Genomic DNA, 251487 nt, shown 5'->3' with positions numbered 1-251487 from the left:
TTGCAGAGCACATGGCTTTCTTGATACTGTAACTGGAGGAAATGGAGCCAGGATTTGAATTTTGTGTCAATTTAAAGTTGTAACTATTGTCTTTATTTTTTTATATTCTGCTACATGCTGAGCAAAACCAATGACTTGTAATAGCAATTAAATGCATTTTGTCACAGTGTGCTGACAAATGACATAATTACAGTTAAATCATATTTTTAAGAAATAAATGAATATTTTTAATCAACCTGTGTTTTTCCCCCATTTTATTTTTAATTGTTGTATCTCTCACACATGCCAACACACAGCACCTTAGATAATAAACAATACTTTTTTTATAATTTTAAAAATGTAAAAAAAAAAAAATAATATCTCCTTAAGCAGATTTCCAATATCTGCAAACACGAGAAACGTTACCTGGCTTGTAATCACACTGGCACTGTCTGTCAGACAAAGGGCATGTTTGCTCATACAAATAGTGGAAGTGGCTTTATGGACTGTCTGTGTAAACAGTTGACACATTCCCTTGGCATATTGTCATTTTCACATCATACATTTGCATCTGAAATTGATCACATGTTAAAGAACTGTAAAGAATGTGTTATTCAATCTATTTATCAATAACCCACAGCCACACTTCATTATATGGTCAACCATGATTGCACACTGACCAAGAAATATTACTATGTAACCACTGTACTGCGTTTTTAAAACCATCAATGTCAAACTGCCAAAATCCCTGACATGAACTTTAAAAACAAACAGCATGCCAAAACATATTGCCAAAATTTGTCTACGCCCCTTCTACAGCCAACTGCTGTGCTGATGTTAAACCATTGAAAATAGACTATAATCAGACCAATAAGATTGAACATATTCAACATAATAATACATACATATTACTGTCCAAATTCATCAGTAATAACTGCAGTGATATGCTAAAATATATGTGGATATATGAGTGGATGATGTCAAAAACATCAATACTTATGTTGTGAATCACCGTTAAGTGGACTCATGAAATGTATCACCTGCCAATGGACCAGGGAGAGGGTTAGATGAGGGGAGGTTAATCAAAGTCTAGTATGATTCTGCCTGTTTGTTTTGGACAACCTATTGCTTTTTTAGTAATGTCTCCATGCGAACTAAATTTAATGTGCGTTTCTGACCTACGATCAGATTACGCTCGCGTTTTGGAGCTGTGTGATATATTTACCTGTGAGATCGACTTGAATCCAGTAAGGAAGGCAAAGAAAATTTAGAATGAAAAGTGATTGTACATTTTGTTATCTGGTACTTATGTTTTATATACATAAGATCCCAATGAAGGCTTAAAGGAGTCCTTCTTTTAAAATCAATGCGATAATAATATATGCTAACTAATAGCCCTTTTGTTTATTATTCTTAGAAAACCATGCAAAACATTGATTTATGTTTGCTTGTTTTGGCTTGTTTCCAATTCATCCGTTCCTCCAGCCATTCATCCATTGCCTTTTATTTACATCACATGTCAAGTTCAGATAATAAAGTTGCTCTTTAGTTGCTTAATGCTCCACTGTGTTCACAAGCTAGTCGCTAACTTGGCTGTTTTTAGTTCTTAGATGAGATAATAAGTCACATTAGACTGCTGAATACTACGCATCCTCACTGTTCATTCAATTCTGGGGGGGCACTTATGAGACCAGAATACAGCAGATGTAAGGATCGCTTCTGCAATTTGTTCCCATGCACCCATGATAGCAGTTATTTACGCTAACTACGCTAACAAAGCAACATTGCTGATAGAGCTAACTAGCTAGCTGGAGGGCGGCCACAGTGCAGAGCAGTGTTAAGCTAGCCAGGACATACACACTGGACACACGTGCACTAACATGCACGCAGTACCAGCCCAGATTTTATTTATGTTGTATGCTCTCCCTAGGATCCATACTTAGAAAACATGGCGTCTCCTTCCACTGTTGCGCGGATGACACTCAAATTTAAAAAATAAATAATCCTAACTCTAAACCCTTTGTTAGCATGTCTTGAAGATGTCAAAACATGGCTGGCCTTAAACTTTCTAAATTTGAATGACAGTAAAACCGAAGTTATGGTGTTTGGTCCCAGTAATGTCCATGTGTCTCCTCCTGGTGATTCGGGCCCCCTTAAACGGTTAGTGAAGCCAACTGTCACCAATCTAGGGGTGAAAATTGACTGTGACCTTTAAATGGACAAACAGATAAGTGTTGTAGTGGGAACAAGCTTTTTCCAGCTTAGGAGGCTGTCCAAGGTCAAATCTTTTTTATCTCGTGTTTTTGAAAATGTTATACATGCTTTTATGACTTCTCGTCTTGATTATTGTAATGCCTTGTATGTTGGCGTCAGTCAGGCCTCCCTCTCTCACTTGCAGTTAGTCCAGAACGCTGCTGCTCGTTTGCTAACGGGTACTCTTAAGCGATAGCACATTTCCCCTGTACTGGCTCCCCTCCACTGGCTTCCTGTGTGTTTTAGGATTGATTTTAAGATTCTGCTGTTTGCTTTTAAGTGCCTGAATGGCTTGGCACCGTTCTACCTGTCGGACCTGCTGGAACCTTATGTTCCTTCAAGGTCTCTCAGGTCTTCTGATCAGCTCCTCCTGGCTGTTCCTAAGTCCAGGCTGAAGTTAAGGGGAGACCGGGCCTTCGCAGTGGCAGCCCCAAAGCTCTGGAACGAGTTGCCTCTGCATGTTCTGCAGAGATTTAAATCACGCATCAAAACATATTTATTTCCTTTGGCTTTTTGACATAGCATGAGAGACTTGACTTTTTTTTATGTAACATATTGTGTATGTGTTATTGTGTGCTTTTGATCTCTGTGTGATTTGTTGTTTGACTTGTACAGCACTTTGGTCAACTTTGTTGTTTTTAAATGTGCTCTATAAATATCGGATTGGATTGGAGATACCAAAACAAAGAACAGAGAAGCTATACAACACACACAGAGGGAGTGTGACTTCATGCTCTGCCCAAGATGCCATTTCTTCACTATGTCTTTACATAGCTGTTTGCTGCTATTGATGTTTGCTATGTCATATATGACTCCATTAAAATATGACTAAAAAATGTTCAAGTTATTAATTATAGATACTTTCTACAGAAGAAGTAATCCCACCGTTTTCACTGAGCTAGAAGCAGAAGCAAACGTTAGTGAAAACTCTTCAGAGTGATCAATATTAACTTCTTTTTATTTTTATGCTTTAGTGACACATTTCTATTTATCTCGTTTAATGGAAAGTAGATAGCTGACCTACCCTGGGAAAAATAAAAGCCTACTGACTCACTGATATATTGACACACTGACCCATAGACCCACTGTTTGCTAAACCCTAATCCTTCACTCCACTCAAAATCCCACAAATCCCGGGGAGGGTTAAGATGTCAATCAGGCTCGTCCCCCGCGGTGTCATGACAGGCCAGTCTATTAAGACTCTGCTCTCTCTCCACTCCCCCGCCCATCGTCAGGTAAACAGCAAACAACAACAATGTTATGTCAGGTGTGTTGTTAAGGCACAAAAGTGCATCGACGATTTGCCATACAGTAGTCATGCTATGACATTATGTTCACAGATTTTTACATTGAAGCGAATAGGATGAAGTCTTGAAAAGTGAACCTGGTTTTGACTCGCTGTTGGCGCGGTCAAATTAAATCCCCAAGCAGAGGACAGATCAATTATTCAATTTAGTGATCTAAGATGTTGGCCAGCCAACTTGGTGAACTGGTGCAATGCACTTTACACAAATCCATGTGAAGCGTCGCTGAGATAAATTCATGGCACTCTCACTCATGAGGCAGTTAGTGCTTTTATTTCATTTCAATGTATGTGATTCATGTTTGGTCATCAATATTTCTTCAGGGCAATGTTGAAGTATATCCTACATACATGTCCTATGTTTGAGTTTATAGAAAACATACCAAAAACCTACAACATATAAATGTAATCAGTTGGCCCCAGTTATCAATTAAGTGTCAGCATTTAGTTTAAACTTCTTTTAGGAAATTCAACCCTTTTGTACCTTAAGCACAATTTCAAAAGCTCTTGATCTCTGATGTTGTCCACTTTCTTGCGCCGATGCACTTCAAATAACTTTTAAATCCACAGGATGATCCCATTACAACAGACCTACTTACCTGTTATACCCTTAATGGGTTACATCAGAGATGCCTCGTTACGGAACAACCTCCGGCATCCTCGGTGTGAACTCGGATGGAGCTTTGCTTCTCACTCGGTGTTAAAGAGGTCATCTGATTTCACCAATCTGAATAAACTAAGTTGTAAAAGAAAAACAAAATTCAATGGCATACGTAATTATGTCAATAAGATATGATCTTCATGCTGTAAAATTTCAGTAGGTAGAAAACATGCCAGTTTTAAATGCCTAACAGCAATAGCATACTCGTTAATTATGTGTATTAGTGCTTTGACACTCCCACCCTTTAGATTGTATTTGGCACCATATGGGTCTAAAAATAATATGATGTGATGACAGATATATTGTTGATAACAAGCAAGGAAAACTTAAAAGCTTACAGTGCAGTTCCTCGAGCGATAAATGTCCACCACTTAGAAATGAATAAACCTGTCAAATCAAATGATTGAGCATAGTTTGCACTCTGCATTGGCAAATACAATAACTCCCACTACCTGTCAAATCAAGTTAGTAGTAGAGTTAATAGCTTCAAATAAATCTTCAAAATATACAAAATACGTTGAATACATATTTCTCGGATAATCTAATTTATCTCATACTTTGACAACTATGACTGATCAGAATTGTTGCGTCTCAATAGCTGACAAAAAGGAAAACTTAACTGGAGTGGATGTGATATGTATTAAATCAATGCAAACTTCCACAAAGATTCTTGGTATTTTTCTCCAATAATAAAACAAATTATCAGGTAGCCTGTCTGTAAGTTAGAACTCAGCAGCAGTTCTTGCCACTTGGTGGCGTTGTTTCAGGATTAAGCTTGAGGGTCACTTGTACAGATTTACTACAGGAGAAAAATCCAATTAAATCAACTCCTGCTTTACTGTGATCGCGCCATTATCTCACGTTGAGTCACGTGAAGTCACGTTTCCCTCCAAGAATTTAAAAATCCAAAATTCTCTTGCAAAACAAAAAAAACTGTTGGGGGATTTGCCCTTGCACAAGAATGGACCCTAAAGATAAGTAAACTTCAATCTTAGGGTTTGGCTTATCACATTTCTGAGATTGTCAGCAAAGAGAGAGGAGTAAATCAAGTTGTGTTGTGTCAAAGTGTCTAATGTTACAGTTTAGTCAGCAACACAGGACACTAGTCCGCTAGCAGTCACTAAACTGCTAGCGATGAAGCTGAAGATGACGGCTATATTTGTGGACAGGAAGTTCAATACAGAACATCCCCATCTGGTGACTAAACAACACATACTTCGACTCTAGCTTTTTGTTGCTTATTCTACTGTAAAACACCGACAAACTTATTTCAAGATGATTTTGTGGTACATACACCCCACTGACTTGTTTCTGAAGGCATCGTAAGCATAACACCGTAGGACTATCTGTGCATTCAATCAATACAACGCTGCCTTTGTTTCGCTGGTAAGGCAGTAGCGTTTGACTTTCAAGCCTCTGCTTGTTGCTAAAAACTTAATTGGAAAAGGTTTCTGCTGTCTGGGATCTGTCTTGTAAAAATTATATGTGATCAGAAGAAGGGTGAGAAACAAAGGGAAATAAAGTGGTTCTGATGACGCCAACACACCGTTGGCCCGCAAAGTGGCCATTTGGCTAAATCTATGCTTTGAAGTTCCCAGAATCCTGTAGAAACATCCGTTGTTCGGAGTAGGCTAGAGGGGCATTGGGCTTTCTAAAAGTTTGAGTGTCAAAGATGCCGCTGTGTTTCAGGAACCTACTTAGAATTCAACTTCTTAGTGGGACTGGGACCCCAGGCTAAATACCGAAGGTGTGGTAGCTGACTAAAACACTTCTTTTGCCGTTGTCAGAAAGGTTCTGACCTTCCAGCGTCCAATATTGCGGTTTGGTCAAACAAATGGACATCTTACAAGTGAGCAGATTTCAGAATACTTCTTCCCTACTCAAAAGAAGGAGAACCCAATTTACTTACAGCCTGAAAAAAAATGCAGGACACTAAGGATCCTTGTTAAGCTCGAAGCCTAAGGCAAGTCAGCATTGGCGCCTCAGTTTCTTGTATAAACACATCAAAACATGCAAGTTTCAAATGCCTAACAGCCATATAATACTCCTTACTTAGCAGTATTTGGAGCTTTATAGCTTCAGCTTTAAGAGACAGTCCCACCCTGTAGATTGGTTTTGGCACTGGGTGGGTCTAGAAATATGACATGACAGATCATTGAGAACAACCTGTACAAACTGTTCGTTAAGTGATACATAGCTGCCAAAAGAGGATACCGCATAAATAAGGTACAAAGAACAACACGTGTTGTACTATGATCATTCTAGTTGCTAACTTGTGAGATATTTTAGGTTACTACAAATACTTCCAATTTATAGATAAGAGTTACAAATAATCAAATAAAGAAAGCTATACAAGCACAATAGACAAATGTACACTGTTGTTGCTTGTTTCTTGGGTTCTTGAATTGAGAAGCAGCACTGCACCTCAGACATCTTGATCAAAGGAATTCTATGCACACCAGAAGTTTTCGGACAGACCTGTGGTTTGAGAGTCTCTGCAAGAATGAGAGAGAGAAAGGGACTGGAGGTACCAGTAGATGGAGCCATGGACTGGTGCTCCCGAAACAGCCACCAAGGTTTTAGTTTGAGGCATTGCAACAGTCAAAAACAAACATGCATACAAACAAGCCTGCGACCACCAAGAAATGTGTCAAATCTGGTACCAGGATTCACTATATATCCGTGTTGGTTGGGTTGAGTTTGAGCTCTGCAGCAATCAGTCAAGTGTATCGGCGATCAGCCCCGACTCAACTGGCTTCTTGATAAGACACGATGATAGTCAAACTATGGCCACTGGTATGCCAATGTAATTTACATTTTTACAACTATTTGGACCAGATTAATTCTACAAGGGTAACAAAAGAAGAACAACGTGGTGGTATATAAAAAAGTGGGCGGATGTAGACTACAATTTGCCTCCTTCAATACGGATGGTGTTGCCTTCAATCCTGACAGCAAGAAGCTGCACAATTAACATCTACAGATTCAGATTCCTATCTCGTCCCTCCTAATTGTGTTAACTTGAGCACCTGGCCAAGCCTGGCAGCAGCGGTGGGTCACAAATGTTTTGTTTCTGTGTCACCTGGGCAACTCGCTATTCACCAATTCTCACCAAAATTCTGAATTACTGTAGAGCTACATTATGTTCTTGTGATGAAAATATACATTAGTTGTACAGAGTTGATGCCACTGTGCAGAGAGCTAAACCTGCAATAACTTTTTGGCCATGTGGGGGCAGTGGAAACAAGCTTTATCTCTGTTTTGGTCTCTTTTTAAAATACTACTGCTGGTTTACAAAGCACTGAATGGTTTAGGATCAAAATACATTTCTAATCTTCTGCTTAGCTACGAACCATCCAGACCTCTCAGATCATCTGGGACCGGTCTGCTCTGTGTCCCCAGAGTCAGAACCAAACATGGAGAGGCAGCCTTCAGTTTTTACGCACCACATATCTGGAACAAACTTCCAGAAAGCTGCAGGTCTGCTGCAAATCTCAGCTGTTTTAAATCAAGACGGAAGACTTCTTATGCTGCACTGTATTCTCTATTCCTTGATATTCTTGTTTTTAATGATTTATTTTTATTTTATTTTATTATTATTCAATTTTAAACTTTATTTTATTATTGGCTGGTTTTAATGAGGGTTTTTCTATGCATTTTAATTTTGCCTTTATTTTCTTTTAATCCTTCTATTTTTTTTTCACTTTATTGTTTGACATTTTTATAACGTGAAGCACTTTGAGACTGCCTTGTGTATGAAATGTGCTATACAAATAAAGTTGGTTTGCCTTGCCTTGCCTACCTTATCTCAGAAAGGAGGTTATTGCCTTTGTGTTAAGTGCGCACAATAATATATATATATGGAAATATCTGTCTTTTTAGCTGCTAAATGTTCCACAGCATTTAGTTGCTAGTTGCTAACTGTGTCTGTCATGCAACAGGTACTGCACTGTGGGATCTTAGAGCAAAATGTGTTGCTTTCAGTAGATTTATCTCAACAGCCAGATCTGTGAGTGTAACAGGGGTGTGGGAGAGGTCTGCCATAATGTAATTTTATACCGCCAACGGAGGGAGCCAAAGCCATTTTTCCTCTTGAAATTCCCCTGAAACACCTGAACTGAACTGTATGAAATTGAAACCTTTTTATATATTCCCTGACCTTGTGATCTTTAGTTCGGATTAGGAATCCTTCCATTGGACTCTTGGGTTTTAGAAGCTCAGTATCTTTTCAAAACAGGTGGACGTGCTGCAATGAGGACAGGGGCTGCTGGATTTAAATAGTTGGTGATCCAACAGGAGCTTTCACCAGCACAGCTCAGGGAATTACCGTCAGAGTCCTTGCTGTTCCACCTTAACCCTCACTCTTACCACATAATTTCCTGTGGGGACCTAATTCTGTCAAGGGAGACTAAACAGAATACATCCAATCAGGTTATTGTATGCTGGTTTTTAATGTGTCGGCTTAAAGGTGTAACAATCAAGAAGAGTTTTCAGTGTATGCCTGATGAGATAAAATGAGTAAATGACTCAGTTTAATATTGACTTTAACGTGTGTGAGGGATATTGTTTATCCTGCATGACCTAAGTATCCCTATCCAATATAATAATCAAAAATTAAACTATTTTAAAAACATATTCTGATGTAAAGCCAAAACAGCCACTAGGTGTGGAAGTATTGGTATTCATAGTATTTGGTATTAGTATCTTTACCATAGTTAAATTGGGTTATATATTTTAATTTAATAGTATTGAAAAGTTCAACTGCATACATGGATGGGATAAAATATGCTGTATTTTATTGATTTAACTTATATGAGGTATGAAGCAAATAATATCCAAAGATTCTGATCATTGCGTTAAAGTGAACATAAAAAAAAATACTTTATATAGTTTAACATATTGACCAAGTTGGACACACTTTAGAAGAATATAGCATAATGACATTGTATTGCATACATACCTCACCCAGGACATAAAGAGTCATTAAGCGTGTCTCTGTCTGAGATGATGTGGATCTGATGGAAGTGACAAGTCAGCAACGGACACATGATGCACAGGACACATGTCTGTAAGCAGAGGTAGATGTACGTCCAAATGAGTCAACAAATCATTTTCATATACTGTTTGTATGCAGTACATGTTTTATGTCATTTCACATTTTTTTTTTTTTGTCAGCAAACTTCATCAAGTTGTTGGGAGAGAAAAAATAAATGGACAAAACTGTGAGTTGAATGCTTTAATGTTCCACATAAATTGGATTATATCTAAATCAGGGCATACAGTATGTTCTCTATACACATATTTTGAATAGTATTAATAAATAGAGGATGTGTACACACTGTACACTTCCTAAGTGACACTATTGTCCCCTGTGTGCACTGAGATCTTTAATGGGGATTGTATATAGGACAGCATTATTTCCGCAGTATATTATCTCATGCTTGTATTATGCTGCCCTCTGGTGGCTAAGAACCCATACCAACGAAATCCTCCTTTTTAAATGAAATGTACAAAGAAGCAAGATTAAACATTTACATGATAATTTGCACCGGCAATTAGAACAAAGGGTTATTAAATGCATTCATTGCATGTTCAATATTTTCTGAACACGTTTCTATGAGTTAGTTGTAATGATGAGCCTCAATCACATCATATTTTCTCCATGGAATATGATGGATTATTTAGGAAATTTGTTTACAGCTGAATGCATTCAGGTAATATCATCAAAAACATTTTTATTAAACAAATTGTCAACATAATTTAATTCAGAAAAACATGGCATACACATAATATGAGAGAAAGTCTGTCCATTACACACAGAATCTATAATATATACATATCATGACATAATATAAATATAAATATATATGTGTATTATATATGTTGTCTTTATTTGACCTTTACTTTGTGGTTTCCCTTTTTGTGGTTGCAACATTTCTCAAACAGGCAATAAAAATGCATTTTGTACTGTTTTAAACACACCATAGATATATATATCTGTTAAATTTGGTCTCTAATTCACCATGAAATCGAGAAAAAAGAACATAATACAAATGGCAAGGTGCCCATACTCAGCCTATCTCTTATTTAAATGGTCTTACCGTCTAGTGTACATAATCCAGTCAAAGCAGTACAGTGGATTAAAATGACTCGTGACTGGCCAGAGTGTTGTACTACTATCAGATAATACCACAAAACATTTAACCCTCACTCCATTTAAAACACGTCACATTCTTGCTTGTTCAGTTGTTAAGTCTCGAAGGAGATCTCCCTTTGTAAACTGCAGGTCCATTTAATAAATTCAATATTCCACCTTTACACAGTAAGATGACAAAGGAGAACAGGAGGTGCCTTTCCTTCATTTGTATAAAGGAAAGGCACCTTGTGATCTCAAATCCAGACCTTTAAACACACTGCGGAAGATTAATAACATTGAATTGTATTAAATGCAAAGACATATTGATTAAATCGGGGTAAATTGAGGAAAATAGAGCTGCTTGCTTGTTACTTAAACAACTCATTCGTGTGTATCACATGATATCATTGTATTCATCTGTTGCAAGCAATAGTTTTGTGTCATTTTTAAACATTCACCTCTTGTCAAACAAATACATATTTTGTTAAGTGCCTACTTGGAGTGATACGCGTGTTGTCCATTTTCAATAAGATCTACGTCGTTTCCAATAAAAGAAAACGTTGCATTATGTTGTCATACATTTAAATTAAGGACATGACATGAGATTGAATCAAACTGGATAAATACGGCGTGCAATATGTCTGTCTATCATCGGAGAAGTAATGTTAGATTGCTTCGATGCAAAGTCACAACTCAACGGAACAAATGCATGGTAGCAACACTATTAACCTGTATGTAACAGCCGGCTGAAGTAGTTACCGTAACAACCTGCAGGATGTGCTTCACAAATACTGCACGTGCTGCAGCTACATGCACGCTACAGTGCAATACATTTAAATGAGTGCATGCATTGGGGGGGGAAAAGCATGCATTGGATTTCTTGATGAACTAAAATAAGATGTCTGGGAAACACTAACCTGTCCAGCAGTGGCTGAAAGTGTCAGCGTTCTTGCAGAGCCGCTCCTCCTCTTGTATTGTATCTGTCACACTCCAGGTGTCCTCTCTACAGTGTGCGAGGCCTGATGGGAAACCTGGTGCCGGCAGAGAGCACTCTTATATGTTGCACCCGCAGGGCTGCAGCACTCTAAGCCCAGGACCCCGGACCAATGGGAAGAAAACATGTGCAAAGGACCATCTGCAATGGAAAAGCAAATCCTATAAAAGATTTTGTGGATTTTGCTGCACAGGGGATGGTGTCCAGCTGCCCCGAGTCTTAGTGGCACCTGCTTTCTCTCCCTTGGCTCGTGTGCATGTCTGTATCCTCTCGTGGCCTTAAATGCTCACTAAACCTGGATGCTGAACACTTTCTTTAATTACATTATTACACAGATATCCTGGCAAGACGACTGTGGACATATGGCTTGTTGTCATATCAATGTACAGTATAGAAGGCCAGGGAAAGACATGCTCAGACGTGGTTTCGAGACAGAAAATGATGAGCATAAAAGCATCATCTCTTCACTTGAACTGGAGCAACCAGGTCTCACTTCCAACGAATCGTACAGACGTTTTTCAACTAACTCCAATGTAAACCCACCCGTGTCGTTAATAGAGGGTCAGAGTTAGAAAGTCCACACAGGGCAGACGGAGAGGGGGGGGCGGATGGGTCAAACAAACACAGGACTTTCTCCCAGGAGACATGCGGTTTTTGCGCCGCGTGCAAAACCGGGGTGAACCATTTTGGCACGTGAGTCACTGGTCACATGAGTCATTACTCGGTGAAGTTAATGTCACCCATGCCCTCGTCCTAAACGGATCCTGTCAGCGGTCAGGCGCCGGTGATTGGCGGGTTTCGGAGGGAGAGTGTGTAGACTGGACAGCAGCAGCTTTCCCTTCAGCTTTCTCTAATTCCTCAAGTACTGTAAGCCCTCTGCAAGAAGCTTTAGAGGAGGGACATCTGGATTGTTTATTTCCATCCCATTCACCTTTCCTCTCCAGGATTCATTGAGACACTTGGTCTTATCGTGGGGTTATTTTTTTTTTTAGAAACATCACAGTGATGTTTCTTCCAGGTAAATGACTAAAGTTGCTATTCGTATTTGTATTAAATGTCATTTGGGAACATCCTCGTTCAGTACTTTAAAGTTTTAGCAAGTGTCATATGAAAGGAGTAGCTCCGTTGATCAGATATTTAAAGGTGTGGCACCCAGATTCTCTGCACCAGGCAGCTGCTTGTCACAAAAACAGCTCTGATAAACCAACTGGAATGACAGTAAACAATAAATAGAAAAAGTTTGCAGCTAACTGGTTGAAAATCGTGGAACCAGATATTTCCTTCAGGGGTTGGTGGAGAACAAAAAAAGAGCTAAAATGACAGTTAATATTGGACTTAAATTTGTCACAATCTGCATTACTAATGAAGAATAATTGAGCTAAACTGTTTTTGTTTCATATTAAAGTACTGCATATATTAAAGTACTGCATATTGTCCTGTATTTTATTACTTGAAAATAGGCTTCAGACGTGTCCTCTTCTGTCCTTCATAGTTTTGCAGTTTTCAAGAAAAGGCAACTGCATTTTGATAATACAGAGCAAATGTATCCAGATAATTATTGGGTTTTGTGTAAATTGCATGCACTATTCCTAAACGAATAATTCCAGTGAATATATGGGGGGGAAATGTAAATATACACGTCTTACACAATCCAATAAGGTAATCTATACTAAGGATCAATGGATCACCTTTAATCTGCTCCTAACTGATAATCTGGAGTGAAGCCTGTGTGGTGCTCTCTTCAGTCAGATGAAGCATATGGCTTCAGCATCTGCGGGCTGATTTACGTCCAAGATGTTGCCTGGCAGCTCCACCCGCAGTACTAAAGCTCACAACTCTCACTGACAAAACCCGATTCAACCACTGGCCCTGTGTTCTCAATGGACTCCTGCCTTAGTCCAGGTCACCGACTTTGATCAGTTATTATTGATGGTGCTTCATTCCTATACATGTGATTGTACCACTGTGATGTCACCTGTTGAAGCCTTCACCATCTTGGTTTCTTTTTGCAACCAGATGTGACACATGAAGGTAGAGCTTCAACTCCAAACCCTTATCAAGATATTTGTAGGCAACAAAAATATTAATGATACTGAAAACACTGTCAAAGGGTTAAACTTGTAAGATGAAAAGGCTCCAATCAGAATAGAGGTAATAAATCCAGTGAAAGGTAGGTTCGTGGCTACAATCCAAAATCTTTTGCAACCAGAGAAGTCGCCCCCTGATGGCCGTTGACGTCAATTGACTTTACTTTTTAGACCCGGACGTTGCTGAAACACTTCTCATCATGGATTGTGAGCTTATGGTTGCTTGTGCTACATGTTTATTATAATGAGTCCTCTTAGAGACATTTGCATTTATTTCAACAATGTGTTTTACAATGCTTGTCCAACAACAACAGATGTTTGTGCGTTGTGTACTTAATTTGAGGTCCACCTTGTGGTCTATGTGGGTTTTAAAGATACTCAGCAGGTCAGCTACAAAAAACATATTTTTCTACTTATTTGTCATTAATAAATGTGTACTACTTCCCTGTTGTGAATTATCCTGAGTGAATGTAGGAAATACTATGTAGCTGCATTTCTAAATATTAGAAGAAAGTGTTGTTTTAAATGTGGGTGAATCATAAATAAAAGAGTTCCAGATTTGTCTGGAGACAACAAACATCTTAAGAGGAAGACCGTGACACTGCCAGGCAGATATGGACCGTATGCTTAACACAGTTGAGATTATTTTCACAGCTGACTCACACTCTCTGCATCGCCGGCATTAGTTCAACACAAAGCCAGGTCGTCTAGTAAACACTGCACAAACCGCAAATGACAGGCGCTACACTCGTGGAGGAGTTCAAACCGCTGCACGACAGTTGATCTCGACTAACTCTCCGCACACATCCACGTTGGTATTCTAAAAACGATCAGCATGATCCCCCCCCGGTCGAGGGGCCAACGCCAGAAATACAGACAATCACTGATGAAAAACACAGACGGAGGGAAGAACAGTGGAGCCTTCTAATGTCTGTGAACCACATTCAACCTGCCTGGAAAAGCATTTCATAACACAGTAGACAAACGTGTAAGAAATGAACAAACATATAAAATTCTGCCTTTCCTCTGGGGTTACTCTCAGGTCATCCAGCCACAAAATAGTTAGCACAAACTCAGATTACAGCACACACTCACACACACACACACACACACACACACACACACACTGAGGGCGGGGCGACTTCCTTCTCTGCTCAGGTAAACGTTATGTTCGTGTAGCTAAAAGCTAAAATGCTCTGAATCCTGCACATTGCACCTTTAATTCACCTTCGTATTTCCATTTTCTCTTAATTTATACATCTTGTATACTGTACATTAGTTACTATCCAGATTCTACTACTATTAATCATACAAAATATTATCAATAATAAATAAATGCTGATGTATTAAGATAAGATGTTATTGATCCTATAATTAACCGATAGAAACACAGCTGTTTAAGCTCCAGCTGCAACATTAAATTACATTACAATAAACACTATTCTGAAATGGACAAACTTTTACTTTTTGATAGCAGTACTTTGTACCTTTATTTCAGTTACAATCTCCAGTATTTCTACTTTAACCCAAGATCTGAGCATGCCCCCCTCCCTCCCTCCCTCCCTCTGCTGGTGTTGCTGGTCCTGGACTCCAGTCCAGGTTTTGTGGAGGACTTGCCTTGGCACGCTGTGCAGCATCCCCACACGTAGCAGCGGCAGCAGCAGCAGCAGCCACACACGCTGTCCGCGGAGCTGCTATGAAGTTACACCATTAAAGTAAACAAAAACATTTATAGATAGATTATTACTAATTACTAAATGGGAACGCACTTTATATAGACACGGCCGTGCCGGTGCAAGTATCTTATAGACATGCTGTAATGCCTTTATATAACTTAAGTGTTGGCGCTATAAATGTATGATATGCAGGAAATATAATATTAAAGGGGGCGAGGAGGTGAACGGAGGCCCGTGTGGATGATTTGGAGTTCGTATTAACTTTTAGGGGGAAAAAACTGAAGCAGCGTGGTCCCTTTTCTTTTTTCTCTCTCTCTCTCTCTTTTTTTTTTTTTTTTTTAAGAAAAACAAAAAGTGAACTTCCTGTTTCGGGGTGGTCCACAGACTGGAGAAAGGGAGGGAGGGAGGGAGGGAGAGAGGAGGGGGGAGGGGGAGAAGGGGGTGCGCATTCCCGCATTGGCTGTGCAACCAACTCCAGGGCGCTTTGAGGGACTCCGTAGACCCGAACATGGGGTGCAGTTTTGTCACCGTGTGCGTAAAGTGACTCCGTGGAGGGGGAAAAGGCGATGGAAAGGCGCTTCTGACGGCGGGATAAAGTGTCGCTTTCTGTGAAGAATTCATCTCCATCCGAGCGCGTCTTGCCAGAAAGTCCGGGGGGAGAGAGAGAGAGAGAGACAGAGAGAGAGAGGGAGGCTTTACTGGAAACTCAAGACTTTCCTTGGACACTCCGAGCTCCTCCAAGGACTCTGGGAATCCAGTGAAAAGTTCCATGCTGAACGTCCCTGCGTTAACCTGAGGTAAGCGGCGCTGCTGGTTTGAAATCACGGGCGACCATTGGTGCAAATGGCTTATTATGAGTGTATTCCTGTTTGGGAAGTTAATGGTTTGAGCTCGCAGTCCTTTCTGAGGTGGGGGGAAAAAAACAGAAAAAAAACGTGCGGTTGTGTTATCAGTGAAGCTCGTCCTCTTTTGGCTTCTAATCTCGTCAGGTGACGTTTGCGCGTTTGGAAGCGTTCGTCTTACACTCATTAGTTCACGCTTCTTGTGCACTTCATTTCACTCATTGAGTTGCATTATTTCTGAAGAAAATGTCTTCAATCTGCTGGTTTTGTTGTGTGGATTCATTCCTCCTCCTCGTCGTCTTTTCTATCCATTTGTGGAGATGCGAGGACTATAATGTCTTTATATGTTCATCTGCCTGCCGGGGGAAGTGCTTCCTTTAGGGGTTTTAAAATCATCTGGCACGGCCGAGGGTCGCAGAGAACAGCTGTTTCTTGTAACCTGAAATACTTGAGGTGCCAATATCTTTGTCAGGACACCCACATCACAACACCCTGGCTGGGACGCTGTGTGTGGGGCTCCAGGAAGGCAGGAAGTGCCTTTAAAAAGATGAAAAAAAGAAAACATTTTGGTAGAAAACAAGCATGCGTTTGAAGCCTCCCATAACCCAGCTCTAATCTGAGCTAGATTATGGAATCTAATCTAATTAGCTGCATGAGAGTTGAGCGTATAGCTGCTGATGTGGGAAGATTAAGGCTGCTGGTCTTCATGTAGTGGCCCTGGACTCAAGAGCGTAAACAGTGGACTCAATGGAACGGCCCAACACTTATTTATTCCAAAGTGACAGTGAGAAGTGCTCAGCACACAAACTCACATCCTCCCTAAACAGTATTTGCACAGACACACTCGCACAGAGAGTGTGGATTTGTGAGCCACAAAAGGGGTTCTTTTTGATTAGTCAAACAGTGGATTATACACAGATTGTTATTTATTGTTTCAGTGTGTAAGTGTGTGTAAGAGGTTATGATGTTTTGTGAAACTTGAGTTCCCACGTGTTGAGAAGTGGAAAACAAGCACGCGGGCACCTCAGACGTTTGTGTTTGATTAAAAGGAAAACGGGAAATATAATTGTGATGCTTTTTTTTTTTTAAGAGAGAGAGGATTCCTTCTCAAGGTTGAGTCGGGGGGAGCGTTTGGAAGGAGGAAAGTGCACTTGTCCTTTGGCCACGTGTGAAAAGCTCCACGGGGGAGCTTCCTCACCCTCCCTGGTCTTTATCAAGTGTGTTAAGGCCAAAAGGCTCCTTAATGGGAATGCTCTTAAACAAATAGAGCATACAGGAAGCAACTGTCCTCCCGTCCAGTCACAGGAGAGGGATACGGGGGTTATCACCGCCGTATCAGAGCACTGATAAGTCGCTATCAGGCTGAATACAATTGAATTTAGTGGGATGAACACCTTCTCCCATTAAGGTGCAAACAAAAGATAGGTGGTGGATTGCATGTTTAATCCGTATGCTTAAAGGGACAGTTCACCCCCATAAATACACATTTTTCATCTTACCTGTAGCGCTATTCATCAGTCTGGATTGTTTTGGTGTGATTTGCCTACTTTTGGATGTACCGGCCATAGAGATGTTTGCCTTCACTCGAATGTAATTGGATTATAAAGTGATAAATCACTCAAGATAATCCGTTGATGATCCATTTACTGTAGCTGTACATCCTCCATGGCCGATATCTCCAAAAACTATCCGCTCGCTACAAAACAATCAGGACTGATGGCGACGAATCGCACTACAGGTAAGATTAATGTTGTGTTGATTTTGTGGGGTGAACTGTCTCTTTAAGCAAACATTTGAAGGCAGGGGGAGTTGGAGCGATGACAGATGTCGATCTGGAATATGAAACATGTCCGTCCGCCGGTTACGTGACACATTGGTACCCAGAGAGGCAGCAAGCAGCAACAAGTGGAGTGTTTTTGTCCAGATTCCATTTTGGTCGGCTCAGCAAGAAACATGCGTCACGTGATGCCTGCGATCCCCCCTTCCCCAATCCTCCTCCTCTTCCACAACACCCTCCCACCTTCCAGTGAGAGGGAGGGGAGGGGGGAGAGAGAGAGGGGGGGGGGGGGGGGGGGGAGAGAGACCACCCTCACTGGGATCACAGCCCCTCAATCAGACCCTTTCACACCCTGTGAACCTGAAACAATCAGGGTTTAATAGCAGCTGTCTGTCTGTGCCGGCCCTGGCTAAAAACCATGTAGGCTCACAGCGCGAGGCCGATCGGGCTCCGGGGCCGCCGAGAGACCAGCAGACAGGCCCGGGGATGCTCCACAGGACACACAAGCAAAGTCTTTTCTCTCCTCATCCTCCAGTTTTCCTCCTTGAAGACTCGCCCCCTCGGATCGCCGAAGGTTATCTTCGGTTCATCGGGTAGAGTTTTTGCTTTCAAACCTTTATCCGCGTTGCGTGTCGTCATTTCATGGCCGTTATTCGCCGAGACCCGGAGTGAATTGATTTCCGTCGTGGTTTGGGTTTTTTTGGTTATCACTGAGGTAAACATTGTCCCGCGGGAGCCGCAGTTACCGTGCATGCCAGTAAATCTGCTAATCTCCTCTTCCTAGAAGTATAACACTGAACGCATCGGATGATGCTGGAATGAGAATGAATGGCACCAGAGGGCAAAGGCATTAGACACTTTAGAAAGCTTGACTCACATTAGCCAAAGGGCACACATAATAGAAAAGGGGAAATGTTGCAGTCATGGGAAATCTTCTGAAAATCATTGTTCACGGTCACTTAGAGCTTTCCCACCCCATTAGGAGACCTATCAGACAAATTGATCTGCAGAGCCAATCAGTTCAAAGCAATAGAAAAACGAGAGGTCGGCTGGATTATGTGTAATTATTTTAGTGGATGGATGATGGGAAGTTGAAGCCACAGTGTTGGTTGTTCTGGGAAAAGCAGGATCACATAATGTTCCACTATTTAGTGGGATTTTATAAACTAGACAATTAGTCAAAAATACATGAGGCCATTATAAAAGTAATTGTACATGTTTCAGTTAGCTGGGTTTCATTGAGGCTCATCATCTGACATCTGACATCCCATAAATCAACCCCATTGACACGGAGCACATTGTATGTGTATGTATAACAGTATTCAGTGTTAGATTAGAGTTGAGCAACTAAAACACTTGGTTTAGTTTCGGGAAAAGTTGCAGGTTATGGTTTGAAAAAAGACATTAATAGTCTGCGACAGGAAATAAACTCCGGTCTTCCACATGAAGGTCAGATGCTCTACGTTCCCACCGGCCTCCTCCCCGTCTGTTTATAAACAACAGCAAATCCGTTTCCGTAGGAACATATTGAGAATCACGTTACTTTTGAACAACAAAGATACTGAACATATCTGTAAATGTGGTCATTTGTTTCATCTACTAAACACAGAACACCTGCAGAACATAACCGACTCAAGCATGATGAATCATTTTCATATTTTTTATTATGTTAAGGCCCTCAGAACACTTTGTTAGGTGAGGGAAACGGACTTCGAAGCATGTTACATGTTTACTTTGATATTTAATATTCAACCAAAAACAGGGTCTTTCTCTGACTTTAATCAGAAACTTTGCCTAAAGTTTATCCAGGATGCAAACACACGCCTCTCTACAAATTCAGCGCCGTAAAGAAGGAAGCTCTACCCGTCGATTGAACAAACTTTGTCGTTGGATGTAAAAGTTGAATCTGCAGAATCGTCCAACATGAACGTACTTCCACGATACAACAAGCAGTCGTCCTGCTTCTGAATGTGGAATACTCACCTCCTCTATAATACCCAGACATAAAAGGTCACATGTGGCTCAGCAAGCAGCATTACCAATGATGCCTGTTTAATTTTTATAGCAAAAGCAGTGTTTGTGTGTGTGCCTGAGGGAATATGCATGTGTGTGTGTTGTACAGATTTAAGCATCGCCGCTGACAGTAAAAGGCAGAGTCGCTCCCCTTTCCCCGTCGTCCCTCCCCCTCCTTTGAATGAGGGTGGCGGTTTTTTGGATAAATTTGTGTGCGTGTGCATGTGTGCAACAGAAGTTAGGCACGCCGACTGTTAACTATCATCTCATGTGGTCGATATTAGAAATCAAACTTGTGCTAATAGGATCCAGGTGAGATCGGGGAATTGCTCTCAGATGCGCCAAACAACCCTGGCTGGAGCTTTGCTGGTTTTCTCACTGTTACTTTACCTCGGCTTGCAACAACGGGCTCGCGGTTTCCTTTGAGAGGCGGTGGTCGGCTGCGGAGGACAAGGCGAGACACAAGCGCCGTCTGTGGAGGAGGCGAGGAAGATCTGCAGTTTTGCAATCAGACTGCTGCCGATAGAAGAAACACACGGATTCATGTTTCTACATTTGCAGGGTTTTAACCTGCGAGTGTCTTTGGCCGCATGTGTGTGTGTGTGTGTCGATGTGTGTGTTCTCACCCGCCGATGACTCACGGTGCGGCGTCCTGAGAAGTGAAGAGGGGGCGGTGTTTGTTATTTCACCAGGTTGCCATGGCCGCGGTGCATTCGGGTGCTGCCATCGCCAGTGTAATTACAACGCGAGCGTCTGACACTCGGCCTCCTCGCTCTCCGACGTCCACCAATGAGAGCCGTGTTTCCATCATCCTGAGGGCTTTTTTTGATGTGATACGATTTGAAGCCTTTTGATTCCAACACACACACAAAAAAGAACATCTTTGGTGAAACACTGCTCCGGGGTCAAACGTACTTTTGTCTCTCTTTCTTCCGTCTCCAACAAAACTGCAATCCCTCATTTGAACTCTACGTTAAGAGGTGTATATTACTCCACCTTAGCTGTTTCTGTGTAACTCAATTTCCCATTTTATGTGATAAGCTATTAGATTTTACTGCTGGAATAATTATTTCCGACTTCAACGAAGCTAGACAGAGAGAGAGAGTTGAGAAAGAGTGCAGAGGCACATCCATGTTGCGTGCGTTTGTTTGCCTTTTGGACAACAACTCTGTTATCTGAGAGCAGAACGATCAGAAGAAGTTCTTGGGCAACTTGCAAGTCCACATACCACACACAGCAAGTATCAAGTCATTAATCTATCAAGCAACGCAGATATTACTGATCAGTGTGTGTATATAGCAGCAGAAAAATACCTTTTCCATCACATCCCTGGTCATATTGTGCTGTTATTTAACAACGTACACTGAAGGAAATTCCCCCTCCCAAAAAATCAATTTCACTTCATGCTTTTATGTCATAATTCAATATTATTTTCTTCCTGGAAAGCATAATGTGACTCATCCTAACATCCGCTCATACCAACCAATAATATGACATCCTTCAATCAATCTGCAGCTTTTAATGGCACGGAGCTGGGGAAGGTGGTGAGCTCATCCTTTCAACGACCAAATCGAATCCCTCCCAACGTTACGTCCCGTCGGCCTGTTTCACCTTCAAATACGAAGCTTTAAACATGTTTTAACCTTTTGTTTCATATGATACAATCTGACAAACTGCATGAAGAAAATACAGTTTGATTCAGTTCTTTTATATCAGGAAATATCTGCTTAAAGAAAAGGTAAACAAGAAGATGACAATTTCACCTTTGCATATTTGGCCATTTTCAGTCCTCTATGTAAGCGTTTGATCAGTGAAGCAATCCCAGAATGAGAAAGAGACAAAGAGAAAGTTGAGTTTAACTTATTTCAGATTTTGAATATTGAGTGAATGAAGTTCATGTGTGTTTATTATAAACATCATCACTTCAAATTCAGGACATCTCAGTGTTTTGCAGGTTTATAGTTACTAAAAACAAAATTTGAAACAATGGATGACCCAAACCACATTGGCTCCGTGCTCATGAGAAAGGAAGAGTGCGGTCAGCCTTTTTCAACCACAAAAAAAAAAAAAAGTTCTTTCTCGTCGCATGTTTTCTTCTCCTCTTTTTTGTTACTTGTCTTCCAAACTTTCCGGTATAAATCTCCCTTCTCATTCCCATTCTCTCCCCTGCTCCTCTCCCAAGCCTCGCCGCCTCATGCCTCTCTTTCTATTCCTGTTTCTCTGCTCTGTAAGTAAGTGACAGCTGTGAGAAGCGCCAGTGGCCTGCTGATGCCACGTTAACCAGATCAGATGCCATAACAGGAAGTCGGTGCACATGCATGGACGTAGGCGCGGGTGACACACGCACATGACTTACTACCGCGGCAAGCCAAATGCAGGCCGAGCCGTCACCGATACGCTGACATCCATCTGCTGTGGGTCAAAGGTAACTGCACGCGGTCAAACGGCCTCATATTTACTACGACGGATTGGACGTGACGTCCGCTCGGCGGGGCGCTTTGATCAGACTCCGCTCTGTGGAAAAGTCGCAGACTCTCGCTGATGACTCAGAGAAAAAAAAAAAACTCTGCACCTTCATTTGAATTCATAAGGAACATCTGTTGATTGTTTTCACAGCGGGGTAACGATGATAAATCCAACGTCAAAGAGAAGCATCTGCGACCAAACCCGAACTCATTTGGGGCTTCGGAGCTGCAGCATGTGATTACAGTAACATAAAGTGATGTGGTGTGCTTGTTTTGATGGGGGTTTTTTTTTTTTTGCGATAGCCTAAACTGAAGTGGACCGACTGGATGTTTTCTTCCGTAGCATCAATCAAATATTGTTTACCGTTGTTGTTTGTGGTCCGGTGCCATAAAATGGAAACTAGCTGTTATTGAGAAAATAATTCACTTCAGGAAACAATAAACGAAAGGAAGGTGGAATTAACTTTGTTTCAACAAAGCATAAGTCGTCTCCTTTTGCAGTAGAAGAAGAAGAAATCCCGTACAGTAACAGAAAAATACACTTCCTGTGCGTTTGCTGCATGTTTGCAAACTTAATTAAGTCTTCAGAAAAATAATATTATTGGCACACGGTAGAGAGAAGAAGAAAAAAAAAACGGCTTTCCGTTTTGATTAACGGTGGAATTTGCTGGAAAGGAAAGAAGGGCAAAAGAGAGTAAAGGGGAGAACATTTCATAGTGTGGAGGAGGGAGAGAGAGAGAGAGAGAGAGAGAGAGAGAGAGAGAGATGCAGATTGTTTTAAATCCGCAGCGAGTCAGCCTCTCAAATTTATGCCCATGGGCTGCTTCTTGGGTGGGCTGCCGGGAGGGCGGTGCGCTAGCTGGAGCAGGGGAAAGTTGCCGACTCCAGACTGCTCGCCTCGCTCTGAAGCTTGGCTTTTCCTGCTGGAACACATTTACAACTCAACCGTCCTGACTGGCTGCCTGGCCCTGCCCTGCTCCACTCAACTACACCGCCTGACTTTTCTCTCGGCCGCTTATTGAGTAACCACCCGTGTTTCTGCCTTTTTCGGGGACGATTTATCTGCAGTTTTAATGACGCCAGAATGTGATTTCGAAGCACAGGGAACATTGCTGGAACTCACAACATTCAACATCTTGTTGTGGTTTTTATTTCTTTTAAAAATCACACTTTATTATATCCGTTTTAATGAAATTCCAGGCGAGAGTAGGAGTTTGTAGTCCAGAAACGACAGCAACGATTCATGCCCGAGAACTTGGATCAGATAAGATTCTGTGTTCTCTGTGTTTCATGCCAGCAATGACTGTTTGTTTTGCTCAGCATGAGAAAGATCCGGAGCCCACATCTAGCCGGCGAATAGATTCCCCGATGTTTAGGATGAATGAGAGCAGCTCGCCCGACCGCCAGCTGTAAGGCAGCGTGTTTTTTCACAGGAAGCTTGTTCTGGTGTCGGCTTAACGTTACATGTCATAAAAAAAAATGTGGAATCCTGTTGAAAAAAAAAATATTTCTAACCTCAAACAATACAAACCTGTTTTAGTTCTCCCTCACATTGTGTTGAGCCCAAAACAGTGAAAGGCCTGTTCAGAGTTTTGAAAACAGGGAGGTTTTCTCCGTCTGAGCAGCAGCGCGGGGCTGAATACACAGCGAGGGGATGACATCAGCAGCATGTAAATCAGCCTCGCGGCCGGGCCATAATCTAAACTTTAAATTCAGAGGATGGTGGGGTCGGTTCACCGCCATAATGTGCTGACACACACACACACACACACACACATGTCCGTGCACGCTTACACACTTAACAATAAGAGGCCAGAAGGAAGTAAACAAGTCGTTATTTAAGTATGAGCAGGGATCATTTATCCTCTGATTTACATTTTTGTCAAGGCTTTAATCACAAAATGACAATAACAAAAAAAAAAAACAGTCTCACACACATTATCCTTCCAGTTAAGAGTCTGCTTTAGAGGAGAAATGCACGTGGGTGTATTTCTTCTTCCCCAGCGGTCTTGGTTCATTCCAAGCCTGTGCGTCTGGCTGCTTCTTGGGCTAATTCGCTCTGAAGGTATTACGGTTATTGGAAGGCTTGTAAACCATTAAGTCTTTATTTACAAGAGAAAGAAAAGAGGGTCTGGGGGAGTGCGCGGGGGCGAGCTGCAGGTCTTGGTACGGGCGGTGACCCCACTGTAAGTGATCAGGATTTCTCAGGGACATCTGGTCCTATTTGCAGCAGACCACTCCTCAATTACATAATTACGCCCATTAATTACACGAGGAGGGCCTTCATTTGCTGGTGGCCAATAACTAACAGAAAAAAACAAAAAGAGAGAGAGAGAGAGCCAGTAGAGAAAGACTGTAACACACACATGATTATAGAGTGTGTGGTGAAACATGGCCTCCCATGTTTCAGAGCAGCCCAAGGTTGAGAAGCCACGTAGTATTGCTGTGTTCATCTTTACGTTAAGAGTCGACGTTCAGGGTAACGCGGCGACACAGCTGTGGGTTAAACACTCGTTCTCCGTGTTAAAACAGCTTGTTGTTTCTGTTGTTGGCCACACACAAAGCTCCTTGCGGGTCACTTCTGCTGGAGAAGACCCGGCTCACCTACATGTTGGGACTAGAGGGACGGAGGTGGGATGGCCAGCGGTGGGTTTCACGTCCAGGGTTTATGTTTAAGCGGAACGGTGATGGTTTCAGGATGATTGGAGAGAACAGAAAGATAATCCATGAACCTAAATATTTGTTTTTTTTTCACATTTAATTTGTCCTCAAACTAAAGTTGGGGATAGTTTATTTTCTCACAAGCATTTGACAGATTTGTGCTGTATGTATTTTACTCCTGGTGTGGTTTACTTTGTATTTACCTGCATGTTATGCTTGTTCAGTCAACTAAAGACTTGACTTAAAGGTGACTTTTAGAGGCGAAGTGCGGCCAGAGAGTCTGTCGTCCTGTGACTGCTGTCTGACAGCTGACTGCTGAGACTGTATTCCTGTCCTGAAACACATGAACATGCCTCCGGACAGAACAGTGTCCTTATTAACGCGTGCCTCACGTCGCTGCTGCCTGGTGTGATTTCTGCGTTAAAGGACGTTACTATTAGTTGATGTCATTGTTCCTCCTGTCCAAATTGGCCGTGAAGAGATCCTTTCCTAAAGTTATTTTAATGCACTGTGAGGGATCGGGACAAAACTGTTATTTCCATTACTTATTATTTTGTCGATAAGATTTCCAATAACAATGAAAAATGCTCATCTTGTGTGTCCAAAAGCCGTCACCAGTTTACCATCATGTATCACATGCCTTTGGGCTGAGGACGCACGGCGGCGGCAGCGGCTCTGCGGTTCCCATGCCGTGAACTGACCTGCTGCTGCACTCGGCACCAAACAAATGTTGGAATGACAATGCAGCCATCGCAGCTGTTGTTTTTTCAGGTCCAGAGCTGTTGTCCTCTCCTCCTCCTCCTCCTCTTCCTCCTCCTCCTCCTCTTCCTCCTCCTCCCTCTCTCCTGATGCTCCTCCAGTCATCGTCCCTGTCCTGGTGCTCGGGGGTGCAGGGCGGGATCGGCCTTTAGGGACAGGCGCTCCCACAGCAACACACCTGCTACGGGCGTTGGAGGAGAGCGTGAGACGACGGAAGAGTAACCGGTGGGGGCGAGGTAGAGTCTTTCTGTGAGTGTCAGGGAGAGAAAGAGCGAGGGCAGCGTACAGTGAAAGGAAGAGGCTGTGAGAGTGAGTCTCTTGGTCTTTGGACTACGGGGAGGATTGGAGGTACCATGCTGGGGCATTTATGCCGGGGCTTATGGGACCAGACTGAATACACAGAGGGTCAACAAGGATCCACGCTCACGTCTCTTTTCACACAGTACAACACTGTGTGTTCGCACCGTGACAGACCGGCGACCTGTGCAGGCCGGTTCTCTGCTCGTCCCCCAGTGCATGCTGGGAAACGCGACAGCGTGATGAATGGATGAGAAAAAGCTGCCAGGCTTTGTAGCGTATTGTTCTATACATCCTCATATTCGTATAAAACGAGGACAAATATACATTTGATCATTTAACGGTGTTAGAAATAAGAGTTGATGGATTAGAATCAGCTGGTTTCACCTCTAATATTAATATCTTCCATCTTTGGGGGTTTCTATGATCATTTTTGATCATCATCTGTTGATCCAACAAGATATTATCATGAGGCTCTATAGGAACTTATGATGGGCATTGCTATCTATTTTCTGACCAATGGATTAATGTATTCATCGCACAGTATTCAGTCAATTAACTGATCACTGAAATAATTATTATTCTCATTAAATATAAAATACAATTGATTGAACTTCTGCTATTGGTTACCAAGGTCACCAAAGTTGAACTCCCAGCGATGCGAAATGTTTTATTCGTCCCGTAAAACAGAAGATCAATGTCATGCATGTGTGACCGAATCAGGACATATGAGCTTAAAAGAAGAATTACTCACAGTATGATGTATTCTCCTTGACTTTTACTGTCTTACGAACGTGAAGAACGTCTCCGTTTCTCAGTGAACGCAGCCATTCAGTCTTTCATTCAGTTTCTCCTGAAATGCGATGACTCGGCAGCAGGTTGTGACTTTCTTGGACTTTCCCGACTGCTGATCGTTTCCCCAGCAGTTAAACCCCCTTTGTCCATCACTCTGTTCCCGTTGCTATTCAGGACGGGACAGGCAGTTGTTCCACCGTGGCGTATTTATTGGCCCTTATTAGCTCGCACCTGTAGTCCATTAAAAGCCCCGCTTTGCTGACCGACTGACAGACAGATACACTCGGGTCGGGTGAGTGAAACACGTCATTTGGGGATATGAGCGTGAATGTGTTACGCTGCGGAGAATAAACGTCGGATGTTCAAAGTTTTCCAACGTGGGGAAACCAACAGGATCCCATTCAAAGGGGTTATTTATCGGCTTCTCTACTGTGGCAGCTGTGGAGCAGAAGTGTGGTGAGCGCTTGTGTGTGTCAATGTGTCTGCGTGGATGTTTAGCGCTGTGTGCATGTGCTCGGGGTGAACAGTGGGCGAAGGGGCCCAGATGTTGGATGTTGTGCAAGGCTTGCGTCCCCTACCAACTTCATTGGTATAAAAGAATGTTAAATTTAAAGCTGTGATGCTGAACTGACACGACAGCCACGAGTCACAATCATTAGTAGTTAAACGGCAGCAGAACGAGAAAAGAATCCGCTAAACCGACTGAGAAATATCGATTTAAAGTGTGCAACGAGTCTTTGGAGACATCGCCGGTTGCCTGGCAACTGGTCCTAGTAGAGAAATAGTTTGGCACATAAACCCCCATAAACTATTTATTGTTGTTCTCACACTAAACCAACAAAACACAGTGTGTTAAGTAAGCTTTAAAAGTGCAGGTGGATTTTTGTTACCTTTGGACAGTGCTAGGCTAATTGTTCCCCCCGTTTCCAGTCTTTGTGCTAAGCTACGTTAGCCTCATATTTATAGTGGGACCAAGGAACATGAGAATGGTGTCAATCTACGGCATTCGCACCAGGCTTTTTGTACAGTCCTGTCTCTGCCTGTTAGTCGTTATTTAAATGTAATTATTCATAACATGTGGTCGATTTGAGGTTTAATAGCGTTAATAAACACTCATTTCTTTGTGGGCTCAAATATACACACATCAGAAGCATTAATGTTCAGCGTGAACTTCCGTCAGTCGCCAGGAATTTGATTTCCCCACGTGTGTCCTGATGATGCAGGATGACGACCGCCAAAACTGTCTAATCAAGACCAAATGAACCAAACTGCAGGTGTGAAACACTTCATTGTAGTCCAGTATCCTTCAGGGATCCAGTGTTTTTTCGATGATCCAAAATCTGAATGATCACTAAACTTTTCCTCCAGAGCGACGTCGTCATAGGTCAGTGTTTCCATTTCCATCTTGACTCAAATCCTCCCTTGAAAATCGACTTTAAAGTGATGCGTCTGAGGATCTTTGACCAACAAGCCAGACGCCTGTCTCGCCCATTGTTTTTGGTGGATCTTTTACAATTACCATAACTCTAAGTAACTTGAGAAACACTAACAGTAATAAACCGATCAGCAAGTGATTAGATCCCTTCTCATGCAGTTCCAGTTGGTGGCGAGTCGAATCCTTGTGGTTCCCCCCCCCTCCCTCCCTCATCTTGTGTGTCCCGGCTCACACTCCAGCTTCCTGTGGGATAGAGCCGAGCCTCGGGGCAGAGGGATGTCTGTTTCCAACCAGCAGCCTCTGTCACACATGCTCCAGCTTGTCAGGCTGAGTGTGTGTGAGGGTGATTGGGTGTCACAGTGAGTGTGTGTGTCTCTCTCTGTCCTTGTGTGTGTGTTTAGATGGTCAGAGATAAGGGTGTTGTCTCTCTGCGGGTGGAGGTGACTGTCTAGGACATGATGGAAAACTCACATTAGTAGGGAGATCACTTTGGTCCAGGTTCACCTCGGGTTCCTGAAACACTCGGGGACGAGACTGTAAACCACGGTCTGTTGTTGGATGGAAAATAAATAGTATGTAAACATGACACTTGCTCATAGATTAGTTGACAACTTGTCAAATTGAATTATATATGATGAGAGTTTTAGTTTGTGGAAATGTGAAAATCAAATTCTATCTATTCTATCTAATCTTTTTGCTACTAAGGCTTTCAAATGGATGATTTACTTCCTTCATCACTCTCAAACACTATCACACAGGAATAAGAAAAACAGCAGATTTGTACCATTGAGATGCTGGATTGTTTGGCATGTTTTAGCTTTTAGAAATAATAAACGATCAAAATAGCTTCAGCTGAACTTCAGCCTTTGTAGTGAACCTGAAGGTGTCAACGTAGCGTTCTGCTCGAAAAAACAAGTCGTCAACAAAATGTCCTCAATCATATTTTATGAGCTGATGTTTTTATTTATATATTTTTTAAACACAGGAAACTAATTCTGTGGGTTCAGTGCTTTAATTTCACACAGTCAGGCTTTTGGCATGTTTATGTGGTTCCACGTCATGCCTGATCACTCACAGGCTGCATGTTAGGAGACGGTCTGCGGTGCACAAACACCAACAGGATATGTGTGTACTTCTGTGTAAGCAAAGCTGTGTGTCTTTAAGTTCAACCTTAACACACACACACACACACACACACACACACACACACACGGTGGCTTGCTTTACCTCAGTACTTCTTCCCCTGCTGGTTGGCCATCAGAGCAGACTAGTGGTGTGTCTGAGGTGTGCGGCTTACCACCATGTCATTGCCTGGAGGGCTCTTACTGTCTGTTGTCACCTATACACACACACACACACACACACACACACACACACACACCACACACACACACACACACATGCACACACACACTTTTCTCTGATTGATCCAGATTTAGGGAAAGTCTACAATCAACTTGCGGAAGTACAGACACTCACATTCAGAAACCAACCTGGTAAGCAGTTCCTACTTATTTGTACAAAATGTTTCACTTTAATATGGATTCCAAAGCACCAAATCAGCCACTTGTATTAAAATAAGACAATATAAAACTTCACCTTAACCTTAAAAGGAATACCAAAACAACTGAAGACTGGAGCCCTTTTCATATATTAAATTTGAAGCATTGCTGGCGTCATCAATCTGTAAAAGTTATGACTTTTTCTTGTTCATATATTTCTGTTGAGTCAATGTTCCGTATGGGATTATTTTTACTGACATGACATACATTTGAACACCTTTTTTAAAAGGTTGAATATACACGATTCTAAGCATTAATACAGCAGCAAACAACTATTAGCTATGTAAAGCTATACTGGGGTTATATCTACCTGAGCATGAGAATGAAGTCACTCGCCCTCTGTGTGCGTTGTTATCCGAGCTTCGACTTGCTTTGTTGACGTAGCTGGTAGCCTGGTTTTAGTGCATGTTCGTGCATGTGTGCATCACGGAAGCGTAACGCGGACTGTTAGCGCAGTACTTTGGAGTTTGCACTGTGAGCTGCGAGCCATTGAGAGCCAATAGAAAATGCTCGCAATCTTGTGTGATTCCAAACATGCTGTTTGCAAAGCATTTTGTGGAAAGTCACAATTTCAGTTGCTATGATTTGTGGTTAAGTATGTTGTTTCTTTAATTGTCACTGATTTGTGGTTTATTAGACTGTATTTACTTAATGCATAAGAGAAAATAAGGGATACATTTTATTACGGTACTCTTAGTGAGGCAAACGCGACATGAAATTCTTATTAATGTGCATTTAATGCAGACTTGTGATGCAAGTTTGCCGTAGCAGAGCTGAGACTACACACAGTGTGTATGTACGAGTACAATCACACACCTTTTTTCCCCGAGTACAACCCTCTAATACTCCCAACAGGTCAACAAGGGAGTTGTTTAACCTCGGCCAAGTGGGGTTTGGAAGTTGCGGTGAAGAGAAATTAGCAAGTAGAAGATAATTCAGGGGTCCATCCTCTCCTCTCCGTAAACACATTGAAGAGCAAACGTTTTTAACTTGGAGTGTTAGCGCCAGAGCTCTTCTGCTAACTGACCCGGGGCTCTGAAGAGCTGCACATAACAGGAGCCTACATTGGCTTTTGTGTGCAGGAGGGTCTTTACATAACCAAGCACATTGTCTAGCAACCAGCCGGCTACTGAAGGGCCTTGTAAATGGAGGAGGGGGGTTTGCTTGAGTGGAGGCCAGTAGCCGGGTTGAGAGGCTAGTGCAGCTAAGCTAGATCATGACTAAAGGCTAGTTTGTTAGCCTGACAAAGGGCCTAAGGGTACTGATGCAATGAGCTCCCTCAACAGCAAAGCGGCAAATAAAAAGAATTTGTAGTATTCATTTTAGTATAAATTAGGAGAATAATCTGGTGCAAAGATTAATTATGCCAGCTGGAACACACAAATCCTCATTTTCTAAAGGTGTCTTGAAAGCCTTGAGTCTTACTTTTCATTAAAATTCACATTTTTTGCCAATGTGAATCATTTCTTAGTTACCTAACGCCCCTCGCTACGCTGCCTACCCCATTACTCCACAAAGCCCGGCCTTCTTCACCCTGTTTCCAGTGTTTGGGTCCGAGCCAGAATTCCCTTTGGAACTGCCCAGGATGTTGAGGTATATTTTTCCTCCCCGCTCCCAGCGATTCGTTTTTTCAAGATGTTTTCTTTTGGCAGGAAAAAGAAATGTTTGCATGTCTCTCTCATTGCACCGTCCAGATCACACCCAACATACTTTGAGATCTTTAATAAATAATGTCTGGAGTCATTTCCAAAAGGTTTTAGTGGACGGAAAGTAACTTAATTATTAGAAAGTATTCGTTTTGTTACATGTCTATAATTCTGCAGGATTCATTTCCATCACCCAGGTCTCACATTACCAACAAAATATATTTTCTCTGGAGAGGAAACCTCTTCAGTTTGCCTCAGGGCCTGTCCACACGAAAACGTTTTCAGTGCGTAAACGCAGAAGTCTTGTGCGTTTCGCCCTGCCGTCCATACGGATCCGGCATTTTCGCGGCCTGAAAACGCACTGAAAACGCACAACAACGGCGGCCTCCGTGCTCGTAGCAGATATTCTGCTCGTCTGTACGTCGGCGTATCAGGGCTGCTGTATGAAAAAAAAACGGAGCCGAGAGAGGGGGGCGATATTCCGGGAAAAAAGTTGCATATATGCTACTTTATTACGATGCTAACAAACAACCACTAACTAACTTCCCATGAATGTAGGCATTTATTTGTCTAATTAATCCATCCCAACGTGTGACAACGCCTCGTCAAGGTCCTTAGGGTGACGGCTGTTGATGCTTATTGTTGGTTTTATTTATACGGGACAAATTGTCATCTTATGGGTGTTTATTGATCGGGTGGTCGGGCGGAGATTAGCCGTAACTCTCACGTGTTGCCATAGCAATGGCAAACATCCGGTCAAGCTCCGTCTCTTGCGTTTTTGTAGCAGAAACAGCGCCGCATAAGGGCCTGGAATATGTACTACAGCGCGCTGAGTCGTTTTCAGGGGATTCGTCTGGACGCGGATTTTCTTGAAACCACGCCAAGGCAAAACGGAGAAAAAAAGTTTGTTTTGCTTCGTCTGGACGGCCCCTCAGACCAACTGTCCTGGAAACAGTTGCGACGGTCATCTGTGTGGCAGCACACCATGCTCTCACCGGTAACTGTGGTTGTGACGCGGCTCCTCATTATCAGGTCCACACTTCACCTTAGATCAGATGATAATGACCCATTTATCACCGACACTTGATGCCCCTGTCATTCCTAACAGCTCCCTGCCAGGACAGAGGAAGCTTTTACTGCTGTTCCTGAGATGTCGCCATTGTCTCCCAATACACAAAGACAAGGTGTCCTGATGGCCCCCGCGTGAGTCCCTGGACGGCCCCTAGTTGCACCACTGAGGATTTTCTCGCTATTGTCACCCAGGACTGCAATCACAGGGATACAGCCTGAGTATGGAGGCAGGGCTGGGGGGGGGGAGGTGGATGTGGCTTGTATGGGTGCTTTGAAAAGATGTGTGAAATAGGAGTATGGGTATTAAGGGTCTTGGCTCAGTTGGGGGTCTATTGTGCTGGAGGCTGAGCCCCCTACTGGCACCCATGATCTCCTCCATTGACACAGAAGCTCTGTCCCGCTCCCAGTGTGGTTTTTGTCAACCTCTCTCTCTCACTATGCCATCTCCCTCACTCTCTCTCCCTCCCTGGTCTCTTCATCTCCCTTCTTCAGCTCTCTTGTTCCTCCGAGTCAGAGCTGAATCTGGAGAGTCCTCCTCTCTCCCGTTAGAGTATAACTGATACACACCGATGCGTTTAATGGCCTTGAATGGTAATGATGAGGTCACTCTAGCTATGTACTAAATCAGGGCTTAAGCCACGATTTTAGTAACACAATTACATTTTATTTTAAATATAACCATTTGATTTTATTTGTCACCCTACGTTATTTTTTATTTTTTTATAACACAAATGGCCACTTGAGGGTCCAAAAGTAATTTCAAATCCCTCCTTAATGCAAACTATCCAGGGGGGAGATGTTTTTACATGACAAATTATATTAACGCTTCAGGTTAGGCGTGATTTGGGGTGTGGCCTACCTTTGAGTGACAGGTGGATGATGCACCAGGTCGCTCCAGGTCTCCTCTGCAGCTCCACCAACCATCTCTTTGCCCAGTTTATAGAGTCGGTTGGTGGTTGGGGTTAAGGGCCTTGCTCAAGGGCACCTCGGTGGTGATAGTGTGGGAGGGGCGCTGCTTTGAAGTCCTTTTTCAGGTTTTTGTTTAATATAAAAACAGGATATTTAGTCTAAAAAATACCAGAATCAGTCAAACAGTTGGTGGCAACATTTAAGAGAAATGGTTGATTTTCCAGTATTTTTGAGATAAAGCAACATATTAATGCCCGTGTTTGCCCAGCAGGTTTGCTCACATGGATGTAACATTGAAGTGTAAACATATCTAAAGTGTGTCATATACATCTTAAGGCATTTGTTCCACTATTTGATTTGCAAGCTTGAGGTATATTCTACCTGTAAGTACATAATTATTGCATGATGTAAAGTATATTCATCTCTTTCCAGTCCCTCTTTTCTCTCACGCCCCCCCTCCACCGATGTGTTGGGTTCGGACGCAGATTGCGAGCGCGTCTCGGACCGATTGTGAGCGCGTGTGTGTACATACACCTATTTGCACAGCGTTATCCAGCTTGTGCGAGGCCAACAGGAGTCGTGCGATTGTCAATAGCAGAAGTCAATAAAAAGCCGTCATCGACAAAGACAGAACAAACAGCTGCAGTTTGTTCAGGATTTCCTAACAAACACTCCAGAAGGAGGGCTGTGGATAGAGAGGGAGAGAGAGGGAGGAAAGCAGCGGGGACTTGACTCTCCCTCTATAACAACACATAACAAGGTCTTGTCTCACTCATCAGAGGGGAATTATTACACCGACCGCATTCTCATCCAGCTCTGCAAACACTAACGTGCAGCGGTGAAAGGAAGCAAAAGTCCACGTCCTAAATTATTAATTGATTTGAGTAAAAGTTAAAACCTTTTAGAGTGTAATTAGATATATATTGTACTGCTGTATTGTTATATTACTGAAGCATTAACTTGAGCAGCATCTTTTTTATGCCATTGGTGTCGTATAACTGTTGAATAAAGTAGCATGAATTGTAAATTACCACGAGGATCAAGAGGTCACAGTGTCTTTCGGTTAATGAACTTATGGCTGACATCCTGACATAACCATAAAAGTGTCCCCTGTAAACGTCTTCAGCTGGTGACGACGAGTCAGGCTGACCGCCTCGTGGGAGAAAAAGAAAGAAATCCGTCGTAAGTGTCGCTGTTTGCCAGGAAGTTTACACGTGTCGGCAGTGGCGGCCTTTAGCGTTACTTCCTGTAAGTCCCTTCACTTACACGTGCTCCCTCCTGCAATAAGATGCTTTTTACTCTCACTTTCTGAAGTCGTGCACTTTTGTCGAACCCTTCTTCGTTAAGAGCATCTGCTAATCAGTGTGAAATGTGAATGACAGTGTCCCCCCCCGGCTTTGCACTGTCCCTCGGGATAAGCGGCCACAATGGGAGCGCCGCACTAGAGCCCTTACGCAAACAAAGTGTTCTTGAATGAAGGAGGCATTTAAAAATGATCGCTCTCCACAAACAGAACGCTGCCCTCCTCTCTCTGTCCTTCTGTCCTCCTCTTCCTCCTCCTCCTCCCTGAAACACTCTTTTTTTTTTTTTTTACATTCTCGCCTCTTCCAGTTCTCGTCCGTCCCCCGTGCCTGTTAAACACCGGAGTGACAAACACTCCCTTACTCTCGTCATCTAAAGGGGTGATATCCGTGTCCCGTGTTTTCTCACCGCTCTCAAGGGGCAGATCGGTGGAGCGACGGCGAGGGGGGAAAGGGCGCCGCGGTGCTGGATATAAGTTGGAAACGGGGGAATGAGTGGCCAGACTGGGGAGTGAGAGGGGGAGAAAAAAATGAGGGGGGACCGAGATCGGAGGTGGAGAGCGGAGTGATTAAAATTCATCCCACGGTGCAAACAAAAGGAGGGAAGAAAAAGCAGGAGAATGCAGCGGAGAAGCGAGAGTGAGTGTTGGGGAGGAGGGAGGGAGGGAGGGGGGGGGGAGTGTAAGAAAGATTTGGGGTGAAAAGAAGATTGTAAGCCTCAGCAGATCCCTGAACAGCCCCCTCCTCGCCCTCCCTCCCTCCTCTAAATGACTGCCTTTGACTCACAGCACAATTATCCTCTGAGACAACGGAAAACAAGGGAAGATGGGGGGGAAGAGGAGTAGGAGATAGATAGATGAAGAGCAAAGGGGGAGAGAAAGAGAGAGAGAACATTAATTATTCGGCAGGCGAGATTTACAGAGGCAGGCTGAACAGGGGGTCAACAATTGACTCAATTACAAGACAAACTCGCCAAGGGCCCTACACCGCCACTCACGGCGGACCCTGCCGCTCTCGGGCAGGCTGTTGATTTTTTTTTTTTTACTCCCCTTCTTTTCTTTGCCGGTAAATGTTTGCCCCTCTTCAGGTGCCCCCGGCAGACGCAGGAACTCCAGCCCTCGGCTAGACTTTAACCTTTTCAGCCGCTGAATGATTCCCCCTCTCTGTTCTCCATGAAGAGCCGGAGGGAGAGAGGGAGTGAGGGAGTGAAGAGGCAGAAGAAGGGCGAGAAGCTTTCTCTTTGTCAGGCTTTATAGCTGGTAATGAATAAGAAACGTCTGGTGACCCAAGAGTACACTTCTTTTTTTTTCTCTCTCTCTCTCTCTCTCTGTGGCACAGGTGGAATTTTCTCTTTCATTCTGGTCGCCCTTTTGAGCAACGAGGATAAAACTTTTACAGACGCCGAAGGAATTAAAACAAATTCAACCTATTTGTCCAAAAGTTAAAGCGGATTTTACACGTAACGCCTAATAACATCAGGCGTTTTACAGTGAATCAGTGCGTGTCGACTTCACACTGGCACTTTTTGTTCATGCAACCCTGTGATTGTTTTGTGTTTGAATGTAATCAATTACTTACATTTCAAAAAAGTATTCAATGTGCTTAATAAATGTACAATTTTATAATATATTGAAATATTTTACTTCAAGTTAAAAGTCCTGAAAATCAGCATTCACAAGAGACAGATTTAAAAGAAAAAAAAGTTGTATAGGTTTGGGTCAAGCTCCCAAAACACTGGATACTACATTTCCCATAATGCAACACAATGCATCTTCCATTCAATCTACACACCTTCAGTTTCTGGGTCATTAAATGAGTCTCAAGCTCCAGGTGAGATAACCCCCGATGACGTCATCAATATTCTAATATCGTCATCATATTTAAGGCCAAATGACATCATATGCCTCACCTCGCCTCTCAAAGAGGTTTTAGCGACACAACACCTGCGTTCTCCGTCTGCAGTGACGGCGAACAAATGAGAAGTTACGGGAGCGTTCACTATTGTTCCCGGTGACCCCGCATTGATAAGGTTGGACAATACAGTGAGGAATGGGATCTCAACAATAGGTCTCCAGTTCGTCTCTGTTCAGTCAAAAGGACTGCTCAAGCATAGTGCCGCTCAACACTGCTCTCTCTCTCTCTCTCTCTCTCTCTCAATCTCTCTCTCTCGCTCTCTTTTCTGTTTCTCTTCGTCCAACAACCCCCTTTTTTTCTTCACTTGTTTCTCTACCTCTGTCTCTCTCTCCATCCCTTCTGATTCACCCCATCCCTCCTTTGTAAAAGAGAAAGGAGAGCATAAATACCACACACACACACACACACACACACACACACACACACACACACACACACACACCGCTCCACAGCAACGTTACTGCCTCCAGATTGTTTCCATCTCAAATGAATCACTTTGCCTCCTTTCCCCCTCTTTACAGGAACCGGTGGTAAAAGTGGACTCTCCTTTTATCTTTACTGTCCCTTACGTAGAGTCCAAAACACAGTGTTTTTATTTATTGAGAACTGTATCCATGTGAAGATCAACATGTCTTCAGATGAGTCTAGTAGTTTGAGAAAGAAGTTGTTTTAATTACAATGATACTGAAGGTCGAGACGTACGTTTGACTAAAATAATTAAAAGTTACATAAAACAACTTTTCGGTCCTGAACAGACATTTATGAGAAGATGTTGACTCTCAAAACCTTTAAGTTCATTATAAAGTTTAAAATAAAGAACGTTTCTTCTTTGACTCCCATTGACTTCCTGTACATTCTGAATAATATGTTAAACAAATATTTTTGGGGGAGCACTTGGTTTTTATTTGTGATATTTCGGTGCAGGGGAGAGAATGACAGCGGGGAAAGAGTAAAGGGAGGTTCGGTTTACGGGATGCGACTTCATGACCAGCTGCTAATGCTCGCTAACTTTAGTTTGTTGTGTTACGGAGTCAGTCGATCGACTTTCGGAGTCTACTCATGCCGTGCAACGTTTCAGCATTTTTTGTATCTCTTAGAGAAGAAGTGATGAAATCCCCTACAAAATAAAAATGCCTCATCGAGAAAGAAGTTTGAAAAATCTTCCGCTAACAAAGACAGACAGTGTGTGTGTGTTTGTGTGCATGTGTGTTTGCATGTCTCTAGTGAGCCATACACAAGTCGCTGACGTAAATCGTGCCCTTCTTATTGTGTTTGTCACATCAGGTCATCGAGGCTGTCAGCCACCTTTTGAATTCCCTGTGTGTGTGTGTGTGTGTGTGTGTGTGTGTCTTCTGTCTTTCCATGTGTGCATGTGCACGTCTCTTTAGTGTACGTGAGGCGGTTCAGTGTAAATATGTGGCGTACAGCTTGCCTTTATGTGCTTGAATCTGTGTATCAGCGAGAGTGAGTGTTTACGTGTGTGTGTGTGTGTGTGTGTGTGTGCGTGTGTGTGTGCGTGTGTGTGTGTGCGTGGGTGTGTGTGTGTGTGTGTGTGTGTGTGTGTGTGCGTGTGTGTGCGTGTGCGTGCGTGGGTGCTGGCGCTCCCTGCGCATCACTGAGCACTGCACGGAGACACAGGCTGGAATTCAGGGCTGAGACGCAGTGAGAGGGAGCCCCTTCCTCATGCATGAGATAGGATCAGTGTTTACGTGCACAAATAGCAGGAGGCTTCTGTGGTTTGAAAAACAGCTCCTACGCCTTTCAGAAAACGGGATCGTACATCAAACACCGTTACGTAGCCACTCGTTTACCGACTGGAAACGCTGTCCACACCGATTGTGCAAATTGGACAGTTTTGCTTCGAAAAACTGGTCGCGAGTCGTGAACTTTACCGACCGATATCAGTGACGGAGTCTAATCTCTGACTTACAGCCATCGAGCGAATCCTCTCCTGCGTTCTCTGAGCAGCACTGATGCAGTCTGTGTTAACTTCCTAACCTGTTACGGGTTTTGTGGAAAGTGTCTCTATGCACGCCTTTTATCCTTTTATCTGCTCCTCCTATCATTGTTTCCACAACTGAGACATTCTAATTGATGATATGATGTGGGAACCGTGGCTGGTTTTGATATTAGTAGATTATACACGTCACTGTGTTAAATGCAGCCTGTAGCGTTTTCACTGTCAACAAAACAGTTTTCTGTTTTTCTCACCAGAGTTTGTGGCTTTGCTACCTTTTACCCACCACTTTACACCACTTTGTGCTTCAGGCACGACGTTTTTGGGATTCCTTGTTCACACAAAAGTTTGAGTGGCGTGTTATGGTGCGCCTACATTTGAATGAGACACAGGAAGTGAGAAAACTGGTGAAGACATGCTCAACTATGAATGAGAAAATCTTCTGTGTTCCCAATTTAAGGAATTAGCATTGATTGCACAATCGATCAAACGAGCAACCGTTCAGATTGTTGAGGTTCCTCTTATGTTTTTCATTTCACAAGTTTATGCATCTGTTCGGGAGCAACATTTGCTTCTACAAAGTGTGATTTTATTTGTCTGTGTGAATGTGTGCAAGCATCAGTGTATGAATGTGTGTGTTTAAGCTCCTCCACACAATTCGCAGCCAGCTGATTAGCTCATTTGTTGCCTTTTAGTTATGTTAATGCCACTTAATTAGAGCCCTGGTGAGAATTCAACACACACACACACACACACACACATACACACACACACACACACACACACACACACACACACACACACACACACACACACACACACAATCACCTTGCTGTGGATGTCTGATTTCTGACATACTTGCCCCTTTCACTGCCTTCTGGATGCAGAATTATCACTCACTTTTTCACTTTTTTTGCCAGCAGGGGGTTTAAAATGCTCAGAATGTTGATCCGAAGAGGACAGAAAGCCAGTAGTTGTCGTCGACATGCTGTATAAGATGCACACGCTTGAAGGAACTCAACTCTCAGTTCACCTTCCATTGTTGTTCTGTTGTGCTAGGGGGTCGTTGTATTTCTGATGTTCATTTAATACATCACACTACCGCCGACGCTGTTGTGTTACACGTCGGCCATGCTGGGAAGTCACCGTGATGCCGTTCAGTATAAACGCTGTGATTGAGGCATATTGGGGGTCTTCCTTCCGTGATTATGGCGCCCCACCTCGTATGGAAGTGTTCAGTGCAATCGTCAGCAGCTTGGCGTCAGAAAGTCCTAGGATCTCCAAGATGTAGACTCTGTGTGTGTGTGTGTGTGTGTGTGTGTGTGTGTGTGTGTGTGTGTGCGTGTGCGTGTTGTTGCATGTGTTTGTTTAGTTAGGCGACTCCTCCGGACGGCCATGACTAGTCTCTTCCTGAACCGGCCAAGCCTTTCATTCGTTCAGAGAAAGTTTTGTATCCATCTGTGTGTGTGTGGGGGGGCTTTTGCCTACTATGTGTGTGTGTGTGTGTGTGTGTGTGTGTGTGTGTGTGTGTGTGTGTGTGTGTGTGTGTGTGTGTTCTCCCTGAGTCACATGCTAAGCCCCAAACACCAGCTCAAGGATCCTCGCCAATTAAAAGCTAGCGCGGGCCCGGATGCCTTGCCCCTACCAACATCTGGGTATTAAACGAAACGCCTGCCATATATTAGTTATGAAGTCAGCAGCTCTGAGGAGGACCACACAGAAGAAGTGCACACTTTATATATATAAGTCTATGTGAATACGATCTGAATTGATGAGGTTTTTTTTCCCCCAAAGTAAAAGAAGCAAAATGAAAGAAGAAGAACATAATTTCCATCCCCACTGTTTTGCGTCAACAGCTCACACCCATCATCAGTTCCCACTTGATTTGTAGATGACAGCAGATTCCCAGTGGGCTCACACGATGAAGAGGAGGTGTGGCCCGAGACCAAAACACATTACAAGGCATGCATCAAAATGAAGCAGCAACAAGAAAGCTGTAGAAAAGTGGGGGTTTTTTTCCCCCCGCAGCGTTGAGATTCGGGAGCGTCGACATGGAGAGAAAAGAGAGTTGAAAGTGATGATGTAAGACGGTTGAACACAATGACCCTCGTCTAAATCACAAGTCTCCACATGTGTGCTCAGCTACTGGGACCGATGGTTTGCTTTGTAGTGCAACATGACTTCTTTGTGATGTTTGGAACGTGTGGTTAAAGGTGACATAGCAGCGAGAGGCGGCTATTGTGTCAAATTCCTGCTTAGGACAGATCGAAGCTTTCGCTGAACGCTCGGTCGGGTTTTGAATCTTGTTTATTTAGTCCTCAATCTGATTCGTCCCGTTTAACCCCCCAAAGTGGCTGCTTGTTACAGGATTTTAACATTTCACCCGCTTTCCTCCTTGAAGATAATTTCCCAAAAGTACTGTAAAGTATGACTTCAGTAAATAAATAAATTAGTATTCTACGTGGGATCTGAAATTCACACAGAAAACACTAATTGACGCTGTGAGGAGGAGTTACAATGGGAGGAGCAGGGTTTTTTTTCTATCTGTTGAAATGCAATTTGTCTGAGCGTCTAGCTCTTAATCAGAGTGTCTGCATGGCGTGTTTACCTGCCGCTGCGTTTACAGTATCTGCCGGCGACCCTGCTTCAAACCCACCCCCTTCTGTTACCCCGAGACCTGGAAAACAAATTCCACGTGGCCGTGGTCTCGATTGATCCCTCCCCCGGCTGGTTTTTTACGGCCGTGTCGTCTGAGTGTCGCCCCCCCCTCGGCGCTGTGGTCGCTGCGAGCCTGCAGGCCTCGTCTGCTGCTGCCGCTGTTCGGGACCGTGCAGCGGTTTTCTCCCACACACCGAAAACAAACACACATAAACACATAACCTCCCTCTCTCTTTGTCCGTCCCGCTCGCAGCCACACACATGTGTTGGGTTTACGCCCCCACACACACCCCCCCTCCATGCAGCCCCTCTGTCTCTTTTTCCTCACCAGTTTTCCACCTCCTCGCTCGTCTCCCCCACTTCCAGCTGTGTTATACAGCGAAAGAATATAAGTAGCAGCAGGCCGGCTATAAATATTGCCTGCCCACCCAAGACTGTTAGGATTATTATTTTTCTTATAATCACTGCGGTCTTTCTATAAACTGAACAGATTATTATCTGGTTTTTGTCTCCGTTTTCAACGTGTAACAGCCAGCGCCGGGCCAACGTGCGGAGGACGGTTTCCTTTTCTCGCCGCTGTCGGGGAGATGACTGACCGGAGGAGATTTACAACGCCTTGGTTTTTTGTGTTTTAGCCACCATGACGGCGACATCGAAGCGTCGGCTGCGATGAGCAGAGTGGACAAGAACAAAAAATAAGGGGGGGGGGGGAAGAGCAACAAGCAGCCGGGTGACGTTAAGTAGTGCTGCTGAAGGTGAAGAGGAGTGCTTAGCTGGATTTACAATGACAAAGCTCTGTTCTTTTTTTTTCTTTTTCTCTTCCTTTAAAATGGGGGGTTGGGCTCCCAGTTGTTTATAGATGGAGCATTTTCTACGCACTGCCTTGGGCCTACAGCTGGGAGCCAGCTGTGTGAATCAACCTCTCCTCCTCATCTGCTTTATCCATCCACCCCTCTCTCTCTCTCCGTATCCCCCTCCTCCCCCGTTTCCTCCACTTCTCCTCCTTAAAAGGAGTTCAAAGACATATTTGTGGTCGGGGCATTACCTACCTGATACACAGACATGCAGCAGTAGTAGAAGAAGAGTAAGACAAGACATGAGTTTGATGTTACATGGAGGGAGGAAGGTGTGTAGGGGGGGGGGGGGGGGTACAGGAAACCACAGGTATGTGCAGGATGGCGGGTGGGTGGCCTTCAGAGAGGACAGAAGTGGGATCCTGAAGGAACAGCGAGTTCTAGGGGGGGGGACTTACGAAGGAAGGAAACACACCCACGTGTGTCGGCAGCACCTCGTCTGTCCTCTCGATAGAGTTGTTGGTTGAAATCCCACGACAAAAAGTTAAACATCCAACTGAGCTCTGAGAAAGCAAAGCGCCTCGGCAGCCGGCGGTCCAAAAAAAAAAAAAAAAAAACGCGCTTGTGCAGGCGAATGAAAACAAGGAGAGGTCAAACCACTCCTAATCTTAAAACAAACACGATCAAGTCACCCACGGATCAGGCCAACAGTCACAAAAGGTGGTAAAACAGTCATTTCCACCGTGCTACAAAGACTGTTCCTCCACAAGGCAGCTTGAGTAAATTATGCTACTTTCCTTGCACCAAAGTTGGATCTTGTCAGATAGCGTTTTACCTTCTGCTATGTACATAAGCCCCGTTTCCTCTGCAGCTGCTCTTAGTATACCTTTTCATCATGCTGAAGAACAGCTTGCCTAAAAAAGAAAACGTTCACCAAAAGTCTCATCCGGTGCAGGTTTTCTGCTCCGTTTGAGCTGCCTCCGTTCTACCGGTTTAGCTGTTCTAGTGTTTGTGGTCTCTCCAGCCCTCTGGTGCCCCGACGTCTGTCATCAGTCACTCCGGCTGTGTAGCAACAAGGGATCAGCGTTTCATTTCTGCCATTCGGACAAGGTGAGAACCCCCCGGCAGTGAGACGTCAGCACCACAGCTTCCTCAGCCCACAGTTTACAGTACGGGGATGCGTGAGGTGCAAACCAGTGGGGTTGAAACCACAGCGATTGGTTTGGTAAACATTAGTTCAGGGCTGCAGCCATTGTTCTTCCTCAACGTGGCGCAAAACGTTTGGCGTGTTCCACTTTGGAAACCCAACATCATCCGTAGTGTTTCTGTTCGTGTGAGGAGATTCGCTCATTTTCAGGTCGCGGACTTTGAAGCGAACATTAACTAAACTGCACTCTCAATTATGTTTGATGTGGTTAATTGAACCAAAACACAAAGGCAACTAAAGTATTGGTTATGTTTTGGTATCAAAACTACTACTTGGTTGTGTTTAGGAAACAACAGTACTTTGTTCACATGGGAGTTTTGTTGTATGGGAACCTTATTTTACTGCTTTACTGTTTAATGTAGTCAATTCTAATTCAGTGATTTTATTTCTCCTTTTTTTTTCAAATAAATAAAAGTAAAATTTTACATTATGTCCCTCCTATATGAGACTATGCCAGACTAAATCTACAGTACAAGGATAAGTGATGTGGATGGAATAGGAATATTTCCCTGATATTATTATCCAAAACATTGTGTCAAAAAAGATGCATGTTTGCAAAATCTCAAAATAGCCAAATTGATTTGCCATTGACTTTTGTTTCTACCATTCTGCTTTTTATTAGACAATCAAGTCCTCCAATAACCCATTCAGTCCGTTTATATGTAAAATTAGCTAAAAAAAAACATTGAATTCCTGCACTAGATTAATGGAAACATTTATTCCAAACATTTTGTTGTTGCATAATTTCATTTTCCTACACACCTGTCTACTGGGTGTGCATCAGACAATTACAGGATTGTTTTGGTTCTAATATTTATAAAATGACAACACATCACTCAGGTTAGACGCTAAAGTCCTGAACTTATTTCCATCTCTGCCCTCTGTGTTTATGGTGGAGAGGAGGAGGGAGTCGGTGTTGACATTAAGATATATTAGTACAAAGTTTATATAAAGTTTCTGTAAGATATTTGCCAGGAATTGCTTATTTGGACAGAACCAATTTAGTACAACATCACCACAATAGCACTGGAAGTCAATAAAAAATGTATGTTTAATTACCGGGCAGCCATGTAAATACCTGCTATCGGACAACCTGCTTCCATTGACGCTTCGTTTTGTTCTGCATCGTTTAAAAATGTCCGTTTAGGCGTTAGGAGCAATTAAGCTGCTTAAACAAAACTCAAAGTAGCGGTTCAAGTAGATACGACATTAATCTTCCCCGCAGCAGGTCTGTGAATGGGGCTTATTGTACATACAGTGATTGTCTCCGGCCCTGTGGCCGTTCCGTGGTCACACCATTAGCCCCCATCAAATTACAGCAGCTGTGAGGAATTCACAGAGTCTGGGTAAAAGGGTAAAAAACACAGAGGGGGGGGGGAGCAGGGAAGGAGGAGAGTCTGCGTCGGGTGGGGGTGGCTACAAAAACAAAGTCGGAATTTAAAAAACAAAGTTTACCACTGAAGTAAAACAACAGGGAGAGAGAGAGAGAGTCTGGATCTGGAGCTGGACTGTGGTTGGCTGAGGATCCGAGTCCCGCCTTCGCCCCCACCCTCCCCTCGCTCCGTCTCCAGCCCTAACACAACAGAATCCCCCACAAGCCAAGCCACATCAGGAACGGCTGGCTACATTATAGCTGCCATTATCGTCTCTCAAGTCATAACAGCCAGAGAACACCCACCTCGGCTGCAGCTCCGCCAGGAGGGGGAGGGGCGAGGGAGAGGTCGCAAGAGCAGGAATGAGCCAAGAGAGAGAGGGAGAGGGAGAGGGTGAGGGTGGAGGCAGCGGGGGAGGAAAGGGGAGAGAGAGAGAGAGCAGGAGATAACTAGAGATACAGAGCAATGGAAAAGGCAGAATGAGAGGAGGGAAGTAGGGAGGGAGGGGGGGAGAAAGACGGGGACAAAATGGTTTCAGATGAGTGTTTACTCTACAGAACATTCTCCAAAGATGCGTGCCGAGTTTGATTTACTTTTTTTTTTTTTTTTTTTTTTTTTTGTCTACGTAAGAGATTATGCAGCAAACACACACACAGTGTATACTCACATTCCCATCGGAGAGCAGAGGAGAAACGGGGTTAAGAGGGGAGGGGCTGTGATTAAATGCCTCTTTCTGCATGTGTTGTGTGGGGGGGGGGGGGGGAGTGTGTGTGTGTGTGTGTGTGTGTGTGTGTGTGTGGCATGTGTGAGCCCCAGTTAGTGTTACAACCCGAGAGTAAAGGAGTGCAGAAGAAGCACGGTGGAACGGGTCCCCCGGATCAGGCCCTTTTGTCCGACACGGCCAGTGACCTGTGGAAATGTCTGTCCTCTCTGGAGACTTCCTCAGAGGGAGGAGGACCGGCGCTTTATGGGAACGTCGCAAAACGGCCAAACCGCGCGAGACTAAACAATGTTCCTCTTTGTGTACCACAAACACAAACTATCACCTGAGAGCTTCAGTCTGTGGGACGAACGCCGACCGGAAGAGAGAATAAATCATGTAATGTAGTTGAAGCCCTGCAACGAGTAGGCGACTACATTTGTGGAGCTTATTGTGTTTAATTGGCTGAGGAGATGTTACACTTTAATGTCATCAGGAAGCATGACACAGCATTTCATGAGACATTTAATATGAAATACAACGTGGCTCGATAACACATTTTTTCAGCCTTACTTGGTATGAACACTTAATGCTAATGTTGGCTAACTTTGGTTAGATTTGGTGGAATGAGTCTTTTCTACTTGTGCAAAACATAGTGAATGCCTTAAGATCGCTAACGTTAGCCGCTGTACGCTACAGGTCACACCAGACCGAGTCAGGCCCCGGAGCGATAAAACAGCTGTGTGTGGAGCTGAGTAAGGCTTTACCGCTCGGGTCCAAGTTTCGCTTTGCAAGACAAAGAACGTGTTCGATCTGCAGTTGTACTTAGTATCGGCTTTTTGCTGAACGGTGAGACTTTAAAGTGTTGGGTGTCTGACGGTGAATAAGTAATAGACCATGAGGGACGCTAAGCCATATTATTTATGTGAGTAATAGGTAAGCTGGAATGGAAACGTGTTCGGCTGAACCACGGTCAACTCAGCTCATATCATCCAGAATACTATAAAAATAAAGTATCACAATGAATGCTTTAAACAGGCCCGTGACCGCCTAAATACCGGTGCCAGAGACGGCGACCCCCCCCTTGCACAAGCACAAACGCTCGCGTGCACTCGCACTAATAGTCTCATTAATTCTAACATTGTATTTTACACCACATGATGAACTCGTGCTTCTCTGCTCTCTTGTGCTGCCGGCCTCTCTGCCCTCACAAAACCAGTATCAAGCATGAAACCTGTTGATGTGAGCGAGCTTTAGACCCCCCCCCCCCCCCAAAAAAAAAAGCAGACACATGCACGCGTTGTTTACATTGTGGGGCTGTAAATTGACCTGCAGCTGTCGCTAATCTGTCGTAATCACCCCAGGGGTCGCGTGGGGACAAAACATTAATCGGTCAAGTTAAATTAAGCACATTATTTCACTTTGATCTAAAAAAAAAATACATTTCTTGACTGTTGATATTGTTGAGGTCACTTTGGGGTCCTCATACAGCAAAGATATGATCTTTCAAGCCTTTTTTTTAAATATTTTTTTACAAAACATGATGATTTTCGAATAGATGCTACTTCACTAATACACCTCAAGCACAGAAATATCAGTTTTTGGGGGATTATGACATTTTCCTTCACGATAACGATACTAGTGTTTAAATTAATAAAACTGTATGCTCCGATATCAGTATCATTGCAACACTTCTTATTAAATACTACTGTTTACCATCTAATAACGATAAATTCTGTTTTTCTCCCACTGGTTTCATCACATTCTCCTGTATGTTTGAGGATGCTGAGGACAGAGGGATTGCGTGCGGTTCAAGTTGGCTTTGAAAGGTTTGGCTCACGGGTGATGGTGATGTGATGAAGCTGGAGGTTTGACAGAGAGGTTTCGGGATTAGAAAGTGGCTGGACATCCTGTCCTCGTCCACAGCTCCTTGGTTCCTGCCCGGCTCGCTGTGCCGCGGCCGAGCAGACTTGTTTAGTTAGCCGTTTGATTTATGGCCTTGGGGTTTTAATACGCTTCTGCCCCGTCCCTCTCAAAAAAAACCAAGCACCGCAAAATTACACCGGGGAGCAAACTCCCTGAGAGTTTCTCACAACATATTGACCCAAAATAGCACAACGCCACGACACCTGTGTCAGCACCATCCATGCATAAAATCATCTACCTATATGTAGAAACACGTATATAAATACATACACATGCATTCATGGGATTTGTTCTGCAAATATGTTCAGTCTTCATTTAGCAACCTGGAAGATACGTCAATCTGAACCCTCATTTTATAAAATATGTAATATGAATGCATTAAGTGCAAACATTGAGTACAGAAATGTAATTTAGAGAAGATATGGACTCCGCATTTGAGCTCGCTTTACTGTACTTCACTGGACAACAGCACACTCTATGTAGCATGCAAATTAATGACACAACATACAGCTGAGAGTGTGTGAGTGTGTGTGTGTGTTTGTGTGTATGACCATGGAGCTACAACACACTGGCTGCTCTTTCTCCCCGGAGAAACACGCGCAAACATATTTTTCAAAAACTTTCAGCTTGCTTATGCGCAGATGGTCTCATACATTATTCACTCTGCGATCCACCGGCATTTATCATATCAAACACAAACACACACACACACACACACACACACACACTCTGCACTGCAAATACACTTGTCTCCAAAACCCCCGTCTTATACACACCTGCCAGGGTTACACACTACAAACTGGTTCAGTATATTCACTCGTTCTCCCTCTCTCTGTGTGACACACACACACACACACACACACACACACACACACACACACACACACACACACACACACACACACACACACACACACCCACACACACACACACACACACACACACACACACACTGCATTCTCTGCAGACTTGGTGGCCACTGGATTATTATGCTACCCCCTGGCGAGACTGACAGGTGTGTCAGTGTGTGCATGTGACAGGCAGTCTGGCGACCCCCTTCCCGGTATTTATGAGTTCTGGACAGCTGAGGTGCTCAGCGAGATCTCTATTTAGCGCTTCCGGCTAATTATCAAACACACATCCGAGGCAGGCGCTGAATATATGCAATTAGCCCCGGACCGCCCACATCATTTAGCCACACGCTAACTTTGCGTATCAAATCCCCCTGGCGGGCTTGTGGGCTTAAATAGGTCCCCACTGCCCCTTTAACACTTGAGCTGCTACATAACTGGCCCTGCAACCTGTTGCTCTCCAACCACAGAGCTTTCATCCGCAGTAGACAGGAGCGTTCCCAGTTCAGGCTCGAGCACTCACATGAACAGCGGGGATGGGATAGTTTGATTCCTCGTGCACGGCGAGGATTTAGGCGCCGAGTTAAAGAATGTGTTTTAATCTATAAACTTTTTTTTTTTTTAAACGATGTCTAATGTTGTTTATTTACATTTTAAATATTGACACAAATCATTCTATAGTCTAGATAGAAAATAAATAAATATTATTAGATTTTGTAGTTTGCATCTACTATTGATGCTTTTGTTATTTGTATCCTCTGTAATTAAACCTGTAAAGTTCCCCACTGTGGGACTAATAAAGGATTATTATCTGATCTTATTCAAAAGAAAAAGGAAACACATGAATACAAACATGTTTAGGACTAAAGGAGTTAGAAAAAATCAGGGTCTAGTAACTATAACGATAAATATGCAATATATTCAGACCTATACGAAGACATTTTTTGGCTTTTCCCCATTTGCGGTCGCTATGTGCGTACAGTCATGTTTTGGTCCTAATTACCTGTTAAATCATGTAAGAGCAAACAGTCCCGACTATTAGTACCTGCACTGATGTGGTTGGCTGTAATGAGCAGGTGCTTGTTCCTGAGATCCCTCAGCTAGAATTACCTTACACATGCACTCTGGCTGAAAGATACCATCTCAATACACAAAAGGCCGCTTTGTTCTACTTTCATTTTTTCCCTATTTGTTTTGTTTTTTTCAGCTTTAAGAAAAAACCCACATCTGTATATCCTTTCCACGGTAAATCGTGAAAGTATGGCAGGTTATTAGTGTCTGTCAGCAGGAGGAGAGATCACAGCCAAGCCCACCGATTGTGTCACAGTGTGATCAGTGCCGTGACTCTATCTGCTTTTAAAGTCTCTAACAAGCCCGATCTCCAGAGCTGAGAGTTGTTTATTCCTTAGAGAAATCCAAGTTACTGTTCAGGGCGACGTTAATGTTCATTAGATGTGATCATATGTACTTGTGCTTCATTTATCGAATAGAGCTTTGTGTGCTTTATGTCTATAAATGTGTGAATGTAATATACAGGAGTGTTTGTTATCAACTTCTCAGACAGAAATTAAGGCAAGGCTGTGTTGAATGATTATGACTGTGTTCAACAAGTTATTGTATTGTCTTTTTTCCATATTATTTCCATTCCATGATACTTGATATCTTTCAGAAGTGTTTTTTTATTATTATTCATATATATGACTCTACTTGGGGTTGTTTGAGTTTCCTAATTTCACCCCAACTGTGTCTTTGTGTTTCAGGTCCAGGGTGTACGGGGAGCACTAGGTCTCAGAGCTCCAATGCCAGTGGACATGCAGCCACACCAGGGGCTGTATCACTACGAGACCTCACCCAGCCAGCCCTCCAGAGGGTAAGACCCTAACTCTAGTTGTCATGGCAAAATACACTCATTAGCTTTCTTTCCAACAGAAGGATGAGATCAAATCAAAGGATCGATAACTCTTAACTTTAAGTACAGAGCAAGAGTGAGGAAAGCCTCAAGCATACTTTCCGCGTTGTGCAGATTTGTACGTGCACACTGTTCCATTCATGAGCACGGCCGAGGTTCACGCATGTGCATCTCTGGATCGACACCACGTTCCAGCTGCTAGCCGTAATGCAAAGTTGTTTGCTAGCACTTCAACGCCTTTATTCCTTTAAAGACATGTTCTACATCCTCTCCTACTGGACTGGAATGTGGAACAAATGTGGAGGATGAGCAGTCACAAATTTTGGGCTGCATGCGGACGTCCACACAGGCTCCGCACCAACATTTTAGACAACCTGATGTCAGAATAAACAGCAGGATTTTTTTTCCTTCCTATCATAAGACATCGGGGCAGACATTTTTTATTAACAGAGCCTGAGAGTCCATTTTTTGTTTTTGTTGTGTGGGTTTTATTTGATTTATTTCAAAAATGACATTTGTTAACACATTCCAATTCCAATGCCTTAATTATTATTAATTGGGTGTAATATTACGCGTTTATATTATATTTGTATCAGTGGCAAAAATATTTTTATAAAAATTGTGTATTGCAATCATTTCTGGGACCAAATGTATAAATGTAACAGGTCTTCACATACACACATTTTTAAAAAGGATCCCTTAAATTCAGGGTCAGGTCTCCGGAAATCAGGGATCACAGGCTCAGAAACTGTTCCTATTTTAATCACACAGATATTCCGATGTTGCGGGTCTCCCTGCAATTGTTGTGGACGCAGCGCTAGCTCAGCCCCTCACTCCTCCCCCCTCTCCTCCCCCCCTCTTCCACATGCCACCCAGGTTGCGGGTGGACTCGGCCTCTCTGACAGCTGCTAATTACAGGCTGACCAGGCCCCGCTGCGCTCTGCATGACTGCCTCGCTCCCCGCTCAGGTTACTCAGAGTGAGGGAGAAACAGAGAGAGATGGAGAGAAAGGTGGCTGGTCGGGACAGAGAAAGACAGAGGAGCAACAGGAGGAGGAGGAGGAGGGAAAGGAAGAGGAGATAGAAAGTGACAGGGGAGGGGGGGACACAGTAGAACAGAAGGGATGAATGGGAGAAGAGAAAGGGAGAAAGGAGTGAGAATGGGAGGGAGAGGTAGAGTCGGGGGAGGGAAACCAGCACAGTGGATTAGAGAGGACAGATTAAGCTCCTGTGTGGAATACACGTCGTGGTGAAAGAATAAAAAAAAAACCCCTGAAAGGACGACTTAGGAGAAGGTGGATAGATGAAGTCTGCCCCTTTAGGAGGAGAGCGGGAGGGACCGAGAGAGGGAGAGAGGAAAAGAGGGAGACAGATTTTGAACTAAAAAAAAAGAGGAGAAAGGTCAGAGAAAACGTTGAAATTCACAAGAAGGCTGGAAAGTTCCAATGTAGCTTCCCCTCTCTAGTTTTGGTCGGGGAAAACCCAGATGAGTAAATTTCCACACTGAGACCAACGTAGAGACTATACTCCATCTAGTGGCGAGAACCAGACATCACAAGCCAGTACAATACATGTTTTAGCTTATAGATAAGGTATTATTTATAGAAGCCTTCTTCTCTCACTTATCTGGGCCCAAAACTACACTCAATATGAATTTCCCATTTGATTTTTTTATTTATCTTCGGTATTTATTTTGATTCCAGCCTAATTTGCCTGGATATATTATATAATATTTATTATAGGGTGCCAAATCTGCACAACTAACACTACAGATATGTTCCTCAGTGATGCTTTCTGCACTGACATTCTACCTCTTCTACCTCATAGATTGACTTTTGTTTCTTTGACATCTGCAGCCTAGTCCCATCAGACCAGTCTCCCTACAGTGATGTGTCCTCGCTGCGTGCCCCGCTCCTCAACGGCCCTCCCCAGGACTGCCGCACCATGTATAATCCCATGACTCCCGGTATGACTCATGGATCGGGACTGGGGCAGGGGATTGGCCACTGCATGGATCAATACATGAGGCCCCCTCAGGCCCCACCGCCACACAGTATGATGGGCCACCGGGGCATGCCGCCCCCAGAGGGTGAGTCAGAGTATCTTTTTACATATCCTTAATCTCACGTCTGCTACTGATTTGGGTTTAAAGACACCTGAGACGCCGAGTTAGAAACAAACACTACCCAGATTTCAACAGAAGGCCGGTTGTACTGCTGAGCAGCCTGGTCTAATCTTAATTACCCAGTTGACCTCAGGTAAACTAGAGATAAGAGAAAAAAAAAAGACACCCTTTAAACCTACAATATGTAAATAGTTAATCTAAGTATGATTATTGGAGAGATGTCACTGTTACACCACTGTGAGTTACAGAAACACAGAAAGTAAAATGCTAAGAGATGCTAATGTGAATCTTTGCAGTGGTATGTTTCAATGTTTTTGTCTGTCCTTAATGTCCAACAGGTGGCAACAGCACCCCCTACTGTAACCAGAACATGATGTCCTCTCATCACAACTTCTGCCAGATTCAGCCTGGCTCGGATCAGATCGGCCCGGGTGATTGTAAGTGAACGCACGGTTTTCCTTTGAACAGAACCGTTGTCTGTAAAAGCCATCAGAGCTGAAGTTCTCCCGTTCCCCTTCAGGCTCGAGGTTCTCCACACCTCGTTCCATGCTCAAGCTGAGCAAAAAGAGAGCTCTGTCCATCTCTCCGCTGTCGGATGCCAGTGTGGACCTGCAGACGGTGATCCGGACTTCACCCAACTCCCTGGTGGCCTTCGTCAACGCTCGCTGCAACCCTAACGGGGCCAGTTCCTACGGCCATCTCTCTGTGAGCGCCATGAGGTCAGATGTTCCACTGTTCTACGTTAAGCACAAGAATGAGCAATAAAAGCAATATAAATGACTTCAGACTAGTAAGGTCTTATATTCAAGGTAATGGATTCAAAAAGTTGGCGGCACAGGTAATTACATCCCTGGAGCCACCACTCATAGCTAAAAACAGACAACAGATGGAGGTGAACTGCAATAAAATAAAATAAAGAATGAATACTCAGTCATTTTGGTCGATTAGTTATAATAAAAAATATATTTTTCATGCCGAATGACTTATTTGGAAGAAAATTACATCTCTGGTAAAAAATGTTTATTTAAAGTGTGTTTTTGTGTGATTATTTGTGGAGAAACTCAACTTCACAGAGCTGTTGATTTAATCAACTAATCAGTTAGTTGACAAAAACATGTACTTGTGAAAACAAGAATTCCATGAATGTTTTTGGTCGTGAAGCCCAGAATAAATGAAATCCTTGGTGAAATGCACCTGTTCAACAGTGTTTGATAGCTTCAAACTACTCTGGGAGGCAAATTAGGAAAATAATAAAAGGCAAATACTAAGAAAAAAAAAATCTAAAACAAGATCTGGCCTTGATAAATCACATAGTTCTTGCTGGTGTGGATCATAGACTCATCATATCGTGGTTTCCTCTGTCACTCCGCAGCCCGTCTCTCGGCTATTCCAGCAATATGAACTGCCAATCCAGGCAACAAGCTTCCATGTATGGAGGGGGCGGGGTGTCATCTCTGGGTGGACACACACCAGGTCCGTGCCAAGCATCGCGCTTACCGCCCCACAATCCTCGGCTCCACGCTCCACCCAAGCACGGACACGTAAGACGGACCTCTCTTTTAAAATCTGTGTGAATTGAATGAATGCGAATGATGCTCAGAAACAGAAACGTGACCACGATGTGTGTTGTAGCTGAAGACGGAGCCGGGGCTGGGAGGGGTGATGGATGTCCTGAACGTGAAGAGTCTGGAGGAGAGGTCGGAGGGAGATGTGGCCAGTCCATCCTCCACCGGCACTCAGGTACACAAACTTATCTTAACAAGTCCTTTTTGCAGGTGTTGGCTTGCTGATCATTTTCCATCCATCGTCTACCGCTTATCCTGTATTCAGGGTCGCGGGGGGGTGATCCCAGCTGACATTGGGCGAAGGCAGGGTACACCCTGGACAGGATGCCAGTCTATCTGTGCCTACACCACCGTGCAGCCCTGCTGATCATTTTTCTTACAAATAAATATTGTAAATAAATCTGTTTCCTCAAAAGGCAGACTCAGATTTGTGCTCAAAACCAGGAGATTCAATCCACATCGTCCACTGTGTCCACAGTTGGTTTTACCTCTCCTTTAAAACACAATTACATCTGCCAACTACCAGCAAATGACAACAGCAGTACTTGGCAAACAGCCAATCAAATTGCAGCGGGACCACATGTAATCAGCCATACCTGCCATCAAATGCTGTGAGCATGTGCTTGGTAGTTTTCCCACAGTGCTTCTAGAGCCAAGCGCAATCAAAACACCAGGTTGAAACTATTATATTCAGCCACTTTATGATAAATAACAGCTGATTTTTATGTAATCAAGAATTATATACATTTCTAAATGAGTACTTAGTAGCATTAAAACCACACTTCTTTACTGATGCCAGAAGGTGGAGCTTTGCCCCCAAATTACCCATAATCTTTATTTGTACAATGTTTAATTCTACTTGGGCCCTAAACTTCTGCTGTGTACTATATGCCTCATCAGGACCCTCTCCTGGGTCTACTGGACGGCAGAGATGACTTGGACAAGGAGGACGGGAAGCCTGAACCAGAGGCTATCTATGAAACCAACTGCCACTGGGAGAGCTGCAACAAGGAGTTCGACACACAAGACCAGCTAGTTCATGTAAGAGATGGATCAACCGGTGTTGTAGAATGGGAAGACGAAAAAAAAATGTTTTTAACTGGAATGTATCTAGAGTCTACCTCTTTGATTATTAACTGATCTCCATATTTAACAGCACATCAACAACGAGCACATCCACGGAGAAAAGAAGGAATTCGTGTGTCACTGGCAGGAATGCTCTCGAGAACAGAGGCCTTTCAAAGCCCAGTACATGCTGGTGGTTCATATGCGCAGACACACAGGAGAGAAGCCACATAAGTGCACTGTGAGTGTAACTTTAGTCACCGTCTGTTAAACGTTTTCTATCTCTTTATATGGTATATTTTATGAAAACATTCTGCGTCTTTCCGTTTCAGTTCGAAGGCTGTAACAAGGCCTACTCTCGCCTGGAGAATTTGAAGACCCACCTGCGCTCTCACACCGGAGAGAAACCATACGTGTGTGAACACGAAGGCTGCAACAAGGCCTTCTCCAATGCTTCAGACCGAGCTAAGCACCAGAACCGCACTCACTCCAATGAGGTACAGACGTAGGCTAATGTACCACTGATAGTGATCAAGTGTGTTAAAAGTGATAAACCATACTTTATCTTTCCCAGGCAGAACGGATGAGTGATTTACATATTTTTGAATTAAAAATAATTGTAATGTTTAATTAAAGTTAATATAGGAATCACTCCAAATGGTAGGATGTCCATTCTGTCAGCTATAGCAAACCAGGAATAATGTATAGAGCCAAAACTAGTTCACTTAAGCTTTGTATGAGAGACACTTTTACAAGCTGTAAAGTTACAGTAAAGGAAATGTTAGCGTGCAACACTGGTCGCACACAATCAAGATGTTGTGTATTAATCAGCTGTCTTTGCTCTTTGGCAGAAACCTTACGTATGCAAGATCCCCGGCTGCACTAAGCGGTACACAGATCCGAGCTCTTTGCGTAAACACGTGAAGACGGTGCACGGCCCTGAAGCCCACATCACCAAGAAGCACCGTGGAGACACGGGACCCCGACCCCCCGGTTCAGCCATGACCCCTGGAGGCCAGAGCTCTGAGCTACTGCTGGAGAAGGAGGAGACGCGCAGGGAGGACTGCAAACTGTTGGCTCCCGAGACCGTTCTGGTGAGTGATGCATTTTATTCATGGTCAGCGAGATCCTTTAATTATAAGCAAATATAAAGCACCACATCCATATTTGTTCAGCCACACATCACATATACTTAGCGTTCCTGCCATTTGGAAGTGGTTGTCTTGACAATACATTTATATTACTTCCTTCAGAAATCCCAGCCAAGCCCTGGGGGTCAATCGTCCTGCAGCAGCGAACGCTCTCCGCTGGGGAGCGCCAACAACAACGACAGCGGGGTGGAGATGAACCTGAACGCAGCCGGCAGTCTGGAGGATCTCACAGCGCTGGAGGATGGAGTTGCGGGCGGAGGAGGGGAGCCGGCGGGCGTAGGAACAATGGGAATGTCATCGCAGGCTCTGAAGAGGCTGGAGAATCTGAAGATCGACAAGCTGAAGCAAATCCGCAGGCCGCCCCCTCCTGGCCGCTGTGCCAATAGCAAGCTACCTGCACTTTCTGGTATGTTCTCTGATGAAATAACTAAATAAATTAGTATTTCAGGAGAGTTTTAAAGGATAAATGTTTTAAAGATAAGGGATGAACATTCTTGGTTTGTACTGATTAACTGTTTCTAAGCTGTTCCCTCTTTCTGGGTGTTCATTCTCAGGTCCAGGAGAGAATTTGGGAATGTGTGCACCTTCTCCACTGCTCTCAAATCGACGGGTCATGGAGCTGTCCAATCACGAGTTAGGAGGCGGTACGTCGCTTGGCTGCTCTTCTAACGACAGGAGAGGAAGCGGCACCAGCAGCCTCAGCTCAGCGTACACGGTCAGCCGCCGGTCCTCCATGGTGTCCCCTTACCTGTCCAGCCGGCGCTCGAGCGAGGTCTCGCAAATGGGAGGAGCGGGAGGATGTCACCTCCTTGGCCCCGAGCAGAGCGTGGGAGACCCCCTCTCTCCGGAGACCAATCGCAGAGGAGCTCCGTGTCCTGGAGGAGGAGGGGGATTGCCAGGGCTTCCTACTTTAACACCCGCCCAGCAATACAGCCTAAAGGCCAAATATGCTGCAGCGACTGGCGGCCCACCACCTACTCCTTTACCCAACATGGAGCAGCCCGGTACTCCGAGCAGGAGAGGGGGTGTTTTGAGCGAGTACCAGGGGCAGCCTCTGCCTCCCTTCCTTCAACAAGGGGGTCCACGCAGGCACAGTGCCAACACAGAGTACGGCACCGGTGTCATCTACCCTCACCAGGCTCCGGGGAACAACAGCAGGCGAGCCAGCGACCCGGTTCGATCGGTAGCAGATCCGCAAGCTCTCCCCAAGCGCTTCAACAGCCTTAATAACGTCGCCATGATGGGCCGAAGGAATGCGCTGCAACACCGCGGCTCCGACATCAGTCTTTCCCGCCACCTGTACTCCCCTCGGCCACCCAGCATCACAGAGAATGTGATGATGGAGGCTATGGGTATGGAGGCCCACCACGCCCCCGTCGACGCCCGCGATCGTTCCATGATGATGCCCCCTGGAGAGAGGAGCTTCATGGGATACCAGCAACAGCATCAAACTCTCGGAGGTTCTCTCGGAAACCAACTGTCCCCGAGCCATGACTCCCTGAGCTGCCCAGACCAGAGCTACATGCAGGGGCACTACCAGAACCAGGGAGGGGAAGTCCCATCCAGGGCTGCTGGAAACCCGATGGGCCAAGCGAGGGCTATTCAGCCAGAGGGCATGTCTAATACACTCCTCCAACAGGCCGAGTACAGCATGAGCACCTGCCAGCTCAGTCCCTCGGGCCCTCATTACCCTAGCGTAGGCCAGGCCGGTGACGCTGGAGGCCCCTGGAGTGATTCTCACAACCAAATCCAAACTTCCAACCTTGCGCTGCAGAACCAGCGAGGAATGCAGTATTCAGACCGTAGCCTGCAGCCTCAGCAGACCCAGGCCCACTTCAACAATCAGACGGGCCTCTACAACAGTCCCGACGGCACCCACAAGCTCACCATCAAGCCTGAGCAGCAGTTCCACCCAGGGATGGGGGGTGGAAGTGCCTGTCAGAGTGCAAAGCTCCAACAGCAGCGGATGCTCCTCCAGCAGCCCCAGGGTTACCCACCACAGACAGGCCAGGTCCTGATGAGGAACTCTAACAATCCCAGCTGTGACTTTCAAGGGCAGAGCCAGAACCCCTTTCCCAGTGGAGGGGGCCTGAGCTTGGGCTGTGCTGGCACCGCGCTCTCAGACGGCCAGAGATCGGAGACCCCCATGATGCAGGTGAAGGAGATGATGGTGAGGAATTACGTTCAGTCGCAGCAAGCCCTCATGTGGGAGCAGCAACAAGAACAGCAGCAGAGTGGAATAAAACCTCCTCCTCTATCTGACAATATGGATATGAGTGCCCAGACAGCAATTATGCAGCACAGTCCACAGCACCAAAACCAGAATCTTTACCCCAACCAGCCCTATCCGTCCTACCCCAACCAGAACCTGGTCATGAGCCCTCCCGCCCACAGCCGGGGGCCCGGCTCTGTGACGCCTAAAGACCAGCAGCTGACGGGTCTCCAAGGCTTGTGTTATGGTCAGGAGATGGTGGTCCCCAGGCCCCCTCAGGGACGGAAACCCCTCAGCCGCCAGAACAGCCTGTCACAGGTGGGAGGAGCCTACCTAGGTAGCCCACCCCAGCTCAGCCCTGTACACTCCGCGTCCAGCCCCAGGAGACCGGTCCGACTGCCTCCAGTTCAGCATCCGCAGCACCAACAGAATGAAATGTTCTCTCCTTCCAATAACAACAACATGTACTACTCGGGCCAGATAAACATGGACTTGGACAAACACATGGACCCCCAGAATGGACCTTGTCTCAACCAGCAGCACAGTATGGGGTCCAACATGGACCCGACAGGTGGTACAAAGCCTGCCCCCATGACTCCCTATCCTGAATCCGGCCCCATCTCGAATGCCTTAGAAAACCTGGACCTGGATAACGCCCGCATAGACTTCACCTCCATCATTGATGACGCGGATTCTTCCTCATTCAGCCCAATCAACAATCCCCTTCAGGGCCAGCCGGGGTCCTCCTCCCAGGCCTCGTCCCGCCTCACCACCCCTCAGACTTCTGTCAGCCTAGCTGCGGGCTCCGGCCTGTCCAACATGGCTGTAGGCGACATGACGTCCATGCTTACCTCGCTGGCTGGGGAGAATAAATACCTGAACACACTGTCTTAGAAGAGGACTGTTTCCCCCCATTGATAAATAATCAAGTAGAGGTCTTGTCCAGTTCTTAATGTTTTAAGGTATGAAAGGTATGTAGTCCAGTATCAAGAGGCAACCAGCATGGGGTTCAAAACAGTCAAGTGCCGTTGCTTACAGTGATTTTCTCTGGTACACTGCACGAGTGCTCTTAATTGGATAATTTCATGTAATGGATAATTAAGTCCGGGCTGTTTTATACTTCCCAATAAGCCTTTATACGTGAGCCAGGATCCTGAACTTGTGAGGGGTCGGTTGCAGCTGGATACCAGGAATAATGGCATGTTGTAAAAACGTTTGGTTGCAAGCCGAGACAAAAGCTACTAATACGATTCCTATCGCAGGTTTTTCAAAAATTGTAAGGAATCCCCAGCAGAAACCTTAAAAACCAAAGGTGCCTGATCAACCTCCCACCGCTTTATTGTTCCTTCACTGCCTTGGTACTCGGTATTTTTCCCGTGCCTTACAAGACCGCGGAGCTTCTATGCCTGATATGAAACTGATACTGAAACTTTTTCCGAACAGGCATTCCAGTCACAGTGGAGCAGAGAAGGACGCGTGTAAATACGTTTTTATAAACATTTATATATGTTGTGTATACGACAATGAGACGGTGGATGAATCATCCTCCCGTCTCGTGATAGACCGCTTGGATTCTGAAGGCCAACGTCCGGACAGGGAGTTTGCAAGATGGTTGTCTGACGACTTAAGTTGTGCTTTTAGCAGATTGAGAAATCCTTTCTTGGTGCTACTAAACATTAATCTGTACTGCTAGGGGGTTTCTTCATAGTGGTATATCAGTATTCCCACGCATGCACAGATGCAGTCACTCAAACACACACAGACACTCAGGATTGTTGGTGTTCAGATTACAGGTATGTTATAATTGCCTTTCCAGACAGAGAGTTTGCACTCCATATGTTTACTGTAAGTGTCCCTAAAGCAGCTGTGTACTTTTATGATTTTTTTCTCCCCCCTCAGTGGTGTTTTTATAACTGCGAAACAGAAAGTTCCTCGCTCTATTAAAAAGGTACATACAGAATGGACGAAGGGCAAAGCAACATCACAGCACGTCCGATATACTCAAACACTAACCCGAGCTACGACTCGTACATGACTCGGCTGAGGATGACGGCTATTTTTGAAATGAAACCCGAATCAGCTGGTCTGTATCTGTTATCAGTAATAGTTGCCCATGTTACAAGGAGGTACATTCATAGTTCAGTGCTGCTGCACTTCGGCTCTAATCCCAAAGAGGAGTTGAATTCTGCATTATTAAATCAAGAAAGGGGATCAAGAGGCGGGACTTTAATCAATGGCTACCACTGTAGTAAAATACATTATGGGTACACTGAGGTACTTTTTTATTTCACGACTATCGAGCTGGTTCAAGCTCTTGGTTGGAGAACTAATTTACACTGTGGCTTTGCACTGACTACAGCACTGTGTGGGAAGGTCTCGGTCTCTTTTGACTGTTATTCACATGAACCTCATTTTGATAGCGATAAAGAATCATCACAGTATTTTTTAAGTCATTCAAGAAACACATCTGAGCACAGCTACACTCAATAAGGCCACACTTTAAGTATTGCTGGAGCATTTCACGAGACCTTTCAGAATAAGAGAGTAGCATCGCTTCAAGGTTTACTAAGCAGCGGGAATTCATATCTTTATTTTGGACAAAAAAGTGTACAACCTACCAAAGACACCTTAAAATGACTGAGAAAAAGATGCACAAATAGTCTATTTTAACACAACACTAACACTAGCAATACGGGCATGAACATTGAATGGTAGTGCTGTTCCTTAGAATGTATGAGATGTTTTGTATAAAATTATCTTTTTATATTAATGAACTTTATGGATGTTGCCTTCTATGTGTGTGTATTTTTTTTTTATTTTTTTTTTTTAATAACTGTCATCCTTCATTCTGACTTTTTTGCTGGCAAAAGAATATTACCTTTAGCAACTGAAAGCTATAGTAGTAGCATTAACTACAATAGACAAAAGCCAAGTGTTATATTTTGTGTACAATTTTCTACATTTTTATACAAATGTGCTATATTTTACCAGTTTATGAATAAAGATGTTCAGCGGGATGGATGCAGAAGGTTTGTCAAACTTTTCTTTTCATGCCCCGCTGTTGTAAACTGATGTTTGTAACGAGCCATGCACATTGTATACATCAAGGAGGCTTCAAGTAAAGACACCAGTGTAATGCCTGCTCTGTTGGATGACTTAATGCAATGACTCTTTTCCTCCAATAGAGGGCAGCACAGCCTGAGCACAAGCAGCAAACCAGTCTTTCATTCACAATAAATGGAGCACCCACAGCATAACTTGAATGCTGCACACGCTACGAATCTACTACTCCTGTAAGACGTCACACTATATTCTGTGAAAAAACAACTAATGTACCGTAACCGTGGAACATTTGAAGAAGTCTCATTTTACATGTATTTATAGGGATTATACATTATCGATGCACCACAGAGAACACTTTTTTATTCTGCATAATACCGATCCAGCAACATTTTACCCCAAAACCATTGCAAGTCTAACCAGCTGACCAAGCAGAGGACATTTATCCCAAATAATCCTTCATTTTGTCCTCGCCCTAATTGTTGTGACTAGGATTTAGTCCTGCCTGTCACGGCAGTCTATTATGAGCCACGGTGATCTGCTAGGCTGCTACAGTAAGTAAGTGGATGAGTATTAAAAATGGCCGCTCTCGGTGACATCAGTGCCTGGACGAGCTCGCTGTGGTCAGTGGGGACTGGCACTGTGGGCCGCCGAGTGCTGTAAGAAACTACACAAATAATCTCGCTCTTAAAATGTTATCAACACGAGATCTACGCTGTAAAAGACATTAAAAAAATATATATAGTTCATAACCGTACTGTTTTATATGATACTATACACCAGGGGTCTCCCAATCTTTTTGGCTTGCGGCGCCTTAAAATGAAGTCATGTTTATTTGCGTCTTCACATCACAGGATATGGTGGCGTGGAAGTGAGTTACGAGCAGCGCAACATAAAGAGGGGTTTTTCAGAATAAAAAACACATTTAGTGTATTTCTTCTCTCTGAGAAAGTGAAGTATCCTTCCACAAGGCAGAGAATCAGGGCTGTACACTTACATAAGTAAGGCACAACAAGCTAAAAGGCTAATTATAAACAATGATGGCCTAGTTATAATTAGGTAATTACACCATGGCGATTCCACATATTTATTTACAAACTCTTTACAGCTGTAAAATGGTTTAACAAATCTAGAATACATATAAAATCCAACTGTATTAATTGTTTGTAACCATAGCGACAGTGCCTACATCTGCTACCTGCGACCTTTAACATGCAAACTTTTCAAAACGTCCTAAAGATCCGACTACGCCACCGTATCCGTTACTTTCGTCACTTTGGGTAACACCTCAGCGTGTGCTGACGTTTGTCGTTTCATCCGCCGCCGTTTCGTGAACTTCTATAGTAAAACTTTTAATGTGATATTTTTAAAATGCTATCACCACCATTACTTTTTACAGCGCTGGCTCCTATTTGGTTAGGGGCCCCAGTGTGCTTAGACTATATTGGCATGGCGGTGTTGTGGCATGGCACAGTAGACTCACGGCAGCCACTACGGCCTGGCAGCGACGCCAAAGTTGACTCATTCTCTCCGAGGCGAGGGGAAGTTCTCCTGACGGACTACCGATCTGCAATCTGGCATGTCCACATTTGTTATTTGAAACAATAAACGAAAAACCTCCACAAAAAAAAAAAGGGTCAAACCGGGAAGACAGCAGAGAGGAGACGAATGGGAGAATGCCGTTTTCCAATTAACACTTTAATGGCATTTCGTGAAGAAGTTTGAAGGCGTCCCCCCGTTTAGATGCACCAGATTGGTCGACAACACGGATGTGTCGGCCGGCAACACATCAAAAGTGGTGAAAACTGGGCTAAACTCAAACTGTCAGGCTTGCAATGTGGTGCCCGGACTAAAATAAATAGGCCATGTTTTTATTAGAAATGATTGATGTCCATGTGACACCATGAATAAGTGTGCTGTTGAATGTTTAACTTCACATACATTTCACATCCAAAGCACACTGACCTTCACTCATTCTCTCCCTGGATACATTGTCTTGTCTCCTGCCTCGGGCCCACGTCATTGTCATGCAAACTGGCCATCGCTTCTTTTCCAGAAAATTACAGAGTGCGTGTGCATATTTTTAAACCGTATTCTCCAACAGGTTCTGGTTAGAACCCTATAGAAAAAGTCAGTGTTTTCTCTACAGTGTCTTTCCTGTAGTTAGAAAAGGAGATGGCAAAATAAGTTTTTTTGTGTTTTTTTTTTTTCAAATGCAAAGAAGTGGGCAGCATAATGACTTTTCTCTTTTCTTGTCTTGCCATTCAGAGGGAGGCTTTTCTTTCCCTTTGTCACTTAGGTTGGCATATAATTAACTCCTGCTTAATATGCTGTTTAAGGGCTCTCCTCCCCATGCAAGAAGCTTTGAACCCATAGACCACAGTCAGGGACAAAACCCCAGTGGGACTGCTTCCTCCATGCTCCTCCTAGTGTGTGTGTGTGTGTGTGTGTGTGTAGAAGTAGTTGTTTTAACAGTAAGCTAAAACTATCGCCACAGCATCGCCGTGTAGTTATTTTACCCCGCATGTATTCAACCAATCTAAGGCCGTGCACAAACATCCGCTGTAGTCCGTAATCAGTAATCGAATGCATAAATGTTTCAAACGGTTGGTTGTTAAGTGCATCTAAATAAGTGCATTAGGGCACATTGAGTGCTCTTTAAGTTAACGTATATAATCTTTGATTGGTCAATAAAAGTGAGGTATGGTGATTTATTGTTGAATAAACAACAAAACCAGCTCTATGTTTCAGGTAACAAGCAAGTACAAATATATACATTGTAACGAATCAGGTAGGGGTCAGAAATATACATTTTGATTGAAGTATACAACAATATACAATGTATAACTCAGAAATCTGGAATGAAAAACACATAACCTGAAGTAGTGATGTACTGCGTGGACACATATGAACTTTAAATAAAAAAAAAAACAGCTCCCAGGACCTCTGAAGCACCTCTGCACCTCTGTGACCCTCGTCTGTAGCAAACTTTATTGCCCCGTCCTCACCCACCTCCTCGCCTCCCTCCTTTTCTCCTCCCTCTCCTCTATCCATCCCACCACAAAGAGCCGTGATGACCCCTCTGTCCCTCTCTTTCTACGGCCCTCCGCTCCCTCCCCACCTTCAGGATGCTTTCTCTTCCAGAATCCATTAAGCAGACACCATGGGTGAAGGAACGGAGGAGGGGAGGGAGGGCTGTATTTTGTTTTTTTTCCACCATGAGCTGATAATTTAGGGGGAAAGGTTTTAGTTTAAATGTGACCCTGAGCTCACGTGGTGCTGGAAAATGAACACGTTTAAGGTGGTTGGAGGTTTAGTTAGCTTCGCAGAAGCACATCGTGTGACGTTAAATAAGTATGTATCTATTAAATTGGTTTATTCTATATAAACATGTAAAAACAGATGTTAAATAGTAGTTTGTGAGGGATTTAGGATTACATTTTGTTTCATAACATCTCCACAAAGCCAATAAGCAATGATTTATAGTGACTTTTTAATACTTATCTGGTTTCTATGATAGTGTGGTAAATACCAACAATGATTGTATGAACATTTGGGCTCCTTGTGAGGGATTTAGTTTTTTTTTTTTTTTTTTTTTTCAATTGAATCGTCTGCCTCTAAAAGTCAGGTAATCTGTCTTTCACTTCTCTAATCTGTTTCACAGTGTCAGATGCCCGTTTGTTTACTGCGCTCGCACACTGCAGCGGGACATTATGCGCCGTGAAAAGCTTTTATTATCTGGCGGAGTTACTAAGAGGTGGGGGGCCGCTGGAAAGCCAAGGTGGGGGTCCCGAACGCCTGCGTTGGGAGTTTTATTTCGGATGTTTTTTTCAGTTGCAAAACAGATTACGGTCCAGGTTGCAACACAAAGAGCGGTCAATGCACCACTTCCTACAGCCATCCAGGGGTGAATGGGGCGCAGGACGGGGTCCACTACGGGGGACTCGAGGGCAGGTGCGACGTGCATAACAGTCGAAACCATAAAAAAAAAAAAAAACACTTAGGAAAGGTGGGAGGGGGGGGGGGGGGGGGGGGGGGATGCGCACATACCTGTAGTCATTAACCTGCAGTTAGTCTAATCTGTCCGCGGTGGGAATGTAGCGAGCTGGATTTAACGGCCTCATTTGCACCTCTTCACTTTATAACACGTTAAAACGTGTGAGGAGTGAGGCAGCATCGATGAGATGCAGATTAAGCATGGAGGTAAATTAGAAAACGTTATACGTAACTTTAATTGTAACTATAATAAATAATTTAACAGATTAGGCTGTTAAATAACGTATATGTGGAGGGAAGTAGTGCGCTCCCTGGTTTGGATGGATAAAAACCAGTGCGCAGACACTTGGACGCTCCCGGGATTCCCTCTCTGAAGAGGAGGCGCAATGTTGCAAAAGTCGGGACAAAAGTTTGTCAAAGTTCACCGGGTGTTGGGCTACAAGGCGGTGGGCTTCGCGAGAGCAGCTCTCCGCCGGCTATAAACTGTAAATGAGGAAGGTGCACGTTTCTTTTTCTTTTTTTTTTTTTGTACGCCGCCGCCGCTGACCTCGGGGGCCCAACCTCTGCTGCTGACATCACTCGCTGCTCACGGCTCGTCGCCTCCGCTTGGAGTCCCATCAAGGTCTGAGGCTCCCGCTGTGACCGAAGGCGATGCCTCATCACCATTCATTCTCAGGCAGGCGCTCGGGACCGACGCACGCTCGCGCCGCTCCCCGGACGACGTTTCTCAAACGAAGTAGCAGCGCGATGATGACAGAGGAGAGCCGGGGCAAGCGACGGAAACAAGCCAACCCCAGGAGGAACCGAGGTAAGGAAGCAACGGCGCTGGAAACTTTTACATTTGTTTCTTTTTTTTTTTGTTGTTTTAAGAATTTGGTGAATGGATGCGGGCAGATGTTGCAGCTCTCTCTCGGGAGGAGACGCGCGTTGTTTTCTGCAGTTTTGGAGAAAATAACTCACTAAATATTTCGCCGCACAGCAGTTTGACTATTCATGTTTCAGACTCACGTTTTCGGTTGTTTTATGGCTTGTGAGATTGTCCCGCAGCGAAAAATAAATTGCAGGGATGAGAAATGAGCTTTCGTCAGGTTGGACATCCGCTGGGATTATTCTACCTGTAAACACATCTGGGCAAAAACCTCGAAATAATCACAAAAACACACAACAACCTGTGGCTGCACGTGGAATCTCGTGACCCCTGTCTATCGTATACACCTGGGGGGGAAGTTGTTTTCTAAATCCATGGTAAATTATTTCGAAGGATACACAGTTTGATTTCGTTATTTTTGACCGAGAGATATTTATTTTTGTGTGATTCTTACACTGTCACTGTGTGTGACTTTCTCTCACATTTAGAAAATCTCAGATTTAGGCTGCTTTAACCTGATCTGAGGCTGAAACGTTCTGGTTCCTCTGATTATCTTAACTCTGTGCCATGCCACGGGATTTGACATCAAGTTTTCTAGAGTTTGATACTGTTTTTTATCTAGATTTTTAAAACAGAAATAGACTGCATCAGAACTTAATACGTTTTTTTTAGTTTGGGGGAGGCAAGGCTTTTTTCTTGAACTTCATTTAATAGCTTTTTTTAGTCAAATCTAAAAATCACTTAAAAGGCTACATAAATTAAAAAGAAAAAGTACATAAATCATTTTGGTTATCTATTTTTTAATCAAATATGAAGGTTTTAAAAATGATGATGCATTTAAAAACAGCCACCCTCTGCATGTGGAATCAACTCTACTGCACTTTTTAAATTCAAACGTGACTAATAATTACCTTATCGAGAAATAGCGAAAAGCTTCTAACCATAAAGCTTAAGATGATGTCAGTTAGTCAGTTGCAGCGTCTGTGACTTCCTACAACAGAGCTGAGAGGAACCTTTAGACATGCTGAATTCAGAGACGTTGTTCTACATGCATCAGGTGTGTGTGTGTGTGCATAGATATGCATATACATAGGACTGAACTTTTATATTAGACTCAAATCAGACTTCCCTGACCCCAAACAATCTATCACTTATTAACCCTTCTCCTAAATTTAACTTGCAGCCCCGTCCTAAATCCTCAGTTACCTAACATCGAGTCCCTAAAATGAAATAAACTTTATAACAGATACTGATGGGTTTTCTGGGTGATGTGTGCCAGCTTGTATCTTGCTGCTACCCCCTGTATTTAATGCAAAATTGTTGGTTGATGCAGAGAAAGCCATGAGGTCTCCCAAACAATGCAAACTAGCAGCACGGAAACACAGTTAAGTTGGTCTCAAATGTGTTTTTTTTTGTTGTTGTCATTTTCCTTTTGAGAGGATCTTTTGTCTTGAAACACACACACACACACACACACACACACACACACACACACACACACACACACACACACACACACACACACACACACACACACACACACACACACACACACACACACACGTTGCTGGCTTTATTCTCCAGTCATGAAAGCCACTGCAGGCCATGCGGTGATGCTTGTTCATTTTCTGATCTGACACACAAGCGCCATAAACCTATTTGCTGTGAGGAGTCTGTTTACTGTAAATAGTTTATTAGTTTGCTGTAAGTGTTTCCTCATTTTATTCAGAGAGGTGTGAAGCTCAGCAGAGTGTCACCAGGGTGAGATCCTCCCTGGCGGCCTAGCGGTAACGGATACTTCTGTGTGTGCGTGTGTGTGTGTGTGTGTGTGTGTGTGTGTGTGTGTGTGTGTGTGTGTGTGAGAGTGTGTGTACACACACTCTCACCTTTGACTGTCACGCAGCAGTTTGTCAACTGACTGCACTGTATTTCGCAAATCAGCACCATCACACTGCGGTGAAAGCGATCAGCTCAAAGGCACACTTACTGACAAGGGCCTGTCGCCTACCAGACCACCAGCATATAACCAGACCCTTTAATTCCTGCAGTGACCTGAGGAAAGACATGCATCGCATCTGGTCATTTTTTTTTTTTGAAGACATGAAGTTGAATTTAAAAGTGAACATGAAGGAGAAGAAGAAAAAAAAAGATCATAAATTGATATTTATCTGAGAACTGTAAAAGTCATGTCGGTCTGTTATCTTCAACCTAATCTGCACTATATCGTCGAGTGCGAGCTGCTCTTTTCTCCCCACCAAGTGAGTGAATCTGCATGCATGCATTGCCTTGTGCGGATGGCGTGCTCGCAGGCCTGCGCAGCGTTTTGGCGTGCACGTGAAAAGTCGGCGTACGTCCTCATGCGTCGGTGGGGAAATGTGCGTCTCAAAGCCCTGTGTTGGATGTGGAATGTGCCGGGCTGGAGGCGGCTGTGTGCGAGCAGGGAGTTAAAGGTCCTTGATAAAACCAAATGAATTTGGCAGGCCCGACTCATAAGACAGCGATTTCGGGGATCTTTTCCAAACCAGAATAAAGGGAGAGAAAAAAAAAAAAACATAGGCTGACTTTTCTTCTTTCTCCAAGGCGCCTATTGATTATGTCTCTGTCTTCCCCAATAAAACTGTCAATGTTCACCAATCTTCAGCAACGTGAGGAAATTACTACCCTTCGTTCCTGGCAGATTGGAAACAGCCTTGAAAACAGCCCTGAGACAAAGGGAGGAAACATATCCATTCGAAGCGATGACCCGTATTTACTGGCTGCGAGTGGGATGTTTGAGTTTCAAAGAGTGTGAATTAATTAGCTGAGCCCTGATAGCCAACGCTTCAACATCCCCCCCACCTTCAGGCTCACACAGTCAATTAAACCAAGGATTTTTTTGCCTTTTCTCCTCATTTATTGAGATGGAGTTCAACCATATCTTCAAGTTCTCTGTGTAGAAACATCTCGAAACCAACGGATGATGAATGAGGAGATGATGTATTTATTCTGCTCAACAAAAGTATGCAATGATTGTTTTGTTTTTTACACTAATCAAAGATTTTTTTCGGGGGGGGGGGAGGACTAGCTTTCCTCAAGCAGGCCATGATTATCTATCTTAATGGATTTCACAAAAGCCACCTGGGTGGTGCCGTCCTGTCACCTTTTAGATTCCAGGTTTTTTTATTTCATTTTTTGTTATGAACAGGCTTCCTTTTCCCTCAAACTCAGCGGGCGTCTTCCGACATCCGCACCAGATCAGACTCATTCAAATCTCTCAAATTTGACGTCAGATTGCATTTCAAGAGCGCCCGCAAACATATTTAGTCCACGTTGCCTCGCGCTCCATGTTTTGTTAGTCCGTGAAAAACTCCACTCTGTTGTTGAGTTGATGTGCCTTTTTTTTTAAGAGAGCTCTCTCTCTCTCTCTCTCTCTCTCTCTCCCTGTTTCCCTCATTCCCTCGTTCTCGTTTTTCTTCTTTTTTCAAGTGCCAATTTATTTAAACTCCTTTCCCCTTTTCTTCTTTCTCCTTCATTGATTTCCAAACCCCAGTCTTTGTATGCAGCTGGGGCCCAGCTGTGTGTCTGTGACTGTGTGTGTGTGTGTGTGTGTGTGTGTGTGAGTGTGTGTGTGTTTGTGTGGGTTTTTCTGGCACGGTGCTGCCACAGCGAGCACAGCGCACTGTACACAAAGGACTCGAGCAGCAAAAAAAAAAAAAGGGGGGGGGGAAGAAAGAATAGGGGGGAACATTTGAACGTGAAAGACTGACGCGCTGGTACAGTACAGAGCGGAGGGGCCGGGCCGTTTTTGGACTCGGCCCGCTTCAGTCGGCAGATGTATCTGCGCTCTGGGACGAGGGGTGGGGAGAGCGAGACAGCAATGAAGAGCCCAGGCACCACAGTTTATTACCAGGACTCTTCAAGGGGCTCAGCTCAGGCGTCAGAACCAGTGGGTGGGAGGGGACAAGAGGAGGGAAGAAAGGAGAGGAGGATGACAGAGGTGGGGAACTGATGGGGTTGACAGGGGCTGGAGACGGCGAAAAAAAAAACGTCTCTCCGGCGTCACAAGACATCGAGATGGAGGGGTCGAGGGGACGGAGGGGACGGGACGGGCCACACGAGTGCGGGGATATTAAGTGTTTCCTGGTTTGTCCCCACAGCGCCTCGTGTCACAGATTTCTCCCATAGCTCTGTGTGCGATGCCAGATCTGCACAGCAGTAATGGGGAATCCCTTGATTGAGTCCCTCTGGCATTTGTCACATGTTTATTCGATTATCGGCTCTTTGTGATGTTTCAGATGGAGCCTCGGCGGTCCCATGTCTTACTGTACATTCCTGCCGCGTGGCTGCCACACTGTCGATCCACTCCAGGGAGGAATTATTTGGAAAGTTTTTTGGTGCCATTGCAGGATTAATAAGTGGGGGGGGGGGTTTCCCTCCCATGTTACCTCCCTGCAGGACTGCGTGGAGCTGTGGGATCTCTTTGAGTCCACCTTAAAAAAAAAATCATCATAGGACACAATTTTAAAAGTGGTCCGAATGAAGTCAAACAGTGCAATGGTGAACACATGTCTTCATTACAGGACGTGAGAGGCGAGCGTACGTCGGAGCATCACACTCCATTAAACCGGAGGATCAAGCTAACAGAGCTCATGAGGTGTGTGTGTGGAGGTGCCTGGGCATGCACTTCTCACACGTTCAACACCGACTGGATTTCTTGCAGCTTCTCACTCGCGCAGGCGTTTCCATTTTCACATCAAAAGGCGTTTCATCTGATAAGGTTTACATGCCACACATATAGCATGATGTCCCCCCCACCCCCCCTATTCGTTTCTCAACATGTGCCATTCGCGACGCTATTATTACATTCTTTGTCGTTGCGTTGGCAAGACTCCTCGTCATTAAGTCTATTTGTGGATCTTCCTTTTGTGCAAGCCGCCCGGGGTTTTTTTTTTTGTGTGTTTCATAAGCTGCACATGTTTGACAGAAGAAAGAGGTTCAAACTATCCAGCCTCTCTGCGCACAATTTATAGATATGTGCCGTTTTATCACACCTCAAATTAAATTTGGAAACCCTGCTTCAGCTGTCATGTATTACAAGGCCCAGATGGGTGGCAGCGAGAGAAGGGGGAAGACAAAGAGACAGGGAGAGAGAGAGGGAGAGAGAGGGAGAGTCAGCCCCACTCAGCTGGCTGAGCGTGTGCCAGTATTTTGCAGCAGGGTGAGAGAGGAACACTTTGATATGTGGTGTGTATCAGCAACAGACCGGAGTGGCGTTTGTTGAGGATCGACTCTGAGGCCGGAAAACCTGAGACCTGCCGGTGTTTTCTTTTTTTGGTGTCATCGGTTTAACACTTTTTTTGTTTCTGACTTCCCCTTTTTGCCTTTCAATCTTTATACAAGTCCATTTTCTTTTTGTATGTTTAGAAGCACAACAATGTATCTGCTGCTCACTTTGTCTCATGTGAATCTGTTAGCACGCCAAACATCTGCAGCTCACTAAAAATAGTGTCACACTCAATAGCGGTGCATTGAATTCGCTTTGACTGACAACTTGTTTCTCAACACCAGAGCATGGATAGATGACACTTGCATAAATGAGTAGAATTCTACAGTAAGAATGGAAGATATGGATGGATTTGTCCTGAATATGTTTTATTATTTGATGTATGCCATGATATAGTAGATTTTCTAGAAATACAATTAAAGTACGGATAAAGTAATCAGAGGAGTGCAACTAACGCTCGTTTTATTATCCAGCTATGAATCATTTCTTATTAATATTTTAATTGTTGATTAAGGTCTATGGGGAGTTTAGCAGAGACCCGTGGTTCTTCCAGGTTAAGCAGATATTGGATGGCTGTTTGTCTTCACACAAACAGCATCAACTGGTGAAAAACCAACTGTTGAACAGAGGCTAACATCAGTTCATGTGGCAGAGTGAGCTCAGAAGTACGACGTCACGTGATGTTTATAGAATTTGAACAGGAATTTAAATTGGAAAAGTATCTGTTGTTTGAAAAGCGGGACTACAGGCAGCTACGTGTAACTTTAGAGTGAACAACAGAATGACTGCGGTCATTGGGAGATATAAATGTTTGGATAGAAATCAGAGGATCTGCCACCTCTAATGACATTAAAATATATTTTCACAATCAGATAAGCCAAATGGTATTTGTAAACTAAGCGTTTTTGTTCCTTTTGTTGTACTTTAGCCCTGCTTTAGGTCATTGTGCTGTTATTAATGTTTGTGCTCCACATGATCCTGAGCCACTAAACGAGAGAAGACAGAAAGAAACGTTGGCGTAGAAGATAAATATAATATATAGTAAATATCAAAACGTTCCCACAGCAAATTATCTTGATATCACATTCTGTTTCCGTTGATAAAGAGTTTACAGAGTAAAGCAGCAAATCTTCTCACGTGATACCAGAGAAATTCTTTTTTGCATTTTTGTTTGATGACTTTTCTGTTGTATCAAGTAATCGACTCTAAACCACATAAATACACATCATCGCATGAACGATACAAAGTAATGCAATATATTTCTGCATGAACCTGCATCGTATCTTATATGTCCAAACCAGGGCTGGTGCTTCTATCAGCACAGGTGAGGGGGAAAGGAAAACCAGGAAGGCTTGGAAGAGGCCAGCTAGCCTACTCCCCCTCTCCCTGTACCTGTGATCACCTGGCACCACCTTGGTCTGACCTGCACAGCCCACTCACACAGATACTGCACACACTCATAGTTACCTGATGGAGTAAACACATTCCATCAGGCAGCCAACGCGCCTCACTGATCTTTCGGGCCCACCTGTAACGCTTCAAGGATTTAGCTCTTACATTTTTACACACATCTTTATCTGACTCCTTCCCTCCCTCTCCGTGCTGGCAGTGTCTCGTTAGAACAAATTCCCACTTTGGCTCCAGCAGACCCTTACAGAGGCCGTGAAGGCATCACCTTCTCAAATCTCTTCTAGTGTCCATTTGTTAACTCGTAATTACAGAGAATTACATTTTTTGTATTGGTTTATGCCTTTAAACACAAAACGCACTGATCAAACCTCGACTCTTACCTCTGACAAAGACAGCACGTGAATGTTTTCGCTATAGCTGCGTGCAACATGTGATCTGCAAAGTAATCTTTGGTGCGTCAGGTATGATAAAGAACGGGATCGATAAACCGCAAGTATTTTTGTGCTGGAAAGGAAGCAACATAAATAATATCAGTATAGAGTGGTCGACTCCGTCGTTTTATCACTGCGTGGCGATCTAGTAAATAGTCTTATCTTTTTAAAGTACTTTTTATAGTTCCTCGTGGTACGTGACAGGTTATCACGTTTTCATTGCTATTGCAAAATGACAAAACTGAGCAAGGTTTTTTTTTTTTTTTAATAATAAAAAAAAAAGTCAAGTACTAATAAAATGAATACGCAAGAAAAGAAGAAAAGAAAAAAAGATTCTGAAGTTTGACGGATTCAATTTCTTTTTCCTGTTGGGCTGCGCGGCCGACTGGTACCTCGGGGAAACAGTGCAGTTATGATTATATGGTGCATGTGACCAGCATGCAGCAGGGATGGAAAGGGAAGTCATAAGGCAGCCTGGCGACATATCACAGGGAGGTGACGTCATCTCAATGATACAAGTAATAGGTAGGTGTGAATGTGTCCAGGCCTGATATTAGGACGGAGCTCTGAATTCAGATCTGGAAGGTTGACTTCTCACTTCTTTTTTTCCCCCCTCTCTCTCCTTCTCAGATTTGCAGCTTTTTCTGGCTCTCGTCTGTTGCCTCTCTGTGTCACTCTCTCCTTCTCTCACTGTTTCTTCATTCTCCTCTTCCTATAAACTCTTCATATCTCCTCTTCCTTCGCCTCTCTTTCTCTTCTTCCTTTAAAGTCTTCATATCTCTTCTTCTGCGTATCTCAACTCCTCTCCCGCCCTTTCACTCTTTTTTCCATTTTGTATCCATTCCTCCTCCTCCTCTCCTTCTATCCATCCTCCGCTCCTCACGGTCGCCATCATGCCCCCCCCCCTCCACCACCTTCTCTCCCTGAGCGCCTCCCCTGTCCCACTGACACCACACGCTGCTCCCATCCCCCGAAAACCACTTCAAACAGCCAGCGCCATCAAAGCCCACAGTCAGGCAGCCAGTCAGCCGGCCTTCTGCTTCGACTTAAAATTACTGTCGTCCCAGTCGCAAGGCTGCTTTCCTCTTCTGATACACATCAAAGATCCTCTTAAACTCCCGAAGTTTGCTTTTTAAACCTTTCTTCTTGTCCAGTCTTTTTTTATATACATTATTTCGCTGGTTGAGCTCTCTCTCTCTCTCTCTCTTTCTCTCTCTCCCTCTCTCTCTCTCTCTCTCTCTCGCTCTCTCTCTCTCTCTCTCTCCCTCCCTCTCCCCCTCCAACTGGGCCAGGTCAGTAATGACATGCACACACTCTCGTGCGGTTCTGCTGTCTTCGCATTTTTCTCCATGACTTTAATTAGTTTCTTTTTCAAGGCGTTGGTTCAGGCTTCACATTATCACACACACACACACACACACACACACACACACACACACACACACACACACACACACACACACACACACACACACACACACAGTAACTAACGTACGTACAGATGTGCGTGTATATTAATATGCAATATGACTCATACATCATCTTAATCAGATCTGCGTAACCACAAAAAGACCAGTTTAATGTGTTCCTCTTTTTGCTGCCTGTATTTTTTTTTTATGTGCGAGGGGGCAAGAAAAAAAAGTGACGAAAGAAAGAAAGATAGATAGAGTGAGCCAGAGAGAGAGAGAGAGGGGGTGCAGACATGGGAGGGACAATTCAGAGAGAGACAAACAAAATAGAAGCAGAGTGACACATCAGAAAAGCATCCTCTCTATGTTTCAGAGCCTCGGAGGTCACATGTGGTCACTCGAAACGTTTCGGCGGTGGGCGGAGGGTGTAATGTCGACATGCGCCAGAGGATGGCGCCCCGTCTGTATGTTATCCAGGCAGGACTTGGCTGCCAGATCTACAAGGCCCGTCTATTAAAACAACATTTGTAATTATGAGAATGGTACATATTTAGACACAGTTGCACGCGATACATGCAATATAGGGATTTAACTGAATGGGTCGTCTGGCAGCAGTGGCTGAAGGTCTGCTGCTGTCTTTTCATGCTCTTTGATAACAATCGGGACTTCCCTGTCCTTTATATTTTACTTTCACTAGTTGGATCGATGTCACCGCGACTGCACATGGTGCGAATACTGCTCTGATCTTTTTATATCTCAATGTGGGTTTCTCAGTACCTTGGGTTTTAAAATCGGCTTTGGAGTGGTTAGATTGAGACATTTTGGTCTTTTAAATGCAGCGACGTGTCCTTTTAAAAGAACACCACATCATGCTAAACACCTCTAACAGATCGTATACACACATGTTTGAAATAGACAAAGCCAGTGGGATACCAGGCATATTTGTTTCACCCTCAAAACAAATCTCCCGTAGCGAGCGACCGAAAGTCGCAGCTCCAAGTTGAACTAACCAAATCCCACATTGTATAGCTGTTAAGCTCAAAGAGAAGTTTTATTTAGCGTGCACCCCTATTAAAAAACTTCAGAACCTTTGTGCTCCGTCAGAGAATGTTTTAATATTCAAAAGGAGCCACTATTGTGTGGTTTTCTTGCGCCAATGTGCAAAATAAAGAGCCACATCAGACAGCTGGAACGGTCCCTGAGCATTTTCATGTGTAAAGCAAAACGAGGGAAAACAAATTTGGAGGGGGGAGACAGGGGTATTTATAGAGTGGTGTGAGAGTCTTTGCAATGACAGGAGCCTAATGAAGTGGAGTTTGGGTTTTGATTCACAGTGCGGTGAGTGCGTGGGTCCCTCTGTGACCGTTACTGCATTCCAGCGCCGATCCCTCGCTACACGGAAACCAGCGCGGGGCCACGGGAGGAGGCGGCGGCGGGCCAACTCGAAATAAACGTGTCCCTCTAACCGAGCTAACCTTTCTCAACCAGCGTCGCTCCCTGCTTCCAGTGAGGCGGATGCACACACAGAGGGCACTACGAGAAAAAAAATCCCCCAGATATTCATATGCACGCATGTTCTCGCAGCTAGAGTGGATGATGTGCAGGTGAGTCACCGACACGTCAGATAGTACGGTTCAGCACGACGGCGTAGGGGAGTCCAGGATGATATCAACAGCGTTCATTTGACTTTCATAGCTCAGTGGAAATTGTTTATTACAGATGTGTAATGAGGAAGCGAGAAAGAGACAATGAAAGAGATCAAAAGCTGTAAGTCGTGAGTCAAGAGTGTGAGAATGTTAAATTGCTGATAATGAACTCATAAACTGTCTAAACTAATACTTGCACATACAAAAGAATGCTCTCCTCTGCTGTAAAGAGTTAAAGTTTCTTTTCAAAGCTGGCCACAAAGTTACCAAAAAAAAAGTGCCACTGAAGCAGAAAGCTTTGAAGGTGCAAGGCCGGTGTCAAACAAGGTAATATCTTCTGACAAATGTCGCTGTGGTGGTCGACACGGCAGGTAAATATGGCGGCGAACGTGTAGGCAGCAGCATACAGGAAACCTCCAGAGGAAGAAGACGAGCAACCACAAGGTCTCGTTGCACACCTCGTCTCTCACACCTTGCCTCATTTTTGTGCAAAGAGAAAAACTGATTACCGGGTTACAAATTGATAATGCGAGGGATAAGTGACGGCGTCTTTACGAGAAATTTAAATCTTTTCGTGGAAGTGTTGTCAAACTCTGTGAAAGTTCAAATCAAATCTAAAAAGTATTTCATGGATGTGTTGTTGACTTCCGATCTAAGAATGAGGAGGATGAAAGCATATACCTTCTACTTCAGTTCTGCGTATCTCCACGTGAGTCACTGTTGGCTAGTTTTCACCCACATGCACCTTTGTGGTGGCGATTAAAGGTGTATTACTTAGTATTTGGTCCCCCTTTCCTATCTATGTTCACTCTCAATGCTCCTATTTCTGCTTGAAATGCATAAACACACACAGGCCGACATTGTTGCCTATAAAATGCTTTGATCATATGTTTAACAATCATGTCAAATCCACGTTTTGTGTTTTTAAATCACGAAAAAAGAAAATCCTCCCGTATATTTCACAAATGAAACCTACAAATGAGTTTCTTTGAAATCATAAAGTGAAATCACACAAGCAAAGATGTGCAGTATGCGTGGGTTAAGTGCAAATATGAGTAGGCGGAGATTAGACCTATCAGATGTAACAGGAAAAAAGACTGAAGGTGAAAGATAAAGATGAGTCGTCGATACCCTTCATCACAATGTAGATTAGCTAGGCTGCAGCACACGGGCCGTATTCAGCAGGTTACAGTTTGTTTTCTGCTTTGTTTCAGTTTATTTGATGTCGGCTTGATCTCTTGAAGTCACACAAGAGAAGGTCTCGTTCGATATGCAGATACCCGGGCCCCTTTCAGAGCAGCCGGTGTCTTCGGGGGCCCGCGCTTTGATTCGCAGATGCTCCGCGATCCAGCGTCCTGTGAATAATGAAACTGACACGAGTCGCACACTTAAAGCGCGACGTTTGCGAGCGCGGTGCCAGCGAGCAGCTCGGTGGCTTTGAAGCTAATAAAAATGCCCAAAAGGGATTTTTTCTTGTCACAAGGGCCCTAATTGAACAGAATCATTAAAAGCCGCAGCGAAGAAAAAAGGCAAACTAGTTCCAACGCGGCGTTTGTTGTCGATTTTGAAGATCGCTGCTTGGTGTGAAGAATGCTTATCTCTCTCGCTCTCTCTCTCTCTCTCTCTGCAGAGGGGTCTTTATCAATACGAGGGAATTAGCTCGGTGTTTATTTCTAGAGCCGATTGTTGTGAGGGTTTCGGAGTGCAGATGTTTCTGTGGCGGCGGTTTTAGAAATGCTGTGATGGCGGCGTCTCCTAATGAGTGGGACATCTCAAAGGCATGGAGCCGTGACTTCGCTGCTGTGGCCCCGCGTGGGCTTGAACTTTCCCCAGCTCTGACTGCTTTTCAGATATTCATGGGAGCATCGCGTACAAACAGAAGAAATACACACACACACAGTTATTGTCATGTATTTCTTTGCTGCGTTTGATCATGTCCTCTGTAGCAGCATGGCTAGTCTTGCTCCCCGTTTGTGCCCACAATACAAGTGTTGGGTTTGTTTGTTTTTCTGTTTTTCTCTGTACCCTAGTTAGTGTTTGTGTGTGTGTGTGTTGAGGGAATTTCCCTCTGAAGCGTGTTTTTCACAGTTCAACATCAGATGGAGGATTCGTGTCGGGGACAGTTTGACACCGTTGCTCTCTGTGTCTTTTCTCGTCTCTAATTCGCTCCTACGTCTTTCTTTTTTATCTCGCTCTCTTCCTCTCTCCATCACTTTTGCTTCATCACTTTCGGTGTAGTTTGCACACCGTGTTGTATTCCTCGTGTACCGGTGTCTCTGCGCCGCCGTCTCCCCCATAGACACCGCAGCAGTGTGTATACCAAACACAATGCAACACATGTAAGCATCTCCACGCCAGTGTGACCTTTACCATCCCCATCACAGTTTCAGTCTCATTTATTCTCGCCGGCAGCCATTTGCATTTAAAAAAAAAAAAAAAGAAGAAGAAAAGGCATTCTGTGTCTCGCTGCCAACCGGCTAAAAAACAACTGTAATCAATTGAATTAGAACTTGATTGTTGGACTTTCATATCAATGTGTTTGCGGTTATTTTCACCATCATTAGACAAGAATGTTTGCACTTCCTCTCCTCTTACCGCAGAAATGCAATAAAAGCGCAGCAAAACATCACATTACCACCATTCCTATTGGTTAACATGTAATTTAGGGCATTTAATCCTCAATTTGCTGTCAGCATTCATGATATAGACTGACCTGTAAAACATTGAGATACATTGAAATTGAGAGTTGCGTTCCAAAAAGAGGCCGCCGACAAAAAGGACAATTTGTTTTCTTTGTATTAAACTAAATTTGGAATATCCGTCTCCTACGAGCTTGCAAGAAGACGTTAGATTGACACTGATATTAAATCTTCTCGTGTTAAAAACTCTTTTGCATCTGTTGCATTGCGTGTCGAATGGGTTCATTATGTATTTGGTGCATGTGCAAGAGATAAGAAAAAATCAAACCAACAACAACAACAAAAAAAAAAAAAATACAGTTTGCCCTCTCACAGTGTTGTTTGGGCAGGCCAAAGCAAAGCAAGCGAGAGCAGGCCAAGGTGCCACAGTCAGAAGTAACCGCCAGCCTCCAGAGAGTGTGAGTTACTGCCTTTGTTGAGGAGATCAGGTGGGAGGTGTTAGTTCTTGGTTGCGGTCCTCCCCTGAGTCATTGTACAAATGTCAGGTATGAATAGAGCTGCCACGGTGACATTTCTGCTTTTTAAATGGCTGATTTCTGCAATATATTCAAAAGATGGCTCATCGACGTGAGCAAACTCTGGAGATGAATACGGATTAACCTCGTCTCTGCTCGTAGGTACGAATGACAACACGCACATCTGCCTGCGCTCGCTTCGTGTTGTTGAGCGCGTGGGCGTCCGTGACTCTCTCGTGGGTTTTTATTGAGTTTGTGTGTTATTACTTTTGACCCACATGAAACAGCGTTTTAATGCGCATTAACTAAAACCAAATCATTTAGAGATAATATTCAACAACAGTCTTTGGTGTAAAATGTACGACATTTTTAATGATGACTCAGTGTACTAAGTTGACTGTGTCACTTCTTGCTTGTGGGTTTATCACCTTTATTTATGTGTGAAATGTACATCATGTTATGTCACATGAAGAGCTACGTGGGTTTCATTTATTTTGTGTTACAACCTTGATTGATAGTTTAAAAAGTGATTAGATGTTAAACTTGAAAGAAAAAAAAGTGGAAAACATATTGAAAAAAATCTACTTGATTTTATTTTCCTATGTATATTTAAAGACAATTTCAACGCTGTGTTCATAACAAAAACCTACTTTTATGTCATTTAATTCAGCCACAATAACATGTATCAGATATAAACTTCTATTTGTGCTCAAGTTTGGGCGTTGCTCGAAATCCAGTCGTGCCGGTTTACTGTTTAGCGGATATTTGTTATTTATTGGGTTGTTTTGATCACATGTGAGGAATGAGAATCTATTTGAACAGCACTGATGACCGTTATTCTTTCACGCGGCGATCTCGACTCGTAAGAATCAACAAAACGGGGACCAGATTACACGGCGTGGTAAATTGGGCCTGGCGTTGTTTGTTGCCTTTTAAACCAAAAGAAACAAACAAGGTAATTTCTAGGTAATTATTCAGTGTTTACCATTTAGCCACATAATTACTGAGTCAATACCAGATCACATGTGTGCGTCGTAAAATAAACTGCAGCTTAGTGTGTTGCTGTACAGTAGATGCCCTCTGGGATATAAACAGCGAAACTCTTTGTGCCGTTATGAGTGCAAAAGAAATGTTTCTTTCTTCTTTATCTTGTGACTTTTTTTCTTTTTTAAGTTGTTGTGGTTTGTATTTTAGTGCGGTTGTGTAAAGATTCTTTCATTCCGTGTATGCGCTTATGAATGCATTCAGGCGTTACCCGTCTCCCTCTGGCTTTGAAAAACTGCCAAGAAGATGTAAATAATAAAAGAACTACTGTCGATCATCATTTCTGTAGGCTTCAGATCAGATTTGAGATGGATCGTGAGCCCCCCCCAAAACAACAGCAGTGATGTATTTTCTCAGGGTAAAAAAAAAAAACTCCCAAATGTGTCCTGAGCTGAAAAAATGGGAGACTTCTTTCTGGCAAGCAGACCGTCAATCTGTCAGATGTTCGGTCACTGTCAGGCGGGGGAAAGCGACAGACGGATTAAAATAGTTCTGCTGTGTTTGATCTGAACACGCTGTTGTTGTCAAACCATCAGAAATAGTCCCCAGAAGGCCCGGGTGATCGACATCGTCAAGCATGATGCAGCACAGTTCGGTTAGCTCTCTCTCTGGATATGAGTCACGTTCTTCCCACGCACACTGGAGTGCGTGCACACACAATAGCACTGTGCTGCTCTCGACCGTGCTGTGCTGCCGTGTTATTTCGTGTTCAGGTTCCTCCAACAAATTACACATTTCGGAAAAAATTCTTGCATGAATTCACTCCTCCTTTGTACCTTTTGACGTAATGATCTCCATTTGCAGACAATCCCCCCCCGAAAAACCTCCTGCGCTGTTCAAAGATTTAGATTTGCTCCAACAAGCAGAGAGAGGGGGGAAAAAAAGACCAATTTGAAGGATGCAGTTGCTATCCAAATAAATAAATCAACAGGCCCGATAATGAAAGCCATCCCGGCACAGTGCCGCTGTAATGACAGCACATATAGGCTCAGTGTCACTCACTGTCATGGGAGAGAGAATTAAGGCCAATTTGATGCTAATCCAGACCAGATTTTTCTCCTATTTTGGCCCAGCGGCATGTCCTATCATCCGGGGAAACTCCTACAGGGCTGAGAGGTCGACCTCAACTACATCATACGACTTCATAGCCGTCTCGCTGTAGGGATTTGATGACCAATTTCACCCATAAGTGCAAGTCATTCCTCCCCGTGCTCGTAGAGCAGCAAGGAGAAGGAGGCCTGGATGAATGAGTATTTTTGCATGAGCTCACTTTTGTTTTAACCGAGGTGTGATGAAGCTGGGGAAGGACATGCGACTGGGTGATGAAAACAGATACAACATGTAGGTGTTGCATTTTGAGATAAGCGGAATACGCTTACTGGAGCAGCGCATGCACATCGAGTGTTTGCAGGGCCGCCCCGATGCAGCACCGGGTCCCCTTATGCTCTTTCAGTAACAGAGTGAGTGTGTGTGTGTGTCCTCTAGATGTAAAGTTGATGACATACACTTGCCAAAACGTCTCCGCCGGTGTAGAACCGTCTCTGGCCTTCGTCATCGTGAGCTGCGGGGCTGTAACTGAACGTGACGAAAGCATTTGCATTACACTACATCGTGTCCCGTCAGTAAGGGTGCATTTGGAACGGCTCAAATGTAAAAAAAAAAAAAAAAGAAAAAAGATCTTTCAAGAGTGACTGAGTGTTGTTTTGACAGTTTAATGAAAAAACGTTGTGTTTTGTGAAAGTTAATGAGCCGTGAAACCGTATGTTCACTCTGATCTGATGAAAGAAACCAAAGAGGAAAATGTATTTAAAACTAAAAAAAAAAAAAAAAAAGGATGACGACGCCGCATTGTGATCTTCATCAGAAGTCTTATTTTCACAACACAAAGAGAAGAATTGGCCCTCTGTGTGTTGGCACAGTCGGACGGTTTGGCTTGCTCCAATGACATATTTCAAAAAGATACTGGCAGATAGATATGTGTGTTCTTAAATGGCCATTACTTGGTCGTGATTAGATATTTGCCAATCAGCGGGAGGGAAACGGAGTCCTCAACAAAAGGCCGTGGAAATAAGAGCCTACAGCTGAAATCCCCGGCATGTGTTTGTGATCGTCATTTATTGTCTTTGCCATGGGAAAAAGTAATGCGCCTTCCCAGTCGTGCTGCAGTCTGGGCACCGAGGGTAGAGGGTACAATTTTAAAAATTACAATATGTTATTTGTCTTTTCTTCTTACTGCTGCAGCTATATCCCGGCGCATATGCAACATTTAGACATGGATATTTCTACTGTCGTGCAAATTGTGTTTTTTAAGAGCAATTACACGTCTAAACAGTTTAATTTTACCATTTCATACAATGAAACCTTTACAATTCTACAATTATTAATACTCTCATTAAAATAAGTTGCATTTTACAAACTTATATATTTATATTTCATTTATATATTTTTATTTTACTATTTTAATTTCAGTTTTTTCCCCCCCTAGTTTTAATGAAAGCCACAGTCTCAGTACCGTCACTGTAAAACCATCTCTTTGGAAATCAAGCCGAATTTGATCATAAATGCCATTTTTTATTTCTTTGTCTGAAGTTTTATATCACAGTCACAGCTCAGTGAAATATTTTAAATACCACAACTTCTAGTTGGGACCCTCCTTTTACAGTTCTGGATCTCCTTTGCACTAATGTGTATGTTGCATGCTGAGCGCGTCTGCTTGTATTGATCATGAGTCGCACATCAACCGCACAAAAGCCATATAAAAAAAAAATCTCATGATAGGAAACACATTGAACAACTTCACACAGGGACAATTAAATTCCTCTTTCTTATGGAGGAACAACACAGAAAAAAAAAACACACGCCATAAAACTGTTGTCCGTCTTTGACTTCAAACAACATGTTAGATATAGTTTAGAATTTACCAAATATTTTTGAATTCCTGGTGCGCTTTTCCCTTGTTTGGTTTCAGTTACTGACATATTTTTTAAGATTGTGTCGGATTGTCTCCGGGTTGTTTTGGACATAATCTATTGCTGAAATGATAAGAAACTCATGCATGCTGCCTTTCGAATCATGTTTCAAAATAATGAATACACACACCACAAAATAATAACTGGCGTCTCATTCAATGTAGATGAGAGACGCGCGTTTAAACTGTATATTCAATATATGTGAAAATACAATATGGTATTCCATATGAGCATGCCGTTCGCTGCATTGCATTTAAACAGGACGTGACAGTCTAAGCGTCTTTCGTCTAAGTGGTTTCTCTTCTTCTCACAGTGGATGCCGAGCAAGTGAGTTCACTGGGATCTGAGGGGGAGGATGAGGTGGGCCTGTGGAGCCTGGAGCCCCAGGACTGCCAGGAGAGCCTGGGCAAGACGAGCCTGACTCCCAGCGAGGGGACGGAGGAGCCCGGCAGCCCCGCTCGCTCCACCAGGCCGCAGAGCCTCAGCCCCAGCAGCAGCAGGAGCTACTGGCCACAGGTGGAGCAGGCGGCCGAGGCCGCAGAAGACCCCACCGCCACGTCTACCAACGACAGGGAGGCGGACCAGGAACCCCTGAGGATGTACTGTAAGTTTCCAAATCTGTTAAACTTCTATTTTGAGTTAAGCCTTTATTTTTTGAAGGCCTGGCTAAGAACGTGTGTCAAGTGTAAAATATATGTATATATATATGTTAAATATAATTTAAATAATGCAACGACCCTCCTCAGGTTACAAGGATTAAACAGAAAAGAGACAAAATTCAGACAAACAAAAATGAACCGCCAATAAACACAGCAAGCTATGAAACCAATGGAGCCTGAAACTTCTCCTAAAATCAACAGTAGAATAAAACATCATCAAAGCAGACAACTTGGTCATGTGCAAACCATATGATCTCCACAGTGGCTCCAGCCACTAACAAACACGACAGCAAAGGAGAGACGGCCACAATGATGATGACGCTCTCACCTGGAGAGTTAGGTGTGTTGTGTACTCACCTGTCTGAAAGGTGAGTCTAGAGTACCACCAGGTCCTCCACAGTCAGATCCGGGTTCAACTCCTCCTCCACTTGTTCTCAAAGTTTAGTCCGCTTGGGCCCTCTCTCCCAGTACAACCAGTCCACTCTCCAACTGGGGCCCTTCAAATTCAGCTTTAAAGGAGTCATCACCTGGTTTTATACGTATCCAGCCCCCCTTGGATCGCTTTGGATCAATTCGTAAAACTTATTAGAAAAAAAAAAAAAAATTTTAATCAAACATTGAGCTTGTTCTGACCCTTTTTCGTACCGCGATTTTATCACGCGAGATTACGCGCGAGGTTTTGACTGGTCCGGATGTGCATTGTATAATATGTAATGAGGCGCGCGTTGATTCGCCGCAGGAAGGACAGAGCCGGGGGGGCTTGCCTGCATGCAGACTCCAAAACATAATGGCGGCGCTTCGGCGATTTCAGGTAGCGGACGGGGCGGGGTTGGGTGGTGAAAGAGGGGTGGGCTTATGCAAGTAGCCGCCACGGTGACGTCACCGAAGGCGCAGAATCAAAATCTCGTGCTTTAGGAATGCACACCCTTGTGTGCTATTCCTGTTCGGAAAAAGAGCAGAAGCGAAAAAACGGCGCCACTTTCAAACTCCAGCCTTTCAGGCAAGTTTCAACTGAGGTCAAACACAGATATGCATGTTTTAACAAGAGAAATTGCGATTTCCGGGTGATGACTCCTTTAAGCAGTAGAGTCCTCACTGAAGGGGAAAGTTCCGAGCGCATCCACAGTTAGCATGTTAGCATTTAGCTAATGGTGACGTGACAGCCATAGTGCTCCGAATGTACAGGTCATAACGTCACCATGCTAGCTTGTCATTAATTAATATAGCCTACATGCTATCTGAAAAAAAAAAAACATGCTATCTGTTCGTTTGTTTTTCAAACTATACAGAGGTACAGTAATGCTAATGCTAAACACACTGCGGGTGTGAGCTTCAATTCGAATGTTCTCGAAATTCCTGCCACAACTCGCGAACTCTCGAATCGCGACTTTTCTTTTCTGCTCGCGAACTCTCGCAACATTCAAGACATGTCACTTCCGGAATTTCGGCCCTCCTGCGGCCGCGCACGCGCCTGCAGTCGTGACGTCCGGACCCACTTGATTTAGCTATATGCTTGATTTTGATACAAAGATATTTTACTACGTCAAGATGATCCACTTCATCCACTTCGTGTGTGTGTGTGTGTGTGTGCGTGCATGTGATGACATGGTGAAGTGCATTATCTTGTTGTTACTCCAAAATCTTTACTCTTTGTCAACAATGTGAATAGAGTGCCGAAGCGGAAGCAGGAAGTAACGGCGCCATGGGTCCTTTCGGAGCGAAAAAAATGAATGGTGTTCAATGGACGGAAAATAATTATTATCTGATCCCCCGGTCGTTATGCCTTGGATTACACAAATGTTGTTTATAGGCTTAAATTATAATTTTCCATGTCAAGAGTTTGACCGTTTATTGTGCAATTCTTCAGTTAAAATTCATTGAGAAAACACAATGATAAAGACTACATGTTGTGTCGCGTATGTGACGTCACGTCATCGCCATCTCCCCATCGGCGAAGTTGAGGCTCTCCACATGACCCGACTTATAGTGGTTCTCCCCCCTTTCGATACTTTTATTCTGCCCTTGGAAAAAAGCGGTGAAGTGGAGCAGAGAAACAGCCATCTCGGCGGACTTCGGACTCGGCGGGTGGTGACGTATATCATTCGCGACGAGAACAGCGAGGAGCTGTAGTTCACAAAGCGGCTCACACAAAACCTAACTTTATCAAAACTCTTCGCGCTTAATTGTCGTCTTCTTTGCGTGAAAAATTTTCTTTAAATATCACAAAGAACATATGTGAAATCCATGGCACAATTCAAACGGGACCAGAAAATAATTTGTATCTACCCATTGAATCGCATTGATATTTTTTTGCTTTTGAGGACCCATGTCCCGGAAATGGAGGGGCGGGACTTCACCACTCTATACGGACGGCAGCTGAAGCTACGCGAAGATTGAGGTAGCGACGTAGTTTTACTAGTGGACTACTTGTAGTTTAATGCCGTTCACCCCCAAACAGACAGACAGACAGACAGACAGACAGACAGCCGTCATCTGACCAACATCTCCTGTGCGTTCGCGTTAAATTAAACAGTGACCAGTGATGCTGGGATTTTAGTTTCACTTTCATCCTCGTGTAATAGCCTACGTGTTTACTTTCATCGCCGAGGCAGACAAAAACTGAGGAGGGAGGGTGATGATATTATTTGGTTTATACAGTGGTACCTCAATTGAACAACATACACATCTAGCATAATTATAGTGATATTAGTGTATACATATTATATTATAAACATATATTCAAATGCAAAGTCAAACACAAAGATGAAAAAAAATATTTTTGAATCATTTTAATAAATAATTGTACAAGCTGCAGAGACAAGTGAGGCGCCACAGAGAAAGGGACAGGCGGTGTGAATTTAGTTTTATGTGAAGACTTTACATGACAACATTGTCAACAATCATTTTCAGATGTTTCTGTTTAGTTTTTTTCAGCCTATTCTGTATTTTTAGATTGTAGCGTGGAGTATTCTTGCAACATTTAAACCAATTCTCAGTATGACTGCTTCAAACATCATTGATGCTTCTGCCCACTGACAAGGTTTTAAAGCCTTTATCCAATTGTTGCTCTCTGAACATGTTAAAATGCACACATCAGAGAAATAAAATAAAATATAGGCCTATATACTACCCCAAACCCTCCGGGTATGCTTAGTTTTTGGACCTCGGTAATTCTAAAACTCTGCATATGGCGATGCCTGCAGCTGCTGATTTATCTTCTTACTTCTGTTCCATTTAAAACGAGAGTAGATGCACTATACTTCCGCCCCTGCATATACTGTATGAGCGTGGCGTGGAGGACGCCGCTGCACGAGTAGGCTAAACAAGTACATTTACAGTGTTTTTCTGACGCAAGACAGGCAGCAGTCTCGTGACGATTCTCGCAGCCCTCTAGATACACCTTCATATCAGCTCCTTGTGAAACCATGCCTTCCCTACAAGCTGTTCCCTTTCTCACTCTTCTCTTTGAAAAGGCAGCCTTCTGAAAGCATGACAAAAGAACTCATCCCACACAATGTCACAATATTTCCATGCATCAAAGAGGTGACGTTACGGCACTGAAATCAGCACCGCGCGACGTGAGGCTTTCCCTTTTATTTAAGCGAGATCAAAGGCTCACGCGGCTTGCCTACTAACAATCACTTAGCTCCCTCGCCTCGTGTGATTTGGCCTTGCCTGATGAAGGCAAAGCTGAGTTTTTACAACGCTCAACCGCACAGGCTCTTCCCCTCGCCACATAAAAAAACAGCTCAAAATATGCCAACATCTGCAAACATTTGAAAAATCTTCCTCAAAGTCGCTCTAAGCTGACTGGCTTGATTCATGATAGGAGGCGCCCTCTCTTCTTCTTCTTCTTCTTCTTCTTCTTCTTCTTCTTCTTCTTCTTCTTCTTCTTCTTCTTCTTCTTCTCTCCCTCCCGTCACTGAACTCAATGAGAATAAATATTCTTCCAAATCTGGTTTCACATCTGGCCAAGACGTTCCTCTGAATATGTTGTTTTATCCGTCAGTCCTCGAGTAAACAATTTAGTTCCGTTAGATTCAGTTGCTCGGTGCCACTTAGCAATCCATCCCCACTCCCTCGGCAACACATGAATATATGAACAAGACATGTACATGTTCACATGGCGTCAGAGACACTTCCTCAATAAATTAAACTTAATTAAGATGATGAGCTTTAAAATTATGATTTCATATTTTAATGTCATATATGAATCTGCAATCTGCATTGTTAATGAGTGTCATAGCCTGTTTTTATTGTCTCTATTGTATTTTTCTCTGCCAGGATTTCTTATTTCAGCGAGACTTGAATTAGATAAAGAAAAAAAAATCGAATGTATAGAATTTTACTAAATAAAAAAAAAATCCTATGATGGATATTACAGCTCAGACATCTTTCTCTCTGTTTGCAGGTAATAACTCAGACTCTCAGAACGCCTTGGAGGACCTGGCCCACTATGAATTTCTGACCCAGCTGAGGAAGGCCTCGACCTCGGCCGGTCTCTTGGACCATCTGAACCACAACGGCACGGCGGTGGTCTACCACCCGGGCAGCAGGCACGATGAGCTGCCACCCGCCATCTGGTCACCAGGGGCTCAGCACCGCTCGCCCGAGGGAACAGGTAGGCTGATGAGGGCGGCAATGATGCTAAATACAAGATAAACAATTCTGATATCACTGATAGCAGTGATCTGATTGTATGTATAAATGTTATTCTGAAAAAAATGGAAAGGAATACGTTACTTTGACAGGGTTTGACAATTCATGCATTTTCCCCACATTTTTTATATTTATAAGTTTATATAAAAGGATAAGTCATAATTAAATAGTCTGTTAAATTAAATAGCATTAAAGCATGTAGAATACCTTTATAAATAAAGCATCAGGTTCAATAATATAACAATATACAATATTCCATGTACAGTACAACATAACTGCAATACAAATATCTACAATTACAAAATGGTCATATATTTTTAGGTTTACAACATACTTATCCAAGACTTTCTTGTGTGTGCCCATACAACTTTAAACTAAGACCATTTGACATCTTGCCCAATGCATGCTGGGATAGGATCCAGCTGCCTGCAGCCTTGCACCGGATAAGTGGTTTAGGAAACGGATGGCTGAATGGACAGATATATTTAGGTGAAAACTATCCACGGTATGTTTTAAAAATCTCTCTCTGTCTCTGTCTCTCCCTCCTATAGATGCAGGGAGGACCCAGCAGGCCTGTCCATTCTGCCGCAGGATGTATCAGCGAGGAGCCTCTTTGAGGGACCACATCAAGTACTGCCAGGAGAGGGAGGGGGGCCACATGGTCTGTCCGCTCTGTGGATACACTGCCACCCTTAGGGCACAGATGGAGCAGCACTTGGCACTTCATAACCAAGTGCAGGACAAGGTGAGATATATACGCACAGACAGCAATAGAATATTAGCCAAATTGTCGTACCTTTATTTTATTATATTAGTTACAAATTAATAATAATAAGCTAACTTAATAATAAGTTATTAACTTGTAACTCTGTCCTGAAATTCGTCCCTAAGTGTGTCACATTATAAAACGAATAATGTCCTGTCATCGTAGAGTGTCATCACTTTGGACCAAGGCATTGAGACCAGGAAGTTCAAATGTCTGCAGTGTGGGAAAGCATTCAAGTACAAACACCACCTCAAAGAGCATCTCCGCATTCACAGCGGTGAGACAAAATAACATCAAAACACTCGTACTCACCCATCAATTTGCTATTGTTTCCACTGTAACACTAACCCTCACTTATTGTGTTATATGGTATGAAATTATACCTAAATTTGATGTGTGGACGGGGAACAAGTTAAAATGATCCACGCCAGGGACAGTGAAAAATGTTGGAAAGGTATTTTCAACTCTCCTCTCCGTATCTTTTGTACTGACGCGTCTCGTCTGCGTTGTCGCCCCTTTAGGTGAGAAACCTTACGAGTGCTCCAACTGCAAGAAGCGGTTCTCTCACTCGGGCTCCTACAGCTCCCACTTGAGCAGCAAAAAGTGCCTGAGTGGCGGAGGAAGTGGAGGGGGAAACGCAGGAGGAGCCGGCGGTGCTTTTAACGGACATAGCCAGGGCTCCTACCACCACTCATTTCCAACATCTCCCTCTGCAGGCGTGGGGAGAAACAGCACCGATAAGGGCTCCCCGCTGGCGTTGCAGACCCTGGATCATACCGGGCCTCTGTGTCGACTACCAGAGGATCCTCGCCAGCTTTCACTGCAGGACCCCAACCACAACCCCACAGGTTTCCCCAGGGCGTCTGACCTGGCCCGGCTCTGGGACCCCTCAGCGGAGCTGTCTCTGAGGGCCAGCATCCTAAAAGGGACCACCCTGCTGCCTTATCTGCACTCCGGGACCAAGTTTGAACAGATGTTACAGGAGATGCTTCACGGGGAGGTGAAGAAAGACGAGGAGATGGATGGCGGAGGAGCTGCGATGGAGGAGAGGAAAGTGCTTTACAACGGAGGAGGGCCCGACAGGAAGGTGTCACCGGCGTCACAGGCGGCGAGGTCGGGCGACGGAGAGAGAGGCGTGCTCGGGGTGACGTGCCGTTGGTGCTCCCAGCTTTTCCCCAACGTGGCGGTGCTCCTGCAGCACGAGCGCTACCTCTGCAAGATGAACCGGGAGCCGGTGGAGGTGCCCGAGGGCCTCCGCGGCAAAGAGCACCCGCCGTCGCCGCTGTTCTTCCCCAGACCGGCTCCTCACCCGGAGAACAGCAAGCCGAGCGACGTCGCCAACGGCCTGTCTGGAGGCAAGTCGCCATCGCAGAAGCCCAGCTGGCACTCTTTACCGCAGCAGCTTTTGGTGGCGATGCACTCGCCCCCGCAGCCCCACCATGACGCCCTGTCCTCGCGGGCGTATTGGTCCAGCCAGGAAAAGGGCAGCCCGAGCCAGCCAATCAACCACTCCCCAGAGCTGTCATCGCCTCGCGTCAGGAAGAGGGTGCCCTCTGCAGGGTTCGGCTCCCCGGTCTGCCTGGACCTCACCAACTGTCCTCCCGAACTGACCTCCCCTCAGAACCAGACCAGCAGCCCCTGGTCGGCACAGAACGAGCCCCTGGACCTCTCCCTGCCCAAGCAGCTCTCCGAGCAGGAGGGGAGGAACAAAACTGTCAACAGCAACTCGGCCAGAGGAGAGAGGAGGGAGCACGGGATCCGGCAACTTAGGAGACCCAGTCCGACTTCACATCTCCCTCTTCACCACCACCACCCGGTCTACAGCGGGGCCGGGACGCCTTTATTTCCAGCTTCCTTATATAATGGATTTCCTATCTTCAACCAGTCTGGGTTGGGGCTTTCAGGACACGATGGCATCGCGGCGATTCCATTCAGCCAGCCAGCTACCAGCCCCGGGTTTCTCTCTCCGATGGCTTTCATGATGGAGGCGGACGCAGAGGCGACGCTGAAAAAGATCCACCAGGAGAGACAAGCGCTCATGGTGAGTATGGCTTGTTTTTAAATAATTCTGTTTATTTTATAATACTTAAATCATTGCGGTAAGAATGTGTAGAATTAGAATGAAATCCAAATATATCGCGGTCAGATGGTGATGCACGTTTTTGATGTCTTCTCCGTAGGGTGAGGTGTTAAGCCGCGGAGCTCTAGACTACCTCTCTCTCATGGATGACGGACTGGAGGGGGAAGGAGGACCGGGGAGGAAGAGACTGAAGAAGACCGACGAGGGACTTTACGCTTGTGACATTTGTGAAAAAACCTTTCAGAAGAGCAGCTCTCTGCTCCGGCACAAATACGAGCACACAGGTATGTAGCTTCTGCAAAAACCACTTCAATCGTGTGCCATTTCTTATAGTTTATACACGACTACAACATTTGTTTTAAATGTTTGAGGGAAACATATTTGTTCTCTTACTGAGAGATGCTGGGAGACAGATTGTATTCCCTTTGAATAGAACCAGACTGGCAGTTTCCCCCCGAGCTAACTGGCCAAATGTTTATGATTATGTCTTTTCTACTTCATTTTCTATTTCTGGTCAATTTCTTTTTATAGAATATGATCAACAATGTCTCTGTATTCATTACAGGTAAGCGTCCTCACGAGTGCAAGATCTGCAATAAGGCCTTCAAGCACAAGCACCACCTGATCGAGCACAGCCGGCTGCACTCCGGAGAGAAACCCTACCAATGTGACAAGTGCGGCAAACGCTTCTCCCACTCCGGCTCGTACTCGCAGCACATGAACCACCGCTACGCCTACTGCAGTAAGGACCAGGATCCGGACCAAGACCCCGAGGAGATGCCTCTCACCCCGGGGGCGGGCAGCAATCTCGGGGGCCGCCTCGCCGCCGCCGACATCCCTCTGTCCATGGAGGATACCCAAACCGCGCACTCCTTCCTCAGCGATTCCAGTCTGGACGGAGCCGCGGAGGCCCTCAAGGGGGAGGAGGAGGAAGAGGAGGAGGATAAAGACGCAGGAGTTAGTGATGGACGCGAGGGAGAGGCGTGTGTAGGTCTGGAGCTCGGACGCAGCCCCGTCCAGGGATCAACTACAGCGGAGGACGGAGTGCAAAACGAGAGAAATGGTTACGACGTGGGAAACCACATTGACAGTGCAGCGAGACAGTTCTGGGACAGAGACACTGCCGACCAGAACGGAGACTTGGACAAATGTGAACTGAGCCTGGATATAACAGATTTACCCAGAATAAAGACTTAAGGTGACTTCTACAAAGCCAGTACAATGCATATACCATATACATTCTTCTTTTTTTTTTAAACACGAAACAATGCACAGAACGGCCAAAGCATAGACGGACTTAAAGTGGATGAAGCCATATAAACCAAATATATGTGACAATACAAATGACAGTATTTTATCATGCAACAAATAGACTTTATGTACCTACACGCCTTTTGTTTGTATTGTTTTTAAATGCTAAAACACATCTGGGTTGATTCATCTGACGGCATGTCACATATCCTGGTGTTACATTGCAGAAATCTCACCTTTTTTTTTTTTTTTTTTACACTTGTTGCTGCTGACTGTTGCACAACCCATAAAGAAGAGGCCTTTGTTTTGTATTTGTATGTCCAGGGGCCGTTTACTTGGTTCGACACAGTGAGTTGGTTCCAGAAACCAGAGCCCCCGGAGGAAAGGATGAAAATACATCAACTGTTCCTTTAGCATGCCGTCAAAGTCAGAGCTTAAATGTCAGAATCGCTTGATGCTCGGGCTATTTATACTTCCTCATAAGTGCACGTCACATTCAATATCCTGTGGTATTATTTCATACAAGTCCTTACCTCTATTTCACGAAATAAGCAATAACTTGTAAAGTGATTTACAATGAAAATGCACACATGCAGCTATTACTTTGTCCCAAAGCCTTTTGAGGGTTGCAGAGTATATGGAAGTATTCCTTTTTATCATTCATGCTGTGAAATCGCAAGGTACGGCCAGCTCATCTCTTCAGGGTTAACGACGGTGCTCCGGGGCTTTGACGAATCAGCAGCTTTATTTAGTCGTTCAGAGCAAGTGGCGAAAAAGGGGAAGAACTGGAAGGTGGTTGTTTATTTGTTTTTGAACTAAAAAAAGGGGGTCTTTGAGGGAGCAAATTTAAACTTGCACTGTCTCACCGTTTGAGTAATAATCACACAGAGCTGCCTTATTTCTTTTATGCTAAAATATCTCTTATTTCTCATAATGATTCACATGTGCCTCGGCCTTTTTTCTCACCCACTGGTACAATAACGTGTCACACATTTGGGCTGTCTGTTGAGGTGTGGCGAGAGGGTCAAAACTCAGGACGCATTCACATCAGCTTTTAACTTCCTCTTTCTGCCTGCAGTGTAGTCGACGGTTAAAGTGCCTCGTGAACGAAGACACCTCAGTGATCCGCCAAAGCTTGGTACGATGAGATAAGACGGTGGTGCGTGAGGTGTGGCTCAGCTTGTGGCATTCATGCATACCCGTGCCAAAGACACTTTTTAGTCACAATGTGTGTCTGTGCGTGTCTATTTATCACCGACATGCACAAGTGACTCGCCACCTGCCACCGTACTCCTGCAAACTTCTTCTACCTGTTATTTCTGGGTCGAAAACGGGCAAGACATGTCTGCACACTTTCTTTTTCTATCTTTTACTGGCACCCATGCAACTTTTGTATTACCTTTTTATATATGTTTTATAATAATAATAATTATAATAATAATAAAATTGTACATACTTTGTCACAATAATGTTGTATTTCATTGATTTGTCCTATTTAAAACCAGTCGGCATGTTTCTTGTGTTTTAACTGAAAACCTTTGTGAGACTGATTTAAACGTCATCATTTCAAGCCAATCTTCATTCAGTGGCTTTGAAATAATCATTATTTCAGAAGAGAACAATGGAATTATCACCAGACTACCAAAGGCTTTAACCTTTTTGAAAATGTCAGTGTCTTTACAGCAGAAGACAGCTCTGAAGCTGCGGCCTGACGACTCAGTTTCCCTTTCGCAGTAAACAGTTTCCATCACCACTTACGATCTGCGGACTACTTTGTTTCTATAACTTTTTTTTTTTTTTTTTTTTTGTGGTCTTTTGTGTTTGCATGATGATTCATCAGATTTGCCTGTCGACCTGTGAATGTGGATGTGGTCCGGGGCATGCAGGGGGGGCTGAGCACCTCTGCTGTTTCGTTTGATACACCGAGCTTTAGGTTTACGGTCGGTTGGGTAAACGATCGGCTAACCGGAACGAAAACCATGACGGGTGACGCAGGTCACATACTTTCGGGGGCATGCATCAACCGCCGATTGGTGATGTTTTCTGATCTGGCACAGGAGCGGTGTGACATTTAATATTCACTTGTGGTGCACAAAACAAAAACACCAGTCGGCATCACTTGATCGCAACAGGTCGTTGGATTGCAACGTTTGGATTCCCCGTACAAACAGAAACTGTTCTAGTCCCTTTCAGCGCCTCGTCTCTTTTCAAATAACGAAAGGCGAACGCCGTGATGCAGAAACACAAAGGTCCTGCTGTTTGCCATCACTGTTGTAGCTCTCCTTCCAAGAACAACCCGTACAAATTCATTAACACAGAGCTGCCCAAGCAAATTACTACCAAGTGCACTTCCTAAAGTGGTTTTTGATTATGAAAATGAGTTCTGAGAGTTACTTGGACGGAAACCCTGCAGCAGATGAAATCGGTTCACGACCTTCTCGTCGACTTTCTTCCACCATTTTTGAATAAATACTTACACGTAATAAAAAGGTTTTGTTTTAGCGTCGCAGCAAACAAAAATAACTACCCACAGATGCAAAACGGTTGAGCCTTGTTAGATTTCATTGACCCGAGTGTCAAAAATCAGTCTGCAGCGCTTCTTGCTCTCTTGTCTACGTTGTGCATCCGTTTAATACTTTGCATGCAGACTTGATATTTTGTGTGGTTTTAAATTTAATAAGGGCTTTTGAGATTGACTTATTAATCGCATGTGATTTAGAGCCGTAAAGACGAAAGAAAAGAAACTTCATAAAGAAGAAAAAAAGGGCAGCTTTAAAAGAAGAAAAAGGTGGTTTGACTTTCCCTGCCAGCACACTGGTGATTAGGAGGGAGGGCTGTTTGATTGTGTCCCCGACGGACCGACTCTGTGTTAGGGAGAGATTAGCACCATCTCACCAAGAGAAGTAAAACACATCACAGGGCGAGAGGCTGCGGCGGTTTAAAGTCACCGGGTTTTTATTGAATGAAAAATCCCTTCATTTTCAGAATCTGGAAAGAGAACAAAAGATATAAAGAATCGATGAATTAATGCTTCATGTGCGTTGTATTTTCGTTGCATATAAATGGAATAAATGAAAACATTCAATCTGATGTGCGGAGGCTCCGTGAGACTTGGCTGTCAAAAGACCAGACCTCCAAAAAAAAAACAGAGAAAGTGCAATACCGACTGAGGGATGAATGGAGAATGTGGCGACTTATGTGCACACATGGATTTAGATCAAATAAACAATCGTGGTTGTTGTTTGAGAAGAGAATATTTGTGTCAATCAAATATATAGGGACGACCTTGAACACACCATGATGGAAAGTTCAGATGACTCCCCATCAATCAGCTACACATCCTCTCACACACACACACACACACACTCACGTGACCTGTAATAATAAGAACATAAAAATGAATAAATACATCTAATAAAATGTTGCAAAATCTATGATCCCCCCCCTTTCTTGTCCCTCTTTCTTGCTCTTTTTTGTCTTTTGCCAAACCCACAGTCAATATAAAATTACCAAAGCCGCAGAGTGAGAGGGTTTTGGGGGAAAATCCACATTTTTTTAAACATATGCATTTCCAGTTCCTCTTTTGTTCTGTTATTAAAAGCAGCATTCGCACCAATCACAGGGGATGCCTCCGCCCGCCGCCAAGGCCCACATACCTCCACACTCTACTATCTCTCACGCAAACCCATCGCTCGCCCACAAACAACCTGACAGACACATCCGACCCAACGTCACGACAACCACTTTGTTCACTTTTTCGTTTTCTTTTTCTCTTCTTTTTATTGCAGGAGGGTTAACAGATCAGGTCCAAGCAGTATTTTAAACGACACAATGTTCATTTAAAAAGCAAACATCAGTTTGAACTTCCTTTTGAACGATTATATATATATATATATATATATATATATATATATATATATATATATATAGGTCACAAACTGTATGCAAAGTGCTGCTATGTTGACAAAGACATTATTTCACATATTTACAATTTTTTTTAACTTAATCTGAGGAGTTTGCACTAATAAAAATAGACGACAGATCCACATTTATACAACAAGGGAAGCATCAACACTCACTACAAAGTACTATTTGGTTAAAAAAAGGAACATTTGGTGCCACGATCAACCCCCGTCACCGAAATCATGCTTTTATCTTGAAAGAGTTCCCCACCTCCCAAGTTTGAAACACACGTTGTACACTGTACGACGTTTCCACGCCCCGGCTGGCTTGCTGCTCCTTTGCATATTTTTGACAGTATGTCCTCTGCTTTCCACTGCAGGTGGGATCCGCCCGGCCTCGCTGCCAGAGGTGCTGGTGCGTGAGTTTTCACAGTGAGATGGTTCTGCCTAGTTTCATTCCAGCGCTACATTATAACACATCCTTCCTCACAATCCTCGATAAAGAACCGATTAATACCCAGCAAGCCTGGAGGAGATGAATCACTTTTTTTTCCCCTTTTTCTTTATGGCTTTTATCGTAAACTTGAAGCAAAACTGACAAGGAGGCATCAGCCCCGGCAGTAAAGAACACCGGCGCTGCACTCCACATCTGCAGTCAAAAGACACAAGCATTGCAGCTAAAATTGGTTTGTTTTACTATTATTGTTTTAACATGGCTTTATATGGAGGCCAGATGTCATGATTAGCAGCTTTCTCTCCTGTTTCTTTTTACCCCGTAATTATCTTTTGATGTGAAACCCATTTTACACCACATGAGTCAACAGGCAAAGAGGACAAACGCTCCACTACTCGTGCTTTCGTCTGATCTGGAGGAGTTCTTTTTTTATTTATTTTTTTAAAATTCTTAAATCCCCGCTCCCCTCCCCTCCCCTCTCCTCTCCTCGGTCCGAAAAGGATCAAGAGGGGCCTCTTGTTGCAAAGATGTGGTCAAACTCGCTGAGGATGAGTTCCACCGCCTGGTTCTGGTAAACCATATTCACCGCCATGTTGCCATTGTCCCGCTCCGGACGCATCAGGGTTGGCCCGAACACGATGCCGAAGTTCTGGGTCGTCATCCGGTTGGTGCCCGAACACTCCAACACTCTGCACGGAGATCGGACACAGAGTGGAAGAGATGGGTGTAACATCTAAAACATCAACAAGAAATGTAAAAAAAAGAACCAAATGGCTCCGGATCACGGATTCTGAGTCACGTTGGGGTTGTCGGGATGGCAGCGACAGTTGGGATGGCAGCGACAGTCAGGCCACCGCTTCGGGGCCCAGATTGAAATATCTCTGCAAATGTTGCACGGCTTGGCATGAAATTTTGCACAGACGTTAATGTGCTTCAGATGATGTCGTCTAATGACTTTTTTTTTGTGATGCCCTGACATTTCCTCAAGCACCAACATGAGGTTGACATTTGTGGTTTTTGAGTGAAATGTCTCAACAATATGGATGGATTGCCATAAAATTTGGTACACACACCCAGTTCCCCCCGGATGGATTGGAATAACTTCTAAGATATCGGATCGTCTTTGCGTTTCGTGCTCGTTGTTGGGACGCTAACATGCTAAGCTAAGGTGGTGAACATGGGCAACATTAAGCCTGCTAAACACGTCAGCATTGTCACTGCGAGCGGGTTAGCATGTCTGCTGTTAGCATTTACTTCAAAGCACCACTGTGCCCCGAGTACAGTCTCACAGAGACGCAGGCATAGAAACTTTATCCCTTTTTTAATCATCTTTGGGACTGCAGGCACATAGATGACTGCTAACTGCCCATACAGCTTCATTCTTGTGGTCGGCGTGTGACATCTTTATACTTTAACTGGTAACTAAATGAAAACGGCGTCCACCAGTGACATCTTGTTTTCGCATGCACGTTCGTGTCGCTGTGTCTGCGTTTCTATCTAAATTTGTGCACGAGTGTCCGAATCCACCTATGTTGGTGTGCTTTATTGTGTGTGTGTGTGTGTGTGTGTGTGTGTGTGAGAGAGAGAGAGATCGTGGGGGGGGGGGGGACGACACACAGGAATGGTCTTAAGCCACAGCATGAGGCATTCTTCTAAAAATGCCATTCCCACCAAGCCACAGAAGCAGCCAGCAATTGCTCAAAACTTCCACATTAAAAAGAGAGGAGGAAAAAAGAGAGCGAGGGAGAGGAGAGGGAAGAGAGAGGTTCCAGTGGTGGCGGCGGTGGTGTTGGTATGCCTTCCAGCAGACGAACCACAAGGCTCCCATGGGATCTTCGAGGCAAGGAGGGGAGGGGGAGGAGAAAGAGATGGAAAGAGGAGGAAGAGGAAAGGCAGAAAACAAAGAAAGAGAAGGAAGAGAACGAAGAGGAAGTAAAGGGAAAATACGAAGGTAGTGAGCGAGGGAGGAGGCGAGGATGATCGGACGGGAGGGGGGGGGGGGGGGGGGGTAATAAATGAGAAACAGAGTGCGGGGGGAAAGGAATGACAGTGGGGAGAAAAAGAAAGACACAGAGTTGACAAATTCATGGGGCCCACCACACCCTGGCACAAACATCAGCCTCAGAACACGAACACTCACCCCTGAGTGGAAGGAAAAACCATAGGCGGTAAAAAACACACTTTTTATGTACTGTAAAAGGAACTGGCTCGCAGAACATCGTGCACCATTCATCTTCCTCCAGACGTTTCATCTTCACAGGGACCCAAACTTAACAACAGTGTGATCCTGGTACAGGGCTGGCATACTTTGAGAGCTGTGGCAAAACGAATCCCTGAATAAAAAAAAAAACGACGAGGGAAACTACCCCCTCTTGTGGTCAGAGTTTAAAAGAAAAGGTTATGGAGGAGAAGGTTTTTATTTTCCTGAAAGGGCATCTGGTTCATTCCTTCATGCCGGAGAATATTCTGCTTTGTAGAATGAGACGGTGAAGACAGAAGACATAGGTTTTATTTCTCACCGTTTGAGATGGCGACACATGAACTGCAGCGTATCGTGGTTCGGAGGAGGCAAGCTGAGCACCAGACACTTCAGACGGTCCACTTTGTCCGCGTGGTCCGACATCTCTGCAACACAGAGCCACAGACGTGTCGGGTCCAAATACATGAATTCAATTTCATAAAATATTATTGGCAATTGGAAAAAAAAAATATTTTATCAACCATCACCACTGTGGTTTGATGAGAAAGAAGTTTCAAACAGTAGGCTTTTATTTTTTTCTCTTAATATGAGAGTTTTCTCACATAATGTACTTGATTTTGAAATGCCAGATTATTCTCTGCTTGAGGTAAATAAAAGATATAATGCCTGATGAAGAACGCAGTTCAATTTTGTGATTTTCTTTTTCTTTCTTTTTTAATTATGATCACTGGATTGATCCTACTAACAGGTGTTATATGTCAGTGTGATATGCTTTATTGCTAAATGCATGACCTACATCCTGGTTCAAACTATTAAAAACTGCACTGGTTGACATGATCCTTTCTTATGATGCTATAAATACTCACTAGAACATGTGTATTATCCGTAACTGAGAATAGTCCCCACCATTGGTTCTTTTTTAAACCTTACAGTGCCCTGCTATTTTAGGAAAATAACTTTAAAAAGATTAACTATATATTTGGAGCCTGTTTTTAAAGGTTTGCGTCTGCTTGGACCGCCACCGACGGGGTGGGGAAGTCGTAAAGGAGCGGAAGAATAACTAAGACATTGTTGGTTTGGGTCTTTTCACGGCATTTGTTAACAAGACGACAAATATAGAAATAATGCACATGAGTTTAGGATTATGGGAGTTTATGAGGGGAAAAAAGCAGATTACATGTAAGGATGTATGGATTTATACTGCAAAGATTCTTATGCAGAAGAACCATCTTTCTATAAATGTCTGTTTTGTCAGTATGTCATTATTATTCTCTCTCCTGATGGAACTTTTATTTTACTGTGTCCATACATATATCCATATATATCCATATATATATCAAATAAATAAACATTCTCTAGAGGTGGGAAATGTCTGTAAATACAGAATATTCTGTAATAGTGAAAACGACTTTCACCCCGGTTTGAGGATGTGTGAAAGAGCTGCAGGAAAGCGGCTGGTGAACTCTCTAACCCAGACTGTCCTGGGTTTGACTCATTAAAACCACAGCAGTGTTGTGAGTCTTCCAAATAAAAACACATCAGAAGGAGAAAAAAATAATAAGGTGCGATTATGTAATAGGAACATTTCCACTTTTATTCATATTAACCCTCTCCCTCTCTCTCCCCCCCCTCATTTCCTGTCTGCTTTCTACATCACAGAATCAAATAAAAAGGCAATAAATAACCCAAAACAATAAACCTTTAGGTCACAAAAAGAATCCTATTCTTCATCTTTTTTTTTTTATTTCATACAAATACAAGAAGATGACACGAGCATCATTCTGTATGAGGGAGGGCGTATGCAGTATGTATATGTGTGTATAAATAAACTGTCACTCACTGACTGTCTCCACGATGTCGTTGAAGAAGCCAAAGGGCACGAGGGGCTCGGGAAGCTCGCGGAAGAAAAGTTTTAAAGCTCCTGTGACGACATGAATGTCCTCCCATTCGCTCTGGTCCAGATTCAGCTTCTCTTCTGAGGGGGGGGGGGTCAGAGGAAGTGAACAAAAAGGCAAGGCAGTGTGAAAAAGAAGGAGAGCTGCAGTCACAGTATTGTTTAGTGCATTTATGTCGGCGCTGAGGCGGAAAAACTAGGAAGCTCGGACTGTAGCTGCAGGACGGAGATAGAGACGAAGTCAGAGAAGCACAAACACACCAAAGCACACATTGTCTTTAAATCCAGGCCTGACCAATGCTTCTCAAGCTGCATCACAACAACCAAAAGGGAAGAAAATGTGCTTTTTAATTTGACCTCAAGACGTGTCAAGGTTAATATTTATGACACAGACGAGCATCTGATGATGAGAAACATCAGTCAGTGAGATTACAGCCTTATCCTCCGGTTTCATCCACTTGGTGGCAGCCGTGCACCGCCAGACGTTTCCTGCTGCACGTCATTACATCAGAAAACTTAAAGCGGAAAAAGAGCCTGGGGGACGCACATACATTAAGCAGCAAACTGTCTCCGCGCCACGGCTCGGCTCTGCCTGTCGCTCTGCCTGTCGCTCTGCGTGTGGGGAGGTGTTGACATGATCAGACGCACGATGCACAAAAAAAAAGCAAGGCTGAGACACACGTGGAAGCTTCCTGCTCAGTCTGAATCTACCTTGTACCAACTCCGCTGGGAACATGTAACGGCCGTCTGTAGTCACCGCTCGCTCTGCAAGAAAACCAACAGTAACTCAGTGGGCTTTCCCATAAGGATGTCCTGTAGTGGAAGTGAGACACTCAGGTTGTGTGTGTGTCATGATATCATAATGAAAAAAAACGCATCAGATGGCATTTATCTGGATTTTAAGTGGCTGGAGAAAAAAAAAGGGGAAGAGACATTATTGAAAGATTTCTGATGAAGTCCAACTTCTGTCTTCCCTCTTGGTTTCATACACATGAATCAGCATGTAAACAGTGAATCAGTTTCTCCCTCCATCCTCACCGTGGTCCACCAGAAAGCGTAGCTTCTGGATCACCGCCAGGTTCCCCGACACTCTGTAGATGCCATCGGCGTCCATTCCTGCAACACAGGAGCGGTTAGATCACCGTGCGTGAGACGCAAAGCCAAACTGACATTCATTCCTCCATTATTAAAAGCTTGGAGTTCATGCGTGTGAGACGCACAAAAAAAACAGTTGAAGGCAGTCAAGGCTGCTGTAATTGTTTTGCTTTTCTGCACATCAATAATTTAGCGTGCCTGGGAACGTAGACTGGAAGTTTGTTTTGTTGCATAAGTGCCCAAAAGCGTGTGAATAAGTCAAGCAAAAGCACTTTTTTGGGGCACTTTTAGACGTGTAAAAATGAATAATTGGAAAAAAAAGTAAGTAAGAGTGTGATCACATGACCCCATGCTTCCTCTGCAGCGTGGTGAAAGTTTGGTTATGACATCACTGGTGCCAACAGGCCTCATGGCCTATTGATTAACATCCTCAATTGATGATAATATATATGTTTTATAATGTGTATAAGAGCTGAAATGATCGGCCAATTAATCAAATAGTCGTGAGACAGTATTAAAAATGTTCATAAATCAATAAATTGTCATCTTGAATGTGAATATTCACACACGTCTCACATGATGGCACATTTAATATATTTGGGTTTTGATATGTTGGTGGAACAAAAGAAGCAAAAATAATATAAAGGCCCTTTTTTCACTATTTTATAAATACGATTTTTTTAATAACGTTTTTTCTGTATGTTAATATAATTAATAAGCATCAGAATAATAACTCATGGAAATAATTACTATTTTCAGGATGAAAAATTGAAAAAAACAAATGAAAAGGAGAACATCTTTGGAAGAGCAACAGATGAGTGACCTCTCTTCCAGATGCATGCTTATTTATGCATAACTGGATTAATATTGTATGCTGAAAATATCCTAATCTTCCTTTTTATACTGCAATCATTAAAGTGAAAGTGTGAAAATGATCAATAATTCCTATTCTCTTTCTCCAGAAGTGATGAAGTTCTAAAAGTTTCACAGCCTTGAAAGTAAATGTCTCCATCTGAAACAAGAAAAAGCCTTTGTGGCCCAAGATTTTGTTATTTTATTAAATATTCATGAGTAGAATTGCTTCTAAACAGTTTCCAAACAACTCCATTTTCTCTCATTTCCATCCGTCTCTCTGGCAGCTGTCACGCCTTTCCCTCTTTGCGTGTTTAATCGTCCCTCCGACAGGCCATCGCAAACATTTCTCTGTAAAACGTTTATTAAGTGATTTATGTCACGCAGACGAACAGCAGCCAGCTCCGATCCTGTCAAGCGTCTGACGCTCAGAACAGGATCTAGGAGTTTTCCTCGTCTGTCCTCCCCTTTGTGCTGGAAACACATTCGTACCTCTCTTCTCCACGGCGTCGGTACAAAGTCGGACGAAGCGAGGGACGGTGCTCTTCTCCCTCTCACAGAGCATCTCCAGACGGCAGCCAAACACCTGATCTGAAAGCACACAAACATTTCATCAGTAGGTTATTTCCCCTCCTCTCTCAGATAACTGTCAGGACATGATGAAAGAGTTAATCTAGAGATAAATTCTGTGTTCACGATGGGACCAAACCTCCGTGTTCCCAGCAGTGAGACGAGCTCACCATTGATGATGCAATGCAACACACTTACTGTACTATATATATATATATATATATAAATATACATATATATCCTATAGGGGGAAGAAAGAGAATCCCCTGCAACCCACGCTCCACAGAATCCTCCCATTGTATCACGTTGTGCTGTTCATCTCTGGGATGATCAAACCCGTCAGCTCCACTATAATGAATCATACTATGAGAGGAGCTAGTCAATTATTTGTGGAGTCATCTTTTTTTTTTTGTAAATCTACAAACGCTTCCATTCCTTCTTCAGAACTAAATCACATGCTGAGAATCCTATTACGCCTCCTAGTGGAGGAGGACGCGGTTGACGTTACACATGCCGTTTGGTATTCGGTCAAAGCTTCAAAGCTTTAAAAGGAGCTTCATCACATAGTTGTTTTATCTTTGTGAAAATGAAGAGGTGCTGTTGAACTTGGAAGGGCAACATCCCCTGTTTGAGTCTGATGAATTTCTTCCTCTCTTTTTCTGTCACCCAGCAATGAAATGAACAAAATACCAAAAAGAAGCAAAAGAAGCAAAAATACTTTTCAAAAATGGCTGAATACAAACAATAAAAATAATTTTAAATTTGATTGTTAAAGTTATAAGAATATGGAAGTTTAAAAAAACCCAAATAAATAATTAATCACCTATTTATATCTATATTTGCTCAGAATATGGGGGGAAAATGACAAAAGAAAAATGTCCGTTTTTAATAAAGATCCATAAAAGATGCTTTGGTTGGTACGGTCATGGTTGAATGTAGCTTCAGATAAAAGTGTCAGCTTGTAATTAATGTTCTAAATATATTTGTAATCAGTAACATTAAGCACGTATGCTGGCGAGTTAAGGATATTTGCATTCGAAGAGCGTGAAACTTCAAAGAGCAAGCTCACCTTTAATGAGGCCTTTCTCCTGCAGCGCCTGCAGAGGAGGTCTCTTCAGGATCAGCTTCTTCAAGCGGCTCTTCACCCGCTTCCTCTCCGTGTTCTCCAGGTTGGAGGTCGAGCGAGGGACTGCGGAGGAAGGAAAGGAAGAGGCGGAGGAGCGGGAGGAAGAGAGGGAGGAAGAGGAGGTCAGAGCGGGGCGATGGGCGGCGGCGGTGGGGCAGGAGAGCAGGTGAGAGGGGATGGTGGTGAGGATGAAGAGCGGGAGGGCGGGGCGACGGCGGAGGTGAGACAGGACGGACGGGGGGATTATCTGCCACGGGGGCCGCGTGAAGATATACGTGGGCTGAATGGAGGAGAGGATGGAGGAGAGGATGGAGGGATGCAAGTAGCCTGTGTGGAAGTTTAGAAAAAAGAGTGGTGATGATGATGAAGAGACTGAGGTGGAGGGCCGGGGACGTGAAACTCGTGTGAAGGAAGTCGCGGCGATGAGAGAGGCGAAGACTCACGCGACGTTCTCCGCTCGTCCTCGTCTCCGCTGTGTTCCAGCATCTCCACGCTGCCCGCTCGCCTCAGGGAGTACAGGAGGACGTTGTCCAGCGGGTTCTCACGGTCCTGGAGGGGAAATGAAGCTCATTGAGTTAACGGCATCATAGCAAACATGACACTGCGTTCTGTTTGAAGCAGGCGAGTGGACAGTTTTAACTTCACAAACATCCTGGTGAACAAAAAGGGAAACATGTAACAGAAGGCTAAATTCCCCGTGCAGAGTTATTGTTAACTTTTACAGAGAAGCAAGATGATGCATCCTGGAAACATGACAAACTGGCATCATGGGATTTCCACATGAATAAATAGATATTATTGCAGAACCTGTGTTGTACGATGACGTTAAATGAAACCCATTAAAGAAAAAGAGAACTATGTCATTTGTCTAAGAAACCAAGATTATGCTTCACTTTAGAGCTTATCCAGCTGTGGATTTTTGATATTGGTATACGAGCGTCTTTATCCGATCTAAAAGAAAAATGGGCTACGTTGAAAGTACAACGGTGTCTCACCAGCCTGTCGATGACGGTCTGGATGGTGGCGTACCATTCCCTGATCAGAGCGTCCGTCTCCGACTGGAGCAGGAACTCGTTGCCCGTCACCGTCCTCAGCTTGAACACACAAACGCACAAGAATCATGTTAATGTTGGACCAGGCGAGTGAAGCCAAGGTGGAAGTGCCTTAAACGTGCATTATTTTCTAATGGCCAGCAGGGGGCGACTGCTCTGGCTGCACAAAGAAGTCTGACAAGTTTCACGCTTTCAAAATGTGTTCATGAACCTGAACCTTTTTAGTTGCTTAAAAATGTCGTATTCAGCATTCGGTTGTACTTAGGCTCCACCCTTGTGGTTGCCAAATAAACAAACAAACAACAACAACAACAAAAAACAGATGGCAATGGCGAAAAACGAAGCGACTGCAGGCTAAATCCCGAACTCGAGGATTTAAAACCGCAGCCCCTGAACCCCTTAGTGACGACAGGGTGGATACGTCCACCTCTAATACAGTTTGTGTGTGTCGGACGCAAATATAGTTCTTTATATCCGTCAACCAGTTTGTCAGGCGTCATGTGATGAGCTCAATCATCCGGACATTTGCTTGATTTTGATGACACTTAAATGTAATTTGTCACGTTTCACTGTAAACATGTTTTTTTGTACTCCTTCCTCTTCCTCCCTGAAGGTCAGCGTATGTTGAACAAGCTTCCCGATTCTCACTTCCCTCACTGATAAGGACCCTTTGGGGGGCAGACATATCATTCTGTTTTCTCCTTTTCTGCTACAACATCGTCCTCACTGTACATCAGCTCAGTTTGAGGATGATCACATGATATCTTGAGATCTTTGGGGAGTTGTTCCACTTGTTTCTTACCTTGAAGACGTTCTTCTTGCTGGACAGGTCATTGGCCCAGTGTAGCTGTGCTCCTCTTAAGTCCACGCTGCTCTCAGGACGACTGTTTCCTGGTTTCTGTTTTTACCAGCAAACAGGAACACACACAAAAAGACATGTTTTCTTCTATTAGTTGCATGAATTGACCCAGATATGGTTCTAAAAATGTAGTTTTGGTGTTTTTGTAGCTGCACAGAATTTGCGGACAAACACGTTTGACGTTTGTTTGACACATTTTACGACCAGAGGTTAAGAATACTAAGAAATACATTTTTGGGGTTGGTCAAAAGCAACTAATATTTGTGCAGGAAACCTTTTTTTTTTAGATAAAACTTTTTTTTTTTTAAATCCACCATGCAGAAAACAAATGCCTCACAAGAGTAGCCTGTGGATTTTTAGAACAATCTGTTTCATGTATTGCTTTTCCACACTTGTATTGGATACATGCTGTTTTTGCATAGACTAAAGGAATTAAACACAGAGTTTTGCGGAGCTCTCACCCAGCTGGAAGGTGTCTGTGATTTAGGATCCTTGAAGAAAACCAGACTGTTCCCGACCAACACCACCCAGGAGGGGCTCCAATTCTTCCTGCAACCCAACAAACACATGCTTGTAAGATTGGAATCAGCCCTTCCTTTATTCAAACACTATATTCACACAGTCAGAGACATGTGATGCCTCACCTTAGTTTCCGGCCTCCTTCTGCAATCTTGGTCTTGTTCAAGAGGCCGGCCTTCTCCAGCTCCTGATGACACATTTACAGGGTTTAAAGCACAATCTGCCATATTTAAGTGGTAGTATTTACAAAGTCACTGTATTACTCAGGGAAGGCAAGAATAATGAAATGTTAACAGTAAAATACAGCACAGGGCTTTTCCTCTCTGTAATACACTGCATCCTGAGCAAACCCATTAACTTGAGTGTTGCATCATTCAAAAAAAAAAAAAAAAAAAAAATAGCGGGAGGGGAGCTGCTCTAAAATCTCCCACTGCGGTTTGGCCCCGTTTAAGGTGTAAAGAGAGAAGAATGAATATGAAGTACGGAGTCGTACATGTTGAGCACCGTTATACTGCCAGGAACAAGCTGAGGTTTTAAACAGACAACAGAGGAAGAGGAAAAGTCCTGGTATTTATTCTGTTTTAATAAGTTATGAGATATCACCAGCTGAGACTTTACTTATTTGTTATTCTCAAAGAATCAAAGAGGAAAAAAATACATTTGAAGTGCAACATATCTTTCCAGATAGAATTATTCAGATTAATATAAAAACCTAGCTTTGGATGGTTCTCTATGATTCCCCCCCCCCCCCCCCCCCAGTAAAATCCTTTTACAGTGATTTATCCAGATCATACTGAGTAAATGCTCATTTTCTTTTAATTCCGCAGAGCTTTTGCGATGGCCGCCCCTCTTCTCGGGGAACAGCCCACCAATCCATATAAAAACTGCTCTTCTCGTTAGCATGTGATTGATTTTAGCCCGACTTCATCTTCTTCTGTGGTGCTGCATGTATTTGACTCCCGTTATGTTCTCACTATGTGCTCCTCTGTTGGTATTGTTGTCTGCTTCCTATTTATCTGCATCTTATGCTCGACAAAGTTTGACTTGACTAATATATGACTGTGTACAACAGGTGGACAAATGTATAGTAATTGCACAAAGATACAACATTTCTCTCGGCCTATCAGGGTTTGAAAAAATTACATGAATTCTGGGGATTAATATTTTGCCAAAACCAAATTTCATTTTAAAACAGTATTGCAAATAATCCTACACTGTTGGTAGTTTGGTGGGTTTTTTGTTGCTGTGTGTTTACAGCATTACTGCCAAGTTTATTATTATTATAAATATCATTATTATTATTATTGTGTATTTGGTTTTTACTCCTTTACTTGGATTCATTTGAAAAGGTTTTGGAGGAGAGAACTTGCTGTGTTTAGCAGTTTAAAACTTCCTGCGTCCAAAGCTGTCTCTCTCTGTATGATAATGGTACATACATGTAATATATTATACTTGTAAACAGGTATTTTCATTCCAACCAGTGTTTTCTCACCGGTGTGCAGCCATCGCTGTCCGGAGAGCTCTGGGGAGACGGCGGCTCCACCACGATGTTGGTCACGTTACAGGAATAGTCTCTGCACTGCTGGACCAGCTGTAAGAGACGACGACATCAGCTGCGTTCATGTGTCTGCATGCGTACATGTGCTCAGTACGTTTGAATGCACTTCCTCCTCCCTATACATGTGTATACTGTACACACAGTTCATGGGCCTGGGTGTGTGTTTGCTCCGAGGGCCGGTACCTTGCCGTTCTCAGGCAGGATCATAGACTGAGAGTGGCTGAGCTGCTGCGTGACGTCATGCAGGGCGGCGCAGTTGCGGCGCCGGGCGTCGGCACTGCTGAACGACGCTGCGCTTAGGGTGTCGGAGGAGGCGGCGCGCTGCATGCTCTTCAAAAGGGGGTTAAAGGTCGGGGTCAAACGTTTGGGTCAGTGGTGGAGAAGGGGGGAAAGGAATCACTAGAAAATGAATACAACATGCCTCCATTGTATTTCAACGTCCTGCGAGAGCCGCTTGTTTGCTGATGATATAACTCTACTGAGACTGGGGAAGAACATTTTTTAAGTATTTAGCTGCTGCTGCCTGGAGCAACTTGGAATTAGAGCGACAGCACACTGAGCATACATTTATAAACAATTAAAATCACAAACCATCAGCAGGAAGGTCGAGGCCCAGATGTTAAGCGTGCAGTTTTCCCCTTAATTTCCCATATGAGCGATGCTGATGACACATTTACTGTCCATGTACTTTGCACTTACAACTCATGCAAAACGTCTCACACAATCAAGGAAGACATCTCGTTTGTACGTGCATCTTTACTTAACGGCCAAGATATTCAGGCGTCCCACGCAGCTACAGATCGCACACACATTCCCCCGCAACTTCCAACTTTTCATGCAGCAGCAGCCATAATTAAGTACCTTTCCCCCCAATCCCTGTAACCTAGTTTCAACAATCAGACTAAATATCCCTCCTAATGTTTGCCATCTTTTTTCAAGCGAGGAGGATTAGCACTAAGAGCCAAATCTGCTGCTTTGCTGAGAGGAGGGCCTTTCAACCAGACGCACCCACACCCCACTGTGATGCAACATGTTGCAGTAACAACTGCTTGGGTAACAGCCTTTTCTTTTCAACACCATGAGTTGCTATTTCACCACCTTAATATGCATAAACGCTGATCTCTGGGAATCTAAAGAGCATGGCTGGCATTACTTTAATGCATTCTACAGTAATACAGTGGAGATGCTTGCCTTTTTCTTTTTGCAAATCTAACGACTCCAGTTCATTGATTTTCATGAGGAAAATACCCTCCATCAAAAAGCCCTTAAAGCGCTCACTGAACACTTAGGATTACCCGCCGAGTCAGGCATGCAACAAGAGCGAGTTTTCTGCTTTTAAAAAAAAAGAGGAATATGCAGTCAGTGTAATCTATAATACTTATGTAAAGTCATACAGTTATGGTTTTTGTGCAAACATAACATGCAGCAGGTGGCAGACAACGCAACCGTGTTTGCCTTTGTTAAGCAAATGCATCCTGTAGTTTAGGGAGATTATATAAAACTGGTATGGATTCTTATCTCTACTCTTTGACTGGTGTAAAAAAAAAAGGTGAAACTCAAGGTGATGCATTAGCCCCGTGGGGATGAAAGAATGCAGGTAGACAGGTAGAGAAGGGTTTCACCTGTTTCACGTGCCAGCCTCCGTCAGAACTCCTCTGGTGGCTCCCAAAGAGGAAATCAGGAGACAGCTAGAATGAGAATTACAGAGAGGAAGACAAAGGAAGGGGGAAAAACACACCATCAGCTACTATTTATATTGGATTTTGATTTTCTGTATAAGTCACCAGCAAAAAAATGAAATATTAAAGAATGTTTCACTTCACTTTGTAGACTTGTCACTAATTGTGTTGGCTATTTTGGTCCATTTCACACCTATGTGTAAAAACAGGATGCTGACAAACTATTTTCAGTTAGTCATGAAGTCCGGGGCTAATGGCTCACGCTGACACCGAAACTACTCCTCCGCCCCGCTTTCAAAAATGCTCCTTGATCCGCCACCACAGCAAAGACATGCACACATACACACAACCGTACTTCTATCTTTGTGAGGACATTTCTTTGCATTCCCTTTACCCAAACCCTCACAACTCAATGCCTTAATTCTAACCTGAACCTTAAAACAAACTCAATTATACAGGCTTTTCAGGAAGTGAGGGCTGGACAAACATGTGCTCATTTTACAAAAATGTCCCCACTCAGACGGTCTAAAAGTCCAGTGGGTCCTCACAAAGATAGATGTATACACACACACACACACACACACTCACACATGCCCGTATTCAACTGAAGGCAGTTGCAGACGTTGCCTGAAACACGTTGCATCGTACCATTTTGACTCAGTTTTTAGCTGCTGAACTGGACCACACACACACACACACACACACACACACACACACACACACACACACACACACACACACACACACACACACACACACACACACACACACACACACACACACACACACACACACACACACACACAGCGAGTGAACTATATCAGCACAACAACCACGTGAAACATATTCAGCTCCGTTTAACAAGCAGGACACTTCACACTTGCTGCCAGAAGTTCCACACCAACGACGACATGGAATTGAAAAACAATTAAATAACACAATACTGTGTGAGAAAGTAATATGAACTTACAGCAGAGGTGCTCATTGTCACCGATCACCCAGGTACACAATCCTTTTGTTTTCGGAGAGCTTTTCTTTTGGTTCGGTCTTTCCTGTCGTGTTTGAGTCTTCGCCTGTCTTTTCATGTCACGCCACTTTTATCTGTGAAAGCCATTCATCTGTCCCTCTCGTTTCTGCCTGAGTCTACTTCCCCATTCTAGAGGGAAGCTGCACTTATCAGCCGTTACCATCACTCTGAGGCGTAGCAGCTCGAAATATTCACACCAGAACTTGTTGAAGAATTGCCACATTAACCAATGAGCAGCAGCGTCTGTCTGCAATGTTGTTAACCACCAGACAGAAGCTGGTGTGAGGATGATTTACTTCAGTTAAACATACGACACATGAGATAGTCCTTAGTACGGTACAGAAGTGTTGTACTTAATATAAAAGTACTCAATGAATAATAGCACCTTTAATGCTTTTGAATTTTTATTTTACTGGATTGTTATTATTCTGATATGCGGAAATATTATGGAGCAGTTCAGCTAATTTGAGAAAACTCGAAATGAATTGGTAAAAAAAAAAAGTATAAAAGTAAAACAATAACCAATAACCTAGTAGGACTTAACAAGACACGCCTCCAACCAACATCAGTTAGCATGAACACCTTGATACAACCTGCTGCTGTTGAGTGAGCAGAGAAGTTAAAACAGATCGCTTAGTCTATAACAGATTTTATAAAATGATGATATGCAAATTCTGAATCTGCACAATAAGTAAGTAACTGCCAAACAACAGCGATTTATCTGATTATTTCCTCAATAGTCTGAATAGTCATTTGGTCTCAAACATCAGGAAACTACAAAATAAAAGCACAAGAAAGAGTCAATGTGGGGTTAAAATCGTTTTGAATGATGAAAATGTAGAGTAGAAAACCCAGAGAACACCTGGGTCATTAACATGTGAGTGTGTATTATCTATAATTGGTGGACTTCCTGTGTCATGCATGTAGCACAGAATGAAAGCTGACACATGTAGGTCATGTAGGCATCTCCAACGGACCTGATGGGGGGGGAATCACTGCTTTGATCATGTGGGTATTTTTTATTTATTTTTTTGATGAGCAACATTAAATTTGAAACAGTGTGACGCAACGCTGAAGCAATGCAACCTTGAGTTGCAAAATGCTTATCCCTGGCAATCTGGATCACGCAGCTTGCGTCGCTTCGCTACGTAGATGACGTTCTGGATCCGGGTTCATTTCAGTCACCGACGGCATTAATTCCCTGAACCCGTACGTCTGTAACAACAGATGCACTTCCTCCCTCGAAGAGAAACTCTCGCAAGACCGAGTTTGCAAAAAAAAAAAAGAAGAAGAAGAAAAAAAGGACGGAATGAACGAAACAGTGGAAGTTTGACTGCGACAGCATCTGTGAGGTCAGCGAGGGGTTTAACGCTGATGAGAAGTTTCAGTGAGTGGTTTAAATTTAGCGATGTTTTGTAATGTTTTGGATTTAAAAAGAGTCCCCTGCCTCGCTCTGTGTGACCCTAATGGCTTCTGCTCATCTGCATCAGATCAAGAGGCATTACCTTGTTATTCCCTTCAGGGATTAGCCCAACAAAAAACACCATTTTGCGAGGTGCTGTGCGTGTGTGTGTGTGTGTGTCGGGGGGCAGTTCATACATTAATAAATAAATACATACGGCGGGGAGGTGGTCAGTAAACGACGGGGCGACTAGTAATCTCCTTTTTAATTTGTCCCTGCTTTAATCTGGAACGCGGTTCAGGCCGGGACACCGCGTACAATCTGAGGTAATCAACAAAGTGAGAAGTAGAGTTATTTTCTCATAGACTTCTATACAATCGGACCTCTTTTTGGAACAAGAGCTGCCCCCTGCTGGCCGATAAAAGAACGCAAGAAAGCATTCAGACCTTGAGGTCGCCGCCTGCAAACATTCTCATATTCTCACCGATTCATAAGTACAAACTTCCTCATGACAACAACCCTTGTATAAACGCACTAGGACTTTCCATCCATCCATCCATCCATCCATCCATCCATCCATCCATCGTCTACCGCTTATCCTGTATTCAGGGTTGCGGGGGGGCTGGAGCCGATCCCAGCTGTCATTGGGCGAAGGCAGGGTTCACCCTGGACAGGTCGCCAGTCTATCACAGGGCCGACACGTAGAGACAAACAACCATTCACGCTCACATTCACACCTACGGGCAATTTAGAGTCACTAATTAACCTATCCCCATCCTGCATGTCTTTGGACTGTGGGAGGAAGCCGGAGAACCCGGAGAGAACCCACGCTTACACGGGGAGAACATGCACTCCACACAGAAGGAACCCAAACCCGACCCGGGAATCAAACCCAGGACCCTCTCACTGTGAGGCGACAGTGCTACCCACTACACCACTGCAGCCCTGCACTAGGACTAATGAATGAATGAAAAAATAAGAAAAACAAATATTACGCCATGCTCCACTATGTTGAAATGTGATATTCAGTGGGATACCCTTCATTAGAAACCCTTCTCACATCAGCTTTACTTATAAGGCACTTTAAAAAAACAACACTGGTGATTCAAACAACGACAACAGAATTAAAAAGTGTAACTGGATGCTTTCCTTGGGTGTGCTTCCTGCAGGTTTCAGGTGAGGGTGGAGAAAACAACAACACGTAAGTCACATGTCCATGCAAGGGGAACCGCTGCTATTCATTTTGTCACCTCATCTTTTCATCCCAAGAAAAGACCCTGTGATTAGTGGCGTGGAAGATGGTCCCGTCACTAATGCAGGTGATGAGATTCATAATCGGGGGACCAAACCCTTAAAGTCCAGCAGTCTTACCTTGTGTGTTGCCCCGTTGCCTGCTGCAGGAAGCGGCAGCGACAGATGGCTGGTTTCTCTGGGTAACGTCTGCGGCTGTCCTGCACCGACCTGCAACACAAAGAAAACTCAGATTGTGAAACAGCACAGGTCTTAAATACACTCTGATCTCTTAACCCACACCTCTTTGACAGGATCATTCTACTGGTGGATACAGAGATCAACCTCATATCTGTCCATTAAATTTGTGACCAGATATGTTACCGGTTGCTAGAATGCTGCTAAAAGTTTCTGAAATCAAAAGAAGCAGCAGCGTTGCCTAACTGAGCTGTATTTCTTCCGTTAGGGGAGTAGAATATTTGTTTCACAATTAGTGCATGATGTTTTGTAGATGGTTAGGGTTGAGCAAAGTGCATCCAGACAGATGTTTCATAAACAGCTTATGTCAAGGTATCGGACGGGAAGAAGTGGCATGCCCTAACATTACGGTGGCTTATGTAAGTGGCTTTTTCTTGGTTGAGAACTCCCTGGACTCTCTGCTGGTTGCCTGGCACATGCACCAGGTTTCTTTTAACCTTTAACAGAGCCAGACAAGCGGTGCTGCTAAGGTTTTTTCATTGGGACGTTACTTATTCAGCAACTCTCCAGGTTCTCCGTGACTGATGAGTCTCCCCTGCATGCTCTAGACTCCAGCTTTCAGCCGGGGAAACCTGCCCTGTGATCACTGTGGAAAATATGAGCGCCAGGGTGCTCCCCTTTAGGTCTGATAAAGGTATTTGGGTGAAAATGTCCCTTGTAGTGCTGATACCAGTCAAACTATGTGAGCATATCAATGAGCAGACTCTTTTATTCTCCCCCCTGACCTTTGTCTATCCTCTCCTTTGAGGAAAAAGCTTTCATCCGGCTCCTGAAAAACACCAGCCTTAGCAAAATTAAATTTCAATGAAAGACAAAAAGGAAAAACCAGGGAGGAGTTAACACGCAGCGAATGGACGGCGGCCGTGGGCGGAGCTTTACCATGCTGGGGGCTCGTCCACGAGCCCGGCGAGGGGGTTTCCACGACCTCTCCTTGGTGATGCTATTGACGTAGTAGAATCTCCCGGTGGGCAGGTACGTGTATTGCTCCCACAGGTCCATGACCTGGTGGGGCTGCTGACCCGGACCAGGGCTGGGGGGCTCCAGCTGGGACAGACGTGTCTCCGGCTGCATTTCAGTGTAAAGGGGTGAGTCCTGCCAGGACAGCTGGGACAGGTAGGACTCTGCTGGGACCTTGTCGGTAGAAACAGTGGAGAGGGAAAGGAGGAGGAGAGTGGTGGACAAAAACATGAGACTTGAATGTGCAACAACATGACTCAATAGTTCCATGGAACTAATTGGACATAAATTAATTGATGCTAACTATTTGCATTTGTTCGGGACTATTTTCAGCTGCGGATTAATGCAAATGTGGTGCTCTAACAAGTTTTTACAGCAGCTGGATGATGCATGTGACAGATAGATAGATAGATAGATAGATAGATAGATAGATAGATAGATAGATAGATAGATAGATAGATAGATAGATAGATAGATAGATAGATAGAAAGATAGAAAGATAGAAAGATAGATAGATAGATAGATAGATAGATAGATAGATAGATAGATAGGCGTTGTAGCTGCAGATATTGCTTGATTGAGTTCATTGTGTTTTTTTGGGTGTGTGTGTGTGGGTGTGTGTGTGTGTTCAGACGGCACAAACACATCTCAGATGAAGACACAAAGGCAAACACGTAAATCCCAACCGCCTCTTGCTATGGAATAACACTGGTCAGGCCTCGGATTAACACGGAGCTTATAGAAACGCGTGCGCTCACCCAGATAGAAAGGACATCTACAAATCCAATGAAATTAATTGAAGAGATATGCGTGGAGCGTCATCTTTTCCACGAAATATAGCTGAGACATAATTCACTAACTGATTGACTGGCTAGCTGGTTGATCCCGGTTACATAACACATAGTTTGTGTGTATGGATGCATGCCAGTGTTTATGGTAGTTTTCTCCAGGGGGCAGCACTGAGTCTCCAGCTCACCTGAAGCTTCCTGCCTCACAGTTTCTTACCGTTCGCCTCAGTGGTTCGATCAAAACACCTCAACAGGACCGAATGGGGCCATGGTTGATTACAAATATGGAATTCAGAGCACTTTTACTTCAATAGTTTGCTTCTATAACACTCAAAAGGATGTGCTGTATGGTAGCTGTCGATAGAGAATTTTAAAATATAAACATACAGAAGTTTGTTTCTAAAAATTTGAAAATTGTGTATCCAAAAAATACAATATACAAAATAGACTTAGGTCTATTAATAAACTGGTCAAATAGGATAGCTATACGTATAAAAACACCTCAAATGTAATTTTTTTTAGACCAGAGAATAAATCCCATGTAAAACATTACAATACAATAACTTCTTGGATTCCTGCTGCTATAAAAGATATAAAGACAAGCAGCTGAAGATGAACAAACATGGCAGAGAAGTCATAATCACTAAGATCGTTACCCGTTTGTCGTTTCCAGAACGACGAACTCGACATTCTGAGCGAAAGCAAGTTTGCCGACTCCATGATCTCATTGAGAATTTACCTCCATTTCAGACACTTCTTCCATTCTCACCCTCATCAACGCCGTGATCAAGCGCTTATTCACAGCTGGTGGCACGCTCATTGTTATTCTAACACAAAAGGGCATAACCAAGAAAGGGAAGCTCTATATATAGACAAGAGAACTGGTTGGGCTGTGCGGTGTAAAACTGCAATTTCGTGTGACTGGTACGATGAGAAAAGAGGCATATGTGACAGATACTCGCTCTCTCCCTGGGTTTTTCCCGTCTCTCGGTCATTCACGTTATGGTATATCCACATCATGGTACTTTTGCTCTAAAGGGGAAACCAGGCTTTCACTCCCAACATCAGTGGCCGAGCTCACTGTTGCTCTTGTGTATTACAAGAGCCCTGCAGCCACGTTGCACAATCTTAGAGTGGAGGCTATTATAGCGTGGTAATGTTGATTTGGTATGAGATGTTCAGGTGTGCGCAAACTCATTTAGGCAAAAGGGCCATAAAAACACCGTTTAAAAATCAGTCCAGTTTATCTCTTCAAATGGGATTCCACCGCCTGGAGGACGAAATCCAAATTTAAATTCATCATCACTGTGGCAGTGAAGGGTGAGAGTTTTCTGGCATTATGACCTGGGTGTGGCCGACATGATCCTGGTCACTGGTATTAAAGGCTTGAGCAGAGGAGTTCCTCAGGGGGCCGAAACAGAGACGGGGGGGAAAAAAGAGCACTGTCATTTCCACTGAGATCACAGCTCTCCAGAGTCGGGAATCACCGGTGCATGCATGGTTCAGTGGAAGCTCGGCTGTGGGAGATTTCCCTCACGGAGAGAGAGAGAGGTAACCTTCAGTATTTCTCTCGACAACGATGCCTTCTGTAATCCCCCCCTGATGTAATACAGGGAAGCTCCACAATGCTGACTTGATTGCTGCTCTCGGAGGATTATTGAGGTCAAGCACAGACGTAAATCAAATGCAACCTCTGGAGACGTCTGGTGGGATCGCACAAGGGGGATTTTCCTCCAATTTAGTTTGAAAAAGCTCTCAATAACTATACTTAAATCTTAAGACAAACAAAAACACTTATAATTTAACATTTTTCTAATAATTATTTATCGAGTTAAACCTTACAGTCTCAAGGCTAAAAACAACTTCCAGCTGGTTTATTACAATTTGGGTGTGATGACGTCTAAATCCACAAGATTAGAGTATTTGCTAATGAGAGGAAGTCAAAATTGATCTAAACCCACACTTCCTTAAACACCAGCGACATGTGATGGACTGGTCTGTCCTGTTTTTTCTTATTTGCCTCACTGTTCTCCACACTATTCCGGATCAGAGGAGGCATGAACTAACAGTTCAATATGACAATTAGCATTTATACATTTTCCCCGAGGAGAAACTGCTATCAGATGAAAATATCTGTCGCCTTAAACCTGTTAAACTCTTAATCATGGTGGTAGTAGGTCTGACGTTCATTCCAAAAACTTTAATTAATCTGTTTTATTGCCCTGATCCCTTATTGTATTTGCTTGCTGAACTTTCTCTACAGAAATGGGAAATTAAAAGTCAATTTGTGCTTTGTTTTCAAGAGAAATACCGAAGATAAGCTCAGGAAAATATATTTCAATGGGATTCAAATATTTTATGTTCTACCTTTGCTGGTGTAACTGAAATCTACACTGATACAAACTGATACATACAGTGCGAAAGTCAAGAGACAATAGAAAATAAGAACATTTACAATAGAAAATATGACAAAATATAATTACTGTATAAAAAACAGATCTGTTTTTAAAGTGGAAGAGTTGTTTTTTTGTGGGACTGTAGAAAATATTGAGCAGAGGAAGTGAAAAGGTTCACAGTACGAAGTATAAGAATGTGCATGTTGGGAGAGAGTAGAGATGTAACATAACATGAGATGATCCGTTAAATTGAAACATCGTTCTATTGCATTAAATGTATTAGTGGCTATCAATGTGAGAATATCTTTGGTCAGACTTCTGCCATCAGTTATTTGGTGAGAGGCATCGATCTCACTGGTACAAAGGTTTACTCCAACATTATTGATACAAACATGCCCTACTTTGGTTTAACTGAAAGGAATCTCTCGTGTTTTTCAACTTCTCATATTTATCTCTGACTGTTGATCACTCTGACTTCAAACTTTTACTCAACATGATTGTTGTAATGGATCCTGGTTGAATAACAAAGCGTGCCAGGCTCCTGCAGCTTTCCAAAAAACAAAACATCTGTGGAAGGTTTTTAGGGCTTGCCTGTTCCTACCTGCAGGTGGTTCTTCTTGCCGGAGGCTCCCACCATGTCCCACTGGCTACAAGACTTCTTGGGCATCCTGTGGTTGCCGCGAGCACTGAAGCCGCCGCCCACCTCATCGTAAGGGTTCTCCATCAGGTTTTCCGGCAGGTTGCTGGAGCTCTGGCTCCGAGTGATCATGGGAACCACCCTGGGCTTCGCTGGTGCCGTTTGCGTCGCCGTGGCAGCCGTGGGGCCCCCGGGGACCATTAGATGTCCCGATGGGGAGGTGGGTGAGTTGGGGGTGAAGGTGAAACCAGACCAAAGAGGCAGCGTGGGGAAGCGACCTCCACCCCTGCTGGTGTTGTTGTCCAGCCCCCGGAAGGCACTGTTGGAGTTGAGGTTTTCCATGGAGTGGAAGATGGGTTTGTTCACTGGGAGAGGAAGGCAAATCAATGAGGACCATATTTACCTTTAACCTTTTTCTCCTCTCATAATATAGAATTAACCTGGTTTTCTCAGACTCTCCGTCGTCCTCTCACACTTTACCTTGACGCTGTTCCTTATAGCTCGTCTCATTGGTGTTGGGAGACGGCGCCGCCCTCGGCAGGATCCTGAGGTTGGAGTTCAGCGAGGCGGATACGACCAGGCGCTGCGGCGAGGGCGTCGACGCGATGGGCACCTCCGTCACATACGTGGCAGGAACATACAGCGGCTTTGTTTTACTGGCCGCCCCAATTCGCCGCACCTGCCAACAGAACAGATTTCAAAAATGCCATTGTGTCCCGCGTAGATCCACTTAGTTCAGCCGAGCGTCGACCGACGCAGCTGAGGCCCGAAAGCTGTGCCCCAAAGTCAATATGCTGTACAACTGCATATCTACTAAATCCACCACAAATGGGATTGATCCTGAGAGACACAATCAGGGTTCTAATGCTGACAAAAGCAAATGTTTTTATTCCAAATGTGAACCCTTTGGTTCTAAAACAAAACGTAGATGAACTGTCTTCTCACCTGCCACCAGTCGGTGTTTGTCTTTTTCAGGAGAATGAAGCGTTCGCCCTCCCTGATGCAGACCTGCCGTCCATCAGCGCCGCGGTAGCTGTAGTCATACTGGGCCTCGAGGACCACCGTGCCGCTGGGGACCCCACACACCGTCATGCCCCCGGAGGTCGCCACAGGCGCTGCAGCCGGCTGCTGGTGCCCCACAGAACGCCGCCAAGACCCAGACAGCATGGCTCTCCACGCACGTCCTGTTCAGCAAGCTGGCCTGGAGGCGTGCTGAAGGTGGATACTGGTGATACTGGTCGGGTTAGCACAGGGCAGGTGAGACTGGAGCCAGGCCAGACCCATGCTCTTAAAGAGAGGGAGAGGGAGAGAGAGAGAGAGAGAGAGAGAGAGAGAGAGAGAGAGAGAGAGAGAGAGAGATTACTGAAGCTGTCAGAGAACAATGAAAATATGTGAACCGGCCGGAGTGCAGCTTCAAAGGGAGAGAACATCAATTCATTTAGTGCTAAAAACTGGAAGTCAATCCGGGGAAAATCAACATAAAAAAGAATAATTAAAAAATGACAATGACTAAAAGCTTCCAGCTTCTCTTTCTTTTAAAGGATCGGACAGTTGGTCGGACAAAACAAGTCATTGAAAAATGTGAAGGGCATTTTGTCACCATTTTCTGGCAACAAGGACAAAACGTTTTCACTTTCTGGTGAATTGGTAAATAAGAAGATCGATATCGCGCTTTAGTTAAACATGAAGCTTCAGCCAGCAGCTGGTTAGCTTAGCACAAAGACTGGAAACGGGGGGAAACAGCTAGCGGACTCTGTCCAAAAATCCACCAACCAGCAGCTCTATAAACTCAATAATCAGCACGTCATGACTTGTTTGTTAAAGTAGTAGAAGTAGTTAAGTAGTTGCTGGTTGCCTGGCAACTGCTCACAGCCTTTATGTTAAACCAAGCTAAGCCCAGTGGACACATGAGAGTGATATGCATCTTCTCCATTCATCTTAACCAATGAAACTGTTGTTTTCAGATTAATCAATGATGAAAACAATCTTTAAGTTCAATTTACAAATCACAAAAAAAAGATATAATAATCTGCTTGTTTCAAAATGCTATAAAGCTGTAACCACCACATTATAATTATATAATAACTAGCCAGATCCAATATGAGTGAACTTGACACACGGAGATGAAATGTCACTGCAGATATTTGCACAGCGCCACTCTTCTGTCGTCCCTTCATGCCGGTAGAACCGAGAGACACGTGCGAGTGAATAACTCGTGCGTTCGGGGGAAGCGAGGGGCAGAATACCCGAAAATAGCAGCTTTCTCCGTCTCTCCACCTGAGCCAGCATCCCCCAGCTAAACCCGTGCTCTACCCAGCCAAGGCCCGCTTACATAAGAGCATCTAACTTTCTGCCAGACACATACAGCCTCGCACAACATGCAACCATGACACTGGAACAACCCTGGGCACCTAGCAACAGTGCTTCAGTCACAGTCAGGGCCAACCCGTCTCAGTCTGGGCGAGAAGAGGGGAGGAATACAAACAAGAGAGGTCCCAGACATTTAACAGAGACATGCATGTTTATGACTGAGGGATTGATTTTTAAACTGTGGATGGACAAATGGAAGGAGAAAAGTCTGAATGACCCGGATATAACATGGAGTGCAATCAGAGCAGATAGTCAGGAGGAAAATACAAAAGAATTAGAGAAGCTGGGATGAGGAGGAATGGATGACGCTGGATGGAGCTGTGAGCCATGTGAAGGCGATGGAAGAGAGGGAAGGGTTAGCTGGCTCAACTTTGATAATCCCACTGTTATTAAAGCACAGGAATGAATCTGTGACCCCCACGGCTGCAGAGAATTACAAGTGAAATCCCTCAGCACCAGCATATGGGGCCCAAGCACTGCCTGGCCTTTCTGGCCAGATAGCCAAACCTCATCAAAATGGAATAAATAAATATATCTATATATAATAAATACCATCTTGTCAAATGTGCAGCTGAACTCAGGAGGGAGAGGGACAAAAAAAAAAAAAAAAAAGAGTCAGAGAGACGAGGCGAGCGAGCAAACAGGAAGCTGCACAAACGCATCAAGGTGCAACCACAGATTGGGTCATATCCTCTCTATCTTGCTATTTGTTCTTCTGCTGCGAAACAGTACAGGCAGTACAGTCACAGCCAATAGAGCCTGTCGTGCTGAAACACAGTAAGAGATGCTGAGTAGACAAAACACCAAGCTGAGCCTCGAAGCACAGAGCAGTAGTCGGTTTTAGCTTAACTATTAAAATGTAGTATTTGGCCAGGCTGGGAAGAATGACATCATAGCCGCGGCCAAAACAGCACAAAGCAGTGTCGATTCATACAAACCCGTCCAAGATTGTTATCGTGAGTTCATCTCCCCACGCGGACAGGAAGAGCTCGTCTGCCTCTGCTGCACACCTGTCTGTCTTTTCCTGTCTGTCTTCACCGCTCACAGAATCAGAGACCAACTGTGGGACTTTGTGTGACCTCATTTGTTGAGTTCAGGCTGAACACAGTTGCTGTGTGGTTCCAAATCACTCACTAGTACAAATGTACACAGGAGGCTTCATTGTGTCATGTGCAAATTAGGCCGTTACAGCAGGGTTCATGCATTTCAACCGTGCTGCCAGAAGGCAACCGCTCAGACTGCTTGCTAAAGAGAGTAATGGTGTAGTCCTTCCTCACTCCATGATTGTAGTTCATCACATACATAAAGACTGTTTGACTAAAGATCTGCTGTTATTTTACCACAAGCAGCGAAACAGCGAAGGCGTGAAGAAAACAAGAGAACAAATTGTGGTGATGTGCAAAGACAAAATGAGGCCAGACTGTTTCCATTTGCGGGTCAGATGGCAGCGGAGAGGGCACTGGCGTCACACGCCCAAACATACAGAGAGGCCCATATGGCGGATGAGTACAGACGCAGGCTCCCCGCCACAGCTGATGAGAGGCAATGATCGTTTGGTGCCAGGGGCTGAGGGCACGGGGCTTATGTTGTTGTGTCAACATGACAAATGGAGAGAGATTGATGGACAGAAGGAATAATTAAAATAAAAATAGAGGAGAAAAGAATAGGAAAAGAATCAGAGCAACAACAACAACAACAAAAACAGACAAGAGGAGAAACACTCAGAGAGAGTGCTTCATGCTATTTCACTCCAACTCAGATGGAGAGTACACAATTTGTGCATGCATGCGAGACAGACAGAGAGAGATACAGACAGACAGACAGACAGACAGACAGATGGGGGGGGGGGGGGGGGGGCATGAGTGACTCACCATGGTCCTGAAGTGAGAGAGTCTCAACAAGGTCACCAGCTCACTCTGCGGTCAAATCCATGCATGCAGCTCCATCGATAAACCCTAAAACCAAAACAAAACCATTAGAAAGGTATACACACACACACACACACACACACACACGCTCACACACACACACACACACACTGCAGGGATGCGATCCGGCCTCCACTCATTGAACCGTACCTTCCCCCCCCCCCGTTTAGACGGCATTTGGCCCGAGAGATAAAACGAGCAGAGGAAGTGAGAGAGCGGGAGCGTCAGCTGGCTTTTACCCATTCATGCAAATAAATGTTTGAAGTTGAGGAAGAGGAACACGGCGAGAGTGAGAACCAGAGAGGTCTTGTGTGCTGAACAAACATAAACACCCGGCAGCCCCACTTTATTGATCAGGGCGATCGATCCACACGCACAGAGCCGGCTATTCAACAGTTCCACCACACAGTTAGCAAATCCACCAATCGGATGTTAGCAGTGGGTCAGATGACCTCATGTTCATCCAAATCATGTCAGGATGTGTTGTTTTATTTAAAATGTTTACTATACCAGACAGAATGATCAGTATAAAGGATGTGATGCCATACCAATTACATTTTGAGTCAAGCCAGCACACCAGAAAGGCCACTCGATTAACTACTTTAGGGAGGATTATAGGCGCCCCTGGTTGTTACACACGTAGCATACATACATTTTTAGATTTACTTCCTCTCAAAATGCATTTGAAGCTGGCTTGAGATTGGGAATCCATCACAGAGTGAACACATAAAAGATTAAAGACACCCTCCAGACATGTTATTTTTATACATGAAAATATCCTCCTTTTGAATAATAATTTTGTTTCAACACAAAAATGTGATTACCTAAAAAATCTTAAAAATTACATGAATTCCTTTGCCGTCATTAAAAATGCAGAGTATGCAAATGTCCATTTCAAAATTGAAACCAAAAACGAGACGTCTCCTACTTTACCAAAAAGGTTCATTTCTAGCATTTACGTTGGGGTTCCACAAAACACACACCAAACCGGCTCAGGTGTCAGATTTAAAAGGTGAGTAGAGCAAACATCCCCCTCCAGCAGAGGAATGTGAAAACAGCCTTGTGGTGTCGAACTCTGCACACATACGTCCTTCTGCACGCTGAAGGTCAACGTGATGCCAAGTGATGTAACCATGAGCAAAAACACGTTAACATTGACATCGCGTCATGAGCAGCTTTCTTTGTTAGCGTGTTCTGATCGGAGGGGGGGGGGGGGGGGAGCATTAGTGAAAACCACCTTAAGGGAACCACCTTAAGATAATGTCATCATGACACCCTTGAAAATCCCCCGAGGCTCACAGACAGCTTCGTCACTCATTGACAAGTTTATTGCCCACAGAGATGGTTTAAGATGGCAGGGCCGATCACACAGCGGGGACGGAAGTGTGTGTGTGTGTGTGTGTGTGTGTGTGTGTGTGTGTGTGTGTGTGTGTGTGTGTGTGTGTGTGTGTGTGTGTGTGTGTGTGTGTGTGTCGGACGTGGAAAGTTGGATGTCATATCATATCCATATTCATTCCATACGTTTGAAGTGGAAAGAGGGCAGCTTTAATAATCATGGCTACATGGTCTTCAAAGAGAGATGAGACATGGGGAAGAGGAGTATAGAGTGAATGAGGAACATCAAAGGGCTGGTGCGTGCACTCCCACATCCGTGTACACACAGCAAACACACACACGCGCACGCACGCACACACACATTGTACTGTATTTACATATGAATGTCAATAACCAAAGGGTTTACAGGAAAATGAGAGTGAAGGTGACACTGTTCAGTAACTTTAATTACCACCAGAATAAGTGTAACACTTAAAAGCCAATATCTATGTCAGCCGAACAGCTGCTGCCGGTTCTTCGCGGTGACACCACGAGCCGTGCCGTTGGTGCGTGACCGCCATTGTTTCACATACAAACGAGCGCTGGGTGGTTTGGCCCGACTCTGAGTAGGTGAGGCTGTGCGAGGTGAAGCGTTGCATCAGGCATCCACATCATTACCGGTAAAAAAGGAGCAGTAACACAGCAGCATATCGTGAATTAAGCAAAGAGTTCCATCTCTTTTCCTTAAAAATCGACGCAAAACCACACCATGAGATCTAAACTACAGCTGAAACACATTCAACGATCACAGGAATAAACTTTGAGCGTACTTTTAGAAATTAGCAACCACACATGTAATGAGTCAAGTCAAATTTGTCTAAATAAATAACCCCGTTGTCTCAGAAGGCTTTCAGTATGTAGGAAGGCCTCAGATGTCAATTCAGACACAAACGATAAGAAATCCTAATATTTATTAATGACCGATCTTCTAGCCCGACATCAGTCCACTCTCAGCCGCGGTACTACTGAGGACAGCCATGGAGAGCGTTCAGTTCGTCTATGGATGTACAGTTAGAACTACTAGCGCTGATGTCTCTCTCCATATGAGACACGCGCCTCAAGCCAAAACAGCCTTTCATCCTCCCAAAAGCCATGCATTATTGATGATTAGACCAGGGAGAGACACTGAAACACACACTGCTTCTCCCAGCGTGACAGCTAGCTGCCTGCGTGAACGTGTGCATGAATGCATTTCTGTGTGTGTGTGTGTGTGTGTGTGTGGAAACAGGTGGGCTGGATTCCTTCAGTGATTAGCTGTGTAAATTGTCAGCGGGCCAATCAAAGCACAGATGTTGACAGTGCAGCAGCCATTGGCTCTCGCTCTCTCCACTATCATCATGACAACAAGCCCTGCGACCGACTCCCCATCTCCAGCGGCTCCAGCCGGCGCGTTATCCGTTTCTTGTTGCACATAACAACATTTCACATGTGTGATGCCATCATTTCAAGCGTTTGCTGACGCAACACTCGTGTTTACAATGAACCCCGCAGCCGGCATCGACACATCGCAAACTTCTTCAGAGAGTTCACTCTCAGAATATTCCAGCTCTCATTTTTTAGCCCCATTCTGAATGCAAACAACAAAAACAGGCGGACCGGCGTCTGCTAGTGAGGCGATGTCGTGCTGGATTGCTCGGAGGGCATTTTAAAACCCTTGAATGAATTAATTCAAGCATCACATTTTAAATTAGTATGCATTTTATAGGGGGGGTGGAAGATGAAAAATATGCTGCTACTATACTAGTTAAATAAGGTTATTTCAAGATGTGAAAAAAGCTTCTTACTGTATTCAATAAGCAGCTTTTCTTATGAGGAAATACAGCAACGAAATTTCACCTTACTGAAATTGAGAAATTTAAATTGATTTCCAAGATGTTCTTCATTACTGTTTTCCGTATTAAATTAAATTATTATACTGAAATTATTGATTCATCATTTTGACCAGAAAATTAGCTTGTTTCGTCCAATTAATGGTCTTAAATTCAGGAATATTTCATTTACAATGCTATAGAAACGCAGTAAAGCCAATGAATGCTTGAAAATGATTTAAAAGCTTCACCGATTATCAACCTTTTTAGCATTTTCCCCATCAATCAACTCAATTCAGCAGTATAGGAAAGATTCATTATTTCAAGATTCTGTCGTTATGTCCTACTCAAAATAAGTCAGACTATTTTATGACTGAATAAGACTAAAGTTTCCATGATAAAGATGGTGAAGCGCATTCATTTCTGTGTGCAGCTGTCAAACAGAATAAGAAGTGTTACACATATTGGTTATTCTATGTGATATACACCCAGAATTAACCATAATCCTGTTTTATTCCCAATTTAAGTGATGATTGACCAACATGGCTCACGCTGCTGCTAAAAGTTCTCCATCAATTGTCAATTAACGGACAACAAACCGTTCTCCTTTCACCATTTTCCCACATTATTTCCGCACTTGAAGAAAATAAAATGTAAGGCAGAAGTCAAAAAAGGGTCTTTTGGAGAATAACAAAATAAAGCTGCGCTCTCCGTCTGGGCTGGCGGGTTGTTGCTGAGCCTGTGGGAATGTGCGGTACATTGATGCTTCTAATGAAGAGCGCTGAGCTCCATTGATCCACCGGGGATGAGAGTGAGCTGTCAAAAGCTATCAGGCAAGTCAAAGACCCACTTTCAGCCCCGTGCAGCTGAAGAGAGCACGATACTGGCGGTGCACAAGGAAGAGCAGCTAAAGCTCCCAAGGCAAACTCTGCAGAGGAGAGGCACACATGCAGACACGGCTTTGATGCCTTCACGGGGTTAACGGAGAGTTATTGGTTCAATAAAGAAACATTACACACAGAAGAAGAGTTGGGATGTGTCACACGGTTGAGGAGTGTTTACCCATGGTGCCTTAAGGTCTGTTAATTCAATTAAATATTTTCTAAACCCAGCATTCCTTCTTAAACGTATACGTGTAAGCAGACATGAGCTGCAACAAAACAAACAAAAAAATGTATAATATATTGAAGAATAGCAGCAAATCCCTTTTAAAAAGCTGAAACCAGAGCTTCTGCTTGAAAAAGTATCAAAATTATGAAGCAATTATTAAATATTTGTCATCTACATTTCTGATCATAGAACAAGCTGTTTCAGCTCTGATGCAAACTGCATTTTAAGTGGCGTGATGTCATAATATCAAATATGTAAGCGTGTCCGACAGTGTAATATTTATACTCTCGTCTGTCTGGCGTGACGTTTATATCGCCGCCCTTTTGCGTCATCGTACAAGCCAGTGAAATCACTAATCATTGCACAGATACTAAAAGTAAATACAGGATTAAGCTGGATTAAAGCAGAGCACAGATGTGAGTGTAAGGGAAGCTACTATACTCTACAGTATCTGTGACGTGATAAGACGCTTTCCACGTCGGCAATACAGTACGAGGAGCAAACAGGAGCCCCGGGTTTAAGCTGTAACAACTGCAGCTTCCGGAATGACCCACAAAGTTAAAACCACAGTTTCAACAAAACACTGAACATTATAAATGTCGTGAATAGAGGATGTATTACAGAGCTGTTTTATTAATCTGCATCAGTTTCAGCTCAGTGTACAGAATACCGTCATAAATACACCATCAATCTTTATACAAACCGTTCAAGGCTCCCCCTGTGCTCTTGAAATTACACCGCACCACAACTTTGGGTCTTGAGATTTGTTTTGAGAGACAAATGTGGTCACAAGTGAGAAAAAGGTCGAGGAACTCTAAGACCAGAGTAGTTAACCACCATGTGATTTGAAGAGACAGAGGAGTATTTGAACACCAAAGAAAATCCACCTCTAAAAAGGTCAGATCGTTTATTTTGTGGGACCAAATGTTACAAAAACTGCACGTAGAGACCCGATTGCATTGTGGCCATCACGTGGGCTGTAACACACATCTCACACCAGACGTGCGAGACTTGCTCAAAGCAGCAGAATAATCTGACAAGCAACGCGTCACAAAACGTTTCGCTTTGACACTAGTGCTTCCACAGCAGCAGTCTGTGGATGCACACCAGCAATTACAGCGCACTGGTTACCCTCCTGCTAATGCCGCACATGGTACGGGGAATTTTTAATCAGCAAAAGTTGCAACTGGGGAATAATCTTTCAAGCCCGTGTCGTCACAGGCTGGCGAAAAAGGGGAGCAAATCTCCTGATTTGCATGGACTTAAAGATTATGAAACAGTAAAAATGCAACGCGTCAAACCGCTTCCATCACGTCCTGTGGTTAACCCGTCCGTGCACTACACCGAGAGGCAAGTCAACGTCTCTCACGGTAGCATGCAAATAGTTTCTGCATGGAGGTCTGTCATATGGAAAGTGTTATTATCATCGTGACATTTAATGACTGGGAAATGGAGATGACCGAAAATGAGGTCATAGGAGGTCACCACATACAGTACATGAGAACGCATCATCCTCTGAAAGGAGTATAAACATGAATTAAAATAAAGAATGACAGTATATTTGATATCAAAAAGGTGTGTGTGTGTGTGTGTGTGTGTGTGTGTGTGTGTGTGTGTGTGTGTGTGTGTGTGTTCAGGGCGGCAAAGGAAACTTAAGTCTATACGAGTTTGTGGCTCTCGTGCGGTGCCTCCACTGAGTTTAAGCGGCAACATGTGGTTTGACACCATGAGGTGCCAAAATTACTGAAATAGAAAGGCTACTTTTTCCAAAACAAGTAATTGCTGTGTGATGCGTTTGTGGAGGCGGGACCTATGATGGTTAACTAATAGAGTTACTGTATTTGTATACAACTTTTTTTTTTTTTTTTTTTTTTTTTTTTTTTACACAAACTTTACAGAAGATGGCAGCAATATGATGTATTGTATATTAATTATTAAACAATTAAAGCATTCAAATTAATAACATTTATATATTAGAATGTATTTATTTTGTATTATTTATTTAACTTTAACAAAGTATAAAAAACATCCAGAAATGTCCGCAATGGTCTTCACTGAGTAAATAAAAAGGGGGAAAAAAAGGGAAAAAAGATCATTAAAGCCACGACCTACGTTGTGACAATATTATTATTATGAATTAGTGATCAGTTTGAGTCAGAAGTCACTTATTTCAACTTTGATTCAACAACTTGAAACGTAGTTACTAAAATCTAAATATTTTTATATAAATCATAATATTTCGTGAATGTATTTAATTAATTGCCTACTTTAACAAACTAAACCATATCCAGCAGCCCGAACAGTAGAATAAAAATACCGATCCGGGGTGAACAACAGAAGAAGACATTTCCTGCAGTGATGTCATATTTCACAGCAGAAATCCAACTAGTCTCCCAGGTCTGTCGACCAAAACATTCAGCAGAATCTTTGCATGTGATGGACACATTACTCACCTTGCAGCGACGTGACTGCAGCTCAATTGAGTGTTTTTTTAAGTGAACTGCAGAGAGAGCAGGAGTTGCGCCTTTTTCTCGCGACAGGAATTCAAATATTGATAACTTCACACGTCATCTGGGTAAACGGACGCACAGATAAAGAATCCGACGTGCACTTTTTTGCAAAATAAACAATCATACATCGGCACTAAGTTGCCCGATGTAGCCCATGACGGTACATCCTCCTCCTGGCGCTTTAAACGGATAGAAAATAGCTTTCGCCGTGAGGGTTTGGTGCTTTAAGATTGGCTACGAGCGCCACGATATGATTTCACGCTGAACCAATCAGATTACAGGTGGCGCTGGGGAGCGCGCATTTTATTACAGGGCGTCGCCCGTTCGAGAATCCGGCTCGCGAGAAACGAATCCCGCCCGGCGGCGCCACGGAGAAACAAAGGCAAGCGTATCTCTATTCTTGTCAAAAATTACGACCCGGGAAGTGGCGCGTGGGAAGTGTAGTCCATTCGACAGACTGCTGCCGTTTCCGCGAACGACACAGACCCAGCTCCAAAAACTACATCTTCGCCATTTGTAAAAAGGGGAAAGACTTCTTGCATCAGCGCGTGGACCACACGCTCAACCCGGCAAAGTTAGCGTCAGCTGCTACTTGTCTGTTTAAAAAGTACAATATTGCCACCGTTAACGCCGACAATCGGTCCCAACGTAGCGGAGAAGCTAGTAACGGCCAAATGAAGCTGTTCGTCAGTGAAGGCAACCCGCACTGCCTGAAGGTGTTAGCTGCGTTGGAAGCGACTGGAGTTCAGTGTGACGTCCAATATGTCAACCACGAAGGTAAGCCAGCGTGGCTAGCTTAACACCGGACTGTCAGTCTAATCATAATGGAGTATTATTATTAATCATAATGGCGACTGATAACTTATTATATCTAATGGTTAACTGTTATTTTACGTGTTAACTGAATATGTGTTGTAACTGCCGGTTGTAACTGTGGAACAGCACAGTCAGAATCTGAGAAGCAGCTGGAAAACTCTGAGTGCACACCGCTGTTTTGTTTACTACCGTTTGTTTGTGCAGCCTCGTGTGGCTTTTGTTTAGCAGCCTATTGCTAACGTTACAGGTGTTGTTGAGCTTCTACCTGCGCAGTAGCCGTATAATGGCATACCTGTCATGCCTGGAACAGTCCGGGTTTAGGTCACAAGGATTGGGTTACATTACGTTTTATGGTTGTGTCAGACACAGTCAAATATCTTGTTATTATGTTTGACAACGTACCTTGACAAGAATAACGTGATAATTATCCAGGTATGACATTATTACATAAACAATTAGTCAGACCTTTTACTTAAAGGGAACATTTTTCAGCACAGACTGAATGAAAAATGTATTTTTTTTTAGCCATGCATGCGTTTCCTCTACCTGAACCTGAACCAATCCTTGTCCTTAAGTCTAAACACCTACAATCATTTCAACAGGAGGGAAACACTACTCAATGGGGGGACAAACTTTGGCATAACACCGGCTGTTCATATATACCACATTTTCCCAGTTTCCCCACAGAGACTGCTGGTCTTTGAAGGGTCACGAGGGAATCTGGAAACAGTGAAAGAGTAAAACAACAAGGAGTGATTATATATAGTGCATATAAGGAACAGAAGTCAGACGGTGCCTTAACACCAGCAATGTCACAAAATAATCTAAAGGAAATACAAATTTGAATCCATTTATTCTGAGCTAACTGAGATCAAAAGAGGGGTTGGGGGTTCATTAGATTATAACAGTACCTGAGACCAGTACCAAGACTTAATGCCATCTGTTCTGATTACAACGAGGGGGGGGGGATGTCTTTCCTTCTAAGTTTGTGTTCACCCATGACACCACAGTTGCCTCATTTATGCAAAAGAACAACAAGAATGTCACCTGGCCCTGATCAACAAGTCACAAGAAGCCAACACAGGAAAACAGGACATGATTTTGTGTGATAGATGTTTTTCTCAAAAACGAGTATTGTAAAACCTAAAAAAAATTACACTCTCCCTGCTCTCTGAAACATTTAGGATTAATCATCCATTTATTCATGTCAGGTAGCCGTTTATACATTCTAAATAGATCTGTATTCAACAAAACCCACGGAGTAATCTCTGACCCACAGCTTATGTTTTCCAAAGAGAAGCTTTTATAATGCAAGAAGTCGTCCCTAGGCCAAGTCAGTTCATCATTGTGAATTATTTTCCATCAAGTACCTTTTTAAAACTATTGCCTTAGAGTACTACTGCGACTGAGTGAGGGTATTTCTCAGTAGATGCAGTCTCTTGTGAATCGTCACGTAGATGCTGCTGTGTAAAGGAATTAGATTCCAATTAAATAGTAATACATACCAGCTTTGGGCTTACATCGTGATTGTCTCAGGAATGTCAAAGAGGCTTCACTCTCTCCAGTCCTGGATGTATTCCTCTGGGAGCAGGGGTCACAGAGATGAACAACCCGGGCCATCTGGCACGCAGCGTCAGCGTATGACGTGGACTGTACACAGAGACACATTATGTACAGACAACAGTATTAGGGATGTGGAAGTGCATCATATAAAAGTCACAATGATCTCTTTTTCCAAACATACCAAATTCTATTGTCGACACATCGGTAAAAATGTAGGCATAGTATCATGAATTACAGATTAAGATACATTTCTTGGCTTTATACATGACCTTTGTGTTCTTCATAGTTTATTCTAGTAACAAGTAAAGTATTGAGCCTCATCATTTGATCACAGGATTATCTTTGATGCATCTGAGCAATCTTGTGTTATGAGTTGAAGATGAACAAGCAAAGAATCTCATCAAACTACTCCCTCTGCAGTTGTGTGCATTTCATTTGTTCTTATCGGAGATCTGATTTTATTTTTTATATTTCCAGAGAAAGTGGTGCCCTTCCTCAGCCGTCCAGCCTTGCCAGCACTGCTCCTGCCTAGTGGTCTGCACCTTTTCAGCTCCAATGCCATCTGCCGGTCAGTAGACTGTCGACCTTCCCCGTTAGCAGGGGGGGTGGGGGGTTAAATGAGGACATGCGTTTTGTAATTTGGGTGAACCGATTCTTTTAACCCTGTCAGGGGCCAAAGGAGTGTTTTTTTTCTTATTTTAATGCCAGTTGTGAAATCTCCATGTCATAAGTAATGACCACATATCTGGTATCTACAGTATAAACTGAGGATGGCAACAATATTGGCGAAATGTTAATGCTTTAGTTTGACAATGATAAATTACAATCACATTGTGAAGCACACTTTAATGCACTAATGTGGCAGATATCTGTATTATGCGTGTTTATTACATATAAGATGTTTTTTTTTTAACCAAATAAACTGCAGCTGTTTGACAGGACTTCCTTCTGTTTTTAATTTTAAACCCCTTAGATACCTGTTTGAAGTGAGTGGACAAGATTCCAGTGAGCTTAGCAATCAGTGGCTTGAATGGGAGGCCACAGATCTTCAGGTAAGCTCTGCATAAAACGGACCTTTCAGCTCGCCGGGGAGCCATTGTATAAAAAAAAATGAAACCTCTGAGATGCAAACTATTTTCAGTGTGCGGAATCCTCTTAGTGTTCCTCATTGTGGTGCCAACGGGGACATAAATCCATGCAGTAAATGATTAAAGCTCATGCTCTCAAAAGAACAATGTACTGAGGAATTCTATCGGCATGCTCTGTAGGCTTTAAGGAAATTGTTTAACCTCAGTAATGCTTTTCTGGTTTACTGCTTCATCTAATGTCAATCAATTCTAATGAATCTCTGGTTTGTCTCGTCTGTGTGTGCAGCCTGCGCTGCTGCAGTCCCTTCACATGGCAGTACTGCAGGGGAAAGGATCAGAGGTGCCCAGGGTCCTCCAAGGGCCTCTAAACTACTTGGAGCAAAGCTTGAGCAACGGGAACACGCCATATTTAACTGGGGTACAGCGTCAACGTCTCCTTTTTTTACACTTCCTATTTTCAGTGCCCATTTTGTTGCCATGTATAGTGTTAGATGAGGCTTTTTCAGGCTATATATATATTATATGATCAAGTCAAAAGTTCATGATGCCCCTATGGACGCTCAGCTAAGCTCAGCTGAACATCTCCTCTGTGCCACATCAGGCTCCTCCGGCAATGTTTCTTTTTTTACTTCTTTCAGCTGCTGATTCTGAGCCACTGATGCATTTTCTTTAAAAAAAAAAAAAAAAAAAAAAAAAAGATTAGTCTGGGGAGGAAGCCCCCTTATGTTGCAGATGTGAGTGTGGGTGGGTTTCTGGGGGAGGGGGATCAGTTTTACTGGGGTATTTTCAGCCCCTGTGGCAACAAGTCATCCACATAATGATGTGTGTGTACAGAAATATATTTTCTTAAGTCTCTTGGTGATTGGCATGGCTTGATAAAGATAAAGAAAAGAGGTTGTAAGCAGTGCACACACTTTGAGGAAGTCGCAGCGGTACATATAGTCCATATTTGATGAGATGCAAGTGTACAAACCAATAGCAAGTTCAGGAATTATGTGCATTGACTGCTTAAAACATATTGTGATTTCTGCTGTGTTTCAGGAAGCGGTTTCAGTTGCCGATGTTGTTTTGTGGGCGGCGCTGTACCCCGTTTTAGCCGACTCTTCACTAGCATTAGGTAAGTAATAATAAACTTTAAATTCTTTATCGGCCGTGCAAAATTGTCAATCCATGAACTAGTATTTTTTCGAACTTACCATCTTTCTTTATTTTATCAAATGGCTTACTTTTGTTCCCCATGTTATAACGGTGCAACCATTCACTTCCTTCATTTTCTGCCCCCCCTCCCCCCTTTTCTCCCCTGCCATTTCCCTGCCTCTTTTCCCTTTTTTAAATTATTTTTTGCAGGCGAGCACGCGTCTGTGAAGGCTTGGTTTGACCGTGGGGCTCTTATGCCTAGTTGCCAGTCGGCTGCTCAGAAAGTGCTGCTGGGAAAAGGCCTGCAGGGCATGAGAAGCTACATGCAGAGGCAGCCTGCCCCTCAGAGCAGCCAGTGCAGAGACGCAAAGACATGCAACAGCAACCCTGCTGAGGTATCAGATCATCAGGATGACTATTAGACTCAAAGCATTGTTACCGAACAAAAACACATGCAGGAGGTGCTTCACTGACTAGCTACGCTTTCGCCTCAGGAAACATGTACGCTCTCAGTGAGGTTCCCAAGAAAATGTCTTCTTTATTTTCTCCGAGCTCTATGTGAACAACACAAACACCTTGCAAGACACGTGTGCCGTCACACGTTTCCTTTCCCACATTTCCTCATTTGACTTCACTGTTTTAGGAAGAAAGTTAAAGCACTCAAAAGGGTTGCAACGCTTAAAATTCACCTCACTTAAACTAAGCAAGACTCCTGCAAAGAAGACGCACCCTCCATGTGTGAGTTAACCTGGCTTTACCAAAGCTAAGTCCTGACACCTGTGTTAGGATGTAGACTATTAACATGTAGACGTTACATCACTATTCCTTTATCCTCCGTTCTCTTTGTTGTGTAAGCATGGGAGGATTGGAACAGGTGTTAATCACATTTAGCAGCAGCACTCGCGGTTCCCTGTCAGAGGAAGGTGCACAGTGTGCGCTTCAGCTTTGGGCTTCGGGTTTTAGGTCAAAAGGTCAAGTAGGAGTAGGTGTTACAATTTTAAAACGTGGGAGGTTATTCATAAAGATTGCCCCCGTTATATAAATGATGTTCTTACTTTGTATGTTAAGATTTATTTGACATTTGTCCATCTTTGATTTGTGAATTTGAGCAACTTTTATCTGAGCGAAACATTTGAAGTGGACTTTTGATTTCAGGTTCAATCTTTGTGAGACTTTCTAACACTGGAAATTATAAAAAAAAAAAAAAAAAAAAAATCATGGAAGTAGCCTAAGTGCCTTTTTAGAGTTTTTGACCACAGGGATAATATTTAACAAATTAAAGTTAAAAATAAATGAATAAAAACTACTCACAGATATTACTAACCTTAGATGTTGGTCTGATTCCCAGTTGATGATTCCTTGTTTCTGATTGGTTGTTCAGGCTGACGACGGTGAGCGTGTCGTTTCAGTAGAGGAAATGGAGGCAGCCGCTCTCACCTGGAATAAAGGTTTGAACACCGCTCCAATGGCTGCAGAGAGACAGCATCCCATGTAAGTAATTAAATCACATCACAGAATCACAGCCTTCATGGTAACCCAGCAAGGTATTTCAGTGAATTAACCTAATTTCCTCTAACTCCTGAAAAGTACATTTGTCAACACTAGAAAAGTGAGCCGTGACGTGTTGACATCTGAGAATGCAGACATAACTGTTGTGGAGATACGGGTTAGGAAGATTAATCCTCAAATCTGCTTCTTTTGTTTTTCCATCAGTTTGCCGCAGGAGGGCAAACGAAACCTCCTCGTGACAAGTGCCTTGCCTTACGTCAACAACGTCCCCCACCTGGGCAACATCATTGGCTGCGTCCTCAGCACTGACGTCTTCTGCAGGTCATCTTAATATTGATAATCCTGTACAAAATATTGACATTTTAAAAGCTTTCACACGAGAGCACACGATCTGCAAACCTACAATGTATTTAAAGTCCTTCAATGAAATAATTCTTCCCCACCAACTGGCTATCCACTCTCCCATTCTTCTTCCCTCACCCTGTAATGTCATCTCTGTTTGACACCCTTAGATTGCATTTGTTTTGCTCTTCTTCCTTGCCATCCCCTTATGAGTTACTGCACTGACTCCATGCGTCCTCTCCTGTCAGGTACGGCCGTCTGCGAGGCTGGAACGTGCTGTGTATATGTGGCACAGACGAGTACGGCACAGCAACGGAGAACAAGGCCAGAGAGGAGGGTCTGACACCGCAGGAGATCTGCGACAAATACCACGCCATTCACTCAAGCATCTACGAGTGGTTCCAGATAGACTTTGACTTCTTTGGCAGAACCACAACCGAGAAGCAGACGGAGTAAGTGGAAGGACCTTTTGCTTTTCTTTCATCATACTCAAAGTTAAACAGCAAAGAAAAAGCTAAAGAGAGAATTCTCAAATAATAATCCAGAGCTGGTTTTCCCACCCTGATCCTCTCTGGGTTGCACGTCGTCAAACACGTTTCCATACGTTTACTGTGCAGTTATGCAACATAAGCTCACTATAATCATGCAGTATATACACCGGTGTAAATGTCAGAAGTTCTACTCTGTTAAAGCACAGAGATCATCGACCATGATTGTAGATTATGGGTCATTGCTTACATTTGACATTTACCAAATAGAAGACGCAATGACGAAAATAAATCCAATTTGGAAATCTTAATTTGTCAGGTCCTGTGTGTAACACTGGTGACCTATGAATAGTCAAACTGTCAGGGTTATGCAGAGTAAAAAGGTATTGGACACAAATGCAGATTGAAAAAAACAGAAAAGGTTTATTGAAACAAAGGTAAACTAACAAAACACAGTCAGTCCAAAATTAGATGAAAAGGAAACAGGGATAAGGCAACAGAAGACAAAAACTTACGATTGGGAACAACGGCAGGCGACAAAACTAAAGGAGACAGGAAGGCTGGACCACGAGTAACATGCGACATCAAGACTAGGAATGAACTGACAAGGAGACTGGGGAAACACACTACTCACACCAGGACTGATTGGGAATGGAGCACAGCTGAGCAGACCAGAGGGAAGGCTCACAGGAGTTATCACAGAAGGAGGCAGGGAGACGACGGCACAGGTGAGACACATGAGGCCAGAATGGTAATCAACAGGAGGGCGGGGGAGTCAACACACCAGAAACGAGAGGTTAGCACAAGGAACAGGAAGTAACTAAACAGGAAATCAACGCCACAAGAGACAAAATAAGAGGGGACAACAAACTCTCAAAACACTGTTACGCCGGATGTTCTTTGATAACTGAAATGGTTCGATAGATTAAAGATTTTTGACTTGATTCATCAAAAGTGCTTTGGATATTGGGTCTAACATTTCAGATTGATTCACAAAGTTTCTAGCTAACAGGAAAGAGAAGCATCCGTCTGAATTGGCAAGCAAAATGGGATCGGGAGGGCGGCCTGTGGTGCAGTGGTTAGGGCAGCCGCCCCATGTACAGAGGCTTAACGTCCTGGGCGTGGTGGTCCCGGTTCGACACCTGCCCGGGCCAAATTTCCCGCGTGTCATCTCCCCCTCTCTCCCTGTTTCCACACTGTCTGAAAAAGTAATTAAAAAAGCTTGAACAGTGCTCTAGCCAAAAAAAAAATCTTAAAAAAAAAAAATAGGATCAGGGTTTAATGACTCATTAATAAAAACACATTTGGCAAATTACAAACATTTTGTCCTTGCATCATAGGCAAAACTCCCAAAGTATATTTCAGCTAACCTCAGTTTTCCTTTCAGAATCGCCCAGAATATCTTCTGGAGAATCCACAAGCATGGCTTCTTAGTGGAGGACGTGGTGGAGCAGCTGCGCTGTGAAAGCTGCCAGCGCTTCCTCGCCGACCGCTTCGTAGAAGGCATCTGTCCCCACTGCAGCTACCCAGAAGCTCGCGGCGACCAGTGTGACAAGTGTGGGAGGCTCATCAATGCTGTGGAGCTCAGGGTGAGTTGGAGAAGAGAGAGAATGGCGGCGGTTAGCAGTTTCTATACCATTTCAGTTCAACCATAGTCATCGCCTGCTGTCCTGTCTTCAGGATCCCCAGTGTAAGGTCTGCAGGCAGACTCCTGTCGTCCGCTCCTCTAAACATCTGTTCCTGGACCTGCCAAAGGTAGGCTTCTCCCACTGCATTGTCATACCCTGAGAAATGGCCTGATTAGAAAGTACAAAGTGGAATTCAAAGTCATCTGAAAGGCACTTATCCCGGTTGTCATGTTATCACATAAACGGCTTTATGCTTTTCAGCATTTCTGTTCTTGCTCTTCCTCTCATGCAGCTAGAGCCTCAGTTGGAGCAGTGGCTGGACAAGTCCACCAGCACAGGAGACTGGACAGCAAATGCCAAACAGATCACCCGCTCCTGGGTAAGAGATGGACTCAAACCTCGCTGCATCACCCGGGACCTGCGGTGGGGGACGCCGGTACCTCATCCTGACTTCAAAGAGAAGGTCCGGTATTGTCAATTAAGAGTTTCACATTACAAATCTTTCAATTAGCTTGTTTATAGTTTATTAAAGAGTTGAAAAGTTGCACACGCGCCACTTTTTTTTTTAAATTGAAGCATAATAAAGCCCTACTGTTCAGCTAAATTACCCACTGAGAAGTTAATGAATGCAAACGCTTAATATCTAAGGTCAAGTTCCAATTTGAACTTTGAAAATGAGTTTGCACTTCATTAGCTGTTTACAAATGTTGCAGTGACTGATGATACTACAGTGCTCTCTAATAACACACTGGGAGACTCTATTGGTCTGGAATGTCTAAACACACTGTAACACTGAGTACTTCTTTTAGTACACACCTCTTAAAATCTCCCCAAAACACTAATACATAATAGAAAAAACATTTTTTATTCCTCCTCATCTTTTTTTTAGTGATTCAAATGAGCCAGAATGAATGTCTTTAATACAAAAACCTGTCTCTGTCTCTCTCTCTCTCTCTCTCTCTCTCTCTCTCGCTGCCTCTGCAGGTGTTCTACGTGTGGTTCGACGCCCCCATTGGTTATCTGTCCATTACCGCCAACTACACCGACCAATGGGAGAAGTGGTGGAAGAATCCTCAGCAGGTAACCAACCCCGCCCCAAACCCCTCTCCCCAACACGCATGTCGGACGTTATGAGCCGAGCAGAGCACTGAAGCACGGGTTTGGCACAGATTGCGTCCTCTTTACTACGCCCAATGGGTCTGATTGCTTTTTTCATTGCCCCATCTGGTCTTCTGCACTCTCCATTAAAAATGCAGTGTAATTCCTAGCCCCATATAACCCAAATGCGAAACAGGCGAAGACATTACCTCCTAGATTATGAATAAAATGCACAATCGGCAGCTGCAATGTACACAGAGTATAATGTGTAGCAGGCAATATGGTTCTTTGGACCTTTGGTTGCCATCCACTACTAAATGTTTTCCCTGAGATAAATCAGTCTACCGTAGGTTTTCCTCATTTACTACTTGACATGTGTGTACATACAGTAAGTAGTAGTCAGTTAGCTAGCTTCTTCATTTCCATGTGGACTATATTTAACTCCAAGTTCTACTATAGATCCACCATATCTTCCCCACTCTCTGTGACTCATCTCTCCCCATCTGAAACCCCCAGGATTTAGCTCCTGTTATGTGTGTGTGATGGCCTGCGTTTGCGGAGAGAGGGAGCGATGGGGGTTGGGGAGAGCTGATAAGTCCTCTTTGAACTGGATGATCTCATGATGATATAATATGATGTCATTCCCACACCACAGTGTTGTGTCTCTGCCACTAGGTGGAGCTGTACAACTTCATGGCCAAAGACAACGTGCCGTTCCACAGCGTGGTGTTTCCCTGCTCCCTACTGGGAGCGCAGGACAACTACACTCTGGTCAACCACCTCGTTGCCACTGGTAAGCACTTATTTCAACTGATGTCTCTAGTTGATGTGTTATATTAATACTTAAGGTTCAGCTTTGTCAGCAACTTAAACATCACCTTCCCCACAGAGTATCTGAATTATGAGGACACAAAGTTCTCCAAGAGCCGTGGCGTGGGCGTGTTTGGAGACATGGCCATGGACACGGGCATCCCGTCTGATGTGTGGCGGTTCTACCTGCTGTATGTGCGTCCGGAGGGTCAGGATTCAGCCTTCTCCTGGGCTGACATGGCCCTGAAGAACAACTCAGAGCTGCTCAACAACTTGGGCAACTTCATCAACAGGTTTAGTGATATTCATGGTTTCAAATTAGTTCCTTTGTTCTATATATGTGATAAGAAATAGTTCTTTCCCCAATGACCCCAACGACGTAACCTGCACCAAACCCCTCATGCTACTTGTTCCCAGCCATCTGATGTACTGTTTCTTTTTCTTTTTAAATGGTTTTGATCTGCTGAAATTAGTCACCAGTAAAAATTGGGGCAATCCACCTCAAGTTGCTCACATTTTGTACAAAGTAAGTTTCACTCATAAAGTAAATACGCAGCAAAACTGTCATCCGGTCTAATTAACAACTAAGTTTTCAGATTGTTGTACTCATTGGAAAAAAAAAAAAAAAGTCTGTCAGAGCTTTAACTATTACAAGAGGCTCACCCTAGTTTGCTAAATTTGTTTGGGATGGCGTAATTTAGCCCCAATTACATCGCCTCAAATGATTTTTAAAAGATCAGGGTTAAATCCCACATCAAAGATTTTTCTAAGCAGCTTTTTTTTTTTCAAAGTACCTTGATCTTCAAAATTGGTCTCGGGCAGCAACGTTGATGCCTAATTGGTTCAAAAATATCTTGTAGATTGCATCCAGCCTTAGGTGTTTGAGGTAGTAAGTATTCTGCTTCAGAAAAGAAGGATTTCTGTCCTTGCCTGGAACCAGTCACTAAATCACTACATCATTAGCGACAGTATGTGTCCGTCTTAGGCCTGCCTTTTTCAAATTCATTACCGTTTCCGGGCGGTGGTGTTCCAGCTAATCGCTGTTTTCAGTTGAAACACTGACTGTCAATAATTTAAGCTTGACAAACTGAAATGATTTTATTGATTAGGATGACTCAGGATGATTGTTATTATAACAGTAAGAATACTGCCCTTTATTTTCCCAAGAGGGGAAAATGCGTTAGTATTTGTCTTCGTTAATTAGTTCCAGTCATTAAAAGAATCAAACAAATAAAAGAACGCAGGTCGTACGAAATTCTTGCTCACGCATCAAAATCACAGCTCATTGTAGATTTGACAGTGGGCTGGCAGACCTTCCTCAGAGGCTGAGAGATGTGTAAAATATAGAACAGTCTGTTGCATCAGGCGTGACACAAAAAAAACCACGTTCTCACTACCAACATCTTCCTGATGTACACATAAAACTCATTCGGAAAATGAATGGCTACAGGCTCAGCCACCATGTAGAGGCGGTTAAGGAGCTGGGATGAGGCTCGCTGCAGCTCAGTGTTGTGTTAGTTTACACCAGCAGAGCAGTGTATCTCATCTGGCAACAAAATCTATAATTTATAAACAATTAGCAAGTCAAGTAACGTGCCCTTCTCTCGGTTTGCTCTCCCTCTCACTTGCCCAGTTTCTCCAGCTCCATTCCCACATTTTTCCCTGACCCCCCATTCCTTTTTTTTTTTTTTAAATGGAAGTCTCATTAAAACCTCCTTCACCCTCTCTCCTCCAGAGCTGGCATGTTTGTCACTAAGTTCTTTGAGGGCTGCGTGCCTGCGATGGAGCTCCAGCAGGAAGATAAGAAGCTCCTGGCTCTGGTGGGCTGGGAGCTGCAGCAGTACATCCAGCTCATGGACAAAGTCAAGTAAGACTAATCGACTCACAGCGATTTCAAATTATACAAATTTGAAATTGTCAGTCAAGATTAAACGCACACTTCTGAAGTAGATTCTACGTGATGGGTCTGCGGTCAATGTAATCGTCAAATTTTCTCCACCAGAATTCGTGATGCTCTGAGACACATTCTCAACATCTCTCGCCATGGCAACCAGTACATTCAAGTCAATGAGCCCTGGAAGAACATCAAGGGAGGAGACGCAGAAAGGTGAGAAGACCTTGAGCAGTTTAACACAATCTTAACCGCTGTAGATTTATACAAGGTCGATGGATCGGTGTTGCAAGTGTGTGAATTCTCATTTAATATTAAAACGGCGACGGCTGCTTTATTCACCGCTGTATGTTAAAGGACAGTTCACCCCAAAATCAAAAAAGTATGCTTCCTATTGCCTGTAGTGATTTATCAGTCTAGATTGTTTTGGTGTGAGTTGCCTAGTTTGGGTGATATCGGCCAAATGTCTGCCTTTTAATTTGATTTCGCAGGGATTGAGTTCATTCTTCGGCGAAATAAATATTTAGAATGAATAGCCAACTAGAAGATCCGTAGTAGGGATGTCATTTCTGTCCACTTTAAGACAAACATTCAGATTCATGACGTGTCTGACTGATCCGTCTGTCCTCATCCAGGCAGCGTGCCGGCACAGTCACCGGTGTGTCGGTGAACATCGCCTGCTTGCTGTCGGTGATGCTGCTGCCGTACATGCCAACAGTCAGCCAGACCATCAGGGATCAACTCAACGCCCCTCAGTCTTGCGTCAATACCATGTTGCAAGGCACCGGCACATTCGTGCGCTCCCTGAGCGCCGGCCACCGCATTGGCACCGTGAGTATGACCCGAGAAAGTACACACACACACACACACGGTTCATACGTACGAAGCCGCGGAGCATCCTGTATGTCGACGCTGGGTGATACAATGAGGATGCAACATTCTGTCAGTATTTCAGTACTCTCGAGAACATTGGAGTCATGTGAACACACACACACACACACACACTCTTAAGAATAATAGCCTAGACGGGGTTTCGAGGCCTCAGCCCGCAAACAGCAAGTTTCTCTCAGGCCACTTGTCCCTTCGGGCCTAATTGCGGTGACCAGTGTCTGCAGCAGCCTGCCAACGCTGCATTCGATCTCCAAGCCTATAGCGAGTCGTGACTGAGGTCTCCAGAAGGGGAGCAGCAGACAGACATATTCTATCGTCCCACTAATGCATCATACACAGTACTCGTGTGTGTGCACAAGTTCTCCGACAAATCACGAAATGCTGCATTGAAGAGTGATCGTGATCGAAAAAATCTGCAACCTTCCCATACGTAGCTATCTCCGTACTTACTTGCATAATCATCTTTGTTCAAAGACGAGCACAGAGCCCCCAGCTTAAATTTTCCAGCTACACTGGCCTTGGGCTGGAATCCACAATCGCAAACTTTTCAAATATTCCTGCATGTCTCCTTTTGAATTTTCTGCCTTTTCATTCCCCCTCGCCAACGCCCTTTTATTCCCAGGTCAGTCCGTTGTTCCAGAAACTGGAGGTGGACCAGATTGAGGCTTTGAAGAAGCGATTTGGTGGACAGCAGGTATTTGATGTTTATGACGCCTAATGGTCTCCGCATGAGTTCAGTCTGGTCTTGTAGTAATATAGGTTGACTATTTATGAATAATGAAATGAGAAAGAATTGATAATGCATGGCCGTTCTGAGGCTTCTGTGAGGACTCTCGACCCTGAATATGAATTTGCATGTAATTGGAGTATCGCACGATAAATATGATGTCTTACACATCCGTCATATAGATAAGAAATAATCCCTCTCCTAACCTTCTCCTCGACTGCCTGCCTCTAGCCTGATGATGATGAACCGCCTAAAAAAAAGGTATCGAGTGGTTTTTGTTTGGGAAGAGTCCACACCGGTTATGCCGTGTCGATTGATTAGCGCATGCCTTCACTAACACTATTGTGTCCTCATCCCCGTGTGTCCAGTGTGATTCACACTTCCAACATTCCGTCAACGTTTTGAGTGATGCATGTTGTCTGAAATTAAATAAGTCCCCCGCTAGAAAATAATAACCATCAAAACGGCTCAAATTCAAAAAAACGTCTTCATCTGTCTGTCACCACCCTCAGACGACAGCTCAGCGCGCCGGCAGCAGTCAGCCCGCCACCGTGCCAACTCCCGCTCCCGCTCCTGCTGCAGCGATGGCGGCGATGGCGGCGACGGCGATGGCGGCGACGGCGACGGCGGCGGACCCAGAAAAAGCCAAGCAGCTCACACAGGCTGTGACTGAGCAGGTGAGACCGCGGGCTAGTGGAAACACACTGTTGAGAAATAAACTGTAAACCCCATTCAAAATATTTTTGTGGGGCATTTTGGAATCAATAATCCGTCATTTGATCAGAACTATACGCATGTTTTCCCCCAATAAGATTATTTTAATTGTATAATTGCCTTTTCTTTAAAATAATATTCGCAAAAGAATCACGGATGTCTTTTTTCAAAAAGCAACCAAAGCGATCGCCGTGAAAATCTAATCGCACGAAACAAACGGCTGGCCGCTGATTTAAAAAGCTACATCTAATCAGTATCTGTTTGAAAAATTATCTGGTAATGCTTACGTTTGTAATCAATTTATAAACCGATTTTATCTCCAAATTTATGATCTTTGAATTTTATGTTTTACTTCCTACATAAATTCAGCAGTTACATTTTTGGGAATCAAATGTTTAATCTGGTCTTTACGCGCCAAGACAGATGCGTATATTTACAAATGTACAAATTGTCGCCTTAGCTGCCGACCTTTAATTGGCCGTATGAGCTGAAGTATTTATTCAAATACAAATTTAGGTGTGAGCAATGGCTTCAACCCTGACATTTTATCCACCACAGGGAGAAAAGGTGCGGGCGCTCAAAGCCCAGAAGGCGGAGAAGGCGACGATCACAGCGGAGGTGGCCAAACTGTTGGACCTTAAGAAACAGCTGGCTCTGGCCGAGGGGAAGAGCCCTGAGCCTGCACCTCAGAAGGGCAAGAAGAAGTGAGACAGGGAGAAAAAAAAGTGAAAGCAAAATGATGGAGGTTAGTGAGAGGAAGGGAAGAGTAGACTGGTTTGAGGTATGATTGTGGAGAATGGGAACAAGATGTACACTAAGAGAGAGATGAGGGTATTAGCTTAAGGCAAAGCCGTGACAGGATCTAAGACAATGTGGTATTGGCACCGAGGACTAATGAAATGCTGGATAGGCCGACAGGGAAATGAAAACACACAAAGAGGGAGTCAAATGAATACAGCTACAGAATGGAGGGATTTTGCCAAATCCCTACACCAAAAGAAACTGATTTTATACTCTCCCTGTGATAGAGTCAGCATACGATATTAGCGTCGGAAGGTGTGTTGCACATTTTAAGATGCTTTTTTTTATATCCTCTGGAAATTGTTTTTTTTTTTTGTTCTTCTCCCCATTTGCTACAAATACCTTTTTTGGATCCAGAAAATAAATTAAGTTCAGCCGGAAATTGTCTTTACTGCCCTTTTCTTAATTACCTCTAGTTTACAAAAATAATTAATTCACAGAGGCAAACAAATAAAAATTACATGACACAAAAAAATTTCATATCATTTTCTTTTATTGCAAATTTGGGATTACAATGAAGGATAAAATAAGTGGTATGGTAAAATACGTGTATTTGATGCCATCAATGATAAAAGCCATGCATAATATTCTACAATTAACAATTAATGAGACTGCAATGAGAAAATAATGTTGGATATGTTGGCATTTTACAGTACAAGCCATTACAGTACAATTGTGTATATATATTACAGCATTATATAAAAATAGGAAATCAGGGTAGAACAACTTGTGATAATTCCTCCGCAAATTTCCATATTGATAGAAAAGGTCAGCTTAGAAAGTATAGCCGGGTCCTATTACTTTATCTAAATACACACACACAAGCCATGGGTTATAAAAACGTAAGAAAGCTTATCAATTCTCTCCCAAAAAATCACTCTCTCATACTCACACTGCACTGGGCACTTTCAGACTTTTCCTGAGCTCCTAAACTCTCCACAAATTGGGGCAAATAATCTCAAATTGCAGCCCTTAACATAGGAGTTACAATTATTGCAAAATGGTGGGAATGGATGACGATGAAATGCACTCAATTAATGTTCCTTTCTGTCCAACGTACAAATCATCAAATGTTCACAAGCATTATTCCTGCCGTCCTATCTGATGGAAATTAGTTAGGCGTTCTTTAAAATGACAAACATCCATTAAAACCACAGTATCATTAGCACTTAAGAGCTTTCTGTTCTTCCTTTCCCTTTATACATGCTGAGTCTTTCTGTTTGCCGCATTGCTGTTGCAGCCCTTTCTCTGTTCCTTTTCTTGTCTTGACTTTCATCACTTTCCTATTTCTTGCCATTTTTAAGCACTACATTTTCCCCAAATCCTCTCTTATAAAATACATCTTTGGTTTCCATCCTTTCCTGTCTAAGAGGCATTTCATGACCACCATATTACCTTTCCCACCACCGCTTATTCCAATTCTGAAGGACCTGTCATCATTTATTCCTGTCTTTCATTTTCTCCTCATTTCCTCGTGTTGACTAGTCTCTCTATCAGGGCTCTACGTGTCCTCTGTACCTCCTCTCCCAGCCTGTCAATCTCCGCTTTCAGGCGCTCGTTCTGCTCCGTCAGCTCCTGTACCTTCCTCTCGTTGTCCTGCTCTCTTTCTTTGCGACTCTTTTTGGCCGATGAAAAGGATGAGGACGTGTGCTGCGTGGAGGAGGCGAAAGAGGACAAGGCACTGTTGGTCCTCTCGCTGGTGGTCCGCTTGCGTTTTCCCAGGTGTGAGGAAGGGTAGGCGGAGGGAGAAGAGACGGGTGAGGAGGGAGAGGAACAATTTTGAGATGGGGACTGGGAGGCTGAGGAGGAGCAGGATGGAGAATCGGGGACACAGGGCAGTTCCTCCTCGCTGGCTGAGGGAGATGCAGGTTGGACATTAGCAGCTTGGTGTTGTTGATGGTGGTGGTAATAATAGCCGCCGCTGATCACCACTCCGCTCGGATCCACCATTCCCACTCCTCCTTCACTCAGCAACTCAAAAAACTCTGGAGGCAGCAGATCACTGCCGCCTCCCGTCGAGCTATCTCCACTTCTCCCACTCTCAGCCTCCGTCCGCCGCTCTTCTGCAACGGCTGGACTCATGCAGGAGGAGGAGGACGAAGAGGAGGAGGAGGATGAGGTGTGATGCAGAGGCTGGGTGTTGTGAATCTCCTCTTTGGTCCTCTGGACACCCTCGCCCCACGTCTGGCCCCCGTCCGTCAGCCACGTCAGAGAACAACTCTCCAGAACATCCAGAAACTCCGGCTCTTTCTGCAAAACGGAAGACAGTCAACAATCTGCCAAAACATGTCAAATATCACAGTAGAAGTTCTATCACTTCACCTAGAATGTGAATGGAATCTTGTTCACAATGGTTAAACAAACCTAAAAAAAAGGGAAATATTAACCGAAATACAACGGACGACATACACTCGCACTCATCGTGGGTTTGATAACCATTTCATTCTTCAAGCTACTGACCTCGGTGCATGTGGGGGCACGTGCCAGTTTTGCCCCTCCCGTGTCGGAGCCCAGAATATCCTGCAGGTCCTCATACCACGCCTCCAACTCTGCACCACACAACGGCCCCACGCCAGGGGGGTACGGCGGGGGCAGGTGTAGCCACTCGGCAGTCATCTCGCCAGTCAGTCGCAACACACAGGTACTCGGCCACACGGTTCACACTGGACCTGAGGGGGGGGGGGGAGGGGGTGCAGCACGTTACATAGGCGACACGTCACAGAAACTCCACCTCGTTTGTTTTTCACTGTACCGCAACTGGTCCACATATAGTTTGTAGGTATGCAGTGATACAGGATGGTGTTTAACCTTATCTGTATAATTATGCCACAATTTAAAAAAAAAAAAACTACACCAAAGAATGGTATATTGTGTAAACCACTTAATTGTGAAATTACTTCACTGCATTTGAATATTCAAAATATGTATTAAAATGAATTAAATCAAAATCTTAACACCACAAACACGTAGCATTCAGAATGGAAAAAAGCCTTACCTTTTAGAAAGTCTCCGTTAATCAAGTCTGCCAATTTGTCGGAGATAGCTTGTCCCAACAATTCTGAAAGGGGACAAAAAAATCCTGTATGGGTTAATCTTTACAATATACACATAAAAACATGTCTTATGAAGGCTGGAATTTGCTGAGATTTCAGAATCAAATTGATGATTTGCACAAATACAGAGCAAGCTCGGTCAGGGATCAAAATGTGCCTTCAATGAAACAATAATGATTTGGAAAAAACTCATACATTGTCGATAACTGTTAGAATGTTCATCATGGACGGAGAAAATTAAATTCCCCTCACTCAAGTCTTGTAAACAAAGACCAAAATGTTCTCAATTGCGCCCCCTGGTTTCTACGGTCCTCAAAGCACCCTGGGATCGATAAACAAGTAACAGCGACTGGATCCTTATATTGATTTATCCATGTCTGACAATCAGCTCTATCGCTTTTGTTTTCAATTACTTAAAGCTGTCAAAAACACACGAATAAAAAGTCGTCATCGTAATCATTAATATGATTATTGTAGAAAAAGCCTGTAATTGAAACATTTAATTAGAACGTTCGCTTTACTCCTTTTAATGTGCAAATATATTTTTTAGAAAAATAAATTAAATTCTCATACAAGTATAGAGTTGGCAGTGATGTGAATAAATAAATTACAATAGTGATAAATAAATCCTCTTTAACTTGATGTCTCTGTGTGAGATCAGGCGTTGAAACTTTGGTTTGATAAATAAAAACCAATGATTATCTGGAAAAAAAAATACATATTTACATATATAGATTTATATTTTAGTGTTCTAAATTGTAATATTTTCTTCTTTAGTTGGGCTACATGTCCACAGTAAGCCAAGACAATTACGTCATGGAAATGTAAGTCCAGCAGGAGGAATGGGCGAAACAAAAGGAAACGTAGAGGGGAAAAAATGTGTTCGGAGGAGGAAAACAGATCTACATGAACATGTACTCATTCAGTGGTCAACATTTACAATTAAATATGGCTTTATTGAAAGTGTGAAAGACATATTAGCCGTCCAAAAATAAAAGACCTTCCGTTTTCGAGTCACTATCAAACGTCACGCGGAGTAGACCGATATCTGTCATTTTATTCAAACGAACACAACACTTTATAAAATAAGTATAGGACGTTGTGGCGCGAAACTCACAAAAAAAAACGTTTATCATGTTCAACGGTCGAAACCCTTCTTTTAAAAAAAAAAACTTCCTATCTTCAAGACCGGCCGAGCTTTTGACAACTTGTCACACCGCGACAGACAACACACAGAAACAACACCATGTGAAATGTGATGGATTAAGACAACTGTTATTCTATAAATGGCACTGGGATATCTGCCAAAAAAACATGTTTTTTTTCTTTTTCCTTCCCAGTCTCGTTACACGAGACCACTTCCAAGTTAGATAGCCGTTACTCGCCCGAAAAGACCGGGCAACAGCGACCAACAAGCAGCCAAAACTCTCGACAAGAATGTCCACTTACCCTTTTTCTTTTATTCGCTCGCCTTCTCGACTGTCTTGAACTCGAATGTGGATGTTTTAGTAAAAATTGGTGATAGCTCATGTTAACCATTGTTCAGTCTTGACAGCTGAATGTGATTCTTCGGAAACTCCCGGTGGTGTTTATATTGAGCGCGGGGCCAACCGAACTATGCACGGGAAGGTAGTTTCAGCGCAACCTAACGGGAACGAGGGGGACGGGCGTTCCAGCGGTCCAATCGGGAGGGCGGAGCTAAGATCTTTTCCTTGACGACATCCAATAGGGTGAGCCGAAACATGGCACTGGCGTCTCCTTAGCCGCCGCTTCCCTCTCTCTCTAGCCCGTATAGTTTGTGCGAGCTGCAATTGTGATGCAGTCATAAGACGGCCAGGACGAATTTGGGGCGTATGGGAGTCACATGAAAGGAATGATGCAATGCTTGGCAACCAATTTCTAGCTGGGGATAACACCAGCAAGAATCAGAACATGTTTTATTAAACAGTGTTGGCTTTAACTAAAATCTAAAAATATACATATATGCATGGATATCTAATGTCGAAGAATTGTTTGTTTCCGGAACACATAAAAGTTGAATCGATTTTCTCGAGAATTGTTTGATCGTAGTAAAAAAAAAAAAAAAATGTATTAATTTATCATTTTTTTTGTGCTGATTTTTATTTCTCTTTGTGCGTTGTATTGCCATCCGCTTGTTTTCCTATCCGACTTTTCATCATCGGTGCTTGACTTTAGTTTGTCGGTGAATGACATTGCACACGCCCCCTTGACTACATAATCCACGAGGGGGGGAAATAATAACCGGTTGAAATCCCTGAAGTGACTTTTCTACCGGACCCAGTGTGACTGTGGAAGACGCGCGTGTCTTTTATTTGTCTGGTATTTGTGTAAGGTGCCGATAAACAGACTCGCAGCACACATGTGGTGTCGTGTTCTCATTCAGTTCATACCGCGCGCTCTGCCGCAGCTCCGCGAGATATCAAAACACGGCTGGCCGGTTGAGCGTCTGTGGCGCGAGCTGCGCGGCGCTGGGTGTGATCAGCAGCAGACTGCCCCCCTTTCTGGTGTCCGCTCGTGTTTTTCAGCTGTTGGTGATGAAATTCAGCATTCGTTTTTTTTTATTTTATTGTCATTACTCCATTAAAAAAAACTTTAAATATAAAAAAAAAAAAAAAAAATTAGTGTTATTTAAAAAATATATATAATATGTTATTTCTGATATATTTAGCTTATTTTCCCCATTAAATCACTATCATACAAAGTTAAATCTCTATTTCATAGGCATGTTATGATAGATATTAAGTGATAAAATGCAAAAATACTATTAAAAAACACAGACAAGCTATACAATATGGTATTTATGACATATATATAAATATATTTATGAATAATTCTCACTTATAGATCAATTTTACTCACATTTGCACGTAGACACACAGTCTTTCACTATTTTAAGCTCCACACTACTATTACTGATTCACTATACATTTACTAATTAGTGCCATTGTGTTTCAAAGCATCACTAATGAAATGTTAGATTTACCACAGAAGCAGTTGCACTTACAGCCTCTTTGTTGTCCTTTTATGTCACATTCACAGACACACAAAACAGCCAATGAAAGATGTTATGGTCAACATAAAGTCATTCACGAATATTATAGGTTTGCACTGATGGAGTCCAGATTAAACGTAGAGTTGACTTCCACATACACGATTAAAAACGACTTCCTTAAAAAATGTACAGCGATGAGATAAAACCACAAAGTTCAACGAGGTCAGCGCATGAGACGAGACAACACATGTCACCGCCTGTTCTCGTGTTGGGTGATGAACATTAATAAGGTAAACAACAGCGACAACAACAATAAATAAATAAATAAATAAAGTGACAACAAAACAAAACCACGTTTCATCATGTTGCACTCTTGATGCGGGCTCCTCGCCCCGCTCCTGACACTTTCCTGCCCTAATCCCAAACTCAGCACACACAACTATGTGTGTGTGTGTGTGTGTGTGTGTGTGTGTGTGTGTGTGTGTGTGTGTGTGTGTGTGTTTTTTTTTTGCTCCATGCACGGCTCGACGTGCACAGCCCCCATAGCAACAGCGCCAAGTAGCGAATAGAAAGCTCAAATACTGTCTCTAGGACCCGGGTTAAAGCGCTGCAGGAAGCACCGTGAACGCGTCACGACTTGAGTGGCTGTTGCTGAGTAGTTCAGCACACTTTCTCTCCCCCCCCTCCCTCCCTCCCTCCCCCCCGCCGTCTGTTTATTTTGTCAGTCCCGTCGTCTGCGTTGTATTCATTAGAAAACACTGTTTACAACCCCACATCGGGGCTTTCTGCTCCCCAACGCAGTCTGACGACGACGGTCTGCCTGTTTGTCGTGTTTTTAGTTCACACCCTTTTTTAATGAAAAACAACAACAAACAACTCAAACGTACAGGATGCCTACATTGTAGATGAGATGTATTATTCATCCTCTGTTTATGTTATTATCTTATGACACTGAGCTGACAGAGTGACAACTGTGTGGTCATGTGGACCCGCTTCTAGATGAGATTTAGACATCACGGATGCTGGTGGTGGTGGTCTACGCCTTTTGTCTGCCTGGTCATAAATGTCTGAATTCATGCTTTTTCATTTTAATTTATATTTTTTTTTAGGAGACCTGAATAATTCCTGCATAAATGTTATACATCATATATTTGTAAACAAGCAAAACAAAAGTCCAGTTGTGCCCACATAAGACCAAAAGTATGATATACACGTATATCTAGTATGAACACAAACCACCTTCACCATGTTAACGACTAAGAAAAAAACACATTTTCTAATGTTTAAATTTCATATTAATTTACTTTTTTCCTCCTTATTTGCCTGCTCATTGTCGTGCTGCCACATCCATTTAGAAAGATTGCAGATTCTAATTTATTTATCAATCAATAATGGTGAGGAAAAAAGAAGTTTGGAGTTTTTAACCAATTTTCTCTGATTATTTTTCTTTTGTTTTTACAGACAGAAAGAGTCTGGGGAAATTTCCAGCCACCACACTCCCTTCTCTCCGTCCTGTGCCCTTGGTCAAGGCTCCACACCCAGTCCCCCCCCTCTCACACACACACACACACACACACACACACACACACACACACACACACACACACACACACACACTCACACACACACACACACACACACACACACACACACACACACACACACACACACACACACACACAGCAGCTGTCGGAATCCTTCCCCTCTCTGAACACTGAGACCAACTGATACAGCTGTTAACATGTACTGGTGAAACACTAAATCCTTTTCTTTCTCTCTCTCTCTCTCTCTCTCTTGCTTTCTCATTGTGTGTTTAAACACTTTTTTTTTTCTGGGAGTCAGACAAGCAGCAGATAGACCTCCTCACCTTATCAGACATTCTGGCCTACTGGTGGAAACTGGGAAAGAAGTATATTAAAAAAACAAAAATCTGCGTGCGTGCGTGGAATGAAATGTCAAACTTGAAAGTGTCTGTGATACGTGGCTGAGATGCCGAGGCAATAAAAATGGGATTTTTTTGCCAACGGTTATCACTTACATTGCTTTGTCTTTAATATTTAGGTCCCCATTGTTACTACATTCATCTCTTTTGCCAATGCCCGTCTCCGCTGAGGCTAATATTGCACTTCTCTATTGTCCTGATGCCCATTAATCAACTCATTTGCATTTTATTTCCCCAGCAGGTTCCCCCATCCATCATCTCCTCTACAAGCAGGATGTCCAAGCATTCACGTGAAGCCGATATCTACAGTGTCAGGTTTGTTTTTTCCCAACATATCCACTCAATCCCGTATCGTCTTCTCCAGATTTAACACCTAGATGTCACGTCCACTTGTTGAGATTTCTGCGTTTGGAGCTTTGGGAACGACTTTGCAGACGATCTTGTTAAGAGCGTTAAAACCCTGTTTACGTCTCACCTCTCCTCACACCACAGCCTCCTTCTCTTTTTCCTCATTCGCCACGAGCCTCCCATTCTGCCCCACAACCGTCTCCATCCTATTTTACTCCGTTTTACCTCCGCCCACTTTGACGGTCCTCCTCTCTGCTTTCACCGCAGACTCCTCACCTGTCCATTCAGGGAAACACTCACAAACTGAATCAGAGGCCCCCTGTGTGATTTGCTTTCTCTTCTCCGTCGCTTATTTATTTATTTTATTGTCTTTTGTTTTCTAATTCTGGAGTATTCTAATCTCTGCCTCTATTTTACTATTAGTTGTCAAAATAGAGGAAATACTAGTGTTATTGATACAGTTAAATATGTTAAATATATGAGTACGCTTCATGAATAAGAATCTGCTATTATCAATATCTAAACTGTTACCAGTGCCTTGATCTTTCGGCACCGACGCACTTGTCGAAGATGAGATATTGGAGGAAAAAAAGGCAAAAGCATAAAACCAGAAGCCCAAGCGAGACACTGTTGGGTATTAAACTTAAAAAAAGCTGATCCAAACAGGTGGGTATACTGGCAGCGGGGTGCACACTCCAGGCATCCTTTTCTTCCTATCCTCTAAGTTCCCCCCCCCCCCCCCCCCCCCTCCATATCAGCACCAGAAACAGATTTGGGAGAAATTGGTGCTCCCTGCAGCCTCCGCTGTGCTGCTGCTCTCTGCCTGAGGAGATATTGACTTTGTCCGGTGGAGGAAAGGCTGGTGTGGGCTGCTGCTGACATATATATAAGTAGCTGCAATTTCACTGTCGAGTCAAGAATGAGTGGAGCTTAAAAAGCCCTCCAAAAACATTTGTGTTTGGATTTAATGCCCGCTGCTAAAATCGTCTGTTTTTAATTGAAACTGTAATTGCATCCATTCATTGTGCTTTGCTCTTATTCGGCGCCACATGGAGAGGAAGGGTCTAAAGTACAACTTGTAACGCTTGCCGTTAAACAGCACTTGTGGCTGACCTCTTGGCAATCTTCACACTGCAATTGTGTATAAATGAGTCTTAACAGATGGGGCTGACCCACTCTAGCAGCACCCAAAATAGAAGGACAAATGCAGTCTAACATGATATACAGTATAGGCGCTACGTTTCTGTGCTCATCTGGGACATTCCCCTTCTAAGTTGGAGCTCTAGATCTTGTTCCCTCTAAGTCACACTTGATATGTCGTGTCCGAGCAGCACAGCATTGAACTGTCAGCAGTTAATCGTTGTCTAAAAGAAAAAAATAATAATACAGGCACCAATATGCAGCTATAATGTTTGGCTAAAGTAAAGGAGGACTCCACTGGCTTATCATATGTTGTGTTTGATTAACCAGAAGCACACACGTCTCAAAAAAGGCTTTTTATCCAGGAATATGTTTTATGATGAAACCGACCTCTGGACTACTTTTCTATTTGCAACCCTGTTACCTATTAATCTAATAGTGGTGGCTCACAGCAGTGGCTAACTAGCAGGAGCTGCTGTGTGGATGACTCATCAGAAACACCTGATCCTTGCCCTGCTACGCGTTAACCCGTCTCTACCTGTCACTAATACAGTCATCTGGCCTCGGGCTTTTCGTAAAGCCGTTAATGCCGGTTGGATTTGAGGTTGACCTCGGAGAAATTCCCTGAGTGTTTGTGTTAATTTACACTGTAAATGATGGAGTAATTCAAATTGCCAATGTGATATTAATACTCTGTGCATCCGCTGTCAACTAGTTGTGTTAACAAAGGGAATTAAATGTTTGTATTTTGATCCTTCAGGCCACCAGTTGTATATATATATTTCTACTGTTTCTTAATAATTATAGTTTGGGCCTAGTTATGCTCTTTATCTGCTGTCTGGGGGTTGATGAGCAGTAAAGACCCCTATCTGGATGTCAACTGGGGATGTTGCCGTTCATGGTTGGCCCTTTAAAAGTTGTCAGCCACTTTGGAATATATTTTTTCCATTGTAGGCAGTGATGTACAAACAGTTAACTCTTCCTAACCACTTCAAATCCAGTTGGTCAAGAATGTCAAGTTTCTCTTTTTTTTTGCAATTACCAATGCAAACATGATTGATATTTATTGAACATTTTAGGAGTGTGACTTATCTCCACAGGGACATTTGATGGGTCAGAAATATGATGAAATATGGCAGAATCATTTTCTCTTATGGAGTCTATTTGGTAGCATCTCTGAAAGCTGGATTAGTGCAGAATGTTTGACTTTTTTTTTTATTAGATGCTATGCTGCCACCCAGTGTCCATAAATGGGCATCATTCCTTATAATAAATAATAAAGGATTTTCCTTTTAAGATGCTTAAAATCACCAGATTAGAATTTAATTGAGGTCAGATTTGGTTTTCAAGTGTAACTGTGTAAAATGTAATTTATGTGACAAAGTATCATGGCTATATTTTGCAATGACAACAGGTTATGGACTCATCACCAGGGACTTGTTTGTGCATGTTCCTTGTTCAGTATTGGTAACCTTGCATCATCCGCAAAAAAATTCATTTTCCCCATTGTTTCAGACAAGACGTGTTCACATGCTCTACAAAATGATACAAATATGACTTAAACTAAATCAAATAAGTTTAGTGATTTTGTGTTATTAATACAGTATAATATTTCATTTTTTAAATTTCCTATCCAACCAAAGTAATGTAGCTATTTCAATGCTTATGTGATTATTAACAAAGCGATCATCTCATGAAATTAAAAGGAGGCAAGCTTATCGCACTTTTTAATTGATCCGTTTCCATGACCACAGATGGACAATACAATTGACTCGTAGGCAAAGCAGATTAAAAGTTAGTCCGTGGTGTCTGGTCTCAGTCATAATAATATAGTTACAAGCGACTGAGCGTGAAGAAACAATAAGGTACACAGGCATATTTACAAGCTTTCCTTCCGTGACTCGGCCCCGACACTTGCACCAACGTGCCCCCGCTACAACACTAGAAGACAATACATCGCAATTACTTTTCTTTCCTTTACACAGCTGTCAGAACGTGTCATCCGTCAAACCCAACATTACTTCGATCCATTTAATTTGACCAGAGTATGCAGTACACATTTCAAAAAGGAATGGAGGAATTTCCTATGTTTAATACTAATAATTATAAAAACAATCCGGTCTAAAACTCAATAAGCTCAACGTGGAACTGCAATCAGTGGCTAGAGTGGACAAATGCGTTTTTTCGGTTGGTGTCAATTTGATGCAAGAGAAAGGAAGAGGAAAGGAGGGTGGGCAAGAACATTTAGTCTCCTTTCGTTTCGTTTGCTATTCCATCTTTTCCAACTTTCTAACATTCCACTTAGTGAAAAAAAAGGCAGAGACGAAGTAGAAGAGCGCAAGAGAGGGATGGCCAGAAAGGACAGCGTTAAACCTCGATATCTCTCCTCTGTGCTCTCCGGCCACATGTGTGTCCATGTTCAATTATCTTCTCCTGGACCGATCGGAACTCTGCCATTGTTTATTTGGAGAGCTTCTTCATCCTCTGGTCTAGTGCAGAAAAGTTCTCTTCTACGGCCACCAGGTTTTCCTTCATTGTCTGTTGGACCTTTGAGAGAAGAAAGGGAAAAGGCACGTTAGGTAAGAGGTAAAAGAAATGGAAGTGTATATGGAGTAGAGGTTAAAAAAAGGCAGTAAGTTTCAACAATCATGAATTTATGAAGATATTGTTTAATGAATCCAACATTTTCAATCTGTGAAAAAGTTTCTGTAGACAAGAAATTCATGAAGAAGATGCAGTTTAGTCTATATATTACCTCTATAAAGAGATTAGCTTCTGTGATGGCAATCATTGCATTGTTTAAAGTCTTTGTGTGGAGCCACGATTGAGACAAGCAGGCATTTCTGGTCTGGTTAATTCCAACGCTCCTCTGGTTGAAGTAGTTCACACTGAACGCTGTTAATTGATTTATGTTGTCTGAATTGTTTGGTGAATCTCCGACCCCTACCTGTGTTAGCAGAGTGTTATTGTCCTTCAGAGAGTTGTTGATCATCTGCTGAGTGGTGTCCAGGTGGGTCAGCAGCTGGCCAAACTGCATCGCTACGAGACACCGGCGAGGTTGGATGGAGGCGAGAGGGAGGAACGAGCAGTAAAATATAATATTAGTTCTTTGATTTACGAATCTGTGGTTAAAAAAAGAGAAACTTTTAAAAAATGCGATTTTGTCTTTGTGAAGGAGAGTGAAGACGAATGTAATCTGTAATGGATAACACTTGTTTTCCTACATTGGTGAAGAAAGATGAGGAGGGAAGCAGCTAAACCCCACTGAGCTGAGAACCCTTCCACTGCAGACTGTGACGGATCGGTGCAAAGAGAGCCGGGATGATAAATGACCTCTTTCAGCTCCCAGAAATGAATTATCAATATAATCTATTAATGCCAAGGTTCTGCTTTCATGTGCTAAATAATAAAAAGATGGTAATGTGATATGTAATATCATGCATCTCTTTCTCCCTGAGGGGGTGTTTAACAGTATTGCTAGATTTAGTCTAATTCTATTACCATTTTGATTCTCCCTTTCAGTGATTTTTTTTTTTGCCCTTTGTGATAATTGTATGGCATGGTTTAGGCTAATTCCATTATCCGTTAGAATCCCATTTTCGCTTAGTTTTCATCTTTTGTCTCGCACTCAGACGTTCCCATTGCAAATGCAAATCTGTCGGGCCGTGTTTTACTTCCCAGCACAGATGCTGCCTGAAACATGATCCCGGTTCACACCCTGTTATGTTTGGTAGCTACATCCTACATATTTCGAATGTTTGATGCCCCTCCCCCCCCCACCCCACTAACCTACATACATCCTTCTCCTTGAACTCTCACGGGTGTCATTTCAAGGTTCTTCCCTCACATCAAAGAACACAACTTATCAACGTTCTCATCGCTACGATCCTTACCGAGTTGAATTCTGCCCCGAGAGCAATATTATCACAATATTTACAATGTGAACCAATTACTCAACACGTATAATGTTATGCGGTGAAGCGACAACCTCAACAAATAACATTGTCTCATGGTTTTGACAGATCTGTGAGGACACAGTTCCTGTGCGTTACCTTGCTCGTGCAACTCCTTGACAGCGACGAGCCTCTGAACCACCTGAGGTACAGAAGTGGACATGGCATCCCACTTCTGCACCACATCATACAGCTGCGACACCTGACAGGTAAGACACATGCATTAAATACCAAGATATAACCTGCCAGCTAAAACATGTTTATTCCATCCAAAGTCACAGATGTGACCTAAGTTTCCTGATGCAGTAATTATTGTAGTGTAAACGATACCAGCGTTTATTATAATAATAAACAGTATCACCAACATTCAAACTCAACATTGGGACATTGTGGTATGCTAGAAATTCTCCTTGAGCAGCTGTATCTTTGGGTTTAATGACTTTATCAGACATAATCTCACATTAGCGCATGCTTTGGGACATTTTTATTTTTTATATTTAAAATTATTTAATTTATTATTTTTTTAAGTAATGTCACACATGTGAAGTTACACATTCTATTAACATTACAAAGAATCAAACAGGAATGTCCAAAAAAATACATCTTTGCTTGACTTTCACATGCAACATAATATAATTAACATGCACTGCCCTCTACTGGCCATTTACATGCACAGCATTCCAGAACAGTCAATGCCGAAGATGCATTAATAAAAGTTGCCTGGAATCATGCAGGTCTCAGCAGAATGGGATATTAAAACCCGAAAAAAGTTTTCATTAGACTCAAAAGTAACAAACTATCAAAACCCCTGGTGATAAAATTTGGGGTTGGCTCGGATTGCTTTAAGGCGGTGCCAAGTGTTGGTTAAATACAGCACTAAATTTCAATCTAGCACATGGTGCTACTCTTCAGTCTGGCTGCCTCTCAAGTGCCAGTGAAGGTTTTCCAAATTAATATCCTGTCACTAAGATTAAAGTGGAAAAATGATTAGTAAATTATACGACGACTGCGATTGAAGGACTCTGCCAGCAGAGTTTTCCCAACTTAAAAGTGCTGTGTAACTTTGTGCGAAAGTTTTCGGAGATAATTACTGCAGCGCTGCCGATGGTGAACTGTGCAGGAACTACAAACCTTGTTTTGTGTCTCAGCATCCTCAATCGCTGCTTTGTGTTTAGCAATCTCATTCATCTTCCCAAGGACACTCTGAAAGGGATGGACAACAAGTAATGTAGTCATTTTGTGCAAGAGGTACTGTTTTATAGGCATTCAGATACATTACAGGAAAAAAAACAAACAAGTGTTGATAATATTCATTAGAAATAATATATATAATAGACGCTAATATCGTCAATACTATAGTAAATTGAAGGGAGAACCTGGCACATTTTAAAAGTTAATACATTTAACAGTATTTCACCACGGAGTAAATGCACTGCTCATACTGACATCGAGTAGACTGAAAAACAATTAGCTAGAGTCAGAGGAGAGGCTCTGATCTATGTCTCCTTTTATATTTCAACATTTGTTAGATACACAATATTCATATACGTTTTTAATAAGCTTTGGGTTTGCTAGGCTAGCTGTGTGCACCATTACCGACATATCCATAAAACAGCTAAACTACATATTTCTTTTAAAACAACAATGTAATTAAATTGTAACACTTACACATCTAAGTGTCTATCTATCACTAACCCCGTGCAGTATGCTAAACATAGATCAGTTACCTGCAGTCTGGCCTCCACTTGATCCAGAGTAGATGAGTCCAGTGCGCTGACCCTCGCCTGCAGGAGCTCTATGGTGGCCTGATTCAAAGAACCACATACACACATACACAAGTTATATACAGCTCGTGCACCAAACTGTGTGTTCTTGCTCTTACTGGCATTTCAGCAATAAACAAACTTGGAGGCACTGATGTCATTAATCTTTGAAGTATGACCCACTTCTCCGGCTCCACATCAGATACACAGAGTTATGAAGACAAACAAACTCCAATGCGTTCCAAAAGAAAGAAGTTGACTTCTTACCATCAAACTGCCTCCTTGTACACCAGTACTAAGAGGTCCCTGCAACATAAACACAAAAGGAGGGACAATAAATTAGAGGAAGCAGCAATGAAGCCATCATTTACATAAATCAAGTGGAAGATTTTATTCCGGCTTCACTAAGCGGATGGTTACGCAGCAACAGGAGCATGTAAATTCCACTGAGGGAGAAGAATGAGGTAAGCAGCATTAGTGTGAATGAAAAAGAAAAGCGTGAGAGAGGATGTGCATGTGCCTATAAAAGGCTGTGTGCGAGTCTTTGTGTACCTGCTTGTCTGATCCTGAGCCAACAGCCATCTCCAGCTCAGCGAGACGCTTCTCCAGTTCCGCCATCTACGGGGACGGAAAAAAAGACAACACATGGCTGGCTGTGACACCACCATCCCACCAGAAACAACACACACACACGCACACACCTTCCTGCCTTTTCTCCCGTTTGTTTACCATCAAATATTCTCACCTTCCGCTCGAGAATGAAAACAATAACACGTCTAGCGGATCAACGTTTGCTGATTCTATGAGCGCACTTGTCCCATTCGTTCCCTCCACCTCCGAGTCCACTTTACCTTGGCGGATTCATTGAATTTTTCCTGCTCCGGTCTGCTGTGTAGCTCGTAGAGTACAACCCCGTCTGGGCCTTTGGCCGATGCCGCCGGCTTGCCGTCTCCTGCGGTGCTGCCGCGGCTGCCCTTCGCCACTTCCAGCTGGGTGAGCAGACGTCTGCGGGAAGGAAGGGAAAAGAGACACAAAAGGATTAACAATATTGTTATCCGCTTCATGAGTTGCCGTGCAACCATCCATTGTTGACTCCTTCTATTCCGTTTCCCACTCCATCCTTTCCCTGCCTACAACCTCATCACCCCCCCCCCCCACTGCCAGGGTCTGATGGGTTGCAGCATCAGATTTCAGGTTCCAGATGCTTGTCTCCTTGCTTTATTGTCCCGTCATCCTCCGCCTGTGCTCACCTGGCCAGCGCTCCATCTGGGTCAGCCAGATTGATGTGTGCCTGTGGTCCCAGCAGTGAATCAAGATGGGCAGAAACCAGCTGCTGTTTGAGTTGGGCTGCCTGCTGGGCGAGTACCACTGGGGTCAGGCGCTCCTCTGCATTGGTCTCTTTGGTGGCAGACTGGAAGCAGACAGACAGTCACGCTCAATGAGTGACAGAGTTGTACACGGCACAGACAGTTCCAACACTCAAAGAGAACACGTGTTCCAAAGGAAATATAATATATAGGCATGTCAATTTGATTGGTTTTGATATTATAGTTCAGTAGAAAAGGGATAAATTAGAGATATTCTGGTCATTTTTAACCTGTAGCTAAAGCTGCATGGGATATACATTTAAGGGTTAAAAAATAAATAAATATAGGGGGACTCTATCAAATTTTTGTTTGAAACTATTAGGCTTGTGCTGCTTTACCTGATGGACCGATATTCTAAACAGCCACCATTATGAAGGGGCAAAAAACATGCCAGAAACCATAACAATGCAAAACATAATCATCTTAAATTGTCAGTAAAAATTTTGGACATGCAAGCTCAGATTTCTGGTGTGATCCCTATATGATAACTTAAGTTCAATATCGTCAAACTATGCCTATGCAGGCAGCAGCTGACTTTTTCCATTCACTACATTCACCCTGATGAAAGCTTACACATAATAAAGCCAGTAATCAAGGAAGAGAAGCAGGTTGCATATTCTGCCAGCATGACCTTCATGAGTGAAAACCCATTGAATTTGGTGTTAGACCCATAGAACAGCAGACCCTGCTCTGTGTGCATCCAAGTTAACGACACCCACGGCTTAATTGGAGTTTTAATCAACTGATATTCAAGGTGAACTGAAGGCTTCTGTGGACACACGCCATAAAAAGCGCAGGTCTCCATTAAAAAAGTGAGACTTGGACATGCAAATTCCACCTCTGAAACTAAAAGGTTGCCCTCCCCTGAATAAAAACACGATCACATGTTCTCAAAGCAGACTAGGGGAAAGTCTTGGCAAGATAAAAGTGTAATAATCCCAGTCTACCATCCCTTTCCAAGTCCTAGGTGTGCTTGAGTGCATGTGTGTTCAGTTCACCTGGATGGCATCCACCTCCTGAGTGAGTTCCTGGATCTCATTCACCAGGCGCTGGTACTTCTGCTGGGGCGTCTCCTTCACGCCGCAGCCCTCTCCAAGCTAAACAAAGACCAGAGAGCAGAGAAACTGTATGAATATTACACAACAGCAAGTCTAGTACACCGAGTGCAGACAAAAAGACAAAAATCATTACGGTGTTAATTCTTAAAAGTGAAGCAATTAATCGCCGCTGAGCAGAATGCACTCACAATTTCAAATTCTCCGGACTCATAGCCAACTCTTCTGCTTCTACTGATTCTGTCTGAGAAATCTGTGAAAAGGAGACGCATGGGTTGAGGGAAATCAAGAGAAAGAGACAGAAAAAGCAGACTGTTTGTCAGTATGAAGCCCAGTCTGAGCCAGAGCAAGATGCGGGGTGAAATCAACAAAAAGCCAGACTTGTTTTATTACACCTGGAACAGAAGGGCGACATATTGATGCACCCGTCTTTGTCTGCCAATTCTGGATATTGCAAAGTTGCATGTCTTGCATTAAGGGTAATCTGTATTTCTCTATCCATTAAGAGTAAATACTGTATATTGTCTAAACAGACAGTCATTTTGTTTTGCATACTTAATAATTAAGATGATTACTGGTAAAATTGACAGGACTTTCCATTATTTAGTCCCCCCTAATTAATATGAATAAGGGCAAGCGAATAAACTTCTGTATAAAGCAATACCGTTATAATAGTTTCATTTTTAATTTATTGTGACGAACAGTATATCAGTACTTAAATTGATGTCACCCTTCAGTTTTCCTTAAAATCTTACTACAATTAATAAATTCCGATGAAGAAAAGATAAGTTAAGAGTGGACTGACCGAGCCCCTTGGTGTTGACATGCTTGTCTTTGAACTTGTCGTAGGCTGCGTTGGGGTTGACCACGATCCTCTCCACGCTGTCACTGCAGAGCTCCTCCTGTCATTCAGACACCAGGAAATAAAAGTCAGACGAGCGTAAACAAAGAATACTTGTAGACTACACAGACAGCAAAGACTTAAAAATGATTTTTGGCTTACTGAGCCAGTGAGCCAAAAGTCTCAAAGCCCAACGTAGAATTGAAATACGTTATTGATCACTGCCCCGAAATATGATTTATAAAAAAGTAATAAATTATGTGGTGGAGTCAACGAGTGTATTATTGCATACAAAGGTTGGACACCCACAGAAAATAAAAGCCATTGTAGTCATGAATCATGAAAATCTACAATAACTTCACAGCCATAATTTGGGGCTGTCCAGAACCAGATTATTACAACATAATTTAGAGTACCAGCAGGCAGGAGATAAATGTGCAACATCATGTATATCAAAGCCACAGTTTTACTGATTGCAGACTCTCAAGACCATCTTTGGAAGGTTTTAATTTATTATATTAATGTGTCATCTATATGGTATAAATCTACCATGTTAAAACAGAAACAATGTTATGTGAATGAAAAGCTGGAAGTCAAGAACACTTTGATTCTAAATGTTTGATTAGTGATTCTGAGGGAGCACAAAAATAAATAAATAAATAACAACGTGCATCATTTGATCAAAACTTCCAAGTGATCAATTATGATGAACTACCGTTAAGATTAAAACACCACTGACACACAGGTAGACGACATGAGTCCGGGCTCACGTACACATTCGGATTTAAAACAGACTAACAACACACACACACACACACACAACACAAGACAGTTACATAGATGTCGGGAGGAGGAAGAAGAGGAAGGGGGAGGAGGAGAGTTAGTCAGGCTCTTACCAGCTCCTTGGGATTCCAAAGAGAGTTAGAGAAAGTAGTGGAAGAGCAGAGGGAGAGAAAAAAGTTGGGGGGGAGAGAGAGAAAGAGAGAGAGAGAGAGACAACACAGATTAATGTGGTTATCACATGCCATGCACTCAACGGGAACAGTTGGCCAAGGTCGGGGAAAGATAAGAAAGAAAGCAGTGTTCTGAGAGTTTCTGTTAGAAACCCTGGAGACACGCTGCTCAGACTGCTTATGAAGTCTACAGTTCTTTCTCTCTTCCCCAGTTTGGGGCAAGACAGCCCATTAAGACCAACTAGTTACTTTCTCCTTTGGTACCATACTGCACTTTATAATGCAGTGCGACCGTATGCTCTCGTGGAGGGCATCATAGGTCCCACAACATTATGCCATGGACACAAGGGGGTTGTGGTGTTTTAAAAATAAAAAAAAGTCACAATGAAGGGCAACGGGTGGTTTTAGGGTGCTTTAAACAAGTTGAGAAACATAAAAGGCCTAAAAACCCTTGAACACATTATGTTACAGAAATTGTACTCTATCATGAATCATTCATCAGGGTAAGTCATTGCTTAATAACATGCTGTTCATCCGATATGAATTTAGCTGTACTAAACCGAAGCTGTTAATGAAGTTTGTCCAAGTTAAGGCCCCTATAAACAGTGTGATTCTGGCCTGTCCAAATGTAATGATATCTGGTGGTCTTAGATCGCAATGTGAGACACTGGAGTCTCAAAAGGTCCGACAGTGTCAGAGATTTAGGACCAAATTCTCAATTTGACTTCTGCTACGACCTAAAACCTACAAAAACAGACTATGGCATGCGAATAGGGAGAGGCTGATTCAATTATTTTCTTTTGTAAAGTAACAAAGTGTGTCGTACTTAAAACTGAGCTCGCTGTCGGCCGTGATCAAATTAATAGATCAACAGCCGAGACACATCATTTTATAATGACAAAGAAACTGTCATTCAGTGAACCGATGGCCAACACCTAAACCACTTAATAAGGCAAGTAAATACCAATCCAATGCATCCCTACATGAATACACTGGTCTACACATCATACTTTAGTAAAGTTATAGGCATGAACAGACAGGTGACATAAAGGGCGTTTGAGGAAAGTTTGTTTTGTTGTTTGGGTGCATATTCAAAACCTGAGACAGATAGATTGGGCCAGTTGATGTACGTTTCTGATTGCATTTATCATTAATGCTAGGATTCACCCAACAATCTGACAGGTTTCCAATTTGATAATGACGAGTCCAATACAAGTGTTATTATGCTATATCCATTCTATCCAAGTGAACCTTCTAGGTGTTATCACAGTCTATAGGGGCCCCTTAAAACATCCAGTTAGTCAAAATAGTGTTGTTAGGCAGAAAGCAACTGTTAGAACATGATGACAGGTTAAAGAAAGAGAAATATCTAAAACCCAACGACCCACACGTTTCCAAATAAAGTGCTGCTGAAGACCATCGACATCATTATTTCCTTGAGCAACACGAGAAGGAGGAAAATAATTGATTCCTTACACTTCAAAAACAATCCAAAAGTGATGGATTACAGAGCACAAAAAGGCTCCATGAATCCATTTCTCATTTCATCCCAATCAGTTAGAGGTAGAGGAAGGAAAAGTGGATATGAGATTAAAAAAAAAACATGCATTAAAAGCATGGAATTAAGCTCACTGAGAGTGAAACGGTGCCAGTCTTACTTGTACAAACTAGGGTCCCAGGGTGGGTGGGGAGAGTCAAAAACAAGGACAAGGGTATGGGAGGAACGAATGTGGAAACATGGAAGGGAAAATGCCAATTAGGATACACTCAGCTGGTCAGTAATCCGTCCAGACGTGTTTAAAAGCAATGTCAGACCAGCATCCCTCAACTGTTAACAAAGTGCTCAGCAATAGCACCGACTACCAACTCTGCTTCATGTTATGGTTGGAGGGCATCGAGAACAGACGCGTCTGTGAGTCACAAGACCTTCTTCATGACATATAGTTAGAAATATCCACTTTGTTCCCTGACATTTTCACATATAATAGTGCTTTATGGGAGTTTTTTATGTTATGCTTTTGAACTATTTCATACTTGTTTTCCTTGCTCACTTCTCTCACGTAAAAAAATATAACAGATATGAATTAATATGCATAAAAGGTGGCAGATAAAGTTCGACAGTAACCTGAAAATGACATCTGGGCATTTTGAATGAAATATGAACAAAATATACTTATTTTTTTCTTTTAGACCCATGAGCTTTTCCATATGAATTTGAAATGTTTCACAAAGCACAGGCAAAACCAGGAAGTCTTAACGGTTACAACTATTGGTACTATATAACACATTTATTTTGCCCTACATTATTAGTAAGGACACATTTTAATTAAAATTCCACAATATGTCATACAAGTTGTTGCGTGGTTGGGTGACAGGAATATTTGCACATTCATCCCAGTGAAGGAATTAAGTTGTCTCCCTTGTTAACTAACGTTAGTTAGGGTTAGCTTAATAATGCAGCGAATCAAAGAGTCTGTAGACCGACAAATCCGGTGAATACAAATCGTCCACTTACCGACTCGAACTGAGCCTGGTCATCTTCTGGAAGGTCACCGGTCTCGTAGATGTCCGGCTCATTAAAGGCCTAATAAAACAATCAGGTAAACAATACGTGAAACGATGACATATCCCGTTTATTGTCGTTTTCCTGGCCAACGCCCCGGCCCATTCAACAACACGTAACTTGCTAGCCCTTCCTCTCCGGTGGCTTGTATCACAAGACATACACTTTAACGTTAAATTGACATTTAGCAACTAAGAATCAACAAGTCTTAACGCTACTCGTATAGAGAGTTGCAAACAAAAGGCAGGCGAAAGAGCACAAACAGCGGACACGTTAAGCTAACTTAGCTGTCACATCTCGGAGCTAGCTTTGCCATGTAGCCATCTAGCTAATCTGTCCGCTAGCATTAGCCACTTACAATTCCTGGCAAGTTTGCGTATTTGGGATCAGCCATTTTCAGCGGGGAGCAACGATGAGACCAACAATCCACCACAGAATGCAATATCAGTTCTTAAAACGTGTAAATTACAGATGAACCGAATCGAGTTGCAACAAAAGCTAACGACAGATGAGCCAGCAATCTCTCAGCCGGCGGAGGCTGATGTGGTCGTTCTGCGCTAGCTTGATTTGACAGTGTGTGTGTGTTGGGTTTCATGCGCGCGCCGGCGCACGGGCGGTGATGAGCTCGCTACACCGATGGGAAGGACTTCAACGGCCGAACGAAAACGTTAAAACAAGCACACCCGAAAAAGTGGAGCGTGTTTCGCGCATGCGCCCAGGTCGACCAATACTATTTAACGCCCCATTTCTGTTTTTTCGCATAATTTTATTATTTTATTGTTTTTTCCAATTTTTCCTCACCCTCACACTATATTTCCCAACTAGTTTGTTACAAAAACAAGAATGATTCTGTCTTTTTTTTTTCTAAAAGTATTTGGTTGAATTGCAGCAGAGTCGCCACACGGTGGCGCTGAAGGTACGGCCAGACAACTCAAACAACCGACCAAAGAGGGTCGATGAAGAGGATGGCTCACTCCGTCGTGAAAAAAAATGATCCACCTTTTCTAAAGTGGTTAAGTGACGTGAAGTAATGTAAGACACTGCTGTATGTTTCTTGTTTGAATTGAGTATTTATTCTACAATGGGTTTCAATATTTACTTTTTATTTATCGCTGCACATAAAGGGGGCGTTCTGCAGCCCATTTTGGAGAAGCAACTCTATTATATAACCCCCCCCCCATCAGGGATTTTGAAAACGCTGTCAAATAAATAATAATAATAATAAAATACTCACTTCCAAAACAACCTTAAAATGTTAGTATTGTTCCCTTATAAATACCATGAAAAGATATTTTACAGCACCTTAAATATGAATGATGTGTCTAAGATCCATTATGCATGAAAAGTGCAGGGATTCATTTTTCATATCATAGGTCTATATAAAGAAAACTAAAATTGCCATAGCATCAGAGTGTTTTTGAGTAATGTCTATTTAGATATAGCCTACTACACATTATAATGGATTACTTTCAACAAAAAGACAATAAAAGTGACATCATAGGTGGTCCATATATCCCAACATGATTGGGATGGATGTTTAAAAGTTGGGAGGGATGTTTAAAAGGGCAATATCTACAGTACACAACACACAGCCGCCTGGCTTTACCATCCAGAGCATTACGGCACAACTCTGGACTTTGTGGTCTATTTATTTGGGTACAACCAGTTACATACATAGCATGCCTTAAATTATTTCACAATTCTCATTACTAAATAAACACTTTCATTTTAAATATAAGCCGACTGATAGTGCTCCAGCTTTATTTATTATTAATGTGTTTCTTGTCTTGTTCATTTTCAGCCAAGAAGAGTCACTGGCAGAGCCCACATACTTTTTTTTTAAAGGGGCCCTTGCCACTTTTACAATAAATGACTTGTTTACCCTCTCTGAGGGGGAAATTAGCCTGTAAAACTCTAGCATAACATCCTCTGTGGCTCTTGAGGAGCTTTCTAAAGTGTGGGGGAAAAAATAACATTCAGGCTATGGTTGGTCTAATCTACTATCTACTTGATCTCCATTGACAGAATTACATAATTGCTTCAACTTCAACCATTATTCCCTTTAATCTTTCCATCTCTTCCACGTCGATGAAAGTGCACCGCTACATCAATGGAGAACCTCTGGGTAATTATTTTGGTTCTCAAAATGACTACCCTTCTTGTCATGCAAAGCAGCATTGCCATGGAGACCAGCCGCTTCACACCAATAGAGATGCTCTCCTCAAACCGGCCCAATAACCAGCCCACCTCACCAGATGCAACAAGGAACAGCTTCAGCTTTCTTTTGGGGGATGTGTTTAACGATTTGAGTCTTTTTTTTTCTGTGTAGGCAAACAGGGTGTAAAACAGAAAAAAAAGCAGAGTGGGAGCTCCTGTCGCTGCTCCTCGGCCCCCCCTCCTCTCGGCTCTGGTGCTGATGGAGGAGGATTCCGAGCCGCTGCTCCACCACGCCCCGCCTCCAGTGAGTGAGTGAGCGCTGGGACGCCAGTGATGCGAGGCATGATAGTGAGCAGCCTGCAGCCTATCCAAACGCTGCCGACCGGACCGGCTTGGAATATTACTCTCCCCGTGTATAACTCTCCATCTCTTCCTCCACCAATCAACTGCGCCCGAATCTGGTTTGAGGACATTTGAAACAAGGAACTCTCTCTCTCTTTCTTTGCATTTGTTTTCTTTTCGAATTCGGATTTAGTCTTTTATTTTCTAAAAAAAAAAAAAAAAAAAAAAAAAAATCGTAAGTGTCCATTTCTTCCAAATGCTTGGCTCGCCAGTCTCGCTCTGCGCGCGGGTATAGCCGCTCTGCGTCCAGGTGCAAACGATTGCACGAGGAATATTCAATTTTTAAAAAAAATCTTTAATTACGATAAAAGACATTCATCTTTTTGAATCGCGTCCACTTTATGTCCTCTCCCCCCCCTCTTCACAATGGCTGATGCTAACGCAGAATGCAATATCAAGGTGTTGTGTCGATTTCGTCCTCTGAACAAGTGCGAGATTATCCGCGGAGATAAGTTCATCCCGATATTTCAAGGTGAAGACACCGTCATCCTCGGGGTAAGTTATCTCTGTCGATCTCCTCCCTCACGTCACCCCACACAGTCGGTGAACGCTGACGCTCGGGGGGGGTGACACTTTTCATCACACACACACACACACACACACACACACACACACACACACACACACACACACACACACACACAGCAGATGCTGTCCAGACAAAAGTGCAGACCCCCCTATCAATATTCTGATCAGCATCCTGCATCATTTACATATGTGTTGCTTCTGCCACCAAAGAGAAACTCTGCCTTTCAGAGGGAAATTCGTCCACTTTAGCCTCATGTCTTCACACCGTTTCCCCAAAATCTTATTGAAATGAACAAAAAATCAATAAACTCCACAAACCTGAGCACAGCCAGAACTTAAAAAAAAAAACTATAATTTTCTCAAAATGCATCTCGACCCCACCTCTGTGCTCACACAGTGCCTCATGATCTGCTTCTTCTGTGGGATTCGCCTGCTGGGTTTTTGGTGTGTTTCCTGTCTCAGCAGGCGATGCAGGATTGGTTGATTGCTGTTGGGTTTTTTTTTATGTATCTTGCAGCCGGCCTTTTTTTTTTTTTTATGCACCGTTGAAGTATCGGGTGCAAATTCAAACAAGAGTCATAATTAGTCTCTGTGGGGTGTTTCTGTCCAGTGAATATATGGGAATAGCAGCCGCTGATTAGCCTCGCTGTCTCCGTAGCAGCGAATGAAAACGAACCAAGCTGCAAAACATTTGCTGGTCTGATGGATGCGCACCTGAGGCTGAGGCTGAGGTTAACAGTGGGGGATCAAGAGTGCTCTAAATGCAAATGCACTGATTGTTTAGAACGCATCTGGGCCATCACACACACACACACACACACACACGCACACGCACACACGCACACACACACACACACACACACACACACACACACACACACACACAGATAGAGAAAGAGACAGAGAGACAGAGATCCACACACATGGCCCAAGGGTTTACTTCAAGCTGATGAAGGCTGTAAAAAAACCTCTATCTACTAATGTTAGACACACACACACACACACACACACACACACACACACACACACACACACACACACACACAGCATTATTGAAGTCTATACATCCTGATTGCAGCAGCAGGGTGTCTTCCTCGCAGATTGAACGATTGGATGCTCATTATCACATTATTCTGATGCTCTTTGGGAATGGCAGGTTGGCATCATGGAGGCGTGAAATCATTCACTGCATGCGTCAGTCTCAGGGAGCTGTGTTTAAATGTGTGCTTGGTGTGTTTGAAGGCAAACAGAGAACATGAAACATTCATCCAGATGTTCTTTTTGTAGATTAAGAGGTCACACAAAAAAACACTGTGTCTGGAGTCAACGCCTTGAAATTATTCATTTGATGTCGGTGCGTCTGTTCCATTCAGGCTTAGTGGAGTGAGAGGGAACGCATGCTTGGCATTAGGCTGCAGGACCAGTCTCCTCCGCCCGACGATGACAGTCGGGAACGATGTGTGCAGAAATTGAAATCGTGTTTCCCAATTAAGGGAGCCGTGATCCGCGATTAAGAGAGGAAAACATACAACGCCGCTCTGCTGTGGTTCCCTACCAGGACTACAACGTTCTGGCAGCAGGAGCCTTCAACGCTCATCTTGTCTGGAAACAGCAGCATGCAGTTCTCTACTTAGACTTCGTCACCTCATGTACGAACCATCAATTTCTCTCTGCTCAGATGAATGCAATCACAAATGTAATCACAAATGCATGCACACGGTTTTCATCTTTTGGAATGTAATGACTTGTTTTTTTCCGTTGTGTGAAAGTTATCAGAGTATTTTCCTCCTTTTGCAATCTCGCTTATAGCTCTGGAATATTCTTAGAGGAAGTTATACAAAAAAGAAAGAAAATATGTCCCTTGAGAGTTGAAAAGCTGCGTCCGTCAGATTGGATCAGGATTTAAAAATATGAGACCAGCAGGCATGCAGGGATCCCTTAGAGACGACTAATCACCGACATGCTGACGGTTGATCAAAACAATTCACGTCTGGGCATTGTTGTTGACCCCGCATTTGTCTGCTCGAGGAAGGCTCCGTCCAGAACCTGTTAACTGACAGAGGCCATTATTTGAGCTGTTGAGTGACTGCTCGGCTGAACCTGGGTGGAGGGCAGGAGGAGACTCGTAGAGATCTGGGAAGATGGCGAGTTAGTGAGTTGATGAAAGAACGTATCAGAACGTTTGGGGACGGTTGAAGTCTGCCGGTGAGATGTCAAAATCACATCAAAGTTGTTGGAGTCATAAGACAAAGACTCCTGAAACAACTTGGATGTGAATTTTGACAGCTTGACTGATCAACTTAAATGCATTCTGTATTCTATTCCCCATAACTCATAACTAATTAAATTAAATCCCCTTTTTTTAGTCTATCCAGATGGTTCCAAATATATTATTGTGTGTGTGATAAGTAGAGAGGAGCTGGAAAGATATCACACAGCAAAATCTTAAGTTATCTAACATAAGCCTCCATAAGCTAGTCATATCAGACAAGGTAGGCGTACAGCAGCAAAACCTCAGTGTATAAAAATTGACCAAGGATGCGTTTCATTGCTTTTCACGTCTACTTTTCATTTGTAACAGAAAGAATGTGTTATTTCTTTATTTAAAAAAAGAAGACATATCCTTGATTTCTATCTAATAAGATTAGGTCTCCATCAAACCATATTTGAATGAATTTTCTGGCTCTTTAGCTGCTAAACGCTCCACTTTGTTCAAGAGCTCCTCACTGGCTTTGTCTGTCTGCGGTTCATCAGCCGGGCAGGTTGTGTCGGCCAACACTAAGTTTATCTGGTTTCAAGGACAATCAATAGAGAAATACACGGCGCCAAGCCATGTGAATGACAAAGAAAGAGAGAGTGCCACAGTCACGATCAAATAAATCAAATAATAATCATGACAATAAGAGACAATGATAAATAAATCAAATATTAATACATATAATTAAAAATATTTAAAAATAAAAAAAGTAAAAAAACAAACAATTTTTTAAATAAAATCTAAAAAACCCAACTGACCATGAATGCACCTCACCAAAAGTCTGCATGTGATCATAACTGAGTATGTCATTTAGGTCATAATAGACTGTATAAATCCTAATGTGTTGGGTGTTTACAGACAATCGCTAAAAATAAGTCAAATAGGAGGGTTCCACCATCAGAGAATGAGTCTGTGGACCCTTTGAGGCACTAGAGCATGGAAGTATCCGACGTCTGGCCAGGAGCAGCAGGAGAGTGACAGCCGCTAACAGTGTTGCAGGGGACGGAGTGAGTTTGACACAGAAAACAGCTACCTGTTGCAGCTGGAATGTGGTTGATGAACCAAAACAGTACATTTCAGACTGTAAATATTGAGCTGAAAGAGGCTAAAACGCTCCAAAGAACTGAGGGAAACTGGAGAGTCTGGTGAAAGTTGCCATAATGCAAGATGTACTACATGTTGGACCCTAGAAGAAACATCACTGTTCCTCGAAGCACTTCTTTCCAACGCCATTTTTTCCCACGGCTCGTTTGAATGACAGCAGCAATATGTCAAGATGTCACACCCCCTACCTGTGTGACACAACACTTAATGTGTTTTATTATTAGCAGTGCATCTTCTTCCATCTCATATGCCACCTGTGGAGCCCGGCGGCGCTCGCTGGCTGTGTGACAGTAATAACACACGCTCATCCATGTGCTGCCCCGAGGCTCGGCCTTTGTGTTCGCTCCACAGCGAGGTGACACAGCTGTCTGTGGTATTTCGTTGTCTGGAATAATGCGACGTCACAGGGGCCAGATTGTCTCCCCCCCCCCCCTCCTTCTCCCTAATCTTCTGGCAAGCAAAGACAGCCATGATGAATCAAGCGTTGGATTCGGCTCTATGAATAATAAATAGTCATGTGTGTCTTCAAGGCACCGAGATATGGGATTCGTTTTCCTCCCTCCCTCCGAGGCAGTGACATATAGACATCACATGCTGGCGCTATATGAGCCGTAAACAGGTGAGGCTTATTAAAGATGCATCGTATGCATCATACACATCAGTGGCAGAATATGATGATACGATGATACGGAGGAAATAACAGCCTCAGATCTCCCGGGTTCGCTGTCATACCCCAAAGCTGTGGAGCTTTAAGAGCCTCGCTAATAATAAAGAGGCCAAACACTTCCATCGCCTTTTGTCCAGAATTAAATCACTTTATGGTTCATTTGGCTGCTGTTGTTTGTTGTAAACCCTTGTGAGTATCTTTAGCTGCATGATTTCACTTAAAATTATGTAAAACTTGTGAATACAGATGATTTAGATCGCTCTTCCATTTCCAACCATTTAGGACCAAACGCTTACCAGTGGATTTTACTCGTGCGGCGCCTCGTCACTGTAGGTCATTGTATCTCTGAAACGGTTCCCTTTCATCATGGGCCATTGCTTCCCAATGTGAGGAGGTGCACATTTAATGAGCCTGCATCCTGGAGCAAAGCCAGACAGTTTTAGTTTTGGACCAACAAGAAGAAGACTCCTTCCTCTTCATGTTTGTTGTCCTGTCAGCCGTTAATCCTGCTTAGTTAAAGTTAAAGCTATACATTAAAACCACTCATTCTATCAAGTTCCTAAACTTCACACTGAGCTCGCTGTCATTGTCATAACGGAGCTGATCTTGTGTTTTTGGTGACCATGATAGATATCCAGGAGGGTGAAGGAGTTCCTCCACGCACCACGTGTCTTAGCGAGACACCTTCCTATTGAAATGAGCACATTAAAGGACTATTGATTCTCTATTTTCTGCACACCATTTATAATTGTATGGATTACCTCTCCCTGGCAGCGGTTCCCTTGTGTGCTTACAAGTCTGCTATAGAAACCCTCGGGTGTTTCATAAAATACACATTCTTTACGATTTTTAGGAAGAATGGAGGATTAGAAAAGCATTGTGAGGAAGGTTCATGCTGCATTGAGGCTCGCCATTTTCATCCAGGCTCTGCTCCGTCCCACAAGAAGCCACTTATTTCCCCCCGTTGCTGAGATGTATTCAAATGAGTTAGGAATGTGTGTGCTATGCGGGGGGAAAAAAGGCTTGTAATATTGTTAGAAATTAACCGATTATTCATGAGCGCCCACTCTGAGATGTGCGTCCGATTCCTGATGGAGTCGCCGCCCCTTTCCAGCCTGATTCTCTTTTCTTCTCCACTCCCATTCATGATTAGGCGCCGAGAGGGGAAAACAGCTGCTGCTGAAACAAACTGTTGACGGTGCGTGTCGGGCGCCGAGCAAAGTCGTCCACCTGCCTCGTACCTTTGTTATTTATAGTGCCGCTGGAGACGGTTTCCTCCTCAAGGATATTTCTTGGCAATGGCTTTAACTGTCAAACCAAACAGCCACAAATGGAGGTCCAAAGGGCTCCCCCGTCACCCCCACCCTGCAACACTTAAGGGCTCTAATTCCACCAATGCAGTAACACACACCCTATCCTATTAGGCGGTGTAATGGGATTTCTGTTAGGTTCAAGATCTGCGCTCATTTCTCCCGTTGGATGCTGCTAAAGAGGCGGCCACCACATGGTATCTTCTCCTCCCCTCTCCCCCATCTCCTTTTTTTTAACAAACGCCTCACTGTATTTTCTCTGTCTAGCTGTGTTTCATGGTGTAATGATTCTGCAGCTCGTTTCGTCATGACTCAGCGGCGCTTTTTGGGAAGATGCGAGAAGGAGAAGCGCAGACTCGCCTGTCGTCTCATTAAGTTGGGCCGAGGTTCCCGGCAGATTTTAATGGTGTTGAGGAGAGAGCTGCTTCGGGAGGATGCTGAAGGACTTTTGGGCGAGGTTATTTCACTGCGGTCGCTCCAGAGATGTGAGAATCCGCAAAAAGTCTTGCGGGAAAATTAATTAAGTTGTATAAGGAGAGAGAGAGAGGGAGAAAAATCAATATACTAATGACTGCTGCTTCATAGCTACCTTATGCTAATTTGAACCGTAGAGTGCCTAATCTATCTAGCCACAAGCAATTCCACGAAAGAGCTGCCAGCCTTCCCTCTCATCCCCCCCCTAATATTAAAATGACTCCGATCAGCAGCAGCTGCCAGTTTCCTCAGCGCATCTTTTTTATTTTTACTCGGCGTTGCACACATGCCAGGGTCAGATAAGCTCGTGCCAGTTTGTCATCACTTTTCCTGCCCATTTCTCTGCCTTTATGACAGAAGTGGGCTGTGACTACCAGGCTTTCTAGCTCCGGGGAGCGTTAATGGAGCATCCTGTCCTCATTAGCCACGGCCCTGCCCAGGACACAGCCTGGTCTCCGCCGCTGCCCTCGCCCTCTGTTAGCCGGAACACTAACAGGCTGCACACGTGCTTGCACATGTGCGCACATGCAAAGCCCCCCATACTCAAGCAGTTAGTGCATTAGCCTGGTAGGACGGGAAAGAAATCCCAAGGAGCATCCCTACCCTCTGCATGTCCGCGACTCCGGTTTCCTTCAGTTAACCACAGTTCAGCTCATCGATCTGACACTCGAGAACAGCGACGACGACCCTGGTTTCCTGACTCAGGGGAGCCATGCTTCCAAGCACGCTTCCCTTTTACTATTTTTGATCTGGGTTAATCCCATTCAGGACGTTGTTCAAACGACATTACATAACAAAAATGTCAGGCTCATTTTAATATATGCATGGTCCCCACTTTTAAAAAAACACCCCTCCAGGCTACAATACCAGCTGTTTCTTAGCGGCTCCAAGTAGCAACCTCGGTTATCACAAGTTTTGGGTTTTTTATTAGCTACCTTCTCTCTCCCCAAGTGTTAAAATGCCATTTCATGCAAACTGTTAATACCATTTAATTTCCGGAGGCCTTTTATTATCCAAATTACCTCGCTGCACAGCTCTGTCATTAGTTGTGGCTGAATTACAAAAGAGAATCCCCTTAAATGTGTTGTTGATTCTCACAACATCCAAGTCATTGCTCACTACTACTTCTTGGATCTCTTCATTTCACATTCAGCCAATCCCCCCCCCCCCCCCCCCCGGCTTTAATAATCGCCCGCCAACGCACGCAAGTTGGTAGAAACGTGCGCTCGTGTTTTCTCAGACTTCTTCCATCCCGCCCTGATTCATAATTCATCCTCTGCCACATAGTCATTAGCAGGGCTCATAGTAATGGTGCGACGTGATGGCGTGGCTGGTGGATTACTGCGTGTGTCTTCCTCTGGCACTATAGTGCTTTAGAGGATCGGTCACAGTGGCGAGGCTCTGGATTCAGATTTAATTGGAACTGTGGACCAGGACCGCACAAAAAAAACCCTTCTATTTCAATTCTGGCACGGAGCGAGAGAGATGTCTGATTTATACGTTGCCGTCATTATCATTTCATTGGAGCATCACTTGTCAATACAGTTGACTGTTTACTAATTGAATTATTTGTATAAGGGAATCAATGACTCCATTAAGAGCTTCTAAACATGGCTTCACTCTCAGGAAGAGAGGGTTTTGTGACACATAGATTCACTCTCACAAACGGTCCTTTTTATCAAGAGAACATTCAGCTAAAATTGTATTTGTGATGAATTGACGCACCGTCTATCCCCACAGGGTTAGTAAGTGTTGATTGGATTATTTGACACATTCAGAGCTACATGGACACTTAGCCACGATGCTTTTTCATAAGCTTGCCGCCTTCAAGTTTTTCTCTGCATTAAATGCTAAATGCGTTTTCCCTGCATCGTGCTGAAACAGCACAGACAGAGACAAAGCTGCTGTCAGGAGTAATCCTGCAGGTGGTGTAAATTAATTCTGACTGGATTTGCTTATATGCAAGTTGAGCTGAATGCATGAGGCTGATGGCTGAAAGACAGATAATGACTTTGACTTCCACGAGACATCAGATATACTTTCTTTGACATCAAATATTCCCTTTGAGAGCACGCGGCTAATAGCCGGGCTCTCAGACGGTCTCTCAGACGGTCTCGGGTTGTGATCGAAGGTCTTTGCCCCGAGCCGAGGTCGTTCCACTTCAGGTTAAATAAGTAATTTATTTCCCCCGAGGTTCATTTCTATTTTGTGTAGGATTTCTTTAAATCCAGCACTTGAATAACTGCAAGTCGTGTGAAGGCTGGTGGCCAAATCAAACGTGGCATTGGGAGCGAGCACAGGAAACGTCAAAGTGTCACTTTGATGATGAGGCGTCTTCGTCATCTCTGACAAGTGCTTTCCTCTCTTCTCGCCTTTTCCTTCACTCTCTCTCTCTCTTTCAATCCATTTTTATTCTCACGCCCTCTGCAGCATCTGTGCAGTCTATTTGAACTGGGTAAATGGAGAAAAATGAAAATCACAATATTTTTGACCAAATACTTGATATTGAGGTATTGTAGGGTTAACCATTTATATTTTGTAAATAATTAGTATTGTGGATATAATGACTAAATGGGCAGCAGCAGCTAGAACAGTTCTGTATTACATCACTTCACTGTAATGCAGCCTTTAAAACCAGGAAAACACCATATTATGATATTATAATATCCAAAATCTCTACCAACCTCTCATGTTTTCTCTCTTTGGATTGCTAAACTTTTGTACCTTAATTTGCTCAATGGTCCAATCCCTGAATCGTATCAGCCTGTACCGGTCTGTATTTGGATTCTCGTTAGCGGTTATTTTAACTTTGCTGTTTTGGTACAATCTCAACATTTTAAGCCAACAGCTGTTCACTGCGGCTGAAAAAAAAAAAAGAGCTCTAAAAACAGATTGTACACAACTCAACATCAAACAGACAGTTAGCGACTTTCTGGTTAGTGCAGCTAAAGAGCCAGATACGTCCCTTTATTTCAATTTGGCACAAAGCGAGAGATGTCTGCATTATAAGTTGCCTGCGTTATCATTTCATTGCCGCATCACTTCTCGCCGAAATTCAAAGTCAATACACTTGGCTGGTGGGTTAATGTACCAATTGAAGTATTGGAATAGAGGAATTGATGGCTCCGTAAAGGGCATTCGTTGTTAAAGTGGCTTCACTCGTGTTCCCCTCAGGAGTCGGTGGAGGCCAAAACAGAGCTAAAAGACTCATAGTTAATATTGACCTTTCATAAATCAGGTGGACAGAAACATTACATTGTATGATTATGGTGCCGTTTAACTGCTGGATGTGTAAATAAGCAACTGTCTGCTAACTATATCAACTTAAAGGTGATGATATGTCAATACTGTGTTTATTTACGTCGCTTCACGTGACTACAAATCAGTTTTTACAGGTTTATGGTCTTATTGGAGGACTACACGGACCAGCCAGCTTTAAATACTTGACATTTCTGATACTGGCTCTTCTGGGATGGATGTGTCATTTTCCCAAATGCTCTCAGAATGTAGTCAAAGTATATTCACCATTATTGCTGTCTTCTCTCTATTCATGCCGATCTTGTCTGTAATTTTCTTGCTGCTATTTCTGTTCATCTGGTGTGGTTTGAATTCCTTCTGTCTCAATCTCCTCAACTGCTCCACATCTCTCCCTCTCTCACTTTGATGGCCAAAGGGAGGTTGGTGTTGCTCCTGTTTTCTGGGATGAAACTCTTTCAACAATCCCCCCCCCCCCCCCCCCCTCCTCTCCTGTTTCTCTAAATTATGCAGAGTATGCCGAACAACTAATTGCTCCACTTCAATCTGCGGCTCTTTTAATAAACAACTTGACGCAGGGAACTAAGTGAAATTATTAGAGGAGAGTTAAAAATGTAATGTTCTATGGTAAACTTTGGTTCCCTAAGCTAGTGATTAAATGCGAATCGCTACAAAGTAGAAAGTTGATAAGTTCAAGATAGCTGCTGGAAAACTCCAAAATAACGCAGCTTCTCGGCATTCACTCGGCACTGCTTTGCCCTTGAGGCGCCGTGTGTCGGTTCACTCTGCTTAGAATTGGCAGCAGAGTGAATTAGGAAGCGTGGTAATGTTTGACAATGTCGTGAGCTTTTGCAGTTGTAAGGGGGGGGATTTCTGTTGTCGGGAGAATCGTTAACAACGTTGTTATCGGCCGGTTATCTGGGGCTTCGCAGCCTGATTAGCTTGATGGATGGAGCAGACGTTTGGCAGCATGTGCTCTGCTTGTATGTACACTTGTTGTGTGCGAGGAGAGAGAGACGTTGATGGGTTTTATGTGGGGAGGAGATACAGAGATGGTGACACACATACACACATCTGATGAGGGAATAAGGGACCCCTCCTCCTCTTTTCCTCCTCTGCCCTGAGTCGAGCTCGCAGGCAAACGCCAAAGCACTGCAGTGGAGTTGTATGGTGCACAAAAAAAAGAAAGAAAACGTGAGCAGCCAACCAATGTGTAGGAGGTAGAGGAACACACGCCTAATCTTCTTATCTCAGGCAGCTCTGGCTTTAAAATATGTAGTTATATGTCACCTGGTTAGTGGGAGGGAGGCTTTGGTGTGAAACTAGATGGAGAGGTTACAAGAAATCGAAATGGGATCAAAACGTGCCTTTATTGTGAAAGTATTCAGATATTCACATACAGGGGAGTTGTTTTTTATGCATGTCTTTTTCCTATGTGTGGGTATTGTGGCTCTCTTTGACGCTTTTGGTCAATTGTTCAACTTAAAATGAGTGTTTTTGTGTTTGTGTATTTTGTTGCTGACAAGTGACCTTTTCTGAATAATACGCTGTCAGAAGCAAAAAGGTGGATGTAGTGTGAGGTCGTTATAGTTCCACAAAGGAGGTCGGGTGGATGATGGGAGCAACACAACGAAGTGTGCTGTTTGCATCTCGTCTCCTACCGACTGTCATTGTTGGTCTCGTAGCCACGGCCAATTTGTTGTAACCATGACAATGATGAGCTCTCTGTAGCCCAAATGGCGAACACTCCCTGCGTTCGACCTGTTCAGCTGACGGTGACGTTAAAGCATATTTTGCTTGATGATTTATATAGCTAGCAGGACAGCGATATAATAATTCATGGTTACGTGGATTTAGGTCACTCGGCTCCTTACCAAGCTGAGAACTTTGAAACCAAAATGAATCTACAGTGTAAAAATCAATATTGCCTCCAACAAAACAATAGTCGAGATGCTACATCCTCTTGCATAAAGGGAGGAGGTTTGTCATTAGAGGTATATCTATGCCAATCCCTCTGAGAGGGCCCTCTTCCATCCCAAGGGAATTAAACCGCAGCAAAGACCTAAATCTAAATTCAACAGTTACTGAAACCCTTCTTCCCTCTCGTTTTTTTTCTTCTTCTCACTGCCTCTTGTAAACTAATTTTCTTGCCTTCAGCCGATTGCCTCCCCCTCGGTCAGACTTCATCCTGATTGAATTTCTCTCTTTTTGTTGCTGATTACGGCTTGATTTTTTTCCGGCTCAGTCTTGTTTTTCTCTGTCAATAATTCTCCCAATTTTTCCCTGAGAATTATTGAACACAGTTTCTCTCTCACTCTCTCTCTCTCACCCCCGTCTTTGTCTCCTGGCAGACAGCACTAGTTTGCAGGCTGGACAGGGCATGTGGGTGTCTGACATTGCACACAAAGCTGAGGGCCATGTATAAGCATAATCCCATATTATTTGCATACAATCACGTATGCACACGCTGTGCTTTCCACATCAGCTTGCCTGCACATAATTGAAAAGACATCCGTTAAATTATAAAAAAAAAACAGACAAGTGTTTCTATACCTGGCCTAGCACATGTATACCATAATATTCATTCAGCACAGAAGCAGATTAGTGTTTTAACGGAACCAGTGATTGGCAAAGGGAGGTTTTTTCATCCATCTTATATAAGTGACTTGTTTTATTCACTCCGATGAAGACCACATCCTGATTCTCCCTCCCTCGTTGTTATGTGGTGTGGCTTGCATGCGCACACTGTGTGCAGCGTTATAAATGGCTCATTGGGAACAGATTCAGCCTTAATCAGTTCTGATGGGAAGCTTGTTTGTACCTGCAGCTGTGATTACAGTGATTCAAAACAACAGCTAAACAGTTCAGCTCATTACGAAATGCATAAAAATCGAAGCGTGGATTCTTCCAAACAGTTTTGTCGAAAAACAAATTATTTTCTGCAAAAGCTATAGCGCTGGAGAGTGAGAGGTCATTGTGGAAATGTTCCCACTCCAATTCTTACACTGCAGCAATGCTGCCTGGTTTTCAAATACAGTTCTTGGGAGTGTCGAATAGAATCACAAGAGGGGAAAAAAACTCTCGATTTTCATGGCAGACTGAAAAAGAAGTCTTATCTCCTCTCAATGTAGCGGCCTATTATCTCAATATATTGGTCTCAAAATATTAAAGAAGAAAAATGTGATTGTTTCAGTGAATTAATTGATCGAGTAGCCCACCAGGCAGCATGGTAAGCCACGGTAACACAAAAAGGGCATAACCAGCTATCAATTAGGGTAACTATATTATATTTTCATCTTTTTAAATCAGATGAAAATGCACAAAAACATTGAACTGATGAACTGTTTTTGATGTGTAGACCTACATGCCAAAACCCAACAGGTCAAAGTTGAGTTAAAACCAGAATCTGACTCTCTGACATAATCATTTTTATTTCATTAAAACTTAAGTTATTGAACTTTGTAATTTAAAAAAATAAAAGATGGACTACAAAACAGAGGTAAACAACAAAAACAACTATTGGCTATGTATAGTTGAGCAGTCTGAGAGTGAAGTCACTGTCCCTCTGTGTGTGTTGTGATCAGAGCTTCTCCTGGCTTCGTTTACGTAGCTGGGCTGGATGTTCGTGCACGTGAGCTTGTTCTACTAGATAGCTCACGGACGCTGCCCTCTATAGGGACTCAGGGGAACTGCTCTGACCTTGTAGGCGCGAGGCCAGACTGCGACTCATCACTTTTTCAGCAGGAGGAGGTTAGCAACATGTTTCTTCACTTGCCTGGAGTTAACAGCATGAGCAGAAAACATAGCCATTGCAACTCAAACGTTTTTTGCTACACTTACTTAAAACACTAACGGTGCCAATGTAGCTCTGCTAAGGCCAGCCGCACATGTCCCACCGGCTAGCTTTAGCCAATGGCAGCTGCTGTGCACTTCACTTACACTGCAGTTAAGTTAACATACTGCTGACGGTGCTGTCCCAACCAATGGCGTCACACAAGCATAATGGCCACCCTACGGTTTCTCCCAGGTAAACTCTTCCAGCAGCGTCAGCACCTTTGGTTTTGTTTGCACTGTTTCCTGCTGTTAGCACAGTTAGCTGCTTGGGCTGAGAGCAGTGTGGGGGCCAATCCTGCTAGACGCTGGCTGAATCATAGCTATGCTCTGAATTCAGTTTGTTATTTAATAAAACTCAACTAAAAGTCAAATGTTAGCGTTAACTTCAAATGGTAAAACTATTAATACCTCATTGTAAAAGTCCTGCATTCAAGTGAAGAGTGAATGAGCCACAATGTACTTACATTTAGCTACTTGGCATCTGCTCAATGGTGTTCTCATAATGTAATGAATAATTATGCATCATATTTTAATGACTATGTATCGTGTGTCAAATCTGAAATCTGCAACGTAACCAGTAACATTTCTCTGTCAGGTAATGTTAAGTATAGAAGTATACAGTAATAGTGTGCTGTATTTGCTCATTTTTTTAAGTGCTTTGGGGGCCTGATATAATCACACCCAATACCACTACGGCAACGTGACGATAAGCCGCCCAGCTGCAACAATAACCCGATGCACAAACGTGTTAAATCCATCATTAATCAGCAGCTGCAGGATGTGAGCCAAACAGAAAAGTCCCTAGTAAGTCTCCACCACAGCAATTAATTTAGCTGTGAAGTTGTTGGCTGTGTGTCTGGTGCTATAATCTGTCAGGGTGTCCAATGTCCGGTCGAGAGAGAGAGAGAGGGGGGGGAGGGAACCGTTTATTTGTTCCCATGTCTTGCTTGTCAGCAGCTGATAATTAAAGTGAGGGGGATTAACCCCGAAGTCAGCAACAACTCCGGCTGACCTTTCAGGTGGATCAGTGTTATTCTCCTTTAGGTGACACGCTGCTCCCCAGAGTGTTGCTGTGTTTGGCTTTAAAAAAAAAAAAAAAATGTATATCTGCACTCAAAATTGGGAAATATAAGCACTTGATCTGCTAAAAATGCTTCCTTCGCATCCCTGTATGTGACTGTCAGAGCAGGTGTGTTGCTGAGTTGTGGAGTTGAAGCTGTTCTCTTGGGCCCTGCGCTGGTATAAAAGATAAAAAATCATGAATCCACCCCCTTCTTACTCCCTCAAACTGACGGGACTAAATACAACATTGAATGTGACTGGAAAACCAACATAATGTGTGATTGTGAAGGGGAACAAGATTTATTGTGAGTTAAATGACAAAAGAATCCATCCTTTTTTTATAGCCGGGAACAGAACTTATTATTCAAGCTGCCGGTATATTTGTGTGCACTAGGATTTCGTGTCAAGCTTGTTGTAGGATGTGTCATTGAAAAGACTGAGAGGCAGCGGGGCTCGAACGTAATACTTAGAGGTGCAGGGGGGATTATTGGTGTATTTGATCCCAGACTGCTGGTGCAGACATAATCACAGTGCACAGAGCATCCTCCTGGGTTGTATGGCTTTTGTGTCAAGGGCAGAGAAAAAGTAATTTTCTTTATAGTAGATTATGTAACGGTATAAAGCATTTGTCAGCTGGTAAGCGTAGTAAGACCTATCAAAATATAGAACATCCAGGCTACAGTGCAATGTGTGTGGCAGCTCATCTAAATAGATTTAATCCCCAACTTTAGTTCTTCGTCTTAGAGGAAACAATAATGGCTATAATAAAAAGTTGTACCCATAGGAACATTATCCTCTTGACCTTAGTACAGGGGCTGGAGCTCGTATGGATTTAATGACTTATGTAACGTGGTGCTCCCAATACTCCCTATGCAACCTTCTCAACAATAAGGATAGATGTCAAACCGTTGGTTTGTGGGCAATGTACATTCTGTCCATTATGCACGTCATCAAGATAAGAGGCTTTATTTATTGGTAGTTAAAGTACCCTTTGAAAAATACATCCCTGAGTCAGCTCGCTTTGGTTCATTATGGAGGAGACCAAAGATGAGTTCAATGTCTGGTCAGGTTTAATACTTGAAGCGAATAGCGGGTTATGTGGTTGTGTGACCGTGTTCGGTTGAAAACCTTTATTGGTCTCATGATGGGTTTATTCTCAAACTATCCAATAAATCAAAAATGTCATTCATAAAAAGAGAGTACCAAGTTTAAATACAGGTCACGAACTTGCATGAAAAGGGTTTGCTACAGCATCAAATTCAACATACCTAGAGTTCCGTATATATACCTTCAATGCCAGAAATGTCATTCATGCAACCATCACAACACAGAGAGAAAAAAGAAAAAGTGAAGGTTTTATAGCCTCCTCTCCAGTGGATGTCTGCAGGGTTTTGTGGGTGGTGCCGGCTTTCTGCACTATTGCACACTGCTGCTGTCAATATTATACACATACACATACTGTATATATATATTTATATATATGCCTATACACCCACACACACAATGCTTATAAGCAGTCAGGCATGTTTTATTAAGGAGACTAGACGGCACTCAGTCTCCATCACTCTTATGTGTGACTAAAATGTGTTGGTTGAGTGAATATCTGGGTGAACCGACTTCTTTTAGCAGAATGACGCTTGCTGGTGAATTAATTGGTTGAGTATTAGAAGAAGTGTGTTTTTAACACATCGCTGTGTGACTTGTTTAATGATCTTTTTCCCGTCCTCTCTCTTTGTTCTGGCATGCCGTCTCCGGCTTTCATTTATTCTGATTTCCTCTGCCTTCTCTCAATCTCCTCTGCTCTACTCCTCTCCACTGCATCACTGTACTCTCTTCACGTTTGTTAAACGCTGCCTGCAACGGCTCCACCTCAGATGTGATCTCTTTCTCCTCCCGGGCAGCGCAGCCTTTTGTCCGACGCTTCACGCTGCACTGCGCTCGTTCAAAAACACTCACTGTCTCTCAAAATACACACACAAATAGAAAACACAAATACGGGATACTTACCGCTCAAAAAGATGGATGGGCCTCTTGATGGGTGCGGCCGAATACACACACGTATGAACACAGCGTCCATAAAGGAAATATGTGATGTGGCAATATAGCTTTGTGATGTTTTTACAAGGGATAAACACCCTGATTGAACAAGGAGTCAGCTGGGGACGATGAGGTGTCGACAATAATCCCAAACACTCTCTAAACTGTGTGTGTGTTTGTGTTGGTCTTCACAGGGCAAGTCCTACGTGTTTGACCAGGTGCTCCCCACTAACACCACCCAGATACAGGTCTACAACGCCTGCGCCAAGCAGATCGTAAAAGGTGAGTCACGTAAACACAATGGAATCACCATTGAGTTCCCCCTTTACCACCTCATGCATTGGCAGCTCCTTACAAGCAGCGAGGAAACCAATTTCCATGACACACGTGGTCACATGACTTACGGGTATGATAACAAGTTCTTATCGCAGCACAGCGGGGAACGGTGTATCCAGATGTCCCCGGATCAAACGAAAACCAGACGAGAGTCGAATCTAATTTCCTTCGCCCCTCCCTCCATCTCATCACCCCCCCCCCCCCCCCCCCCCCCCCCCTTAAGGTTTTTGTTCCACCTTCAAAGTGAGTGTGGTTTTCCATTCAGCCTCTCTGGATGGAGCATGAAAAAGACATTACTTATAGAGTGTGAGATTACAAGTAGGGCGAGGAAAGATAAAAAAAAGGTGAGATGAATTATCGAAGAGGTAAATCTGAGGTGAGAGAGAGATTTATTAAAATGAAGAAATGAAAAGTGAGATTTGACATTTTTTGGGGATCTTCCTGGCTGTTTTTTTGCCCTTTCCACCAGCCTTTCCTCTCCGTCTCTCCTCTTCTATGCTTCCCTTTGGGGTGGTCCCTATGATCTTATTTCGGCTGTCTTCATTTCTAGACAGATCCTTTTTATTCTCTGTTCTGTTATGTGTCACGCTCCCTTTCCATCTCACTATGGCCGATGCGGAGGCAGAGGAAGACGTGTTGCTGAGCTGAGTGGTGCTATAAAGTGTAGAGTTAAAAGGCAGGAGAGGAGAGGAGGAGGGGCAAGGAAGGATGCTTCGTTGTTCCAGCTGAGAGCCTCTCTGATCTGCGGTCAGCTAACCTGTGGCAGCCGGTCTTTAAAGGGGGGCTAGTTCTTCTTCATCCATGCTTGACATTCATCATAGGGGTTTATTAGACTCTGCCAGCGATATGACACACAAGCAGGTTCCTGCTTTATAACCGCAATCGGTGAGGACGCGTTTGTTTCACCGCGGCTCCCATCAGATGAATGCAGAGAGAGATAGAACATGATACAGCTTGGTACTTCCCCTCCCGGTGACTTTAATGGTGCAGGAATGATGTTGTGTACTGTTCACAGTCACGGGAGGTCATTCAGTACCTAACGAAGCTTATATAGCACTCACCTCTGAGTGCACACGGAGCAGTCTGATCCTGAAAGGTCAAAGACATTTGTCTTTGTCGAGGCACTTCTCTGCTCTCCTGTCTTGTCGTTTTAAATATCTGTAATTCTCTCACACTTTATTTTTCCTCTTCCTGCCATTTCTTATTTTCACGTTCTTTCTTTAAAATGCTTTTTTTTTTTCATTATAGATGTACTGGGCGGATACAATGGGACCATCTTTGCCTATGGGCAGACTTCCTCTGGAAAAACACACACCATGGAGGTACAGTATCACTAAATAATTCAAAAAGGTAGATGTCTTATGCTGTGATGCACACGCGCATGCAGACACACGCATTTTTTAAGATGAGTATAACCTCCTCTGCCCTCCTCTGACAGCACATCTCCCTCCATCACTGTCATCACCCTCTATCTCTCTTTCCCAGCCTCCTGTAGGAACTAACCTCCTTTACAACTCTCCCTGGGAAACAACCCTGTTCCCTTTCAAGTCAAAAGCCTCTTCGCATGCTTTTCTTCTACTGTTCTCTCCACTTGATCCCAGGGCGTACATTTATCTTACTCTTGCAACATATTCTCTTCTTCTCCTCGCAGGGGAACCTCCATGATCCCCAGGGTATGGGAATCATCCCCCGGATCGCGGAGGACATTTTTGAACATATATTTGCAATGGATGAGAACCTGGAATTCCACATCAAGGTTGGTGGGATTTTCCGTGTGTCCCCCTTTTTTTTTTATTTTACCCTCCACGATACACTCAGTGGGAATTCAGCTTAGGCCTGTGATGTAATCCTCACATGGATGTGCCGAGTGGAAGCAGCAAAGCATCAATAAATCACGATATATAACCCTTGATAATCCCACATTTGTTTAGCTTTTCTTTGCATTTTACAGTCTTCTAATAGAAGATTGATGGATTACTGCAACATAATTTTCTGCCATTTTTTGCACACTTATCACTTTCAATCCGTTCTCTCTATCTATATCTCTCTTTTCTGTCAGTCCTAATATTACCTGGCACGTTTTTTTTTGTCTTCTTTCGATGCAGGTCTCCTACTTTGAGATCTACATGGATAAAATCCGGGACCTGCTGGATGGTGCGTTAATGCACTCAACATACATTAATACTGTAGTTTCCTTGCAGTACAAAGCTAAATATTGTGATGGTATAAAGTTGTCATCGTGGGTGTCATTTCCTCTGGGGATGGGTGACAATGTCTTGCTCCCATAATCATTCTACATAGAGTCCGACCTGCCTTATTAATGGGGGGTGTCGGACATAAGACTGCAGACATAACTCAGGGCTGATAAAAGTACTTAAACATTGGCTGTGTGTTTTGGGGGTCCTAAAAATCATCTAGGGTGAGCATCAATCAAAATTAAGGTGGTAAAGCTCTGAGCTCACAAAGTAGGTTTAGTGCAACAATACGGAATTTACATCTGAAGATTTGTATTATGGCAAGCACAATATTCATACTGTTCTGCTTCAGGCAAAGTGTTGTTTATACACACACACTCAGAGGCACCATAACGTTGCAGTTCATAGTCGTATCACTGAGATATATAACCACTGTAAATTGATAGAGAGGACTGGACAGGAAGCTGTAGGCAGCGGCCCGGTGATTACATCTTTAATCGAGCCGGAGACACTGGTGAAAGCCCCATTTGTATGCAGGGCACCTAAAAGCTACGGACCAAAAAAATAGTCGCCGACAAACGAGATTAATCGAGGCGCGGAACAACACCCTGTGGAGGTATTTGCAAAGAGAAAGAGTAGCTGCCGGGTGATAAAAACACACAAACACTCACAAACACGCAGTCTCCGTGGTGGTGGTGGTGGTGGTGGTGGTGGGGGGACAGCCTCTGTTATCCAGTGAAATCATTGTCAACAAAACAGGACGTTGTGAAATGGTTTTTGCAGGAACTTGGGCCAGTAGAAATGCATTGTGTTCACTGACAGGCATCAGATTAACCTCTGATATCGAGACACTCGTCAAGAGTCAGACTCACAAAAGGAACGTAGTCAGGTTGGAGTGTAGTTGTGTACCGGGGGAATAAACACACACACACACACACACACACACACACACACACACACACACACACACACACACAGATAATGTTTGGGGTAACATTATGACCTCTTTTCCTCCCATCCTAGTGACAAAAACCAACCTGTCGGTGCACGAAGACAAACACAGAGTTCCTTATGTGAAGGTGAGTCATTCCTTTGTGTTCTCTTCCTTTATTATGTAGACAGAGAACCCATAGTCTCTGTTATGAATGTACATTAAAAGAATAGCTCGACATATGCGATGTAAAAAACGGGTGTGCATATTGGTTGGTGCATGTTTTGCATGCACTCATTCTGTGCTGTGTTTGTCTTCCACTAAAGGGCTGCACGGAGCGCTTCGTAACGAGTCCCGAGGAAGTGATGGACGTGATAGATGAAGGGAAGGCCAGCCGTCATGTCGCTGTCACCAGTGAGTCACACTGTTGATCTCCGTTGTGTCATTACGCCTCACGCGATCTCGGAGGTGCAGAGGTGATAAATGCATGATGAGGTGCAAAGAGAACAACTCCAAAAACAACGAGTCCGTCCGGGGGAAATAATGAGTTGAATGACATTTTATGCGAGGGGTCTGAATTAGAGTCTCTCCTCTCGTCCTCCTCACTTTCTCCTTTAGACATGAATGAGCACAGTTCCCGCAGTCACAGCATCTTCCTGATAAACATCAAGCAAGAAAACGTGGAGACGGAGCAGAAGCTGTGTGGGAAGCTGTATCTGGTTGACCTCGCTGGGAGTGAGAAGGTAAGACGAATGGGGGATTTTCTCCCCCAAAAATTCAAAGTAACGGAGGGCTTCACGCCGCTACAAACATTCACTGTCAGCAGGATCTTGCAACGCAAAGGATTATTCTCACAAACGTGCTTTTTCTGACATCAAAGAAAGGAGAGGAAAAAAAAGACAATTTTAAGCTTACACTTTATGGCACTGCACTGAGTTTTCATTAAGTTTGACACTATAAAGGATCCGTCTTTGAGGGCTCAATTTAGTCTGTCACTGATGCAATATCGGGCTCGGTGTTTGTTCATTTATGAGGAGTCCAATCTGTTCTGCTGGTGGAGAGAAAAGAAATCGTTCAAGAAATAATAAACAATATCTGTTCAGATCAGCTCCAAAAATGGGTTTTCGACCGAGACAGAAGTCAATCGAGGGGAGCCACTAACAACTAATTACCCTCTTGTTTCAAGGGCTTTTAGGTGAAATCAGTGAGTCAGTCTGCAGCGCTGCACCACTATTTAACTCCAGGACGTAGGTCACGCTCGAAAAAAGGAGAAAATACATTTTAGACGCGCGGCTGAACATGACCTTTGGCTCCTGGCTGTAGTTGATAGTATTGATGTAAATATAGAATAGTGTAGTAGATGGCCATACAGTCTAAATTGATGCTGAAGGCGATGGTTTGTAGCTCATAAGTGCTGATGCTGCATCTGTAAGTTGGTTCATCCCTGGGGTGGGAGGAGGAAACAGTTCTGCTCCAACAACTTCTTAGACAACATATTCTTGACTGGAACCACACGAGGCTTCGATAAGACAACCTGCTCCCCTCTATAATTAAGCTCCTCATTATCGCGCCGAAAATAATTATTTCCCAGGGCGATTATGACACAATGTGGTGCGACTCTCCTACTAAAAGTATGTCTGGTATAAACCTCCTCAAACACCTTCTTATCTATTTTTTTTTTTTTACAATTTACAATGCAATTCAAAATGTGATTTATTTTACAGATTTCATAAATTCCTTTCTTACGTTCCCCAAAAAGAAATGTCATTTTTTGACTCTATCTTGGGAAAATGGAGGGAAAAAATTCAGAGACATCTCCAGTATTATATATAGATATGAAGTTGTTGATTTCCAGTTGAGTTTACATCACCAAATATGTGTAATTTCATGCTTGCCTGTATGGAAGTTGCTCAACTGTCCTGCTGTGCACTGATTAAAACTCCCTGGCTGGCAATTCATCATAATTGATTAATTGGAAGCATGTCGACTGAACACACTGTCTGCATTTTCACTATAATAAGTTCCAAATTACGTGTATATTTCCAGGAACCTGCATATAAATGTATAGGTTTCAAAACATTTCATTTGTAAGAAAATAAATCTACAGGATCTGCAGGTTTTCTACACATTTTTATGCTGATAATGTACTTTTGAATAAACTAATTCCTCCCAGGTCAGTAAGACGGGTGCAGAGGGATCCGTGCTGGATGAGGCCAAGAACATCAACAAGTCTCTGTCGGCCCTGGGGAACGTCATCTCAGCCTTGGCTGAAGGAACGGTACGCTTGAGGAATTCTCTGCAGTCTCTCCTATCTGTCAGCCCTCTAGAGTACCATAAAGCTGCCTAAAGCTCGTCTTATTAACGCTTTGTTTTTCATGTATCATCATACTTTGCTGACAAAACAACATGCTTCTCAAAAATGAATACAGGCTGCAGTAAATTAGTTAAGAGAACCTAAATGTCTTTAACATCACTCAGTAAAATTACACACAATGATTCAGCCCAGAATTACAGCCGCGCCCCGAATTTAAAGGAATAACATTTTCAGAAATGTGGTTATTTGCTTTCTTGCCAAGAGTTAGATGAGACGACAGATATGGCCGAGTGTTATCAAACAAACAAAGAAAATGTCCCCAAATATCCTTGCAATATTTGCAATAACCACAATCTTTTCCTCATTATGACCTGTTATCTCTTCCGTCCCTCCTCTTTCATAATCCATAACGCTGCTAGCTGGAAACTTATCTCCACATTTCACCAAATTCAACTTGCAAATTCACCCACTCGATGCATCCTGCCCACTCACCACACTCCTCCCAAGCTCCAACGCTGTCATTTAAATATTCACTGTCTCTTATTATGTAACTGGGAAGGCTTAGGGAACTCCTCATAAACCTAATGGAAAGGCTCACAGACTGTAAATGTCTCACAAATCTTTCATAAACCTACAGACTTTCATTCTTTATTCACTGAGCAAGGAAGCAGTCTTTTTGATGGCGTTCCAGAGGTTAAAAAGGGTAACACTGTGAATGATGTCTTCTTTCTTTATACATCCTAACACATCATTTTTACTTTTATTATATATATTTATGTATAAAGGCGTGTGCACAGGGGTACAGCAATCCAGCACATCACTTTCTTCCTTCCTCTCTTCATGTCTTTGTAGAAATCTCACGTGCCGTACCGTGACAGCAAAATGACTCGCATCTTACAAGACTCGCTGGGCGGGAACTGCCGCACCACCATGTTCATCTGTTGCTCCCCCTCCAGCTACAACGACGCGGAGACCAAGTCCACCTTGATGTTTGGCCAACGGTAACATGCTCCTCTATGCTAAGTAGCCACGGGCTGCTGCGCCCCGCATGTCCGTCTCACTCAGCTGCAGCTGTTGTGGGATGGTTTTTTTTCATGCTGAAATGTGTTCAACTCAGATATGTGCTTCACATATAACTGCCTCCGAACGCTCCCTCCTGGCGGCCCGCGCCCTGCTTTGGGAGGGTTTCTGTGTGGGTTTCTGATCGTGTGGGGAATGCCCAAAGATGTTCTATTTTTTTTATGTTGTAATCCTAAGGTTTAGCTCCACTTGTAGAAGCAGAGATTTGGTTTTCTCGCCAACTTTCCGCTCCCATTGCTCGCGGTCAACTTAAAGGAACTCACAGATAGAAAGATCCAGAAAAAAAGCCTCCCTATCCATCTCCAACAGCCTTTTCCTCTCCCGATAAATTCCTGAAGGAGTTGCTGACACACAAGAGTGTTTTGGTTGAAATAAATAATGCATTGCATGATATTAATGTCCACAAATGTACCGGTTTGCGTTGAATATGCAGGTCTGTAAGTTCAGACTGTGGTTTTGGCTACATAGTGCATGCGGGTCATGAATTACCCCTTTGTTTAATATTCATCATTCTGATGTGATGAGAGAACTTTTATAGGGCTGTTTGTTTGCTATCAGGGAATAAATGAACGGGACAACAGTGTTTCCTCACTGGGGTGTGAAATGAAGCGATAGCTGCTGATATGAAATCCACAGCCGGAGCCGAGGAGGACCACGAGTGTTTCGACTTTGTGACACCACTCGTTCTCGTCATAATTGAGCAGCGCTATGTAGTCACACACACTCTGGAACCCTCTTGTCTGCTGTGTGATTGCTGTGTGTTGACGTGGATGTGTGTAAAGAGGTCAGAGAGGTTTTTACATTCTGAGTTCTTGCCTCCGTTTACCTGTCTCTCTCCCTACATGCACCGTCAAGCTGGCAGAAAGTCAATTTGCATACCAATTAATGAGATTCAAGCCCATTTTTGTTGAGCAGCCAGGGCTGAAATACCCATGTTGACAGTTTATCTGTTCTCTGCGGTTCTTTCACATGTTTTCCCCTTCTTGTCTATATATTTCCTCCTCACCCTCCCACTCTTCCCTTCCATTCTCCTTCTTCCTCCGTCCAATTAGAGCCAAGACAATTAGAAACACCGTGTCCGTGAACCTGGAGCTCACAGCCGAGCAGTGGAAGAAGAAGTACGAGAAGGAAAAGGAGAAGAACAGGTCACTGAAGGAGAGCGTTCAAAGACTGGAGGCTGAGCTGAACCACTGGAGGAACGGTAATGCTCACACTGCTTTCATGCTGGCAGCTCACAAAAACATGGAATATCTTAAGTCTCCTGCCGGAGAAGTGTGAAAATTGTTGCTCAGGGATTTTGACATTATCAGTCCTTTTTTTTTTAGTTTAGTTTATATTTGAGCTGCTGGTTGGTCAGTCATGTTTGTCCACACTGGAATGGATTGTCACACAGTTTGCTCCACACATTCATCTCTCACGTTTTGTACTTATTTCATCTACTACCAGCAGGGGATTCATTTTTCCCCCAATTGGGTTTATGACCAAACCAAGCAGAACCAATAATATTGCCAGTTATTCTCGTCATTCTCTGCTTTAGTTTTTTATTTATAAATGAGGAAATGTAACAAAGTAACGAGGTGAGCATAGTAAACATTATATCTGCTAAGCATCAACATCACGATAATGTTTAGCATTTAGCTCAAAGGGCATAAGAAGACATCACAGAGTTGCTAATGTGGCGACAGACATAATAATAATGAAATTATAATAAATGACACACAATTTATGAAATTAGGTACAGTTTATGAAAGTCATCATCAACTACGTCCCAAAGAAATTTAAATTGACATAAATGGTCGGCTTCCTACAGTAAAATAACAGTGTGTGTGTGTGTTTTGTCCCCTATAGAAAAACATACAGTTCTTGTCCCCTTTTCATGCATGGACGAGCTTACAAACAGGAATGAGTATGTGACCAGCCTGCAGATAGTAGTTTTCTGTCCGTATAAGATGTAACCTCGTTTCATATCTGAACACATGCCAGGGCGGATAAAAGGAGGCAGAGTAGCCCAGACTTGCTGGGCTTGAGCCCAAAACACTTAAAAATCCCATTCTGGCTACTACTATTTTATATTATTCAGACATTTACACTTTGTATAATTGGATTCCACTCTCGTTGTGCTGACTGCACAAAAAAAGCTGGAGGCATTATGCTTCATGAATCATGATTGTATTAGTCATCCCCATGGCGACAAGGCCTGATCACTTCTACAGGAAAGACTTGACTTATCCCATGTCAGACACGCACACACACACACACACACACACACACACACACACACACACACACACACACACACACACACACACACACACACACACACACACACACACACCTCTTCTGCTGGGTTGTACATCATTTCAAATGTCATGCACTCAGTGGTCGTGATCGGTTGACATTCAAGTTATGGATCCTATCCGATGTCTCTCTGGAAGATTGGTGCCTCGGTGCTTGACCTGGATTTAAAAAACGCTGTAACACGTCTTTATTGAACACATATGAGTGGAAATTATTCCTTTTATTGCTCCATCCGTCTCGGTTACTTTCCTTCGCTCACACTCCCCCACTGTGTTCCTGCTGCGTGTCTCTCACAACTTAGTGCTTTTATTTTTGTAATGGATCATTTTGACAACATCATTGCTCCCTATATCCTCCCCCCCCAGGCCAGGAAGTCTGAGACGGACGCTGTTGACCTCCATCTTGTACCACATTACTTGACTCTTTAGTCAAGGATGCTCCGGTGAAAGGAGCAGCTTTTCCCTGCACTAAATTCCTCCTCCCTCCCTCTGCAGTCTAGAGTGGAGGGCTCCTATACGTGTGCAATCATGTGTTTTGTTGCATTGAGCCAGCAGCTGTTTTTTTTATTGATTACCACTCAATAAGACTAGGTGCATTTTTTTTTTACACAAAAATCATTGGAAGAAAACTTTGCAAATGCAAACGCTGCCTGGGGAAGAGCATTGTAATTATAATGCATTACAATCCAGAGTAGCTGTCCTTCGTGGCATTAAGTGCCTGCACATTTAGCATTCTGAGCCAATGCCAGAAACTGACAACTGACATTTCAGTGCTATAAAAGGTCTGGCATTTTAATGCGCTTTTGAAAAGGAAGCTTATTTATGGCACAAACCTGAGATATAAATCTATTAAGGACATATGCTGAAAATGATCCCTTTTATATGCATCAATCCATCATGGGACATTTTCCAAAGAACACCACACAAAAAAAAAACGAAATACTTTTGGCCCTCGTCTGTAGGTGAGGATGTGGTGTTAGAGCCTCTGAATCCTGGACCGGAGGACGTCCCCCCGGTGACTCCCGAGTCCGAGGAGCTGCCTGTCGACATCTGCAGCCCCTGCAGCCCCTGCTCAGTTGCTTCCTCCATTGTGGTTCGCATCTCTGAGGAGGAGCGGCAGAAGTATGAGGAGGAGATCCGCAAGCTTTACAAACAGCTGGACGATAAGGTGACGAATGGATGCTGCTCCATCGGGAGCATTCATAAAAAAACGTAGAGCTGTTTATACCGTTTGTAATGGTATGCACACATGAACACGGATCATACATGTATTATTCATATTAATGAATTCAGAATCAGGCTCATAGTAGTGAGTAATGTAGTCATTCTCAGGGAGAGAGGTTATTGGGGATATGCTAATGTTCTACGTCGAAGCCTTCATTTATTTAACACATGTTAAATAAATTAAATGTTTATGCATGCTGTGCTCCACTGTACTGTAGTTTGTGATTACATTACATTGCTTTTATAAACAGACATTCCAGTGAATATGCACAACCAGTTTTGTATTAATGCAGTGACACAGTTTTCCTTTTCCTCATTTCCTTACATTACAATGCCCTTTTTTCCATAATATAAAAGACATTTTCACACTCAAATCCAGTTGTGCTGCAAAAACACATACATTTCCTCCACTTATGTCACACATCCAGCTATAGTAGAACTTGCTGGGATTCTGGTTGCATTAGGAGAGCTAACTTTTTTTCACCCAATTTCTGTGATGCATGATCAGATGACCACCAAACTCGAAACAAAGCCGCGTGTGTCACACACTGTAAATACACCGTTTTATACTCCAAATGTCTCTTTGCCTCTTTAGGATGATGAGATCAACCACCAGAGCCAGATGGTGGAGAAACTGAAGGAGCAGATGCTTGACCAGGAGGAGGTAAAAGACTTCCTTTTTACATCCTGTCATCAGTTTGTTTAATCAGCTCACAGCAGGCACGCGCGCGGCGATCGATACCACACTTTGAAAAGAAGTTAGACGGGAGAGGTTTATTATTTCACCCTCGAGACGGATAAGAAAACACTTTGCAGTCGTCATAAAGGCCTTGAAGTACATAAAGCATTATTATTTAATTCTATTCTATTAGCTGGAATAGGTTTCAGCGGCTTCTCAGACAAGAACTGTTCATGGGAAGGATCAATACAAATATTGATTAAGAACTGAAGGCTGTTGTTCAGTTGGCATAGCTTTGCTCTCTGAGTTTCATGTGGTTTTAAAAATGCTGTAGATGAATATGATTCCACCGTCGAAATCTTTTATGCAGTAGGCAATGGTTAGAAGCCTTTTTTCCTCACATGAATCTACAGTAAACGGGTTTGTTTGCAAGTGTATGCTACTTGTGGGGAGAACGGTGATTAAAACTCCATTAAAACGCAATTACAAAATGGTATTTACAGCATGTATTCATAACAGTGACTAAAACCAGAGGGCTAAACAGCCTGAAACACGGCTTTGGCTACTGCCGAGGAAAAGTCTCCCCATTTGCAAAATGAGTTTAATTCATATCCCAGAATGGGCCCTCTGTGGGTCGAGCAGACGTGATGGAAGCTACCTCACCTTAGCTTTGTGTACAGTAGCATCGTTTTACATCCATTTGGCCAAACAGAGACTGCAGTGCCAACGTGCAGACACTCTACATTTACATCTATATTTAACGACATCCGTTCGGTTAAACGCTCCACAGTGGGTTTGCAGCCGTGCACACGCAAGCAAACGCACAAATAATGTCAGCTCTCACAGCGTCAAGTGATCTGAGATCAAAATGTAAAATGTGTTTTATCTGTTAAACTGTACTGATACTGGGGTTTGTACACAGGCGTTATAAACAAGAAAACAGTTATGTTTTATTAAAACCCAGCAGCTCGGCTTTGTGAAGATGCTTCTAGTCGTACACTCCTTTTGAATAAAATATGTATTTACAGTTTGTATTCAGTTGTGAAACCCGTGTCCCTCAGCTTCTAGCTTCATCCAGGGGCAACAGCGAGAAGGTGCAGACGGAGCTCGGCAGGCTGCAGAGGGAGAACGACTCCGCCAAGACGGAGGTGAAGGAGGTGCTGCAGGCCCTGGAGGAGCTGGCAGTCAACTACGACCAGAAGAGCCTGGAAGTGGAGGAGAAGAGCGTGCAGAACAAGCTGCTGGCTGAGGAGCTCACCAAGAAAATGGTGGGTTTGGCTATAACTGGAGGCTCCGTTTCACAACATAGGAGGCGAGGAAACATTGCAGCTTGTGTAAAAATGAAGAGTGATGAAGAAAAAAAAAAGGGGGAAACAAAGAGGCAGCGACAGAGAAGGATTAGCTGATTAAGGCATAATGCGCAGTGGTGGTTTCCTTCTTTGTGATCTATAGATGGACATTTAGAATAAATAAAGATAAAGGGTGTATTTAGATATACGGTAATCTACCATCTAAGTCCCTTGCTTTCAAGTATATGAATATGAATTTGAGAGATAATGAGTAAAATTGGAGAGCTGAGTGAAAGGAATGATAAGAGAGCTAGCCAGCTATAGATGCATAAGACAAACTTAAAGCATTAAAAAGAAATATGATTGTGGAAAAAGGGTGGAAAGAAAGGAACTCCCCCTAGACATCAATCAACAACTTGACATAAAGTCATGAATATTTTTTTGAATTATAGCCGGCACTGGTGTTTCTTTAGCTCAGCCCTGAATTCGCTCTCTGTCTCATTTATGAGAGGTGGCTGGCTGTTTGGAATTATGACCACAAATAAACTTTAAAGTGCAAATAAACTTTAAAGTGCAGCCGCCAAAAGTGTGTAGGATTCCTGAATACTGACCTCAATCAAATCAAAAGTCAAAGTAATCTCAAAGTCACTTCAAAAGCCCTGATTTTCACTGAATAGCTTCTTCACATGACAGCATTCACTGTTGACAAAGATTAAATTAAATATGACATTGTTTATCTTTGAAAGCCATTTAGTTATTAATTGTATTCTGCTTTTATTAAACATAAAAGTCTTTCACAGACCAGACATATTTGTGTCAGTTTTTTAGGTCTTTGAAGACTTCAAAAATGCATTTTCAGTTCGTGATGGACTGAAGATGTTTTATTTTTGAGAACTGAAAACGTGTCTATCAATCATTGTCAATTTTTTTTTAATACACCGTATTAGGGCCACTGTAGGAAAAAAAAGAGTTGCTTGGTTCCGCTAACACCAGATGTTTGCCGTTGCTATGACAACAAGTGAAAACTACCGCTAGCATCTTAGCCCAACCGCCCGATCCATATAAGATGACAATTTGGCCCACATAAATAAAACCAACAATAACCATCAACAGCCATCATCATCCTAAGGTCCTTAACGAGGCGTTGTGATATATTAATTAGAACAATAAATGTGTGAATTTATGGGAAGTTAGCTAGCATAAATGCATCGTAAATATGTGACTTTATAGACTTTTTTTTCGCTGAATACTGCCCCCCTCTCTCAGCTCTGTTTTTTTCCTTTTTTTCTACAGTGGCCCTAAAACGCCGTCATAATTGCCTACTTAGTCATGAATATACAATGTTATAGAGAAAAATTTAAGTTTTTTTTTTCAGGTGTTTTAAAAATGTTGAATGAGAGAAGCATTTTGAAATATTACAAATCTACGTCTGTATTGATCATTTTAAAGGTTCGACCCGACCTCTGTGCAGAGCAAAGCCGGTCAGTCATTGACGGAGTGGACCATAATTCACTTTCTTAAAACCACTTCAATATTTCATGCAACGTTTTACAAATTGAAGTTGACAGAAGGAGCTGACAATATAACTATACTCACATCACAGTTCACGTTGCTAAAGCCAGCTGAACCCTCCTCCTTTCCTCATATCACTTCGTTCCACCCTGACGTCTTGCTGACGTGACTTCCTTTCGTCTGACAGGATGTGAAACTCAATACAAGAACCCATATATTGATTTATTTTTTAAAATCCCATTACTCCGCCTCACACTTTCCCAGCTCCACCTCTCCCCTCTGACTCGTTTTCTCCGTTTTCTGCATTGTATGTGAATGTGCCGCTTTACATTTTTTCCACATCTACAGTGGAAATGGAACGGCATTGACCTAGAAAAAAAAAAAATGTGCAATTGAGTACATTCATCACTGTCTCCGCCCCACTTTCTCCTCAGCGGCTTTCATCTGGGCTTTCATTGGAAGTTCCTTCTTCTGCAGGAGGCCACGCCATCGCTCACTGTCGCTGCCGTTCTTCTTCTCCTTTAACACCTTCTTAAGCCTCTTTATATCACCGTGATTAACTCCATTCATCATTCAACAAACCACCTCTTCTCTTCCATATCTCTCCAGAAATCTTTCAACTGAACTGAACGTTTTCTCATTAAGCTCTCTCCTCCTCTGCGTTTTACTTACTCAGAAACGGATCCATTCACCAGTTAATTATTTACGACCTTTTTGTGTTAAGATAATGTTTTGACGTAGGAGGTGACCTGGAAAATGATCAGAGGGCTTGAAGTTGATGAAGGAGATGAAGATGAAGAGGTTGATAGTGTAGTAAATGTTACTGTATTTAAATAGGTTGACGGTTTACCACCTTTTTGGAATTTTCTCGGCCCTGTAGATTATCGATTGAATCCATGTGTGTGTGTGTGTGTGTGTGTGTGTGTGTACAGCCTTCTTTAGAACATGCCTGCTGTACAAAATTGAGCTCCATAATTCATCCTTTCACCCAGCACTGATTCCCTCAGCACCTATCTCAGTAGTTTATTGATTTGTAATTTGGCAGTCATTATGTTTTTTGCTACTTGGATTTCTTGGATTTCATTGAGTTCAGGAGTTAACATTTTTTTTTTTTTCTGCTGCTGTGTGTGTTTTTGCAATTTTCTCAATTGGTATTCGCCTCTTCTTTCCCCCATCTTCCCTTTTCATCCCTAACTGCTCATCTTTCACTCCTGTCCTCACACAGGCTCACCTCATGGCTTTAGAGGCGGAGCTGTCCCGTATCCAGGAAGTGAGCAGCCACCAAAGGAAACGCATCGCTGAGATTCTCAACGCGCTGATGAGGGACCTGAGTGAGTTCAGCACCATCGTCGGAAACCGAGACATCAAGCTGGTGAGTGAGACGCAAAAACGCTGGCTTGGAGACGTCGTATTCACTCACAGATGTTTGAAAAGAAACGGATAGAAACTTGTCTACCTAAACCCCCTGTTCCCTTACAATCAAAGTTAACTATTTGGGCAGAACCCTTTCCAGTGAACATGCTGCATACCAGAATTGCATGCATACATTTAAAATCATATTAAAACCAGGCATTACTTGAATGAATTCAGACGTCATCACATTCATTAACAAGTATCTCTCCATGGCGCAGATGGCATAAATAATAATGACATAAATAATAAAAAAAGGGTAAAAACACAAGGTGATGCCCACATTTAACTGACTCCATGACACTTACTGCTTAGATCACCTCAAAATGGAAAAAAAGAGTATGATTTTTTCAAAATCCTGTAGACATACGTGCAGAAACCCGATCAATTTAACATTTTGTAAAAACCTTTCCCTTTTTTTCTCAGCAAACGTGCCCTACAGCACATTCCCATCCAAGGTTACTCGTACCCCAGAGGGTGCTTGGGACAAAATGAGTTACAACACATAAAAACAAGGTATAGGTACACTCACGTGCCAGATTATGAAGTAACTGAGTAAGACATGCAGCCTGTAAAAAAAGGAAAGGAGATCCGAGCAGAGCAGATGAGGGTTCAAACGTCTGATTCTGCTTTATTCAAATTTTAATGTAGACTTCCTGAACATTTAAAAACAGATATCTGTGTGTTTGTGCAGCTGCAGAGCCATGCATAATAGATCATGGCCGGTATGTATTTCCCTTGACTGTGAAGATGGCAATAGAACACCTGGGGATAGGTAATAGGCATACTCACTGATGTATCTTAGCTCTTCATTTCATGGCATCTGAGCCACGGCATCTGCTAAATTACGCTATTAACCTAATGGATGCGGTGCAAAATGTCATGAAAGAGTCTCCCTCCCTCTTTAACTTCCCAGCTGCCTTTAAATCGTCCTCACTCGATCTTAACCAAACGTCTACTCCATTAACCGTCGCTCCGCCTCATCCGTCTGCAGCCCGTGGAGATCAGCGGTGCCATCGAGGAGGAGTTCTCAGTGGCCCGCCTCTACATCAGTAAGATCAAGTCGGAGGTGAAGTCCATGGTGAAGCGCTGCCGCCACCTGGAGAACCTTCAGGTGGAGTGTCACCGCAAGATGGAGGAGACGGGCCGAGAGCTGTCCTCGTGTCACCTCCTCGTTTCCCAGGTGAGGGACTGGAAGAGCTGAAAACATCTGGTGTGGGGAAAAAAGTTGGTACATCTGGCAATCCAGCAGAAAAGAAATCAGGACAATATACACTTGAAAACTCCTTGTTCAAAATATTAATTATCAACACAAATGAGTCTGACATTTTGAGTCCTCATAATTAACATCACAGTTACTAACATGGACTTTAATTTGACGATAATCGCTCTGATGAAGAGCGGCGTGTTCGAAACGTCACTCAGCAACACATCAGAAGCGGTTATTGTGTGAACTGTTCTGACTCTTAAAGGACTGCATGTTTGGGATTTTTTGTGTTGATGTGGCTCACGACATATTGTGAGTTTAAACGGGGTTGGCAGGGAATGAATGAAGCGTCTGCCAAATACAAGGATAATGTTGCCTGTGGCAGTTTTTGTTTAAATATGAATTTAAGTTAAAGATAAACAGGGATTATGGTAACATGATGTATTTCATGATTATAGTCTGGTAAAACTAACTTGGGGTTTACAATTCTGGCAAGACAAAAAAAATGAGTGGCAAGTGAGGAAAAATTGAAATTTCCAATCCTGATTATTGGCCCAGATGTATTCATCTTAGAATATATCCATATCCCTCATCAGTAAACTTTCTGTATCTGAGCCGGTGTTCTGATTTCTAGCACGAGGCAAAGATCCGCTCTCTGACGGACTACATGCAGAATGTGGAGCTGAAGAAAAGGAAGCTGGAGGAGAGCTATGACTCTCTGAGCGAGGAGCTGGCCAAACTCCGAGTCCAAGGTAGGCTCATATGTCATTATAGTCATCGTAACTACAAGTACATCAGTAGCACGAAGGTTGTGGACACATTTCACTGAAAATACCACAACCTCATGGTGGTAGGAGAAGAAAAGTCCAGGAAACACCGAAGACAGGAGGGTTTATTGTCTGGGGATCATAAATATCTCAGTGCAAGATTTCATGGCAATCCATTAAAATAGTTGTTGGCATATTTTAGTGTGGATCAAAGTGATGGACCAACTCTGGACCAACATCGCAATCCACGTTGCCAATGAGACTGGAATGACAGCAGTGTCAGTTGATGGGCTGTTCTAAATCACAGTGTACAACTCAGAAATACTTAGACATGTTGAAATACACAGTCAGATTGAGGATGCAATGCTTATTAACAGTGTATGAACCAACCCTGAAGTTCATGGATCAATACTGGAGTAAACTGGAGTCAGTTCAATACTCATAAAAATGTAGAGGTACTGTAGTCCCAGTTAAAAAACGCCCAGGTTGAAATATTTTAACTATGTGATCGAAATAACAATCCAGGAACAACATTTATTCAAACTTTATAGCGAAGTAGGAAAATATCAATATGGCCAGGCAAGCAAAAACAACCGATTTCTGATCAATCAGACACAATGCGAGGCCCCGGGAGCAGATCCAATCATAACTGTCAGCAAAACACATCTTTGCTCAATAAAACTAAAAATACCGCAGGTTTTAAAGTAGATCATTTATCCAATAGAAGCACACTTCTTGTTTTTTTTTAAGATGACATTCTGCATTCTACGGGAGTGAAGTGATAAACAATGGCGTCGTTCTTACTCACTGCACTGTGAAGGACAACATGTAGATGGAGCTGCATTGTAAATCTTGCCTAATTGCTGACTTGAAAAGAAACTCAAGAATAAGGTTAACGTTCTGACGCCGCGAAACAAAAATCATGTCTAGACAAAGAAAAAACGTGAAGACAACGGATGCGTAGCTGCGTTTCAGCTCTGAACCGTGAAGAAGTGCTGCTTAAAACAGGCTTTAATGGGGAGTGTCATCTGCCCCCGAGGCGTCCCTGTCATGTCAAAGAAACAAAAAGGTAAACACTCGTGAGCAGCTTCGGCTCCCAAAATGTTTCACAGCAAGCGCCGCAAATAGATTAATGCATTTGAAATTTGTGCAAGGAGGTCCATCAAACTGCAGATGCTCCCAGGACGCTGACGCAATTCATGAATCAGGCCAAAAGGCGTTGTTAGTCACTCTGTCTGGAGGATTTAAGGGCAGGCGAATCAATTCTGGCCCGACTCGACACACGATCCTCCGCTCGTTCAGAGAAGTAGACGAATGCAAAGTGCTGCAAGTCGTGCCTGTTTGCCTGGTGGAGAGCTCTAATTTCATCATCAGACACCAGAAGCAGCGTTGGGTTAACATTGGGCCGGATCAGCGTAGCTGTCATTCTCAATAATAGATACTATCATGACTTAGATCACGCTGACCTCGCTGTCGTCACGAAACGGCGGGACCGCCGTGCTGTCAAAGTCAGGTCACTCTTCCATCTAAATCATTTTTTTTATTCTCTTCCTCCTCTTTTCTGTCTCCCTCTCTCGGGGCTGCGCTCTTTGTTTCAGAGAGCATGGCAAAGGTGACCAGTGGGGAGAATCACTCATCTGTCCAGGATTCCTGTGATATAAAGGTAACCATGACTACAGTGAGAGCAACTAGGTGTAATGACCTTTTCGACACACTGCCTCACACAGCACTCTGCTAACTGCAGGTGTGATGTGCTTCTATCCGCATTCATGCTATCTCTGTGTCGTGTACTTCAGATTGTTAACCAGGGCTGCAACCAAGTTATGGGCATTACAGAAAAATCTGTCAACTTTGTTTTATTCTACTTGATAAATATGAAGCTGGAGTCGGCAGCTAGTTTGTTTAGCATGGAAGCAGCTAGTCTGGCGTAGTCCAAAAGGTAACAAATTATAGCGTTAAATGATGATTTTCTGTTTTTATGGGGAGGATTATGTGTCTTACTGTTTATTGGTTGGGATGATTAACTTCCTGCAGTCTAGGCAGGTTGCCTAGCAACTGGTCTCAGCCAAGAAATTGTCTGACAAAAGTCACAAATTTCCATTTTTACCGGCGGTAATGCTTCAAATGTAGTATAAAAGTGTTTATATAAGCGAACTTCAGATTATGCAGGTAGACAGATTTTGTTAGCATTGGACGAAGCCAGACCAACACTTTGCCCTGTTTCCAGAATTTCTGCTGGCCTAAGCTAACTGGCTGCTACGTATTTATTATCAGCTCTGGGCAAGAATGAAAATAACTTTATGTGCTTTATCTTCAAAAAGCTAATGTCAGGTGTATAGTCCATAATCTAAAGCATATTCTACTTACAGTGAAACCAAATGGAGAAAAGTATTAAGTCATCATATTTAAAATGCTGCAAATAACACTTTTTTGATAAATGAGCTAATAGATAAATCGAATCAACAGAACTTTTGGCACCAACATGCCTGGATTAACCTGTTTGGGGGACCTGGGTCTAACATTTACTGTTGGGCCTCTGTTACCTCCGAGCTCCCTGTGCACACAGCACAGCCAGCAGCTTCATTATATTTACACAAGCACTTTCGTGTATACTGGACTATGACCAGGCCTCTGCTTTTCTGTATGTCATATGATTTAAAAACAATAACTACTAACTAAACTATTTAGAAGTATTGTTATTCCTGATAAGTTTGGTTTTAATCAGTGATTTGATTTGATAAAAAATGATGTCATGGTTGACAGCTGCGATCCTCTCTTGCTGACGAAGTCGGCCTGTGATTGGTCCAGGCGGGTGTATGGGCGGTACCTCAATAGGGCTCCATCTCCCCATTAATACTGTGCAGGCTTCAAAAGATGGCCGTGATATTTTGGCTTAAATTTTGCACAGTGGCAGGAGTTGGGATGCGTTGTCCGTCGTTGACGCTGTGTTAAATACCCATGTGGCCTTCGATGTGTGCACTGGTGTGTGTGATTCTATCCTCTCTTGTTTAGTCATTTAGTTTTCTGTTTGTTCCCACCTTTTGGTGCCGTGTCTCTCACCCCTTGTTGTCGCCCATCTCTCAGAGGGCTCTGGAGCAGCAGATGGAGTCGCACCGTGAGTCGCACAGCAAACAGCTCGGCCGCCTGCGAGACGAGATCAATGAGAAGCAGAAGATCATCGACGACCTAACAGAGTCAGTGCTTCGTTGTTATTCATCGCCTCCTCTGATTTACTAAATCAGGCTGACTAAACCGAGAGTCACCCTTACTACTTGTAAACGGAGTGTAAAAACAGAAGTACAGCAGTATTTTAAAGCAGAGTATAAAAAGCATATTTTGCTCGATACGATCCAGATCCCACATGGTTCCAGAAACAGACAGCCTTACCCACTCCGTTAGGTGTCTGGGGGCTGAAATCTGAAATTCAATTCTACCCTCATTAGCAGCTCACAAATGCAAAAAAAAAAAAAAAAATGGGGATGTATGCTGGTTTCAGTAGTTCAGTTCTCAAAACTGTCTAAGCCGCCCTCTAGCTGCAAGAGAGGCTGAAATCAATACGTGTGGGCGGTTGACATGAGGAAACTGCAGCTCGGGAGGACTTGAGCGTCAAGCTGCCACTGACGCTCAACGTGGAGGATTCTCTGGGCTCGTTTGGGCCCCTGAAGGACAGAGTGTTTTGAAGACATTCTGTGCCGGGCTGGACCGTGTAGGAGTACACTTGAGGGACCAGGGCACTTTTACCAGCTGGTCTTGGGGGGTGTAACCTCCAAGGAGCAGCAGCTGCAGAGACTCTCTGAATAAAGAGACATTTGGGGCTGCTCTGCTTGTCCTGCTGTCATGGCCTGATTTGGATAAGCAGCTTGAAAAATCAATGGATGGAGGGATGTCAATGGGGCAGAAACCATCTGTAGGAGCGGCGTAGCCATTGGGAAGCAGAGCAGGAAAAGCAGATACAGCAAATGGTCTTCTGTGATTCAAGGATCAGGAAAGGAGAGTAAAATAAAACCTACTTGATCTGTATCCTAATGGGACAGTTTTGACCAGATGCTATACCATGCAAGTACATGTAGTAGTTGTACTTAATGTCTCACACTAGATTCCTCCAATACATGTGTGTATGACCACAAACCGTTGGGCCGCTCACTGATCTGGAAAGTTAATTTGTTTAGGTTTTATCTGCGATCTTTGGTGGTTGAGTCCCTTAACAAGCTATTGGACTCTGCTGTACTTCCGTTGCCAAACTGCATGCACACACTTATGTGCGTCGTCATTGTTTACTAGCCCCGAAGGCTTCTATGCAAAAGTGCCTCTTCCTTTTTTGCCCCTGATGCTGTGAAAGCACGTGCAAGACGTTAGCTGAAGCTTTGCTCTTTATTTCTTAAAGAGACTGCTCATTTTTCTCATGTGACAGCAAGGTTTTTGTCAAGGAAAGGCAAAAACAATACATGCAATTATCCAATTAAATGGCATTTAATGGCATTTTCCTTATAAAACTCAACAAAGAAATAAAACTAATGCCTGTAATTGTAAAATTGTTCAAACATTTTTAAAAAAAGGGACATGAAAGTTCATAAAGTCACATTCATCATTACAGATTCTGTATCTTTCTTTCTTTCTTTCTTTCTTTCTTTCTTTCTTTCTTTCTTTCTTTCTTTGAATCCCCGAATGAGCCATTATCCATCTTTTTCAGTTGCAACCAGAAGCAGCAGCTGGAGCTGGAGCAACTACACTGTGACTTTGAACATCTCAGGTGCCAAGAGCATCACAAGAGCCGGCAGCTGGAGGAACTGACGTGAGTCTCCGCTTTACCGTCCTGGCTGGCTTTCAAACACTTCGCCATATGGAGGCCCGTCAGCCAGCCGTCTCTTCTGATTCACGTCTTCCATTTCTCTCTGTCATTTGTCTTCCCGTTGTCATTTATTTTCCTCTCACTCCCGAGGCCTCTCATCCTATTTACTGTATACGCCTCCCCCTGCGGAGCTAGACAATTTGTGGGCTAAAATGATCCACAGGCTAACCCGTTTAGTGCTCTAGTTGCCTCTTCCTCTCTTGGTTTCTTTCTTTGTAAAACTCTATTTGCATCTCCATTAAGGGGTTTTGGGGGATCAGGTAGCAGCTGGCTGCTAATAGGCCTCTTTCTGCCCTGACCTTTGCAGCGTATTGCATCAGATGGCAGATGGGAGAACAGCCTACGTGTGGGTCTACGCTTGCGTTTGTTCTTTATTCATGAATTATTATAATATTATAATTTAAAAGTTTGTGTTACACTTTCTAAACACCCATTTCTGTAATGCATTATGACCATATATACGTTATAATGCACTATAACAGGGATTCTCCAGTACAAAAAGATAGTAATGTACAACTACGCAAAGTATGATGAATATGTACAGTTTATACGTTGCAAGAAGCAAATTACAAGAGATTATAAGTATGTTTTTAATGTATTCTATAAGTGGGCGTCACAGGAAGTGTTCTTCTATCTGTCTGACTACAGATTTCTCCACGAGCGACATGAGCAGTCAAAGAAGGACCTCAAAGGGCTGGAAGAGACTGTTGTAAGTCATTACTTACTGTCACGATTCACTTGGCTCCCCCAGAAGCCACACATCCACTAAATACTCTGAATTGCTTTAACTGCACTATTTCCCCTTCTTCCTTTATGCTCAAGGGCCGTGAGCTCTACACCCTGCATAACCTCCGCAAGCTTTTCGTTCAAGACCTCACGACTCGAGTTAGAAAAGTAAGCCAGACCCCAAAAAATACGAGAGCACACACATACACTGTGTAGAAAATGTTTACAGTATTTGCAGCGTTTTTTCAATTCTAAAATATCTGCTTTTTCTTTCAACAGAGTGCACAGATGGAGTCTGATGATAGTGGGGGATACATCACCCAGAAACAGAAGATTTCCTTTCTTGAAAACAACCTGGACCAGCTTACAAAAGTTCACAAACAGGTAACAACAAGCAGCAGATATAAAACCATAAATGATATTGACAGAAAAATGTCTATTTCTTTAAAACTTTGAACAAATCATAGAGTGTCCCTTGGCTTGGAGGTCTGATTATCACTGTCACTGTATACCAGCAGTGAGCCAGGATTGAATTTCTTGGATAGCATATGAAAAGGTAAAATACAAAGCTGTTAACCCCCTTTGTGTTTGCTCTGGGCAAAAAGTAGCGCCAGTGCCATCAATCATCTCATAACTTCAAATGAAAGTCTCCTTGAAATGGAAGCAGGAGGCCAAACAGCACTAAATATTTGAAAAACACGGATGAATTCCTTGTACAGGTGCACACAAACCGTCAGTATTCCCTCCTTTCTCTTGCTGAAGCACATAAACTCTGAATGGCAACCGCTGCTCCAAAAGATTAGACATAAAACACACACTTCACATCTCCGTGTAATATCCCTAAATGCACCAGAGTGTTGATGTGCTGAACGTTCTGCAGACTGGCACATACACTCTCACTGACGGATTGGTGAGAGCTGCAGCGGCGTCGGACAGAAAGCCAATCCCAAAGTGGCTGCTGGGAAACACCATCCCCTCCACCACCACCTGCTGCTGCTGCTGTGGGGATGGAAGATGAAAGTCGTGGTCATAAATCGTTCCCAGTGGAAAGTGATAAGACTCCCAAAGACAGGCGGCAGACTGTGTGCAAGGGCCACGGATGAGCTTCTAAACCCCTGTATGGATTATAGTGACGTCCGCCTGTCAGTCCACCTGCACATCCTGTCCGGATTTTAACTTCAACATCATCTACCTCCTATGGAAAACACGCCTCCGTTTATGACTCTGAGCAAAACGGTGTGAACTCCTGCATCCTATGTCTGCTAGATCACTTCGCCTGATTGCTAAACCCTCTCGTACTCAGTATCTCAACAGGATGGAGATCATGATCACGTAGCAGCACACTCTTTGTATTCAAAGGCGCTCAGTCATTGGTTTTTCCACATTTTCCATTCCCTCTCATGTAAAAAAAAAATGCCTTGGGGAAGGCATTTCAAATCAATACATCTGTACATTGATTTTGCTTCATGAGTATAACCATAAACTGTATAAATTGTTTTCTGAAAATGGTTATCAGACAGAAAAAAACATAGGTCAAGAGAAAGCACTACCAACCATAGTACTAATCGTATATCGGATATTCTTTTTGAGAGGATATATTAAATGATCACTGACAGTTAATCATTGGGCTTCCTGTTTATGTTCTCCTCTGTGTGTGTATGTGTGTGTGTGTGTGTGTGTGTGTGTGTGTGTGTGTGTGTGTGTGTGTGTGTGTGTGTGTGTGTGACAGCTGGTACGTGACAATTCAGATCTGCGCTGTGAGCTTCCAAAACTTGAGAAGCGTCTTCGGTCTACAGCTGAGCGAGTTAAAGCCCTGGAGGGAGCGCTGAAGGAGGCGAAGGAAGGCGCCATGAAGGACCGCCACCGCTACCAGCAGGAGGTGGAGCGCATCAAAGATGTGATGAGGGTGCGCAATCCTTTCCGCAGGCCCCACGCCGCACAGATAGGTAACACATGCACCTTGTTCACAGATTCTGCTGTTTCAAAACGATTAAACAATGCGACGTGTACACACACACACACACACACACACACACACACACACACACACACACACACACACACACACACTATCTGCTATGTAATCAGATAGAATTGTCTTCTACTTTGCAGGTAAACAAAGATTCATTGCAGCCAAAATGTTATCTGAGGGGATTAACGTGCAACGTTCCATTGTTGGCTGAAATATTTTGCATATAAGGATAAGGAAAAAAGGCAGTGTAATTAATTTTAATCACTTCATCGCTGTGTCATTTGAAGATAATTGCACTTATCGGTTGGAGATGAAATGAGGGACGCTGCTGTGAGGAAAAATAGCTTTTGATTTGATTGTTTTTAGAAAAATGCTTGTAATTTGAGGATTAAACAAAAGCGACTGAGAACGACTGATAGTCTGGATTTTAGAGGCTCTTGTGTTGTGTAGCAGGTTGATAGAATGGTGACGTTACTGCTTTATGCAAGATTTGATTGAATAAATGGAAACAAGGTCTCAGACTAGACGGATACCAGAATGCTGTTCTGTTAAAATAATGGAAGTTAACCAAAAAGAAACAAAACATTTCTCCCAAGAGGGTTTGTCTCAAATGAGAACACAGGACGAGTGATTCACAGACACCAGACATGATATTTTGCTCCACGGATAGATGGCCGTGTAGCGTGATCCCTGGAGGGTAGTACCCCGGTAAATAGGATGGTTTTTGTCTTTCTGAGTGAATGGATCTGTCAATAGAATCGATTCTGTTTGATCGTTGACAGCGAAGCCCGTGCGTGCCGGCCATTATCCAGGGTGCTCGCCCACCAACCCCTTCTTCATCCGAGGCTACGGCGATCGACCCTTCGACTTCTGCAGAGCCAATTTCCACAACAGCAACAACCGACAGGCCTCTGCTCCCGCGGCGCCGGAGAGCGAGCCGAGGTTACCCGAGGCCGACGCGGACCAGAGCGACCCCGCCGAGCACCTCGACCCCCAAAACGACGAGTCGCCCGACAGCAACGACGCTCAGGAAAATACGTGAGTCAACTTTGGATTCAATGCATGGATTAACATAATTAGAAAACCAAAGGTCCACTTTCCAGAGCTTTCTACCACAGAGCTTTGTTGTTTTACCAACTGAGGAGTGCAGTTCACTGAAACATATACAGTAGAATGTGGTTTCATTATTTTGTCGAAATACTTTATCCAAAGACATCAATACATTTATGCCCAGAGCAAAGTTTTATTACAATATGTAAATAATCTGAGTTACATTACATTGCTTTTTAGTCTGGTGTATTGGTGTGTGTTTTGTAGATTTATTCAATCATTTGGTTTTAATTAACATTATTTAGTGGCTGAATGAGCACTTGTTTATTTTAAAATGCTTATTTTCATATTGATCTAGAGATCAAGAGTTTGAAACGTTAACATCTTTGTCTCCTGTTTCCAGGATTCTAACTAAACCACCGAGCCCGGCGGACAAACGTCGCACCGCAGAGATGCTCGATTCAGAAAATGGTGAGCCCTGTTCAGACGACGCCTGTTAAAATAAAGAGATTACATTTTTTATTTTTTATTTTAGTGGTTGCCATTATCCACTATCCCACCAGCCATTATGTCTGAATGTTATTTTATACTCTTACAGAGTGGTGGCTGTTAAACCAGTTTACAGTCACGGCCCGCTGGCTCTTTTTTTTCTTTTCTTTTGCATTCATCTTGTAATGATGGCTCATGTTCGGCAGTCTTAACTGTAACTCATTGGTGGGTGAAGAGAAGGGTTTCAGTCGAGGTCGACTGTCTTTGGATAACGGTTCCATATGTTTAAGGATACCTATATTTATTTTTTTAAATGACAAATTCTAAGTGTGTGACAGGCTTTTGTGCACCCTCGTGTTTGTGTGCGTTTGTGTCTCTGCTCTGAGCAGCAGCAGCAGCAGACTGAGATAGATATAGATTAGGCTTGCAGTGTCATTACTCAGCCAGAAAGGTAACCGACCAGACAGCCTGGGCTTCGGCCTCTGACCCACTGATGACAGTTGTAGAGTTGTGTTACAACACCACACCTCTTCTATTCTCCAGGAATATCAATACAATTCAGAAACTGGGTCAGAGCCAATAGATCAATCTGCTGCGACAGCACCCGCTTTTTTATGTTATCCAGTGAACCCTTAAAATCATTTAATCAGATGCCTTTATTTTTTGCTTTTCACGGTGCTGTTCCAGAGAGGTTTCAACGCTGCCAACCAGACCATATTGGCAAAAACACGTCCGTCTCTTATTGGCATGAAATACTGGCAGCTGTTCAGATGCTCTGAGTCTTCTCAAGAGATTTGTAAATATTAGTATGCAACGTTTTTTTTGACTAAAGTTTTTATTTATTTTAGGAAATGGAAGTTATTTTCACTATCCTTATAAATGAATTCAGTGTTATGCATTTCAAAAAAGAGCTTATGGGAATGTGAAATACTCAAAAGGGGAAATCACTCTGCAAGGCATGTATACCAAATGTCTTTTTCTGTGTTTTGAGTCTGTGGAGGAGCTTTTGTGTTTACTGCCGTACCTTTTTGAGACATTTAAGACATTAAACTGAGCAGCCTTATAATCCAGTTAGGGCGGGCTCCTTGATTATACCCGACTCAAATGGAAGCAAACAGATCAAGTAAACATCCTTCCATCTGTGAGTAAGAATAAAAAAAAGAAATGCACATTCTAAGTGGTGTCATAAAAAGCCAGGGTCGTTGTCCTCGTCAGAAAAATGACAGAATTGTTGTTTTGTTCAAACATTGTCAAATGAATCATGTTTCTATTTTCCTGACAAACGAGCTCTGGCAGTGGTGCAAAAATAAAAAACGTCTCCAGAAGAGCAGCAGCATTGGTCATTTGTTCAAACACGGTGAAACTAATGTTTGTGTTCCGTAGCATTTGTTGTCATTGGGATGAATAGTAAAAGGCACATATCAGTTAATTACTGATAAACACCATTTAGTTCATTTTGTTTGGGGGCTTGTTGTTTGAGAAGCAACCCATTATACAGCTGCTTGTTCCAAAGCCTCTCTGATGGCTTTGGGCTGTCCTGTTAAGCCTTTACATGTCTGTGACAAATCCACTGCCTTTTGATTTATTCTTTTTTTTTTACACGACCAACCCTTTCACTTTGCACCTGCCTGCCTCCTTATGCACCTCTTTCTGTCTGCAGGAAACACCACAGATATCAATGACAACAGGTAAGACAACTGCACCCTCCTTGAAGCCCGCAAAACACTCGCTGCTGCTTGTTGTCGTCTTACTGCAGGCGTTAATTAACCTCTTAAAATGTAACTTTGGCTGAACAAACGGCTTTTCTTCAACTGAAGGTCCTCAAATATTGACCTTTAATAGGACGTATTCAGCTGTCAATTTCATAATTAATGGCAGAAGTAGAGCTAATTGATATAATACCAGCATGTTTGTTAATAGGGCATGTGTTGAAGTATGGCATTGCCACATTCATCTTGCATGCAGTGACCCCCCCCCCCCCCCCCCACTGTATTTTAAGAGCAGTCACTGATTTGCTCCCCTCACTGCTGTATCTCTCTGCTCCATCGCTGCCCCCTTGTTGCTGACGCCGTTACTGCTGCCGCTGCCCCTCCCGCTGCCGATGCTGATCCATCTGGTGATGGTGCTGCGGCCGCCTGTGATTCTGGTGTGTTGATAGCATGTGTCTGAATGTGGAATCTGTGTCCAGAACTGAAGTCTGTGACAATCAGGAACCAGCCAACCGTTACAGCCTGCAGCCGGAGGCGTCGGCCAGCTAATAGAGCAGGTAAGAACACCGGCAACCACAGCAACTCGGATGGTGAGAGAGGAGTCAAAGCTTTACTCACCTGGACTCATCCATGATAGGTTTGACATAACAGAAACAATCTGATCCCTTTGAGAAGTGTGACTCACTTAAGAACACAAAGAATAGATGAGGTCTTTAAAAAAACCAGGAACCCTGAAGACACATGTGCTTAAAGGCAGGAACACACCGGCCCAACCGTTGGACGTCTGAAGCGTTTGGAGAGGCTCGAACGAGGTCGGGAACACATATGTTTGGTGTGTACAGCTGCGTCGGAAGCTTTCGGAGCCGCGCGGACATTGTCTGATCAGACTGAGCATACGAAGTCTGAGGAGGTGGGCTGTTGGACGTCTGAGCCATTGGATACTCTGATTGGCGGTGTGCTAGCGAATCTGAGTATCCAATGGCGGTGTGTGGGCGGGGCGGAAGTGACGATGGTAAACAACAAACCACATAAACAGAGATGGCGCAGAGTACAGATTTTACTTCGTCGTTGCATCACACTTTTGGTTATTTCTGCACATTTATCGAAGCAATGGCTACGTGGAGCGAAGAGACGGAAGAGCAGCTGATTGTGCATTGTTTTTATCTGCACTCCGTTCCGTCATTTCCTGTTTTCCTGTTTTGGAGTACTGGCACGAGACTAGCGCCACCCGCTGTTAAGGAGGCTTATTGCATCTCGCGCAAGCGCAGAACGTACACGCTGCTGTGGTGTCGGAAGCACGTCGAAGCGGTGTGTACAACGCAACTTTTCTGCTGAACGGGTCAGACGAGAGGCAACAGAGTGGGCGGAGAGTGGTCAGATAAGGCAGTTGGACGTCTGGGCGGTGTGTGGGGGCCTTAACACTGTCCATTGTTAGCTTTGTAATTGTTCTATTTATACTGAACAAAAGGACTCACATTCATAAATATGTTGTGAAAACCTGATGGCTTTTTAAATGGTTGGGTTAATCATGGTGTCTTTGATAACTCCCCCCCCCCCCCCCCCCCCCCCACACACACACACACACACACACACACATTAAATTGCAAGTAGCATGCTTTTTTTTAAATGCACTTAAATCCTACATATATGCATGTGTATCTTGCCTCAAATAGCAACATTAATGGGCCCTGGTTTCGTGGCGCAGCGCAGGGCGGCGCAGGGTGGCAGAGCCTGCGTAATGCAAGTTTCGACCCGCGCAGCCTTGCGCACGGTCAGTTTGGCAGTTTGGTGGATCGCCTGCGCCAAGATGGGTGTGGCGGCGCAGCAGGGGGAGGCGTCACAGATTCAGCTTGGCGTAGCGGAAGTTTCGTGGCAAAAAGCCTCGCCGAGACTGCGCTGAAAGCTCGCCAGCTCCAACCTGGTCTACTTTCGGCGCAAGGCGTAAATAAAGTCCATTCATTCAATGCGAATCACAGCTGGCGGAGTGGAAGTTTGGCTGACGGTGCACGAAACTGACGAAACTAGGGCCCTAAATGTCAGTGATCACATACAAAAGCACATGTGTTGCATAATTGAATGTTATCCTGAGGACCATGGGCAGTGCAAATGTCAAATCTCACACAGGAGTTTGACTTGCACGTTGCAGGTAGATTTGTGAGTCCCACAGGGCTTGCATGCTAATGCCCGGGCTGCTAGTATGCCATTTGTTTTGATTATTGAAAAATGTCAAAATTAAGAGGAGAGGATATAATCATAATCTATGTTGAAATGAACCCCTGGGCATGAAATAAAACAGCCCTGCTGCTGCTTATCAAACAGTACTTGAATAAATGCACTTTCAAAAAGGAATAACAGATGTTATATTCTTGTCTATACTTTTGCAGCAAATCATTTATCTTGGGTATAATGAACACTATGAATGGATATGTTGGGTTGGGAGGAGAGCTTGTCCTATGAAACATCACTATGAGGTCATGGCTTGGTCCTCAGGGGCTGTGCAGAGTTTTCTGCCAGCTGTCAGGGTGAAGTCTTTGCTTTTGTGTTATTTTTGTGTATTTGCCCCACACTACCTACATTCACCAGACTGTACAAAAATACCCAACAAACAGCATCTGTCATGGATCAGCACTCTTTTATTTTCTTCTCATAAATCTCATCCGAGGGTTAGAGATTATACAATATGATTAAAAAGATATTCCTCTGGGAAAGACCCATATGGGGGAGTTAAATCATCATTACCTCTGTGTTTTTACTTCTTCCCATTACTTTTACTGTCACAGGTTTCAGTCGGTTGCCTTTTTCATTCATTCGAGTTATTATTCAAGAGGAGACAACAGTGAATTAATTTGGAAACTGGAAATATGGCCCCAGAGTGCTCCAGTTCCCAAACACAACCAGTGAAGACATTTAAAAAATATATATATTTCCTTCTGGCAATGTTGACATGACTCACTGGCTGCTGTTTCCCTCTCCCTGTTTCTCCCAAATGTATCTGACTGTTGCTCTTACTTTCTGTTTCTCTCTCTCTCTCCAGGCAGGCATTTTTGTCCTGAGGCGTCCTCTGTACATCTGCATGCAGCTGATCACTGTCCTCCCCTTCCTCTCTCAACCTCCCCCCGCTGTAAACAGACCTCTATCTCTCCCATTTTTACTCCCCCTGCTTGCTCCTCTTCAATCTCTTCTCCTTCCTTACATGATGATGTGGGTGTATGTGGGTATCGGCAAAATCCATGGCAAGCTCTGTATCTCATTTGTCTGACTTGGCAGCTTACACCCAATATTCCCTGCACAACCTCCTCCGTGAAGGTGGGGGGAGAGAAGCTGCAGTGGTGAAGGTGACCACTAGGGTGTGCTGTTCGTCTCAATGGAGTATCACAGTGGACATAAAAAACGGTCCGTTTGACAAGAAACATGTTGAACACTGAACTTTCACTTTACTAATATTTACACTTTTGACTGTGCATGTTGATTTTTTATTTTGGTCTTCAATACCTGAAATAGCAAGTGATTCAACATTACAATGACATGTTTCACTCTAAAAAAAACAATGGGGAATTCATGGTGTTTAAAAAGATAATGTATTATTCAATATATATGTCAAAAAGACCAAAACCAATGTGTTACTATGTCTCAGTATTTTCTGACATGCCCAGCTTGCCTTTGGCTCTCAATCTCAAGCCAACTGAAATATGTTAATCTGTAAAAATAATAATAATTATATATTGTTGTTTTATTTTTTACTAAATGGCTCAATCATTTCCCGAAAACAATAAAGCAGTAGTTTTTAACAAGCATTATTAAAACGGGGACTATTTTTAGCTGTGGATTAATACACATTTTTTGTTCTAAGTTTTTTTTTCAACAGCAGGATAATGTTTGAGAGATCGACTCAAAAATTAAACTACAGTGCCATCAGGCTAATTACATTAACTGGATGATTCTTTTTTTAAGAAATGTCAGTCGTCATAGTAACAATATAGTCCATGATATTTTTTCACATGTAGACTACTGTTGCTACGCAGGTAGAGCAACACACACTAAACTTGGCCAAGCCTCAATTTAGACTCACATTTGAACTATTTAACTATTTAGGAAAATGAAGTCTTTAACTCTTCAAGACACAACGGTTTTGTATTTTGGTATCCTTTGAGGTTATCATCCAGATACTTACATTAGATAGATAGTCACCCTATGAACCTTATATCTAAATACAGCCCGGCATGTTTTCGATAACACTTTGTGTAAAAGAAAGCTACAGATGGCTCTGGTAGTCTCTCTCTCTCTCTCTCTCTCTCTCTCTCTCTCTCTCTCTCTCTCTCTCTCTCTCTCTCTCTCTCTCCAAGCACATGAAGAACCATAGAGCTGAATGAGGAAGTTGGTCAGAACATTAATGTAAAAAAAACAAAACACTAAAATATTCAGTCGCCACACCATGTCTGACTTTGGTATTTTTGAACATTTGGTTAACTGAAAAGGAACCAACCCGTGTGATCCAGGAGTAAAGTGTAAAATATGAGTCCAGACTGATTGTGTCAGAGTGGAGAGACTTTGAAGCTGTAAATCATCCCTACAAAAACCTGCCTGTCAGGGAACGGCTATGCGATATTCAGTCATTGTCATGTCAACCAAAAGCATGGCAGAGTGGGGAAAAACTACAACAACAAAAAATAATTGTGTAGCAACTATTTTTATACTGCTAGTTCTAGTTTAAAATAAATCTATAATATGTATTATTTGCTCTATTTAAATGTTATTTATCCTTAATTTATAGCAGTTGTTGAATGTGAAGCGTTTGCATTTGTTCTGATGTGTGCTTTGAATGTTTTGGACAGCAGATTTCCGGTGTTTTTCGTCAGTGAATGAAAATGCATGCACCTGTGTGGCTGCCGTACCGATATGAATTTGTTTAGGAGATGATAATTCATGAGAACGTCCTCAGATAGAAACCAAAGCCCAGATTGTGATGATTCATTTAAAGAGGAGGTCTGTGTAATGAAGACATAAAGCAAAGGTTACTGTAGGTTATCAGCTGATGCCTGTCTTTTCCCTGTGACACACACATAGATAGCCTCATCAGCCAATAAAGTGTTTGACCTTTGACCCCAAAATACAGATTTATTACATATCCTGTGTTGCTTGGGTGCAGTTTAAGGTATCTGAGCAGATAAGTTGACTGTCCCGAGCACACACACACACACACACACACACGTGCACACACATACACACACGTGCACACACATACACACACATGTGCACACATACACACAGGGTCACGCCTCCCACTCTCTTGACCTCCTGATCAGCCAGTTAGGAGAGCCAAGGGTGATGCTAGACAGACCGTGTGTGTGTGTGTGTTTTGGCTCCTTTTAACAAAAACAGACTGGTAACGCTTTAGATAACAGCCTGCAAATTACAGCGTAGATATTTTGTAATACTCGTACTAACTGGGTAGGCACGAGGAGGAAGTATATTAGAGAGTTACAAATGTGTCTTTAGGGAGGAACCTAGAGGGGGAAAAAATGCATTTAAAGTTTTTAATTAACAGGAGAACAACAGGCTATAGGCCTTCACACTGGGGCATGTTTAATTTTCTTTTATAAATTCACACTCCAAATATATTCTTTTGAAGCATGCAAAAACTAAAAAATCTGACACAAGGTCAATGTTTACAAGCTTTCACATAGCAAATAAAAGGCATCAATCACATAGTGCAGAACTGTTGAGTCGTTCCTATTGTCACTGCCCGCCAACACGCAGGTTTACTCAACAAATAAAAGTGATTTATGAACCAAAAGTTCAGTCAAAATAAGTCAAAGAAAGGAAAACTGGAAATAGGTAGTGGATGCATGAAAACAAGCTGCATGGTGTTAGGCTGTAAAAACAAAAAAACAAAAGAAACTTAAAAGCCCTAACACAATGGGAGAGGAGATCAGCCAACAAGTGTCTTCTGCTGCTCAGGCTCTTATGCACAGCGGGCCAGGTGTAGCTCATCATGCTGATCACTCTCCAATCAGGTCTGCAGCCCTGGAGATAGAAACGAACACGCTGCCAGTGAATGAAGGGCTTTAGTCTATATGTTGCTCTACAAATATATATATACTTTCAAGGGCAATTGCTCACCTTAATGTAATTTATATGGATGGGGTCCAAAAAAACAATTACATGTTTCTGTTGCATAAATTGTGGGCTGTTATCTAAAAATTAACCGACCCTTTCTTCTCATTGTATCAGAAATACATGAAGCACCTGATCACATTATTTTCTTTGTTTTCTCTCTTTGTTCCTCTTTGCAAGACTTTGTAGTGAGTTCCTTACAATGCAGCCGTTCAGTTTGACTTCCAGTAGGATGTTGACAAACTTCACACTATCCCAGACATTGAGTGTGTTTGCATAACCCATGAGTTGAATGTGAAAGTCCCTCTTTTGTCAATGTGCTGTGAATCAATGAAAACCACAAAGAAAACAGCGATTCCTCCGACATGCCCCGTGGTTGTATAATGAGCTGTAAATGTTTGGATGGGTGTTGAGTTTATTTTCAGTCTTATTGTTCTGTTTGTCTGACGGTAATTGTAACCAAACTGAAAATATTCTGGCAAGGTAAATTAAATATGATACTGTAGCCTAAATATGCAGAAATATAACTGACCAGAATTTAAGGTGGTTTTAACAACAAAAAAACAGATGCAAAATGTTTGTTTGTACATGTGTGAGTTGATTGGCTTGTTTGTAGTGTGTGGTTTAGTGCATGCACTACTTTCTTCTGTAGCTGCTGAGAAACCGTACTGTTATCACATGGGACTCCTTTCAATAAAGATGATCCTGTGTGCATATCATTTTTACACTGTATTGTTCTTACTCTGCTACATTAATTATCTGAGATGTTTACCCCTTTAGCACTTTAAAAGAAAGTCACATTGAGCGGTTGTTGCCACTTCTTGAAAAAAAAATTACACTTTGCTTAAATGGAGACTCGACCGACTTTAAACTTTTATACAATAATTTATATCACATAGCATTCTTCCCAATTAGCCATCTGTAAATTTACATTTCTATACCACAGCAGGGCAAACTCAGTAAACATTAGATGTGAGCAGGTGTTACTCTATGTGAATGTATAAAAATGTTAAATGGTTTTAAAACAAATGTCCTAGGTAACTTTGACCCCGTCTGTGCTCAATAGTATGCTATGTTTCATCTGATTATTTCTTATCAAAAGCATCCATAAATGATGTAAGAATCAACACAGTTTCAATCAGGTGTTGGGACCTCAGGGTTTGTGTCTATGTTACAATTCATGGATGCAGATTGAATTGTTCCTGAACATTCAGATTGGAGTGTCCTCTGTGTGGAAACACAGCCATGCACCTCCACAGGAGGTCTTTCCCCCTCCCCCATCTGCCTGCAGGCCTGTGTCACTAAAAGTGCCACTGAACTCTAGATTCCATTCTGATTGGTCAACTGAAGTGGAAGTTTTGCTTGCTACCAAGCAGACAAAATGAAAATCTCTCTCTTTCTACTGAGATGTCGACCTGACCACAGGTCTCAACTGCTCTTGCTCCTGCTCATACCCCAACACGGGCCTCGCTGGTCCGGACGTTGTCAGTGCTTGGGCCCTAATGAAATTAGAACAAAATTGTGTGGATAAACCACAAAGACACAAATGCCTCAATACAAAAATACAAAAGGGACACAAAAATTAGACAAATGATGGTCGTACCGGTGTGACATGCATTATCCATCTTTTTTTTGTTTTTTAAATACCTTTTGCAGGCTCAAAGCAAAGGCTATCCTTTCCATCTTAAAACTATCATAGATAATGTAAAACAACAAAAAAAACACTGTTTTTCATGGACATATTTTGTTTTCATCACGTCATCTTTGAGACCAATGGAAAGAAAAACTCCAAAATACAGATTTGGGTGGTTATTTTGCTACACTTACACTCTACATTTGCATATTTATAAATGAATAATATTTTTCATACAAAAATGAATTGCCTTATTGCAAATAATCAACTGGGGAAGCTATGGTGACATCTATTGCTTAGGGTTAGGGTTAAGATCAGAGGGGGGTGTAGAGTATGTTGTCAATAAATCCAGGTTGATTGAGAACCAGGAGTAAAAAAAACATCAAATGAAAACTCATAATTGTAGATAAGATTCTTGTGTCATCAAAGTAATGTCAGATGTCCAATGCTGTCCCCTGCCTAGACGAGACGTCAGGACAAACTCCGCTGTATGACCTCATGCACGGAGTAGAGGAGGTGAAAGGAGGACCCGTCCTGCCCGGGGCCAGGAGCCAAAAGGGCAAAGTGCAATACGGCAGCAGAGGAAAGGAGAGGGCAAGGACTGTGTCACATTTAAAAACACTTTCTGTCAGCAGGGATCATCATTTGAAATATCAGTCTGTGGAACACTGACTGAACCTGAGGCTGGAAGACTGTAAGTACAAATCTGACACAATGACAAATGTTTCTCAAGGATGTCTGCCTGACACATGTATCTGATATCTGTCCCTTTTATGACTTTTATACTTCCGTTTCTGCTATCTACACATTTCTACAAGTTGTTTTAAAAATGACAGTGACAAACAGAATAGAGTGAACTCGGTGACAGCTGTTCACTCTTCATAGTCTTGTAGTCATTTGTACTGTGAATATAGACAGTGATTAAAAAGCAGCTTTGAAAAGAAAAATATGAGTATTTGTTCTGAAGGGAAGCTGTGATTTAATCAATGGATTTTTGTGACCAATACAACAATGGAAAAACATTTACTTTAGAGTCAGTTCTTATAAAACTAAATGCAAAATACAAGGCAGAATTTAAAAGGTCTATTTTTGTAATATGACCTTGTTTTATTGTTTTATTCCTCCTTACAACAAGCTTTGATAATGTGCTTCTCAGCCAATCCTCAGCTCAGATCAAGATGGCTGATAAAACTCAACAGCATTGATTGTTACTACACAATTCATAACTCAATACATGTCCCACAGTGATGAAACACATTTTGGTCTAAGAAGATGGATTCAACAATATTTGAAGGCGTTAACTAGAATATTCTAAATTCTATTAAAAATGCAATTTGGTGTCAGTGGATTCATAATTTAATCAATTCCCTTTACAAAGATCAACTTATTTAATCATTAAGTCATTCGTTCAAGGGCAGATGAGAGGAAAGTAAAGCAGGCTGCAAGAGGGCTAGAACATCTGATTTTTTTTAAGTAACATTAAAATGCAAAATTACAGTCTGGTGTGCTCAAAAACACGTTTCTCTCTCTGCCATCTCATTATCTGCAGCCACATAATGTATAATCTGTGTTGACATTTCTCCTGAGGAATGATCAAACAGCATGGATTAGAAAATGAGGTCACTCTGTGTCTTTTACCTCTCCATCACTCTTCTTTGTATCTTATCTATAGCATGTGAACTTCCACTGAGGACATGTAGCTTTATCATTTGTTTACATTGTTTAGCCTGAGCTCACATGACTTGTTGTTATGGAAAAGCACTGTAGAGGTTACTACCGTTCGAAAACCTCTGACCCACCATGGTTTCTGCATTCAGATCATGCTCCTTTTCAGTTTGAGATTCACACAACCTCCTTGGGACTGAGGCTGATACGAAATATTAATGGTTTTTGGCATGAGGCAACCTGCCAGCAACGGGCCTGTGACCTCATTTAATCTCTCAATTTATATATTTATAAAGATGATTCTCCGCTTGACACCGATAAGCCTCAACAATGGCTAAATTCACAGGAAATGGTATAGGGTAAAAAGTTTTGCTGCACTGCCCTCCGTGGGTTGAAGACGTCAAGCATGTTGGACCTCTGTCCTGTGATGTCACAGCTCTTTTAGGGGTGAAAACACATGATTTGACATCACTTCTTGTAGTGTCTCAACCCAGAGAGGGCAATGCAATTTTACAGTTATAATCAGGAACTGAGCCATGTGTGGCTCATCACCATCCTCATCAGACCAACAAACGACAGGCTGGATTGGGCCGATTCGAACGTGGCAGCATTAATCAGCCACAAATCACAATTTGATATTAAACGTTATTTCATTTCCATCATTTTCCCGCAGAGAATATCTGTCCTTAGCGTTGTGGTGTGGTCCAGTGGTAACCATGACGACTGAGAAGCCGCCCAATGGACTCTGGCACCGAAAGATCCAGGCCCGTCAGTCAGATGAGCTGTCAGACCGAGGTATGGTCAATAATGTGTTTATATCATACATTTATAGGAAATATGTTTCGCTGTGTTGATTTGCTGGGAGTCATAGCATATCTTATTGTCTTTTTCTTTTGTGTTTTTGCTTAATTGTTTTCATAATTGGTATAACTTACAAATACATTTAAGATTCAATAGATATAGTGTTCGTTTTGGGTAGCAAGAATAAGAAGAGCATTTACTGAAGAATACCACTTTTGAAAAAGCCCACTGGGCAAAATATATAATGAATATAGCGTTGCTTTTCTTACAGGATTATTGCAGAAACATGCAGTATTAGATTCCAATTCAGGTGCAATATGTACAAAATATTGTACCAGTTAATCTTATGCAACTTATTTTCTTCTCTCTGCAGTTGGAGGTCATGATCATGTACAAGAAGAAGATCTAAGACAGTGGCAGAAACATGCACAGGTAACCCATAACTCCTCTTCCAGCAGCATCTTAACTTACCCAATAGTCCCTCAATTATGCTATTGATCCTGTACTCATGTATATAGCTTACATGTGTGCATTATTGTATCTCATTGTATTTGGTCTAACCTTATTTTGCTTCTCTGATCTAATCTCCTAGTTTGATAAAAGCACTTCCTACTACCTGCATGCCAGTGGGGGGGAAAGGCCACTTAATTTGGCTATGTATATTTTATATGTCCTTATCAAAGAAACCATAATAATCAGGAGAGAAACAATACAGAAGTGAGAGTTGTGCAGGGCAAACAGGACAGGAGTTAAGGGGCTATTTTAAGAGTACGGGAGGCAACTTGGTCTGTATTTCAGTTGAACAAATAGAGTCTAAGTTGAGAAAGCTCACTGTCCTGTGTGTCATCATGTAGAAGGTGAAGGTGAAAGTCCTGGAGCAGGTCCACGATCAGCTCAGTGATTTATTAGATGAAGCTCTGACTGCATCCATCCAGCCTTTACTGCCAGCAGTTAATGGAACGACAACAACAAACCCCTCATCCAGGTAAGGAGGCGAGTTTTACTAGCAAACATGTTATTCCTCATTTATCTGGGAGATATCATTTATTGTCTCATTAACTGTAGTGAAACATGAATGTCTGTCTTTTCTTTTTTCTTTAGATCTCAAAGAATGGATGATGGCAAAGTGTTTAAGGACAGGCCGTCACTGTTGGAGTGAGTTTGAAAGAAAATCCATCAAAATGAAACAAGTCTCCTCCAGTATAGCATGCACACAAAATGTTTCTTCATCATACCTTCAGCAGGGGGGTATCTCTACAAAGTCCAGTATTTAATTAGATTCTATGTTCTGTATTTATTCTAGTTCAAATGTATCTTGTAAATTCAACAAATGATAAACTAACCCAAAATGACCTCATGTACACAACATTTACCATCATGATAGCTGAAATGTTGGTGTGTGTTTTATATAAATAAACCTCTCAGCGTGTACAGCCCAACAGACTTTGACATGAATACAACATTACGACATTCCTTCTCTTCTAAACCAGCGAGCTGTTTGAGATCAACCACATCAGGACTATCTACCACATGTTCATCGCCGTCCTCCTTATCTTCTGCCTGAGCACTCTGGCTGTTGACTTCATCGACCAGGGCAGGTCAGTGTGACATGTGCTTGTACTGTCTGTGTTTGTTTGTGTGTGTGTGTGTTTGTGTGTGAGTGATTTATGTTTCATGTGGGGACATAGATCTGATAACACACATTGTGGGGACTCACCTATTTTTTAGACCAACATAGGTCTTTACATTTTGGGTGAAGACTTGGTTTAAGGTTAGAGTAAGGGTCAGAAATAGCGGTTCTGGTTTGGGGTTAGTCTCCAGGAAATGATCATCTGATAACACATTCACATTGTGGGGACTCACGTTTTTTCGAGACCAAGTGAGGACAAATGCACATCCGTAGGTCATCACATTTTAGGGTGAAGACTCGGTTTAAGGTTAGGTTAAGGTTAAGTTTAGGTTAAGGTTAGAGTAATGGTCAGGGATAGGCTGGTAGCGGTTCTGGTTAGGGTAACAGGAAATACATGGAAATCAATATAATGTCCCCAAAAGTAATGAAAACATGACTGTGTGTGTGCATGTGTGTTTATGACAATGAAACTTCTTAAACTCTGTAACCCTGCACTAATAAAAACTCAATTACCCTGAAGCCTTTATAAACTTCTTATCCCCCCCCCCCCCCCCCCCCCCCCCACTCTGTCCCTCCCTCCTTCTCCCCTGCTTCTCAGAGAGACAGAGCAATCAATCCCTCCGAGTATTTCTTCTGTTGCTTTGGGCAGCTCGGTAACGATTCGGTTGCTTATTTGATATATCCACCCGCGGTAAACATTGATTTTAATGTGGAGAAATTGATGAGTGGTTATGTGTTGAACTGAAACATACCCTTTGACACGCCGCAGTGACTGGGTATTTTAAATCTATTACTGTAATCGCCAGAGGGGTCTTTTCAGAGAAAGTAATGGGGAAAATATTCATTGCGCTTAACTACGCCAGCCAGACGTGATTTAATATAATTAAAATGGTTATTCAAATCCCTGTTCAAAGCTAAAACCCATCATTGAAATGTTCTTCTTTTGTACTTAATATTAGTTCGACAAGTGTCTTCTTAGGGACCGTTCGGTATTTATGAAATGGACCACCGGAGGAAAATGGCGGGGGTTATGTCTTAATATTCTTTGCTTTGTTGAGGGGTGGGTCACCCAACAATTTAGTCTAGGGGGGGGGTTGCAGGGCAGATTCAAACCCGGGACCGCTGCAGGGAGCCTCGGTACATGGGGGGTAACTCTACCACTGAGCTATCAGCACACTTATCACATTCATCATCAGTCAGATCTAGTATTGCTCTTATGATGGGGCAGTAGTAACGCAGTAGGCGGGCACACAAAGTTCTTGATGTGAAATATTATTATTCTGAAGATCCCCTCCGGTGGGTCTTAAAATAAAAAACAAACAGTCCCTTATAAAAATTGTCCAATTGCCTTCATGTAGTGTTTACAATCTTGTTTCTTAATGCAATGTCAGGTTGGTGCTGGAGTTCGACCTGCTGTTCTACGCCTTCGGGAAGCTGGGGACGGTCACCTGGGCCTGGGTTGTGATGTTTGCCTACAGCCTGCTCGTTCCCTATTTCACCCTGGCCTTTTGGGGATCTCTGTACCACAACTGCACCTCTAAGTGGGGGCTGTCTCTCGTCACGGGCCTGGTCCTGTCTGCCGTGCAGACCGCTGTCCTGGGACTGTTCCCCATCTACGTGGTTATACACTACCAGCTGCCACCGGCCTCGCGCTTCATTGTGATACTGGAGCAGGTGAGTGTTTGTTTGAGGAATAATTAGCTGTCACCTTTATTTCTGTGTCAAGACGCAGTGTGGGAAAATGCCATCCACATTCCCTAATCAGACTGATTGTTTCATAACTCACAGCAGTACAGAGATGCCCCAAAAATGTCATATATAAACCATGTCTCCTTGCTGACCATGTCTCTCTATTACATCTGTCCTTTTTACTGCACAGTCCTGCTGAAGACATATCTTGGTCACAGTTATCGCCATGTTTATTCATGTTATGTGTGGATAATGGCCGATATATATTATATTGGTATTGGCCTCAAAAATCTTGTATTCGCTGTCTTTTAATCCACAAGAACTAGTTATGTGAGAGACAACAAACAAAGCACAAATAACCTAAATAAGAGGGAACTCACTAGAGCAGTAAACAAAAGAAATCAAAACTGCTATACTTCCCAACAGTCCCTTAGTGAAGTTCAGGCCTCTCACAGCAACATATATCCAACACACCCTTTCAATCACGATGGTGTACTTCCACCATCACTACTCTGTTCACTCTTTTGCTCTGTTACTTTTATTGCTGCAGCCGTTGCTTCTATTCATACTGCGTATTAAAAATATCCATTTCATATGCATGTAGTTAGAGTGGAAGAAGAAGGCTCTTCTCTTTTAAGAAATTGTCAAAGAATCAGAGCAACATCTACAAGAAGATTGTGCTAAATAACTTATCCCACTTTAACACACACTGTAATGGTACAGAATCAGAGATGGATGATTAGCGCTCAGCAGGAGAGCCGCATTAAATCACACCAGGAGGAGGTTCGGGTGTTGGAGGGAGCTGCGGCAAGCAGAGTGAAAATGAGGAACTAACAGAGTAAAAGTGACAACTGACAGACCAAATGCCACCTCGTACATAAATGTGATCGGATGCTGCTGCTTAGTTAATAGTATGAATATGAGTATGGATGAGACAGCTGGGGTGAGCACTTCATTTGTGATTTCAGAGGATTTCAGACATCCAAATAGCGTCTAATTTCTTTTAATAACTAGGGTAAATAACTCCTGCTGCTCAGCTAGAAACACGCTGGCCTGTAGGGCATATTGTATGCATTCATAATCCAAATTATAGATGCAGTCCTTGAACATTTCATTAAGAAAAGCTTGCTGGCCAGAGGCGGGAGACTTCCAGTTGGGAACGCACAAAAAAAGAAAGTCGATCTAGTCTTTTGAACATTACTGATGCATACTGTAATACCTCCTCATCCTCTTCATCACGCCGCCAAGGTCTCCCCCAAACCGTCTTAGCACTACGATCATTATAGCCAAAGATAATCCCTGTGCTTAGATACTTGAAACCCGCTCCTGATCCTCATCTGGACAGTCTATTTGTAATCATGATGCTGAGCGTCTTATACATAAAGTGTATTGTATTGATTTTAGACTTTACTGAATTGCCCAAACTGAGTGAGTGGTTCTCGGCTGTCTGCGGATTGATGACGCGTCATGTCTGAACAGCAGATTTCTGTCAGGTTAAAACCATAAACCAGTTCTCCAAATGTGTTTCTGTCATGATCAAAAAAAAGTCCCCGTTGTTCTACTTCCTCCCACTTAATGATAGAAGCGAGCCGCGTCATTGGGTTAATATGTACAAACATTCGATCGAGGCCTCAAAGATGTGGGTTGTTCACTTCAGACACCGGTTAATGTAATAAAAACAGACAATGAAGCCTTTAGTGTTGATGGATCGCGTCTCGTTTCACACAATAATCATATCAATTTTCCTCAGATTCGATTCCTGATGAAGAGCTACTCGTTCATAAGAGAAACCGCTCCTGCTGTCGTGAAGGATACGCCGAAGCAAGGTAACGTGCTGAGTCATGATTTCAGGTGTATTTACTCCTCAGGAGGTGTCATTACTCATAGTGACATTTCCAGACTACAGAGAAAAATGACTAAAACAGACCTCAGTAGGTTACCAGCTAATGATTCATGGTGAAGTCGGATCAAACAATGAAATGCAGCTACATGCAATAAATAAGTACGGCCCCGTGGATCCTATTGTGAAAGTCTGCTCGTGGTGAAGAATGCGTCTCCGGTACCTTTGACTTGTCAAAGTGATAGAAGTAGAGGTGAATATTACTGTATAAACCTGAATAAAACAGTAAAACAGACATAAAATACCTTTTATTATTACCGAGTTTAAATGTCATCAGTAAAGGATGTTTTTTGGAGATGGAGATAAGAGACTTTAAGGGGGACAATTTGACGTAATGACTTAACGATGTTGTAATAAAGTCACTGTTGTTTAATTCTAAAGACATTAAGACACAGTAAATCTTTAGTGTTCGCAGATGGAGCTAGTAATGGCTGGTATTATGCCACATAATGAAACAAGAAGAAATTAAATGAGGCTTATGTCAAGTCAACTTGTGACTGCTAAACGAGATGTTTTTTATTCTTTGTTTTTCAGGAGAAAGTCCAAGATTCCCAACATTTTCCAGCTACCTGTACTTCCTCTTCTGTCCGACACTCATCTACAGGGAATCATACCCTCGGTATGAGCCTCTCTCTCTTTTTGCTTCTCATTCATTATTTTATGTGAACATCATCATCATCTAGAAAGTTGCAAAAGAACCGATTCAATACAAAATTCAGAGAATATCTATTGCCTCCACATGGTTCTCACGGCAACGGGTGAGCTGGCGGCTCGTAGCTAATAGTGTTAACAGTGCGATTAAAGTGCGATGGTGCTGACAGAGCTTCACCTGAGGGGGGCACCGGAGGGTGGGGGCTACTCCTCCTTGATGACATTACAGCACGATAACTTGACATGGCAAATAGTGGTTTGAAATCATATAGAGAATAATTAATAACTGCTGAGTTCCCTTTAGCTGATTTTGTTTCAGGGCTGTGGACCTGGTCTTGTGCATGCTGACTCGATATCACATCATTATTGAGCCCCTTGAATAGAACACAGCCTTAGAGTGCTGCAGGTTTTTTCTAGGCCAACCCCTGAAGTTCACATCGCACTGGTTCCGTCGATATAAAAAGCCAGCGGGATCTTCCTGTTGGATTTTGCTTTATTGCAGAAAATAAGCTCCGTGGATAAAACGAGAATTACAATTACACACTTCCTTCAGCAAGATGATCTCCAAATGAATGAACACTTTTATGATTTTTTAAAACGTGAATGTAGTTGAAACCAACTACACATGGCTGTAAAGGTGGATATCTATCTATATCTATATAGATATAGATATATGTCCATATAAGGAAAGCTACTACTCATTGCCACACAGTGTTTATAAATGTTCATTATGCACAATTCACAATATTTGTATTATTGTCACATCCTGTCTCTTCTCCGCAGCAATACCCACATTAGATGGAAGTATGTCGGCGTCACACTTGGAATGGTAAGCTGCAACCTTTTCATTTCATTGTCACACGTATCACCTTTCAGTCAGGTTACGTAAGATTGTGTAAGAAAACGGTCTTCGTGGGGTTAACGACCTCGAAAGGATTTGACCTAGAAGTCGCTCGCAGCACGTTTGTATTGTGTGATAATGTGAAACAGCCATAAACTATGTGCTTAATAGATTTGAATCTCTCTGATATCTTAGATCACACGGCCTCTGCTTTTCCTGGTGTTGACTCTCTTTGTGTTTCATTCCCTTTTCCTGTTTTAATGCTCGTTTTTGCAGATCTTAGGATGCCTGTTCTACGGGTACTTCATCCTGGTCCGCCTCTGTGTGCCCGTCTTCAGACCCGAGACCAACCAGCCTTTTAGTAAACGCTCAATGGTCCTGGCCGTGTTCCACTCTATATTACCAGGTACTGCCTTAAATGGAACTGTTTGGTTGTTCACATGTAAAACAAACATATTCAAGTGTACTTCTGCTTACAGCCTCTATTACCTCTTATCTGTGTCAGCGCTGGTTAATGTATCACTTAATATGGAAATAGAGGAAACAAGTCTCTGGTGTTTTGAAGCGATTGATAAGATTAAAGATGCTATTACACGATCAGATACAGGTATTAAAGCCTGGCTTGTTTATTACTCTCTTTAAGTGAATCGTTTTTCTCGAGTGCTGATATAAGAGCATCAGTGTCAAGTTGCAATTGGGAAAACTGGGATCAATGCCCGCGGTAGAAGTGTTCCTCATAAACTTCCCTTCTCTCTCTGCCTGTGTGTCTCAGGTATAATGTTGCTTCTGTTGGCCTTCTTCTCCTTCCTGCACTGCTGGCTCAACCTCTTCGGGGAGCTGCTGCGTTTCGCTGACAGGATGTTTTACAAGGTGTGTGGCGTGACTGATTCCACGTGGCATCATCTCTCCTGTGAACACATTATTTTTCCAGATTTGCTCTCTTTTTCCAGATGGGGAAATTTTGATTAATGACGAGTGAGATTACCGCAGGGGCGGCAGCAGTTTAACTTATCCATCATTATGTTTCGGTCCTGACACGGTTCAGCTCTCAAACAAGCCGCGACGTAGCTTTGTGCCCGTGCGCTCGGACTGATGTGATTCCTGCAAGTCGTGATTCGATTTCCACTGGCAGATTGATTTATGTGCAATAACAGTGAGGCAGCCAGAGCTTCACTCATTGTAAGTTATATATAGTATAGGTCAACAGCACTGTAACTGAAAGTGTGAGCCAAAAGTCGACTGTTATTACAAATGTTAAATTATTCATTTTAATTACAACTAAGCCAAGCTGCACCTCAGTTTACATATATGCTTTTATTGCTTATCATGTTTTAACAGTTAATACCAAATACACAATATACTCAACAAGACAAATACACAAGTAAAAAACTTTCAAAATAAAAAAATACAACTATAATGACAATACTTTGCAAATCATACACCACAAATCACATATGCTTTTAAAGGAGTAGTTTAACATTTCCATGTCTGCTCCTAAAATATAAGTAGAGTCAGGAATCATTTAGTTTAGACTATCTTACTATCAAACAGTTAATATCACCAAAGTGATGTAAAAATGTCAATTTGTGGTTTTAGGAAAGCAGAGAAGCTGCACAGAAAAGCTAAACTCTTGAGAAAAAGAAGAAGATTATTACAGCACGACTTCCCCGAGAACCACAAATTGCTCATTTTTACTTTTTTGTTTGTGGACAAATCGAACAAACAGGCGTGCTGAAAAAAAAAACAGTTTTCAGAGAAATTGATGTACAAATAGTAATTTTTTGGTTGAGGAATTCCTTTAACAAGTAGTATCTTAATCTTGTATAGAAAGTATATTTTGTAAATGTTGAACTACATGAGGAGAGCAGCAAGGTCGGCGGTGAATAGAAATATCTTATTTTGTCTGATGATAATGCGGCTGAACCGTTTCCTCGAAATCCGCTCGTATCTCTAGGATAGTGTTTTATTGTTCTGATTCACCACTTATCCGTTAGGTTGAACTGTGTTGAACCTTCACATGGAGGAAGGCTGGAAACGTGTGTTTGTGATTACAAAGAAATAATTATATCAGAGATGGTTTATCGCTATAGTTGTTGGAAGCTCTGTTTGACATCTGAAATACAGAATCTCAAATTCTAGTAGAGTTTTATGTCCATATTTCATTAAGATCGTACAGGTTTGGCTCCCACCAGTATAACTCTATAACTCCTCAGTTTTTCAGACGCCAAAATTGAAATGATCCTTCTCTATTCTGTTTGGTCTTTATTTATGAGCCACACACTCATTTTACGTCCATGTGTTGACTTTCCAGGACTGGTGGAACTCCACGTCTTTCGCCAACTACTACCGTACCTGGAATGTGGTGGTCCACGACTGGCTCTATTACTACGGATACAGAGACTTCCTCTGGGTGAGCAAACGCAGCAAACTACAATTCCATACAGTAGATAATCTGAAACAAAACAATAACGTAATGTTGGGATTTGTCTGTATGTCCAGAGCAGCAGGTCACATGATGAAGGGTGGTATAGCAGCAAATCCCCACTGAACCCCTGAACTTTGAGCCCTTTTTCTTCCTCTGATCCCTGCAGCTGTCCAACAGGAAATTCCGAACAGCTGCCATGCTGTCGGTGTTCATCGTCTCCGCCGTCGTTCACGAATACGCCTTGGCTCTGGGCTTGGGCTTCTTCTACCCCGTCATGTTCTGTCTCTTTGCCTGCTTTGGAGGTGAGCGATATACGCTCATTATTCAGGGGACAATCTCCAGTTATATAAACAGAATTGATTGGTATCCCGTGCTCCGACCTGGCCGCTGGGAGGAAAAGATAAAGGATTTCAAATAAAAGGAAGAAATTCAATGGCTTGAATCGCTTGTTAAAAATATGCAAATGTCTCCTTCCACACTCTGGACTGTGCCTTCAAAGTTTAAAATACGTGATTATTCACTCTAACACACATTTAGCAGCTGTTTGCTGAGGAACCTCATTATATTGTGTCCTTCTCCCCTGGGAATTAATCAATAGACATCTGACAAGATAACTTTTTTTTTAAACGAGCAACACAAATACATTGTCACTGTTTAATACGGATAGCCTTCACGGAAAAACGTTCCCTCATGTCGTCTTCTCTTAGTGGTTTTCAACTTCACGATGAACGACAAGCGCCAGAGCCCCGTGTTCAACGTCATCATGTGGGCGTGTCTGTTCCTCGGCCAGGGCGTCCAGGTGTGTCTGTACTGCCAGGAGTGGTACGCTCAGATACACTGCCCTCGGACAGAGGTAGGTACATCCACCTACGTGTAGAGCTGCTACTGGAAACGCTTTCTGGATGGTGATTTATGTCGATAAAACCTGACCCCCTTTTTTTTCAGCATTAGAAATTAAGACTTGATGTTATTATACTGTGAGATTCCTCTGAGAGATGCATCATTTTCCTTGAAGGTTTGAACAACTTTCCCACTGAACTGGCACAGCCAGAAGCCACATGATTGGGAAAAACATCAAAAACCCCCCTAGATCCTTTAAATCAACAGAGCTACAGATGCATAAACAGAGACCATGTGACTGCACTGCATGTAGGAGGAATTACAGAGAGATTCTTTGTAGTGTGCTGCGCTATAATGACATCATGAAACGGCACTTTGACCCCATTTTCTCTGATACGTTGATGGAAAATAGGGCAGCAGGTGAATGAACTTCATATACAAATAGAAAGACTGAAATAGGCTACAGGGGGGGAATAATGTGATGGCTCAGGATCCGCTTGTCCCCACCAAAGTGCTTACGACTGTAGTTTGACTTGAAGGCCAGGAGTCACATGACCCTCATACTATTAAACAACCCTGCAAGAAGTTAAATACCTAAACTCCTACCTAAAGAGGAGAAAAACATAAAGCAAGTCCAATTGCCTACGATAAAGCTTTCAAAGATTACCGCGACCTAGATGACTGAAGATATATGGACGTCACTAGGATTAAAAGACAGGGGGGCTTAGACAGGAGAAGCATACAAAATCTTTGCTCTTCTATCTTTTCAGTTCTGTATTAGAACGACACACCAGCGAAGAAGAACCGTTCGGTATTTATGGAATGGACCACCAGAGGAAAATAGGGGGGTTATGTCTTAATATTCTTTGTTGAGGGGTGGGCCACCCAACAATTTTTAGTCTATTGACTTAAGCATTCGCACAGTCGGAGAGCAGATGTTCGTCACACGATGTTCTTGATGTGAAATATTAATAACTGACCATTCGTCACTCAAATTATGCATAAAGTGATCAGAGGTCCGAAAATCCCTCCAGTGGGTCTTAAAATAAATAGCAAACAGTCCCTAACAATTAAAGCAAATCAACTCGATTATTTGGGGGTAGCTTGATAACAATAACAAACAACGTCACTGATACTATATAAGTACATCACATGACAAGACCTGCGTACTTTGATACTGGACGTCATACAGATGACAGTGACTAAATCAGTGTTTGTTAATCCTGGCTTTGTGTTCTTATCTCCAGTCATTCATGAGCATCTGTTGCTACAGACGACGAGCCTGCGTGTAGACGCACGCACACAGAAACGTGCATTAACTTGTTCTAAAAGACGACACACCCGACTCACACACATAAACCCAGCATGTCGAGTAACTGTACGTTTGTTAAAATTGCGACACGTATTTTTTTAACCCTTCCGACCCCGAGCGATGATGAAGTCACAGATGTGAAGGATTTGCCTGACAGATGGGCACAGATGGACTTAACATACTTATTCCACTATGAAGTACCAGCTAAGGCATAACGCACACACACACACACACACACACACACACACACACACACACACACACACACACACACACACACACACACACAGACGACTGCTGTCTAAAAATAGAAGTGGCATCCGTTGAATGAGATTATTAAGTGATGATAAATGATGTTACGATTACGTTTCCATATTTAGTACCGATTCTTCAACTCTGTCTCAACAGAATGGCTTCTGGGAGTTTGTGACGCCTCGATCGTGGTCCTGCAGCTACCAGAGATGATCTGGCCTGGACGGGTGATCATCACGGTGGACTGAACGCAGGAGAGAGCAACGATCGTAAAGGACGTGTAAATATACGTGTACGGTGTTCTGTTTTTAGTGTGAGAAGATTTCTTTTTTTACGTTTATCTTTATGTTGTTCTTCAGATGTGTTGTTATCCATATGTTGCTTATCTGCTCCCTCTGAATAGTTTTTGAAACGTCCTAATAATGCATTATAATCTGCTTATAGACCTGTGTCATTATAGTTATAAGACAAATATCCATGATGCTTTTTAAGAATAATGATATTATAGACACTTTATAATGATGTATACGGTCAAGTTTCATCACTGCTGGTCCTGGTTTTCATGATGCACCATGTGATTATGAGTAAGTCTACATGGTCTTTGGTTCCTTTAGGTGAAGTAAAAATGTATTTTACAAACTTTTGCATAGATTTAATATTTTTAATGTATAATGCATTCTAAAAGAGTTGTAATATATTACAACAATGAATTTGTAATACTATGATGAAGCATTATAAAATGCTTTTAAACATTATTTTTATAAAGCATAATGAATACTTATTGGTACTTATAACTTTAATTTTACTGTGCCGTAAGAAGGTTAGAACGCATTATGAGTATGTTTTATGTGCATAACAGACATAGAAAGTGTTACCAAAATGATTGTAATGCATAATTGATTCATCAAGTGCTGCTAGAACTTTTGCACATTCATCATCAAGGGGCTTGTTTATTGCCGTTATGAGAGAAATTTGTTGATTTTTTTATGTGCAGATTAAACAAACGGGATAAGAAATGTAAATGAGTGAAGTTTAGAAGTGCCGGAAGGCAGAATCAGACACAATCAGGCTGCATGTTTCCCCCCGTTAGCAGTAAATATGCTAAGCTAAACTAATCTCCAGAAGAAATACACACACACAAAATCAACAGGAGGATCCAATTCTTTGAATTATTAAATGTATTTTGGTGTAATTAAGTAAAACCTCAGGAACTTAGGACTCGGAAATAAAACTTACTGTTACTGCATTTTTTATTTCTGCTATATTTATAGAAAAGCTAGACACACAGATTTCACAGAAGAGGTGAAATCAGTGACAACCTGGAACAGGCTTCGTCACAGCGAGGGCACTTGGCCTGCAGTGTGTGTGTGTGTGTGTGTGTGTGTGTTGCATGTTTAATCCTGCCTCGGTTTGACACTCAGCTGGCAGGGATTGGTTGGAAAGCAGGTATGTCAACCAACCGGGCAGTGCAGCATCTTATCAGTCTGTCACAAAGCCTCTGTTTGCCACGTCCCTCTGAAGTCATACAGGAAGGAGAGGATTAACATTGGTACAGTGTTTGCATTAGTGATGTAATGCTCTGTAAACTGATATACTGTAATACCACGGCCGCTCAGAGAGGAACAGCAGGACAGGTTGTGGAGTCAGCAGCGTTTTCATATATTTGTGTTTGAGATAATTTGTCAAATTTTATACTTCAAAATAAAATCATACTTTTTTTTGTATTTTTTTTGTATTTTATTTGTATGTCAAGCTTTTGACTTGTACATGAAAGGGACTGTCATGTTTTTGTTTTAGCCATTATTACCATTACATTATTCTCTGTTAGTCGTTATTGAGCCATAATGCTGATCCAATTCAAAATAGCTGCATGAATACAATGAGGGGAATGGTGATTTCCAGAAATGAAACACTTAAAGTCCTTTTATTAAAGCAGAATTTTCAATTAAAGAGCCAGGTGGCTCCGGGAGTCACATGACACTCACAGTATTGGGTTAAATACCTGAACTCCCCAATAGTCAGTTAGAAGTGAAGAAGCCTCTTGGATGAGAGGAGAGTCCAGTCTCTGAGTGAAAGTGCAGTTTAATCCTGTGGGGTTTTTTTCCTGGATGAGATGTTGTTTTTCCTTTTATTTCATGATGATTTTGTAAAATATGTTGAGAACTAAATTATTGTACTACAATGTGGATTGCATTATCTTATTTAATCAAAATATAAGGCAAATAATCTGCCTGTTACCTCTAAAACTGCATCACAAAGTGCTGAGTGTCCCTTAGCTGAAATCCAAACCTCTGCTCCGTCCCGACTTGGAAACTGCAGCAACCACAAGATATGTTTTGACTTTTCCCTACATGATGGGATGTATTCTCAAGTAGCACATGAACACTTACACAATTATTTTCTTCCATGCAGTAGAAAATAAAAACAGAATAAATAAAACCACGATGATGTTATAACTCCGGAGTGGTTTATTGGTTTATCAACTGGCAGGTTCGCCAAAAGCACCATAAGAAACAAAACTGAGCAATAACCCGCCTTTTTTATATTTATGGCAGCAAGATGCATTCAGGGAACAGTGGTATTAAAGCATGAGTAAACAGTCCAAAAACAAAAACATAACAAACAAAAACACAACTTAGACAGCAGCTTTAACACTTCACATGCTATGTGCAACAGTTTTTTTTTTTTTAATGCTGGCTGTTTTTCCTCAGAGAAGAAATTAATCGAAAAGCGAGCCACATTGAGTGTAGCACACAGAGAAGGGAGGGGTTGGTGTAGCACGATAAAACCTGCAGCTCGGATTAGAGATGAACATGCAGATACTTACTTTCATCTGAAATTCCAGCCAGCCAGCACTGTGCTGCTGCTGCTGCTGCAGCCGTGTGTGTGCACGAGCGTCTGCCTCTGTATGTGTGTGTAATCATGTGGTGGGTGGGTATGTGGGGGAACAAATCAGCTTTGAGTAGTTGATCTGGAACAAAGTGGCTCAGGAAGCAAGCAGAGCTGTGATTTTTATTCCCTAATGTTCGTGAAACGACATTTATAATCGGGGGGAGGTTTAGAGCGCACAGGTTGAGGAGGACGGGTGGATTTAGAGGGACTCTCACAATCGAAAACTCACCAGGAGACAGACAGCAAAAGGCGGACTGAGGCCGCCAAGTACGGCTCTGAGTGAGCAAATGTAGGAAAAGCAGGGAAAAGAAACCAAACTGAAATCATTTCACGAGAGCCACAAGCTGGAGAACAACAAATGTGACTTTCTTCCTCTTTTTCCACAAACATGCCTCGAACGATGCGGGCGCGCTCGCATGAAGCAGACTTTTCTTAAGTGTTACTTTGCACAGGAAGAGGAGGATGGATTTCACTCATCAAGTGTAAATCTGTCCAACAGATTTCTGTGGGCTAGCAGCGGGGGTTATAGTCATAATAGGTTTGCTGCAGAAATGTGTGGCCTGAACCACATGATGACTACGATGACGACTATAGTGAGACTTCACTAAACTATCAGGTCATATGACTGCTGGGATTTTTCACCTCGGGGACGAGAAACAACGTTGTTTCTGTTACTCGGGCTAACAAATGTGGAATTATTTTTTCGCAGTATTGTTTGTCTCTTTCACAAAGAAACCGCACAAAAAGAAGAGAAAAAAAACCCTGACAGTATTCACTCAAGTACAACAAAGAAGTGACTTTTCAGCTGGAAGAGAATCGAGTAAAAGAAGGAATCCGGAGGGGATTTGGTCCCGGTGCCGTTTGTGTCCAAGTGCTTCAAAAGAGCAGACCGCAGCAGAATGTTAAACACAGGTGCCAAAGACATCGTAGTCTTACTCACATTAAGAAAAATAAAACAGCTTAAACTCCATACAATATTTACATACTTTAGCTCAGTGCATCTCTTCCATTCCTCCTCGTCAAATCTATACAAGTCCGTATAGAAAACCAACTTCAGCATGAAGCGTCACAGGCGAGGAATGCCTGTGTTTAGAATTGATCCTCAAGTGGTCTTGGCATCGGAGCCAGCGCCTTCCTTATTAAGTAACAGACGGAGACTTTGTTTACATGCAAAGTGGTGCCGGGCTGCAGGCGGTGGAAGCTTCCCTGCTCATATTAAGTTTCTGGAGGCTGAACTGCTCCCATCAGCATTCATGTGACTGTCAGTGGCAGTGCTCGAGGCTTAACCAATGCACAGACATTTAGACATTTTTTGGGGGGGGGGGGAGGGGAAGAAGAAACATGCAGTTTGAGGGAAGGAAAACTGGAACAGTATCAACGATTTGTGAAAACAAAGAATACTCGTGTGAAAATAGAACCATCACCGGCTGAGATCCATTTGGTACCTTTTATACTGTAAACTTCTGAAGTTGCAGTTTGCTTGGCTTTTCTGTAGAAACGATAGATTTACAGTTTCTACAAGATTCCTCACTGAGAGACTCAAAATAAATCTGCAGAACCTTCATAATAAAAAAAATCTTCCCATTTGAACAACTTTGAGGCTCAGAAAGGATCATTAAAAAGTTTGGTTAGCTAATAGAAAATTCATTGCCCCGGAGGAGTCGCCGGATTGTGGCTTCAAAAATCTAAATTAATACACCGAAGGGTGTGTGACGCAGAAATCACTAAACTATGTTCAGAGAAGGTTTGGATATAAAAATACAAGAGAATATAAAACAGAATCTTTTGGCATTGATTGTTAAACAGGTAGGTCAAACACAGAAAAAACATCTCACAGGGTCAGTCAGTTTTCACTTAATTTGAGTTATTTCATTAATTAGTCCTGTGCATCACCTTATTTTGTGCCTCTCCGCGAACATTCAGATTTCAGACAGACTCTTCGTAGACAGCAGATGGCTATTTTTGCCTGCGCTGCCTCGCCAGCCGCTTCATGAAGCAACAAGTTACCGTGGCGATGATGACGATGCCCACAAACAAGGCAGAGGACACTCCGACGACCAAAGGGATGAGGAGGAGGTCAGCAGCTGGGGGGGAGATAATACAGTTGGAATAGATTTTCAGATGGAAAAAAAAAATGTTTTGTGTTTTATTGTACAATAAAATAGGGAAAAAAGGTCTCATTTGGGAATAAAATTGATTTGTTTGGTCCAAAACAATACAGATATGCTTTGTATCGAGTGCTTTGAACATTCAGCCAGCACACATATTGGTGAAAAGCCAGTTAATGGAGCGTCCTGCTGGATAAACTGAAAAGCACAGTTTGCTCTGGTGATTCAATCATCGAGTGCCAGAAACTCCATCTAGTACCCATGTAGAACAGAGAGAAGGTCAACAGCTAACTCTGCGACCAGCGCCAGCGATTAGTGTAAAGATGATTACGTGCGTGCTTCTGGCAAATGTTCTGCAAATATTTTAGACCCATTCTGGATATTCGGACTGTAACTGGATGGGATTAAAATGCATAAAGACACAAGTCGACCACACGTTCAGGATGTTTCAGCCACACACTTTCCTTTTAAATGCCAATATATAGTGACTCACCAAAAAACAGGATCAACAATTAGTCAGTCAATCGATTGAATGTCAATTAATCAGCAACCTTTTTGATAATTGATTAATTGTTTCAGTCATTTTACAAACAAATGTAATGAATTGTTGTTTTTATTAATTAAAATGATCATTTAGAAAATGATCAGATCAATAACTAATGAAACTTGCAAGCAATGTTTGAAAAAAGGAGAAAATGGTCCTTTTAGTTCCACAAAATTAAATTACTGCTACAGGGGACAGGAAGAAGTGAAGTTTATTCCCTGAATTACATGTCTTTAAGATACATTTAGAGGAACCCTTCAAATACTTTTGGACGTTTAATCTGTAAAAATTAATCATGTTTTATAAACTCATATATTAGATGTTTTCTATGAAAAATCTTAAATTTGAAAAGTAACTAATAACTACAGCTCTTGAATAAATGTAGTGAATTGAAAAATACAATATTTACTTTTCAAATACTTAAGTTAAGTACAAATACCTCTAAATTGTACAACATTTTGATCACCATGTTCGATTCACCACCAGGACAAAATCTGGGAAGATTTACCCTGAATTGCTCCAGTGGAGCGGCTCAGTTACAGCTTGCAGTGTGTGTGTGTGTGTGTGTGTGTGTGTGTGTGTGTGTGTGTTTGTGTGTATATAAGATGCTCTCAGATTCAGTATATGAACTGCTTGTTATCCGTTACGTTCCTCCATGCTTCTAAAACAAACAGACTGGGGTCTCTTACCTCTGGCATACAGGTAAACAGTCACTGCATTCGACTCTGCTTTGGCCCCTGTGTTGTACCAGCCTCCATGGGGGTCCTGACTCCAAGCCTGAGCATGACACGCGTACATGCCCTGGTCATCCACCGTCGCTCCGTGGACCCTCAGTCGGAAGCTGACGGCCGACAGGCGGTCGACGCTGACCTCGCTGCCGTTGGCGTAGATCTTTGCCACGCCGTCATACATGAGGGCGGCTACCAGTCTGGGTTCGTCCTCCACAGGGGGGTCTGGGAGAGTAAAATCAGACCCTGGGCTCTGCTCCTTCTTGATAACCGGTTCGGGGATCGGCCACCGTAGCCACTGCACCTGTGCCTGGGCGGGGCCCGTGGTCGTCACGGTGGCGTTACAGATAAGAGTGATGGTGCTCCCTCTTTTTAAAAGGGGGCCCCGAGGGAGCCGAGCCACAGCTGCAACCAGCACATCTGTGGAGGGGAAGCGGTACATTGAAATAAACGTGTATGAGGGTAAACCGAACATATGTGACTGTCAGTTCAAGAAGAAACCTGAACGGTTAGACAGCATTTTTAGTGAATATGAAGAGAACCAAACCACAGTCAGTTTTGGCAGATTACCATCGAGCACTGGAAAACTACTAACGTGTTATTTATCCCTCATGTTCCATTTTCAGAAAAGCCATTTCGTAGAAAATAGAATGTTTTCTGGATCTACTAGGAGCCATAAAACAGTTTCAAAAAGCTGAGACAGCAGGCATCAGAAATCTTGTTCATCACGGCACAAATGGCCCACAGCCCAGACCCCTGGACTATCAGAGGACTCCATGAATTTATACTTTTAAAAGTCATCTCCACCAAACTGATTCAGCGGCCCTCAGGCATCCAATGTAATCAACAGTGGGAAGAAAGAGGAATCAGTGTAGACTGTGTGAGTAGCGTCTCTCACCTTTGCTCTTGAGGTTGATGGTGACGCCCTCTGACCTCTGGGTGAGTGTTGCAGGAGTCGACGGGCCCGGGTTGCTTTTTCCGGCGTAAACAGTCACGGCACACCGGTACACGCCCGAGTCTAGCGGCCGGGCCGAGAACAGCTTCAGAGAGTACCTCCCCTTCGCCACCTTCTCCATCGAGCCGCCGCTGGCTCGGCTGAGGTCGTCCCCCCAGCTGACAACACCGTCCGGGCTCATGCGGGCCACCTCCACCTTAACGTCAATACAACGTGTCAGTGTGGTAGAATAGTTTATATCATTGCAGACTGTTTCCTAAAACTTGCCCGGTTGATGACGTCGATAAAACGTCATGAAACCCATTTTATACATTTTTGACGTCTGGAAGCCAACTTCCATGTGTCACTCATCAAATCTATCTGAATTAGTAACAGTAATGTAAAGTTTGACGGAAAATCAATTAGACTTAATGGCTACTGGGATGGATTGCCCATCTGTGCCTGCAGGCAAATCATTAATTCGTCTTCTCATACTGCACTATAAAAAAAACACGTGATCAAAATAAGAAAAATGGTCAACATACTAATGAAAACATACACGCTTTGCTAATTATTGTAAATGGACTGAGATGCAAACACTAATGTATTACAATGTTATTCAAATGTGTCACCACTTCCCTTTTGCTGACGCGGTTGTATAAGAACTTATGCATTCACTCACATACTTGAAAGTTAAGATATACGACTTCTACCTCACTTATACTGTGCAGGTGTGCAAAACACACACACCGATACTGTGTCCTACTACGATGAGATACATCAATGAGTTATCAGAATGAGTAACCGTACCTCCACTCCCCCGCTCCCGGCTGCCTCTCCGCTGACTGATCCCCTCTTCATCCACTGAACCAGCAGGCCCGAGTTGACTTCAGGCGGCAGCCCCAACACCTCACAAGTCAGGATGAGCGGCGAGCCGACCTGCAGGGTCACTTCCCCCTTAGGCGAGGACGTGATACTCAGGGACTCGGCTGGCGAACGGAAGAGGCAGAGGGAGAAAGCTTAGTAGAAGTGAGAAGAAATCCCCCGCGGTGGAGAAACTAGCACTTAAGACTGTGACGGGAAAAATCTACAAAGGGAAGCGATGAGCTGTGGGTAGAGTGGCCTCTCCAGTACATTACATATTAAACAGCCAAATGAATAAACACTTTGTCATTTTCTATTATTGCTCAATGGAGGCAAGTTGTCCAAATTACATCATTATATCACTTAAAGCTTAACAGGAGAGGGTGCAGCTTTGTCTAATGCAGCTTTGTCTAATGAACTGAAAAGGCTTCGTAAGAACTGATAATAATAATTTGGTATAATTGGAAGATATTATTAACACTAGTCTATTGTGTGAGCCAAGCCTCATTTAACCCAAACAAAGATCTGCACAATAATGGACACATTATTTATGTAAACAAAAGGAGAAGCATCAGACTATTGTATTAGTCAGACAGACAACGGGGGCCAGAAAATACAGAACTAAATAGTGCTCGTCGGGGAGTGTCGGGAAAACAAAACAATGCACGCACTCATGAGATGCAAAGCTTCAGAGAAGAAATTTGACCTAAATAACTTTTAGCTCCGATAATTAGTTACTTAGTAGTAAGAAGTTATTTGTGCCTCTCATCAGCATTAATACAAACACTTCTAAATATCAAGAATACATACTGTATGTGTGTATATCAGGTTAACTTCCCTATCTGAGACGTTACAGCTGCTCTGACAGTAATAGACACGTCAGTCTGACAGAAAGATAGCTATCCTCTTTGCGGGCTGCATCGGCCCAAGGTGGGAGGAAAGATTACTCGCTCCGTCAGATCTATACAAGCTCTTTAGAATTTAAATTGAGCAAAGTGGCGAGGCGGCAGGCAGTTACTCAGCCTCCCGGAGAGCCAGCTATCGATCCCCCATCAGGTCCAGCTGGACCATCGGCGAGAGCTGAGCGGAGGTGGTCTGACAGCTGACACACAGTAGGTCAAACGTTGATGGACTCGGATGTGTTTCCTAGTCTTACATTACAGTAAATAGTAGAGGAGAGTAAAACAACAACTTGATAAAGTCACCTCGCGATGGGCATCTCTCCTTGTTTATAGACCAAAAGATGAGCTTATAAATCAAGAACATAGTCGACATATTCATCAATATCGTGAATATCATCATCATAAAATCATTGTAACTATCCATCCAGCAAGCAGCTAATCAGAAAGCCGAGAAGCTGACCCCAGATAAGCACGTGTTAAATCAACCCCCTATCCATCCATCCATCCATCTATCCAGTGAGTGAAATGCTCAATCAGGCTGCCAGCTAGACATTCAGTTAAGCTGCAAGTAGCGTACACATCCAGAGCTTCATTCAGACTGAAATCTGGAAAGAGTCCAACGTACTCATCAGCACTGCAAGTCCCGGCCGACTGACGCCGCCAAGAAAGAAGAAGTAGAAACCAAACCGTTTTACTTCTATTCTATAACGGGTGCAGCCAACTTTACCTTATCATCTTCTTCTCGCTATATAAATGTAATTGTGCTTTATGCGGTCTGACGGTGGTACTTGCTACGTGTTGCCTTGCACAGATCCTTAGTCACACTGACCTAATTGCTGAACTGTCAAGTTGCCAATATCCAGCGTCCTCTGTGCTATCTTCTGCCACGATCGATCCGGGTCCAGAATCCACTGCGAGGCCTCACAGAAATACGATCCGGTGTCGTCCGGCTGCACCGTCCGCATCTTCATCACGTACACGTCCAGTCCGCCCTCCCCGTTCCTCTTCTCCAGGCTGATCTCTCCGTCGTCGTACCGCGTCTTGTACAGACGCCCGGGGACGACCCCCAGCAGCTTGTCGATGGAGATGATCTCTCGGACGGTGCTGACCTCCCCTCCACCCGCGGCGCTCCCGGACCCCTGGCCGCTGCCGCCGCCGCCACGCTTCCCGAACATGATGGACAGGTGGGTGAGCTGCTCCGATTGGATGCCGGCTGAGCACGTCAGCGTTAATTCGGCCCCCTCCGGCACCGGCTGGCTGGTGAGCGAGCGGGTAAAACTGATCTGGAGTGTGTCGGGGATCACTGCGGGTGTAAAAAGAGACACAGATAGACAATCACATTACATCAACAGGCTACAGGAGCCAGATGGGAGGATAAAAAAAAGTAATTTCTATTGCTGGTGTGCTGTTTGTACATTTCTATGTTAAGAACAAAGTCATGACAAAGGGCTGCTGGGTGACTGCAGGCTGTTTACCGCCAAAAGCAAGATTAGCTGACTATCCTAAAGATAACACACTTCAGCATGAGAAACTCTCCCAGCATCACCAGAACCCAAAGAAGGTGATGAATAAAGTTTGTGGGATGGTCGAAAAGTGCTTAAATATGGCGGCTGGCTTGAGCAGATGAATCTTCGTGGAAAAGAAAGAAAAACTCCAGATGGCAAGTATAAATAACAGCTTAGACGTGAGCAATGTCATCGCGCACCGAGTTGAACACGGTATGATTAATAAATGTCATCCATCTGGCGGATGTACAGCAGAAATCCCACGGCAACGCTGGTTTCCGCTGTACGTCAACTCGACTACGGTCGCCAGGATGCCGGGACTAGAAGTTGGTGATATAACACAATACCAAAACGATTGTTTCTCAATATTTGATATGCTTTTTCAATTAACAAATTAAGAATGTTTGAATGTTTGAACACAACAAGCAGTCCTATAAAAACCTAAATAATACACTGTGGCCCTCTCTGGCTATCTTCTGTTTCTCTTATATATGAGAGAACCAAAGAAACGATGCGATAAGGATCTCTTATCTCTTACCTTTGACCGGCACCGTGGCGCTGTAGTTGCCCTGGTAGTTGCTGTCCGTGCTGGGCGTGTAGCACTCGTACTTCCCCTGGTCTTCAGCTCGGAGCCTCTGGACCACCAGCCGGACTTTGTCCCCTGAATCCCTCTCCACCCTCACCTCCCCGTTCTTCACCCGGGCCTGGAACGGGGCGTAAGGGAAGCCCTGGTCCCTGGTGGACACCACGCCCATCTGCCTCCCGCCAGAATCGTCCCTGTACAGGAACCACTCGAACTCCTGCGTGCGCGGGCCCTCGTACCCCGACACGGCGCAGGGCAAGGAGAGGGGGAACCCTGCGACGCGGTAGAGGATCCCAGGAGGAAGTGATACGTCGCGGCATGCGGCGTGCTGGAGCACTGCGAGGGGAACAAATGGAGAGAAGTGTGAGAAAGATGGTGAGGAACGGGCAGGAAAAGGTCGGAGGCATTAACAACGTCAGGTTCTGTGGGTCATGGACTCGTCACGGACTCGCCTCGCAGCGTGTTTGGTATACACGATCAATACCCTGAGCTGATGACCGGCTAACAGGGAATCAATACATTAAATAGGGCTGGAGCGCTGTGCTCCAGCTTCCTCTGAATACGACACATTGAATAAATGAAACACATTCATCTTACTGAGCTTCATAGCTCACACCAGGCTGTACACTTAGCTTAGATATGGATTCCAAATCACACTATGAGCATTTTGGATTCATATGGAATGAATAGTTCACTAAAACAACAGAATAAAACTAGTTTATTCTCTCACATTGCTGCAGTGAGCTCGTTGCAAAAAACAATACACTGAAAGCAGCATTAAAAAAAATGCTAATGCTAATTTTCAGCACTCAAAGCGGCAAAAAATGACAAACAAAAAGGTAATATCTCAAAACTGAAAATCCCATCAAAAAGACTTCACTCAGGTCAAAAGGGAAAAGAAAAATGAACTTAATAGAAACCTGATAAGACGGGAGACCCTCCGTGTTCTGGCTGTGGGTAAAGATATTCAGCCTCGGGGGTTTCGAGCCTCATTGTCTGGCTGGTGGCTTCATGCCCGACTTCCCCCCGAAACCCCTCCGATAGTTACAGGCCCAGACGAAGCTGTTTAAATAATGAAACCCTCTTTCAGCCAGAGGCGCTGAAACTTCTCATGCCACTTCCATTTCCTCATGGAAAGGGGACGGATAGGGGTAGATTCCTCTTTTAAAAGAAGGAAGCTGAGGAGGAGAGGAGCAACCTGACACATCATCGAGTCTGGCTCTGCAGATGAGTGTCAATTCACACATTGCAGAGCCATTAACTAATTAATAAACTTCACAAACATGTAATTTACGTAGCTCCAAACACAAACTATGGAAGTTTTATACAGTAAAAGTCATGGTTACACCATTTCAGATGCCTAAACTCAGGTTGTATGCTGAAACCAAGCAGCAGTGCTCTCTTTCCTGCCAAAATTTGAAATCAAAAATGATTATTTTTTAAGGATTTTGTCAAAGAAACTGTATTAACTTTGTATCGGTCATATCGTCAGTGAGTATCAGCATCTCTATTAACAACTTAGGGATAATTAAATAAGACAATATTGACATTGAGTTGTTGGACGGCCAGATAGAAAAGTGGCTGAATATTAGTAAGAAACCCTTAAAAAAAAAAGGCTTACAAGCTGTGCCAAATGCTAAAAGAAGCTAAAAGAGAAATCAAAGATGTCATCGTCCCGACATAACAGTCAACAAACACACAACACCCACAAACAACAAACTGACAGCGCACAAAGGATCAGCAACGGCTCACACACACCCTCTAAAGTCTCACCTGTAGCTGATCCGTGTACCTGAACAACGAGAAATACTAGATGGGTGCGTTGTAGGCACACCTCGCCCGTAAGTGTGTGTGTGTGTGTGTGTGTGTGTGTGTGTGTGTGTGTGTGTGTGTGTATGCACATCGTACTTAAAAACAACTGGAGCTTTCTCACAGGCGAGCCACAGCCTGATAACAACACGCCCAAACATAATGACATGGGAGACTAGTGGGAGGCTTAAGCGGATCAAATCCTAATTAACATTGGGCTCGGACTGATAGGGCTGGGGGACACCAGGGCTCGTGACGAGGCACACTACTGTCTGAAGTAGACGCAGAGCAACGCGGGAGACTACCGGACCGATACGAGGAAGCCTGTTAACTGTGATGTCACACAATGAAATAATAAGTTAAATAAGTCCCGTATTAAAGCATGTATGTATCGTTTACTGCATGTTTGGGTTGTGTATCCTATTTTGTATATTGTTTTACTCTGAAATAAACTCCTTGAATGAATTTGATTATCTCAGTCTATCTATTCTTCCTCTGCAAAATCATTTATAAAAGCATCTTTGTCCCTTTAATTTGAATATTAATCATAATAGCCATTTCAATCTTATGATAAGACTTATCTTTTTGGTGAAGTACACACACAAAAAGTGACAAAACAAGTGATAAAAGCATAAAATTACCATATTCTGCTAATAAAACAAAAGGCACTGAACGCGGTCACATAACATACAATAAAGTATTGTTTCTGTTGTTATCAGTACCATAAAACAGCCATGACGTTATCAGTATCAGTACACACTGGGGGGGGGGGGGGGGGGGGGATATGTTTGCTTGGGGACTTCCTGGATGCCACCAGGAACTCATTTCATTGGTCCAAAAAACACCTGTCCCAGCTCTCACGTCCATCTACCTGCAGGTCTTTGGTTCTGTACTCACCCCAGTGCAGGAATACGAATAACGCTGTTTTCATGGAAGCCATCGCGGTCCTGCTCCTCATCGCCCCCCTCCTCCCTCCTCCCTCCCGCCTCCCTCCGATGCCCAGATGGATTATGTAGACTCAGATTTCTCTCTCCCTCTGCGCGTTTTATCGCCGATCATACTTCATGGGAGGCCGAACTGAAAAAAAAAACACACACACAACACAGACACGATGGGATTATGTGGGGGAAAGAAAAGGGTTTGCTAACGTGCAACGATATCGATGCAGCGAGTACAGAGAGAGGAGAGTTAGCGCCATCAGCTAACTGCCTGTAACGTTCGTAACGCTCATAACGTTCGTAACGTTCAGAAGGTCGGAGGTATTAATCACCTTTGTCCACGCAGCTTCGCATCTCCGTCAGCGCACCGTCCGCTCCATAATAACACCCGGCGTGGTTTCAGATTAGACCGCCGCGACTAGACACGCCGTGCAGGCGTCGGCAGCATCACAGGGGGGGTGGTGTAGAGTGTGTGCGTGCGCGCGCGTATGTGTGTGTGTGTGTGTGTGTGAGGAGGGGGAGGGGGAGGAGCGGATGGTGGGAGGGGCTTGCAATGAAAACGCCCCCATATAAGAAGTCAACCTGCTGCTATTGGTCGAGAAAACGACGGAGACGTTTTGAACCAATGATATAAAGTGAAAAGCGGTCATTTATTTATGCAAATTATTGTAAATATAAATGTATATTTATAATGATTTGTAGAAATCATAAATAAATTATACCTATATAAATGTATTAATAATGTGTATAAATACATTATAAATGTATAATATAATACATGTATAAATTCACACACACATATATATACATTTGTATAAATGTAAATACATTTATAATATGTAAATAGATTATTATAAAATAAAAATTCAAGAAAAGGGGTATTTCTTGACTATTTTATGTTGTAGAATAACAAGAATTAAACTTGTGTTAACCACAGGCGTCTCACCAGAAGCTCACTATAAAAAAAACGTTTTTCCTTGACTTTGAACTGGAAAATGCAAAATGACGGACTCATTTCCGTTCACCAGTAAGTGCAGACCAGAAGTCATTTTGCCATATTGT

At 43.1% G+C, this 251487-nt stretch overlaps 9 protein-coding genes across 14 annotated transcripts; 5 read left to right on the top strand and 4 right to left on the bottom strand.

Moving 5' to 3' along the window:
* Window positions 1-15545: 15545 nt before the first annotated feature.
* gli1 (GLI family zinc finger 1) lies at window positions 15546-61045 on the top strand. The gene is made up of 13 exons (XM_084040093.1): window positions 15546-15886; window positions 49763-49872; window positions 51767-51999; window positions 52374-52472; window positions 52556-52754; window positions 53408-53576; window positions 53668-53775; window positions 54501-54641; window positions 54757-54906; window positions 54998-55162; window positions 55517-55759; window positions 55919-56222; window positions 56371-61045. The coding sequence occupies exons 2-13, from the start codon at window positions 49802-49804 to the stop codon at window positions 58920-58922; spliced, it is 4434 nt and encodes a 1477-aa protein (XP_083896219.1). The 5' UTR covers window positions 15546-15886; window positions 49763-49801; the 3' UTR covers window positions 58923-61045.
* A 4400-nt stretch (window positions 61046-65445) lies between these two features.
* LOC311022153 (zinc finger E-box-binding homeobox 2) lies at window positions 65446-94093 on the top strand. Its single transcript, XM_084023238.1, has 8 exons — window positions 65446-65892; window positions 83592-83882; window positions 88349-88558; window positions 89148-89341; window positions 89528-89639; window positions 89884-91403; window positions 91543-91726; window positions 92008-94093. Exons 1-8 carry the CDS (start codon window positions 65736-65738, stop codon window positions 92637-92639), a joined length of 3300 nt encoding a protein of 1099 aa, XP_083879364.1. The 5' UTR covers window positions 65446-65735; the 3' UTR covers window positions 92640-94093.
* A 2344-nt stretch (window positions 94094-96437) lies between these two features.
* Window positions 96438-130429, bottom strand: arhgap9 (Rho GTPase activating protein 9). Of its 4 annotated transcripts, none has more exons than XM_084021141.1 (22): window positions 130192-130429; window positions 123390-123473; window positions 120094-120435; window positions 119629-119827; window positions 119113-119513; window positions 115250-115501; window positions 114254-114343; window positions 110397-110462; window positions 108958-109104; window positions 108709-108807; window positions 107342-107403; window positions 107159-107246; window positions 106641-106736; window positions 105782-105880; window positions 105230-105335; window positions 104730-105113; window positions 103583-103681; window positions 102182-102259; window positions 101855-101908; window positions 101090-101224; window positions 99569-99674; window positions 96438-97738 (listed from the first exon to the last, which is right to left on the bottom strand). In XM_084021141.1, exons 3-22 carry the CDS (start codon window positions 120313-120315, stop codon window positions 97552-97554), a joined length of 2970 nt encoding a protein of 989 aa, XP_083877267.1. In that variant the 5' UTR covers window positions 120316-120435; window positions 123390-123473; window positions 130192-130429; the 3' UTR covers window positions 96438-97551. The 4 variants fall into 4 exon arrangements, with proteins under 4 accessions (XP_083877267.1, XP_083877268.1, XP_083877269.1 ...); XM_084021142.1 differs by having other exon boundaries at window positions 104730-104849; XM_084021143.1 differs by lacking the exon at window positions 101855-101908 and having other exon boundaries at window positions 104730-104849.
* A 353-nt stretch (window positions 130430-130782) lies between these two features.
* mars1 (methionyl-tRNA synthetase 1) lies at window positions 130783-146133 on the top strand. Of its 2 annotated transcripts, XM_084036825.1 has the most exons (22): window positions 130783-131025; window positions 133105-133195; window positions 133601-133679; window positions 134002-134133; window positions 134757-134832; window positions 135063-135247; window positions 136234-136343; window positions 136566-136682; window positions 136952-137155; window positions 138579-138780; window positions 138872-138946; window positions 139112-139282; window positions 139804-139899; window positions 140593-140710; window positions 140807-141020; window positions 142463-142594; window positions 142730-142834; window positions 143254-143449; window positions 144132-144203; window positions 144468-144497; window positions 144749-144913; window positions 145509-146133. In XM_084036825.1, the coding sequence occupies exons 1-22, from the start codon at window positions 130923-130925 to the stop codon at window positions 145656-145658; spliced, it is 2823 nt and encodes a 940-aa protein (XP_083892951.1). In that variant the 5' UTR covers window positions 130783-130922; the 3' UTR covers window positions 145659-146133. The 2 variants fall into 2 exon arrangements, with proteins under 2 accessions (XP_083892951.1, XP_083892952.1); XM_084036826.1 differs by lacking the exon at window positions 144468-144497.
* Window positions 146134-146226: 93 nt separating this feature from the next.
* ddit3 (DNA-damage-inducible transcript 3) lies at window positions 146227-150410 on the bottom strand. Its single transcript, XM_084036846.1, has 4 exons — window positions 150254-150410; window positions 148747-148809; window positions 148212-148420; window positions 146227-148001 (listed from the first exon to the last, which is right to left on the bottom strand). The coding sequence occupies exons 3-4, from the start codon at window positions 148365-148367 to the stop codon at window positions 147216-147218; spliced, it is 942 nt and encodes a 313-aa protein (XP_083892972.1). The 5' UTR covers window positions 148368-148420; window positions 148747-148809; window positions 150254-150410; the 3' UTR covers window positions 146227-147215.
* A 6547-nt stretch (window positions 150411-156957) lies between these two features.
* dctn2 (dynactin 2 (p50)) lies at window positions 156958-168314 on the bottom strand. The gene is made up of 14 exons (XM_084022654.1): window positions 168101-168314; window positions 167695-167763; window positions 164191-164287; window positions 163577-163638; window positions 163329-163427; window positions 162214-162374; window positions 161815-161968; window positions 161516-161581; window positions 161231-161269; window positions 160928-161005; window positions 160332-160403; window positions 159300-159402; window positions 158195-158286; window positions 156958-157794 (listed from the first exon to the last, which is right to left on the bottom strand). Exons 1-14 carry the CDS (start codon window positions 168134-168136, stop codon window positions 157708-157710), a joined length of 1215 nt encoding a protein of 404 aa, XP_083878780.1. The 5' UTR covers window positions 168137-168314; the 3' UTR covers window positions 156958-157707.
* A 2326-nt stretch (window positions 168315-170640) lies between these two features.
* On the top strand, window positions 170641-221490 carry kif5ab (kinesin family member 5A, b). 2 transcript variants are annotated; one of them, XM_084040105.1, is made up of 29 exons: window positions 170641-170796; window positions 187024-187111; window positions 188414-188487; window positions 188817-188921; window positions 189271-189319; window positions 190384-190439; window positions 190618-190705; window positions 190910-191034; window positions 192465-192569; window positions 193458-193606; window positions 194738-194886; window positions 196945-197150; window positions 197802-197870; window positions 198947-199153; window positions 201912-202058; window positions 203091-203279; window positions 203938-204055; window positions 205669-205733; window positions 207155-207264; window positions 208761-208862; window positions 209568-209628; window positions 209742-209813; window positions 209925-210029; window positions 211375-211591; window positions 212400-212655; window positions 213071-213138; window positions 214817-214844; window positions 215345-215422; window positions 217900-221490. In XM_084040105.1, exons 1-28 carry the CDS (start codon window positions 170668-170670, stop codon window positions 215412-215414), a joined length of 3207 nt encoding a protein of 1068 aa, XP_083896231.1. In that variant the 5' UTR covers window positions 170641-170667; the 3' UTR covers window positions 215415-215422; window positions 217900-221490. The 2 variants fall into 2 exon arrangements, with proteins under 2 accessions (XP_083896231.1, XP_083896230.1); XM_084040104.1 differs by having other exon boundaries at window positions 215315-215422.
* Window positions 221491-223202: 1712 nt separating this feature from the next.
* soat2 (sterol O-acyltransferase 2) lies at window positions 223203-236907 on the top strand. Its single transcript, XM_084022578.1, has 16 exons — window positions 223203-223306; window positions 224951-225072; window positions 225452-225510; window positions 225933-226063; window positions 226180-226233; window positions 226569-226676; window positions 228100-228382; window positions 230148-230223; window positions 230832-230916; window positions 231732-231777; window positions 232066-232195; window positions 232562-232659; window positions 234101-234199; window positions 234381-234516; window positions 234922-235067; window positions 236775-236907. Exons 2-16 carry the CDS (start codon window positions 224994-224996, stop codon window positions 236829-236831), a joined length of 1587 nt encoding a protein of 528 aa, XP_083878704.1. The 5' UTR covers window positions 223203-223306; window positions 224951-224993; the 3' UTR covers window positions 236832-236907.
* A 3922-nt stretch (window positions 236908-240829) lies between these two features.
* igsf8 (immunoglobulin superfamily, member 8) lies at window positions 240830-250901 on the bottom strand. The gene is made up of 8 exons (XM_084022563.1): window positions 250758-250901; window positions 250385-250564; window positions 247634-248014; window positions 246420-246893; window positions 244635-244813; window positions 243789-244041; window positions 242852-243310; window positions 240830-241594 (listed from the first exon to the last, which is right to left on the bottom strand). The coding sequence occupies exons 2-8, from the start codon at window positions 250443-250445 to the stop codon at window positions 241467-241469; spliced, it is 1935 nt and encodes a 644-aa protein (XP_083878689.1). The 5' UTR covers window positions 250446-250564; window positions 250758-250901; the 3' UTR covers window positions 240830-241466.
* Between the last annotated feature and the right edge of the window lie 586 nt (window positions 250902-251487).

The sequence above is a fragment of the Eutrigla gurnardus genome (assembly GCF_963514095.1).
Source record: "Eutrigla gurnardus genome assembly, chromosome: 2".
Lineage (NCBI taxonomy): Eukaryota > Metazoa > Chordata > Actinopteri > Perciformes > Triglidae > Eutrigla > Eutrigla gurnardus.
This window is presented reverse-complemented; position numbering and strand designations above follow the sequence as displayed.

Bases quoted from the DNA above. Each gene is read 5' to 3' on its own strand.
- gli1 (XM_084040093.1), top strand. From the start codon at position 49,802: ATGCCAGTGGACATGCAGCCACACCAGGGGCTGTATCACTACGAGACC. The intron at 49,873-51,766 runs GTAAGACCCTAA...TGACATCTGCAG, and splicing joins CCCAGCCAGCCCTCCAGAGG to CCTAGTCCCATCAGACCAGT. The intron at 55,163-55,516 runs GTACAGACGTAG...GCTCTTTGGCAG, and splicing joins ACCGCACTCACTCCAATGAG to AAACCTTACGTATGCAAGAT.
- LOC311022153 (XM_084023238.1), top strand. From the start codon at position 65,736: ATGCCTCATCACCATTCATTCTCAGGCAGGCGCTCGGGACCGACGCAC. The intron at 65,893-83,591 runs GTAAGGAAGCAA...TTCTTCTCACAG, and splicing joins CAACCCCAGGAGGAACCGAG to TGGATGCCGAGCAAGTGAGT. The intron at 91,404-91,542 runs GTGAGTATGGCT...TCTTCTCCGTAG, and splicing joins AGGAGAGACAAGCGCTCATG to GGTGAGGTGTTAAGCCGCGG.
- arhgap9 (XM_084021141.1), bottom strand. From the start codon at position 120,315: ATGCTGTCTGGGTCTTGGCGGCGTTCTGTGGGGCACCAGCAGCCGGCT. The intron at 115,502-119,112 runs GTAGGAACAGGC...TCTACCGACAAG, and splicing joins GCAAGAAGAACCACCTGCAG to GTCCCAGCAGAGTCCTACCT. The intron at 105,336-105,781 runs GTGAGACACCGT...TTTCCCCTCCAG, and splicing joins AGACCGTCATCGACAGGCTG to GACCGTGAGAACCCGCTGGA.
- mars1 (XM_084036825.1), top strand. From the start codon at position 130,923: ATGAAGCTGTTCGTCAGTGAAGGCAACCCGCACTGCCTGAAGGTGTTA. The intron at 134,833-135,062 runs GTAAGTAATAAT...TATTTTTTGCAG, and splicing joins CGACTCTTCACTAGCATTAG to GCGAGCACGCGTCTGTGAAG. The intron at 142,595-142,729 runs GTAAGACTAATC...TTTCTCCACCAG, and splicing joins CAGCTCATGGACAAAGTCAA to AATTCGTGATGCTCTGAGAC.
- ddit3 (XM_084036846.1), bottom strand. From the start codon at position 148,367: ATGACTGCCGAGTGGCTACACCTGCCCCCGCCGTACCCCCCTGGCGTG. The intron at 148,002-148,211 runs GTCAGTAGCTTG...TCCGTTTTGCAG, and splicing joins GTGCCCCCACATGCACCGAG to AAAGAGCCGGAGTTTCTGGA.
- dctn2 (XM_084022654.1), bottom strand. From the start codon at position 168,136: ATGGCTGATCCCAAATACGCAAACTTGCCAGGAATT. The intron at 162,375-163,328 runs GTGAACTGAACA...GTCTGCTTCCAG, and splicing joins AGGAGGTGGATGCCATCCAG to TCTGCCACCAAAGAGACCAA. The intron at 161,582-161,814 runs GTAAAGTGGACT...CCGTCCCCGTAG, and splicing joins AATTCAATGAATCCGCCAAG to ATGGCGGAACTGGAGAAGCG.
- kif5ab (XM_084040104.1), top strand. From the start codon at position 170,668: ATGGCTGATGCTAACGCAGAATGCAATATCAAGGTGTTGTGTCGATTT. The intron at 192,570-193,457 runs GTACGCTTGAGG...ATGTCTTTGTAG, and splicing joins CAGCCTTGGCTGAAGGAACG to AAATCTCACGTGCCGTACCG. The intron at 208,863-209,567 runs GTGAGTCTCCGC...GTCTGACTACAG, and splicing joins CGGCAGCTGGAGGAACTGAC to ATTTCTCCACGAGCGACATG.
- soat2 (XM_084022578.1), top strand. From the start codon at position 224,994: ATGACGACTGAGAAGCCGCCCAATGGACTCTGGCACCGAAAGATCCAG. The intron at 230,224-230,831 runs GTAACGTGCTGA...TTTGTTTTTCAG, and splicing joins GAAGGATACGCCGAAGCAAG to GAGAAAGTCCAAGATTCCCA. The intron at 234,517-234,921 runs GTGAGCGATATA...GTCTTCTCTTAG, and splicing joins TCTCTTTGCCTGCTTTGGAG to TGGTTTTCAACTTCACGATG.
- igsf8 (XM_084022563.1), bottom strand. From the start codon at position 250,445: ATGAGGAGCAGGACCGCGATGGCTTCCATGAAAACAGCGTTATTCGTA. The intron at 246,894-247,633 runs GTAAGAGATAAG...TTACACCCGCAG, and splicing joins CGCCACGGTGCCGGTCAAAG to TGATCCCCGACACACTCCAG. The intron at 241,595-242,851 runs GTAAGAGACCCC...TCTCCCCCCCAG, and splicing joins TGTTTACCTGTATGCCAGAG to CTGCTGACCTCCTCCTCATC.